The sequence below is a fragment of the Drosophila novamexicana genome, unplaced genomic scaffold (assembly GCF_003285875.2).
Source record: "Drosophila novamexicana strain 15010-1031.04,08,12 unplaced genomic scaffold, DnovRS2.1 tig00000564-arrow-pilon, whole genome shotgun sequence".
In the NCBI taxonomy this organism is placed as follows: domain Eukaryota; kingdom Metazoa; phylum Arthropoda; class Insecta; order Diptera; family Drosophilidae; genus Drosophila; species Drosophila novamexicana.
This window is the reverse complement of record NW_020824810.1, coordinates 1,236,962-1,511,644: the sequence shown is the minus strand read 5'-3', so window position 1 is coordinate 1,511,644 and position 274,683 is coordinate 1,236,962. Positions and strand designations below refer to the sequence as shown.

The following is a 274,683-nucleotide window of genomic DNA, read 5'->3' as shown; positions in this document are numbered from 1 at the left end:
ACAAAGCCAAGAAATCAACAATAAAAACATGTGACGGCTGTAACCGACTGCGCAATACTCTGTTGGCAGCATGATAATGGCTGGAAGTGGGATGGATACAGTACTGTCAAACATTGGAGGAAAGGCTGTCAAGCTGTTACATTTACAGACCAGCAAAGCCAATATACCCCTTTCGCTTAGGAAACAGGGTATAACAGTCAACTGGCTGCGACAAAGTTTGCGCAATGCATTAGTCGAGGACGTTGGCATATTTGCCTAGGCTACTCGGAAGGACCAAAACGGAACCAATGTTGCCATTGAGCAGCTCACATGCAGCTAAATATGACATCCAAGGACTTGTATGCATGTATTTATATTTATTTACGTAATATGACTCTGTGAGTGAAATCTAATTGCTTGAATACAAATTACTTGGGCGAAACAATGCAAAAAAAAAAGAGCAGAAGAAGAAGAACAACAGCAACTAAATGACTGTCAGTGGCAGATGCGGGCGCAATGATAGAATTAAAATTGGACTGCAAGAATTGTAATTATGCTCAAATAAAAAAAAAAAAAAAACAACAAAAAAAACGGCACAAGGGTATGCGCCCGCTGCGAGCCAGAGCGAGAGCGAGAGCGAGAGCGAGAGGGAGAGAGGCAAGTTTTGCTTATCTTAATGAAATAAAATAAATGCAGCGAGCAGAGAAGCTCAAGCAGTGGGAGATGTAGAGGGAAGAGAGAGGAGCGCAACAGTGTTGGCTAGCTAAATTTGACAATTAGCCAAAAATAGTTGCAATTTCAAGCTGTTTTAGCTGTTTTCTGGCCGCATCAATAGCAAGTACTGGCAAGCTGAGCAAGCTATTTCAGCTATTTTTGGCTATTTCTTACATTAGTCAAAGCTAAAGCAGTTGGCAGCACTAAGAAAGAGAGCAGAAAGCGGGGGAGTAGCAACAGCAGCAGCAGCAGCAGCAGCAGGCAGCGGCCTGTGGTCGCATCAGCGGGAGAAGGGGGCAGCAGCAGCAGCAGGTCGCCGGCTTCAGTCACAAGGACAAAAGCCAGTTGACATTATGGCTGTGTTTATGGCATTGTTTGTGGGCTTTGCCCCAGACTGTGCGCCACTCTACTTGTGAGTGAGTGAGAGAGAGAGAGAGCGAGAGAGAGAGTGTGTTTGTATGTGTGCATGCTGTTGATATCATATTACATTTTATAAATTACATTTTGTGCGCAGGCTAATGCACAACATGAAAAAGCGAAACGTTGATTTTTGCCTTCACTTGCATACAGTACACTTTGATACTCTCTAGGGAATGTAATAAGCGGGGTATATTCATTTATATAAACGTTATGCCTTTAAAGACTTGATATGTGGAATATATATAACTTATGTACAGGCACATCACAGTTTGAGCATCTCTTCAATCAAGCAGTCGCTTCTCAAACTGTTAAGCAGCTGCTGCTTAGTAGAGTATTGCGCAGTCGGTTACAGTCGATATTTGCTGCTGCTGGTGTACATTAGCAGTCGCCTGCAGTGAGTCCTTCGTCCTTCGCTCGAGTTTGACTTCAATTGCGCCACGGAAATGCATTAAGAAATTCAACTTTGGCCCACGCAGCTGCAGTGCACCAATCAGACCAACACCCCCGCCCTGTCCCTGCTGACCCTATCCAACGCCAAGAATGCTTTTAATAGGCACTTGCATAATACAGCCATGCCCCCACCAGCCCCCTCTATGGGCGTGAGCTAATGCGATGTCTAGCCAATATTTCGATTCATATGCCATATTATTAGAATGGCGCAATAGGCACATTAGAAATGCGACTATGCGCTTATTCTAAGCCAGGCTCATGTACAGTGAATATCCGCTAGAGCGAACTTCCTACAGACAAAGAAGTTCGCCTAGAAGATATATATTAAAGAAATAACATAAGAAATATACGGAAATTATAATTATTAATTAATTATTATTCAGATTTATTTTACCTTACATATTTATATAGATTATATAAGAAAAAACAAAGAAAAAACAACAAACTTTTCAATTTTGGTTGCAAAAAATCTCGAAATTGTTCCAGATTTCTTGTGGCCACCTTTAGATAAGTTTGTTTGTGCGTTCTAGGGATAATTCTTATACAAATTAAAGTTGTATAAGAAATAGAGTCCTATAGAACGTTGCATAAATTGAGTTTTTACTGTATGCTTGCATATGTTCCATAAAATCTCAAATTGAAAAGGTTGCTTTGCGAATGCTAGGAATATTTCTTCAGTAGAAAGTTTCATATTGGGAGCTTTCACTGTACGTTCACAGATATGGAATTAAGTTAGTCAAATAGAACGTTCCTTAAATGCAAGTTTCACTGTAAGTTAAAAATTACGAATTTTTACCAGAAATACTTTCTCTTACGCTAGAAGAAATACAATAACATGCCAGTCCCATAGAACGTTGCACAATTGGGGTGTTCACTGTATGTTTACGTGTGTATTTTACAATAACATGCCAGTCCCATAGAACGTTCCACAATTGGGGTGTTCACTGTATGTTTACGTGTATATTTTATAAATCAATGCATTAAAAACGAAACCAATTCAAATAACAGGCTAATGATATGAGAGCATTAATGCACCCTACAACAAAAAATAAACCCCCCCCCCCCCCCCCCCATCCCACCAATCAATGCAACCCCCTTCACCCACCCAGCCACTCCCCACCTTTTGGAGCACACAACATTTATATATTTATGTATTTTTTTATGACAAATAATCCGCTTTCACAGCAATTGATGTCAGGTTGAATCGACGCAAAATGAAAGTTAATACCCAACAACGGGACAATTGATTGAGGCAGGTGATAAGCCTCGGCTGCGATAGGGCCAACTTCTCTATATATATTCTCTCTGGCTTTTTTGTTTCGTGATTAAACATTTCATTTGATGTGGCTGTCGATAAGGCTAATGATCAGGCTCAGGCTCAGTCCCGTGGGCCAATATCATATTATGATTGTATTACACATATTTGGCTTTAATAATGCGAGAGAAGGAGAGAAGGGAAAAGGGAAAGGGTTTTTCTTATCTGTTTGATTTCGTATTAAATTAGTGTCCGCAACTGTTGCAATTCCCACGGTCGGGCCCCTTATCGCACGGCTTATTTACAATGCGGCATTAACAATTTATTAAACAATTTTATGGTGTTATCGTTGCGGCTCGCTGCATTACGCATACGCCGATTGGGCTCGCGCCTCATTTCGCCTCATTTCGCAGCCAATCGCGCACTTGTTATGTCATTTCCGTTATGCATTTCCGCCCACTCGCGGCCACACCCCCTCGGAAAAACCAGCGCGTAATTTGATTTATCTGCTGCAGTTTGCCAGCATGCACGACACAGTTCATTTCCGTTGACATCGAGTTGGGCTCATCAGAAGTAGCCACTCATTTGGGTCGTTCCCGTTTTCGATATCAACTGCAAAACACACATTATTGAAATTTTACTAAATCTACACTTTAACTTTCAATTGTATAATGCATTTCTCTGATTTATGTGTAAATATGAAGTATTTTAGGTCGTTCCCATTTTCGATATCAACTGCAAAACACACATTATTGAAATTTCACTAAATCTACATTTTAACTTTCAATTGTATACTGCATTTCTTAGATTTATCTGTAGAATAAGTTGTATTAGTATTTATTCGTGTAAATTTGCAGTATTTTGGGTCGTTCCCATTTTCGATTTTAACTGCAAAACACACAAATTTAAATAGGCGTGTTTAAATCTTCAATTTTATGATAATAACATAATTATAATGTAATTTTATAACATTAAGTTATAAAAGTATTTATTCACGTTGCATTCAAGTTGTTCCAGAAAAATGCACAAATAAAACGAATTTGAAAGAAGGGCATGCAATTAATTGCATAACTTTAGGCGCACTTCGGATATTCATTTCACTGCCTACTCATGAACTTTCTGTTTTGTATCAGAAGAAACAATACAAATTAGAGCTAATCTAGGCCAATGCCAGAAGAATCTAATCGAATTCCTTATTAGAAGAAACTTTTTTGGGCAACCGCCTCAAGATATGAAAATTGCATGGAGACAGAGTCTTTGTAATAATAAAAAGTTAATAATAATAATAATAAAATAGATATACTTGCTTAACAATTGAATCTCATCGTTTTCTGCCCAATTCCGCCCGCGATTTCCATTGCCAGAATGCGGCTGCAATTGTTTCGCAATTTATTGTAGCCTACTTATTGGCGCTGGGCAATTTGTTATCCTCGTCTCGCGCGCATTGTTCCGATTGTTCGTTCAGCCGGAGCCTGGCTGCGAAATTGGCTTCAATTATGCGCCGCATTATGAAATTATGAAAGTAAGTAGCTGCTTTTGCTGATGCTTTTGCTGATGCCTCCGTTGCAGTTGCAGCTGCAGCTGCCTTCGCTTTGGCCAAATGTAATTGCCGCAATTTGTTGCAGTTGCAGTTGCAGTCGCTAATAACGTTTATTAAAACCATAACAACACCCCGGCCCCAGCCCCAAGCCCCAGCCCGCTTGAGGGCCATTTACAATAAGCCAGGCATGGCTGAATGCGGCATGTGGCATGTTGCATATGTGTTACGTTGGCAAATTATGCAAATCCTTGTGAAGCACATTAATGACAATTAATCGCTGCAAATTAAACTGATGACAATGCGCCTCTCTCCCCCCTTTATGCATTATTAACTGTTCATTTATGAGCTAAGCTATCTCAGCCGGATAGTTGATAAAGTGCTCGCCATTCAAGCGTCCCAAGTCGCGCTCCTCCTGCGCCTGCCGCCGCTCCTCGTGCCGCCCATCCAGGCCCACGCCTATGCGCTCGATAAATTTCGCAGAGCGATATCCATTTTTCTAGAAAAAAAAAAACAAAAACCACATTCCATTAGATACTCAGCCAGACAAGTCTGGTGTAGCGACTCGCACCTCGTAGTAAATGGAACGCGCCTTTTTGGCCGCCTCCGGGTCAAAGTTCCAATCGGTGCGCACGTGGGTTATGGGCTCGCCGGCGACATTGTTCTGCAGCGTCTCGCTGATCAGACGCAGAATGAATCCATCAGCCGGCTGGCTGCACAACAGCAGCAGGGTGCACTGCAAAAGAAAGAGTATCAGTATAAGGGTTAACAAGAGAAAGAGTATGCTCTTTCCAATCCTACATCAATCAAAACTGTTTGAATGGATTGTTGCATGATTTGAGCTCGAAATTAAACGGGCATTTCAATTTGATAACACCCCAGTAACACCCCCCAGAATGTGGGGTGCTATCAAGAAAGTGGAAGATTGTGATTCTATAATAACTCAACGAGAGTCTACAATCGCAATTTGCTGTCTCCAGCTTCTATATTCCTCGAGTTATGCTCAAAAAAGAGTATTACGAAATTCGTATAAAAATGAAGTTTTTAAAAAAAATGAAGAGAATAGATTCTGGGTCTTAACGAGAGTCTACATACCAAATTTGGCGTCTCTAGCTCTTAAAATCGTCGAGTTATGTTCAAAAGACTGTATTTCGATATGAATTCTTATCGATAACAAGAAAGAAAAGTTATCGATAACTTGAAAGAAAACTTATCTGCGCGATGAATAGAAGAAGCTATGCTCAAAATTTCTTTAGCTCTCAGAGACGCTGAGACCCTATTAAACAGTTATGCCCATTTCTCTTCTCTATCTTCTTCTATCTCTGTTATTGCACTTGAAAAAGGTTAATCGAGGTATGACTGTTTTCATTTTTTATGACCTGCTCAGTTAAGTAAGCACTACTCAAGGCTCTTGAAACTTTTTTTTTTTTTAATATTGCGCCACATTATTGATCTCAGTCTAGCGTAACTTTCGTTTTCAAGGGCTTGAGTCATGGCTTGAATATTTTGCACAAATGCGACTTGTCTCTCACTTACCGCAAACGAAAACACAAACAAAAATCTCATTTGTAACATTTTCTGTGGCTTTTGGCTTTTATTTGGTTGATTTTAGATTTCTTGAAGCGCGGCCCGTGCGAGTCACTGGACCATTGATCACTAAAACCGAAACCGAAACCGAGAAATCGCGCAGTTGCATAAAACGCAGCCAAGCGCCAACGCAAATATCGCACGAATAACAAGAAATAAAGAAGAAATATCGAAAAAGATACGAAACGAAATACTCGTACATCTTGTTTGCCGAGAAGTTGCACAGTTATGCGAATGCCAGACAGGGTTGCCAGCTTAGCCTCTTTCTAGCTAAATTGTGCTGCTTCAAAATTGATGCTCTCAACAGACTTGACTATGTTAACTTATGTTATGTTAAGTGATGTTATGTTAAGTTACGAATTGCCCATGTTAGGTGTTCGGCTGAAAATGCCAAGTTACAGTATCGCTGCAAGCTAAGTCAGCTATTTCTAGCTATTTTTAACATAGGTCTTAGCTGCAGCTGGCAACACTGCTAACTAACAGTTAAATACTGAGAGCGGCAGCGCGAGAGCGAGAGCGAGAGCGCGCTTAAATAAATATTCAATAAAGTACAACAAAAGCAACAACAACAACGAATAGAGTTTGGTAAGAAAAGCATATTTAAGCGTTGTTTATCTATGGCCCAATTTATGAGCGCAACACAATATAACAAATTAGATAAGTCCGCATAATTGAGGCTGCATTGAACCCTGGCTTTGAGCGCGACCTTCAGTTGAATACATTAAGTACTCTACAACAATTACTGTCGCGCATTTGTGTGCGTTTTAATGGCACATTTTAATGGCAGACCAAATTTGTGTTTACCGGCAGACGGAACTAAATTGTGGCCAAAGGTTAGTGGCACCTGGCTTAAGAGAAAAACAAATAAAAGACTGTATAAATACGCGTCGCTGTCAAAGAAAGTGCGCCAGACTTCCATAGAGGAAAGAAACTAAAAACAAACAAACAAAAAATAGCACAAGATACAAAGAAAGACAAGACACAAACTGGTTGAACGCATTATCATTGCAGAAGTTACATAATGGCTTCGTCATCATCATCATCATCATCATGAAGATCATCATGCAGAGACAGCAAACCAGAAAGAGCCAAAGTAATTTGGCCTCAATTCCGTTACAGCTTTTTGCACTGCACTTTAACAGCTGTGCGACGCCGCTCTCTTAAACGCACTCGCCCAGACTCTCTCTCGCTCTGGCTCTCTCGAAAAGCTACGTGCCTGGCTTCACGTCGACGAATTAAGCTATTAGTTGCGCTTGCCGCTAGAAAAGCTTTTATTAAACTTCCGTCAAGGAAGCGCCTTAAGAGCTGCTCAAGCCCATGTCAGGACTTTCACTTTCATTGAGCGCTGTTAAGAGCGCACGTATTAGATCAGAAGCAGATTTCAAACAGACATGGGCTGAGCTTTTATTGGCGCGCAGCTTTTAAGCTTACGAGCGGGCGCTCTGCAACGCTCGCTGGCCTCAGACAGAAGTTCAGTTACCAAACAAAACGCGCGCGGTTAACAACACAGCTTTGCGCGTTGCGGCAACAAATTACCGTTAGCGTGAGAAACGTGCCCAGCCAATCAGTTGTTTTGGATATTCACAAAATTTGTGGCTATGGCAAATTTAAATACACTGCTGCTGCCAGTAAGTCTTGAGAGAGCGCGCATCGTGCATTTCACTTGTCGCTGTTGTTGACCCCATCAATTAACATGGCCAAAGCAATAGTCGCGCGCTGACACAATTTCCGTGTGCCGCCTGCGCGAAAGTCGCACAAAAAGAAAAGTGCCTGCACGAAAATGTGACTGGAATTCACAATGAGCATTGATGTTGTTGTTGTTGCCTTGCACTCATTGGTCAGCGCAGCGACACATTTTGAATTGATGTCGCGCCAATGTAATTTGTAATCAGCGCACGATCCTCGCCAGCGATAGCGAGCGAGAGAGAGAGAAAGACCTTGAAATGTGCCCATTGCCCAATTCCGCAAACGATCGTTGCGGCTTTTCCGCTCTCTTTCGCGCTCTCTCTCTCTCTCTCTTTCTTGTAGGTTGACCAATTGAAGAGCTTACAAAATGTGTCATAATCTCAAAGCTGCGCTCAGTTTGGCCATTTGTTGTTGCTGTTGTCGCTTTGCATTGCATAATCGTGGCCAATAACCGTTGTTAATGTTCATGCAAGAGTTGGGCCAAATTACATGTGCATTTATTACAGCTTTTATGTGCCTGACACACTGAACTAATGAGCCGGCTTTACTTAACAATAATTGCAAAACAAAAACTGATTATCTTGCCTTTTCAGCTCATTTTACTAATTGTTGCATTTGTCGCGCACACATCCTATGCCACGGTGCAGCCGCGTGCGCCCAACTTCCAGTACTTTGAACGGTAAATTGCACTCAACACTAATGAAAATCATAATTATAAACAAATTTATTGAAATAGGCCCAAATATCGTTATCCGTACTATGATGAAAATGGCAGGGGAAAATTGCTGTATGGCTATGGCGGACCGGATTTATACCAATACAAAACCTATACACCTCTGGAGGGCATACATTAGGCAGCTTTAAATATACATAAACAACTATTTGTTTAATTGTACTAATTAATTTATAAAAACCTAAACTAAACGCATTTTAAAATAAAACAATGTGCGCGCCAAAGTGGCAGCATTGAAAACTAGCTGGCAATGCTTTGCTTTAAGCGCATTTCAAAATGAAACAATGTGCGCGCCAAAGTGGCAACATTGAAAACTAGACATCGCTGCTGTGCCGTGTTGCTTAAATAGGTGAATGGCACAGTTGAGCTGTGAATGGCACTTTTCCAAAGCCAGCTACAAACAGGAGGCATTTCTTAAATATTGTTAACTTGAATTAAAACAACGTGTTAATTGTTTGTAAATATAGATAAAATGTCACGCAAGGAGGCACTGTCACAGTTCATCAATCAAATACACGGCCGACCCGTGGCTGTAAAGCTCAACAACGGCGTGGACTACAGAGGTGGGCAACACACAACAAATTGTTTGCCGGCAGCTGGGAAAAACCTAATTTGTTGATTAATAATTAATGTTTATAGGCGTTTTGGCCTGCTTGGATGGCTACATGAACATCGCGCTGGACCAGACCGAGGAGTATGTCAACGGGCAGCTGAAGAACAAATACGGCGACGCCTTCATTCGCGGCAACAATGTGCTCTACATATCCACACAGAAGCGTCGCGTGTAAAACTAATTAACTTACATTTATTTCATAAATACAACAATCACATTTTGTTTGTCAAAAGCTCAGCTCGTCGTGCCATATTCCCTGGGTATGGCGCCAAAGTGGCGCAGCTGGCGCAGCGTGTAGCCGGAGCCGAGCGCCGCGATCAACCGCTCGCCGCGTCGTCCGAATTTGCGCTCGTACGTGGAACGCCAGGCGCGTCCGAAGTGCGGATCGAAGGGTATTTCGCTGGGCTGCTGGAAGGGTGAATTGCCCAGAAAGAGACGCTCAATATAGTCCAGTACGGCCTTCTTCTTCTGGAAGTGCACCAGCAGCGGATGCGCCTCCGGCGAGTCCAGATTCTTGAAGTACTCGAAATTGACCAGATCCACGTTCGAGAAGTCGAAGGTGGCCTGCACCATGCCTAGCTGCAGCACGCACTATATCCAAAGACAAGGCCAATGTTAATGTGGTGCTTGGTGTGGACGCAGTGCGTCAAGCTAATTGCTAATTGCAGCCACTTACCATTAGGGCGACTGCAATTAAGACGTATTTGCACATGACACTCGCTTCGATTTAGCTAATTGATGTTCCACCTGGGAGCTGGAGCACCTTACGCTTTCCCGCACGGCATTCAACTGAATTTGAATTGATTCGGCCACGGCTGTGCGTTGTCCACGTTGTGTGTGGATTGTCCGCGCGATTTGCAATCTAATTTCCACTCTTGTCTTTTGTCGTAATCAATGCCATATTACCCAATCCCAATCCGCCTGTACCGCACGCCCAGCCAAAATGTAAAAAGACAATACGGCCCACCACCTCGGCTAATTAATTGATATGCATGGCGCATGAGTTAAGGGCCTCGCCCCCCGCCCCCGCCACCACGACGCCAAGCGACGCTTGTGATAACCAGTCCAAGCGTAAAGAGCTGCTGCCGGCCGCCCAAGTCAGTCTTAAGAGTAGCTGAATTTAAATATTTTAAATAGCTAAAACAAGCTTAATTAGCCTAGGTGCGCATTTGGAATAAATAGGTAAATGTGTTCAAATTTTCAACTGGTTCCGGCTGAGAATTTCTTATGAACAGCTCGAAAACAGCTAAATTGGCAGCACGTTTGTTTCGTTTTATACACCACAGTGTGCAGTGCTGCCAATTGCAGCTAAGAAATTAGTAGCCGAATACAACTAAAACAAGCTGAATTAGCTTGCTGCAATTAGTAGCTGAAGATAACTCAGAACCTGCTCGAAAATAGCTAAATTGGCAGCACTGCATTTGTTTCGCCTCACGAAGCCAGTGCTGCCAACTGAATACAATGTTTGAAATAGCTAAAACAAGCTGAAATAGCTTGGCCGTTAAACTTTTAAACTGGTTCCGGCTGACGGCCCTTACAAATGTTGCTCAAAAACAGCTAAATTGGCATCACTGAACAAAGTCAGTGTTGCCAACTGAATACAATGTTTGACATAGCTAAAACAAGCTAGATTAGCTTGGGTACAAATTCTTAACTAAATTTGTTAAGCTTTTGAACTGGTTCCGGCTGACGGCCCTTACAAAAGTTGTTCAAAAACAGCTAAATTGGCAGCACTGAACAAAGTCAGTGTTGCCAACTGAATACAATGTTTGACATAGCTAAAACAAGCTAGATTAGCTTGGGTACAAGTTCATAACTAAATCCGTTAAACTTTTAAACTGGTTCCGGCTGAAGATATCTCAGAACCAGTTCAAAAACATCTAAATTAGCAGCACTGCACAAAACACTGCATTTGACAAAAGCGTTCAATTTGAATTTATTTTCGAATATCGTTGTTCTACGCGCTCTCAATAAACGGTTGCAAAAAACTCAAATATATTTAGATGAATACAATGCAGAATTAATTTGTTGAATTTACGTGTTATGGTTGTGTATTGTTGTGTGCTTGTTGCCTGACTATTTTATTATTTATAAAATCACATTCCTATTATTTATAAATATATATATAATGCGTATTATTGCTCGTGATAATTTGCAAATTGAAATTTCGCGCTTTTCAACATAAATTTTTGTTTTCACTTAATCATAAAGAATATTCAAATTTACAACAAAAGAGCTGACTTGCGTTAATCGGGCAATTAAAACAATGTTTGTGTGTGTGTGTGGGAAGGAGGGGGGAGATTTCATAGCGTGTTTTTAGTTGGCCCAAGACAACAATTGCTGCATAACTGGATCATCTGCAAAGTGCAACAACAAACAGGTTAAATAGTTTACAGGGTATTTACGGCACGCGCATACTCACCATCATCCTCTGGCTTGGTGGCCGACGCAACGGTTGCCTTTTTCTTTTCCTTGGCCTTCTCGGGCAAATCTTCGGTTGGCGCTTCTGGCAACGTGGGCGTTGGCTCTGGTATGCCAATAATTTCCTTATCAAAGTTCTCCTGCTCCAGTTCATCGAGTTCCCGCTCGAGATCCTCATCATCCAGATCGGCGCCAAAGGCGACCGGATTCGAAATGGCATCAGAAATTTCGCGCGCCACATCCTGTTGCTCGGCAATGTCATCCATCATATCGTGCACCTTGTCCACATCCCTGCAAATCAAACAAAGAGACAGTAAAATCAGGAATACCCGTGCGATACGCTATACTCACATGTTCTGGTGCGCGGATTTGAGCGCATCCGCGGCGTTCTTCATGGTGGTCAATACGGCAGTATTCGTGTTGGCGCTCTCCAGAGCCTCGCGCTGCATCTCGATCGTGGAGAGGGTGCCATCGATTTGTTGCAGCTGCTTCTCCAATCGCTTCTTCTTTTTGAGCGCCTGCAGAGCCACTGCAAAAACGTTGCCGAAGACACAAAATAATTAAATACAAATAAACGGAGCGAGACGCTTAAAGTAAACAAACGAATGAATCCAAAGATACGATGACAAATTTTGTTACGAGACTTTCTTGACCAATACGAGAATACGAATCTATGAGTTTTGCAATTGAGTAAATGTTTATATTACGTTCTTATGGTTAGCATAATTATGCGTATATGTCGGGGGTGCGTCCATGGCAGCCAGCGGATGTTTGTATGTTGGAGCGCATAAAGAAAGGCGAAGAAATATATAGAATACTTTTTACTTAAAAATTCTAGCTCTGGCGTGGCAATGGAATTGTTATATACATATATTTATTTGAAGGCAACAAAAACAAAAACAGAAGGCAACCGAAAATGAGTCATAAGTTTAATCTCTGATTTGTGGCTGTGTAGGAAATCCCTAATGTTTCGTGTAGTATCGGGCACTTACCTCTTTTGTTTTTGGATGCATTTTTGCGTGCTGTATTTAACTCCTCCTCGATTTTGGACTCGAGAAATTCCTGTTTTTTGATCAACATGTTCTCGGTCTCGCGCAGCTTTTGTATCGCCTCGCCTGTCGTTGGGGCCATCTCCTTTTTGCCACCAAACATTTTCCCAAAGAAGCTCATACTGTTTTTTTGCCTTTTACACGCGCACACAGCACTAATTCTCTATTAAATTAAGTTTTTCCTATTGCGTTCTTCCACAGACGTCGTCTGGTGTTTTTGTCTACAGTGAAGTGTGCGTCATCGTGTTATCGAAAAAACCAAATACAACAACGTGCGTCAAATTAGCGGCGGTGACTTAGCGTCGAATTTTGGTACTTGTTATCGGAAAACTATCGGTCACTTTCAAATGCATTTATTTATGTTTTTAAGCACGAAACCAAATAAATTTAAATGCAGAATTGCAAAAAATTAAATTATTTACTATCTACATTCATTTATTTTTGAATTTTAATTTATAATATGGGTAAACAAAGGGGTTGAAAAGTTAGGTTTTCGCCATTCTTTAAATATCTTAATTCAGGGATAATGGCCCCGAAAACCGCATATACACGATTGAAGTCTATAGTTTCACCTATCCAATCGTGAAAAAATTATAAAAACCGATCAGCATGTTTTTAAGATATTTGTACTACAGTGCAGCAACCTCGTTGCTAGCCCCATACAAAATGACCGTAAAAAATCACCCTTGCACTTGAACCCTAATAACTTTTCTCAGGGATAATGGCCCTCAATGCACGGTATACCAACTTGAAGATACATGTTTAAGGAAGCTTTACGCATTAATTCTAAGCAAATCGAGCAGCCAGTTTTTTAGAAAAATGGCAAAATGTAAGCACACCTCATGTTGTTCATTCAAAATGCCTATCGAGCTACTAGCTCCAACGGGAACCGAACCACTGCTCGGAATCAGTGTTGAACAATGTTATAAAGTATTGGGCGGGAACAAATTAATTCAAAATACTTGTATATGAAAGAGAAATGCAGTAATATATAAAATAATTGTCATTTTACAATAAAACATTATCTTTGGTAAAATAGACTGCTGCAAAAGACGACACCTATGCATTTAAGTATTTATGCACGTATCATAACGAAAAGGTGGCAATATTTCAACCTATATTATTCTATTTCTCCGATAATGGCCCCAAATGCACGGTAGTTTAACATATAGATCGCGAATTATCAATCATTTTGCTTTTTACATCAAGAAAATCGTCCAGCCAGTTTTAGAGAAATTCGCATTTTTCTATTTTTCTTATTATACCCTCTGTTATGCAAAAAAAACTAGCTGGCAACATTACATACTTAACATATTCATTTATCAAAATGGCGACGATATTTCGACCTTTATTATTCTATTTCTCCGATAATGGCCCCAAATGCACGGTAGTTTAACATATAGATCGCGAATTATCAATCATTTTGCTTTTTACATCAAGAAAATCGTCCAGCCAGTTTTAGAGAAATTCGCATTTTACTATTTTTCTTATTATACCCTCTGTTATGCAAAAAAAACTAGCTGGCAACATTACATACTTAACATATTCATTTATCAAAATGGCGACAATATTTCGACCTTTATTATTCTATTTCTCCGATAATGGCCCCAAATGCACGGTAGTTTAACATATAGATCGCGAATTATCAATCATTTTGCTTTTTACATCAAGAAAATCGTCCAGCCAGTTTTAGAGAAATTCGCATTTTACTATTTTTCTTATTATACCCTCTGTTATGCAAAAAAAACTAGCTGGCAACATTACAAACTTAACATATTTATGTTAGGGGCTGCCAACTTATGAAGAATGCAAACATAATGATATGGAATATATAAAGATGCCAGCTTGTGAAAATAAGTAAAAGTATACATGACGATGAATATTATGTAATCATGATATTTATATTAAATTAATATACTTTATATATATTGAAACATTCTACATCTCTATGTTTGCATTCTTCATAAGTTGGCAGCCCCTAACATAAATATGTTAAGTTTGTAATGTTGCCAGCTAGTTTTTTTTGCATAACAGAGGGTATAATAAGAAAAATAGTAAAATGCGAATTTCTCTAAAACTGGCTGGACGATTTTCTTGATGTAAAAAGCAAAATGATTGATAATTCGCGATCTATATGTTAAACTACCGTGCATTTGGGGCCATTATCGGAGAAATAGAATAATAAAGGTCGAAATATTGTCGCCATTTTGATAAATGAATATGTTAAGTATGTAATGTTGCCAGCTAGTTTTTTTTGCATAACAGAGGGTATAATAAGAAAAATAGTAAAATGCGAATTTCTCTAAAACTGGCTGGACGATTTTCTTGATGTAAAAAGCAAAATGATTGATAATTCGCGATCTATATGTTAAACTACCGTGCATTTGGGGCCATTATCGGAGAAATAGAATAATAAAGGTCGAAATATTGTCGCCATTTTGATAAATGATATGTTAAGTATGTAATGTTGCCAGCTAGTTTTTTTTGCATAACAGAGGGTATAATAAGAAAAATAGAAAAATGCGAATTTCTCTAAAACTGGCTGGACGATTTTCTTGATGTAAAAAGCAAAATGATTGATAATTCGCGATCTATATGTTAAACTACCGTGCATTTGGGGCCATTATCGGAGAAATAGAATAATAAAGGTCGAAATATCGTCGCCATTTTGATAAATGAATATGTTAAGTATGTAATGTTGCCAGCTAGTTTTTTTTGCATAACAGAGGGTATAATAAGAAAAATAGAAAAATGCGAATTTCTCTAAAACTGGCTGGACGATTTTCTTGATGTAAAAAGCAAAATGATTGATAATTCGCGATCTATATGTTAAACTACCGTGCATTTGGGGCCATTATCGGAGAAATAGAATAATATAGGTTGAAATATTGCCACCTTTTCGTTATGATACGTGCATAAATACTTAAATGCATAGGTGTCGTCTTTTGCAGCAGTCTATTTTACCAAAGATAATGTTTTATTGTAAAATGACAATTATTTTATATATTACTGCATTTCTCTTTCATATACAAGTATTTTGAATTAATTTGTTCCCGCCCAATACTTTATAACATTGTTCAACACTGATTCCGAGCAGTGGTTCGGTTCCCGTTGGAGCTAGTAGCTCGATAGGCATTTTGAATGAACAACATGAGGTGTGCTTACATTTTGCCATTTTTCTAAAAAACTGGCTGATCGATTTGCTTAGAATTAATGCGTAAAGCTTCCTTAAACATGTATCTTCAAGTTGGTATACCGTGCATTGAGGGCCATTATCCCTGAGAAAAGTTATTAGGGTTCAAGTGCAAGGGTGATTTTTTACGGTCATTTTGTATGGGGCTAGCAACGAGGTTGCTGCACTGTAGTACAAATATCTTAAAAACGTGCTGATCGGTTTTTATAATTTTTCACTATTGGATAGGTGAAACTATAGACTTCAATCGTGTATATGCGGTTTTCGGGGCCATTATCCCTGAAGTAAGATATTTAAAGAATGGCGAAAACCTAACTTTTCAACCCCTTTGTTTACCCATATTATAAATTAAAATTCAAAAATAAATGAATGTAGATAGTAAATAATTTAATTTTTTGCAATTCTGCATTTAAATTTATTTGGTTTCGTGCTTAAAAACATAAATAAATGCATTTGAAAGTGACCGATAGTTTTCCGATAACAAGTACCAAAATTCGACGCTAAGTCACCGCCGCTAATTTGACGCACGTAATACAACATCTGCAGCCAATAGCACATATGATTTGAAACCGATAGGCAGCATGCAGCCTTGCTGCTGTTAAGCCATTTTATTCGCCAGCCCTGGAGCCAATTGCAGAACAGGGTTGTCCGCTGTAATGCATTAAAAACAAAACACACACGAATTATGGCAAATCGCACAGTTAAAGAGGCGAAAAACGTGCACGGCACCAATCCGCAGTATCTCATCGAGAAGATCATACGTTCACGCATCTATGATTCCAAGTACTGGAAGGAGCAATGCTTTGCACTTACCGCCGAACTGCTGGTGGACAAGGCCATGGAGCTGCGTTTCGTTGGCGGCGTCTACGGCGGCAACATCAAGCCGACCCAGTTCCTGTGCCTCACACTGAAAATGCTGCAGATCCAGCCGGAGAAGGACATTGTGGTGGAGTTCATCAAGAACGAGGAGTTCAAATATGTACGCGCTCTGGGCGCCTTCTATTTGCGCCTCACCGGCGCCGCCATCGACTGCTACAAATATCTCGAGCCCCTCTACATAGACAATCGGAAGCTGCGTCGACAGAATCGTGCCGGTCAGTTCGAGATCGTCTATATGGACGAGTATATAGATGAACTGTTGCGCAATGATCGTGTGTGTGACATTATATTGCCGCGCATACAGAAGCGTTCCATACTGGAGGAGAATAACGAACTGGAGCCCAAGGTGTCGGTGCTGGACGAGGATCTGGATGACGAGGTGCCTAGCGAGGATGAGGCCAAAGACTCTGAGGAGCAGGAGTCCGCTCGCCAGAAGAACAGTTCGACAACTTCAGTGCGACGTCCGCGCCGGGGCCGCTCCAAATCCAAATCGCGCAGTCGAGAGCGGGACAGAGATAGGCGCGGTGCACCGAGCAGCAATGCACGCTCCAGGGACTACTACGATGAACTGGAGGAATATGACCGCCAGCGCAATCGTGTGCGCAACCGGGACACACAGAACCACAGCAGCAACTACAACGACGACTACGATCGCCGGCAATCTGGACGCAATGAGAACAGGCGGGACGGAGAACGCGACAGACGGGATAGGGATCGCGAGCGGGAACGAGAACGAGAGCGACATGGTGACAGAGAACGCGACCGGAATGGTGAGCGAGAACGGAACGGTGAGCGGGAAAGGAACGGTGAGCGTGAACGTGAACGGGAGCGGGAACGCAGCAGCCGCTATGAGCATCGGGAAAGAGATTCACGCAATGAGCGCGATCGTCGACGCTACTAAAATTTGCGCCTAGTTTAATTTTTTGCACACCTTTAAGTAAAAACATAAAGCTCTAAAAATCAAATTGTTTTTACTAAGGCTGGGAGGGTACAGTTGAAAATGAACTAAAAGTGGTTCACGCTAAAACGCGACAAGTGGGAACGGCACATTACGCGCCAAGCAGCAGCGATTTACTCAAAATGACATGGTAAACAAAAACAGCTGTTGCTGCGAATGCGAAGCTTTGTTTTTAGAAAGTTTGTGAAGCGCTGAATGGGTTAATGTGCACAAGTGAACATAATATTATTAACTAGTATTGGCTGAAGTGTAAACGCAGCAGGGCACAAGCTTCGTTACGCTAAATTACTCACGCACACACACACGCACACTTCGAAAGCGTTAACGTCGCAAATTCTAAAGAGCGCGAACCGTGTCAGTGGCTGAATTGAGCTCGACGCGCAGCGACTGCGAGATAAACGAATTAAATTGTTTTGTTTTAATAACAACGCATCATGATTTGCTAGTTCCTTTGTTTAAACAAATCGAACAGCTGTTAAATTGACAACAATTTAATATTTAAAAGCGAACGCTGATGCAATAAAATAAAATGAACACCTCACCCCTGGTAAACGAGTCCGTGGCTGACGTTGAGCATGAGGAGGCTGCGCCACGCCTACTTGATGCTGCCCGCTCGGAGGCAGACGCCGAGGCTCCGCCAGCCCTGGCGGAACACAACGGCTCAGCCCTGGCCACCAAATGGTTCATACTGGAGCCTGCCGTGTTTCTCATATTCATGGGCCGCAGCTTGATCGGTGCGTAAACTAAATGACAATACGATTTAGTACGTTATACTAATAGCTCACTGTATGTGTTTTAGGGGCGGTCCTACAGAATCAAATTCTGTACCAAACCTGTGTGACGATCATGCACTACAATGAAACCGACTGCGAGCCGCTGCTGGGCAACGATCGCGGTTCGGAAGCTACAAAAGTAAGTTTAAATAAACACCATAAATTATCTTATATAGTATACGATATACGATACGATATAAGCCCATGTTTACTAAAGCATGACATCGTAATTATATATCGTGCACTTAAATACATATACACAGACTGTTATCACTTGGAACGAAATGTGAGAAATATCCTATATATGGGAATATGTGTGAATTCGTCAATTAGGAGCCTTGCTGTACGTCTACCCAAAAATGAAGAACGAATGGCTTAAACTTCCGGCGATCCGATAATAATATATATTCTCTTCTTCTTATCTCAAAGGGCGTTTGTTATGCGAATTTATTATTCATTCAGATACCCAGATACTCCAATTCATATTCATGCGGGCGATTAGCTACACAAAGTGTTTCGTTGCCTTCACAAAGCATCATCAAGAAATCAAATCAAAGCAACTATTCGACGATCTATTGTTCGAGTCGAGAGATAAGCCTCGGACACATCTGTAGACATATTGGAATCTGGCACAAAGCTATTGTCCCAGTTCTAAACAGGGGCGGGAGAGGGGGCGGGGGACGGGCAAGTAAACATTCAAGAATGCATGACTAATTGTTGGGCTTATCGGGAAAATAATCGATCGAAGGGATATTTCGGCCTAGCCGTGCATAATGGAACGCAATGAATCATTTAAGTTGCATGTCAAAACAGTTGTTCCTATAATTGTTATTCACGAATTGTTTTACACTTGCAGAGGCTGGAAATTACAGTTCAGGGCTATTCGGCGGACATAACAATGGCCATATCGCTCCTGGAGAGCATAATACCCGCCTTTGTCAGCCTCTTCATTGGACCCTGGTCGGATAAATTTGGACGACGTCCCATATTGCTGACGGTCTTCACAGGTTGCCGCTGCCAATAAACATGCCAAATCCGTGCACTTTCAATTAATGTTACCTTAAACCTTCCAGGCTACGTGGCCGGCGGTACAATATTGATGGCCATCGGTGAGGTGACCACGTTCCAGAACATCAGTCCCTGGTGGTATCTGCTGCCTTCGGTGCCCTCGGTTCTAAGCGGCGGCACTTGCGCTTTAATCACAGGCATATATTGCTACATCTCGGATGTGGCCAAGGAGCGCAAGCGCGCTTTGCGGTGAGTTGAATCCCCCCCGCCCCCCCTTGCAACTGCTTCGTAATCATCGGGCATATTTTTAGCATGGTGCTGAATGAGGCATCGCTGTGCACCGGCATGATGGTGGGTAATGTGGCCAGCGGTTACATATATGCGGCGACGGATGCGGTCACACTCTTTGGCATTGCCGCCGGCTTTATGTTCCTGGGCCTGCTCTATGTGTACTTCCTTGTGCCGGAGAGCTTGCCGGACGAGGATATGCATAGGGGCTCACGTGTACGCGAATTCTTTCGCTTCGGTCTGGTCAAGGATCTCGTGCGCACCTGCTTTCTGCCGCGTGCCAACTACGATCGGGCCATTATCTGGCTGACCATGGTGGCGCTGACCATAACCATATTCAACATGGAGGGCGAGAACACGGTCAACGTGCTGTTCATGCGCGAACAGTTCGACTGGACCATCAAGGACATCAGCCAGTTTAATGCGGCGCGCATTGTTATCCAAATAATTGGCAGCGTGGCCGGCATGATTGTGCTGCGTCGCGTGCTCAAGGTGTCCATCATCAGCATGGCTCTGCTCGCCCTGGCCGCCTGTGTGCTGGAGAGCACAGTGCGCGCCACCGCGCACTATTGGTGGGAAATGTATTTGGGCATGACGCTGGGCATGATGCGCGGCGTCCTGGGACCCATGTGTCGTGCCATACTATCTCATGTGGCGCCGGCAACGGATGTGGGTGAGTAGCTATCACAGCCAGATACTCAATCGATCGTTCAAACGATGTTCGACCTGATCGAGTCTGCAACATGTTCGAGCTCGAACACAACCGAAATAGCCATGACTCGTTCGACTGCAACAATTGATGATGATACTCTAATGACTAATGATTATTATTAACAGGCAAAATCTTTGCTCTGACCACATCAATGGAAATGGTTTCACCACTCGGCGCTGCGCCGATTTATACGGCTGTTTACAAGGCGACGGTTGCCAACTATCCGGGCGCATTCAACTTCATTAGCGCCGGCCTATTCTTTCTGTGCTACATTCTAATGGCGTAAGTGGTCTACATGAAATCTATTATCAATTATTTAAATACAAATATCTGTCTTTTCTGCAGCATCATCTTTGGCATACAGAAGTCGATGGGCAGTGCCAGCGCCTACAAGGTCATAGGCAGCTAACCATCTCGTCTCTGCTTGGCTTAGTTCAATTAAAATACCTTAAATATCCGACTTGCTATTTGTGATGCCTAGACAGTTTTTTTGTACAGTATATAGAATCAGTTTTTATATCAGTGTGTAAAGTATTATCATGATATTTATCTTTTTTGTTCGAAACCTAATTGTAATTGTTATTGTACATTGTTTTTCAGTCTATTTGTAACTGCCCATCGGAACTGACAGTGTAAATACATATAGAGTTTTTATAAACTGAACATATATACATATAATATTATAGGGAATGACACCAATCAAATTATACAGAGCAACTAAAATTAAATAAAAACAACTGCATTTTCATTTGTATGTATGATATAACCCTTTAAAAGACATTAAACTGGTTTATATATATATATATATATATATATATATATGCCGAACCGTAACCAGAACCAGTTAAGGAGAACCAGTACCAAAGCATTATTAGCTTGGGCCGTAATTTCTATATGCACATCTGCTTTGTACTCATCAAAAAAACAGACATTTAAAATGTGGCCCGCAATTTCTATATGAAAATATTAAATGATTTGCAATATTTTCAGTAGAACGGGCAATAAATTTAAAACTGAATTATTTCATAACAATTTTGAAACTTTTAACCAAAGCCGGGTTCACAAAGGCGAAGAGCTAGTTCAAAATGTTAGCTTGCAGCCCTGACAGTTAAACACACACAATTCAAAAGGGCTGTCGATTTAAATAATGTAAACGTGCAACCCTGACAGTTAAACACACGCAATTCAAAAGGGCTTTAAATAATGTAAACGTGCAGCCCTGGCAGTTAAACACGCACAATTCAAATGAGCTGTCGATACAAATAATATAAATGTGCACACATCACACACCATCAGAAAGGGTGTCTTTGAGATCTGTTTGTATTATTTGTTTGTTTTTTTCTAGTTTCAAACTACTCGTTAAGTTTATTTCTTATTAGAGAAACGGCGCTTTGGGCAACCACATCACACACACGATTAAATACAATTAGTCATAAATACTAGGCTAATGGGATGTACTACATAAGCGGATCACATCGGAACGGTTGTTTGTCTTATTTTAGCACCTTGGCGTAGTATTCTTGATGCATAAACTTAATGCGTAGCACACAGCTGCAGAAATGTTTCAACAATTAGCATTAAGGCGTACACAAATCGGCCCAGAATCGGCGCAACTTACCCGATAAATATGAACGACATGAGATACAGGCCCGCGCTGACAAAGTTAAAGAGACCCGGATAATAACCCAGCGAGCACTTGTAGATGAACGTGTAGAGCGGTGCGGCCACTGGAAGCGCAAAATCGAAATTAATTAACAATAATTAAAAGCTGGACCTGTTAGTCCTTACCGAAAGGTGCAAACGATTGCAAAACATTTTTAATTGAGAAAATTTTTCCTGCAAAACAACGCGAAAGCCAGTCAATTAATTACTAGAAAACGCCAAATCATACAAATTAATCGAAAACTCACCCAAATCTGAGGCAGGTACTATATTTGAGACAATGGTGCGGCACATGGGCCCGCCAATGGACCGAAAGACGCCCAAGACGACGGACAGGTACATGTGCCAGGGCTGCGTCGAAAAGCCCCTGGCCATATTCTTGAGTATTTCCGAGGCGAACGCGAGCATCGCCAGTGTGACCACCGACAGGCGAAAAATCTGCAAATATACTTAACCTCTAAGATCATCCCAATTATACACCATATATAGTATAGCCCACCTTGCGCAGTATCAGAAATCCGATGAGTGCACCCACCATGGGCACCAGGTGGCTAACCGTCTCGTAGAATGTGTAATCTCGCACGGACCAGTGGAACTTTTCGCGCACAAACAAATACATGACCGTCATGACGCCGTCTGAAAAGAGCAGAGAGTTATTTAATGTGACCGACTAGTCGCTACCCTGTAGTCAGCTTTCAATTGCTGTGCTTCGTTTGGAATTGGAATTCAATTTAAGCTACTTTCTACTTCCTCTCTGTATATACAACAGCAATATACCTTGTTTTTTAGTTATTTTCAAATGAGTCCTGTTCAACTTACCAAAGACAAAGATGGACAGGCACATGGCCAATGTGACTAGCCAAATAATTGCGCGCGCATGATTCTCACGTGGCTTGGTGCAGGTGTTAACCATCTCGCGGATGTGTGAAAAGCTGAAGAGGCCAGCCTTTTTGGCATCCGGCTGCTGCTTGGACTGGGCTTGTGCTCTGGCCTTTACCTTGGGCGGCAGCTGTTCCACATATTTCGCCAGCAGATCCTCATCGAATGTCATGTTGGGCGTGGCCGGTGTGGGCAGCTGATGGACATGTTTCTTCTGTTCTGACTCGAAATCGGGATTCATCAAGATGGGCGGACAGTCAATGGACATGCATTCCGGCTGCAGATCAGACGCCGTAATGGGCATCTCCTTCTCGCCGCTGGTTGCGGCTGCGGCAGCCTCTTTGGCCTCTTGCGTCTGCCGTATATGCAGGCTCTCCGGCACAAAGAATATGACAAAGAGTGTGCCCAATGTGGTTATGCAACCCGAGATGCCAATGGTCGTGGCCGCATTGGTTGCCGCATAAACGAAACTAGACAACAGCGAGCCGCTTGTGAGCCCAATGAAGAACAGCGACTCCATGAAGATCATGCTGGGATAAAAAACTTTGGATTAGCTTCAACCTTGTCAAAGACTATGGTCTTTTAAAGAGCTCAGCAGCGGTTAATTCATTTGCCTTAAAATGTATTTGTTCAAACGAAGTTCGAGCTACTCGCGACAGCAACATGTTCGAGCTTGAACAGTTCGATCGACTCGATCGGCTCGATCTAATTGTTCGTGACGCGTTTTGGCTAACTCTTTGCAGGGCTTTCCTACTTGTAACCTACCGATAAGGACGCGTCTTGGTATCCGTTATGTCCGAGATGAAGCACAGGGCCGCCACGGAGAAGACACAATTGCCGCCGAGCAGAGAATGCGGCACCGCGGCCGCAATATACCACCAGGGATTGATCACGTAATAGCTGGACAGCTCGCAAATGGCCGATGTGACCAGAAACGAGAGGGCAAAACCTAAACAGGCTATTGAATTACACTGCACACACATAGTATATATGTATATAGTTGATATGTACCTATCATCGATACTGTGAGCAGCGGCTTGCGTCCATAATGATCCGACCAGGAGCCAATAAAGAGGCCACAAAAAGCGGGAACAATGCTCTCCAGCAGCGTGCGCGATAGAAATAGATTTGCCACATATGGCTGCAGTTCCGTTTCAATTGCCTGTAAAATTATACGATATAGTACCTAATATACCTAAAGACGACAGTGTTGCCAAAAAACTAGCTGAAAATAGCTGAATTAGCTTGCTTAGCACAGATTATAGCTGAATGCTTCTTAAAACGTAGCTAAACGTAAGCTCGAGCTTTGGATGTGCGAACCTTTATCTCGGCGCTGGCATTTTTATCGTCCAGCAATTTGCAGTCGCTGACATTGTAGCGAAAGATCACCGTACAGGTCTGGTAGATGATCTGGTTCCTCAGGATGGTATCTGGGGAATAACACTGCGGAATAGCTAATGCATATAAATAATGCTAATTTGAAGCACTTACTGGACAATGTGAGCGAAAATAAGAGCATAAAGACGACCGGTTCGATGTAGAACATATGAAAGATGCGATGCCATTGGAAACTGCGAAGACGCTTCAGTGTCAAGATGTGTGCGACTTTTTCGACCATTTTGGGCAGCTTTTAGAATTCGAATTGTCAGCCGCAAGTCGCGAATCAAATACTGGTTTAATATTTTGTTTGCAAGTTCAACGGAATCAAGACCTCAGCCAATTCCGCGTAGTTACATTATATGTTTATTAATTAGATGCTGGCAAAACTTTAAACAATGGCAAGAGGCGCACACAAACAGCAACTTATCACAATGAGCACGTCACAGCCTAATTCAAATTACGTATACGCTATACACTTATATACATTTATACACTTATGTACACAGCATTAACTGTCATATCGGGCTGGATGCTTTGCCGTTTAATATGAAGCCCGGCGCGACAACTATTTACAATCGGAGTTGGATTCTCGAAATGAGCCTCTAACGTTAAGTCCGAGCGTTTATATATGCGGCCACAAAGGTAAAACGGAAAAAAAACGGAAGGAAAACCCACGTCAAATAGAACTAAAACTAAAGCAGCACAGAAATATTCCACAACACTTGTTCATCAAAAATCCAATGTTCTAGTTGTAGATTTTCGATATATGCGCATATGTATATATATATTTTTGTATATCGCGTGTACTGCGATGTCTGTTGTTGCTCAGAAAAATTCCGTTCCCGACTATTGAGTTATGGTTGGGTCTGTTGTTGGACCCCGAACAGCAGCTTGATACGGCGACGGCAACGTTTCCGATTCGTTTAAATTCGATTTCACTGCGTTGACGGCTTAAATAAGTATTTTCCCCGCCGTCCCGCCTTATCACCTGCAGCACCTGTCGCTTGTCTAGGCCCAGAAACTCTGCTAAGCCTCAGTTTGTTTGTTTCGTTTTCTTTTCGGCCAGTTCGTGCAGTTCGCACGCGCCAAAGCCAAGGCCCGCAGGAGGGTTCCATCGCAAATAAAACTCTTAACAAATGCCATTTAACAACGACTAATGCTGACTGTTTAGATTAAAAACAACTGCTTTTAACAATATATATATATATATTATATAAATAAACTCCCAATCGTAGCTGAAACAGGCCGTGCTAGGGGTAGCATCTAGATAATTAATCAAATGTCGAACTGAACATTATTCTTTTAAATCAAGGGTGCAAAAAAAAACATCTAATTTAAAATTAGCAAATGAAATTAGCGCTCAATTTAACATGAAGTTAACACCACTCAGTTTGCTGGGAAGTTTATTTATTTGTGTTTATTATATTTATATTTATTTGTTTTCATGCCCATCCATCCACATATATATATATATATATATATATATATATGTATTTGCATTGGAAGAGTTTGTCAAGTGACTGCGCACACGCCGTTGCCTGGAAATTAACAGAGTAGCAGCCCGTCGAAGCGTGCTGTTATATTAACCCATATCTGAAGTCGAATCGAAAATTGTTTAGTAATATTTCGATTTTTTTTTAAATTAATGTAAAATGTGGCAAATGGCAAGCGCAATTACACATGTTATTTGCCTGTGTGTCCGCTTTTTTATGGTACCGAATGTTGGTCAATAAAAAACTCCCCCTTTAAGTACACATCTAGACTTCACACATTGGTTGGTGGTTTTTTTTTTGTTTATAATGTGCAAATACGTAAATAGATATTTGTATATGGCATATTAGCCAATTTGTATAATTGATGTGCGAATTTGCCGAATGACTGGCGAATTCAGTTCTTTCTTTTCTTTTTTGCTTAATATCAGCTTTATGGTTGAGATATCACTTGAAAATGGGTTCGTAGTGTGCGGGATGCGAGGCTTTCTTGCGCCAGACCACGCTGAAAGTAATAAACAAGAACGATTATTTAGCATAATAATATTTGCATAAATCTATTAACAAATTGGACACGCACAGCAGCAAAATAATCGCGAGTCCAAATAAATTGGCGCTGATTAGATTGAACAAACCCGGCGCACTGCTCAATGTGAGCGTGTAAAATATTATATACAGTGTGGAGGAGGCGAACGGGGAGAGCGTCTGCAGCACGCTAAGCATCGCAAAGACTTTGCCTTAAAAGAGAAAGAAAAGATACAAATGTAGCTCAAAGATACATTTCAAGCGAACGAAAGAAAAGACACATTTTGGAGGAACGAAAGAAAAGATACAAATGTAGCTCAAAAATACACTCAAACAAATCTAAGGAAAGATACTGAAAAGATAACTAAACGAAAGAAAAGACACAAATGTAGCTCAAAGATACATTTCAAATGAATCAAAGAAAAGATACAAATGTATCTGCAAGATAGATTTTAACTGAAGGAAAGAAAAGACATAAATGTATCTCAAAGATACAATTTAAACGAACGAAACAGATACAAATGTAGCTCAAAGATACATTTCGAATGAATCAAAGAAAAGATACAAATGTATCTGAAAGATAGATTTTAACTGAAGAGATACAAAAGGTGCTCAAAGATACATTTTAAACGAACGAGACAAGATACAAATGTATCTCAAAGATACATTTAAAACAAACGAAAATATAGATACAAATGTAAATCAATCGAGTGATGAGCCATAAATGTACCTCAAAGATTAATTTTAATAGATTTACGCACCGCGCTCCTCGCCTGGCAACAGGTTCGTTATCATGGTGCGGCACATGGGATTCACCAGAGATTTGAATATGCCCAAGCCAATGGCCAGATAGATTTGCCAGTCGACGAAGGCGAACGCTTTCATCAGACTGCTCGCCGCATGACTCAGCAGCGAGATGAGGGCCAGCCACAGAATTGCCGACTTGCTGCACTGCAATGGCAACAACAAATATTATCTTAAGATACATATAAATAATTTATATCATTTGTAAATCCCACCTGGCGCAGCGACCATAGAAACAATATGCCGCCGGAACCAGCCACGGCTGGCACCAAAATGCTCACCGACTCGTAGCTTGTGAACTCGCGCACCGTCCAATGGAACTTGGCACGCATAAACATATAGAATACCGAATTGCTGCCATCTGAAATGAAATAAATCGGTTTACGGGCCACTAGAGCCTTTTTGGAGGGGCAAGGCCCCGAAAATGCGAGGCTCGTGCTAAGTCGACTTCGTTTCGAACTCGAACATGTTGCCAGCTCGAGCAGCTCGAACTTCGTTTGAGCGTATGTCGCTGGGTGAGGTGAATCCTTTTTTCACTCACCAGACACAAATGCCGTTAGCAGCAATACACAGATGAGCAGCACCAGTATGGAACGATCCTTGTGCTCGCGTGCTCTCGCGCTGCTTCGCCACAAATCCAGCAGCACAAATCCCTCGGACAGCTGCCGCTGGGTCAGACTCTCGGGCAGCAGGACGGCCATCAGGAACAGGGCAAATAATATGGAGCAGGCCGATATGACAAAGATGATGTAAGCATTGGTCGCCTCGTAAACGTAGCCAGAGGCAAAGCTGCCAAACAGTAAGCCCACATAGATGCACAGCTCGTAGGCGATCATTCTGTTTGGCAGAGCACACAGATTTATATGCATATAGGGTACAGGTAAGGGGCTTATCACCTGTAGGATCTCATTTTGCCCGTGGAGACGTCGCCTATGAAGCAAACCGCGGCCACGGAGTAGGTCACGCTGCTGCCCAGCAACGAGAGTGGAATTATGGTGATCACATAGAACCAAGGACTGACCAGGCCATTGAGCTGCATGGCCAGATAGGCAATGCAAGCTGAAAGTATGTACTGCAGTGCATAGCCTGGAAGAAAGATTGAAAATAAATGAATAACAAGGGTGAGCTAGTTGAGTTTGTCCGACTAGAAGATGATCTACAAGAGAGAAGAAGAGGCATCTCTGTCTGCGAGTTAAGCTCACAAAGCTCACAAAGATAACAAACAGACAGACTCACCCAAATAGGAAGCCAGCAACAGGGGCTTGCGTCCATAGCGATCCGCCAGGGCGCCCACGAACAAGCCACAAAAGGCTGGAACAATGCACTCGACGATCTTGATGGTCAGGAATACACGCGCTGCATATGGCTGGACCTCGGCTTCAATACGTTTGGTCTCATTGTTGGCGTTTTTGGTGCCCAGCAAGCTGCAGACCGCTTCCGGATAACCAAAACCCGCCGTGCAGCTCTGATAGATGATTTGAGATTTCAATATGGTTGCTGAAATATACGAATAATATGCTTTAACATGTTTAACCTGTACATCTTGCGCAACCCACATGAGAAATTGTAGGCGAAGAGCAGAATTAGAATCAGCGGCTCCAAAAGAAAGGTTCTTGGCTGAGCACATGGATTGGCAGCTGGTTCGATTGGCTCCACGTTCTGCTCGTTGCCCATTGCAGCTACTATGGGGTCGTCGTGGCTGTCGAGGCTGGCCTCACTGGAACTGCTGCTGGGAGTGCTGATGGGAGTGCTGAGACCCGTTTCCGGGTCATCGCTGTGCCGACTGGATTTTGCGACGAGCTTCTCATGTGCGTGCGGTGCCTCGTCCATAATAAGTTTGCAACTGAGACTTGCGGCCAATTGTCGCCCGTTCAGATTGAGTCGAAAATGGTATAGCTTGCAGATAAAATATCGTCATTTGTGGGGGTTTCCATTAGGACTACAACAAAGCGGGTGAGTGCATAAACACAAACGCAATAATATTGTTGAGTCAGCAGCATGCCGCACGACCAAGCTTGTGTTTTACTTATAGAACGTGCCTTATCTTAGCTCAAGTAAGTTGATTTCAATTCTTTTAACAAACATTTTTTAAACTGTTCACTTTACTATTTATTGAAATTATGAAGTCAAAGATGAGCAGCGATCGGATTTTAGCTGGCTATAATATAATCCGAGCAGAAATTTTAACTCATATTTTAAATATTTATCTAATTATAATAATATTTTTATTTAAAATCTGCTCGCTTTTTGGGCAATAATTTCATTTTTCTGTTAACTTTGTCAGCATTGCGTATTTTGAATATGAAATTCAAATTTTTTTTCCGTTATTTAGTATTCTTGGCAAATTTAATACTTTTAAATGCCCGCGCGATAAAATACCAAATTCGATAAATATGCAATTTATCGATTTTGAATCAGGTTAATCGCCGAGGAACTAAGTTGAGCAGACTTTCAACAAATGGAAGACAAAAGGGAGCTGCGATCCTTGCTTTTGGCAACCAAAACAGGAAAACAACTTTCGGAATATCACATTAAATTGCTGCAAAAGCAAAATATCAGCACAGCAGAAGAATTTATTGATGCAGACAATGTGCACGCGATCTTGGCGCTCGCCAGCGACAAAACCGAGGAAATTATGCGGGAACTGTTGGATTTATGTGTGGGCAGAATTAAGTTTAAGACACTCTACCAGTCGCAGCCCATAAACTACTCAACTGGCATAGAGGAGTGGGTAAAAGCAGTAGGATTTGTTTAGACGTCCATTAAGCTCGAATTTACTTGCAGCTTAGACAAATTGCTGGACTCCATTGGACAACCCTTTCGTCCAGGCCGTGTTTGGGAGCTCATCGGCGATAATGATGTGGGCAAAACCGAATTGTTACACACGCTAGCTGTTAATTTCGTTTGCAAATATGGAGAGCAGCAGCAGGTGTTGTTTGTGGACACCAACTTGGACTTTGATAGCGAACGCTTGGAGGAGATTTTGTTGGAAAGGCAACAACTGAGCGCAGCAGCCATAGACAGATCTTTGGATGCGATTAATGTTGTGCAAGCAACCACAGCTGAATCTCTGATTGCAGCACTGGCAGCTCTACTCGAGCAGCTAGCCAGTCCCAATGCCAAATTTGAGGCCATCTCGCGCATAAAAGTGGTCCTCATTGATTCCCTTACAGCCTGTTACATCTTATATCGCAGCACTTATGAACGCAACAAGGGCCGCAGATTTCTAACAGAGCTGGCGATGATTATTCGAAAGCTGGCTGTACAGCACGACATAGCTTTTATCATAGGCCACACGACGTTCTCCCCGGACGATGAGAGTAAGTATTCGCTTAGGCAAGACTATTTTAATGTTTAAATATATATATGTACATCTATTACGTGATTGTTCGCAGCCAACGGCATGGGCGAGGATGGGGATGTAGACAACGAAGGGGGCTCGACTCAAAAAAGCGCAGATGCGCAAGAGGACTGCACCATCTTGGGTGACTATTGGTGCTCGGTCTGCACGCTGACTTTGGTCCTGGAGCTGCCGGAGGAGTCCCACTGCGACGGCGACGGGCTGCGGCTGATCAAGGTGCTTAATAATAACTTCGGCATTGGCGACGGCAGCTGCTTGCTGCGCATCACAGACGCCGGCGTCATTTGAGCTTAGTTGGGCGGACGACGTGCTCCACTGGCCAGGTGTTGTTGCTGGTAAGATTTCATCACACGTTTGCCAGGTTCTATGCCGTCGCTCAGACCGGGCCGCTTGCGTTTATTGCTGCCACTCGATGATTGCGGTGTAAATGTAGGCGCTACTGTCTCCACTTTTGTCTCATTACCAGCTATGGCTTCCACGCTTAAGTCCGAGTCGTGCGCATACTGGCAGCCGGTGCCAAAGCGGCAGCGTCCTTTTCTATAATTCCAGCATATTTTGCGGCCATTTTTGAGCTGTAAATGTGCATCGTTGTTCACCATTTTGACGTGCCGCTCCAAGGAAGCCGTTTTATGCAGCTCCGCCTCCAGAAATGGATTGCTGAATACATCGCCAGTCCGTTTGGCTGCCGCATTGTCCAGCGCGGCGCTGGCACTGGGCAACTTTGGGTGTTTCTGTGCAGGAGGCGGGCTGCAATTAATCGACTTCTAAATACATGTTAAAATTTGATAGATTCTTTAATTACCTTTCTGAATTGTTTGTTTGTTCTTTTTCGGACTCATTGCTGCTGCTTTCCGCGTCAGATTCAGATGAATCGCTATAATCAGCGACAAGCGACATTGTTTACGTTTTTATCAACAATAATCAGTGTGACCGGCTGGTAAAAAGTTAAATACCAAAAGGAAAATATACTAAACTGCTGTACAGCACTGTGCGATACTTAAAATTGTTTTTAAGATGTTAAATAAAATTAAGTTAAAATAATAAACTTTTTACACACACATATAAAGTAGTTTACAAAAAATATTTTCAGAACATTTTCGTTTCATTTTTAATGAGTCCGTTTTAATTCATAATACATATGTTTAATCACTTTATGCATGCTTTAGTTAAGGTGTATATGTATGTATGTATGTATGTATATATATGTGTGTGTGTGTGTATGTATGTATATTCGCTAATTACTATTTATACAATTTATATAAATATAAAAAATTAAACGTTTCCATAGACTTTGTTACAAATTTGTTAATTTGTTTGTTTTCTGATAGCCACGCCTCCGCCTTTCACACACAATGCATCAATGTGTATAAAAATATGCAAAACTTTTAATACAATAAAGGAAATCAGTACACCTCCATGTAAACACAAAAGATGTACACTTTGAAAGCCGGAACCACTCATAAGTTGTGCTTAACTTTAGTCTGGCCGTGGCAGATGAGCAGACGCTAATCAAGTGTCTGACGTGCCGACGGATCATCGCGATCAATGGGCGGCGGTGAGGTAAGCACTTCCACGCTCTGCGCTGGTCCTGCGGTGAGGTAGCCCGCCGTTGGATTAATGCCTGAAAGCAGACCACATACAAAGGATTATATATAGTTATTAACTAAAATCAATAACCAAGTTGTCTGCATAGTTAACGAGGATTGCAAGCGCCTTGTCCCCCTCTCGAAGCTTTAACTTGTTGGGAATTTTAAGAGCCAAGCAACGAAAAGAGTACAGCGTATCCATTTTCGGAGTGTTTTACACTGGCGCAACAACTATAGTTATAGAAAATGCATAATTTGATGCCCACCAGTCAAGTAGCCGCGTATATTGGTGTCGGTTATGAAGAGATCGTGGCGTTGATCCTTGAACTCTGCCCAGACTGGATGCTTGAGCAATATTTGCGTGACACGATCGCCATAGTTCAGATTGTGTGTCATGCCCTTGAGCGCAGCGACAATTTGTGCTTTGACCGCGGATGCATTGTCAACGAACTCCAAACGACTGTCCAGTAGTCCCAGCAGAAACGGTATAAGACCCGCCTCAAGCGATTGACTGATCAAAGAGTCCTGTCGGGTGTGGGTAAGCGAAAGTGAATACAATTTGGTTTTATAATTCCTTGGATGCTTACATGTTGATGCTTGAAGAGACGACTCAGCGTTTCACATGACTTCTCTATGCAATCCCGATTGTGTTCCATGCATCGCTTCAGCGGCGCAATGCACTCCGTTTGCGAGATGGCCGCCACACAGAACTGGAATGTAGGAATTGGAGTCAGGAATAGTCTAAAGATACTTTAAGCCGAACCCACTTCGGACAGCGACAGCTGGTGTAATACTGATAGCGTGTTCTTTGGCTGCACCGAGAGCAGATTAAACAGCTTGGGTATGTGGCCCAGCACGGGTATATCGTCGGCCAGAACGGGCTGGGAGCGCAGCAGCTCAACCAGTGCTGTCGTCGACAAGTCCAACGCATCCGGCTCCGTTGTGCTCTTGCTGATTTGCTCGACCACAAAGTCCAAGAGATCGGAGAGAAATTGTTTGGGCTTGCGCAAGGTCCAGGCAGGATTGCTGACAAACAGGCGCAAATAGACGCCGGCGACAACAATCTCGTTGGACACAATGTCCTTCAGTATGTCGGGATCCTTCCATAAGTGACGCGCATTTGTCTTTTGCTGCTGATAGAATCTGCTGCACGTCTCGGCGACCGCGTCGCATACATTCGAGCGCGTATTGTCGTTCCAGATCAGCTCCGGATGCTCATGTATGGACTCAAAGAGCTGCACAGACGTAGGCGGCGACTCGATCATGGCATCGATGAATAGCATAGGCAGAAACTTGGATATGGTAATTCGCACCTTGGGACCGCTCAGACGATCCGCTGTCATTTTGGCCAAGATTTCGGCGCACATTTCGCGTATTTGCGGATTACGTGAATTGCAGAACATGTCCAGCAAATAGATGACGGCGCCCTTGGCCTGCGCCTCCTTGATCATCTCCTGGACGTTCATCAGGCCGGACAGAGTCTCCAGCACCTTGACCTGGCTGGCGCGCAGCTCGGGATCCTTGAGCGCTACCAAATAGTTGCCAAGTATCTCGCAGGCAGCCACCTCCGAGACGCATTCCTTGTTGCGGGACACCAGGGCGACCACTTCCAGAGCCACAGCCTTCACACTGGAGTTCTGCAAGGGATCAGGACAGTTAGATATCTGTGAGAAGTTCTACTTAACATATTCCCACTTACATCAGCGAATATATTATTGGCCAGAAAGCCGAATATCATATCGAAATTGCCAATGCACTGGATCTCCACCTCGGCGTTCGCCTTGATCACCGCAATCAGCGCGCGCAGCACCATGGTTATGTGCAGCTCCAATTGGCCATCGTTGGCATAGTCATATTTGGCCTGCTGCAGCGAGAGCTGCTGCTCCGCTTGTGCATCCGTTTCCAGCTTTTTGCGGCTTTTGGAGCGATTGTAGGCATTTAGCACCTCGTCGAAGGTGCCGAAAGTTTTGCCTTCCTGCTGCTGTTGTAGCTGCTGCTGCAGCTGGGGATGATTGGGCGCCAGCGTGGGCGTCAATATGCCATCGCTGCCCATTTTGGGCACTGCGGCTGGTGCTGGGGCTGGGGCTGAGGCTGGGGCTGGCGACCGCTTGTATTGCAGAAACTTATAGGCATGCTTTAAGTACTCCAGCAGATCCATAATGAACTGCTTGGGCTGGACAATGGGATGCGTGGGCATGTCGTTGTAAATGCGTATGAATATGCCACCAATTTGCAGCTCATCCCTGGCAAAGGTAAAACACGATTAAGAAGCTGATATATATAGAAGTATTTGATAAGGATTAGGGCAACCCACTTGTGCGCATCGAACTCGAAGCCGGCTACCAGCTCGTAGACTTGTGCAATATCCTCGTGTGTCTCTTTGGCGGATGCCAGGCGCTGCTGCTCCAGGAAATCCTTGAGCTGTGCGCGCGTGCCATTGTCCCAGATGAGATAGGGATTGCGCGTATTGGCCGTCAGCAGTTTGAGCACCTCGCTGTCCCGCACGCTGGCCAGCTGGTTGGCAATGTAGCGGGTCAGCAGGCGGTCCAGCACCTGCTTGATCAGCGTATTCTTCGGCTCGCCCGTCACAATGTACTTCTGTTGTATGGCGTTTTGGCGGGCCAGCAGCTGATGCTGCTGTTGTTGCTGGTGGTCGCTGTCTGTGGGTGTGGAGCTGGATGTGTCGCTGCTGACGCTGGAATCCTGCTTGGTGAGCACCGCCGTCTCCTTCTCCTTGCCCGTGGTTATGGCCAGCTGTTTGCTCTGCAGCGGATTTTGGGCATTTTGTGTGTACGCCGAGTTGGTCGTTGACGACGATGACGATGGCTTCGGCTTGATGGCAGGCGCTGGCTTGGCTGCCAACGCGGGCGAGCTGGATTCGCTGCCTGTGATGGGCTTGTTGCGCAGCTCCATGTCGTAGCCAGCCAGAGCTATGCAGCCGAGCACGGCCATTTTGGCCAGATTGTTGGCCAATTGCTGTTGGTTGGACTTGTCGCTAACTTCGACGCCGCTCTCGTCCAGCGTGTAATCATACTCGAAGATGAAGAGCAGCAGCGACCAGAGCACACCATTGCGCGACAGATTGCACTGCAGATCATAGTTATTCGCCGCCAGGCTAGTCACCAGGCTAACCGAGAGCGTGTGCTTGAAGTAGACCACACGGCAGACATCCGAGAGCAGCTGCGGCAGCTGTATTATCTTCTGTTTGCACTTCTCAAAGTTGCAGGCGACCTCAAAGCAGCGCGTCACATTCGAGATGACCTGGTAGTGCAGGGAGTCCGGCTTGGAGTCCACGCCCAGTATGGAAACGCAACGCGAATATGCCTCCAGCAGCGCCTCGATGCCTTCCTCGCGGCGCAGCTCCTCGGCATTCAGAGCCGAGCAGTGAACTGTGTGATAGCACAGCTCCGAGGCGGCGGTCAATAGTTGGGCCTCCTTGGAGAAGAGCTCATCATCGCGCGTTTCCAGCCGTATTGTCTTGATGAGCTGCGGATAACCGGCGTACTTGTAGGGACGCAGGACTGCCAGGTTATGAGTAAGATTGGGATTAGCTAACAATTGGAAATCAGAAATATTTGCCACTCACCGTCCGCATAGCGCTCGAAGAGTATGCTCTGTGTGCGCAAGATGAGCACTATGTTATTGGGATCGGGGCCGCCGGAGCTCCAGACGGAGCGCGAGCACAGAAACTCATAGGCCTGATTGACCTTCTCGAAGATCTCGCGGCCATTGGGATTCTTGTCCGGATGATACATTTGCGCCAGCTTGTAGTAGCTCTTGCGTATCATGGACTCATCGGGCTTGGGCGTCTTGGTTAGATCAATGCCCAGATCCTGGTAGGCCTGTTGAATGGTCATCTGTGGCGGCTTCTTTTCCACCTCCTTGCGCCAAGCGTCCAGCGTGTGCTTGAGCAGCTGTACGGGATCCGAGATGGGCCAATTGGGAAACTTTTTGGTGTCGCACAAATGCCGCAAATAGTAGATGTGACAGAAGAGCTCGTTCTCCAGCTGCGGATAGCTGATCACAGGTATGGCCAGGTATGGATATCTGGCCATCGTATGGCCACGCAGACGCGGCGTGAAGTCGGCAATGTGTGCGGCAATCTTTTCGATGAGCAAGCGACGCATCTCTGAGCTCCAAATCACCTCGGGCGTATCGAATTCGCCCAGAAAGATTTCGGCAAACTTTTCGGCGCTGTAGTTCTCCAGGAAGCACACCATAGCCTCGGGCAGCAGCTGACCCAGAATACTGCGATGCATAATGCCCGACTGCGAGGTCTGCAACGAGAGAAGAAAATCGTGAGCAGGGCTTGATTGGAAGATCAGACAAATCCGGCTGTCTCACCTCCTCGCTGCGGAATCCCTGCTTCATGTGCGTCATCTTCAGGAAACGTGTGATAGGCAGAATATTGCTACCCGTGTACATGAGCATAAAATAGAAGACGCCCGTCATGTACACTTTAGGCATCTCGGGATTGTCCTCCATGATCTGGCAGAGCAGCGTAGCGACACGCTCCAACAGACCTGGATCATGCGTCAAACACACTTGCACCACATGCGGCAGGCAAATAAATTCCGAAAGTTTGCGCGACAGCTTGGGCCCGGGTATGAGCACAGCAACGCCGCTTTGTGTGCGGCTGGGAAAGAAGCTGGTGCACTTGATCAGTATGTCGAGTATCTTGGAAGCCAGCTCCGTCTCATCGTACAGCGGCGTGCCCTTGGCTATAAGGCACCACTTCAGCTGAGGTATCTGTTGCAGCGAACGCCAGCCGTCCATGCCGATGGCCCAGCAGCGTGTCTTGGGCGTGATCTGGCCCTTGTGCCAGAGATCCTTCAGTTCCGAGTAGGTAATGGGTCCCTGGCGCTCTGCCTTCTGCCCGTCCTTTTCGATGTTGTAGTACCAATCTTTCTCCTCATAGGCGGCCATATTGGGACCCGCCTCGATCACATTCGTTTTAGTATTCAATTGGGCGCGGCCCTTGTGCAAGTGCGCCAACGTAACCAGATCCACCAGACACTGAACATGATCGACCAGAGCGCGGCAATTGGCCTTTTCCAGCACCAGACAGGATATTAGATTGATTAAGGCATCGCGCATCGAAGGAGACAGGCACTTCAAGGGAAATATTTATTAATTTATATGTTAATCCAAGATTTTCGGTTCATCTTACGCGATCGCTGAGCTGCAGAATGTAGGACATGTCGCTGAACTTGCCAATCTCCTTGTGATAGCGTCTATAGACCTTGGCCAGAGCCTGCAGCGAGAAGACCGTCATCTGATCATCATTGACACGCTGCCGGCACAGCACGCGTCGATACAAGGCATTAAAGAGCTCAATGCTGTCCACATAAAAGGTGAATAATTAGCAGAGATAGCTTTAGATGGAAGAGCAAAACGTACGGATCCTTAACCAGATTCTGGGGCCAGTCATCCTTCTCCAGTATGAGACGTATATAGTAGTCGCCAATTTTGATTTCCTCAGCGAGACATTGATAGCCCACCTCAAATTCCTGATAGTTCCAGGCGACAATCATCTGGCCAGCCAAGTCGCGATCGTTTAGGAACTGACGCAGCTCATTCTCCAGGCACATGCGCAGCTCCTCGCGCGTCTGTTTAAATAAACGAACATATAATTTAATGTTATACATTAAATACTTAGTCGGTCGACTTATTCGGCCTTGTTCGGGCTGATCTCTTATAGCGAGATCTCTGCTCACCTTGTGATTCCATATTAAGTTGGGCAAACTGTGATCTTTGGCGAAATTGTAAAAGAAGTAGGGCAAGTTGACAATGGCATCGGTGGTTTTCTTCTTTTGTCGTCGATTGCGCAGCACCACCGGACGGTTTTTGAGCGCCTGAGCGGCGCCATCCTGTTGCTCGATCAGATTCATGCCCCAGTGCTTGATGCCCTGCAAATGCTTCTCTATCACATTCTTGCGAGTTTTCTTGGAATGTTGTATTGCATATTTGAGATTATCGCGAAAGTTTAGTTTGTCCTCCTCGACGTCCGTGTCCGGCACGCTCTCCTCCGTCTCCAGGAAGGTCAACAAGCCGGCCGGCTGTAATTAGACTTCAAGTTAAATACAGAAATTAAGCGCAATCAGTTAAGAGACTTACGAAAATGCGCTTGAATAGTTCCATGGCCTCCTCGCTGTCCGTTAGCCAGAGTCCAATCAGGTGCCGCGACAGCTGCCGATGTGTTATCAATGTGGGATCATTGGAGGGCGTGTAGAGCGCCACCAGCAGATGGCGACAGAGCGCCGCCTCATCCAAGGCCAATGCCTGCATTTGCTGTGCCACATGCAGCTCACCCTCTTCGATGATGGCGCGCAGCACCAAGCCCGCACCCTTGACAATTGCCAGCGATGGATGCTGGAACAGCTTGTACAATGAGCGTCCACGCTCGGCCACCAGCTCCAGCAAAATGTCAAACTGTTTGCCATCTGTCGTCTCGCTGTAAGGCACACACAACGCAAAGGTCATGAAGTCCAGCATGGCGGATAAAACTAGCGCACCGCTACCATGGCTCTGCGGGCAAAGAAATGCATAGTTAGTCTACAGGTTTAGGTTTAGGTTTGGGTGGGACTTCACTTACCACATGCATGGTCCACATGTTGAGCAGGGTTTCCAGAAATGATTTCGATGATAATATGGAAGATTTGTTCAGCTGCTCCTGCTTAAGGTCATGGTCCGTGTTCACCGAATGCATCAGCGAGTTGATCATATCAATCGCCGAGTAGGTGACGGCCAAGTCCTTGCGACGCAGTGCAGCCACAACCTTGGTGCCGATTATTTCGCGAAAGCTGCAAGACACAGAATATGCCCTATATAAAACCATTTCTGACTGACTAATGATCTCTGTGATGGATCTCTAAGAGTAGGTTTTGGAAAGTAAATACATAAGTCGAGAGTGGCCTCCTTTTGCCTTGTACATACAATGGGTTCAGGGTATAGGAAATAACTATTTACCCCGGCAGATTTGTAAAGGCCGCATAGCCCACTTTGCTGGCCAGGAGACGCGTCAGCGCATGGAATATAGCCTCTAGTTCCGTGTTCGTCAGCTGCGCCGTGGGACTGTCGAGTTCCTTTTGAGCCAGAGCCTGCAATGCGCTGAGTATAAGCTTCTCCTTGTTCTCCGCAAACAGGCTCTGCAAGAAACAAGCATTAATTCACTAAAAAAATCCCTCAATGGGTCATTGTTTGGCTCACATCCTGGGTGACACTGTAGTTGAGTCCACTGTGCGGCACGTTGGCATTGAAGCGCTCGAGTATCTCATGGCGCTTGATGGGATTATGAAAATTGTTGATAACCAGCCGCAAAAGGTTGGCCTCCGTCTCCTCGTCGACGGAGCTGTTCAGGGGCACATAGCGCTTGCCACGCGGCGTATTCCCAATGCGTATGTGCACATCCTGATTGCCACTGGAGCGCACAGCATCCAGCACAGTGGCCAGCAGCGAGTCGCGATCGTTGGTGCTGTAGCTGCGCACAATGCCGTTCTTGTATTCGATGCAAAAACGCTGCAGATTATCCTTATCGCGCACCAGCGCAAATACATCGGCCAGCGGGCGCAGCGTGCAGACGCTATAGGTTTGCGGATCGCGCTCCAGCAGCGTCACCTCGGTGAGGCAGAGTATGCGTTTGACGGGATCCGGATGCCGTGGCGTTATCTTTTGCACCGTGAACTCTGTCATGGAGGTCTGGAACTGATCACCGCTGTAAGGCATAGATAGTTAAATGATGTTGGGGCTGGGGTAGGGAAGGCTGCACTCAGCTATCAGAAACTTGCCTGTACTTGCCAAAGCGCTGGCGATCAAATTTCTCGCGCGTTATTTGACTCTTGAGTATTTTGGTTTCGATGCCGAGAAACTGAGAGGAGCGTTGGACAATATTCTGCACGATCTCATGATGATTCAGCGCCTTGAACATGTGCAGCCGGCTAAAGCCGCCGTAGGCCATCACGATGCCATTATCATAGTCCGAGATGCCTGCTTAAAACGTGCGCGTAAACGGAAAAATCACAACGATGAGTGCGAAAACAAACAGAACAGAAAAATGAAAACAAAGCGAACACGTATTAAAATGTGAAACAGGACAACAGAACATTGGCACATTAGCTGGAACATTGTTTGCTGAAAGCAAACCCGATGCGAATGGCATTTTATAGAGCCCTGCATCGCTCAATTCAATTGCATCCAACTCGAATACCCAATCGATTCAACCGAAGCCCAACAGGCTCGAGCTTTGGAGCGAATAAACGAGCTTAACAAACACTAAGAGACGAGTCGAGTTAGAGCCGAGCTCGATCTGCTCGAGCTTATTTTCGCCTCGCTCGACTTAAATAATTGTTCCCGTTTCGGTTTGCCTCGATGCAGGATTCTACAGGATTCTACAAGCCTTGCTATAGGTACCTATTATTCCGTCAATATCCTTATACATATAGCTGGTCAGCACATCATTCGTGGTGGGATCCAGCTGATCCAAGGAGCAGGGCGTCACCTCCAGCACAGTGGGCAAACTAATGCCCGACCAATGGTATTTATACGCATTGAAACGCTGCGACGTTGAAAGAAACAAACTCATTTCAGATAAACGACAAACGTTCGAAAAGATATTCGCTTACGAGAGCATTTTTTGGCTTGTCGGCGAATTCTCTGTAATATTTCAATATGGAGCTGAGTATATCGTTGCGATATTCCGAGGAAAGTTTAATCGTATCCAGTTTCTTGTCTTTTTTTATGGTGAGCACAAACTCATTGGGTATCTGCGGGCGCAAAAGCAATTAATTGAAAACAGTATGCATTACATACACATTTATATATAAACATACATTTGTGGTCTTTGCGGGTGCGGCGGCCACTATATCCGAGTAGGTCCAACGATTGGTTAGGTCAAATCTGTCCGGATTGTAGGTGGAGATGCCGGTGGTGCCAATGGAGAGTATGCGCTTATATTTACCCTTCCACGAGTGCTTGGTCACAATGAAACACTCCAGATCCACATGCTCCCGCGGCGGCAACATCTTCGCGCAAGAATATTAACTGTTTGCAATTACTGTGCACCAACTAGATAACAAGACTGCAAGTGGAAAAGCGATTAAAATAGATGTTTGTTTGACAATAAGTTGTACAGCTGATTCATGGCTCTGATTGTCCAAAAAATGTTAAATTACTGCTGATTAATCAACTGGCCTGGGCTCGGATACTTATCAGCGGCGGTCGCGGCCCACACGACGACAACAAAGACCGAAAAGGGGAGTAAACGTGACGACGACGGCGACGGCGACGGCGACGTTGACGACACCGAAGTGCTACGACTGTGGTTCCAATCAGAAGCAGCGGCGTTGCTAATTAGCTTAAGTGTTTTGCTGCTGCAGCGCATCCGTTGCTTTGCTCACCTTAAACATTTAAAGCATTTCAACTGCTAGCACTTAAGTTTTACAAATTATTGTTGATTGAAACTATTACTATTAGAGTTTTTAGTTATTTGCAATTTTTGCATTTGCATTTTTTACAACAGCAGCGCAAGCAATGTGACCAACGCCTAAAAGAGCTAAAAATACCAAAAATACTGATTAAAATATACCAGGGCTGCAATCGGTAACCAACAGCAAACTAACGATGACTCATACTAAGAAGTCATAAAACAATATTCACTAGAGCAGCCTATCACTGCTATAAATTCTTAACATTCCTGCAGAGCATTATTTATGCAGCATAGTGCGTTTATTCCTCATTATATTGAGATTGCATCATCTGCAGGAATGCCACTCATTTATTAATTAATCGCAGTGTTTTGCATAGGGCTACCAAAAATAAGTATCGACAGCATATTTCACGATAACATATCGATAAAGTACTTTTGAGCGCGCAACGAAAGTATATTCAATTTGCATATGTAAATGCTGCGAAAAGTAATATAATAAATGTAAAGTCGCTAAGTCTTATATATGAGTTTACAGACCTTATTTCTCAAACAATTAAACTCATTTGGATTTGGCTTAACTAGAATTAAAAAGTTTATTTGATTGCGTGCAGATATAAATGTGTTTCTGCTGTAATCTGTGTTGCATAAAACGTACGTTTATCTAAATGCAAATAAAGATGGCAGAGTTTATGTATTTATGTATGCAAGTATGTGTGTGTGTGTGTCTACGTATGTATAAAAATTCAAGATAAAAATCTCACAGTAACAAAGCAAAACAAACAATTAAAACAATTGGACGACGTTTCGTATTTTACACAAATGATGCTGCATTATCTCAAAATATATATAGATATATGTGGGGGTGTGTGTGTGTGTGTATAGTGTGATAAAATATATGTAGATAATTTTTATGAGCACGCACTGCTCCCGTTCCAACTGGAACGTCATATAGTGTTCCAGTTTGAACACTAACGCATGGGTTGACTATATAGCCAGGTGTTGGCATATCTCACATGCAGAGTGCGTAAATGATTAAATGTTGGAAAAATGATGACAATGATAAGATGATGGGGTCTAAGTCTTAGACACACTTTACAAAAGAACCTAAGCACAGTTAACGTTATCTTTTATATCCACAAGCAGGCACATGGAACTGGTTCGCGCTCAGACTTTGGTGTGTGAGTGTGTGTGTGTAAAGCCCAAATTGATGGCTATAATCCTTGGCCAGATCGGAGGAGCAGCAGGTCAGCAGGAGCATTTGTTCTTGGCATCGGCGCTCGCATCCGCCGCACTCAAATTGAATTTCTCGGCATCGTTTGCATCGGCAGTTATTAGTTTGTCATTGATGAGTATCTGGAGGATCGGGAAATTCAGTTAAGCTTTTCATATAGAATCCTTATGGAGAGACACTTGACTCACCTTGTTCACCAAGGCGCGCGCTGCTTCGTCGATGTTGATGTTCTCCTTGGCGGAGGTCTCGAACCAGCCGGCGAAGCCATTCTCCCGCACATACTCGTCCATGCGTTCCGGCTGCGTGACAATGCCCTGCTTCTCCTGGTCGCACTGCAACGGAAGGAGGAGAAGGATGAAAGTCCGATCGTATGAATAGCTGTTCTTGCCGCCCACTCACCTTATTGGCCAGCAGTATGCAGGGTATGGGACTGCCGTCGGGCAGCTGGACCTTCGAGTCCAGATCCTCCTTCCACTTGCTGACACAGTCAAAGGTGCCGCTGCGCGTCACATCAAACACGATGAAGGCGCCGACGGCCTCCTTGTAGTAGACACGCGTCATATTGCCGAAACGCTCCTGTCCGGCAATGTCCCAGAGCTGCAGGCGGACTATCGTATTGGCGTCCCAGTGGAGCACCTTCAGGGCAAAGTCAACGCCAATGGTGGCACGATAGTTCTGGCTAAAGAACTGATGTACATAGCGCTTGATGAAGGACGTCTTGCCAGTGCCCAGCTCCCCGATGACTAGAATCTTGTACAGGTGTTCGCGTTTCTCACCGCTCGGCGACATGATGGTCTGCAAAGAGACAAAGAGAGAGAGAGGGAGAGTGGGAATGAATAGCTGCAGTTGAATGACACAAAAAGGGGGAGAGAGATTGGCGGGTGGGGGGTTTGGTCGGGTTGAGGTGTCGCCTGACAATAGACCCATAAAAAACCCGGGGGCCAAGCACTTGTGCGGCTTCTGTTAAATGCAGCAACTGCGACAACAACTGCGACAACGACTGCGACGGCGATTGGGCGCAAGACCTTACCGGTTCCATTTGCTGATCCATGGTCAAATCACCGAAGGCCGGCATGGGCTTGGACTGCTGCTGGTGCTCCTCCTCCGATTGGGTGTCCTCCTCGTTGGAGTACTCACTGGCCACCGACTGATAGCGCAACGTTTCCCGCCTGCCCTCAATGCTGTCGTGATCGCTGAGCGCAAATTGTGGCTGCTGCTGCTTAAAGCTAAGTCGACGCAGACTCGAATCGCTTGGCTCCTCGCTGGAGCTGGGCTGCTGTGTGCTGGCGGCGGCGGCGGCCAAGGCAGCCTCATAGGTGTCCACGGGCGAACGGACGGCGCTGCCAACGGCAAAGCGCACGACGGGAGCGGCGGCGACTGTGTCCTGGTTGGATGTGGTCTGTGCGCTTTCCGCTAGCGAAACGGCGTCTGCCTGCTGATCCACGTCGCTCAGACTGATCTCTGGCGGTGAACCCGCTGGCAAAGGAGGGGGCGGAGTTGTGGGCGACTCGGTTTCGGGTTCGGGCTCGGGTTCGGGTTGCGGGCTGGTTTGCGTCTGGAGCGCGTGCTTGGCCGTTGTCAGGCGATGTCCGCGCTGCTGCTGCTGTTGCATCAATGCCCGCTCCTTGCGGCTGCTCTGGCTAACCTTGCTGCTGGTGCTAGCGATGCACACTGCTGTGCTGCTGCTGGCTAACTGATTGTTGGTGGCGCTCGCCCGGCTCGGCTTGGCGGGCGCTCGTTCACGCGGCGGCGTGTCTCGCGTGCTCTCCGTGATAACGATTTTCTCCTCCGTCTGCGGCGCTTCTGTTGCTTCTCTCAGCTGCTGCTGCTGCTGCCTCTTCTTTTTCAGCTGCTGCTGAGCGGACACCTTGGCCACAATTAGCTTGGTCGTGCGACTCGTCGTGTCTTTTGTGGTCAACGTTGTTGTCGTTGTTTTAACGCTCGCTGCTGCAGTTGCTGCAGTTGCTCCAGTTGCTGCTGCTGCTGCTGCCGTCTCGGCTGGTGTCGGGTTCAGGTAATCCGTTTCGCTGACTGCGCTCGTGCGTTGGCTTTTGCTTTTGCTCGGCTTGGCTTTGCCTTTGGTTAGCGTCTCGACTTTCTTGCCGCTGATGGTTATCTGCAGCGTATTGCCGCCCAATCCTCTCTCCCTGCTGCCGCTGCTGCTTCTCAGGCTGAGCTCATCGCTGTGCGGTCGCGCCTTGGTCTTGGGCCTGAGGCTGCCCAGCAGCAGGCGGCGTGTTAGGCTTTGCCTCTTTGGAACGCTCTCGCTGCTGTTCAGATCCTCCGCCAGCTGTTCCGCGCTGCGTGGCTTCTGCTGCTTGGGTAAATCCTTGCTCGGCTTTTTGCTGGACAGACTGCGAAAGGCGGCCGAGAAGCGCGAACGTGTTTTGATCTTTGTTGGCGACTGCTCTTCCTGCTCCTCCTGCTGCAGCTCTTGCTTCTCCTGCTGCTGATCCTCTTCTTTGGTCGCTTTGCTTGTGCTCGCCTCGTTGTCAGCGTTTTGCATATTACAAGCGCTTCGATTGCAGTCCTAGCGAGCAGAAGTCGAAGCCTGCGAGTCTGGCAGATTCCTGGAGCACCTTGGAATCTCAACGGATTAAGCGACCGCAACGAGCATTAAACGAACGCGCACTGAAATTCGCATTGCCGCCGTCTGGGTTTATATAAATTTGTTTAACGCCTCAGAGGGCAACCGAACGCCCCTCTCGCCTGGTTGTGGTGAGCCCCCAAAATGGTTTTGGATTACAGATTAGCCTAGCTCAAAAAAACAACACGCTTACCAACACTGGCAACAGCAGTATCTGCAGCAGCATCAGCAGCAGCACTTGCCTAGCTGCTTGAACTGAATGCGCCGGCTCAGTCTTGGAACAGTCGCTTATCAATCAAATTTTTCGGAGCACAAAGCCGGCGGCTTTATTCGCATCTTGACCAGCTGCAGCTGCATGATGCAATGAATGCGCCTCCATTTGCTCCAAAATAGCCGCCAAGTGTAACATTGGGCTCAAGGTCCGAGCGGAATCTGTGCACCAATGAGGCGTGAGGGCCAACTGTGGACATGGACATGGACGGCCCGACCAGAACAAAGCGCATTGAGGCAGCAAAAATGCATGACACGCACTTCGCGGGCTTCCTTTTACAGCTGAGGATTTGTCCAAAGAGTCGCTCAAGAATCTCAAAGTTGGGTGGGTGGTTCGCTCGTTGAGCTGGTCTGGTCTGGTCTGGTCTGGGTACATATAGAATTACGTTTATTGCAAAACGTGGTAAGCCACAATAAAGACATATCGCACATATATACAATTACGCGGGCATTAGACTGGCGTACTCTACCCCTCTCGCTCTGTGGAAGCGGGAGAGCATGCGGAAGATAAAGCCGCCTGATGTCATGTCGAATCTCACGTAACCCAAAGCTGCGACACGCTCAATTTGGAGCAGTCTCTGCTGTATATAACCAAGTTGAGGCTATATCATAGCCAGATCTGTGCCTGCACTTGTCACACACACTTTTTGCGGTTTTCCGTCGCTTTATCAGCATTCTATTCTATTCGTATATACATATATTCCAGAGCTTCCTCATTAAAAGTGAAATGCTTGAACAAATAGAAACAACTTTTCTCCGCTCAATCCCATTTCCCATTTCCATAATCAATGCAGGAATATGCAAAATGTGCTCCAATTTGCTAAAACTGTTTATGCACAGCTCAACTGAAGCACTTGAAGGGGACTGCGAGACAATTGGAATTTTGCGTTACCCCTAGTCGACTTTTTAAAAATAATATAAAATCTACTTGAATTTATTAAAAGAGCAGAGAAGTGTGTGTGTGCAGCGTGCAAGCTGGGAAAGGATGGGAGTACACAAAGAGCAAATGAGAGAGAGAGAGTTTCAAATTAAGGAAGTGGCGAGAGTAATGAGAGAGACGGGAGAGAGAGAGAGAGAGAGAGAGAGGGAAGGAGAGAAACAAAAGAGAGTGAGAGAGAGACGAAAGAGAGAGAGGGAGAGAGAGAGACGAAAGAGAGTGAAAGAGAGACGAAAGAGAGTGAGAGAAAGACGAAAGAGAGTGAGAGAGAGACGAAAGAGAGAAAGAGACAGAGAGAGACGAAAATTAAAGAGAGAAGAGAGACGATATAGTGAGAGGCAGCGATAGAGAGAAAATAGATGATATAGTGAGAGAGAGAGAGAGAGAGAGAGAGGGAGAGGAGATATAATGAGAGAGAGAAGAGAGACGATATGGTTAGAGAGTAAAAGAGACGAAATAGAGAGAAAAATAGACGATACTGTAAGAGAGAGGGAGAGAGAGAGACAGGGAGAGAAAGAGAGAGTAAGTAGATAGAGAGAGAGTATATAATACCTCACAAACTAACACACACAAAAGCAAACTCAGAATAACACATAACACATACACAAACACACTTGACTAAAATCACAGCAAAACGCGCAGGCCCTACATGAAATTCTGAGAATCGCATAGGAAGGCGCTTCATCAAGCTGTAGAAAGTGTTGCTTAATCATTTAATACATTTGATTGAGGCGGAGAAATAGGAGAGAGAGAGAGAGAAAGAGAGAGCGAGTAGATAAGGTAGATTATGTGATTTCTTTTATACAACTCACATTTTCATCAACTTTTAAGCCCCTTTAAAGCTTTTTACGTTTGCATAACCCTTTTTACGCCTTTTGTTAACTGAACTAGTTAACTGGTGTTTAGTCTTTAGACAGATTTGAAAGAATTTCCAGAGGCACGTGGTGTTGCACCTTAAAATTGTATAACATTTACGAGCACCGTAAAACCGAAAGCATTAGAAATTCACTTTCGACTAAACCAGAAATTCTTTTGTGCTCGCAAATGTTTTGCACGCAATCGACAAAGGGTCGAGGCAGAAAGGCAGGAGGTAAGCGGGCATTTAAAGCATTTCGCTTAAGCGTTGCAATTACCAACGACCCCATTCCCCAGACAAAAGCCACACGGATACGCCCGGGGCGTCAATGTGGCAGGCCGGAGAAACATGGCCGTAGATAGCCTGTGGCAAGCAGGTCACGAGGTGCATTAAAGTCGTTTGTTATTTTCCCAAATTTCAAGTAAATCACGTAAATAGTTTCCAGCCCAAACGAATCCGATCAACTCCCCAAGCTGCAGGAAACACTTTCTGAGTACTTTGTATTATTTTGCATGCTGCACGACAGCAGTTGGCCTATGGGCGTAATATTTGTGGGCGTGGTTATGCAAGTTGCAAATTCAGAAAACACGCCCACAAAGAAATAACACTTTACTCAAGGGGAAGTTCAATTTTCTATAAAGGCATTTCACTTTAAGCCAAGTATGCGAAAGTATGCAACACTTTTGTTTAGTGTTGGAAAAATATACAATGCTTAAAAGACCGCAAACTTTTCAGATTAAATATGTTGACTTTTTGTAGAGAATATATAGCTAAAATATGATTATTATTAAAATAAATTATAAATTATTAAAATTAAAGTTGAAGGTAAAGGGAAAATCAAAGTTCATTACGGGACTGTAATATAAATAATTTAATGCTTTGTATCTGTATCTGTATCTGTAAATGTTTCTGTATCTGTATCTGTATCTGTATCTGTATCTGTAACTGCATTTGTATCTATATCCGTCTGTATCTGTATCTGTGAGATACTTTTGAAACGTGACCTTGCCCGTGGCTGGCTGCACTTTGTGCTCACACGATAGATATTTTATAATATGGATATGGAAATTGCCAACGAGTTGCAGCTGCACCTTGCGTGTGGCTCATTGCAATGCGCCCGCATCAGAGTTAATGATTGTTGTTGTTTATCAGTTGCAGCTACAACAACAACAATAACAATAATAAAAACAACAACAACAACTGGCCACAAAGTGCATTGGCTCGAGGCTTGCGGCTGGCAAGCGATGCGCAAAGTGCGCGACAGATTATGTCCAAATGTGTTGAATATATAGAAATAGAATATAATTATTGTTACGCTGAGTATTAATAAATGTATTAAACTGTCTAGCTTGAGATTAATGTTATTTTTTTCTAATTTAATTCAAAATAATAAGCCACAAGACTTTTATAAGGCCCTCGCAGGCTTTCCAAAGATTAAACCTGTTGAGAATTGCAAGCGTCAGGCTGCTTGGGCTAAGATATATCCTGGCAGGGACTTGAACCTGATTTAATAGGTATTCTGAGCGATTGCTCAATGAATTTTGTACACGAGGCGCATATTTGATACAACGTCCCGTATCACAATTGATATCTTATCTCACGCTTATCAATGTCGAGTCATCAAAAAAAAAATATAGAAAGAACCAAAAATGACTGCTCAGCGATTAGATTGTGCCGCAGCACGAAAAAACATGCCAAAAATGCAGCGAGCAACGAGGCCTATTCGATGATTCACTTAAAATGCCAACTATTTTAATAGTTGGGCTTTAATTAAGAACCCCCCCCCCCCCCCCCCCCTTGCAGTAATTAACCTTAAAACGTGACGTGAGACGTTGTGAAAACGATTGGAAAAGTGGCCCTTGGCGTTGATGTCAATGTTGTGGGACGCCGAGCAAGTCGGTTGCCCTAAGACAAAGCAAATGTATAAATATCTAACTAGCAATCGTTTAAGTATTGCCCAGACACACCCACACACACACACACACACACACATAGACTCTCAATTGGCTGGGGCGAGCAACCTCGACCGGCTTGCCTATGTATATATATATATCTAAACTGTTTATATAGTATATCGTGTATCGAGAGTGAAATTCCATTGCCCATAACACGTGCCTCGGCCCGACCAGAGTGCCCCCCTCCCCCCTCCTTTTCCCGGGCATCTATCTGCTGAATTTTATCGCTGTGTTTATTTCGTCTCAAATGAGGCAACAATTTAGATTTCATTTCCTCTTAACAGTGTGGAAATCGCTGTGACATAAGCCTCAAATGTTTTTCCCTTTGCTTCGGGTAGCTACTTGTTTATAGATTGAACAAACTTAACATGATCTTGCAAATTAAAAAAAAAAAACAAAAAAGTGAGAGAGAAAATAGATTGGCCGAAAATTGAATACCCTTACCAAATAGATTTGTTTCTATATAAGATTGATATATATGATTAAGTAGCTTAAAGTTGATAAGATTTAAATTTTGGTTATATTAAATAAATGTAGCTTAACTATACATAAAGTGTATGCTTTAAATACCCTCTAAAGAAGAACAATAAAATGTGTTCCCTTAATTAGAATTCGACGCGTTTTCACAGCATTCAACCATAAAAACTTTCAGTTCTCGTTAATGTCACACTTAAGTTTTATTTTATTTTGCAACTGTTCCATTTTGCAATTTCCATTTCCAGTTGCTAAAACTATTTTCCAGTTACTTTTCGACGAGCTGACCGTGATTTTTACTTATTGTTTGTTATTCACGAAATCGTTGAATATATACATATTTAACAATTGCCAATAACAAATGCTGTACCAGTAATTGTACGTTGTACGGAAGGTGGGTCTTTAAGGGGCCTACATACATACGTACATGCATACATACATACATATATACATATGTAACCAACACAGTTACACGCGTTTTATTGCAAAACTTAGACGTTGCGAGTAATATTTATTTATTTGTTATTTTTTTGGCTGTTTGCATGGGTTTTATATAACATTAGCATAATACGAGGGCAGTTCAACAAATACAAAAATAAACGAACAATTAATTGCTTGCCTGCAATTTAAATATATGTATGTATTTGGCAATTAAGTCAAGCTGGTCACACTTCGCTTGAAGAAGATGGCGCCAGGCGACATAATGCAAATAAGAAACGTGCAAATGTCTGCTTGAACTGCCCTCGCAATTATAAGCGCCAACACAGAAGAACAGAACTGATTTTGTGCTGCACTCACCCCATTATATAGATAGCCGTTATTCCGATTGATATCCATGTTGTTGATGCGTGCCGCAGGCATATCCGCTATGTTAAGCGCCTCGACGGCGCTGAGATCGATTTGTGGCTTTTGCGACGCGTACGCTGGCGTCGCGCTGCGCAGTGGGTAGTGGGAGCAGCTCAGCTGCTGCGGTTCCAATTGGTCTGAAGGCTGCTGCGCATCTAATTGGAATGCCAGCTGACGACGTGCAAATAACGGCGACTCTTTGGCGCTTAGCGTACCCAAAGAGACGGCGCTCAACGGCTGATGCTTGTGCTCCACGGGCCACGTGTCCTTGCAGTAGCTTGTGTGCGCGATATGGCAACGCACGCAGGCACAGCTGCTGCTGCTGGTGTTGTTGCTGTTGTTGCTATTGTTGCTGCTGCTGCCGCTGCTGCTGTTAAGATAACTGAACGACTTGGATTTGGATTGGACGATGTTCAGTTGCGCCTGGGAGTCGCAGAGGTTGCGGCGTCCGGCAGAGGATGAGACAACGCTGCAGCGTATAACGCCGGCTGCCATGCAGGGGCGTGGTGTTAAGGGGGAACTGTGTTATTGCTCTTTAGACTTTGACAAATTATTGTTGTTTTATCACACCACTTGTCTCTGTTTGTGTGCGCTAGTCAAGGTCATTCGCACTCGCTTTATCTACACGCATACACACACACATGCGTTTTCTGTCTCTGTGTGTTTGCTCTGCTCTGTTTTGTTTAACTTGAGTTATGCCGTTTATTCTGCTGTGCGGACTCTAACGGCCCAGCAACATGTGGTTGTCGAAAAAATCTATATATTGCTTTCTCCCTCACACTTTGCTCGAACGGTAATTAAAGCGCCTGCACTTGAACTTTCTGCTGCTGCTGTACGCTGTATTGGCGCGCACTTATCAAAATCGCATTCAATTTTAATGCACACAATTTTGGTAAGGTTATCTCTTTCTGGCACTTGAAGTTTATTGAACTCGCTTTTTGGCTGCAATTGCTGCACTTTTGACCAGCGCCAAATGTCAAGTTAAGTTAACAATTGCAAACTGGTTTCGCGCTAAGAAATGGAGCACTAAATTGAGCGCGACAAACATTTAACATTCACATCGCCAGTTGCATAAGCCTTTATTGTTATTTTAATTGTTAACGCTGTTGTTGTTGTTGTTGCTCCTTGGCGTAAATTTAATATCACTAAAATGAAATTCACACACGTACAAAAGAGACACGCAAAAAATGACGCTCGCTTCACTTTACACAAGCAACAAACAGAAACAAGCGCAGCAGGTCTGTACGCCGTTGCGTTCAATTGTGAACTGAACGCAAAGCTGTGTGAAAGCTTGACAAAAGCGAAACGGTTGGTCGCATCGTCCAAACGGTTATGCGACTAACCGTTTAGCTGCCGCGCGCCAATATGTTATTTGAATTTAACGTTTAAAAGAAAATAGAGTGAAAAGCATATACTCAGCGAAAATGCAAGGTGTGGCAACCCTCTAACAAGTTTGAACTTAGAGGCTTTAAATTGATGTAAAACAATGATTATTATCGTGATGTTATAACAATTTATATTCTTAACAGCCATTTGTTAAATTACAATTAGTTTTCATTGCATCAATGCAAAGCACATTTTTAATGCGAGGTTCTCACTGGCGTTTTGGATACAAGTAGATGCTTCTCAACTCTCACTTGGCATATATATAAATTAAATGTAATTTCTATTACTGTCGTCGTCTACTTAAGCTACTTTCTAAATATAACAATGCTTTTGTGTAGGAATATCGTTTCCAAAAACGTAAGTTGTACATTATAGCAGAAGGCTTAAAGAATCTAACTAATAGTTAAGGTTTTATAGTATTTGACAAGACACTTAAATAATATAAACAAGCTATAAGTATAAAACAGAAGTAGCTAATAGAAAATAGAGCCAATGATCAACATGTTCGTCTGATTAAGAACCAGCCCCAAAATTTGCAGGCTCATTTATTATTGTTAACCGTCAAGAGCTCCGACTGCCGGCGTTTCTTTTGTGCCAACATGAAATGCGAGACATTCTCATAAACCAGGAACGTGATCATGCAGGCGGGCACCACGCGTATCAGGTTCGCCTTGAGACCCTTGTAGAAGCCGACCGCGCCCTCGAATCTGCAATGAGAACGAAGCAAGTGTGGGGTATATATAAGTAAATGTTGCCCAGGATATCTCTTACCTACATACAATTGCAATTGACAAATACCTGTGTTTCAGTTTAGCAAAGAGATTCTGCACAATTAGAGAGAACTTTACACATACGCATATATCGATATATATATATATATATATATATACTACTTACTATAGCCGCAGGGCGGTTGGTTCAGGCTGAAGGCGAAATAAAAAAAGACTCGTGTTGAGGACATGGAAACGCTTGTTTGGTTTCTTGGCATTTTAATGTGTTCGATTTCTAGTTATTTTTTTAACGACTTCTTTTTGTGTTTTTGGTTTTGTTTTCTTGAAATTCTGTTTTTCTGTTGACAAATCGTTTGCTTCACATTTTTTAAATGTAACTCTAAATGTCAAGGTTATTAAAAAAAAAAAAACAAAAATTATGAAGAATCTTTTTGCCAAAACGAAAATTAAGCATATGCCTAACTAACTAGAACATATTTACATTGCAATTAATTCAAATAAATAATTTAACTAAACTATAAACTAGTGTTGTGCAAATTATTGAAATTAAATTTCAATATTTTAGCACAAGCTACTCTTCAAGTTTCCTCTCGAATCATATAGTATACACAAACATATAGTATACATTCTGCAATTGCATTAATGTCTAACTATGGAATTAGCTTAAAGCTAAATACAACTAACACTTAAATGATAAATGAAAGTATAAGTAAAACTAAAACAAAATCATAATCATAATTACAACAATAATACAAATTATGATCCGCTTTGTCATTTGCTGCTGCTGCTGCTCCGCGTTCAGATTCATGTTGATATATATGTAATATGTAATTTATATTCAATGTTGTGGCTACTTTCTAGTTTTTAACTATGTAATACTCTAACGCTTAGCTGGTCAGCTTCTCCCAAATGAGCATGACCATGCAAATGTTGGGCGTTACGTGAACCAGATACGGCACCAGTCCCTTATAGAAACCGCGCATGCGTTCGTACCTCCAAGTCTGTTTGATGCAGTCCCAGGTGCCGCTATAGCGATGATGATGATCCTGCAGACGCGCTCGCACCACCTGATACGGATATGTGGCTGCGGCAGCAATCAGCTTCGATATTGCCGCAAATGCCAGATACTCGCTGGTCGCCTGTGGGCGTGAGAAAAGCAACAATTTAGTCAAGCAGAGGCCCATTAAAAAATGTGACTATTGAACAGCTGCCAAATGGCGCGGGCGTTAGCATATGCATATACATATATAGAATGATATACGTATATCCATATGGCAACAGCTGGCACGCGCGTTTGGATCATGTGATGCCATTCCCCGTCTATATATACACACCAGTTTGGTATCGATGGGCAGCTTGCGGTATTCGTTGTAGGCGTTCTTCATCTCCTCGTAGGTCATGAACTGTATGGCGCCGTGCGAGACGCCCAGCATGCCGGGCACAAAGCCTCTGTACAGGCCACGCACGCCCTCCGTCTTGTAGATCTCGGACAGGGCATGTACCATGCCGCGATATTCGGAGCTGCTCGCCGTATCGCACTGCAGGCACAGACGCGTCTTCACCACCCAAATGGGATTCGTTAAGAGGAGGGTAAGGGCGCCCGATTCGGCGGCGGCCAGCATGTGCATGGCGGGACCCAGGGGCATGGTCGTATTGCCGCCCTGAATGAACGTCTTGATGGTGTTGTAGCTGCGAGGAGAGAGAGAGAGCGAGATTAAGCCAAGTTCAATTGTGGTAAGATTCGCTGGCAAATACTTACAACATGAAGTAGAGACCCCACGAGGAGCCAGAGCCCCAGACATTCGGTGTTACGCCCTTGTACAGGCCACGGAAACCCTCCTGCCGGAATATGGTGGTAAACGCGCTGCCCAATCCACGGTATTGCGGCACCGTCGCTGTGCGTCCATCGTTCACTGCAAACGGAAGAAATCAAACGAGGCTCGTAAATGATAAATCTTAATGCCATGTTTACTCAACAGTCTAGACATTAGCCTTGTATAACTAAAAAGTAGATACCGAGACACGCGTCACTTGTGTACATACTTCTGCATTACCCGGCGTTGACTGGCTCAAGCATTTGCTTTATCAAAATTCTAATCAGTTTTGAAGAAGATTCGAGGGAAGAAGCTTAAAAGTGTAAAGCAGTCAGTCAGTCAATGAGTCGAGTCTCTCTATCCATTCAGTTTTAAATCATTTAAAAGTTTGGTTAAGTTGAGTATGATTCATGCAACAGCTGTTTTAGCTGGTTTTTTTGGCATATCTTTTTGGGGTACTGTACAAGTTGTGACTTTCGGGCCCCGGCATTACGACAAAAGTAGGCAATAACAAGAGCAGCAGCAGCAATAACAACTAGTTGTTGTTTTCGCGGCCAACAGAGATAGCGCTAATTGGCCGGGGCAACGGATGTGATAAGGGTCCAAAATATGAAAACAGGCTGCTGTCCGAGCTGCGCTGCTCGTGCGGGCATTAGCATGACACGCCTAGAATTGTGTCTATATTTATTTTTATTTATTGGCAAAAACAAAAAGGCAATTCTGCTGCCAACTGCCCTGACAACAGCGAAACGGGGGCTCGTCCCGTGCCTATTTATAGGTATGCCCAGTTCTGGACTGACCTTCAGCACAGGAGATCAAAACTTGTGGCCAGACTAATCTGTATTATTCTCGTTGCGAAAACAAGCGAAACTTTTAAATCGCATTTGATGTAATATGATGATCGTGCGCTGTTTTTCCAATAATATTTGGCTAATAAATTAGTTGTTGACTGAGCATATATAGATTTATATATATATAATGGGAACAGCTGATGTTGAACTCTGGTCGAGCACACGAAAATTATTCGCATGTTCGCAGCGATAAAAATAAAAAACAAAACGCAGCACTTGACAACAACTGAAGTTTTGCACTGACAACCAGTTTGACGCGCCGATGTACATATAGATATATACACACACACATGCATGCACGCGTGTATTTGTGTTTATGTTGATAAATGTTTCAGTGTTGTATAAGCTGACAAGTGCCGTTAACAAAAATGCGCGATGTACAGTCAACAACATTGGTCACGTGATGTCGCAGAAATGAGCAGGCGACAAGACTGAGTGCAAGAATCGGATGTGATAGACTGGCAGATACCCTGCAAACAGCTAGAAAATGAATTATATGTGTTTTGTATGTGCTATAGGAGAAAATTAATGCCAAATTGTGTGTAGCTAAACTTTATAAACCACAAGATATGCTAAAAAAGATGTGCTAGTAATCAATATTTATTAATTTTTCGTTCGCTGCATAGCTAATATACCCCTTTGTTGATAATCAATTTCTTTGCCCCTGTTACCCATATTTGTTGCGAATTAATCTACACTTTATTGCCCATTTTTCTTGACTACAGGGTATAATAAAATTATAAAGATAAAAACGTTTACGCCACTTGCTGACGCTTGATTTTGTTTTTTCCCCGAACCCGCGCATAAACCAGCCAGATGCGTCATTCAAACACGCAAACCAAATACATTTATAAAGTTTCCGATCAATAGTTGCCGTCAGCATATGCTTTTGCCAGGCTAATAATCTTTTTTTCTTGGTAAATTTTCGCATAAACAACTTAATATGTTATTATTGTTAAGGTTCTCGTTCGTTTACAAGACATATAAAAAAAATCTGTAAATATTTACCGATTCAATTGGCGCTTTTAAAGAGTTAAACTAAGTAGAAAGCGTGTTCGACTGGCAAAACAAGACTTTAATATTAATGTGAATGAAAATAATCAAAAACAAAAACCTGTTGTTCCTGTTGTTATTGTTATTGTTAAAAAAAAAAAATCGAAACATACGGAAATAATAATGTACTCGATTTTTGCGTGCCAATCCAAACGAGGACAACTATGAATGCGCGCTGATAAAACTATATGTATGTATATGTATTGTTATGTATGTAAACAATGAAAAGCTGTCATAATAATAAAATTACAGACAAAAACTCTACTAAGGAACCGCGTCCTTAGGCGTTCAACTTCTTTAGCCTTTACATTTTTAATGCCCCCCATCTTAAACTGAAAGTGTGCGTCAAAGGGAGCCTTTACTGTATCTAGAAATTTATCGATCTTTGTACTGTGCCCATTTACCCAATATCTAAATGGAACTCAATAAAATATAGACATATGCCAAAAATTGTTCTAGGGGGCGTGTACTTCTAGTCGGTTCTACGTGCGCACGAATGCAGATAATGCTTATCATTCTGGAACGTTGATAGGCCGAAAATGTAGCATAATCGGTCAGCAGAATTTGGAGGACTTTTAAATTGTTTTCGCAAGCTGTCAACAGGTCAATAAATAAAAGTCGAATGCGAAAACTCAACTCAACTCAAAATAAACGGAGGAAATACCCATTTGTCAGCTCAATGTGCAACTAGCATGTTTATTTGCTCATGATTCGAATTCCAGACTAGTTTTCCGCAACGCACAAAGTTTTCCATGGAAATTTTCAACTGCAACGAGCAGGCGGCAAACACATGATAAGCGTAGGGTAGAAGAAAACAACAAAACGCAGTCGAACGCAGTGTTGAGCAACAAAAATTAGCTAGTTCTGGCGAGAGCAAAAAACAGGCCAGATTTTATTTGAATTATAAGTGAATTTTCGTTGCGCAGCAAATAAGTCACATATGACGTTAAAAAAGTATAACACTCTCTGCAAGTTGGCAGAAGTCGCAATGTTAAGAAGTTTTCATCAATGTTCTTTTCAAATGCCAGATTTGACGAGAAAAAACTCGAATTGAGCAACACTGGCAGCTGTCGCAAGCCGGCTGCGCTGTGGGTCAGTCACGTGCTGGACGATTGCTTCGTTTTGTGTATTTGTTCGTCATTTAACGGTTCTTTGTTGTACTCACCAGCAAAGCGTATTTTGATGAGATCCAATGGATGCAGAATAAGCGTGGACGCAACGCCGCCAGAGACGCCGGCAACCAGATGTTCATATTTGACATGGGCAAATACATTGAATTTGGGTGGGCTGCTCGCAGGAGCTGCGTTTGCATTCATCTTTCTTGTGTTGTGCGCTTGGCTCGTTCAATTAACAGTTATCGCTTTCTCTCTCTCTCTCGCTCTTTTACTCGCAGGTATATATATATATATATATTTATCTGTATATATATGTGTGTGTATGTATGTATTGTATTATTTACAATCTTTGGCCTATAGCTGCGCTTTTTGATCTATGAAAAATCAGAGAAACTCGTTACACATGGCCGCAATTCGCTTTGAATTTGTCTTGTTGCTAGGCGCTGAGTTTTTTTGTCTGCTGCTGTTGCTGTTGCTCTTGTTGTTGCTGTTGCTGCTGCTGCTGCTACTGCGTATACTTATACATTTCTGCCTTTGTTTTGTTACCGAGCACATATTTTCTCTCTCTCTCTCTTTTTGCCAAATCAACTGTGGACTGTGTTCAGTTCGAGTTTTTTTTTTTTTTTTTTGTATTTTTCAATTTTCTTACAGTTACTCTGCAGCTTTAGCACAGAAATTGTTTTTTGGCTGACGAAATATATTTCAATCTGAAGTGAGACGAACGCGGCTGCTTCGTTTTCATTAAACGATTATTATTTTATAAAGCTGCTTATGTAATGCCTTATGCATTTCTCTTGATGCCACGATTGGACTGCTGCTTGCTTGTATTATTTCACTATTGCAAAATACACGTGAAGGCGATTAAATAATGCTAGACTTATTCTCTTTTTCTATTTGAATGCGCGTGCACAATTTAATTTGTGACTTATTCTTACGGTCAGCTCTTGCTGTGTGCTCAACCGAACGACGAGGAAAACACGAATGATTCGCCCAACAGCCGATGTGGGGCTTTTGTAGTGCCAATGTTTTATATCGATATATCGATAAGTAGCATCTATCAATAAGTCACGTGTTACCGTTTCATGCGAATGCCATTTGAGGGGGTGGTTCAACAAGTAACAGAAATATTTTTTAAATTTAATAGCTAAATCATTTATTGAATGAACATAACCAGTCTTTGGACTTTTTCCTAGGTGTGAGCGCACACGCACCGTGTACAAGGGCAATCAAACCCTGGGCAAAGAGTTTCTGGCAGTGCCTTTCTTTGAAGGATTTCTCGACAAGATTACGTTGGCTCTGTGCCTGGTAACTGCACTTCAATTTAAACTCTTTCACTGTTCACACATGAATGCTCTGTCGTCCGCATGAGTTCGTATGTGCGACTTAAGATGAGCGCTTTGGATAAAGGCTTTCGAGCAGTGGTTGCATTTATAGGGACGTTCGCCCGTGTGCGTGCGAAGATGTTTTTTCAGCGCACAGCTACGCAGGAAGCCCTTCGGGCAGTAGGTGCAACGATAAGGACGCAAACTGGAATGTATGTCCATGTGAGCCGCGTAATTGGGCTTATTCGCAAAGGTTTTGCCGCAATGATGGCATGCATGTTGAGGCTCCTTCACATAAGGACCCCCATTGCTGTGTCCCCGGATGTGCGCCGTATAAATTGATTTGTGGGCAAAGCTAATTGGACAATAGGAGCACTTGTAGGGCAGCTTCCCAGTGTGAATCTGTCGATGTATCCGCAGTTCGTAGGCACTGTCAAAGGTCCTGGCACACTGGGCGCAGGGATAGACTCGCCTTAATTCGATTTGAGCACTGCAAAGTTAACAATATTACAAAATGTTGAAGCTTTAACTGATTTTACATACTTCTTAACCGGCGACTGTTTATTCCGCTGAACTTTCATATTATTTTTATGGCATTCTGTCTCTGGGAGCTCTATTTTGATGGGTCCTATTTCTATCGCGCCACAGGCCATATCTGCCAGGACAGCTTCATGCTCCTCATGCTGGACCGGCTCCTGTTTTATGCAAGCTGGGTTCATCAAACCTTCCATTATTAAATTTGTTCATTTCTTTTAATTACAAGCGAATTTTTGTTTTTCTTAGAATGCAACGAATAAATCTCAGCTGTGTTGTGTCGGCATTTCAGGTGAATGTTAAATTGGTTTGTATATCGATATTTTATAGGTAAGTTTATCGATTTCTTAAAGATGACATTGTACTAAATTTGAACAGTCTGGCCATATAACATATTAAGTGTGGCCAGTTTGTAACTGCCTTCAATTTCAAATTTAAAAATCTCATTTTTATATAATTTATTCTGTATCAAATTTTAATTTATACACAAGACTCTAGCTATTTAAAGTCAGCACTTTGTGACACAAACGTGTTTTTGTTGCAAAATTTACACAATATCGACAATATTTTGAAATTGGTTCGTTGGTTTCCTTTCATTTATTATTACAAAATACAACTTATTATTAGTTAGAACGAGAAAAATGTTGTTTTTTTGTTTTTGTTGTTTGTTGTTTAATGAAAGCGGCGGCGGTATGCGTATGCCTAATCGTTATAAAAGCTATTGTCATGAATATATTGCCTCAATAGGGGGGTAACAGTTATGTGTATATATATATATAAATATGTATATGTATATGTATAGAAAAGTATGTAAATTGGTAGGATATAGCATTACTTTTAGATGATTGCAATTTAGTCTATACTTTGATTTTGTTTTTTTTTTTTTTCTTTTTTTGTTACATTTACAACAATTTCACATTTCCTGCGATACACAAAAAAAAAAACACAGCTCGCAAAGACAGACAGACTCCTCCTCCGACTTATTGGGCGCGACTTTTAGGTAGTTCGTTAGGCTATATATTTAAATTTTTTATTTATTTGCATTCTTCTTTTTGGCAGGATTCTTGTGTGTGTGTGTGTGTGTGTGTGTGTTTGTATGAACTGCTCTGCTGTTTTCTGACGTTGATCTGCAACTCATTTTGCTCGTAAAAAGACCTAATATTAAATTATATAAAATAAATAATCGAAATCATAATCATAGACGACGACAACTCTCATTTAGCGTGTACAAAATATAAACATTTTCCATTCAAGAGAAATTCAAACGATAACGACGAGCTGCTGCTGCTCCCCCTCTCTCTCTCTCCTTCTCTCTAGGTTAACCTCGCCTGCTCTCTCTCTCCCTCTTTATGTCCTTCGCCCGCTGGTAACTAATCCTCGTCGTGTGCATTGCCCGCCGTTGACGCGGGAGCAGCATGATCATTGGCACTTTCACTGGCATGGCTGCTTTCCGCTGCCGCTGCCGCCGCCGCCGATGTCGCAGCCGCTGCTTGACCGCTGCCGTTTTTGTTGCTATTGCGGGCATCCGTTTCATCGCCGGCGGCCGCGTTCACCTTGGCCTCTAGGGCACGTATGCGATTCTCCTGTTTGACAATGATCGCCTTCAGCTTGCGTATCTCATCCAAAATGTTGCGATGATCCTTCTCCTAAATAAAACAATTTGATTAGGCCATGTTAAGAAAGCTGTCTGGTGCCTGAGCTTACCGAGAATATCGCTGCGGGCGCACCTCCATCGTGGGACTCGTTGTTGTTCGCGGATGAATGATTGCCACTGGCCAGGCCGCCGCCGCCACGCGATGCGGACGCCTTGTTCAGTATGTTCGCCTTCTTGCTGACGGACAGCGAATTGTTGCCCGACGAGGAGACGTAGCCACCCTGTACAATGGAGACGCGATCCTGATTAGGTTTATTAGAAACACTGTTCAACTGGGCTACAACAAGGAACAAAGAACACAACAACAAGCGCCACGCAGCGTGCGTGTTAGGGCGTGTGTAAGCCGTCAATAGGTGTGTGTGCGTGTGCGTGTGCGTGAGCGTGTGTTTGTTGTGAGTTTCAAATCGAGAGTCCTGCATCGAGGCGACCAAATACTCGGTCAAGCGAGTGAGTACTCCGAGCTGTTCAAAAAATGAGCCGAGTTCGGTTCGGTTGCGTTCGAGCTCGAACATGTTGCCGACTCGAGCTGTTCGAGCTCGAACATGTTGCCGATTTGAGCTGTTCGAGCTCGAACATGTTGCCAAACTGCCGAGCTGTTCGAACTTTGTTTGAAGGAATGTCTGTTTAATGATGCAGGCCCCTAGTTTGGAGCGTGGAGTTAGTGCAAACTGACTCTGTGTGTGTGTGTGGGTGTGGCTGAGGAAGCTGGCGAGCAGACGAGACGAGACACAAACGTGGATAACGCTGAGATAAGAGGGGCAAGCGGCAAGCAACAGAAATGGTAGCCACGCGTTAAAAGCAAACAGAAAGCCATTGGAATACACTTTTTATCTGGGGCACACAAGCGCCACACGCTTCAATCCTGTAGGATGCTGTACGCTCGGCGCGGCAACTGCGGCACCGAAGCAGGGCACAACGACGATGCCGCAGCGCCGGAAGCGCTGTATTCCAAATGTTTAGGGGGAGAGACACTGCGAGAGTTGGCCCGGGGGCCACTTACTTTGAGCGAGAAGGTCAACGGATCGGCATCCTTGCCGGCGATCCATTCCTCGGCCGTGATCGCCGCATCCTCGGCCAGGGTGTCCGGATAGAGATCCTCCTGGAAGAGATCGGATTTGCGCGGCACCGTCATCGATATGACCTGGCACAGACCGTTGTTGTTCAGGCGATAGAACTTGGCGATTTCGCAGGTGGTTACATCACAGCCTCGCTTCGGCATCAGCCCGATGCCACGCTGCGGATCCGGCGTCTGAAACGTGTTGATGTAGTGCACAAACGGCGGCTCCGGCGTCACCTGTGGAAGCAGAGATTAGATCAATCAGTCGCAGCGTGCTCCAGTCAAGAGACGGAGAGCGAGAGAAACGTACCTCAAAATAACGAATCACAGAATCGCCCTTGCCGCACAGATAGATCAGATTTGTGTCCGCATCGTAGAGCGGGAACATGACACCGTTCGATGTGTCCAGCTCCACCATGACAATCGGCTCGTTGAGCGCATCCGGCGCGCGCAGCGAATACTGACGCTCCGAGCTGCGATTGAAGCCGGTGGTGAAGATCAGGCCATGTCGCAGAAAGATGGCGCGTGTCGCCTTTGAGCCCTCATGGCACATGGCCTCGCTTTCCAGTTCGGCGCTGCGCGGATCATAGATGCGTATCTTTTTGTCCTTGCACGTGGTGACCAGCTTGGAGCCATCCCAGTTGAAGCAGGCGCTGTACACAATATCCGGATGTGAGTCAATGTGCACAAGGATCTCCCCGGTGCCCACATTCCAGATGACTACCTGCAATGGACTCGGTCTGTATAATCGGCCTTGTGCTGAATTGCCAGCTGCTTACCTGATTGTCGGAGCCGGCGGTGAGCAGGACGTTGAGCGCCGATGGATGCCAGAGCACGAGGCCGACGCGACGCTGATGGAACACCAGATCCACGACGGGTTCGGTGAGTGTGCGCGACAGTCCGCCGTCGGGTATTTGCCACACCTTGACCACACAATCCTCCGAGCCCGAGGCAATCACATTGTCGTTGTGCGGACACCACGCAATGTCCAGCACCGGACCCTTGTGCCCGCCCACCAGCGGATGATCCGCCGCAATGCGTCCAACCTGCAGCAAAATAGTTCAAGTTATCAAATATGTAATTGTAAATAGCATTTCAAAGGCCAAACACACTGGCACGATTCTAAATTTAGATATTCCCGGCCAGAATTAGCTGGCAACCAAATGGGCGCAAACTTCACCTGGCGGGCGGGCGGCAGGTGCATGAAGTTGGCACCTAATGGCAACACGTGCGAAACACCTGCACTTCAATACATTCGAGCTGTGCAGCACTTCGCACAATTCCTATAACTAATATTAAGCGGGTGAGGCTTTCGCGTCAATTTGTGATTAGTTAGAGGCATGACTGTACGCAACAACTATTTATAATATATATATTTAGAGAGAGAAAGAGAGAGAGAGAGAGAGAGAGAGAGAGAGAGAGAGAGAGAGAGAGAGAGAGCTGCGAGGTCTGTTTAGACAGCTTTTAGGCTGATTCAGCTAAGAAAATGACTCGGCCTGAGCTGGCGTCGAGTTGCTTTGATAAATTATCGATTTCCCACATATTTGAGCTGAGTTTCCTTTGAGCTGAGTTTTCTCTAAAAACTTGATAATTTGGGATAATGCAAGAATCTACACAGTAAAATTTTAATCCAGCTGTTAAAATCTGTGAGATTTGCGCTAAAATTCGCAACTATCGATATCGATATTTATCGATTTGTGTGAGTTATCGTAAATTTGATATAAATTTCAATTGGCATACCATAAATTAAGAAACTAAATGCCAAATTAATTGGCATAAAAGCGAATGTGTACTGTAAGCACAATGCGATCTGGCTGATAAAAGTCCAGGAAATGGGTTTCATAAAATATGCCGGTAAAATGCAATGCGAGCTAAGAGGGGCACATTTAGGAGCAAGTTTTTGTTATTATAGGAACTTCTTGGAGTCTAGCTATATCCGATGATATATGGAAGAGCGTGTCCATTTGACGATCCAAATGGGGCATATTTAGGGACAAGATTCTATTACTATAGGTACTTCCTAGAGAGTGCCTAGCCTATATCTAATAACATATGGAAAACGCAAGATTCTATTATTATAGGAACTTCAATTAGTCTAGCTATATCCGATGAAATATGGGAGAGCGTTCCATTTGATAGTCACTCCAAATTGGGCATATTTAGAAGTAGAATTCTGTTACTATAGGAACTTCCTATAGAATTCCTAGCTATATGCAATGATATATGAAAAGTGTGTCCATTTGATAGACTCTTCAGATTCGGCATATTTAGGGGCAAGGTTCTATAACCTTAGGAATAAGTCTATTATTATAGGAACTTCCTGGAATATAGATATTATTGATAATATATGAAAGACCGTGTCCATTTGATAGACGCTTCAAATTCGGCTTATTTAGGAGCTAGACTATTACTATAGGAACTTCCTGGAGAATTCCTAGCAATATCTAATGACATATGGAGAGAGCATATCCATTTGATTCGGCTGCCGCGCAGTTCCATAAGTTCCATAAGATATTCAAATTGAGAGCGTGTGAAAGCTGCGGCACATAGAAATCGGTAGCTGGCAGCGCGTTTTGCATACAAATTTGGGCCCAATTAGAAACGACAACACTTGGCCGCGAAGCGTTTTGGCCAAAACCAAAAGCGGCGCGCACGCAAATTGGCCATGTCCACGCCCACGCCGACAGCTGGGCGGATGTTCGATTTTGGCGCTGCCCAAAAAAATTTGAAAATTAATAAGTTTACCAATTTTCTCAACACTTTTCAAATATATTGAAGGAATATAGCTAGGCATATATATATATGGAGATATATATCTCAAATATTATATTTTTGTAATGCTCAAATTTTTATATATATTCCTTTTTTTGTTAAATTTAGACAATTTGATGTGTCATGTTGGCAACGCGCCAAGAAAACCAAGTGCGCCCGAGAATTGAGAGAGGGACAGAGCGAGAGAGAGAGAGAGGGAGAGGGCATATTGCTTGCACAGAATCATAATGCTAGGATTTGGCTTTATTTTGAAGGCATCGAATATTGTATACCCTATTATGACAATCTGCCAATAATAGCCAAGACACTTGACATCAGGCCGCCACAAATACCCTATAAATAGGCCCATAAAGGGGCTCCATTGTGTCTATGCAAATATATAGATGACTCCTCCTATATATATATATCGACTATATATAACTGAAACCAAAATAGGGATATTTGCTCGCGACGAGAAACTGCTGATACTCACTTTATTGTGTGGCAATACAATGAACGCGCCGCCGCCCGCCGACTCCACAATGATGGCCAGAAACTTTGGATTGACCGCACAGAATGTGGAGTCCCAGCTGGATTTGGAGACGCGTATATTATCGTAGCATTGTTCCCGCTTTAATGACTGCCCATAGACGTGACGAAATTTTGAGCTGCGCACAACACGAAATGACATCTTCTTCTGCTTGGCTCCTCTGCCTCTGCGTCTGCCTCTGCGTCTGTCTCTTGCCTCTTTTTTGGCTGAGCTGTTGGCCCCGTTCTAAGTATCTCTGCTCCACTATGAGCTTGGCCCGGGTTCAGTTCAGCGGGGTCGGCGTTGTCGGGCGTAAATGATTCGTTGCAGGTCTCTTGATTTTGATTCTTGTTGTGCGGTTTACCTGTAAAGATCAAGATTAGAGGCTTGTTAGTTAGCTAGTTAGTTGGTTTGTTGTACTGTTGAGAGTTGACTGAATTGTTTCGGGGCCATTCAATTTGCTTCAACCGTTTTTTGACACATTCCTCCAAGCAGTCAAAAGGCGACAACAATAATAATACATTTGCTGCTGTTAGTTTTGGAGCATGGTTCGGCTTCTCCTTCCACATACACGATCCTTTCAGCCCCACTTTCGCACCTTTGACCTCGCTTTTATGATTCTTTAGTATATGAACCCCTGTTATTTACATGCTTTTAACATTTAACAGAAAGCACAATCACATTCAATGTAAACGCTAACATCATCTGTTATTAGCATTAAATTTGCATGCTGAAGCTATTATTAACATCCTGGCATGTATATAACAGCTGTAAACGTTTACATCATCTGTTATTATCATTAAATCTATATATTTAAGCTATGTTAACTGTCAAGCTCTTACAGGCTGCTTAACCTTTAGCACCTTTGACCTCGCTTTTATGATTCTTTAGTATATGAACCCCTGTTATTTACATGCTTTTAACATTTAACAGCAAGCACAATCACATTCAATGTAAACGCTAACATCATCTGTTATTAGCATTAAATTTACATATTGAAGCTATTATTAACATCCTGGCATGTATCTAACAGCTGTAAACGTTATCATCATCTGTTATTAACATTAAATCTACATATTTAAGCTTTGTTAACTGTCAAGCTCTTACGGGCTGCTTCGCCTTTTGCACCTTTGGCCCCCTTTTATAATTCTTTACCACAGCTATATATGAACCCCTGTTATTAACATACATTTAACATTTACCAGCAAACACTATCAAAATCGCGCTGTTGCCAACAACCTTGCTTGCAGCTAACAGCTGTTAACGTTAACATAATCTGTTATCAACATTAAATGTGCATGTTTAAGCTCTTTTACAGCTGTAAACGTTTACAACATCTGTTATTAGCATTAAATCTACATATTTAAGCTCTGTTAACTGTCAAGCTATTACTTACAGGCTGCTTAAGCTTTATATTCAAATAGTTGACTAATTCGCAGTTGATTCAAATTACATTTGAACCGCCCCCCCCCCCCCCCCCCCCCCCCCCCTCAGCATTGGCTGGTCCAGCGCCACTGCAGCCAAGTCGTGTCACAACCTCGATTTGTTTAATAAATTTGCATATTACGTCGAACAAACGACAATCAATAAGCAGCTCCGTTTAACTGTGACTTAACCTGATGAAATGTATGCGCAAAAATAAATAACAAACATAACAAAACAAAACACAAATCGTTGGCATTGTTTTGTTTGTTTTGCAAATGTTGCATAAACCCAAACGAGAAATAAAAGCAAAATGTTATGACTGCAATTTGATTTGAAAATTGAGACGCTTTTAGAACACTTTCACCCCGGCCACTTTCTACTGGCAGCCGAACAGCCAAACGTGCTCAATTATCAAAATTAATGAGAAACTACAACAACTACGACAACAACGAGAACAACCTTTACAGGTAGCTTACAGGTAACGCCTCGCTGTTTATATGACATCATAACGCTGAAATAACGAATCGGCTGGCAACACGTGAATTATGGCCGCAAAATCTGACAAACAGAATTACTAAAACAAAAAAAAAAAAACTAACTAACAACAAATTCGCACAACTCTGGCCTTTGGGTTGGGCCCAAACGAATGTGGCCAAAAGACGACGCGAGGCTTTCGTTTTTAATCAGTGAAAAAACTCTGCAAAAGAAAACGTCAAGACGGCTGTTAAATCATTAATACGCTCTTCGCATACCCTTGGCGGAGGGTATTCTACATTTTGATTGGAATGTGTAACGCTTAGAGGGGGACTGTAGTAAATAGTATATAAACATATTCTTATTTTCTCAGCTATAAAGATATCTTTATCTTCTTCCTATAGGCAGACATTTTTCACAGCAGACCAGATCGGACTACTATAACTATATAGCTGCCATGATAATCGAATTAAATGTTATAACAACTTTAAATATATTCCAAGTAATTCCAACAGTTACCAGCTTTTTAGAGCTACAATAACGAACGACTTTACAAATAGCTCAAAGACACTTTTCAGTTTTTCGAATAAAAAAAAACTACGACCTCAATTTCCTTTCTTATTTACCTAAAAAACTCAACAAGAACACATATTTCCTATGGGTACAAACAGTAGAAAGTAATTTGCGCAAAATGTTATTAACATAGCTTTAACATAGCTCGCACAGAATATCCAATAACATTTAGTCTTTGCATGCAATTCATGTTAAGTAAAGGTATTTAATATTCGGCACTTTTAAGATAACAAATTCTTACTTTTTCTCAACATTTTTTCTTTTTTTTTTTTTTGGGGCGCAAATATGATATGTGTGTAGTAATATGCACAATGAATTTGTCATTGACCTGCTAAAAATCATAAACATGCGCATATAAATATATTTAAGTATTTATTTTCTTTTGGCTGCAAGGTAACACTCTGTCGTGGAGTGTGTGTGTGTGTGTGAGTGTGGGTGTGTTGCCATTATCATTGACGCTGCAGCTGATATACTTTATCAGCTACAGAAATGCCTAAAACACAAACTAATAAAAAACTCTTGAAATTGCCAAAGCTATAGATACATATATATGTACATATTATATATATAGATCGATGCCTAAAAGCCAGCACATGTGCATAATATATATACATTCACAAGTATGTGTGTGTGTGTGTGTGTGTGTGTTATTTATGGTGTTTATATGCCTCAAGAACACCTTCGCTAGAGAATTTTTAATACATTTCACAGCTGCTGAAGGTCAAAACTTATTAATAGAAAATTCAATCATCTTGCTTAAAATTCAATTTTCATATAAACACACACACACACACACACACACACACACACACACACACACACACACTAGCTGGCACACCCGTAGTGCGGCTGTAATTTGTGTGTTTAATGTCTTTATTTATTTTTGGTATTTTTTTTCATCTTCTTCTTCTTCTTCCGCTCATCTTTGGCATTTTGGCCAATTTATTGAGGCAACACAATTGCAAATGTTGACATTACCCCCCCCCCCCCCCCCCTCCCCCGCTCATTCCTTCAACAGGCGATAAAGTCGAAATATATATATATATTTATGCATATATATAACGGAAGTTGATACATATAATACTCAGAAATACTTGTTAAAATGCGGGCTGCGATGCGGCTGCGGGTGGCGGGCTCTGATCCGAGTCAGCGACTGTATAACAGTGGCTGCAAATAGTTAACATACACTTGAACTGTATGTTACACTATCTACTTTTTAATATATCTTAAATAAATAGTTTGTCATAGTTAGACTTGCGATAAGATAAGCTGGAGGCTCATCAAATATAAAAATGTGTTGCAACTTCATTATTGAAGACAAATAAATACATTTATATACAATTATTATCAGCAAGGCAAAGAAATCAGAAAAAAAGCAGCTAACATTAAACAGCAATTTCATAATTATTGATTTTACTGTCTAACAAGTTTAAGAATATTCAAGCAATTGAGTTGAGGGTTCGAACTAATATGTAAATACTTTGTTTAAGCCATAAACCAAATGGAATAAAGCCAGCAACATGATTGAGCTGATAGTTTGTAAGCCAATTTAGCACTTACAGTTATTAGACAATAGACTGGGATTCAGGCAAGAAGCTGTGCATGATGCAGAGCGTAAGAATGTGCTGGGCAACTAACTGATGGCACGCACTGTTGTGTGTGCTGGCTTCATTCTGACAGCTTCCAAAGCGCATTTCTCATTACGATGCAGCCGCTGATCGGTTCATCAGTTGATGATTGCAACGCGCCAGCGACGATGCTGACGTTGACGTCGGCGTTGGCGTCGACGTCGACTGGCCACAAATTGACTTAATGCTTGATTGCAAATCTTAACGCTTTGTCGAAACGTTCAGCGGGCCAATTCTAATTGCTAACAACATTTGCTGCTGTTTGGCGGCGTGACTAAAAAACCAAAGCGCACCCCGTTGACTAACTGATGGGAGCGCGAGCAGGGCGGGGCAGTTCCTTACAGTCACAGTTGCCATTCGTCAATTAAGCGTTGTTGTCATTTTTCACTGTACAATGCAATCGAGTGTAAGAAACGAACACAAAAACTGACAAACGAAACGGTCAATGAATGGAGTGCGGCAAGTGGCAGGGGGCAGGGGGCAGGGAGCAAAGGGGCGCCCCGCTCCAATTGGCTGCTGCTCTATGCAGCACAATGCTAATGTGGCCCGTTATAAGCCGCAAACTGTCCAACATCTAATTAGATGACAACGGGCGGTGTGAATGTGTCATGAGCAACACATCAATAACAATTGCAATAACAACAACAATACAAAATGCATTTGTTACACAGTACAAAATTGAAGGGAATATAACTTTAATCGGATTTAAAGCAGGGAACTCTTATACACAGTAAGGTCAGCTTAAAAGAGAGCACATGCAAATTGAGAGCGACAGAGCGAGAGAGCGAGAGAGAGTAGGCATTGAGTATTAGGTGCAATTTTAAATCGAATAAAATACCAAAAACGTTTTTTTTCGCAGCATTTTTTGCTGTGTAGTATTATATACTATAGTGCATATGTATGTATGTGTGTGTGTGTGGTGTAGGTGGCAAATGAATCATTGATGCCAGACGCGCCTGCCTGATAAGCATCTGTAGCTGCAAGTGCACGCTTATCAGGCAGCAAGCATCGATGGAAACTTTCGCTTGCACATTGTGAATACAACTGCAGCTGTTCGTGGTGCAGCACTTGATGATGTCATTAGGCATTACTATAATTGCCAATGACATGCAACAACAACAACAACAGCAACAACAATAACAGCAGCAGCAGCAGCAAAAACATCGTCAACGTGATTGGACTTGCTTGTTGTACTTAAGTTCATCAAACTGCTGCTGCTGCTGTTGCTGTTGCCTGTGCGATTAAGTTAATCTTGACAAAAAGCGCGCAAGTGTCTGCCCTGCCACAAACGTTTGACAACACTAGAGATGAGCGCGTGCTTTTTGGTACTTTAACTGACAAGACAAAATACTCAAATTGGTATTTATACCAATTAGTAGACTTATAAAACTTCTAATGGTCACACTGCTGCTGCAGTTAACAGTTTAACAAATTTGTTCATTATTTATGTATTGCGTGTACATGAATATATTCATTTCTATTCGTGCGTATTCGTGCCAACGCAAAAATCACGATACGCATTCAATTCAAATAACATGCAACTACAAACACGACAGCAGGGAGTGCGAAGAGGGGGCTTGGTGGGTGTCGGTGTCGCCGCCGAGTGAAAGTGGAACTCGGCTGCTAAATTTAACTATGCAATGCTTCTTCTTCTTGTCGTTGTTGTTGCTGTTGTTGTTGCTGTCTTAATTGCACGACGCTTCTCCGTTTCGCGTCTACTTGTTGCTATTTCTGCCACATTTGCGCTTAGTCAGACTGGCGGCATTTGTTGTTGCTATTGCTTTTTTGGACACCACTGTGGGCAAATTTGGCCCGTTACTCAGACAAAAAGTAATTTTTACCAAAAGTATCATTAATTTCCTGTTTCTCTTTCGAGTTTGATTTGTCTGCAAGAAATCTTCATATTAGAAACAGACAACAAGACCTGAACATTGCGCCTTGATAGGTTTTTTGATTTTTTGCCACGAAAAGTGTTTAATTTGGCCCATAGTACACTGTCACTTCATTTGCATACATATTTGCACACGCACACACACACATACATACACACGCATATACTGCATGCGTTTTTCATTTATATTTTGTCACTAATTGGTGTTTGCTGCGTTTCTTGCTTTTTTCGCCGCCGTTGCTTAACCCATTTTTGGACAACGCCTGGCAGCAACAACAACAACGCGACAACGACAACATCTATGCGTGGGGGGCGTGCTCGCACGCGCTCTTACACTTTCTAAGAGAGCGCCACAGACGCAAACGCAGACGCAGACGTGCGCCGCTGGAGGTCGTTTGTTTTTCACACTTGTTTCACACACACACACACACACACACACACATACACACACTTACGCACGCATACAGAAAGCGAAAGAGACTGCCGCCTGTGTTTCTGCTGGAAATGTGTAATTCTACGCTTTGGCCAACTTGAAGCCACGTTTCTTGCCAATTGCCACAATATTTCAATTACGGCTTATCGCTTGCGCCCACAGCTTAAAACAACTAAAAGTGCTCTAGGCGGGTGTGCGCGATTAGCGGATACCCTGTAAGCAGCTCAGCTCCAAATTTACTATATATTAAAATTATTAAATGAGATCTATTGCTGGATGCTGATTAATAAGCTATTCTGGCACATATATATTTATATATGCAGCAAACGCTTATGAACTCTTTGCACACATTCTCATTGGGTACAGGGTATAAATAGTTGAGCAAACTGAGCGCACGCATTGAGACACCCCCGCGCGTCAAATGCTTTACAATGTGGCATTTCGACTTGTTGCTTCCAGAGCAACAATTTGGCGCTCTCCCACCGCCGCTCTCACTCTTTGGCCAGAACATTATAAACAAGCTAGCCGGAAAATGTGAGCGCAAAGAGAGCGGGCGGCGGCAGCAGCAGCAAAACACACACGAAAATTACAGCTAAAGGCAAAAGAATAAAAAACAATTAATTTAAATGTGTGTATTTGTGTGTAAGTGTAGTGTGTGTGTGGCGAGAAACGCAGAAATCTTTTCCTTGCTTGCTTTCGTTTTGTTTGCTTTTCTTTCATTTTGCAACATTTTTCGGCGTTCGGTCTTTTTGTTGTTGCTCTGTCCAAGACGCTTCTCATTTTTATTCCCTTTTTTGGAGTGTTGCGACTCATATAACACTGTGTGGGAGCGGGAGCGCATGCGGCAACATTTTATAGCTGCACTCTTCACATGCATTGCGCTCACCACTGAACACGCATACGTACACAAGTGCGCGGGCAACACACACACACACACAGACACACACATATACACACACACAAACACAATTGTCGCACTTATTTTATTCGCCGTGATTTTGAATGATTTTGTAATACGCGCGTTCATTATTTAAATGTAAGCTTATTAGTAAATTACTTTAATATTATTAATAAAACCAATCAAATGGCTGCCACTTGACGTCTGCTTGTAAAAATGCCACAATGATTCATTGACATTTGTATTGAAATGCCAAAGTTGCCGCAACAGAAATACACAAATAATATTCACACAAATTAACACTCACTTTATTTTAGCATTTACGCTGGGGCATGTGCACTTGATTTTTATTGAGTATGGGAAATTTTTGAAAATTTGCACTTTATTGTTGTGAACTGTTTCAGAAATTGCGGTTACGAGAAGACGAAACGTAGCAAAACGCCGACGAGCGAGACGACAGAAAACAAAACTGAACAACCAAGCAGTGTGACCAAACTCAGCAGAGTGAAATAATAACACAACAGCTGGGCTGTCAACTTGTCGCACAATATACCAAATCCTGAATGGTTGGCACGCCTTATCTTACTGTTGGTCACCCTAACGGCTTAATACTAGCATTTTGTTTGAACTCAGTTTAAATGTTCACATATTAACGGGAATTAAACTCAATTTGAAATACATTTAAATTGTTTGTAGTCTCTTTTTGCTCAACAGCCGTTTTCTCATGCACTGTCAGCAATTTTAAGAGCTCTGCCAGCGGATATTCAAATAACAGCGCCGCAAAGAATGCAATAATTTGCGTGAGCACAAAAACCAACAGCACATTTCCAAACTGTGAATAAATATGTTAATATTAAGCAAAATCAATTAAGTAAAAACTTACCAAATAGAAGCTGTTCACATAGATGGGCTGCCGGAAGTAACCCGCAACCAGGCGCAGCACAAAGACATGCCAGAGAAAAGCCTGAAAGGAAATGCGCGCCAAAGGCCGGAAAATGGGCAGCGAGCAAAATTCGTAGGCCAACCCTAAACAAATTTATCAATTAATTATAAAAACTCAAGACAAACAGAGTGCACTTACAGCCCACTTTGTAGCACATGCAGCTAACAAAAGCCGCACAAATCAGAATCCACAGATTCTTATAGATGCCGGCATAGAGAGCCAGCCAGACGGAAGGCTTTTCAAAGTCGTGCCTGATAAATATATAGCCCGAGCAGAGTATCAGCAGAGCTGCCGGCACCAGCAGCCACATGCCCAGTTCCAGCTGCCATTTGACCTTAAAGCTGCCCGAATCCGGCCTGGAGCGCTGCTTGAGATAAAGCTGACCGCAGAGAAAGCCCATCAAATAGCCGCCCAGATTGGTATAGAAGGGCGGATATATCTGGTAAAAGGTCTCCGCATCACGAAAGTACAAATATCGATAGGTTCTGCGGAGTACGAAACCGGCTAGAGTGAAGTTTAAGCTGCTGAGCAAACTCACTCTGGCCTCATGTGGTAGACGGCGTCCAGCTTGAGGTAATAGGTCAAGAGTGCGGGCACGGCAAATATCGAGATAATCAGCAATATATAGATAGATCGGGTCAGGTCGGGATACCTGCAAGATGGCATTAAAGGTTGTTCCTCCGATATACTCGCCAGGTAACTCACTTTTTTGTCACGATGATGACAATTAGAAAGAGCTCAAAGAGCTGCATATCGGCGGCCATATACCAGGTCTGCTGGGCACACTGCGAGAAAAACTACACTCAGAGAAAATCTACTTAACTTTAGCAAGACTCTCACTTAAGTTAAAGGTAGACCATAATATAAATAGTTAAATAAAGCCTTGAATTAAATCGAATAAATTAAATTTAAATGTCTTGATTGGGCTAGGGTATCTACAAGTCGTGTCTATAGCTGAGTACCCACAATCTCTTGCAGATTAGGGTATCAGCTAGTCGTGTCTATAGCTAAGTAAAAACACTCTCCTGCAGATAGGGTATCTGCTAGTCGTCTCTATAGCTAAGTACCTACACTCTCCTGCAAGGTAGGGTATCTGCCAGTCGTGTCTATAGCTAAGTAACTACACTCTCCTGCAAGGTAAGGTATCTGCCAGTCGTGTCTATAGCTAAGTACCTACACTCTCCTGTAGGTCTTGATTAGGGCAGAGTCGTGTCTATAGCTGAGCACTTACACTCTCCTGCAAGGTAAGGTATCTGCCAGTCGTGTCTATAGCTGAGTATCTACACTCTCCTGCAGAGTAGGGTATCTGCCAGTCGTGTCTATAGCTAAGTACCTACACTCTCCTGCAGCATATAGTTGTTGATGAATATTATGTTCTTCCACCAGGTCTCGCGGCAAAATATCCTCTCGGCCTCGGTCAGATGTCGCCAGAAGGGTCCATCGCCCAGCCTGCTGAGGATGCTGCCGTTGAACAGAATGATCAGGGCCAGAGATGGCAACATCCTCAAATATCTGCTGAGGAACACACTGAAGTAGACCCGGATGCAGTCGAAAATGCTCGAGCTGCTGCTGACCCACTTGCGCTCCGTAAAGTTCACGTAGAGCAGAAAGGAGCTCATCACGAAAAAGATCTGGATGAAGACGTTGCCGTTCTGGAATATCGAGGTCTCGAATCTGTAAAGGAACTGCTCAAAGAACTCGGGATTCTGCAGCTGCACGGACATAAAGATCATCAGCGTGTGCCCCAGTACGACAACAAAGACTCCAATCACACGGAATGCATCGAAGAAACGCAAATCCTTGCCGCAAACGCTGCTCGAGGGCAGCACGAGGCGATAATAGTTGCGGCACAGCGAAAAGGCGCACAAATATTTTTCAGCTGTTTGGGAATTGGATCAGAACTCAACGCGGATCAACAGTTGGATGCCACATACCACGCGTCCTCAGAGGCTGCCGATAGAACAGGTTGCCACGCGCCCTGGCTGGCAGCGTCTGCTGCCGCTTCAGGCGAAAGTCGTAGAAGGAGGAGAACACAGTGCACAGCAGGATCAGAGCGAGCAGCACATATACGGTCAGGTCCAGTGCATCTGAAGTGGAGAGTTGGAGAGAGGGTAGAGAGAGAGAGAGAGAGCGAGAGAGAGAGAGAGGGGCCAAATTGAAAGGGAAAGTACGAAAGCTCTCTCTCTCTCTCTCTCACTTGTATTAATGAGAATCGCAGAGAAGGGCGATAATACGTTTATTGTCTCATTTGCAGCGCGAAGATTATATTAAATTGAAATTAAATGTGGGGATAAAGGTTACACGACTTCATATAAGAGGACATATCATAGCACGGATGACTGTCTGTTTTGCTTGATTTCATGAGAATCGCATAGAAAGGCAATCATGTTTCTTGTCTCATTTGCTGATAAGAGATCAATTAGAGTGGAACTAAGCGCAGAGATAAATTTTAGAGTACTCATAGCAGCAGCACGAAGGCTTGTATTACTTGATTTAATGAGAATCGCATAGAAAGGCGATTTTTCTCAAAGTGAGGCTGGGAAAGCGTATGAAATTTGCACTGAAAATATATTAAGTTTTTATTTACCATGATCCAGCGGCTCATCTGCCCGTTCGCAGTACTCGATGCTGCTGCGCAGTCGCAATTGATATTTGCGTGCAAACTCCTTGTTGAGGCAGCTGTTGACCAGATGATCGTAGCGCAGGCGCTCATCGGAGGCTCTCTTGTGCACCCGGGCATAGTAGCTGCTCAGCTGGCAGATTGTGGCAGAGTTGAGCCAATCTTGGCTTGACTAACTCAATGTCCAACTTACCTGCGTGTCCGTGACGCGGCCCTCGTACAGCTGCTGCAGCTGAAACCTGCTGAGGCTGTGAAGTTCGCGCTGGCAGCGCTGAAGGCAGACGCCGACAAACAGATGATCGTGCCTAAAGCGATGTTTCTCGTCCCGGGACAGCTGCTCGATCTGCTGCCAGAGCGTGGAGCTGCCATTGGGCACCAGCTCCGCGTAGACCAGGCAGTAGGTGCTGTGCCCCAGGCACAGATCGTAGTCATCCAGCTGGTGCAAGGGCGGCATTTGCTTGTAGAGCGTTACTGAGATCGGGCACCGGGATTAGCTAAGGCTGGCTAGCTAAGGCTGGCTAGCTAAGGCTCGGCAGCTGCTCGACTCACAATTAAATTGCGCATACGTCACGTTGGCCCAGCCAGACGGCAGCATCAGCAGAAAAACAAACTCCAGCGCATGCATCTTGACTCGTGTTTAAAGATCTACTGTCGCCTTTTTTTCGTGTACATTTGCACTTTATTAAATTGTGGAGTTGCGTGCCAGCAGGCGGCGCTTCAATGGCTTTAGTAAATGCATTTCGATAAGGTCGCAGGCGAATCAATCAAAATCTAATATCATATAAGTCTAGAGTTGGGGTACGTTGTGCAATCTTCAAATGTTTCAACTTTGTCATTAAGTGAAGTTATTTTACAGCGCAAATTTATTTATATAAAAAGCAGGCATCATTTTTTTCGTGTTTCGCCCATTTTCCGCACAGGCAGGTGGAATAGTATGAAAGTATATTACAATTTCCGATTTTACTTTTCACATACATCACAAGAGCTAAGTACCTTCAATAATTCAACGGTTTAAGCATCCCGATTGTCATCAATCAATCAATCAGAACAATTCAATCAATCAGATACAATACGACACATGTGAAAGGAATGTTATAAAACCCTGTCATAGTTTTCACATACATAATAAAAGCTAACTACTATCAAAAATATAGCTGCGGGACTCTTTCGACCTGGCCGGAGCATTGATCATCAATCGATCAGTCAGTCGATCAAACAGTTCTGTATTTTGCATATACCACACATGCGGAAGGAAGTTTCAAAAGCGTTTTTATAAAAAACCCAAAAGTTAAAAATGGTCCAAAATTGGGCTTCGTAAGCCAACTCCGTTTAGCCAGGGAGTTGATCATCAATCAATCAATCAGTCAATCAGAACAAACGTATCTATAAACTTAAAGTAATTTAATTTCTATATTTGCATATTTAATAATCACAAAGAACTTTGAATGTGGATTGGATCATCAATCAATCAATCAATCAATTAGTCAATCAGAATAAACAGCTCCATATTGATTGATTTAAAGTAAGTTTATTTCATTTCAATGTTTTTTGACTTAAAAATAGTTGTCATATGTACTTCAGCCCAAATGTTTGCCGGCAAAGAGCAACAGATCGTTCTGCGACTTGATAAAGTAGGCAAACGGATGTGTGGCAAGGAATTTCTTACGCCGGAATGCCAATACGGGCATGATGCGAAAAACTGTGGACAAGCCATAAAATGCCATCAAGTATAAATCTTTATATATATGTTTTTTTTTACACTCAACATGCTGGATTAGTAGAAACAAGATGTTTAGTACAATAAATTGTCATCGCGTGCAGTCTTTAGAGAAGAATGTTGTTTCTAATTGTGCGGCCCGCATAGTTCGGGGCTTCAAACTCTTAAGAGCTTGCCGGCAAAGAGCACCGCGCCCTGCCTATTGACAATGTAATAAATAAATGGATGCTCGGCATGGAAACGTATGGGCTCCGGCTGGAACATGGGCATCGATGCAAAGCACATGACCATAGCTAAAAAAATAAAAATAAAAACAAACAAATAATGGAAGACAAGAACGAAACAAACACGATTAAAAATAGACCAAGCTGAGTGAGTCCACAACAAGGCAACGAGCATGAGATAGAAACAACATTAGATGAGTGTGTTTTTTTTTTTTTGAATGAGAGTTATATGGGAGTTAAATAATATAATTTGTATGGCATGTCTTAAAACTGTTGCAATTTGCCGGCAAAGAGCGTCACGTTCTGTTGATTGTTAATAAAATAGAGGAATGGATGAACTGCAGCAAAACGAATGGGTTCCGCCTCAGCCATCAGTGAATCGCAGTACATGAGCATGGCTAAATTGAGATTGGGAGACAATGCAAATTATTAGAAATGTGGCAGGAACAGGGACTGAATAATTACTTAAATGGGAAGCAGTTAATGAGAAAGAAGATCAAAGAGAGACAAAGCCAGAGATATACTTTTGAGAAGAAGAAGAAGAAGGTATCTTATTTAAAGAAAGTAAATTGCTTTAACAAGCTCGTTTGCTGTAATAAGGATAAATTAAAAACAAAAAAAGTTCCCTTGGCAGAGTTCGAACTCGCAACTGAGCGCATTGATTGCCAACGCCTCTATTTCAGTATTATTGAGAAGAAAAAAACGAATTAAAATAGCAGCACAGAAAACAATACAATCGCAATTGGAATGCTGTTGATAGAATTCAAAGCAGACGCGCGTAAATGTGTGTGTGTGTGTACATGTATACAGAAATTCTTGGAATTTGCGCTCGTTGCTGCACATAACTTTTGTGTGTTTCTTAACTGATCTTAATGAAATTTTCTACAGTATATCTTATTGTACCATAGAATATTTGTGTATTCTGAAAAAGTCAATTGCATTTAAATTGTGGCTTCAATTGGCGGACTTTAACTTGATTTATAGTTTTTTTTCTGAAACTTTATTGTAAACATGTCGTGCAAATATTTTTCTTCAAATTCAAAATTAATTTTAAGTTTTGTGTTATTTCTTCGAAAACTCTTGCAATTTGCCGGCAAAGAGCGTCGCGTTCTGCTGATTGTTAATAAAATAAAGAAACGGATGAACTGCATCAAAATGTATGGGCTCCGGCTCAATCAACAGCATTTCACAACAGATGACCATGGCTGAGGGAATGGAAGACAAACACAGATGATTAGAAAAGTGCGAGGAATGAGCTCAACTTGAATTAAGTTAGTTAGAGATGAAACAAAGCTAAAGAGCAGAGAAGGAATCGTAAACAAATTTAATGTAAATCTATTCTCTGTATTTGTATAAAGGGTTAACAGTTTTAATTAAAATGTTCTTTCAATATCAGTTTATTATCTAAGCTTGAAAAATGCAAAAAATATATTTAATATATAAATAAATACATGTATATATTATAAATCGTTTGAGAACGTTTCCCTAGAACTTTTGCATATTGCCAGCAAAAAGCGCCACGCCCTGATAATTGGCAATATAGTAGAAAAATGGGCGATTCACAAGGAAATATTTGGGCTGAGGCGGAGGTACAAAGGATGTTGCACGACACATGACCATAGCTGTAGAGGATTAGAAGATAAGGAAACGAGACCAAATGCAGGGTATTAGTTAGTCGAGTCAACAATGAATCATGAAACACAAATGAAGGCCAAAACTGAAAAGCAATTCCATAACCAACGTCACATAAATACTTATACATATACAAAAGTCTGCCTTTTATTACTTAAGAAGAGGAATACTCTGTAAAAAGTGCTAAAAATGTTGTTACTAAAGCTCGTCGTGTGCCTCGACTCGTGTGGCTGCCCCCTCGAGCCGCACGACGGCGCCCATGAAGAGCGGCAGATGCTGCCCATGGGCGAGCACATAGATGAATGGATGATCGGCATGGAACTGGAGCGGCTGCTCGAGCGAGATGAGGCTCCTTTTCATGCGCACGACGGCGGCTAACAATGAGAGACAAACAGAGAAACCGAGAGAGAGAGAGAGACATGAGAGACAAATTGTACAAGAATGGGCATGCAGCGCATGATGAATATGAATCCCAGAGAGAAGTGAACATGGCTTACCCGTGGCTGCAGCCGCCTCCGTGCCCAGCTCGTTGACATCGATGAAGGCCTTGTGCACGATGGCCGACACCTTTAGCGACTCGGGCGACTTCAGCATCTTGGAGAAGTTGGCGTTATCCGAGAACAGACGCGACATGCCCAGCTGGATGGAGAGAGCATTGGGTTTGGTTAGACAAAAGTCATGTGGATGGAACTACGATGCTCACCTGCTGGAAGACGGGCGTCAGCTCCGCCTGGAACTCGGCCTTGAACTTGGGCAGCTTGACGATCACCTGGCTGCTGTACAGCTTATCCGTGATCTGTGCCAGCGGCGTGCTGTGCAGCTTCTGCTCCAGCTGTGCCAGGCCCGTTTTGCTGTTGGGCAACACAATCAGCATGGACAGATCCGAGTCCTTGTAGGGCAGCTCCAGCGCAGCGGCATCCAGTTCGGGCAGATTGGCATAGCGGAAGCGTTCCTTTAGATTCATCATGGGCACATCCACGCCGTCCACCTCGTTCAAATGGAAGCGTTCGTTGCGTGTCGCATGCACCGGAAACTGATGCACCCAGTTGCCCTTGAAGTGTATCGCATTGATCAGCACCAGACGCGTACGTTCATCCAAGAGTGAAGCCGGCACAAGATCCTTGATCAGGCTGTTCGTTTGCTGCTCCACCCACGTGTTGATGGTGCCCGCCGCCTGGGCGCTGAGCGCAAAGTCCACATTCTCGGCGGCCGAGAGAAACTGTTTGGCCAGCAGGGAATTGTATTCGTCGGCCAGCTCGTAATCCTTCATCACGTACAGCTTGTTGGCAATGCGCAGAATGGAGCTCTTCTCGTACGCGGCCAGCACCTGATGAAAGCTCTCGGCGATTTTGCCAACATCGCTGGACACCAGGCCAAGGCCACGGTCCAGCTCGTCGGCTGTGTCGCCCACGGCGCCCAGGCGGGCCATCGCCGCGCAAGTCTGTATGGAGAACGGCGAGAAGACGACGTTCGTGTTGGGCTTCAGTGCGATCAGTTTGCCGTACATGTTCACGGAGAAGTTGGCCAGCCGGCGCGAGAACTCGGCCACATTGTTTGCCTCAGCGTTCGCCATGGCGTCAGAGCTGGAGGGGATCGGGATGGGGCTCGGGATCGGGCTGTGGTGCTGGGCAAGTTGCGTTGGCGCCTGGAGTAGCAGCAGCAGCAGCAGCGAGAGCGTCACACGGACTGTAAATGTGTGTGTATGTATTAGTATTGAGCGGCAAAACAAAACTGTGAATGATTTCATAAATTTATGTAATTCCCATTGTGAATGAGTCACCTCGTCGGTTGTTAATCAGTTTGTCGCCTTGTTTAGCCGTCTTGTTAGTTGTTCAAACTAGGCGCGCGTGTGTAAAGTGCGTTGTTTATGCTTGTTGTTGTCGGCTTTCTCCAATGTTTTTTATTTTGATTTGTATTATTTGGCTTTCTTTTCGTTCGCAATGCGCATTAAATGGCGCTCTGTTCTGCTTGCACGGGCGGCTGAACGTCAACTGAATGCGGGCGCTCGCTGCGCAGTTGTTTTTACACGCCAACCACATGCACATGTATGCGTGCGTCTGCACTCGCATATCCACTTAACCGGTTTGCTCTCTCAATATTGTCGCTCTCTCTTTGATTTTATGTGAGCTACGCGCTCTTAAGTGTGCCCACGTATGAATAAGTCAGATCTCTCGCTCTCACGCACTCTGGCACTCTTTAACGCCCACTCTTTTGCTTGTTAATGGGGGGAGGACGCTTATCAGCTGTTGATTGTTTTGTTGCTTACCGTCTAATTGCAAAAGTCGCTGCATTTGGCTTGCTAATTTTTGGTATTTATCAGCACAACTATATAATTTATAACAAATGAACAACCGTTAGACTAGCTTGCGAACAGCCACGACAAAAGTGCGATTCAAACTGACAGACAATTTGTTCAAAATTTTGATTTGCCTTTGCTGCTCGGCTTATCAGCAATTGTGAGTGGAAATCTTGAGCCGCACAGTAAGTAAATATATATAAATAAATATAAATACATATTTGTACTTAGGAAAGTATGATAAGCCTCAACTAGTAATATTCAACATAATTCTCAGCAAGTTTTGTTCAATATTATCTTTTGGTTGCCCCATAAAAAAACAGGGTGTTATCAAAATAACAAGAGCACCTTATCAGCCTGAATATTGCTCTTCTTGCTCAAAGAGAGAGTCTGCTGCTACCTGGCTGCTCTCTTTGGCAGCCAAGCACAGCCAATAAAAATTGCTGAAACTTCTAGAATTAAATAATCCGTTAATAGTTTACATTTATATATGACTGTAAGTGATATTTGCAGCATTGCGAATTTACAGTTAGAAGAAGCTCGAAGACAGCCCACGCGGCGCGCGGTCTGCTTCTTTCACAATTACTCAGAGTCTATTATGCGTTATTTATCTTATCTCTTATAACTGAGCATGAGCATGCATGCTTGCGGTCTGACTCACCACAGGTGTTAGTCTGGTTCATACACTCGGTTAAATCGGTTGGTTGGTTTTCATATGACACTTTCTTGTCGAGATTATTAAGTATTTCTACTCTAATCTATCTTCTGGAAATGAAAATATATAAATACCAGCGCTGATATAAAAAACCCGCTTTTGACTGTGATTTATTGTCGATTTTCAACAAGTTAGGTTTTTTCTATGTGTGTATATTAAGAAATGAAAGTAAAATCAGTTTTAAGCAATGACTGCGCGTGGAATCGAACCCGTTACCCCTTCAACTATGAGCTGAGCTCTCTTCCTCTGCGCTAAAAGATCAAACTACCATCTCTTTGACTTAGTCGATTTTTAATTCTCTCCACTGATTTATCTGCATTCAAATATCTGCTGTGCCTGAATAAAAATTAAATTATTTTTAAGGAATCACTCCGCGCGGAGTCGAACCCGGTACATGTCGACTTCGACTTGAGCTCTCTTCCCCTCTGCCAACTAGCTAGTGGGAGGAACTTAACCCATTTGGAGCTCGAGCTCGATTTTCGAACTCGATTTTCCATACTTTCCCCTTAATTTAGTTGCTTTGAAATATTTGCTATTCGTGATGAAAATTCCGTTTCATTTCTTGCTACAGATCTCGTTCTGTGCTGCGGAAAATGAGCGTGTGCCAGGACACTTACAATGACTTTGCCAGGGAGCTGTACGATGTGGCCACCAGGAACGACGCCAGGACGAGCTATATACCGGGCGCCAATGCAATTATCTCGCCCATTTCGGTGCAAACATCCCTGATGCTCGCCTTTGTGGGCGCGGCGGGCAGAACGGAGAATGAGCTGCGCACGGGCCTGAAGCTGGGACCCGGCGACCGGCAGGAGATCGCCAAAAGCTATCACGATTTCTGGACGCAGCTGTGCAACTACGGCAACAAGATGACACTGAAATCCGTTAATCGTCTCTTTGTCAACCACAAGCTGCAATTGCAGCACGAATTCAAGGAATTAGCCGAGGATTACTTTCACTCCCAGCCGATGCCATTGAATTTTGCAGACGCGACCAAGGCCACGCAACAGATTAACGCCTTCGTGGAGCAGGCGACGGAGAACAAAATACGGGATCTGCTGCAGCCGGATGCGGTGAATGCCGAAACGAGCGCTATCCTGATAAATGCGCTCTACTTTAAGGGCTTGTTCCAGAAGCCCTTCATGCCCGAGTCCACAATGCCCGACGACTTCTACCTGGAGCAGAACAAACGCGTCACCGTGGACATGATGTACCAGGAGGATAAGTTCAAATACGCCGAGCTGCCGGAGCTAAGTGCCAGAGCTGTCGCCCTGCCCTACGTGGACTCGGACATCAGCCTGCTCATCCTGCTGCCCAACAAGATATGCGGCCTGCAGGAGCTGGAGCGTCGACTGCCCAATCTCAGTCTGGTCAGCCTTGACCAGCACATGCGCACGGAAGACGTGGAGATAGCGTTGCCCAAGTTCAGCATTGAGTACGATTTGGATCTGAAGGATACGCTACAGCAGGTGGGATTAGGCTAATTAAATGCGAGGCATAAGCTGGCAAACTCATGCGCTTCTCACACAGCTAGGCATCTCGGAGCTGTTCGGCGATGCGGCTAATCTGAGTCGACTCTTCGAGGACGCAGCTGGACAGAAAATCTCTGAGGCCAAGCATCGCGGCTACATCGATGTCAACGAGGCGGGCTCCGAGGCAGCCGCGGTCACGTGTAGGTGCCACATTAAGTACATCTAATTTGATTATTATTCCAATGCTCCTCTGCCTTCCGCTCCGCCTTTTTGCAGTTCTGAAGGTTGTGCCCATGAGCCTGAACATGCATAAGAAAACCTTCAAAGTGGATCACCCCTTCATGTTCTTCATACGCAACAGCAGAGCCGTCTTCTTCGCCGGTCGCTTTGTGTCGCCCAAAAAGAAGGAGTTCATCATGTCCAGCCGAGAGCCCAAGAGCAGCGATTCCATGCGAATGCAAGTGGAAGACATGAGTGTTAACGAGTCTTGACCAGTGTTAACTAGTGTTGTCTAGTGTTGTCCGGTGTTGACCAGTGTTGACTAGTGTGTATGTGTGTGTTTGTCTTTCCTAAATTAGTCATCTAAACTTAAAGGTACTATCCAACTATTTTGATTGAAATATCTATTTAATCTAACTAAACATTAGTCTCTTACTAAGGGAATTGCATTGCAGGGCATAATCTTTCATTAATAGATAAAATGAAGGCTTGTAGCCATTTGGTTCTTATACGACTTTTCACCGATTTTCCACTCTTGTGTGTGGAATTGGATATGGATCTAAAAACGAAGAGCTGCTTGCAAGCACTTCTCACCTATTTTCCACTCTTGTGTGTGGAATTGTTCAAAGCAATTCCTCAACGCTTACGCACGTCAATCAAGCTATTTTTAATTCAACTAATTGTTGTTCGTTTGCTTAAGAGTGAAAATCGTGTCATTCGCATATGATTATTTATAACGATTCATTATAATTTTATTATCGAAACGCTGGTCATGCGTTGTTTATAAAAATAGTTGATTGTTGCTCCGATAAGAGTCGACGAGGAATTGCTTCGTTTTCGATATATAAAAGAAAAAAACCCCCACTGTTTAGCGTTCACTTTCTCTGCAATCGTTCAAAGTTACCTATTGATAAAACGCAGTTCAATTTCTTCCATATGATCGACTCTGGGAGAGGCGAATGCTTCCATCGCCGGACCATGTTCTTCACAAAGCTGTCCGCCAAGCTGTTGGCCAGAAGAGAATATGTTCTCGTTCCATTTAGAGCTGTGGCGTATTTATTATTTTATATATATAAATATTCTTTCCATATAAGCTGGGATTTACCTCAACAATTATACTATCTGCTATTGTTTTTTATGTACTTTATTTGAATAATTAGACAACAGCTCTCGGGTATTCACACTCGGAATTGTTATTCGTAAAATAATGTCACCAAATGACATCATCTGAGGTCATGAGAAACTAGAGAAGGCAACATAAGCAAAAGAGAATGAATTGAAATGTAAGGAAGAGATATGAGGAAGGGGAGCGTAAATATATATACTCTTAAATAAATGCTCTTTGTTTCTTTTAAACAATTTATCAAAATTTATATTAAATGTAGAAACATTTGAAGCGAATAAAAATCGACTAATTGATAAATATCGATTCGTACGATATGCAGATAGCCTAAGATGAATTTAAAATTATCGATAGCTTAATCGATAATTATCGATTTACACGCTAATGAGATAGGCTTAGATTTATTTCAAATTATCGATAACTAAATGGAAAGATATCGATTTACACGCTATGAAGATAAGATTGTATTCATTTCAAATGATCGATAGCTTAATCGATAAATATAGATTTTCGCCAAACTTCCGACACAGATCCAGTTTAAAGGGAACCAAATGTTAAAGAAACTAATCTAATATTTTATAATTATTGGAGACGGTCTATAAAGGAAGTTCATCTAGAATGGATTCCCCAGCGGGCAGTAATTACGGAAGAAGCACAACAGCTTGCTTTAAATTTGGTATGCAAATCAATAGACCTTAGAAAGAGCCCAAGGGCAGCAAACACATGAAAGGCTTGGCCCAAGCTCGAGGGCAGCACAATCGCATCGTAGCCTTGGCCAACATTAAGGCAGAAGCTGATTTTGGCAGGCCTCGGCGCCAGGTCGGCTATTAACTGAAAGGAAACAAAGACCCAGATAGCCGGGCAGCTTAAATTGAAAAACGTTAATCGCATTTGGCCCAAACATATCAGAGAGCTGAGTACCTTGAGCCGGAGCAACTGCGCCCACTAATGGGTTATACGCGAAAGCCGATTGAAGCCCGAAAGCAAACGCCTCCAGCAGGCGAAAGGATGCGAAAGGATGACAGATTTCAGCTGGCTGCCAGTTGCCTTGTTAAGCCCCGAGTCATAGAACTGGGCGCAGCAATGGTTGACCTGAAAGGCACCTTAAATGAAACCAACGCACGGCTGAAAACTTAAAAGTTGGACAAATTTTACAGCAGTTGGTTGATGCAAGCGACGCCTTGAGACATTTATTGAGAGCTGCGAATGAAGTTTCACAAGTTCCTGAGCCACAACAACAACAAAGAACTCCAAGTACACTCGGAGAACGGAAGTTAAGTCAATTTAAGTTTCTTTCCAATTTTGGATCGGTATTTCTAACATTAGAAATACTTGTAATCCATAGAAGAATCTACATTCCAATATATATATATAGATGTACCTAGCCCTAATAATCCTCGAGCTATGCTTAGAAAACCATGTCGCAAAATCGATATATATCGATATTTATGTGAAAATCTGTTGAAAATTATGATAAGCCCGTTCTGCCTACTGAATAGGAAATTTATCCAATCTGGGAGAATGGGAAAACCTAACTGTCAAGTTTGGTGCATCTAGCCTTAATAATGCTCCAGTTATGCCAAATCGATATTTATCGATATTACAAAAATAGGTAGAGCTTTCGAAAAGATGATAAGTGCGTTCTGCCTGCTGTGTACGAGAATGAATATTCATATAATTTTTGTATATAATTTCTAGATTTTATTCCTTTCTACATTCGTTATGGAAGTACGAACTTCTTGTTTAGAGCTTAAGCTTTCTTTTAGAGAATGTCGCCCCATTGAAAAGTAGCCTTAGAAATTACTTTGTAGCTTAGTTTAAGAAATTGCTAGCTTGATTTAAGTGCAACATACCTGTTAATTTCGCCAAGTGTAGAAATAGTTGCCGTCGCTGACCCTAATAAACTTCTGTGTGCTAACCAAGTGGAAGCTAATAAATGCCTGCACTCGGCTGCGTCTTGGGCTGCATTCAATGTCAAGTGCAGCTCGTAAATTGCAACACAACCAGAAACAGCATAAAGAGGAGCAGGAAGAAGCTGCTTTGATTGGTTTTAGTTGCACAATGAAAGCCCCTTGTTGCCGTTGGCACAGTGACAACTGAGGCTTTGTTTGTTACGTCCCGAACTGGGAGCTGGGAACTGGGGTAGCGATAGTTTGGCACTGCCCTGGCCATCATCAGTCCCAATGGAGCAGCTCTCGCTCATCGTTCTCACGTGTCCTGGCAACCAGCTGGCCATAAATCAAAGCTACTGCAGCCATCAATCCACGACAGAAACGAGCAGCAAAATAACTGAGAGTTGCACTGGCCAAATTTGAATGCCAGCGTTAAGTGGCCAATGCACAAGGCACACACTACACACTACACACACACACACACACAAACACACACACTATATATATATATATATATATATATACCCACACACACACACACTCACCAACATTTGGGAGCAAAAAAACGGCGTCCTATTTGCTGCACTCAGCATTTTTTAGTAGCCTTGCGGAGTGCCTATTAAGTTTGACAGAAAATGAGAATCACATAGAAGAGCACTTTTGTGAACCCATCAGATATGTACGTAACATACATATTATTCATTAGCAATATGAACAGCATAGTCAGCATAGCTCTCTGTCCATTTATGGTGTTTGTCTATTTGTTAAAGGCTCTAATTTTGGAGTATATATATTTGATATACTCCATAGCATCAAAGGATGGCAGGGTATCGCTTTTGCTTGCTTTTGTGTAGGTTTTAGAGTGGGCCAAGCACTGGCATTGATCAAATACTGTTGTCTTGTCGGATAGTGCTTTTTGCTGTTGCCTACTTTAGGGGGCAGCGCCTGTACAGGCAGACGGGCAACAAGAATTTACTTGTGCATTGCTCATATTTGCATATCACAAACAGCTCTTAGTTTAATTTGACAAATGTTGAGATTAGCTACGAGGTGGGTTTCAAATGTGCCAGGTTGTTAAAGAATTAAACAGTTCTAACTTTAAGTGGTTCGAACATCCGTCAAGTCGATGTGCACAGTGAAAGTTGGTAAATGGGTTGGTGAATGGGTTGGTGAATGGGTTGGTGAATTGGTTGGTGAATTGGTTGGTGAATTGGTTGGTGAATTGGTAAGTGAATTGATTGGTGAATGGGTTGGTTAATGGGTTGGTGGGTGAATGGGTTGGTAAGTAAGTTGGTGAATTGATTGGTGAATTGATTGGTAAATGGGTTTGTGAATGGGTTGGTGAATGGGTTGGTGAATCGATTGGTTGGTTGGTGAATTGGTTAGTGAACTGGTGAATTAGTTGGTAAAATGGTTGGAATGGTGAATGGGTTGGTGAATTGGTAAGTGAATTGATTGGTGAATCAATAAGTGAATCGGTTACTTTTGGAGCTACCCACGTTTATACAGAGTTCAATTGTTTGCGTTCGACAAGTTTAGCTGGTTCTCTTCTCTTGTTGTTGTTGTTGCTATTTGAGAGGCTTTTCCATAATTAAAATGAATTGTTATTAAATCAGATGCAGCAAATAAGATCAACAATTGCAGCAATTAGTGCACGTTAGCGCTCATATAAAGCATTTTAATTAAGGCCGCGTTTGGTTGAGTTTAATTTTGACATTTTGTTCGATTTTGAAGGTCTGGTCTAACGCCAGGGCTAGACGCCCGCTGCGGCAGACCGAAACGACACTAATTGGTAGCACTGTGCACCAGGGAGAGAAATGTACGCGTCTAACTGCTCCGGTTGTCACGGGCAACCATTTTGCGTTTCACGTTTTCATGTCAGCAAATTGAAATTGAAATGACGGCACAAACCGCAGCGGCAAACGGAAACGGAAACGGCAACGGAAGGAAATGCAATGCGATGCACACACAGTTGCAAATAAGAAATTACACGGCTCAAGGCGGCAGCCTGCCAATTGCAGACACTGTACAAGGTAACTGTACTGAAAGGTTGAGGTATTGCTGCCGCCCCAACAGGCATATTGATATGACAGCTGCTGCAGCTGCAGTTGGCATTGACAACCCTTTGACAACATTTGCCCACATTGCCAATTAGGAAATTTTCAAGTGCGTTAAAATTGCAAGCATTTAAATTTAAATCATTTAAAGAAATGCAGAGCTCTATAAAAAAAGAGTTAAGTTATGAAATGTTAATAGGCATCGAACCTGGGAACTTTCGCTCTGCTAGGCGAATTCCTTGCCACTGAGCCAGCCCCTTAGCCTAAGGGGCCTGAGTGAGAGCGAGACAGAGATAGCTAGTAAATTGAGAGCGTGTGAGTGAAGCGATATCATATTCCAGCTCAAGCCAAAATGAATTAAATTAACTTAGTTCAGCTGTTAATGTGAAATTGAATCTGAAAATGTTTGATATCTGAGACCATTAGAAAAAGGACTCAAATTGAATTGCTTGCTGTGTAAGTATTAACTTACGATGCATATTAAATGCGTGCAAGCACACTTACACGCATACATAAACATAATCAGCCGCTTAGTCCAAATCCGTTATAATCTGCTATTCCTTTTTTCACTCAAATTCTCGCAAGCACAGCTTAAGCAAGCGCAAATATGCTGCCTGCCTCACTCGCACACATACAAACAGCCATGCAATTTGCCTTTTTGGCTCAATGCATAAAACGAAAGCCGCTTTAGTTTTGATCGAGCACACGTAACGTACATTAATTGTGTTTTCATTGACAGCAATATTTGTCTGCTACAATGTCTTATACATTCACTCTTATACACACATATGCTAGTTGTAAGCACATACACACATGCACTACTTCAAGTATTTTTTTTGTCTCGCACTCAAAGTGTTCTTTGTGTGCTTTTCGATTAACTACCACGTCAGCTGCATATTAATTCCATGGACACACTGCATTCTCTCTCTCTCTCGCTCTCCCTCTGCTTGGCTGTACAGTTATTTACAGAGCAGAGCTAGGCGCAATTGTTCACGTGCCAGTTACATTTTGCAATGTAACCAGCAATAAGAAAAAGTGGCAGAAGAAGAGAGAGAAGAGGTGAAGGAGGAGCAAGAGTTGAGCAGAGGTTCAGTTATGTTAGCTTTCAGGTGCATATGACAACTTTGGTAATTAAGGAATTATGTCATGCGCACCTTTGCGCAAACAGTTTCCACCTAAAACTGCTTGTGCGTGTGCGTGCATCTGTGTGTGTGTGTGCCTGTGTGTGTGCTTGCTTATTTTTGATAGCTTTTTGGTTGCCTTGGCAGCGTTGCTTTGTGCAGATTTGTTTGCATATTGCAATTGGCATTTCATTTTCAAAGTTTCCCGCAAGCATTTCGCAATCACATTTATCACAATTTTCACATTTGACTCTGGCAAAACTAAATCAGAATCCATGTGACCATAAAATGAAAAAAAAAATATAACAGAAAAGCACATAACCAAATAGTTGCGTTGTCAACAAGCACATTTAATGGTTGGAGCTGGGCACTCTTTTTTTTTTCTCTTGTTGTTGTTTTTTTTTGCGGCTGTGTGCGTTCTTCTGGCTAAATGTCAGGCACACCGAAAAAAAGACAACAACAGAAAGCAAATTGAAATACGTATTGAGGAGGTGAAATGCCCAAAACTTTTCATGGCCTTTCACCCGACACACACACACACACACACACACACACACACAGACACACGCACACTGTAAACTACCGCAAAAATGATAATAAAATGCGTTTCCGGGTGCCTGACGCTATTCGTGAACGCTTCACTGCTGTCATTGTATGGCAAGGGGTGGGGGCAGGGGGAGGGGGAAGGGGGTGCACTGTAACGCAAAATCATCATTAAAAACAAAACGAGTCAGAGTCGTCGAGACGAGACGAGAGTGCCTGACCAACAGATACCCTGTATTGCGAGCGAAAAGGAAAGTGAATTGAATTGAATTCAAGAACTTTTTTTTGCAAATTTAAGATTCTTTTAGACAAAACTTAAATTAGGTATTTCTTTGAGCAAATGCCGTGCTCAAGCCAAGCTTAACTAAACTTCAAACATTACCAATTGTTTAGTACAAGCCCCTCTTAACCATTTAATAGCTGCGAGGTATTAGATAAAAAAAAGGCCAAACTATGTGTGGGAGTTCGGAGAAAACAAGTTAACGCTCCGGCCTCATAGACAGCTGCCAGCGTGCGTATCTGGCCGAGTCAGGTTAATGAAAAACTTGGACATGTTAGCTGAAAGTTGTTGCCATCAATGCAAACGGACGGGCCACCCGGCTAGTGGGTGGGGGGAGGCCCTGTTAGCCCTTTTTTGGGCCATGCAAAGTGCAAAATGTTGTCAACACTTTAAATATTGAACCTTAGTTAATCGATGCATGAGTTTAAATCAGGGCTGCATAATCAAAAAAGAAACCGGTTTATCGGTTTATCGGTTCACGCTGCGAACCAGCTTCTTGCTTTTAGGCTCGGTTCGTGCAGCTGAATCAATGGTTCGGAAACTAGTTCCTTTTTGAGAAGGTTCGTGCTAAGAATTAAATGGAAATTCCGAGTTCGAACTGGTTCGAATTGGTTATCGACCTATCGGTTCTCGATACGAACCAACTCAGTGCCTTTAGGCTCGGAACCAGAACAGAGAACTGGCTTGTTTTTTAGGTTAGGTTCGTGTTATAAATTTAATGGAAATTCCATTTGCGAACTGGTTCGGTTCCATTAGGGCTTACAGCTCTTCAGCTGGAGTCAGTTTATGCTCGCTCTCTGCAACAAAGTATATTTGATTATTGTGGCTTTTAGTTGAATTTATTTGATCAGTTGTTACTTGTCGCCCTATTAACATATCCTTGCCAAGTACTCGTCGTCTGTCAATATTGGCCAAAGCCACAAAATTGTAATGAAATTCCGTCCGATACGAATTTGAGCCAACGTTGACAGGTGCCTTCCATTCGAGTGGCCCATTCGCAGCTAATTGTAAGCCTATCAACAGTAACTATCTTTCACTCGGCATTCGACATTCGGCATTCGACATTGCGGCTACTCGCACAATATTTGCCAGGGAGGAGTTACGCACCAGATTAGACTCCAGGGGGGAGGGGGGAGGGGGGGGGGTAAGTTGTTCCCAGCAGCAACCTGCCTGAGAAAAGCCGAGCCAAATTGTTGCCAGGCTACGCATCAAGAGCCTGTCCAGCCTTGTCAGCAGCTCAAATTACCTGCATCTGCATGTGTGTGTGTGTACGTGTGTGTGTGCTTTGTTTTGAGTCTGAGGTTAGCTCAATTTACTGGCAGTTGTTTGCCTGGTTTCCGGCTCTTCGCATTAATAACAAAACTCATTGTAAAATGCAATTTAACAAATACAAGTGTGGTCAGTTTAGAATTTAGATTGTAATTCACAAGAATTGCGCATATACCCTATTTGAATCGAGTTTTGTGTACACTTTGTTCAATTCTAATCCACGCACGAGAGTGGAAAATGGGTGGGTAATGTGATTTTCGCAAGAGTTTACGGTATTGTAGTGAAACTTGGCTGCCATAAAAGGCGAGTATTTATTTATAGCTGTATTTGAGTCGAGGGTTTTAGTCTAAATTTGGGTTTAACCACGTTTTAGAATATTCAAAATCAAAAAGATATTTGAAATTTTGAGAAAAGCATTGGAATCATTTTTATGGGCATATGCTTGGCTAGATTCAGAAACTATCTTAGCCAAGGGAAGCTTCAGATATTCGTCTGATAATATGGCATGACAATGTAGACTCGGGAAATGCAGCTACAAAACGCATTTTCCGAGACACACGCAACTTGGCCAAATTGAGCTGTCCAACTGGGCTGAAGACAGTTTGGCAACGCAATTGGTAGCAATTGCTGCGAACATGTTCGGGTCAACATTTCCAGCGAGGGGAGGCCAACTAATGGAAGTTAAACATAAAACGCTGGTGCAAGTCCTGGCTTTAGCCAAGACAGGGCCCGATGTGCCATAAATACGAGCAAAAGCTCTGGTGCAAGTCCCGGCTTTAGCCGAGACAAATGAAGTGAATTCAGCGTGTAACTAAAAGCTCTGGTGCAAGTCCCGGCTTAAGCCAAGACACAAGCGCTGGCAACGCATTTGCAGCAAAACGTTTGGTGCCTGAACCGACTTTGCCATAAAAACGCTGGCGCCTGCGCCGGCAGCGACTGGAAGTTTTGTTTTCGTTGCAAGCGGTGCCTGCAACATGTTGTGTTTTGAATGCTGTGCGGCAAACCGTTTGGCGGCATTATAAAAGCAACACGCCAACCAATCCACAAAACAGTTTGCAACCTGCACGCAACGCGCGCGCTTCGCCTGCTGCATGCCACAAAGGAATAGACAAGCCTACTTGTGCGGCTAGCCTGTGTGTGTCTAGGCTAGACTACGCGCCTCTCTACACAGATACAATACACATACATACACACATACAGACAGATAGATATATAGGTGTATATGTATGTGTGTCAGTGGCAATAAATCAGCTGCTTAATCAATCTCACGTGCCAGCGCGCAGTTGACCTTTCGCCTTTGGCGGCGCCGCCGGCCACAGTTACCGTTACAGTTACCGTCACAGTTACCGTTACCGTCACAGTTACCGTTACAGTTACAGTTACAGTGTTTTAGAGCTTTGGTGATTAAGTGTACGCCAGGTAAGCCGCCGCACGAAATAACTAAATCTCTTTGACCTACTAAGCGTGTGTGTGTGTGTGTGCGTGTGTGTGTGCGTGTGTGTGTGCGTCTGAGCCTGGCCGTGAGCTGGCGTGCATTTTACGAGCGCATTAGAGCACAAACAACAACGTGAACAACAAAGCCTAGCACGTCCTGCAAGTGGCCAGGTGAAGCGTTTTTAAGGACACTTAATTCAAATTGTGTTTTCAATTGGCCCCCGTTCAGGTCCTGCTCCTCGCCTCGCTGCCCGCAAATCCGCTTCAAATGCCTAATGAAAATTTATCGTAAGCGCATTAAATTTGTAGCCGGCACAAGTTTTGTTTGGGTTTTCCCACTCGCAAATCGAATGCTGCTGTTCCCAGTGCTCGCTGCTGTACTCCCCCACCTTCTGTTGCCGCTGCTGTTCCCACTGCTGCTCGTTCTCCCCTGCCGCCAGGGGGCGTTCATATATGAAGCTACAGCGCCATGTTATGCATTTTTATGATGCTCGCACATGGCAACCACCCCTCACCCACGCCCTCTCCCTAACCCAGCCCAACAAGGAAAAAAAGGGAGTCCCAAGTTCTTTTTTTTCGGATTGATAGTGCCTCAGGCCTTGTAGCATGTTTTCAAGTCTACAATAAATTCTAAAATTGTCAAATAAATATGAAAAAAAAAGTAACACGCATTTGCTGTATTTATGTCCCTTTACATTTACATTGTCGTTGCCATAATCGGATTTGAATGCGAGCCGGGAGCTGCGAGGGGAGTTTCTATTAAAGGATGTAGATATTCGTCAAAGCAAAGCTTTAATTCAAGCTATTTCAATGGTAAATGCTGCGCAGATGTTGCCAGCGCCTTGAGCTGCTCCCAGAAGAGAGCCTGAAACCATTTTATCTAGAATTGCATAATCCATATTTTGGCAATTGTAAATGCCTTCTACTCAAGGTGTTTTGCATATATATATATTTTGTGGAAATCAAAGTTGAGTTTTCTGAATAATTTCCCCAGCCTTATAAATCGAATTACTTATAAAAAAACAACGTACCGCATAAAATTCCCTTTGAAAACTGAAACTGAAACTGAAAATTTCCCCTTTAAGAATTATTATGCCTTCGCTTAATTGTTTTCCCATTCGATGGAATGTCAAAATAATACAAATTGTTTGCTCTGCAAATATATTTTGAATATTGAATTATGAATAATGAATGCCATGAATAAAGTCAAAGTCAGCTACATGGATTTAGGCCAGCTTTAACTGAGTCCCAAGCACAACAACTCGACTGGCTTTTCTTTCAACTTATTGACTGACAATGTTTGCCACAACGAAAAAAAATCACAACGGCTTAGCCAAGACACTCACCTGTCGAGCCAGACTCCCCCCCCACAAACACACACACGCACACGCACACTCATAAATACCCAGTCATGTGTTTATGGTAGATTAAACGTTCTGCTGCCAACTGCAAATGGGGAATAACAAGCACACACACACACGCACACACATGCACACACACGCACATAGCTTAGCATGTGGCACGCCTGCCGCCGGCTGATATTCTTCCATTTTCATACTCTGTTTACGAAGTGAATGAGATTATATTAGTTTTAATGTGCTGCCTTTTTGCCTGCCCGCCTGCCTGAAAGTCCTTTTCTTTGTTATTTTAAGTTAAAACATATGCACGTATGCTGTTATTTGCCCCACGCCCCTCATCATCATCATCATCGAATGATCTTTGTCGCAGTCAAGCGCTGCCACGCCCACTTTTGCATACTCTTAACAAATGGCAAACATGAATTTACAGCTGCATATAGTAGACTTGCTCGGTGTGACCAGTCTTTTTATAAGAGTTTAGTCTACTAGTTGGTTTGTTTACATTGGAGCGCCATCTTTTGAAAAGAATGCTGCACTATTGAACACTTTGATCACTTGGTAAAAAGTCACAAGACACACAATTGATAATTAGACTGTATATCTGGGTGTGAACTTGACTATATATTAGCCAAGTTTTACAATTTGAAGCATAAAGTTGTAGAGACTTTACGATCTTTTAAAAAGCAGCTATGCCTGATTTTTTACAGAGTATGCAGCAGTAGGCTGCACTTGACAGCTCTCTTTTCTTTTTGCATATATATTTCTTGTTTTTTACTATCTTTGAGTACGCATCTCGTTGGCCGGCGCTGGGAGAACAGCTGCTCCTTTGGCGCCTGCCGAAGCTGAAGAATTTGCCAGTGATAATCAGGTCTAGACCGGAGATGCCTCGAATGCGGCACTTGGTTAGCTTTATGTATATCCGGCCAAGAGCAGCTGCTCGACTCGCATTAAAGTTGTCATTGGCAGTTATTAAAGATGCGACCACGCCTCATTTGTCACAGACAAAGGACAACTGTGTGCGTGTGTGCCATTAATTATATTTGTGGCATCCACTCGGAATTGATAAAGCCTGTGCTTGATGCTGGACATTTTATTGTGGCCCATGCCCATGGACACATTTCCGCAACCTGACGCCTGACGCCTGGTAATTAATTGCACTTGGCAGCTTGGCCAGCTTCTAATGCAGCTAATGAAGCTGCCCCCGAAAGGGCTTCGGTTTATTAATGAAGCCAAATACCCTGTAGAATATGCCAGCTGCAAATGGGACTCACCTTTTGCATATTACGCATACGCCGCGTAAAAACAAAAGCAGTGCACAGTGCAAATTGATAGGGAAAGTGGAAAACAGAAAACGGAAAAGCGCACATGTTGAAAATACAATCAAAAATGTTCAGCTCACAGTTAAGCATACTATTTTTTGTTGTTATTACTTTTCTTTCGCATGCGAATTAAAAGCACATAAAAGGTTCAACAAGGGCCCGCCCACTTTAGCCTGTCCATGGGGCGACGCGCTCAACCGTTTAAATGCTAGACAGAATCACAGCCCACACACATACACGCGCACACACACAGGCAGGCCCAGAAGGCAGCGCCCTCTGTGGGGTCTCTTATGTGTGCACGCCCTAATGCGCCCATTTCCACTTACTTAAATAGTTTTTTTGTTCTTTTTTGGGCAGCACTTGTCGGCAGGCTCTTGGCCGCACTCAGGCCGCGCAGTGCTGCCTAGCCGCCCAGCCGATGGCTTCATTGAAATCTCAAACAAAACACACGCACACGCACGCACACATAGAGAGAGGCTGTTGCTTGAGCGCTTTTGTGGTCGCATTTGCCCTAAACAGGCATTGATTAAAATGCCACAAACATCTCATTGCTAGAGTTTACATTTTGAGTGAGCGCGTGTGTGAAGGTATGTGTGTGTACATGTACATGTGCATGTGTGTGTGTGTGTGTGTTCATCTAATGGCCACACTTTTAAGCTTTTTCGTTTGTTTCTAAGCCAAGAGTTTATTGAAATTTACAGTGTGCCCACGAGATTTGTCAACAAGTGTATGTGTGTGTGCGTGTGTGTGTATGTGTGTGTGCGCCTTTTGATGGCACTTAATGACTACATAATGTTCATTTTGAGCCTGCTCGGGCACATTCCTGGAATGTGGGCCAAACCAAAAGCAAACAGAAATTGTATTTTATTAAAAGCAATTTCAACTTGGCGACAAATGACCACTTGGAGAGAGAGGGGGAGAGAGGGGGAGAGAGGGGGAGGGGCAACAGACAAAAAGTGGTTTGAAGCACGTCTTTCAACTTGATTATATAATGGGCATAGTTAAGAGAGAGAGAGGGAGGGCGAGAGAGAGAGCGAGAGAGAGAGAGAGAGAGAGCATATAAATAATGTATGCCCCAAATGCATGAGGACAATTTGTGTAATTGCGCAAAAAAAGACGCGTGTTTTTCAATTTGTAACAGGAAACACACACACATACACACACACACACACACACAGACAGACACACAGAGAGAGAGGGAGAGAGAGAGAGAGATATTGAGCGCATGATAAAGTGCTTGGCAGTGCAGCTGACAGGCATGCAACCTAATTAACGGGACGCTGCGCGCAGCTCATTCAAAATGCATTTGCAACACGAAACGTTTATAATTTGATAATACGCCACGTTGCACAGCGAGATGCTCGGCTATTTGCACTCCATCAAGTGGAAAATCAAAACTAAAATCGCCAAGCACATGCCCGATCGAGTGTTAACGACCGTGCGATACACTGTTAACTTGCTGTTAACTAAACTGCTTGCTGACTCTCAATAGCTGTCAAACTGTAACTGCAAGGCAGTAACTGTCAAACTGTCAAACTGTCATTTGATTTGATTTGTTAACATCTTTAGAGAAAGTTTGCGCCGCCTAGTGGGCGTGGTCTGTACATATGTATAACATAGCTATTATCTAGTATTTATTTATTTATCTCTTGACAAAGCCATATGCTCTATGTCGCCTGGGGAACAGTGTATAAGCTTGCTTACCCTTTTCTCTCTCTCTCTCTCTTTCTCTCTCTCTATCTGTCTCTCTCTCTCTCTTGCAATGTTCTGTGGCAGACACTGGCCTTGCCACAAAGCTGTCCACTCGCATCTGGCGGCAGTCGCATGTCCTTTTCTATTGGCACTTTTAATAAGGAAGCATTGGCCAACCGAACTGCCGGCTCACGCCTGACTGCCCGCTGCCAGCAGTAGCAGTAGCAGTAGCAGTAGCTGCAGCAGTGGCAGTAGATGATGACATGGCCGTGCTGGCCAACTAACTTGGCTTTAACAGGCCGCAAGCGCCCGCCCCTCCCGCATTACGTTCTGTTGTTTGTCGCGAGACAAACTTTGGCTTGCCCATTGTTGTTTTTTTTTATAGAGTGTAAAGAGGGCATATTCGACTGGTGACAGTGTTTGCCACATGGCCAAGCTGCCTGCTCATTACAGGGTATCAACAAGTCGACCAGTCACGACTCTGGCAAAGTGTATAAAAAATAACATGAACAAAGCGCACCATATGCTACGGCAAGCCAGACAACCAGACATAGCACACACACACAAAATACCCTGTAATCATTAGAAATTGTTGTAAAGGGTATACTGCAGCTGTGCTAATGAATGTAACAATTTCCATAAGAAAGGAATTGCAAATGTATATATATATAAAAGTTAGACGCAACGCAATGGGATATATATTGAATACCCTATTAAATACCCTATATTTAATATATCATATTAAATACCCTCGATTAACTACCCCATATTAACTACCCCATAGTAAATGCCTCATACTAAATATTCTATACTAAATATTCTATACTAAACTCTCTACTAAATACCCTATATTGAATATATATAAGCTACCTCATTTGAGATACCCTATAAAAATACTGAGAGTGTTGCAAGTTATTGAAGAATGAATTTTGAAGACATTTGTTTTTAACCAGGCCTAAGCACAGCGGCTGCTGGGCACAGGGTATTGCCTAGTCGGGCACGCTCGACTGGCATACACTAACTTGTTGCCGTTGTTGTTGTTGTTGTTGTTTAGCTATTGGCATTCTGTGCTTAACTTCCGCTGCCAAACACAGAGAGCTCAAACCGCCGCGTGCTGCGATTTTCTTTCATTTTTTTTTCGCAGCTTTATTTTTTTATTTTTCTCAATTTTTTTTTTTTTTTTTTTTTGCTGGAATTGCCAGCGCAATCAATAAGTTCGCATATCCGCCATGCAAAGTGCTTGAATGAAATTCGAAAAGTTTTTTTTTCTAGCCTCTTTTTGCACTTTTCTAATAACAAAACTGAAGCGCTCGAAAGTAGGCAACGATTTTTTTTGCGGCCCGTTAATGAAACTCTCTGTGGAACGTGGCCCGTGAGTTGGCTAAAGTCTTTGGCTTAAATGCCAAACAAATCGTTTTGGGCACTTTGCAGCCGTTTGCAGTTATTTATGGCCCATTGAAGGACACTCCAGTTCCGAAAGTCAAGTTCAAATATTGTCAAAGAGTTCAAGTCGACGCATAATCCGCGTCTGAGCCTCTAGCTTAAGCCGTTCGTGTTTGCGTTTGAGCAATAAATAAAGTAAAACAAATAAAATGACGAACTCAATATCCAACCTGATCAGAAATATAAATAATAATGAAGATTGCAGTCTTCCTTGCAGCTAAGCCTTAAATCTGCCAAGCTTACGCAACACTGCTTAATAGTGTTGGAAAAAGATGTCAGCGCACCAAGGTGCTGGTTCAAACCCAAATAGAAAATGTTTCGTCAGCCCTTGCAAGCTCTTATCAAAATAGGGTTTTGAGATCGGGAAAGAGTCTGCCCGACTTGGAGTTACCCTCTAGCCGCGAATCAAAGCAAATACTTGAACTTATCTAAATTCTGTGCATGAAATGACCTAATCAGAGGCTGCCTCGTGCGCAAATCCAAATGAGATTTTCAATATTTGCAAATGCTTTTGCGTTTTCATATTGAATTCACGTTCAAATTGGCCCCAAACAACAGAAAAACATCTCCTTATCAAATGGCCAGGATGAAGTGACAATCTGTAGCTGCTCGAACGGCAAGAGGATAAGGATAAGGATGATAAGAACAACTGCCGTCGCATTGATGCTAACGATTACTATAATGTAATCATAATCGTGTTTGTATTGGTGATTGTGATTGTGATTGTGATGAGTGTCATCAGCGGCTCATCAGAGCTGAGGCCAGGTTGCCGGGCAGCTTCTTCTTGCCCCAGACAGACAGACAAACATCTCTTTATAATCGTCTTGGCTCTGTTTTACTCGATAAGCTCGGGCCACGGCGAGGGGGTGGGGGGGGGGGGGGGGGGGGGGTGCGGGGGGCTGTCGAGGGTTCAGCTGCCTGGCATAGGCGTTTTTTATGCCCTCACTTATTTCCTTTTATATATATATATATCTTGCTTGAAGCGCGACAGCGACTTTGCTTTTACTTTGTGCTCAGTTGTTGTTGTCCTCAGTTGTTGTTGTCCTTGTTGCTGCGGCCAACTGTTTGCTCGTCCTGTTACAGGACTCGCTGTCTGTCCGTCCATCCGTCCGTCCGTCCGTCTGTCTATTTGCGTAACGCCCTGTCAACGCCCCCGGCTGTTGCGCTTTTCCGTTTTGCACTTTGAGAAATTTTCGCAACGCTTTTCATTTCAACAGTTTGTTCAAGGAAATTCATTTAATATATCCTGCCTGTGCACATGTTCTCTTGTGTATCATGCATTTACAGGGTATTTGCTTGCATTTATAATCGCACAAAGCCCAACTGAGGTATTATCTGTGATATATATAGCATGTCCTTCAAGTTCTTAATAATATTATTAGCTAGAGGAACGCACACTTGAATATTTGCAGAAAATTTTCAAAAGAAAATGTTCTTAGTTCAATAATCAAATGAAATTGAGGTCCATGCTAATATCCTAAACTAGATTTATGCCAAGAATATTCAAATTGAGTCCGAAGGAACTTTCATTTTGTATTCCAAGTCCAGGAATATGCATTTTGGCCAAGGCGATTCTAATTGTCAATAAATATGCATATATTGCCTATTTAATAATTTTCCTCTTCATTTTCTACTTGATAAGCTGAAGAGATTGTGATTATCCCCAAGCAAAGCTTATTATATGAGATTTATGGCCATCCAAGTGCAGGCAATATCCAAATCTTTAATAAATAAAAGCTCACTTACCTGAACATTTCCCCGGAAATAATCCCTTTGTGTTCCGAAAACTGAAGTTATTCCGAAGAACTTGTTCATTTCCATATATGGCATACAGATTGCCATTTCCAACGAATGCCGTGAGTACCCTTAATGCAATCCAACTGATGGCGAAATCAATAGATATTTCATAAATATTATATATATATATATTATAATCTTGTATAGTTAAGAGCGTGCTTACTTTTGTGTGCCGAAAAGTGAAGGATTCAAAAGAACTTTTCCAATTTCGTTAATTTTGACGCTGGTTGCGCTCTTCGCTTTCCGTTCCCGTTCCCATTTCTTTAACTGTTCCCGTTTCTGTAACTGTTCCCGTTTCTGTTGCTGTTGCTGTTTTTGTAACTGGTCTCATCTTATCCGTCCAACGTCTGCGTTGTTGCTGTGCGTGGCCTTTGTAATGATTGGAATGTTGTTTGTGATTTTCTTGCCATTTCTTTTTTGTTCTTTTTGTTCGTTGTACTTTTTTTCTTACTGGGTTTGGGGGCGTGTTTGTTGGCTGTTCCTTTTTTGTTGCTGCCTCCGCAGAGCACCGTTAAATTCAGTCACGCGTAAAGCGCGCTGCGCGCTTTATGAATTTTTTGTGCGCTTCTCTATTACGTCTAGTAGTACTTCGTCTTGCAGCGCCATTTTTATATTTATTTGCGACTTTTGTCTGTTTAATGGGCCAGTGCCTGGCAATTCCGCTGCAAAAATTCGGCATTTTCTCCGTTATTTTGATTTTTTGGTATTTATTTAACTTTAGAATAAAGCACCAAGCGACAAAACTTAGATTGATACATTGTATCTCAGTGCATAAATAATGCTTATCTATTCAATGAGCTGGCCACACTTAAGCCATTAAATTCTGCAGTGTTTGTCAAGACTAGCATACGAATTTTGTTTAAAGACATGAATTATGGCAGGTTTTCAAGTCGTAGCAGTATATTAAATACTTATTCAAAAGCCAACAAATGATATAGGCAATGCATATTTTGTACACTCTATTTAACACGATTTAACGCGGCGACTGCTCTACTTAACGATTCTTTCTATACTACCTGTTTGTCTACTGATCTCCTGCTCTTTTCTTCGTCTGCTGTTATACTGCTGTTATTGTGCTCTTATACTTATGTTATTCAGCTCCTCTGTTAGCATACTGTTATTCTGCAGTCTTCTCTTCTTATGCTATTATACTGCCTCTGCTCTTCTGTAAGTATATTGTTATTCTGTTGATAGACTGTTGTTGCTCTGCTGTTATACTTCTGTTAAACTGCTGCTGCTGCTCTTATGTTAGTCTGCTAATATTCCTGTATTACTGTTGATCTGTTGCTGCTTCTGCTGAGTCTTTACCTCATGTGAAAGCCGGCATTTCATTTTATGTAAGCAAAAGAATGCTGAAGTAAATAAAATTGCCGAAATTCTATGAATATTCAAAAAATGTTATTATGAATAAATCAAATAACTAGATAGCCAAATGTTAGATATTTCTCTGAATTTTGTTTGGTCCACTTTTATGATACTTACAGCAGAGAGAAGCGTGCAAAGGCATCATACATCCATACAGCCAGCTGCCTCCAGCTGGTGCTTTCGTATTCTGGTTTATTAAGTCTAATTCAATTTTGTGTGAATTTCATTTGTTGCATACATTAGGGCGCAGGGAACTGCTTCCGCTTCCGTTTCGTAAGCTGATCACATTCAGGTATGCTGCAGCTCTCGTTCGTCTTCAACTGCTGCCTTGAGGTGTGCAGATATTTGTTGTTGCTGTCGTGGCAGTTGTAATTACACACTTAGCAATTTAGAGACTGCTGCTATAAAGTTTTTAATTAAAACTTTGATAAATAAGCTCAATTTATCCGTCAGATATTTGCCATTTAACTTCAACAAAGGCGAGTCGACGCACTCGGGCTGCTACGCATTTCTTTGACAATGCAGGTTTTTCATTTAAATTGAAATTTTCGCAATTTCGCCCCCGGAAAATGATGGAAAATTCTAAACCAACAACAACACGAACATCTTACAATCTTTGAAGTAAGCTAATGAATTTTCCGCTTAATACCCATGTAAATAGAAAATGGAATCCATGAATAAATGAATGCCACACACAAATTATGATGAATTGTAATTATTGTCTACCAAATACACACATACACCCACACACACACACACACACACACACACACACACACACACACACACACACACACACACACACACACACATTTAGATAAATATTCGTTTATTTCTTCAGCTTTGTAGAAGGTTTTCTTGGCATTCGCCCGCAACTGATTTATGCCTTTGTATGGCTTTTCCGTTTTCTCTCTCAGATCATTTGCCATGCACACACTTCCAAGAAATAATTAGCTAGCTGAAAATTTGCAACATAAGCATGCTGAGGGTATGATAATTATATTATCATTTTCGACCTTATAGAGCATATATATACCTGATTCGCATGAGCTACATAGGCCTACTATAACAGACTAGTCTCTGAGACTTAACGAAATTTGGTCTAGATGCATATTTTTGTTGCAGATAGCTTACAAGTCGGACTTGATCAGATTGGTCTACTATATCATATAGCTTTTTTACATTCGTCTAAATTTAAGAACTGTGAACCGAAAATAGAATTCTTGTTTAAGAAAAAAACCTACTACCATATTTCATAGCTTGACAGCTTAAGGAACATCTAAGACCAGTATATCATATATCTTATACATGGAAAAATTGTCCTTAGGGTATTTACTCGTCGCCCAACCAAAAGTAGAACATTTTCTTTCTGTATTCGCTTCACTGCGTCCTTTGCAATGTTATAAAATGCAATTTTTAACGCAGTTTCTGTTACATCAAGTACACACACACACACACACACACACACACGCACACGCACAACCACATGTGCATTGCTTATATATGTGCGTGTGTGTGTGTGTGCACACTCGAGCTGTTTACTTTGATAAATGCATGCAAATTTATGAGTATCATGTCATGCAGCATTTGTCATGCAGCATGTTTACATTTATTTCAATTAATCAAATTTATTTCGAGTAATTCAAGTGTTGCCAAGCTCCGTTGAATTTTTATTGTACTTGACACAAATACACACATACACACACACACACACACACACACACACACACACACTCACACACTCAGAAAACACGCATGAGTTGCCAAAATTACAAAAAAAAACACACACATGCACGCACACATATGCAATTACATGCGCATGTTGTCATGCATGCCATGATTATGAGTGTCATGTCAGGCAGCTTTCGTCGAGCTTCATATTTACATTTATTTCAAGTTTCGAATTCTGTTTTTTTTTCTTCGCACAAAGTGATGGTCAATTTTTATTGCACTTGACACAAATACACACACACACACACACTCAGCATACACACATGAGTTGCCAAAATTGCAAGTTACACACACACACACACACACACACACACATGCGCCATATAAATGGGCCAAAATTGTGGGAAAGTGCAATGTTTGGCATAAAAACTCGGCGCACTCACATTGGTTTGTGTATGCGATTAACCTACATGGCGGACAAATACACACACATACACACACACACACACACACACACACACACACACACACACAGAGACAGACAGACTGGCCAATTGAGCCAGTGTTGAGAAGAAGTTGCGGTTTGTCGAGCTGTTCGCTGGCTTTTGGGTTACGTGTGGCATCAGCAAAGGGCACATGTCGAGCGATGAGTATTATGACCATGATGACAATGATGACAATGATGACAATGATGACAACGATGATGATGATGATGATGATGATGATGATGATGATGATGATGATGACGTTGATGATGGTTTGCAAGCTTCTCGCTTGGACCAAGAGACACAAAATGAGAATGTCTTCTCGGTACGTGCCGCTGCCTTTGCCTCTGCCTCAGCCTCTGCCTCAGCCTCCGCATCAGCCTCAGCCCTGGCTGGTGTTTGTGTTTAATTTGTGGCACAGCCAGCCGCAGATGTTGACAATCGATGTCGTCATTCCGTTGTGCCGTGAACTGAGCTGCCGGCACGTGCAAAGCACAAGCCGCACGGAGTCTGTTGTCGTGGCAAATTGTTAACAACTTGCAGCTGCAACTGGATTGTGCGCCCGATTAACTTCTAGCATTCATTTCCATGCTGGCCACGCCCCGTTTTAGCTGGCAGCCCCCACATTTTGCTGACCTTTTCTTGCCCGTGTTGTTGGCCTTTACGCTTCAGTTTGCAATCAAATTTATTAGATCTGCGGACCGCAAAGTCAAAGCCACAAATTTCCCTTTCGTAACCTTTTTCTCGCATGCCCTCAACAAAAGGTTGGCAGCAGAGCGGGTATGCTGACTTATAGGCAATGTTTGTCACAGACGGGAATATATATATATACATATGTGAATCCAGCTCTCATCAAATGTGGTATGTAGATTCTCGTAAAATGGCAATTCATCAAATTTGGCTCATTGCTTGTGCTTAGGGTATCTGCAGGTCGTGCACGCCCGTTTGCGGCCATCTGTTTGTCCTCGCAATACGATTAAATGGGTTGTGTGTTTGTCCATTTGATGGCATCGCTGGCATCTGCCGATCTATGGCCACATTCGCAGCAAATTTAATTAAAACAATTGCACTCCAATTAGCCAAATAGCGGGCCATATTAGCCGCGCGCTGCGTCAATTCAACTTGGCCAAAAACAAATCGCCGGGCCAAGTCGATTCAAGTGGAGCAACAGCTGCATAATGAGCACTCCCAGAAGAAGCAGCAGCAGCAGCACCCAAGTGTTGGCCAAGTGCTGGCTGTCGACCAGGCCAAGAGCTACTCTCTGCCTCTGCCTCTCTCCCTCTCTCCCTCTGCCTCCCCCTCTGTCGCTGTGCAACTTTGCTGCGTCTAAATTTAGGTACCTCAACAAAGTTTTTAATAACACTTAAGCCAGAGCAGAGATAAAAGCGAAATGCCGGCACGTCCCCCCCCCCCCCTTCAAAATCCGCCCCCCCCACCCTACTGTGCCACGCCCTCATATACTGATGCTCGTCGGCAATTTGCTCTGATTAGTATAAATAAGTAACAGTTAGTGACCCATTTTCTGCACACCATTGAACCAGAAAAAGGCTTTAATGTTCCGGGGGGCCAGGTGCTGCGAGTTTTGGCCAGATGCCACGCCCCCTTCGCCGGCCCCTTACTCTGTGTGTGTATCTGTCATAGAGAGCAGCCGTTAACAGTTTAACGGCATCGCATTTTGGCTCTGTTTTTAGTCACCGTCGGACGCCAGTTTGTAATCATTAAGCCCAGCAGCCACAACTGAGTTGAGCTACAACAAACTAGATACACACACACACAGGCACGCACACACACACGCACACACTGCTGTGGCCTGGCTAAGGTCATAAAATAATTTGTTTATTGCTGCGGTTCTGACTCCATTAAGCGTTCCGAATTAATTGCACTTAATTTGGGGCCAAAGCTTTGCATAATTTTCAGCCATATGGAAGCAGCGCCTGTTTGTATGCAACATAAAAGCGGCTTTTATGATTTAAGCGCCGCAAAGCCGCACGGGGCCATACATCAACAGAAACACACACACACACACACACACACACACACATTTTAATTAAATGGCCAGAAATCGAACTAATTATACCCTGTAGCTGCAGTTAGATGAGCTTAACCGGCTGACCGGTCGGGTTCTAGCTGCCGCCTGATAAATCTATATCTTGGCCAAGTTCAGTTTGTTAGCTTAAAAGTATATTTTGGTTCAGCTTTAGATCAAATGCAAACCCATTTGCACATATCCCAGCAAAGCAAACTATTTCGAACAAATAATTCTTTACTCTGCAGTCCAAACTGGGCGAGTTGTGCGAATGAATCGAAGCCCGAATGGCTGAAGAGATGCAGATAGAGAGAGAGATGGAAGAGAGAGAGAGAGGGAGAGAGAGAGAGAGCTTCAATAGCTGCCAATGTTGGGCTAGCCAAAAGAATGTAGCCCGCGTCTTGTATATGAGAATATTCAAGGTCTGCGAATATTTTCAGTACAGCGGGCAGCTATAAACTTACAAATTGAAATCAAATTTGAAAATATGTGAATTGAAAACTGTGTTCAAGGATGTGGAACATCAGCCTTAACTAACTGTAATAGGAAGCGCCACAAGCAAGTACTTTTTGGCCCGGCAAGAAATCAGAAACTCTATATATAAAACTGTGGTATGAGATCTCATTCGATATCTCTTCTGATATGCACTATGCTTAGGTCTTTGGCTGCCCACTAGATCAATGTGGCATCTATATTATGTTTTGTCCGATGTGGATTAAACTTATTTGAAAAGCTCTAAATAAGAATCTAATGAATATGTGTTACAGAGATTTGGGAAATCCCACAAAAAACAGTGGATAATTTGTGAAAAACGGTTGTATACAAATTTTTTCACTTACCAGTCGATCAGCTTCAAACAAACAAACAATTTCGATGATCGTTGACAAAATTCATCCGATGGCTGTTTTGCAGTTTTTGGAAAATACATCCGTCAATTTCATTTTCAAGCATCTTTGTATATGCAAAATAATTTGAGCTGTGTTTTACACTTTCCGCAGAATCCAAGCTCACTCTGTAGAAATAATATTCAAAGCCAAAGTTTAAAGTTTGTTTATATGGATACGTTGGCACATATTAGTATGCATGTTTATTTTGCATATATGCAAACATGCATGCATGCATGTGTACATACGTATGTACATACATACATGCATGCATCTATGCATGCATCCATGCTACATGCATGCATGCATACATACATGCATGCTACATGCATGCATGCATACATACATGTATGCTACATGCATGCATGCATACATGCATACATGCATACATGCATACATGCATACATACATACATACATACATACATACATACATACATACATACATACATCTACATACATACATACATCTACATACATACATACATACATACATACATACATACATCTACATACATACATACATCTACATACATACATACATCTACATACATACATACATACATACATACATACATACATCTACATACATACATACATATACATACATACATACATACATACATACATACATACATACATACATACATACATCTACATACATACATACATCTACATACATATCTACTTACCCGCCTCCTCCTGCTCCACCGCCTCCAGTTGCTCCTCCAGTGGCCGTAGGAGGCAACGTTGCCTGCCTTGTTGAATTTTAGCAGGGCCTACTTGAATTTTTGAGAATCGAGGAGGAGAGCACTTGGTAGAAATTTGTTTTATTTAAATCTGCAGCAAGCTTGGTCTGCGTTTTGTTTTAGAAAACAAGCATGCATGCATACATATATACATAAATGCACACATACATGCATGCATACACTAACACACACACACACACATACACACACACACATACATACACACACACACACACAAAATACTTGCCTTCGTATAAAATACTTGAAATAACATCATTTAATGAACAGACAAGTGAAAATGGTCAACCTAAATTGCTTTACAGGGTATTTGGTAGTCTATACAACATATAGGCCATACGCAATTTGCCAAAAAGCCTGCCGCTTGGCCAAAAGAACCGCTCGTTTCGGCCATAAATACTTGCTGATATATTGTAATGCAAGCGATTGCAGCTGCTTCTCAGTTCCAGTTCTGATTTAAGCCACAAAATAAGCTGACGCTGACACAAAAAAAAAACAAAATGGCGAATAAGAAGAAGAAGAATGGAGCTCGCACTTGTCAGCGCTTGATGGGCCAAAAGGTTTGGGCCCAGTTATCAGCTCGCAACAATGTTGCCCTCAAATGGCAGCCAGAGTGCGATCAAGCGGAAGTATGCGAGCATCTAAACCACACACACTAGACAGCACACACACACACACACACACACACACACACACACAGAGAGAGAGGCACGCACACACAGAGAGAGAGAGAGAGAGAGAGACACACACACAGACACACATATACACACAGTCGCACAATGTTGCCAACTTTTTTTTTGCACGATTTATTTTTTTTTTGTGGTCTGCGGCTTCGAATTCGACTCCGATTCCGTTATCGGCGTCAGCTTCCTCTCTTGACCGTTGGCAGTGCTGCCCATGCAGCTGTTTTCTAGCCAGATTTGGCTGCTTAGAGAGTTACTCAGCTGTAAACTGTTGCAATTGTTAGCTGCCTGCAATTCTGGCTATTTTAAATATGAAGCAAATTAAAAAAACAAATCCTGTCTAACTATATGTTCTTTATCCCCGCTTAATCGTTGCAGCTTCGGCTCTTGACCGTTGGCAGTGCTGCACATTCAGCTAATTTCTAGATAAACTTGGCTGCTTAGAGAGTTACTCGGGGGAATTATTTTGGCATTTTGCTCTCCTCCTTTCCGTTTTGTATACACCTCAATTCCCGCTTAATCGTTTCAGCTATTTTTGGCCATTTTTTTTCCCAACATTCGATTTAGCTAGGTTTTTTGTGAGAGTTGGCAACGCTGTTTGTCAGCTGCCAGCTTCCAATTTGATGGCCCAGCGTTATTTGAGGCATTTTAATAAACTACATTCCGAGCAGCTGGCCGAGCAGCGGCCCCTGCGTTCCAATAGGCTAATGAATATTTATAAATTTGCTGGCCAACAATTTCACATGTGCTGCAGAGAGGGGCAAGTGTGCACGTGTGTGTGTCTGCGTGTGTGTGTGAAGTAGAACAACGAGCTGCTTTATTTGCGGAGCAGTTGCTGTCAGCTGTTGCTGGCTTCATAAGTCAGAGTCCAGGCTTTTGGCATGCGACGGGCGACAGGCTCACATGTATGACAATCTCACATGCGTTCGCTGCTCTCTAATCCCTGCGTGTGTGTGTGTGTGTGTGCGTGTGTTGTTAAGCGTCAGTGCTTGGTTTTTATCGTGCTCTGCGCTGGCATTACGAGTGTTGCACACAAAGCAGCCTTGAGTGCAGCCCCATTATTGCGCCACTTCTTGTTATACCCTGTTTCAGACAGTGTAAGAGAGAATATGGGTGTTGCCGTGTGTTTGTCTGTTCAAAAATGGTTAGGTAAGTTATTTAATCGATCAAAAAGCGAGAGACTTGAGCTTTCGAGCATCGTGTTACGACGCGTTTGAATAAATGATTCAACAAACTTGAAGATATGCATGCAAACAAAGTTCGTTTGGTTCGAGTCAGCAACATGTTCGAGCTCGAACGCAACCAGTTCGAACAGCTTGATTCGTTCGACTCAAATATCCGCAGTTTGATTGAAATTGAACTTAACTTACAGTCTGAGAGAGTCTTTGTGCAGACACTTCTCGGCTGTGATTGCAATTGTGAGCAGAGTATGGCGCAGTCGGGTCGAACGATAGCCGCATTCTAGCTGCTTATTTTACAAATGTGCTTTTGATGACATTTTGAATGGCAGTCTAGTGTTGAAGCCATGTTGGCACCGCAATCTTTAAGAAGCCCTTCTTTCTATCAATAAAACCTGTTCGCAAACTGTGTTCAATTTCCCCCCCAAACATATGCCCAAAATTGATTGCATATGAAAACAGAAAAAAGGGGAAAATTCGAAGGAACAGTTGCACAGTTGCCTGAGCAGGCGGCAGTCAAAACAAACACGGCACAACCAAAAATTACACGCATCGCAAAAGTTTTTTGGAGAATATATAAGAAAAATATGTATGCCCCACGCCCCATTCAAAAGAAATGTCAACAACAGCCATATTTTTCTTTTATTTTCCCCCATTTTTTTTATTTGTTGGCTTGTTTTGTTTTTCTGTGAAATCTTTTGCAAAGCAAAAATGAATTCAAGTTTCCAGTCTTGAGTTGCTTTAAAATGTAAAGCGCGGCGGGCGATGACAACAATGCAAAGTTCACTTCTGGAATTCACAATTGTTCATCTTGTTTCAGTTGTTGTTGTTCTTGTTGTTCTTGTTGTTGCACAGCTGGTGTCTTGTTAGCTGTGTGTGGGTGTGGGTGTGTGTGTGTGTGTGTGTAGGGCTTGCGTAGGCCTAGTAGATTTAATTAAAATTTTATATAGAAAAACATGGCAAAGGTTGCGCTCAACTTTTGCCCTCTCTCTCTTTCCCCCTCTCTCTCTGTCTCTCCCCCTCTCTCGCTTCTAGACTGCGTTAAATTGAATTAATTCTTACAAGAGTTTTTCTCTTTGAAGGCGACTTTCAGCCATAAAACACATTGAAAGCAAATTTTAATTATTTGTCGCAGAGTCAACAACTATTATAATTATAATTACAATCAAATAATAATATAACATTAGTATTTGTTTAAAAAAAAAAACTGCAATGGCTTCTAGATGATTTATACTAAAGATAATTGTGAATTTATATGCATTAGTATGAGACACATGTCTTTCAGCTCAGCACAAAAGTATGCAACGATTTGTTAAGTATATTTGTCTCAGCTCATTTATTGCCCAGCCCAAAAGTATGCAGCACAATATATTAGGGCAGTTCAGGCAGCAGTTATAATTTAAATGAAAATTTCCCTTGGGAAATATATGTATTTTGTCAACTTGGCAGCACTTGCTGTGTTGCTGAAACAAATTTCCTGTAGGGAATTAGAGAGAGATTCTAACAAATGGAATAATTCGAAACTATTAAGAGATTATTTAACAAAAAAGCATTAATAAGCCAAGCTTGAAGTCACAGAGAACTAATAGGTCAACTTTTCCATAAAATTGTTGTTGCCAATTGGAATTATACAGCCAATCCCTTTGCAAGTCCATTTGATACCAGTTTCATTTAAAAACTGCTTGAAATATTCTATTTATTGTGAAAAACACTTTATGCACATGCCGCAGGATAATAATAAAAGCGGCAGCTGAAGCAGATTTGCAGCCTGAAATGCATTTATAGCCGGGCCGCAATATTTCCATAACAACTTTTGACAAAACAAAAAAAAAAAAAAACCAAAGCCAAATAAAAAAAATTAGCATGCGGCCGTTGAGTGTGCTTGACTTTCAGTTACCCTGCAGCTAGGCGCATGCCAGAGCTGCCAGATGGTCGCAGTTTTGACTAGAGATGAGTGATCACGAGATTTGTCAGTCACAGTGACTGGATCACAACTAAGCAGGAATACCCTTATGTTTTTATTCATAGTGGAATATCAACTACAACGCATTTAAAACTTTCGTCGGACTTTATGGGGCTTGCAATCCTGATACCCTGTCGCTTGTTAGGGAAAAGGGGTATCTCGCACACTCTGGGAATGCCTTTGTTTTGATTTCATCGGAGTACCTGGAACTTAGAGCTCTGGATTTTGCACTCAGCTCTTGCTAACCAATATACCCCGCTGATTGTTAATGGGAAAAGGGGCAATGCTTATGTTTGCGCTGCAGCATGACTCTCATAAATACAATGCCAAACGAGCGTCCACAATTTGCATATGCACATATGTAAGGCTCTTGTAATTTGCCAGGTAACCAGGTAACTGGCGCCTCGGTTAACTCGTGAGGCCACAACAAAGCTGCTCCAATGCAGATACACGGTTTGCATCCGGCTGCAGTTAAAGTTGAAGCTCATGGCCTCTGCTCGACAATTGGCTAAACTATTTTCAATTTTCCTCAATTGTCTAACCTGGCTAACACCTCTCAGGTGTTTGTTTGCGAATTTGCATACTCTCTTCTTTTTATTTCTATTGCTATTTCGAGTTTTTTTTTTCCGCGAGTAATTAACACATGCATAATCGAAACTGTCAGCGGCTGCTGCTGCTGCTGCTGCTGCCAGCTGATGGCAGCAAATTGCATTTACCAGGTAACTTAATTAGATCACGTTGCAGTTGCAATTAGACAGCAACTGCTGCTGCTGCTCGACAGGCTGTTAACTTAAGGCTCTCAGGTGCACACAGTTGGGAATTGCTTTAAGGCAGCTGCTTTAATGGCAAATTCAATTGGCTGCTGCACTTAGCATGTGAATTGCGATACACAAGCAAACAGTCCGACAGAGTGAGAGAAAGAGAGAGGGAGGAGGAATAGAGAGAGAGAGAGATAGAGAGAGAGAGAGTGCAATTCAGCTGAGGGCTTCTTAGCTTCCGATGCACAAAGCGTTTGCTGTCAAAAGGGTTTATTTGCAATACCTTTCGTTTTGCCTACATACATTTTTGCTACTCTATTTCTCTGGCATTCGTGTGCAGCCAGGTGTGTGTGTGTGCTAGTGTGTGCTTATGTCCAATGATGTTGTGTGATTATGCCCTGTAATAGGTGAAGACTTTGATAAAGGTATGCCCGGTTGTATGCTTAAGGAAAGCTCGACACAATTTGTGCAGCTAATTTACCACAGCTCAGCTCATTCGCATCATCAGAGCATATCATATATGCTTAATCGAGCCAGGGTATTGCCAAGTCGTGCTACATATTTGTGCTGGCAATCGATAAGTTGAACAGATCTGTGAATGCAGCTGCATCCCTTTAGCTCAATGTTTGCGAGCATATTTATGGGAGCACGTGAACAGATTATGATTACATTGATACAGTCGAAGCACGCACACACACACACACACACACACACACACACACACACACACACACACACACACACACACACACACACACACACACACACACACACACACACACACACACACACACACACACACACACTCACACTCACTGCTTGTAGTTTATGGCAATTTGTGTGGAATATGCAAGGGCTCGTGCATAATCAACGTGTATGGGTTAACAGCTGGGCTCAAAAATCTTGTTATTGCAATTTAGCAATTATCATAGAATAATAAACAAAGGCCCGCAGAAACACAAACATAAGCACAAAAATAATATTGCACCATGCCCCGCGGGACCCGTCCGGCAAAAAACAGAAACTTGAACTTTGATTTAACAACATTTTTCGCCTTTGTTTGCAGGGCTACGGCGGAAACGGAAGTCGAAGTTGTTGCTGACGGAAGCTTAAGCTGTTTGCCAGTGCTGCCAATGAGCTGAAAAACAAATTGATAGCGGAAGTGAGAACAGCCCCAGCTGCAGCTCCAAGTCAAGTACTGCACACACATATACAAATATATATATAGATATATATATATCTAGATAATGCCGAAATGCAAGTTGAAGTGAATTCTAGAATTTAGGCAGCGCAATTGAAAGCGAAAGCAAATTGAGTTTTCTCAGCTCGCACAAAGGATCAACTTGTACAATTTATTTAACTGCGAGCGATTTGTAAACCGGAAGTAGTCAAACAACGCAGGTAGCAAAAGCAGAAGAAGGACAACAAAATGGCGGATCTGGAACGCATACGACTCGTGCTGCTGGGCGGCGCGGGCGTCGGCAAGAGCTCCATTGTGAAGCGTTTCCTATTCAAGAGCTATACGGACAAATATCGCGCCACCGTCGAGGATCTATACAATCGCGAATATGACCTCGGCGGCGTCACGCTAAAGGTGAGTGCAACACCATGGGGCAAGCTTTTAGTGGCAAGTGCAGCTACAATGGCAATTGAATGGGAGAGTCACTGTGTGTGTGTGTCTGTATGTGTGTGTTAACATGCTTGCCACCAATTGTGGCAGCAATTGATGCTGCTTGCAACACAGTTAACAAAGTAAACGTTTTAGTTGTTGCTTTTTATAGCCGTAAAGGGTATCTTCATTTTGGCATTAAATGGGTTTTAATATACATATTTGTTTATATATATATATGCAACATATATGCTGCACATATGCTGCAAATATGTGGCATATATGCTGCACATATGTTGAATATATGTTGCATATATGCTGCACATATGTTAAATATATGTTGCAAATAATTTGCATACATTTTCCATACATGTTGGTTATATGTTGCATATATGATTCAAGTATGTCGCTTATATGTTGCACATATGTTGAATATATGTTGCATATTGTATGTTGCACTTGGCCAGATCGGACTTTTATATCATATAGACACCTAAGGTATGATTTGTTCTTTTTGTGCAAGTTATATATAGCTATTTAAATTCTATATCGGACTACTATATCGTATAGCTCTATGGAAAAGTTTCGGTCGAAAACTGAAAACTTTTGTTATACACATGTATATATATTTACATTTTAGCACCAAGCTCAGCTATTCAACTCGCATGTCTACAAATATGTTAAACGCGTGTCTTAAAGGGTATTCAAGCTGCGGCTTGCCGCAGCTAAAGTTTCTTTCTGACTTGTTTCACTTTGTTTTTATTTGTATTGCTGTTAGCTTAGGCGACTTCCGGGACATTTAAACTGCAATTTTATTGTCAGCTGACTTTCAATTGTTGCTCGCCGAGTGCACTCGAGTTGCGGTAAATGTCTCCCTGTGTGTGTGAGTGTATGTGCGAGTGTATGTGCGAGTGTATGTGTGTGTGTGGTTTGTGTCTGCTGCCAAACAATTTGAGCTGAGCCACTAATTAAATCAAAATTGTAGTCAAAGAGCTGCCAAATGCGGCCTGCATATAAGTTGCATGCAACTGAGCTGCCGCAAAATATGCAACAAAAAAAAATAAAATAAACCAGTCTGTGGCAATAGGCCGCATATAATATAAGCCAGATATAACTTGAATGCCAATTAAAAGTTTGCCGAATTAATTTAATTGAAGCCATAAACAAAAATGTATTTATCCAGAAAATCGATTCAGCTGCGACAATATTATGGAAGCTTAAAACTTAAGCCCAAGTCAGGTTGGAAATAGAATAAGCCTTTCTTTCATGAAAATGAACTTAATGTTGTGCTGTCCATTTAAATTACAGAATTAATAATGAGGCGAAAACATAAGCAAAAGGCAAAAGAACTTTAAAAGAAATTAAATGAAGTTGAGCTTAGAGAAAGTTATGGAAGTTTTCAATTTGAGCCCAAGACTATTTGGGGTTAAACCTTATATGCATAAAGCTGTGCCCAAAAGTATTCTGGGCAGCTTGAATAAATGCACCAAATCGAGTCCAACAAGCTGCGGGTACCCTCAAATCGTTACAGCTGGAAGCCAGTTAAAGCACTTGGAGCTCTAGCTAGAGTTGGGGCACAATTTCAATACTAGGTAAATGCGGCATGCATTAAATATTTAAATTGAAAGACTGCGGCTCTCTAGCAAATTGAGCGCATGCAAAGTGAAGTGGAGATGGGTTAATATACACATAGTTTGGCCTGCGGCCACATGCTCGAGTCTGGCTGGAGCTTAGCTGGAGCTTAGACAAGCCGACAACTGGCAGCTCGATGCTGGCGAACTCATTAATCAAATTTACACGCTACGCCTCAAAAACTGTGGCTGCTGCAAAATTTGAGACACGCACACACCATGTTATGCATATTGTGTGTGCAGGCTGGTTTGGGCTGCCTGCTCACGCCCATATACGCCACGCCCCCTCCGTAGGCAACATCATTCGAGCTGATTATTTGCTGCCTCGCAAGTTGGCCCCACGTCAACGCCGGTCGACTTGCCGCAAAAGTTGTAACAAAAACTTGATTAATAGGTGTTGCTGCTGCAGTACAATCCCCCCAAATATATGATAGTATCCCATTGAATAGGGCATCAAATGCAACAAAACACACACACAAACACATACACAATTTTGAAATATTTGCAGTTGTTTTTAAAGCTGTCTCCATTTGAGACACACATGAAATGTTGCTGCTGCCAAATGGAAATTGGGCTTACGGAACAACCTGTTTATTATTAGAGCGAGTTTTTGGACAAATTCAATTTCTGGTGCAGTTTTATAATCAATTTGGCATCCATTACAGTTCATGTCAGTTTTATTTGCAATGGAAGTGCTAGAAATCAATTTATGTCATAGATGAAAAGGCAATTAAATGCAGTTGATTGGAATTTGGTTTTAAAATTAAATTTTGCCTTTGGCTAGAATGTGCTTGCGTTAGCTGTTAATGCTGCATATTAAAAATGTTTAACCGCGCACAACGTGGCGTATGCGTGACATATTTTGAAAAATCACGCATACGCCGCGTAATACAATATATATTTTGGACGCTTTGCGTTTGTTTGACGCGCGCATTTAATTAAATGCGGCTGCTTTGTATACCTTAACTTGTTGTTGTCGTTCGCAGGTGGACATTTTGGACACATCCGGCGACATGCAATTCCCCGCCATGCGACGTCTCTCCATCGCAACGGCCCACGCCTTCATGCTGGTCTATGCAACAACATCGGCGCCCAGCTTTCAGTGTGTCAAGCAATGCTTCGAGGAGATTCGCGAACAGCGCGCCGACTTTCAGGTGAGCAGCATATCCCTGAAGCCACCCACTCCCCCCTCTCTACTCATCCATCCGCTGCCTTTGCATTTTGCATGCAATTAGCGCGAAGCAGGCAGAAAATATGTGCGAAATATGAAGAAAGCAAAAATGAATCCCGCATGTAGCCCAATTTCAATGCCCCAAAGCAATTAAAAGTACAACAAAAATAAAATAGGAAAATAACAAGTTTAAGAACTTGGCCAAAAGTCTTTCGGGCGAGTTGTTGTTGTTGTTTTTCTTTTGCCTGGCGCTGGCATTGTGCGTGTCAATTATAGCCGAGTCTCTTTTGTGGCAGCAGCTTAGCCCAACGCCCGGGACTTATTCTTTATCTTTATTTGCAGGATATACCCATTGTTATTGCTGGCAACAAGGCCGACTTGGCAACCACCCACCGGGAGGTGCGGCAGGAGGAGGTCACAGATTGGGTCTTTTGCGAATTGCCACGACTCAGGTGAGTTACACACGCCCACGCCCACGCCCACGCTTACGGCCATGTCTGGTCCACTCAATGCCAATGTCACTGATATTGCTTTAATTATCCCTTTGAATGGCAAAAACAAAATGCAAATGCCAGTTCATTTAAATGCTGCAACAACAGCTGTAGTTGCAATTAGGCCAAGTGCGAGCAAATGGCCAAAGTTGTGCAATGAAAAACTAAAATGAAAAGCGTAACAAAAGCCGCAAAATAGCCATTTACCCTGAAAGTAATTGTTGCCAGGCATTTGCAACAGGCAGTCGTCACAGCTTAAAGGTGACTCATATAGTAGATAATCTATGACTATTTTGTCCTTTTTGAGCGCCTTTCTCTGCGCTTCTCAAATGAAATTAAATTTTATTATCAACTTGAGGTCCTTAAATATTATTCGGATCTTAGGCAAAGTCTTTATTTAAGAATAAATTATAAAGAGCAAGAGAAACCATATTGTAACTCATATAGTTAACAATCCATGACTATTTTACTCTTTGTGCGCCTTTCTCTGCGCTTCTCATACAAATTATAATTTGATTATCAAGCTTAAGTGCTAAAATAATCATCGGATCTTCAACAGGGAACATATTTGAGAATAAACTATAAAGTATTCATATAAGCAGGGTATCTCTTTAGTCGTTCATCTCTCTGACACTTTGGTTCTAAGTAATGTGCAGCAAAAAGCGCAATAAAAATGTGCAATAAATTTCTGGTGGCTAAAAACAAATGTGGGCCACAGCAGTTGCCGACAAACGCAATTAAATGCAACAAATGAAATTAAGCGACAAAAAGCGTGACTACCCCCCCTCTCCCCACCCCCCCTTCCCAGCTGATGAGTGAGGTTCGGAGGATATGGAGGATGTGGCTGGTGACAGCAGCTGCCAAAATCAGTTGGCCATTTGGCTGGCAAGACTCGTTGCAATGTTGCGAAAACAAGCAGCGAAAATTGCCTATTGTCCCCGTCCGCCCGCCTAATATATTATAGTATACAGTATGCATCCTAATTGCCACTCAGCTGGTGTCTGTCTCTGACCAATTTGAATTGATATTCCCCATCCGGCAAGGACGTTCAATGCACTCGACTCGGCGTGCATTGCGCCTTGCATGCTAAGCAGCTCCTAAACGGAGACAAGGCTGCATTCGAATGCCATTTAAATTGGGTTCTTTGCACAATTTGCTGCGGTTCAAAGCTGCGTATTCGTGCAATGCTTAAACAGGAAGTGTTTCAAGCCAAGTAATTTACGTATTTAATGAAGTCTCTAGCTAAACGCTGCTTTTACAGGGTATTTAGGTATGCGATGAATGCCTCACATGCTACATGTTCGGCCTTCTGACTGCTCTAGCAGCTGTGAGTCTAAGAAAAAGTCAGACTGTCAGACGGCTCTCTTTAACAACTCTGTGCTGCAGTTTTCTCAAAAATACTCTAAACCTTTAAAACTCTGGCAACTCTACAATTCTTATTTGTCGATTCTAAACATAAATAAGCTTAGCTCTTGAAGATTTCGAAAGTCTGGCCACCACAAAAATGTAATGTTTCGCCTCTAAAGGCAAAAAATTAATTTATAGAACTTTTTAGAGCTTAGTTCGAAAAGTTCTTAAAAGACTGGCAACTCTGTGAATGGAAAGTCTCGCTAATTTGCTGACCTTAAAGTCAAAATATCATATATTAAATGAATCAGAGGTAAGTTCGAAAAGCTCTCAAAAGTCTGGCAACTCTGTGAATGGATAGTCTGGCTAACTTACTGACTTTAATGTCAAAATATCATATATTAAATGAATCAGAGCTAAGTTCGAAAAGCTCTCAAAAGTCTGGCAACTCTGTCCGACACTATAAATTTGATCAGAGCTTAACTAGGTTTAAGACGACGTGTGTGGAACAAACTTCAATACCCTGTTTATCAAGTGAAAGAGAGTATATTGATTTTGTGCAATGTGCATCTATGAGAGAAAGGGATGGAGATATTCCTTTTTAAACCGTTTTTAGCTGCTTTTAAACTTTCAGTTGCGAGGTTTTAACTTGTATTTAATGTGTTCATGTTGGAGTCTTAAAAAACAAACATTACAAAAAGCTCAATTTGCGTGACGGCGCCTCTGCCAGCAATTCGTGCAGAACTTGACGCCGCAGCTCAACCCGATTTAAAATTAACTTCCGCACTTTGCTTATTTATACGCCCTTATGAACAGACGCACACACACACGCACGCCTAATTGTGTCCTTAATAAACTGCACGTCCATAAAAATCACTTACAGGCGCACGGGTGTCAGGTGTGGGCATGGATGCGGGCAGGTGACTCCGTTTCTGGATCTGGGCAATGTGTTGGGCCGCATTTAACCATAATTTTAAGCGCCGCAGGCAACCGAACGGGCCGGGCACAAGGCGTGACCGGCTCGTGTGGCGGTTTAAGCAAGCGTGTGTAAACTTATTTAAACAAAAATATGTACACACATAAAAAGCACAGACACAAGCAGCAAGCGCAGAACTCACAACATATACAACCTACACTCAGAGAAAAGCAAAGTTTCGACTTGAGGCTTGACTGGCATAGAATAATCCAAAGCTTGAGCGAGCGCTGTACTTCACATATTTATATGTACATCAAACTCACACGACTCGAACTATTTGATAAGCTAAACGTTGCAACAAACTCCAAGTCATTTGAGTCAGGAAAGTTCGATTTGTTGGCGTAAGCAACATGTTCGAGCTGGAACACAATCGAACATACATGTTCGATTGATTCAGTTTTTAGTGTGCGACTCGAACTCGAACTGAACAAATTTGAGCCTTGACACGCTCGACGTTTCCGTCGTTGTTCGAGTATTCGAGAGAAGTTACGATTGACACGATGCAAGGCTTCATTTCGAAGACTTCATCGGACTTCATTAAAAAATGGTCTCCTGCTTAGAGAAATTTCTCAAAAAAGAACTTCTTTCTCCGCTGAAGAAACTTGAATTTGGATAACATGTCTGCTTGGTTTGAGCTCAAACTTGCTCGTTTTTTTTCTCCCAGTGCTGCATGTATATAAATATATGCAAATATATACAAATCTCTGTTGGATTAAACATTTAAGCAGATTGATGATGCGGCTGAAACGCACCTTGAACTTTTCGCCTCTGCTGCTGCTGCTGCTGCTGCCACTGTTCATCGCACATTTGCACTTCACGTGCCAGCCTGTGCACTTTTTTGTTGCGGCCTCTGCGGTTCGAGCTGGCAGCTTGGGTTTTTTGCTGTTCGTGGCCCTTAACATGTTGCATGTGCAACATGGTTGCAATTTGTTTGGCGCGTGTCTGTCTGCGGTTAAACGCTCTCGCGCACATGCCCTGCATATATCGCTCCTGGCCACAATTCGCAATTCGAAATTCGCAATTGCATAAGTAGTTTATTTAGCCAAACATAAACATAAAACGTTTTTGCCAGTTCACTGGCTTTTCAATATAAACAATTCATGTAGCTAACACTGTTTGATTTATTGTTATTGCATGCGCTGCATTAACAATTCATATTTTTTTGCAGGCCCTGCATTAGGTCAGCTCTTAAAGGGAAGTTATAAATAAAGAAGCTTTTTTCTTTTTAAAGGCAACAAGACTTGAAGCCTCGCTTTTCAAATCTGTGCTAGCTTTAGCGTTGCCAGATATTCCATAAACTTGGCATTTTCGTATTAATAAATGCGGTCACACTCTGCTTTATTTTTAAAGTAGCTGCCAGACTCGTTACAAACGAATAGAGCAAAATGTTAGTAAATTTTATAAAATGCGGTGACACTCAGTTTAAAGAATCTGCAAATGGCTGAAGTTTGCATATTAATTTGTTTAAAAAAAATGCGGTCACACTGAGTTTTCAGTGTCTGCAATAGCTTAAGTTTTCATTATAATTTGTTTGAAGAGTGTGGTCACACTTTGCTTTAAATTCACAAGAGCTGCAAGTGGCTCGCATCACAGCCAGCTTATAGGATTTTCCTATACAGAGAAAATGCGGTCACACTTAATTTAAAGTATCTGCAAGTGCCTGACAACACAGTTAGCCAGTTGAAAGCGATAAAAGATTGAAAGCTAGCAACTTAGCAGCTCATGTGACTTTCCTATAAAGCAAAGTGCACTCATTGTTTTAAGAATACGGTCACATTTAGTTGCAAGTGGCTGGTTTTGAAAACGCGGTCACACTCGGCTATCAATTTAAAGCAAAAACTACTCCAACTTGAAATAAAAGCTAGCATCTTCGCAGTTAATGTGATATTTCCTCAAAGTAATAATTAACTTTCTTTTACAAATGTGGTCACACTCAGCTTACAGTAACTGTAACTAGCTAATATTTCACACAGTCCAGCTTGAATGGAATGAAAAAAAGCTAGCAAGCTAGAAACTTGGCAGTTTTCGGCCGCCATTTGACTCCCTTCCGCGGCTGCTTTTGCTGCTCGCAGCTCGCCGCAACGTTGGCTAAATTCATGATACGACTAATTTAGCCATTTAAACGCTGTTTTTGCCGCTGGCAGCTTGTTTTTGCCGCCGCCAAAACAACGCAAGTGCCTTTTTCGGCTGTCGGCGTGTGCTTTCATTCGATGCCTTTATCCGCAAAAACCGATGTCAGCTTTGTTGATGTGCGCCACGAGCATGTTGTGAATTGAATATTTTTGTTGCACTTGTTATACCCCGTAACCAGCACACAAAACGGGTAGATAGGCTATAGAGTAGGGTTATGGTGTATATGGTTTTGGTTTGGGGTTCGGTTCGTGTAGCTGATTATTTACAAGAAAATTAGAACTGTTTATTTCTCACGTGGCTGGTTCAAACCGACTCGCGACTCACGACTGAGACTAGCTTAACAGTTAGGAATAAGAGATTTAGTAATAAGTAGGAAAGACTGCCAATAGAATACCCTGTAAATTACTCTGGAATGGCTCAACCAAGGCATAGTTGGTTCAATAACATTTTCTGACTAGGCACAGGGTACAGGGTATAGCTCAGTGTTATCAGCTATTGCAGCTGTTGTGCTCTAGGGCCAAAAGGGTTTTGAGCATTTCAAGTTGTGCATTTGTTTGCATGCGTGTTACCTTTTTTTGTGGCTTTTGTGCGAATTTGCCTAACATTGTGATTTTGTTTTTTGGCCCAAAATGTTGCCATGTCATGCAAATGTGCGTCATTATTTTCGGGTTGTGCACATTACGTATACGCAGCGTGCACATTACGTATACGTAATTTATGCAGCCAACCCGCTGGCCCTAAAACTTTATGCATAGTTTCTGCCACTTAACGTTCTACTCTTCTTGCATTTTTTTTTTTTTCACAGGGCCAAGGTGGTCGAGTGCTCGGCCAAGGAGGACACCAACGTGACCGAACTGTTCAAGACCCTGCTCTCCCTGTCCCGCTACCTGCCCGCCAGCAGCAGCAGCGTCGGCCCGGGCGCCGCCAGCGTCGAACCGGCGCCCAGCGGCTTTAAGCGCCGCTCCTCGGCCTATGTCAGCGCATCGTCCAGTCGCAGTGAGTAGTAGCACAGAAGGAATTTGTGAAGCGCTTCTTGATTGCACAACAAATATGCGCACTGTCAAATTGTGTGAACAAGGCTGCTTTAGATGGGAATGACCGACTAGAAAATACCCTAAGAACAACTCAGAGCTATCCTTATGATCATCATAGCCTTCTAGCCACAAATATACGTGTCTGCAGACCTCGAGCTGCGCTTTGAACCTTTGATCCTTAAACCCATGCTATGTCTGGAAATGATGGTAAATTCTTGACTAACTTCGGTACTTGTAGTCCCATTTTTTATGAAACTCACGTGCTTTTGTTTCCCTTAGGCCAACACTTTAAATGGGAAATGTATTTTTGATCGGAGTTTATAGTCCGATTTTTATGAAATGTTCAGTGAAATATATTTTATTCGGCATATACTATACGAGAGGCTACAAACCATATCTATATTATTTTTCAAGCTTTTCTTTAACTTCTTCCTCTATCTTAACTTTGATATTTATCGATATAATGAAATGGGGAGAAGATATCGTTATGGAATAAGAGAATATATCTAACAATCTTCAAGTTTCTCCAACTGCCTGGACATGTCTTGATTGAGTCGGCTGTTGACCAAGAATATATATATATATATAATCTTTATGGGGTCGACATTGGCAGGCTCTGCCTTTGCTCAAGAAACATAATACCCGTTCGAGCGGTACTGGGCATAAGAACTGGCAGCTGCTGCAACTTTCATCAAGCCCGGTAACTGACAACGGAAATTATTTCCAGCTAGCCTTTGTGTCTCTCCTGTCTGTCTGTCAGTCTGTCAGTCAGTCTGTGTTGCAGTTGCAAATATCAATTTGCCATTTGATTGCAAAATGAAAGCAGCGCCGCATCAATGTGGCGGGCGGTTTGTATCTTATAGATACACGTGCATGTATCTTAAATCTGAATCCGAGGCGGCGCGTAAAGCTGTCGTAAACAATTACGGTATTAAATGGATTAAAAAATGCGGCCGTAATCAAAGTTGTAATTAATGCGAAATTAAAATGCGAATGCGCTGAAAGCAAATGCAATTATTGCCCGAGTATATGAGGCGTTCTTTTAATCCGCCAGCTCATTAATAATAAGAGCAGTCGCAGTAAACGATATGCGCACAAGTAAGAGGTTCTAGTTGGGAACTCCCGACTGGGGGATACCCTGAACCCTCTTCTTCCAACATCAAATGCATATATATATACTGTTCTAGAAGTTATATGTCAAGTTTGGTGACTCTAGCTCTTCTTATTTAACAAAATTGAGCAAAAAATAGGATATCGATATCGATTTTTATCGATTACTTGGAAACGGAGCAAGTTATCGATTATTGGAAACAAACTCGATCTGCGCAGGCACTAGAAGCACCTACATCTAAAATTTCAGTCTCTAGCTCTTATAGGTTCTGATATCCTTGCGTTCATACATACGGACAGACGGACGGACGGACAGACGGACAGACAGACAGACGGACATGGCTAGATCGATTCGGCTATTGATGCTGATCAAGAATATATACTTTATGGGGTCGGAGATGCTTCCTTCTGCCTGTTACATACATTTGGATTTTGCACAAATACAATACACCCTTATACCCATTTTTAATGGGTTCAGGGTATAAAAAGCCAAACTTCGTGAAAATCGGATGAGATTTGACCGAGTTATGGGGGTGGTAAATTTTGCCCCATGTCTATATACGAATCTTGGGGTAAGATTTGGACATGCATTTCGACCAAAAAATCGGTGTCGAGATTTGAATGCCAGATTAATTCAGAGGGAAAACCATGAAGAAAAAGCCAAACTTCGTGAAAATCGGATGAGATTTGGCCGAGTTATGGGGGTGGTAAATTTTGCCAAATGTCTATATACGAATCTTGGGGTAAGATTTGGACATGCATTTCGACCAAAAAATCGGTGTCGAGATTTGAATGCCAGATTAATTCAGAGGGAAAACCATGAAGAAAAAGCCAAACTTCGTGAAAATCGGATGAGATTTGGCCGAGATATGGGGGTGGTAATTTTTGACCCATGTCTATATACGAATCTTGGGGTAAGATTTGGACATGCATTTCGACTAAAAAATCGATGTCGAGATTTGAATGCCAGATTAATCTAGAGGGAAAACCATGAAGAAAAAGCCAAACTTCGTGAAAATCGGATGAGATTTGGCCGAGATATGGGGGTGGTAATTTTTGACCCATGTCTATATACGAATCTTGGGGTAAGATTTGGACATGCATTTCGACCAAAAAATCGGTGTCGAGATTTGAATGCCAGATTAATTCAGAGGGAAAACCATGAAGAAAAAGCCAAACTTCGTGAAAATCGGATGAGATTTGGCCGAGATATGGGGGTGGTAATTTTTGACCCATGTCTATATACGAATCTTGGGGTAAGATTTGGACATGAATTTCGACTAAAAAATCGGTGTCGAGATTTGAGTGCCACATTATTCTAGAGGGAAACCCATGAAGAAAAAGCCAAACTTCGTGAAAATCGGATGAGATTTGGCCGAGATATGGGGGTGGTAAATTTTGCCCCATGTCTATATACGAATCTTGGGGTAAGATTTGGACATGCATTTCGACTAAAAAATCGGTGTTCAGATTTGAATGCCACATTATTCTAGAGGGAAACCCATGAAGAAAAAGCCAAACTTCGTGAAAATCGAATGAGATTTGGCCGAGTTATGGGGGTGGTAAATTTTGCCAAATGTCTATATACGAATCTTGGGGTAAGATTTGGACATGCATTTCGACCAAAAAATCGGTGTCGAGATTTGAATGCCAGATTAATTCAGAGGGAAAACCATGAAGAAAAAGCCAAACTTCGTGAAAATCGGATGAGATTTGGCCGAGATATGGGGGTGGTAATTTTTGACCCATGTCTATATACGAATCTTGGGGTAAGATTTGGACATGAATTTCGACTAAAAAATCGGTGTCGAGATTTGAGTGCCACATTATTCTAGAGGGAAACCCATGAAGAAAAAGCCAAACTTCGTGAAAATCGGATGACATTTGACCGAGTTATGGGGGTGGTAAATTTTGCCCCATGTCTATATACGAATCTTGGGGTAAGATTTGGACATGCATTTCGACCAAAAAATCGGTGTCGAGATTTGAATGCCAGATTAATCTAGAGGGAAAACCATGAAGAAAAAGCCAAACTTCGTGAAAATCGGATGAGATTTGACGAATTATGGGGGTGGTAAATTTTCCTCCATGTCTATATACGAATCTTGGGGTAAGATTTGGACATGCATTTCGACTAAAAAATCGGTGTCGAGATTTGAATGCCAGATTAATCTAGAGGGAAAACCATGAAGAAAAAGCCAAACTTCGTGAAAATCGGATGAGATTTGACCGAGTTATGGGGGTGGTAAATTTTGACCCATGTCTATATACGAATCTTGGGGTAAGATTTGGACATGCATTTCGACCAAAAAATCGGTGTCGAGATTTGAGTGCCACATTATTCTAGAGGGAAACCCATGAAGAAAAAGCCAAACTTCGTGAAAATCGGATGAGATTTGGCCGAGATATGGGGGTGGTAATTTTTGACCCATGTCTATATACGAATCTTGGGGTAAGATTTGGACATGAATTTCGACTAAAAAATCGGTGTCGAGATTTGAGTGCCACATTATTCTAGAGGGAAACCCATGAAGAAAAAGCCAAACTTCGTGAAAATCGGATGAGATTTGGCCGAGATATGGGGGTGGTAAATTTTGCCGCATGTCTATATACGAATCTTGGGGTAAGATTTGGACATAAATTTCGACTAAAAAATCGGTGTTCAGATTTGAATGCCACATTATTCTAGAGGGAAACCCATGAAGAAAAAGCCAAACTTCGTGAAAATCGGATGAGATTTGGCCGAGATATGGGGGTGGTAAATTTTGCCAAATGTCTATATACGAATCTTGGGGTAAGATTTGGACACGCATTTCGACCAAAAAATCGGTGTCGAGATTTGAATGCCAGATTAATCTAGAGGGAAAACCATGAAGAAAAAGCCAAACTTCGTGAAAATCGGATGAGATTTGACCGAGTTATGGGGGTGGTAAATTTTGACCCATGTCTATATACGAATCTTGGGGTAAGATTTGGACATGCATTTCGACCAAAAAATCGGTGTCGAGATTTGAATGCCAGATTAATTCAGAGGGAAAACCATGAAGAAAAAGCCAAACTTCGTGAAAATCGGATGAGATTTGACCGAGTTATGGGGGTGGTAAATTTTGCCCCATGTCTATATACGAATCTTGGGGTAAGATTTGGACATGCATTTCGACCAAAAAATCGGTGTCGAGATTTGAATGCCAGATTAATTCAGAGGGAAAACCATGAAGAAAAAGCCAAACTTCGTGAAAATCGGATGAGATTTGACCGAGTTATGGGGGTGGTAAATTTTCCTCCATGTCTATATACGAATCTTGGGGTAAGATTTGGACATGCATTTCGACTAAAAAATCGGTGTCGAGATTTGAATGCCAGATTAATCTAGAGGGAAAACCATGAAGAAAAAGCCAAACTTCGTGAAGATCGGATGAGATTTGACCGAGTTATGGGGGTGGTAAATTTTGGCCCATGTCTATATACGAATCTTGGGGTAAGATTTGGACATGCATTTCGACCAAAAAATCGGTGTCGAGATTTGAATGCCAGATTAATTCAGAGGGAAAACCATGAAGAAAAAGCCAAACTTCGTGAAAATCAGATGAGATTTGGCCGAGATATGGGGGTGGTAATTTTTGACCCATGTCTATATACGAATCTTGGGGTAAGATTTGGACATGCATTTCGACTAAAAAATCGGTGTCGAGATTTGAATGCCAGATTAATCTAGAGGGAAAACCATGAAGAAAAAGCCAAACTTCGTGAAAATCGGATGAGATTTGACCGAGTTATGGGGGTGGTAAATTTTGACCCATGTCTATATACGAATCTTGGGGTAAGATTTGGACATGAATTTCGACTAAAAAATCGGTGTCGAGATTTGAGTGCCACATTATTCTAGAGGGAAACCCATGAAGAAAAAGCCAAACTTCGTGAAAATCGGATGAGATTTGGCCGAGATATGGGGGTGGTAAATTTTGCCCCATGTCTATATACGAATCTTGGGGTAAGATTTGGACATGCATTTCGACTAAAAAATCGGTGTTCAGATTTGAATGCCAGATTAATCTAGAGGGAAAACCATGAAGAAAAAGCCAAACTTCGTGAAAATCGGATGAGATTTGGCCGAGATATGGGGGTGGTAAATTTTGACCCATGTCTATATACGAATCTTGGGGTAAGATTTGGACATGCATTTCGACCAAAAAATCGGTGTCGAGATTTGAATGCCAGATTTATCTAGAGGGAAAACCATGAAGAAAAAGCCAAACTTCGTGAAAATCGGATGAGATTTGACCGAGTTATGGGGGTGGTAAATTTTGACCCATGTCTATATACGAATCTTGGGGTAAGATTTGGACATGGATTTCGACCAAAAAATCGGTATCGAGATTTGAATGCCAGATTAATCTAGAGGGAAAACCATGAATAAAAAGCCAAGCCCCATGAAAATCGGTAAATTTTTGACCGAGTTACGGATGTGGGAAATTTGAACCCATGTCTATATAGGATTTTGGAGGTGATGATTTTTACATGAGTTTGGACCAAAAATGATGTTGCCAGATTTAAATGCCAAATTTTTCTAGAGGCAAAACCATGAATAACAAGTAAGAGGTTCTAGTCGGGAGCTCCCGACTAGGGGAACCCTCTTCTTCCAACATCAAATGCATATATATATATACTATTCTAGAAGCTATATGTCAATTTTGGTGACTCTAGCTCTTATTATTTACCAAGATTGCCCAAAAAAACAGGATATCGATATCTATTTTTATCGATTACTTGGAAACGGAGCAACTTATCGATTATCGGAAACAAACTCGATCTGCGCGGGAACTAGGAGCACCTACATCTAAAATTTCTCTAGCTCTTATAGGTTCTGAGATCCTTGCGTTCATACATACGGACAGTCGGACAGACGGACGGAAAGGGCTAGATCGACTTATGGGGTCGGAGATGCTTCCTTCTGCCTGTTACATACATTTGGATTTTCCACAAATAAAGGGTGTATACTCTTATACCCATATTTAATGGGTTCAGGGTATAATTATATAGGTACATATAAAAGTAAATACATTTGTGCTTTAATCCAGTTGATTCAAATTGAAATGCAGCCTTTTTTCCATGTCACCTGCCTCTTGTTAGACACGAAATCGTCTGTTAATTAGCAAGAAAATTGTATTTCTTGCCGTGTGTTTGCGCAACATTGACAAATTGACAAATTGCCAACAATTTGGCTAATTGAGTGTAATCAACATTCCGGCGCCTTTCTCTGTATTTGACCCAAATTAATTGTTAAAACATTTTTTGGCAACGCACACATAAAAGCAAGAAACAACAAAACAAAGTCAACAAGGAAAGGGCAAACCCCTTTTTTCCATTATTTATATATCGTGCGGCAGGGCAATAGAAAAACTGACTCGAAAATGTGTACACAACATTATTTGAGGAAAAGCCACACACTGTATCAAAAATTCAGTTTTTCTTGGCTTTAAATTGAGATTCTATATTCACAAAAATACTGCAAAAATATCTTTTAAATAAAAGTATTTTTTACACAATTACTTTAAAGTCAAACTTTTACTTTTTGTAAACACTTTAAAATTTGCGGAAAATCCACAAAAAGAAAATATATCAAAAATGCAGATTTTCATGCTTCAACTTGGGATTTCATATTCAGAAAAATACTGAAAACATTTTTAAACAAAAAAAGTATTTTTATACTTAATTACTTTAAAGTCAAATTGATATTTTTCTCGTTGTGTGTAAACAAATTAAATTATGTTTAACACAACATTATTTGAGGAAAAGCCACAAAAGGAAAATATATCTAAAGTTTAGTTTTTTTATGGCTTTAGCTTGGCTTTTCCATATTCACAAAAATACTGCAAAAAAATATTTTTTTTAATAAAAGTACTTTAAAACCAAATTACATTAAAGTCAATTAGCAATTTTTTTTTTGTGTTGTGTAAACAATTTAAATTAAATAATGCATAAAAAGCGCGCTGAGTTCTCATGTCAGGCGCTTTTGGCCTGTTAATCAGATTATCAAAAATAAAACAAGTAAGAGGTTCTAGTCGGGAGCTCCCGACTAGGGCATACCCTGAACCCTCTTCTTCCAACATCAAATGCATATATACATTCTATTTTAGAAGCTACATGTCAAGTTTGGTGACTCTAGCTCTTATTATTTACCAAAATTGCCAAAAAAAAATAGGATATCGATATCGATTTTTATCGATTGCTTGGAAACGGGGCAAGTTATCGGTTATCGGAAACAAACTCGATCTGCGCGGGAACTAGGAGCACCTACATCTAAAATTTTAAGTCTCTAGCTCTTATATGTTCTGAGATCCTTGCGTTCATACATACGGACGGACGGACGGACAGGGCTAGATCGACTTATGCGGTCGGAGATGCTTCCTTCTGTCTGTTACATACATTTGGATTTTGCACAAATACAATATACCCTTTTAAACCATTTTCAATGTGTTCAGGGTATGAAAAGTGGGTTCAGTGTTAAACTGTACGCAAACTAATTATGTACATAGCTACACCTGCTAATTGGCCCTAAAAGTATTTAATTTCCATTATATCTCATTAAAAACTTCTTGTGTGTGTACTCTCTTTTATGTGCGTGCGTGTGTGTGTGTGTGTGTGTGTGTGTTAGACAAGAAGTTCTCGATTTTTGGTTCTTTTTGCGCGCCGCGCCTTTTCACAATATAAATACACAGTTAATGAATGTTACCAAAGTGAGCCACGCTCAAAATATAATTAATATAATTTGCGTGGCCCTTGGCCAATCCGCCCATTCCGCCCACTTGGCCCACACTCAGCTGCTGCTGGGCAATAATTTAATTGTTTGCTGGCGGCATTTGATAACATTTTTTCTTTATTTTTGGTTAGTTTCGCAAAAGTCATTTAAATGAAGTGCAAAGTTGGCCGCCAGCAAACAGACTCGAAATTAAATGCAATTTAAAGCTTTAATGAGGCTCTCCAGTGTGCGTGTGTGTGTGTGTGCGTGTCTAAGAGGCGACTATACAATTTGTATTTGTATTTCGCAAACATATTACATGTGAGCCGCAAATTTGTAAATTATTTGCGGTCAAATAGGGACGAGCATTGTCCAAGCAGACAAAGACAACTGTCGCTGACAGCACAACAAACACGCTGTGTGTGTGTGCGTGTGTGTGTGTGTGTGTGTGAATGCTGAAGGTTAAATGTCAAATAGCAGCAAATACTTGTGACAGCTCAATTGACAAAGAAACGTCAGCATCGATGGCACTAAGCATGTACACAAGTCACACCAATCCAACCCCCGCCCACACACACCCCCTACACACACACACAAACACACACACTCCTAGCCTAGACACCCAGCTATTGGGTGGGGGGCATATTAAATCCCAGTCCTGCGCCACTAAAAATAAGTCTGAGCAGTTAATCACGCGAATTGAGGCCATGACAGCACGTAAAAAGCAACAAAAGTTGCTCTCGAGTGTCGCCGACTGTGCCATACCCTGTTAAATAACAGCTGCGAAACAGTGCAAATATTGCTGTCTTGATTCTGGATTGGGTGACTCTAAAACTGTTATATGTCGTGACTGCCAAACTGTCAATTTAGTAAATATATTTAAATCCAAAAAAGGGCATTGACTTTTAAACTGTCATCTCAGTTACTGTAAACGACTTTAAAACTATATACCAATCACCTTCAAACTGTCAGCTTAGTATATATAATCGAATCTAACAACAATCTAGCTAATCGCCAAAAGACTTTCGAAATTCCACCTTGGTTAAGAGAAGCGACTCTCAAACTGTAACCCAATGACTTTCAAACGTTCAATCCCCAAGGCAGATACTTTTAAGCTCAATAACTGAAAAAGACTCTAAAACTTTTACCAAGTGACTTTCAAACTTTCACGTTTGCGTATAATTCAATCTCACTCTGACTTTCAAACTTCAATCTTTGTAAATAGAAACACCTCTAAAACTTTAACTCAGTGACCTTAAAACTTTGAATGTCGTAAATATACATTTGTGGGATGGAAGAGCATATTGTCGCCTAAGTTTTTAGGAGAGATTCTTAATACTACAACATGGGAAATATATATCAATGTTGGACTTGAGTAATATATGACATAGAACCAATATACCCTCTGTTAGCTTATAAACAGGATAGAACATGTAATTGCCTTAAAAAACAGTCACACAATGTGACATATGCAAAAACAAATCGCACGCATTCTGATTTGAGGTGTGTTAGTTGTGTGCCTGTGCGTGTTTGTGTGTGTGTGTGTAGGTGTGTGTATGTGGGTGCTGTCGCATAAAAATTGTCTGGGTGCGTAGGCTGAGCTCAGGCAGCTTTTGCCAGCGGACTGTCGCACATGTCTATTACGGACCCAGCCCAGCGAAAGGCGCGCCCACGTCTACGTCTAGGTCGCCGCCCCAAACTCCGGGCAACGTTATGTGGCTTGAGCTGTGCGGTTGGGAGCCGTCGCAACCGCAAGCAGTTTTATTTGCAGGCAGTCAACTGTAACCGTAACTCAATTGAAACTTTAGCAGCATGCCACATGCCACATGCCACATGCTACATGCCGCATGCCCCAGTTGCCGCCTGTATTTGCATCTCGGCTAGGCCAAATGTTATTTAACAAAAATCTTAACAGCCAGCGTGCGCTACTAAAGCGTTCAGCCATTTGCATGCCGAACGGAAACCGGAAAATAAATAAGACGCAAACATAAAGGAAAAATTGTCAGCGACAAGCCGCACATATGATACCCTTCTAGGCTAATGCATATTTCCACAAAACTTTTCAGCTAAGATGTAGAAATTTTACCAATTTTTTGGGCTTTCTAGCTCTTACAGTTGGGCATGTGTGTTGATCATCAATCAGTCCTTCAATCAGTCAGTCAATCAATCAGTCATAATTTACGATGTTTCATTTGCTACACATTCCAACATTTCAGCCCCTATGGTTATGTCTGGGCGTTGATTGTCAATCCGTCACCTAATCAGCCAATAAGTCAAGTAATCAGTCAGTCAATCAATCAGTCAGTCAATCAATCAGTCAGTCAATCAATTAGTCCGATTTTAGATTATTTTCATTTATAACCAAGTACAGTATACTCGTTTCTACGATTGAGCCTGTGGGTTGATCATCAATCAATCAGTCTGTCAACCAGTCAGTCAATCAATCAGTCAGTCAGACTTCGGAATTTGTCAATTGTAACACATTCCAGCATGCCAGCATGCTGTGCTTTGATCATCAAGTAATCCATCAACCAATCAGTCAGTCAAACAGTCAATCACATTTCTGGATTTGTCATTGACAACAAACCTCATGAGTAAATTTTGCAACCCTCACATAACATAACTTTATGAAAATAAAAATGTAATTTAAATTTCCGTTTGCCTCGCGCCACAAATACATCCGCATATGCACAATTATAGCGAGGGGAACGGGGGGACTTGGGACTCCAGTTAGAGACCTGGTACTGCGTACTGCTCGGCATTTATTTCAACAATCGTGTATGCTCTATGCCAGCAAATTGTGCGAATGGGGCTTACATGTGTGTGTGCAGTGTAATAAGCCAGAAAAGCAACACACAGCTTTTGTCTAAGTGTGTGTGTGTGTGTGTGTGTGTGTGTGTTGGTTACACAGACTCGATTTCTCATGATTCTAGCATTTTTGAGGCATTTTTCGCGCGCTTTGTGTCAGCGACAGCGGCAACAATGGCGTCGGCGGCCATTTTGTTTGCAGTTGACACCACGCACACACATACACACACGCACACGCACACACACACACACACAGGCACACTCATGCATATTAGATGAAGTGCCTTAGCGTAGCACAGTTTATATATATATATATATATATATTTTACACGATTCCCTTGCGTTTTGGCCAATAGCTGCGGAAAAACCCTTCGAGACAGTTTGAGAAAAAGTTGCGTCTTTGGGAGATTTCCATAAAAACGCTTTAAGCGCAAGTTGCTGCTGCTGTTTAATTTCACATTTTCTATATCAATTAGGTTTGGCTTGTGGCTGTTGCATAAATCATCATTATGCTAGATTTCAGGTTTTGTTCGGTTCCCGAATCGCTTTAAATCCATCAAATCAGTAAGCCATCAATATGCGCAACGTAATCTAATCTAATCTAATCTAATCAGGGCAGCTCTCGCTCTCTCTCGCTGGGTTTTCATCCGTTTTTCCAAGAAAATGACGCTCACAGCAATGGCAACTTGAAAGGTTGTTACGCTCGTTAAACTAGACAGAGAAATGGTTTATATATGCGAGCACAATAGATATTCGACTTGGACATTGTCAGCTTGCAGCTTGGCGACCTTTTGTTCAAGTAGAGCATAAAAGTTTATGGGAAATTGCTCACAAGTTATTTCTCAGACGAAGCATTTGTAAGCTCTAGCTAAAGTTTGTCTAAATATTATTATAAACAGACACAAAGTAGATCGACAAAGACAAACTATGTGGCTTTGTGGTCAGATCCGTCCTGAGATTATGGACAGGGTATGTATTTGCTTAAATGCACCAATATATCATGTAATCGCCTTAGGAACGATCAGTTCTTTACTTTTCTAGACATTTTAAAGAAACCTAGCATTTACAAGCTACCATCTAGCTCTATGGGCAAGATTGGACTAGAACTAAGTCTTGGTACGAAAAGTGGATCCATTTCTCAAGATCTATTCATGGAAACGCAGCAATTGTGCGCTCTACTATTGGAACTACTTTGCAAATTAGGGTATTAAGCCGGGCTGCAGATCTCGGGTAACACGGATTATATAGCTTTCACATGAACAATTGTTGGAAAACTTGTTCCCAAGCAAACTCAGCAATTACGAGCTTTACGATTGGAACTATTCATGTTATATATCTTCTATAGGAAAACTTGAAAAGAAAACTTACAATCAATACACATGTCTACAAGACTTTCTCCTAGCAGCTCTTTCTCAAGCAAACTCAACCTGCTTTGCGATTCTAACTACTCTTATAAAGATATGTAAGCTGCTATTGGAACAATCGGTCCGAAATGAAGTTTACTATCAATTCCAAGCCCCACTGTACAGAAGCTTATTCAAAAGCAGCTCTTTCTTTTTGTGCAAATCTGGGCAACCATAAAGCTCAGCCAGGCTATTGAATCTGCAGTTAATTATTTGATGCTTCTTCCTACGATTGCCATAGCTGCATCCTTCAGCTGAAGGATACCCTTTGGTAAACGTGTGTTACGCGAAAAATAATTAACTGAGGCGCCTTTAAGCCAGTTCTGGGAATTGTGACCTGCTACGAATCTAGTTTCAGAAATGAAGCAGCTCGCATAAGTTAATTCTGTTGCATGCAACAAGGCTGCAAGTGGTTGCTGGCCTCTGCGAAAGCATTTCGTTTTGGGCACTTTGCAACTGGCACTTTTGCGGCATTGTTGCAACTTGCAGCTGCGTAATAATTGGGCAGGTTGTGCAGTCGCTGTGGCACCTGCTGTGGCAGTCGCATTCGCATTCGCGCATTGTAATCGTTAACTGGAAATTGGATTTTCAGGTTTCGCATTTATTTGCATTACGATACCCGGAATATGCGGCACACACAGCCTGCCAGGCGTGAATCAATACATTTGAAAATGTTTTAATTGGCCAACTTTTGTATATAATACGTAAATATGAACAACTCAACTTTTGCAGACAAAAACCGCATGAACAGCCCCTCGGTGAGCGGCGACAAGAAGTCGAGTCTCGTGGATGCCGTCGATGTGGCCAGCACCAGCGCCGAGGCCAAACTGAAGCCACGTTCCAGGTGCGCATATAAATTAATACAAATAAATACATTCGCCGCAAAGCTGAGTAGAGCACAACTTGCTCTAATCAAAACTCAAATATGCCTCGGGACTAGTCATTGCCTTTATCCCTTAATTTAACTGATTAGCAAGCTTTAAGCACTTTCATTTTCAAGTGAGATAAACCATAGAACCAGCTGTAGGCCTTGTACTATGCTTTTTTTTTTTAAATTTGAGAATAATTAAATAATTATTATTTGAATTTAGAAAAGCTTAAACTCAAATGTAAATGCACTAAAATTTATCAAAAATATGTTCTTTTTTAAATTTCGTAAAAATATTTTAATAGATTTAGGTAAATTGTTAAGCATTTTTCTAAAATTTGGCAAACGATTTTTCCAAATTTCGACAAATTTCAATTTTATGATAATTTTTTTAAAATTTAGAAAAATATTTGTTTAAATTTCGACCAATTTTTAGAAAATTTCATCATATTTTCATTTTATGACAATTGTTTTAAAATTTAGGAAAATATTTTTCTAAATTTCAACAAATTTGTATTTTATGACAATTTATCTAAAATGTATAGAAAATATTTGTCTTAATTTAAAATTTAGCCAAATATTTTCTGTCTAAAAAAAATAATAATTTTCTAAAATGTAGAAAGTTGTTTTAAATTCAATGAAATCGAATATCAGAGTAATAATGCAAAATTCCCATAATTGAAATTTGTATGCACAAATTTTATGAGCTCCACTCATGCTAGGATAAGGTATACAACAAATTTACTGCGAATTTTCACTCACCTGACGCACACGCACACACACCGTACACACGCACACACACTCACAATTGTTTGCGGTTTATTTATAGATCTCTCATACGCCGTGCATCACGCAAGACCAAGCAGCAAATCAACAACGCATCCGATGACTGTAATTTGCAGTAAATTGCCAAAAACTAATTTTTAATTTAATCATAATACAAATAATATTCATAATAATTATGATAATAATGAATGTCTGTCTGTCAAAAGTTGCTCAATTGCAATTAAGATGTATGATGTAAGGGTAAGCGTCTCGATATTCTATCAATATGCAGCTTGATTACTTATCGATAACTCATCGATGATTTATCGATATTCTACAAACCAAACTCAATTACTTATCGATTTCTTATCGATTCCTCATCGATTTCTTATCGTTACCTCGTCGATGATGTATCGATAACTCATCGATGACTTAACGATAACTCATTGATGACTTCTATACCTCTATACCTATATCGATACCTCATCGATGATGTATCGATAACTTATCGATTACCTAACGATAACTCATTGATGACTTATCGCTACCTCATCGATGATTTATCGACAACTTATCGATAACTATATTGTTGTTTACAGCTATAAGTACAAACTTTGCTCAACTGTCCGGCATTCTATTTAGTTGTGATTCAATATTTGAATGGTTTAAGGGGACCAGTTTTATTTGAAATCATTTTTATAAGCCGATAACTTTATATCCTTGCTTTAAATATGAACTAAACTCAAGCGTCAGCAAGTCTATTTAGTTGGGATTAAATTAAATAACAAGTCCTAAGGGGACCTGGTTTAGTTGTATTAGAATTTCGGGCAGCTTATTGTCATGACAATTTCTTCGTTGTTCACAAATTTAAATAGCAATTTGTTCTTGAGGGAATTTATGTATATGAATTATACGACAAATTTGAAGAATAAATCTTGTAGTTCCTTTGATGACAGCAAATTAGGCTAAGTTAATCATGTTTTCGGTTCGGGCTAGACTTAAGCTACACATAAGTAAATGTTATTAACAATTTAAATACAGTGTATTCAAATGTTTAAGCAAATGCAACATATTAATTGTCCTAGGTACAAATCCGTGTAGTTTATGTAGTTGAAGAAAATGAAAAAAAATAGAAAAAAGAATAATATGAAATGGGAAAAAATATATATGTATTTGTTATGCGGCAAGTTATTTTGCTTGCGGCCCACAAAAGCTGACCTTGTTTGAGTACAAGCGAAAAGCCAGGAAAATGTTTGAGCAATTTATGGCATTTTCCAGTTAACTCTTTTTTACACTTCTTCTTCAAAGGCAGAGAAATGCTGCACAACAATTTATTATGCAAAGTGAGCTGCTAATTAATGTTGCCGGGCGTACATATAAATATGCAGCGCATAGTTTGTGTTCCTTCTTATTATTATTATAATTTGCTCTTTTTGCATTTTTCTCAATTGCAGTCAAAAAACATATTCAAGGATAATACAGGGTGCATGCTAATTGCCAAAATTAGGAGCCAATCAAATAAATCAAGATGAAAAACTAATATGAATTTTTGCATTAAATATTAGAGCATTAGATGTTATATTATATACTAGGCTAATGTCATAATCAATAAAGCAAATTATATATATACATATATATGTATATTTGATTCCGAATTATTTGTTAAAACGTTGCAAGAGTTTGGTAAATGCTATTAATGGGATTTGTAAATGAACCAACCAATAAATACGGCAGATGCAAAGTGAATTGTGATGAAAATAATATTTAAAGCTAATGATTTACTCAATAGTCAAATAGAGATTACGAACGGGGTTATGGCTGGGCTGGAGTTGAGGCTGACGTCCAGTTAAATGTAATTTTTAGCATAATAAGTACTACTAAATTGTTTATACATTGTTATTAAATGTAGTTAATTGCAACAACAAATCTGTGCAAGAGAGAGAGAGAGAGAAGGCATCTAGTTAAATAGGCTAGGAAATATCACGGGCAAGATATAGCTGTCAGATATATATCTAGTAATTGTTGTTGCGCAAAGTTTACTTAGCTATAGGTTTTGTTAAACATTCAAATCAAAATTTTGAAATATAAATTTGTGTACGTAATTCGATTGTTCATATTAAAACAAAACAAAATAACTAGAAAGCCCAACAAAATCAATGCCGAGTTACAGTTACTCAAAAATATCTACACATATGCAAAATGCAAAGAAATTGTACTTAATTTTAAAATATCAACAGAAATAAAATAAATTTACTAAATGTGTCCATTAAACTACAGAAACTCAGCACTTTCATTTATTTACCAAACAGGAATTTTTGGAATTTGGGATATGTATATCGGAAACTATTCTTAACAAGTATATTGCTTTCAGTTTGACACAATTAGAAAATGACGCACTGTAAAACATTTTAATTAAATTCTGATGTCAATTGCATTAATTAGTTATAGTAGCTGGCAACAAGGTCTGATTAGCCACATATTGATTAACGTCTGATTGCAGCACATAACAAATTACCTTTATATTATGTTTAGTTGCATTTGCCTTTGCCAGCTGTCAGCCGCGGACACAACTATTGCTGGCTCTAAATCAATTAAAGGATCCATTCGTTCTGTTCAGACAATTGTGGGTGTGTTGGCAGTGAAGCGACCGCAGTATGCATTAAAAGTAACTAATGGAATTTTATTCAAATTATAAATTGCATTTGCAGTAAATTCCACAATGCACGCTATATGCTAAATGTAAATGCCAATGCATTTAAATCAATTGAACTTTGAATGCCAAATGGGTAGCTAAACGCGCCAAAAGCTGTGATTTATTCACAGGACATTGCATGCGAAATTTGCCAGCTGCGATGCCATTTTACAACCCACACACCAAATACGTATTTAGACCTAAATATTTCTGTGCATGTGTGCCTGCATACACAATAAACAGCTTTGCAAGCGATCCAATTAGTTGAAATTATGCACAATTTCAAATGCAATTTTCTCTGAATTTGATAATTTGATTTCCCCAAAATGGGTATTAACAAGTAAGGCAGAGGGGTAGGAGTAGAGTGGGAACAAAGTGAGCAAGAGCTCACGCGAAAGTTCACTTCTTAAAAAATAATTTCAATAAATGCGCACTTTAATTCAGAGAAGCAAACTATTTTTAACTTTCAAATAACCGCCAAAGCCAGCAGCTGCGCCACCTAGCGGCGTTTGTTCAAAGTGTAGTCGTCAATAACCGCAAGCGCGCCATCTAGCGGCGTTTGCTGCACTGCTGTACCGGAAACGCCAGCGCTAACAGCTGATACGCCGGCATTTGGGATTATTTAGCGCATTTTAATGCGTGCAACAAAATATTTGAGAATGGCCTTAAAATACATTGGTAAACATTAATTTAAAAAAAATTATTTCATATGCTAAGCTAAACCGTTTACAGACATTGGCGCCAATCTGACGGATCCCATGTTTCAGGGCTGTTATGGCGGCTCAACGAAACATCCGGCAGACTTGGACATAGTTTTGGAACGCGCCTGGCAGCACGGCTTGCAGAAGCTAATTATTACATCGGGTTGTGTAAAGGATGTGGACGAAGCGCTGCAGCTGACTGCCAAGGATGGCAAGTTGAACTGAAGTCAAATAGAAAGCAAAATCTTTATAAATCTACCTTGCAGAGCGCCTGTACACAACCGTAGGCGCACATCCCACACGCTGCGGTGAGTTCCTGCCCGATCCGGAGCAGTACTACAGCGAGTTGCGCTCCAGAATCAAAGCGAATCCGGAGAAGGTAATCGCTGTGGGCGAATGCGGACTGGACTATGATCGTCTGCACTTTTGTGCGAAGGAAACACAGCTGCAGTACTTTGAGAAACAGCTCAGCCTGGCGGCGGAATTTCGATTGCCGCTCTTCCTGCATATGCGAAATGCTCACAAGGATTTCATGGACATATTGGAGCGCAATCGAGAGCAGCTCAAGGCTTGCGGTGGCGGTGTGGTGCACAGTTTTACCGGCACACTGGACGAGGCCAAGAGCATATTGGCCTTTGGTGGTCTCTATATAGGATTGAACGGCTGCTCGCTGAAGACGGCCGAGAATCTAGAGGTGGTGCAACAGCTGCCCAATGACCGCATTATGCTTGAAACGGATTGCCCCTGGTGTGGCATACGGCCCACGCATGCGAGTCACAAACATGTCACCACAAACTTTCCCACTGTCAAGAAGAAAGAGAAGTGGACCGCGCAGACTTTGATCGATGGACGCAGCGAGCCGTGTCAGATTGGGTAAGTCTAGAGTAGAGCATTTATTGAATGATTAATTCATGAAAACCGAAAGACTCGAACTTTCTGTTATCGAGCGAAACGGTGTTCAAATAAATAACGCAACAAGCTCGAACACATTGAGAGAAACGAAGTTCGAGTGGCTCGAGTCAACATGTTCGAGCTGCTCAAGCCAACATGTTCGAGCTCAAACGCAACTCAAACAGCTCGAGCTGAAAAAATATGAATGTTGATACGACTAACGAAATAATTCGAGTATCCGAAAGGCACTACGTTCGATGCATGGCTCTAGTCTATCTTAAAGAAAGTATTATAATAAACTAAACTAAGTTTTGCAACATTTCAGACAAGTCTTGGAGGCAATTGCGGGCATCAAACAGCAGCCCAAGGAGCAGCTGGCAGAGCTCTACTATCAAAACACGTTGGACTTGTTCTTTAGCGGCTCGAAATAAAATTGGAGTGGAACTTGTACATTTCATGCTTTTACATTTATTGTATTGTATTATTGTTGCTCGTGTCCTAAATGCAAATGAATTCAAAAATACGCATTACAACTTGTTCCTTTTTTTTTTGTTGTTGTTGTTGTTGTTATAGCATTAAAACACACAGAAACACATTAAGATTAACATTTAGATTTGTAAATAATTGTTTTGTTAATTAACTTTTTTCTTTTGTCTGAGTATGTATGTGTGTCTGTGTGTGTGTGTGTGTGTGTGTATATATACTATATAGTAGAGATGATCGCCAAAAATATATATGTTTGTATGCCCCAAATGTAAAATATATGTAGATATATGTATGTTTATATGTATTAAAGACTAGTGGAGTTTTTGTAGCTTAGTTATTGCCCTTTCTTTTTTGTTTTGGTTACGATAGACGCTTCGCAAAAGTTCATGCCAAATATCATTTAAATAGTAGATATATATATATGTATTGTTATCGATTACAATTGAAAAGCCTTAAAAAGCGTATATACAAAATATTTTGTAAATATTTAAAAAGTCTGTTAACTAGCCATAGAACTTCTTCCGAGCATAAGTATGTATATGTCAATTATTAGATCATACATTTTTCCGTATAGTATGTGTAAATGCTATCAACAAGTTGCCTGATTAGGATTACTACGCATATATATATATATATATAGAATGTATATGCTGTTCTGCATATATTTCAAATCAAATACTCCTTTTTATAAAACGGGCTTTAAAACTGTCAATAAAGTATGTTCTATGTAGTTTTGTAACTGATATGAAGTCAAATGATATTTGTATACTAGATTTGTAGTTTAAGTTTTAGAACAGCTGTCTCTCTAGTCTCTACCCGATTAGTTTTGCATTTTAAATGACAGATGTGTTTTGTAGCACAATAAAAGATTCAGTCCAATAGAAATGTTATAGCTTTGATATGAACCCGTTCATATGTATATATGTATATATCAATATATAGCACACTACGTATATGTAAAAGGATCCCAAGTGAATCCTCACCAGTTAAAACTTTATGTTATCTAATTAGGCGTGTACTTAAGATCAAGTTTATAGCATCTATAGCTATTTAGATTTATGTGTAGTTGTAAATGTTTGTTTTTCAATATGCTCAGACCCTTTAAATTGACTCGCATAGATAATATAAGAAATCAAGAACAAAAGGTATATAATAATATATAATATATATATGTAAGTATATATAGATACGACAATTTCATTTATTGGGCGTCATATTAGTTGGTTGTATTAGTTAAATTATAGGTATTTACACAAACAAGAGGAAATTATAAATAATAATAATTAAAAGCGCGACAAAACTAAATTCAACTAACAATAAATTCGAGTTTAAATTATAAATAATCCATGAAACTTTTCATACAACATTCAACTTCAATTGTCTTCCATAACTTTCATAAATCTGTATAGATGTGTAGTATATATATGTTTAGGTATATATATTTTTATAGGGAATTAAGAGAAATGCCAATTTCAATCAAATTTGTAACTAGAGATTTTTGAAGAACCCCTTTCATTCGAATTAATTATATGTATGTGTTTATAGCTGTTAATTTATGTATATATATATATATATTGTATACGCGTATTTATCAGTTATCATATATCTTTTATCGTATGTGTGTGTGTGTGTGTTTAGTTATATTGTATTTACTCGAGTTTCTTAGTTTCAAACTAAACTCTGCGTAAGCCTGCAATCGAGCAGGCGACGCCGCCTCATAATTATATTGTTTAGAAATAAATAATATTCGCATGCTAGTTGAATTAAAACATTAATAGATTAATGTATTTTGGGCGCGCTGCGATCGTTGATCTTTTGATTGCGCTTCAAAGTCGCCCCCCGCTTTATTTGATCCATTAGCGACTCGTGACAAATGCGCGGATCCGGCTGCAAGCGTAAAAGGAACAACAATTAGCTATAAAGTGCATATATATATATATATAATACAATCATGGTACTATCTTGCGTATACAGAGAAAAGCTATATATAGATATGCAATTTATTCATGGATCTATCTATAATCAAAGCCTGAACATATAGAAAGAACTATATGTAGTTAATGCTCAGCGTTTCGGGGCCGGGGTATTAGACAAGAACGAACACAAGTAAACAAAACAAAAAAAAATAATACCTTAACACTGTTCATCACAAGTGCGGTTGGGGTTGGTGTTGGTGTTGGGATAGTCGGGTGGTCTACGATATTGTGCACTGGGTCGGGCTAGATTTTGTGGATTTTGGTACATCTACCAGCCAAATAGTACAATAAATGAGCATATATATATATAATACATACATATATATAGAGAGAGAGTGAGGTATGGAGCAGGTGTCGTAAATGTGTGTCTAAAGCGAACTTACCAAAGCCTTGCTATTGATCAGATTTCGCACGGCAAATGCACGGCCGGACATGCCCTGTTTGGCCAGCTTTGCATTGAGATTCTCGAGAAATTCAGCCTTGGTCTTGGCACGTATGCTGCCAGTCTTTTCGATATTGGTGCTTGTGGCATAGTCTAGTGATTGATGCGATTGATCGGTTGATTGATGGTTGACAAAAAAAAAAAGAAGAGAGAGAAGCAGAAATGTTTGATAAACGTTAAAAAATGCCAGCACAAAGTAACGACAGGCGTGAAATGCTTTTTAAACAAATTAAACAACAATGCAAATTATAAACAAAATATATAAATATGTATAATCGAACGAGACAATGCTAACTTCGGCAAGCCGAAATTTAAATATCCTTGCAAAAAAAAGGCCTACAATTTTGCAAATATGCAGGCAGAATTGGAAGCCTCGTAAGAGTGCAGAGTTTTTTTGGGAGCATAGAACTGTAAGATATGGTAATCTGGGTATAATATAAAATTGGAACCCAATTTTGGTTGAGATTTCGTGTTAAAAAAAAAGGGATCATTTCTATGGCATCTTTATGATATATTGTTCTGAATTTGATAAGACTCTGATCATGTAAAAGATATCTGAATAAACAAAAAAGTCTGGCAAGAACGTAATTATAGGAAAGTTATATGATATATATATGCCTGATTCTGCCAATTCTGACAGAATTTCAAAGATTAGAATGAGGTTTTAGATCACATAGAAACAGACAGACAAACTATATCGATGCGGTTGTGCTTACTGATCAAGAATATATACAAATTTTATGGTTTCTGTAATATCTTCAACATTTTGTGATTAAGTAATGAAATAGGCAAACGTTTAGAAAGAGTTGACATGTTCTTTTCAAAAGGTTAGTGCAGTGAGATGCGAATATATAAGGTTGATGTGAAAGTCGGATCAATGTTAAAGAAATGAGATGAGTTAAGTGATATATATGCATATATAATATTTGTTAGATATGTAAAAATTGTTGTTCTGCTGTCCATATCCACGCTGATTGATTGGCAACACGCGCTGGTACATCATATTTAAATGTAATTCAACTTCAAAACTCCAAATCAAATTCAAACAAAACACAAACACAACAAAAGCAACATGCAATTCGCCAAAGAAAACGATTCGAAAGTCCATAAAAAATAAATAAAAATTATTAAAAAAAAAAAGGGAATAAGAAAACAGCAGAAATAACAACAAAAAATAAACTGCGCTGCAATCAAATCAAATCAAATCAAACGCGCGCTCACTTGAATGATGTGCCTGGACATGAGGCATGTGGGCGTGCGAATGGGCGTGCCCATGCCCATGGGCATGGGCGTGGCCATGGGCATTGTTGTGGGCAGCATAGTAAACACCGCCGCCATTGCTGTTGCCGCCAGCAACATCGCGATAATAATGCTGTTGCTGCTGTTGCAGATGTTGCTGCTGTTGTTGTTGCAGATGTTGCTGCTGTTGTTGCTGGTATTGCTGTGCGCTGCCGCCACGTCCCGTTGTGCCATAAATGCTGGCAAAGTTTGCCGTTGCCGCGGGCGAGCCGCAGGTGGGCGACGCAGCGGGCGTTGAGTGCACCGAGGACGAGGATGGCGTATGAAACTTGACAGCTGTGGTCTGTATAAATGGATTCGTCGAAACGAATATCTTTTGCTGCACGCTGGAATGACGCGACGGTATTGGTGGCTGTCGCTGCTGCTGCTGCTGCTGCTGTTGTTGTTGTTGCTGTTGTTGCTGGGGCAGCGGCATTGCTGGTCGCTGACTAGCATGTCCATTGCCAACGCCAATGCCTGTGGGCTGTTGATACTGTTGCTGCTGCTGTAAGCGCTGCTGTTGCTGCTGTAAACGCTGCTGTTGCAATATATTTTTGGGCAGCGTAGCGCTGTTTGCAGCTGCAGCATAGGCGCCCAACACATGATTGCTGCTGCTGCTGCTGTTGCTGTTGCTGCTGTTGCCGTGAGCAACATGTGCGCGTGCCATCTTTTTGGGCATGGTCGCTGAGTAAATGGGCGGCGGTGGCGGATCCTCAAGCGGCGGTGGGCAAGTATAATGTTGTTGCTGCTGCTGCTGCTGCAACTGTTGCTGCTGCTGTTGTCGCATGTTTGCTGTTTGCGCAGCTGTTGAATTTTTTATAAACGAATTTGTATAGTTGGCAACAAAATCTTTGCTGTTGCCGCTTGCCGGCGATTGAATGTTGTTGGCTGTCATTGTTGTTGTTGTTGTTGATGAATTTGAAAATGAACTGACTTTAGAGAGCAACGATGATGTGGATGAGGAGAGCGGAAAATGTGGCAAAGCATTGAATGAACTGGAAGATGCGGTTGTGGATGTCAAAACGCCTGCAACAGCTGCTGCCCCATTGCTTGAGCACAATGTTGCAGCTGCTGCTGCCGCTGTTGCTGACATAGATGATGATGTTGCAGATGAGGTGCCAAAACTAGCGTATATTCTATGTTGCTGCTGTGTCAGCTTATGTTCAAATTTACCGTCGTGGTGTTGCTGCTGCTGCTGTGTCATGGACAAACCGCTGCGCAGGTAGATGGACTCGCTGCTCGCGTTGCCGTAAATGCCCTCGGCAACATGTTGCTGCTGCTGCTGCTGTTGCTGCTGTTGCTGCTGCTGCTGCTGCTTGCTGTTGAGTCGTGCATTGAGCTGTGCAATTAGATTCGGATTCGCCTTGGGCTGTGTCGGCGGCAGTGGGTGCGCATGCCCGTTCGGGCTGGGGCTGCTGCTGCGAAAGCTGGACATGTTGCTAACCAATTTGGGCTGCGCGTAGATGCCGCCGCCGGCGCCAGGCGATGAGGTGCGGTACGACTGTGCGCGCGAGTGTATGTGTGTGAGCATGAAGAAAAAAGAAAGCAATAGAGGCAATAAATTAATTAAAAAACAAAGCTAAATGCTGGACAGCCTGGAGCGAACAGCAAGAAGCAGACTAGAATGTCTCTGGCTGTTCGCTTTAGGCAGCTTTCATGATAAACTAAGTTAGGATTTATTACAACTAAACTAAACTAAGCAGCCGGATTAGAGGAATTAGTGAGCTATTCATAAACAATGCAGCGATTCCCGTTTTGGTTAGCGACGAGGTTGCACTTACGGCATCTAACTGAGGTGGTGCCTGATATGGAGGCGGCGTTGGTGGCAGCTGCTGCTGCTGATGATGATGTTGCTGATGAAGATGTTGCTGCTGCATGAAGCGTTGTTGCTGCTGCTGCTGCTGCTGTTGTGGCTGGTTGGATGGCGTGGCTTGAGCATAGGCATGCAGCTCCATATAGCTATTATAGTAAGCTTCATAGTCAGCTTCAATGCTAGGAATAGGCTTGTGCACGAGCTATGTGGTTGTGCGTATGTGTGTGTGTGTGTGTGTGTGTGAAGGCAAAGCAAATTGAAACGGAAATGAAAATGTAAAGAAAATCATAGTAAAACAGAAGAGAAAAGCAAAAAGTCCAAGCCAAGAAAAGTGCACACACCTGCTGTGAAGGATGTTGCTGCTGTTGCTGCAGTTGCTGCTGTTGGATGCGTCGCAGCGCAACGGGCGAGGCAGGCTGATGCCGCATGGCTGCCAAGGCACGCACCGTCTCCGACACCTTGAGCGCTGAGCTGGGCATGGAGGCCGGCGGCGCCGGCGGCGGAGGTGTGGGCGATGTGGAGTACGCTTCCAGTAGGTAAGCGGGCGGCGGTGGCAGATGCTCGCACGAGTTGTTGCCGTACTGCTGCTGTTGTTGTTGCAGTTGCAGCTGCATTCACGCATAATATAACGCAAACGAAATCATAAGTGAGAAATGAAAATCAACTGAAGCGTTAAAGGAAAAGTGTCTCTGCTGTGGCACAGTGTCTCTGCTGGCACGGTCGATCACTCACGCTAAGCTTAACTTAAGGCTTAAGACTTAACTTAATCGTTTAAGCGTAATTAATTATTAATTATGACTTCAAGCATAGCCAGAACTTACCCCATTATTGGGACTGGGCGTCACCGACGAGCTGCGCCGCACTGGCGGCGGCGGCTTGGCCTGGTTAATGGAAGAACGCCGTGCGATGCGCGTTGAGCCACCTCCTCCTCCTACTCCGCCAACTCCTCCTGTGAAATCATTAAGAACACGTTATTTTATATATACTAAACATTTCTTAGTTAATTCAAGTTAGGCACAGTGAGACCACAAGACACACCACATAAGATTTATACCAGTTAGAAGACTATTTTGATATGCTGAAGTCACACAAAATTAAGTCGAATGTTAGATACACTTTTTATAGATTGGAATTTCTAACCCTTTGCCAAAATGAAATACATCTTTCGATGAATAAAAATCGTACACATAATATGACGAGTACAAGAATTATATATACAATCCCTGCGATAGTTGCGCTAATTACGATATTTTCGATATTTGTATTAGTGTTAAGCAGTGTTGCAATTAGTCGCTGTAACGTGCAGTTGTGTGTGTACATGAGCTATATATACATATATCAGGGCTGCAAACCTGCAAAGAGAGTTCGAAGTTCGAGCCATTGGTTGCGAGCGGTTCGAACCCCTGAGATTCGTTGCATGCATGTTTGATGCATGCTTGAACTGTTTGTAAATTCAACTGAGCAACTCTTGCAGCTCAAGATTCAAGTACCAGTGGGTTCGAACCCATTTGTAGCCCTGATATATATAGGACTGTGTATAAATATGGTGCTGTGAGTGATAATGATTAGGTTGGGGGGGGGGGGGGGGGGGGGGGGGGATTAAGACCTTCCACAGCCAGTTTAAAGACAAACATTAACAAATAAGAAACAACAAAAACAATCGAACAATAATCAAAGCCAAAAGAAGTGATGAGAAAAGCCGCAGCTAAGAAATCAAGTTCATGGTTAAATCGTAAAGAACTGAAAAACCAAAAATAAATCAAAAAATCCAAACGAACCCGACAACGATGCCGGCCTGGGCGTTATGCATGGCTTGACAGTAGCATGGGAATTGTTGGCATTGACAGTGGAGCACGCATATGAATTGGGCGGTGTTGGTGCGGGTTTGGCGGGCACATTGGGCGGCTGAGGTGGCGATGCTGCTGCTGCTGCTGCTGGGGCGGATAATGACAATGATGCAGATGATGATGATGCAGATGATGATGATAATGGCAATGACAACTTGGCCCCAGATGATGTTGATGCTGTTGTTGTTGTTGCTGTGTTGGGCGTTTTGTATGGCGCATGATTAGATGTTGCTGCTGTGTGGTTTGGCATTCTATGATTCGAGTTGTTCGATGCGCATGCGGATGCAATAACGGCAGGTATATTAGTGACATTACAGTTTGCTGCTGTTGTTGTTGTTGTTGTGCTTGTTGTTGTTGTTGTTTGGGGCGACTGTGGTGAGTGTGGTGGTTGTTGTTGTTGTTGCTGCTGCTGCTGTTGCTGCTGCTGCAATTGCTGCTGCACTTTTAGTTTCTGCTTGCGTATTTTGGCATCTAAGTCAGCCTTAAAGTCAAACTTTCTAGGTATCACTGGCTTAATGCTGTTGCCCGGCTCGGGCACGGGCCCATTGAATATGCTGAGGCTAATCGGCTTTGGCGGCAGCTTGCGCCGCAACGCACCAGCAACTGTTGCTGCTGTATCACTCGCGAATTGTTGCTGCTGCTGCTGCTGCTGCTGCTCTTGACTAACCCTAAGCTTTTCCGTACCTCTGTGCGGACTGCTGGCGCGTCCGAGCAGCTGTAGCTGCTGCTCGCTGGAGGCGCGAAACGAGGAGAGTCGCTGCTTGGCGGGCGCCACGGTTGCCGTTGCCGCTGGCTTCTGTAGACTGGCGCCCGCCGAGCTGCCATCCGGCGACTCGGGTGAGCCCGTCAGATTGTCCGGCAGCTGTTGCAGTTCACGCATCTCGTGCAGCTGCAATTGCTGCGGATCTTTGGTGCGCAATAGCACAATTTCCGAGTTCTGTTTGACAAACTCAATGTCCGGCGTATTGGGTATCTGGTGATCGTAGATGACGACCACGGCGCTGCCGTCGTCGCTGCACGTGTCCACATAGGCGTGCCGCGGCTGGCCCACGCACACGCTGTCCGAGGCGGTCAGCGAGACGCTGTCGCTGGCAAAGTGGCTGCGACCTGTATCCGGCTGCTCTTCCCGATTGGCAAAGTGCGCGAATGTCGGATTCTCATAGCCGCCGGCCAATATGCCGCCGGTCAGCGAACTTGTTTCGCTCACATAACAGCGACTCAGCTCCGAGTCCGAGGCATTCAATTGCTGATGCCGTCGTTCCGCGGCCAATTGGCCATCGATGCCGCCGCCCAGCTCCTCGGATGTGGTGTCCGATATGTCTGTGCCGCAGCCGCTCGAATTTGTTTGATTGCTGATCGCACAGCAGTCGCTGTTGTTGCTAGGCAACATTAGCAGATCGTTGCTGTTGTTGTTCTCGTTGCTGCTGTTGCTGCTGCTCGAGCCGCTGTTGCTGCTGCTGTTGTTGTTGTTGTTGTTGATGTTGTTGTTGCTGCTGTTGTGCTGCTTGCCCTTGCCCTCATCGATCTCACGTTGAAAGGAGTCTAATTCGCCAATTAAATTATTTAATGCTTGTATCGAATCTTCGAAAGATTTGTCTAAATATTCAATTTGTTCAGGTTGTTGAAGTTGTTGTTGGAGTCGTTGTGGTTGTTGTTGTTGTGTGGTGCAATATTTTTTGTACAAGTGTTTAAAAAAAAACGCGAATTTTAACGAGTGTTTTGTTGGTGCGTGTGTATGTGTGTTTGTGTGTGTAGGAAACACAACAAAAACAAAAGAGAAATTGGTGGGAGGGAAAAAAAAACAAAAACAGAAAAAGAAAACATTTTAAATATGTTAAATAACGATACTCTTACATAAACAAGGGCGTGAGCAAAAAGGGGGACGGGATTCAAACAAGTATCGGGGGCAAAGATTCGGGATTCGGATTTCAGAACTGTGCGCACGCAGTTTGTCTGCTTGAGCTAGAGCCTGGCAGCGAGTCAAGCGAAGTGGGTTTCGAATACTCGATAAACTATTTCCGTCGAGCTAGTCAGCAATGAAAATATGTTTGACTCGAGCAGTTCGAGTTGCAGACAAAAAGAAAGTGACGTTCGATCGAACTTGCTTGTAACTAGATTCGGTTCGTTTCGAATGTGCTCGAGCTCAAACATGTTTGTTCGAGTCTGTCAATTTTCGATTCAATCGATTGAGTATTCGAGTTTGATGCAAATCAATCAACCGATGCCGGGCTCTAGCTTGAACTTTGAACTGTGAACTGTGTGTGTATGTGTGTATATGTGTGCAGCGGCTGTGACTTACCCATTTCCTGTTGTTCCACCGCGCGCAGCTCCTCGGAACGCCGACCACTCGATGCAGCTGGCGGCACAGGCACAGGCGCTGATGCAGCGGCAGCGGCTGCCTGCTTCTCAAACATGGAGGCCTTCTGCAGCACCGAGGCACGTGAACGTTCGTCGGTATCGCCGGAATCTTGGACAGCTGCAGCCGGTGGCGACGGTTCGGTGATCTTGAGCACTTCGCTGGCGGAGGCGGGCGGCGTCGGTGAGCTGATCTGATAGACAAAGCCGAGGCCGCTGGCAATGCTGCCGCCACTGGGTGTACCTGCGGCAGTGGACGTGGGTGAGTTGGTTAACAGTGGTGAATAGTGATTCTGTGGCGTTGAACAGCCGCTGGATGGTGTTGTGGTGCTTGTATTGGTATTGGTATTAGTGTGACAACTACCACCACCACCACCACCAGCTGTGCCCACCAGCGAGGCAGCAACAGCCGAGTCAATGGATGGATGCGAGTGCAACGAGGAGGCCGTGTTCGAGGACACCGACGAGGATATGGAATGGGAGCGTGTGCCTAATCCTGTTGGCTGATGATTCATGTGCGATTGCTGCTGCTGCTGATGCTGCAACAGTTGATGCTGTAGCGAGCCTGTCGACGAGTCATTCGAGTGCTGCGAACATATCGAATCAATGCTGCTCTGCTGCTGCAACAAAGGTGTTGCTGGCTTTTGTTGCTGCTGCTGCTGCGATTGCTGCTGTGATTGCTGCTGTTGCTGCTGGTTGGTTAGTTTCATAGCCGCCAGTTCGGACATATTAACATAGGTGGGCGTGGTTTGTTGCTGCTGTGTTTGCTGTTGCTGCTGTTGCTGTGCATGATGTGCGGCGGACAGCTCTGTGTGACATTAACATGAACGTTGGACAAAGCATGCGCATGGTGTTTGGTGTTGGGAGAGAGAGCAGCACAATAACGAGTACATGGATTGATTAGTAAAGACGCAATGGATTAGGCATTAAGGCGTTCACACAAGGAAACAACATGAAAAACCAACAAATAAAATATTGTTGCCTTCGGCGTGCCGAAGATGAAATACCCTTAGCGGACATATAGAAATTGTGTTATTATTATTAACTTGAACCTAAATGCGTTTCAAATACTCGGCCAACTATTTACGTGTTCGAACTCAAGCGGGGTTCGATCTCTAGACTTTGTGCTTGGTGTGTAGAGAGTCACTTTTTAGTTAACTATTTAAATTAACTTATAATAGCACTCGAAACAAAGGCATTCGCCTAAGACAAGCTTACATTTATACATAATCAGGTGTTCGAACCAGGGGTTTTCGCTCAACTCATTTAGCGAGGACTGCAAGTCCTTTATATTGGATAGGATGTTGTTTGGATTTTGTTCTACAACTTTAAAGATAGAAAAAGGCAGACAAATATACGGACAGCTGTATGAAAGTTTTGTTAATACATATCGCAAAATAGTCAGCTAGGGTATTAAAGGAGTAGTGAAAATTGTACTCCTTCGCGTACCTTTCGTGATATGAGCCGGTATCGGTGAGGGGCACTGGCGCTGCAGCAAGTTCTGTCCACTGTTCTGGCGATGATTGCTCTGCGCCGACAGCGGGCGTTCCAGCGACGAGCAGCGCTGCAATTAATGAACGAAAGGGCATTAGGAAGGGTATATATATTTATATATATGTGAGGCTATCAAAGATGAGGCGCTTAGAGACGGTCGGTAACTGTTGGTGAGCGGTTGAGCGGGCAGGGATTAGCGCATGCAAATGAGCGCGCAATGGTTGTCTACTCTCTGCTGCCACTTACCACATGTGCCGGCTTCTAAATAGAGTTGTGTGTTTGATTTGATTGTTGCCACAGCAAACGATAACAAGAAACAACTTAAGGACTAGAGATTCAACAAAGAAAAAAACTGTCAGCCAATACTTACAACTGGCAACGGTGGACGACTGAGCGAGGCGGCTGGCGATTTCTGTGGAGCCGGCGTGGTCTGGCCCGAGGCGGAGGAGGAGCTGCTGTTGGGCAGAGCAGCAGCACCGGGAGCAGGAGCAGCGGGACCGGGAGCACCGGCTATGAGGCTGCCGCTGCTGCTGGACTCGTGTATAGTCTCGGGATTCTGGAACGTGTAAACAGTTAGCGGCGGACGCTGATGGCCCTTCTCGTAGGTTGTGGAAATCGTGTGCGGACGATCGGCAGTCGGCGGCAGCGTGTCCACAACGTCCTGGGAATGTGGCGGCCAAGTGGAGACGGCATGCGTCTGATTTGTTGCAGTCGATGCCTGCGGAAAATAGTCGTGATTAGTTAAATGGCAGGCAAACCTCAAACAAATATAATTGCACAAAATCACATTAAGTAAATTAAATTAAATTAAATTAAAATGAAAACCTGTGTTGTTAGCGCTGGCGATGAGCAAAAGCCACTATCACTGGATTCACCAGGTTTCAAGCGAATTGCGGGCGTTACAAACTAAAAACAAAAAAAAAAAACACAAAAGACATAAATGATGAGAACGCAAAGTAACACACAATGACAACAGGCGACAGGCAATGCACACACAAAGAGGCTATACAACAAAAATAATATAATTAAATATTTATAAACTTAAACAATTGGTCACTCGATTTGTTAATTTGAGCACAGCTTTAAATGCGTGATGAATATCCCGACAATATGATTACGATTAATGGCCCTGTTCTTTTTTCTTTATCAGTGATAATATTTATATGAGATATTAGCGAGAAAGGCACTTAATATAATTGCTAACACTTAGTTACAAATTGGCTAATAACAATTAAGTTAGCGACATGCTTTGATAATGGGCAAGATTAGTCAAGATATCTGACACTGAAAACTGTTTTGCAATTATGGAAGTTATGAACAAAGTACTTTATATAAACATTGAAGAGCGCTGGCTCAAATTCCAAATTTAGCTTCAAAATTATATATATATATCCGATAATTAAAATAACAATTGATCGAAGTCTAGCTACGAACTATGTTGTCTCAGTATATACAATCAATTGTTATCATTTTCTTGCTCAAAAGCTCAAAAGTAATGTGACCAATTGCTTAAAAGCCAATTTTGTTGCATAGTGTAGTCGATCGGGGGATGCGCACCTGCGACAGCGAGCGCTGATAGTGATGATGACCCGGCGAGTTGCTGGAGCCGCTGCTGTTCATGCTGCTAATGGAGCAGACGGAGCTCTTGCGTGATCCGAGCGAATTGGAGCAGCCGCCACCCTGAGAGCCAGAGCCGCCGCCCGGTGACTCGGGATATAGATTAATGCTGGCCTTGGCATCGTGTATGAGCTCCTCCGAGGCCTGAGGCAGCACGCTCGGTTCCTTGGTGACCAGTGCAATCGACTCCATGGCCTCCTAAAAGTGCACAAGTGTTAAAAAGGTTGGTTCAAGCTCTCGACGGTTTGCGCACTCACCTGCAGATGGCCCAGCTCGGACATGACCTCGCATTCCTCGTGCACCACCGGCTGCAGCATGTGCACAAAGCTACAGAAGCGCAGCCGCTCCTCGACCATGGCGGCACGCAGCGACTTCTTCTCGACCTCTTCGAGCTCGGCGCGACGCAGCGTCACGTCCTGCATGTGCGAGTCCATCAACGATTGCAGGCTGTTGTCCGTCTGGCCCTTGCGCGCCTTCTTCTGCAGCCGCAGCGTGTCGCTGGAGCGCTTTTTAAGCTCGCTGCGGCAGCGCTTGTACTCTTTGGCATGATCCTTGTCAATGGTGGCCACCGTGCGCTTCCAGTCCTCGATCTTGTCCTGCAGCGGCTGCACCAAGCAATCCATAATGGCGCTCGTGAACGTCTTCAGGCGCGTCTCGACCGCCTTGTGACGCAGGCAGACCCGCGTCAAAGCGGTGCCAATCTCCTTGGATGCACCTGCAGAAAAACAGAAAGAGATGACACGTTCAATTACATGATGCTGAACTGAGCGGAAATGTTAGCTATTGTAGCTGTCGTGTCCATGGCCATTCCCATTCACATAACCATACCGATTACCCATTGCACATCGCATGCCATGCCGTCTGGATGTCTGATCGTCTAGCTGTCTGCCTGTTTGGGCGTTGCATGCCGCACGGCATCCGACTGGGAAGTCGGTCAACAACCGGTCTCGTGTGTGCCCATTATGCCAGCTACTGCTACGCTTTGGGCAGGCAGCTGCCTATCAGGCCTCTGACATGAGCACATGGCCAATAATCTATGCACGCTCCTCCAAACTATTCTTCAAGCTGTGCCAAATTTAATTATCGCAGCGAAAGATGTCTTTGCTGCCGCGCCCCATTTGCCATTATCCTATTGATTTCTGCTTGCTTTCCCATTAGTCCAAGTCCAAGTACTCCATCAAAACGAAACTAAGGCAAATCCCTCATAAGCCACTTTATGAACGCTCCCAAATCCAAGTTAATTGAATCAAGAGTATGAGTTGCAGCTGCTCGACTAGCAGATACCAAGCTCCGTCCTGATTCATATTTATTAAAAGCGTTTGTCCTCTCTGATTGACTGGAAGGTCGCTGGTTCAAATTCATATTTCGTAAGTTTATTTATTATTGCCATAACAAATTTACTCTGCCTGCACAACTAGCATATACCCCATACATACATAAGCATAGGGTATACAAAAGATACCAAATAAATTTGATGCCAGAATCGCCTCCACCCACTCGACAATCCCGTCAACCACCCCTCGCTGGAAGGCAAAAGCATGTGCAAATTATTGAGTTTCACCCCCGTGTGCTGGCCGCCTTTTCCTTTTTTTTGTGGGGCCCATTAAGTGCGCAAAGGACAATTGACACTTGTCCTGGGCTCTGCTTGACCGAGCCCAGACGAACCCAATAGGCAGGCTACTAAGCCAAGTAACCACTAAAACTAATGAAACCATTTAGTAAGAGCAAAGTACACCTTCAGACACCAAAAAGGGTGGCCAATGGCGGAGTCCTCTTTTCATGGCTGGATGGATGTGTGGGTGGTTGGGTAAGACGGGGCGTATGAGGATTCATGTGCATGTTAGACTTGCAGGGAAAGTGCAAGCAGACTGGATCAATATATGCAAATGAGACACATGAGATACACAGGGGAACGAGAGAGAAAGAGATAAAGAGAGAGAGAGAGAGAAAGAGACAGAGCGACGGCAAATAGTCCCATCAAGAAGAGATAAATAATGAATCGCATTGGGAATTGCGAGAACAAATATGCATATTTAATATCATTTTGAATGCATATTGTATACGATTACAATTACGTTACAATTCACAACGTTTTTCACGAACAAACTGTTCAATCAACAGATTTAATCAAATTATTAACAAATAATAATAATATAAAAATGCCAGTATTCATTATAACTTTTGAAAAGAATACATAATAAATGGATTGCAGCAAGAAAAGCTATTGAAAAACCACTTGAAATATAAGGACAATAAGTTTTTAAGCGCCGCAATATAAATTTCACTACAGTAGGCACTCGTAGGCAAGGACTTTTGGAAGCTAGAATTGCCCTGGGCTAGAATTGGTCAGCAGAAGTATTTAATTTGATGCACAGTACAAAAACGCAAATTCAAAATTAGATTTGAAATCTAAAATAACGAGTGCACACTGTACTTAATTACATATAAGAGAGCACTTGTTTGTTTTCTGAGGAAGTTGTGGAAATAGCAGAACCCTTTTAATAAGATTCTCAGCTCTCCTAAAGCATATCCTATCTTATAAAGAAAATACATTTCTAAGGTTTTATGTTAATTATTTAATTAAATATTCCTATTTGGGCTGCCAAAAGTGAGCGATAGGTGGCGCTGCTTGTTCTACATAAAAAAGCCACGCCCAAAATGACATTTCAGATTAGCATTCCAATTATCTCATTCCAAGTTGGAATCATCCCAACTAGCCGTAACTAACGAAATGTCAACTTCAACTACTTGAATGCCATCTAACTAAATACATGTTGTCTGTGGTCTTTGATCTCAGTTCAAGTTGTCTGTTCTATTGCTGCCCACAGTAAAGACAGAGTAGAAATCAAAGCAAATATCCAAGTGGCTGTCACTTCCCGTTCCCGTTCCCGATTGCTGTTCTTGTTGTTCTGGTTGCTGTTGTTGTTGTTGTGGCCGCCCAGGTGAGCAACATTGCATAATCAGAGCTCGGAGCGTGAAGCGCCCATCGAGAGGCAGCCAATAAATAAATATAAATAGCAAAACTGAAAAAATGCGTGAGCACCGGCCAAACAGACCCCAAGCAGAACAGAACGGGCGTGAAATCAGATCGATGACCGACGTTGACGTCGTTGTCGCCGTTCGACTCGTTCGGCAATACGCATAAATAATAGATGGAAGTACTCAATGTACCCAATGTACCTAATGTACCATACCAGGCCAGGCAAAGAGAGGCGGGGTGCTCAGGTTGGTCAGGTTTTTATGTTTACGACTTTTGAACTTACCTCTGGAATTGGTGGCCGCATCGGCGATCTTTTGGAAGGCATCCAAATAGGCGGCAATTGCCTGAATCGCAGCGCTAAAAACATAGAAGAAAAGCAAACAAAATACACACACAGATTATATAGTTGTAACAACTGAGAGTGCTTCGCTAAACGACTAGCAAATACCCTGTTAACAGATATATATTGGAAAAATGAAATCTAAACAAAATCGTATGCATAAAAGATAACCTGAATGTCAAATATGAATATCTTGTATAATCTCTAATGCACTTTAACTGAAAATCGATATTTATCGATACAATCAAACGATATTTAGCGACAGAATCAAACGATATGTATCGATATTGTGAACATAGTTATCGTTCATTAGTAATCCAACTTGATCAGCGTAAGATAAATACACTATAAGATAAAATCGATATTTATCGATATAATCAATCGATGCCTATCGATGTTACACATATTTATTTACAAAACTTGATCAGCGTATAGATATAAATTTACAAATTGTTGTCGCTTCCATGGAAATTAACTACTTCTATCCGTCACATACATACGCTCAACTACAATATACCCCTTTGCCTCAGTTACAACAAATTATAGGGTATATAAAGAGAAACAACAGCATGCTAAAGTAATGGCTGAAAAGATGCCATTGATTATAGTGCGGCAGCCACAAATCTAATAAACTTTGCAACAAACTTTATTGGCCGTGGGCGACATTTCAATTGAAAATGGCAGAGGCAGGCAGACGACAGTCGGACGGACGGACAGTCGGACAGACGGACAGACCAAAGAGCGACTGCGCCCAAGTAGCTGATGATGATGATGAAGATGCTGGGCCGGTTGTGTCGTGTCTCTGGCCTGGCCCGGCCAGGGACTTGGTCGGGCAACGGTGCGTATGTGTGTCAAGCGCATTGGGCAAAACACTTGGCGCAGAATTTCTTTTTACGCTGCCAAAGACAACAGACTCTTTAGCTTGATTTGAGCGCATGATTAATGCAAGTTGTATGCTATATACATATGCTAAATATGTGTATATAAGTAGTATTGCATATGCCAGACACTGCCGCCGCTGGCGTTACAAATTGGGGCCAAGTCTGAGCGTTAAAGAAACACACAAAACACAACTATAAACAAAACGCGAAACCAGGCAAATGGCCAAAAAAAACATAATCATAGACTGTGAGAGGAAATGCCAGGCATAAAAACCCAAACAGTTTACGAGTACTTTCAAATAGTTCAAATTATGTTTATGCATACGATTTCTTATTTTTGGTTTGTATTCTTTTTCTAGTTTTCCCCTGTTTGCAAAGTTTTGCAATCGTGAAACGATTGTGAAAATTTGCTTAAACTGAGCCCACAATTCCCTCAGGCAACTTACCGCAGGCATGTGTGGAGTTTACTCGCCTTGGCCACAAAGTCCTCCCACAACGGCGATGTGTTCTGCAAAAAAAAAGGATACAAAAATATATATAAGAGGTTAAAGAAATATTGAACCAAATCGATTTGGGATTTGTATTAAAACAGCCAAAAGGCTCAAGAATTCAATTGAAGCTCGGCAAATATGCATTTTAGTATGCAATAAACAGCTGATCAAAGGCGAACGACTCTTTTTTATCGTCTTGAAATGAAAACCAAATCACACACACACGGCCAGGCACACACACACACACATGCACACACACACACGCAACAGCCATGACAAATTGTGCGTACGTGTGGGTCAATCGTAAATAGAAAAGGTTGCCAGCAATGTTGACCACGACTAGTCGACTATTAAATACCCTGCACACCAATAACTGTGCATGTGCATGTCATTTGCTTGTTATATTATTATATATAACTATAGAACAAATTTGGCTTAAATAGCTCTTATGCTCTTCGAGCTATGCTTAAAAAACCAAGTCTGTAAATCGATATTTATCGATATCATATAAACAGGAGGAGCTATCGAAACGAAAGGAAGAACTTCTACTGCGTATGTTACAAGAGAATATGCCTATATATAACATTTAAAATATTTTGCTTATATGGAAACCGAATCAGCTTTTCGTTCTGATCAAGAATATATATGCTGTTTAAGAGAAAGGAAATGCTATCCTCTATCCGTTACACAAATTTGCACAAAAAGAATATACCCTTGCGTCCCTTTTAAATCCGCGCAGGGTATATACAAAAGGCAAATGTCTACAACATGGACTCATTTATTTGCAATTTATACAATAGTTTTTAAAGTGCCAAATTTGATTGGACGAAATTATAAGTTATCTTTATTCGATTAACATTTATAACTTTGAGCAAATTAAAATGAAAGTCAACAAAAATGTTGCCCATCGAGTACATTTACAGGATTAAAGACATATCCCTAATGTTATTTATGCCGTTTCGAAATGTTGGCTGCCAACAAGGCTTGGCAAACTTTGCAGCTGGTTTTTTTTTTTGCTGCTTCTGCCAATTATTTTGAACATTTTCAGGCTGCGAATTTGGCTTGTAAAAAGTTTTAGGCACCCGTGAAAATACATTAAAAAGTTATTGACATATGAAATATGTTTGCATGAGGCGGCTCTGACTAAAGTTCATGTTGTGTTTAATTTGATTGAGTTGCGACTTTTGTTGTCTGTGCATTTCATTAAATCTGATCAAAAATATGTTCGAGCCAAACAATTTAACACAATAAAACTGATCAACTCAATTGGCTGCATTTTGCGCTCTTATCAATCAGCGCAAAGTTTAAATTTAAAACTCAATTGAAGCAAAGTTGCAAAAGACAAACGTATTGTTGAAAATATGTGAATTCTTTTTATCAGGAATTGACAAAGTATATATAGGATAGATACAAATCTATGAGAAACTACTTGAGAAATATCGACCTATATAAGATATTTTACTTGAATTTGTACCAAAAATCATGTTGCCAGATTTTGATGTCAAATTGATCTAGATCAGATCTAGATCGAACCAAGAACAAAATTACAAACCTTATGAAAAACGGTTGAGTTTTGACCAAGTTATGCGAGTGGGAAATTTTCACCCATTTCTATATAGGTTATTTGAGGTTATATCCCGGTCTTGCCGATGGCATGTTTTACTTAAATTCCCTCAAAGATCTTTGACATTGGGTTTAAAGCCGTTAAGATGGTAAACAAAAAGGTTTCATGCAAACGTTTTTCACGCATTTTCCACACGTGCGGGTGGAATCACCCGAAACCATGTCTATACTTTAGGTACCTTTTCGGAGCCAAATATGCATTATACTCTACTTTTTATACTTCTAAAGGGGTCCGGAACTACGCCCACATATTTTAGCTCTCTAGCTCTTGGAGTATCCAAGTTATTTTGGTTTTCTCAATATTTCTCGACAGTACATCAGATATATCAAGTCCACTGAGAGGAATTATTGTAATATCGTCAAATCTGCAACGAATTTGTTATGATTTAACATTTTCTTCAAGGCTTTTCTTTTAAAGACTGACGCACAGAGACTTGGTTGTTAACTTGTTATTCATGAGGTGACAGCATAGGCGACAGCAATTAGCACCTGCTCCACCTCAGCCTTGACTGTGGAACTTAATTGAAACCATTTAGTCGAAGGGCTCGATGCCTGGGGTGTGCTTAATAAACTTTAGTGTATTTTGCTACTTATTTGTTGTTGCTGGCTTTATTCAACAGGTAAGCAGAACGAAAGTGATTCGAGCTTTGGGCCAACGACCAGCAATTGGCCAGCTAAGCGATTCTCACAATAGCAAAATGTTGGCTCTGTGCGAAATATGGTCAAAACGACATGTCGCAGCAGGAGTTCTTCTCGCTGTTTTTTTACTGGTTTCATTGTCAGGCCATAAAAGACAAAACGGCTGCAAATTGTGCGCACACACACACACACCATAAAAAGTAGTTAAGGATTTGCACATAATTTGAGAATAAAACGTAAGTAAAGAAGCGCCAAATGGTCAATAAAAAGTGAAAACTGGTTTCGGGCCATGAAAGCCATGCAACTACACTACAGTAAACACTCAAACACACGCACAGTCAACTAAAAAGTCGTTATGGCGCGTTTTATTGCTCTCGTTTTTTGCCGCTCAGTTTCAATTACAATTACACCAGCAAATTGACATTGAAATCGAGCACTGAATCGAATGATGACAACGGGCCCTGTCAATGCCTCAATTTAATGGCCAGTCAAGTGTTGCAGCATCGCACTGCGGCCCTTTTTTCGCAAAACTTCACAAATCGCCGAAGAGAGAAAGAAATAAGCCCAAGCAAAAAATAAATGCAATTTGAATTTCGCTTTCGTTTTTGAGTTTTGCATTCGAGTCCAAAAATAAGCACAATAAAAGGCTCGCGCAAATGCCAATCGGCAAAATCCATTTACAACAAAGCTAAAAAAAAGCCCAAAATGCAAACAAAAGCTGGCAAGGGGTAGGCAGCGCAGGGTGCAGGGGGATGGGGGGTGAAGGGGGTACGGCGTTGCATAAAAAAGGTGACGCAGTCGAACGACGAGTGCATTGAGCCGCACGAAAGAGGTGCAACAAAATTGAACGGAAATCGATTTCGGTTATTTCTGCAAAAGCATTTATTTTACTCAAACACAGTCTACCTCTCTCTCTCTCCCTCTCTCTGTAGGTGAGGCTGACAGACTAGGTGATACCCTTTAGAAACAATAATACCTTCCAAATTGCAGAAAAACACACGAATGTGCATCGATATTTTTAAAATGGGAACAGATATCGAAGAAAAATATAATAATCGATATTTTTGAGGAGTACAAGATATCGAAGGAAAATATTTATCGATATTTCTAACAAGTAAAAGATATCGAAGAAAAATGTATATATCGATAAAAAGAAAAAGATATCTATGAAAAAGCTTGTAAATTAATCGAACGCATATACCCATTAGGACTGCACTTACAGGGCATGCTCACTTTTGTTTGCTTTGGCTTTGCCTTTGTGGCGGCCTCTACGTAATGGGCACCAAAGTGGCATCGCAACGATAATAAAGCCGATAGACATCAACTGACGACGACAAAGGTTTATAAGGTTTATAATTCATAACACGACGACAAAGAAGTTGGCGGCGGTAGATCTTTGGCACTGGGACAGCCATGGGACAGGCACGCCGGGCTGTGTGATTGTCAGTCAATGGCCACCGGCACGACAGACTGTCTGTGATGCGCCTTATTTGGCATGTTGCGCATTTTGTGCTCCCAGCCATGTGGCCGATTGATCACTTGACCTTCCGTAATCGATAGTATGTTAACGTACTTACAGAATGACAACATGATTTGAAATTGAAACTTAAGCCCAAACTCATTGCTGTTGATTTGTAAGCATATGTATGCTGGTCAAAAAGTTAACAATTGGCTCAGGGTTAATTCTCATTATAATTTGTACAAATTCTTGAGATTCTGTTGTCCGCCCATTAAATGCAAATTTAGCAAAGATTTGATTATCATAATATATGTATTAATGGCTGAATGAAAGCCCAAGGCAAAATGCTAAACAATATTTCCAAAAAAAATAGAAACAAAACAAAAATATATAAAATACTGCATATTAAGCTGAAAAATCGTTAAATCACACACAATTTCCGTATGATTGACAAAGCGTGGCACAGAAAGCAGCCCACATGCAATTTTTGCGATAAACAACAAAAACAAGCCGAACTCCAAATACCCTTCAAGACATATGACTTAGATACCAGATACTTTTACCACATTTTTCGTTCGATTCTTATTAAAGTGACGTGGTAAAGCTCTATGACAACATCTAATATATTCTCTTTAAAGAAAGAGTATTAGAATTGTGTACAAATCGTTTCGGTGACAACAACTCGATAAGCCGTCTTTGGCTCAATGCGTGGGCATCGCTCGTTATGTTGACGTGACTCGGACTTGTCGGCATTTTATGAATGAAAATATTTTGTGTACAGAGCCCGGTCAATAGAGAGAGAGAGAGAGAGAGAGAGAGAGAGACAGAGAAGGAGAGAGAGGGAGAGAGGAAGAGAGCGAGAGAGACTGTGCGGCACACACGAGCATTATGGGCAAGTTGATGGCGTTGTGGGCGTTCATTTCGGGCTTCTCTGCGCCTTAAGCTCGCATATCAAAACATTTGCAACGCTTCGAGTTTTTGGAGAGCTCATGAATGAAGCGTTCTTTGGGTCCGAGGTGTTATTAGAGCCAAATATGCGTACTTAGAGGCCTAATCTGGGCTCTAGCTACGTGCAACAAATTGAGGCTCGTTCGAATTAAAGCGAAGCGCAGAGCTTGCCCATTTAGCTGGCCTCAACAACAAAATAGATATGAGCAGGTGTGTGTGTGTGTATGAGTGTGAGTGTGTGTGTGTGTGACGAGTGCAAAAGCCAACACTTTCCAGTTTGGCTGCATGCTGTAGGCAGCTGCTGCTGTGAAATGTGCAACATATCTCGCGTATCGCGCGTATCTGTGAGAGCTGGTACTACGAGTACACTGAGAGAAAAACAAAAAGGAAATTAGGTTTGAAATTTCAAAGAGAAAGCAAGACTGACTAAAAATGTTTTTCTAAATTTAGGATTTAAATTTCATAACTATAAAAAGCTAAACTCTTAAACTTGTTTCTTAGTCATTTTCTGATTTTTTTTAACAAGTTTCGTCTCAGTTTTCATACTAATTTAATCAACTCATATTGGGTTTAACTAGATTGAAGTGTGTCGCTTTTTTTCTCTGAGTGTATGTATCTATTTAACTGCAACTGTGCGAGACACCTAAAAACCCACAATTTATGCCAAGCAACGGCAGCGAGAGAGGCGTTGCAACAACAGTCACAGTCGCAGTCGCAGTCGCAGCCACTGCCAGAGGCAGCGGCAAACTGGAAAGGTTCTCACAGATACACACAATCACATTATAAACTCTTGATCTTTCCAATAGCCTACAAACATCCTACACGAGTTTAAAACGCTGCCTCGCCAAGTTGCCACAGCTCAGCTGGTTCACAGCCATTCATGCAACATAATTTTAACGTTGCTGCAGTTGCAGCAGTTGTTGCAGCAGCAGCAGCAGCAGTTGTTGTTGTTGTTGCAGTTGCTGTTGTTTGATAATTTTGTGCTTCCCGAGCTTGTGAATCTTAGTTAGAGCGGTTTAGCTGGGAGATGGCAGGCCGGGTAGCTGGCTGGCCAAACGGGTTCAGTTGCTGCCACGTCCTACATAGCGCTTTTTTTTGGGTTAGCAACTTTTTTTTGGGGGGGAAGGGAAGATGTGGCAGGGTAGACAATATGCTAAGCGAGTAGCGGCAGCCGCGCTTATGACTAAAGGCCATCGCGAGGTTCTACCAATTGATTTTCTATATACGTTGTATGGTTAGGCCTGGGGCAATCATTTCTGCCGCCTGCTGCACAAAGTCGTGCGCCACTAATTTGCACCTTTTTGGCCAGATTTGTTTTTAGAAAGTTGCTTAAATATAAATATATATGTATGTTGCACAGTGTAACAAGAAATTTGAAATGAAAGTGTTGCAAGATGAAGGCGTTTCTGATGCTGTGCCTCCTGCTGCTGCTGCTGCTGAATAATAACTTCTTTTGGCGAATGAAAGTTTTGTTTAGGGCAAATCGTTTCAACAATTGGCAATGAATCGGCACTAAATATCAAATGCTGCGCAGCCAATTGGCAATCGTGAGGCAAGTAGTTGAGAATAGACGCCACGATTTATATCATTCATCAAGTAATTTAATAACTGACAGCCGTACATTTGCATATGCCAGTTGCCAGTTGCGTCCATTTCAATATAAATGCGATTACAAATACAATTGGCGATCGCATTGCCACATGCCAGCGGGCGGAATACAAGTAGCAGGCACTGTGTGTAACCATGTAACACAAAACTGTGACTGCGGCTTGCAACATGCGGCATTAACGAAACGCTTGATGAACTCTACACACATACGCACACACACACACACACACACACTCGCACAGGCACAACCAACAAAGGCCAATCTCGAATGACAGTTGAATGTCTGTTGACATCAGCGCGTGCCGCAGCCACAGAATCAAATAGGGGATTAAAGATAAGCCATTATTATACCCTGTACATGTAAAAATAAAATAAATAAGAAGTATGACAGCAGCAGAGAGCGTAGCTTTAATATAAATGTATGGAGTAGACAGTTAGAGAGTGAGAGAGCGTAATGAGGGAGAGAGAGTTTAATGAGAGGTAGAGAAAGAGAAAAAGGGGGAGAGTAATGAGAGAGAGGGAGAGAAAGAGAGAGAAAGAGAGAGAGAGAGAGAGAGAGAGAGAGAGAGAGAGAGAGAGAGAAAGAGAGAGAGAGAGAGGGAGAGAGAGAGAGTGTGTGTGTAATGAGAGAGTGAGAGGGGGAGAGAGAGAGAGTGAGAGGGGGAGAGAGAGAGAGAGAGAGAGAGAGAGAGAGAGAGAGAGAGAGAGAGAGAGAGAGGGGGGCGGAGAGAGGGATAGACAGTAGTAGAGTGAGAGTAATTAAAGAGAGAGAGAGTAACGAGGGAGAGAACAAGTAATGAGACAGAGGGAGTAACGAGGGAGAGAACAAGTAATGAGACAGAGGGAGTAACGAAGGAGAGACCAAGTAATGACAAAGAGAGAGAAAGGGAGATAGAGATAGTGAGGGAGAATGATGTATACACATTTACACACACACACACACACACACACACACTACATATTTACACAAAACTAAAAGATCACCAAAATGTGAGGGCCCACTAGAATTTATGAGAATCGTAGAGGAGGGCTCATCGAAAGTTTCGTTTCATTTAAATATGCGGTAGACCCGCTAGTCTTATAAGAAAAAAATCGATTTAACTTGACCTGCGTCTGATTTAAAAGGGAAGCCATGCAAAGAAAGTTCTCTGGGTGCCATTTAAAGCTTTTTTAACTTTTTGCTAGCGATTCTAATTGAACTACAGTTGTATTATTAAGGATAAGTTTTCGTTACATAAAGTTGAATTCGCATTGCCTTCCAATTCATACAAATATTTTCATAGCTTCTCACAATCACCTACTATCTCCAGACAAATGCTCTTGGGTCGCTTAACATTTTTATCGTCATCAAAGGCCTCCATGATGACGACAACCTTGTAGCGTCCCTGCAGCGAGGCGCCACGAATATTAGTAAATACCATTTTCAGATCGAACGGCTCATGAATCAATTTGGCCTGCAAAATGAAGAGAATCAGCGCCTAATCAAAAAGATGAACCAAGTCAGCTTACGCCCTTATGATGAACGCATTTCTTTTCCATGACCGACGCATTCTTAACATATCTGGTCCAATATTTGTACCAATACTGATCCTTGTCATACATAATGTCGCAAAAGTCCTGCGTGGCAATGCTGAACACCGTCGGCTGCCAGACGCCACGATCCAATTGCATCAGGCGCGCGGTAGCCTAGCATAATTATTGGGTTCTTAAGTAAGGCAAGCTTAGATATTGAATTGGTTTCTATTTTCTCTTGTTACCGCTATGCGATCACCCGGCTGTATGTCCCAAACAGTTGTCGCATTGCCCTCAATGTGTATGGTATCCCCATCGAGAGTGAGCTCCAGCTCGTCCATGTTCAACAGGCTGTGTATGTTTCCGGCGCCCGGCGGTGGTTCTTTGCAATTCGAGAATATATCCGGATCATCAATAATCATCTCGTAATCAGCCGCCAGGACACAGCACACAATCTGGCTTGAAAACAACAGCAACAATGCGGACCACATTTTCGAATACGTGCAACACGATGCACTCGTCGTCTGGTTCACTCGACCATTTTTATATGGAATCCAAACAGGGCTTTAATTCTTCGGCTAATTAGCGGCACATTGTAATGGGGCTAATCAATCATGTTTTTTTACAATGTAACTTGTTGCGAATTAACATAATTCCCGATACGATCGACGAGCCCCGAACACGACAAACTAGTTACACTAGATTAAGATGAACGCTACAAAGGTTGTACCAATTGAGCGAGATGGATGCGAGGTTTGTTCTTTATATTGCAAATATTATATTGAAAAAGTCAATAACAAGTTATATGTGCGTAGAACTAGCATGCGTGAGATCGCCGGTTCAAGTACAAGAGAAATTTTTATATTTGAGTCTGTTATTTTTTTTAAGAAAGGCGACTGGGAATGGAATTTGAATTTGGTTTTGCAAGGGTGGCATCTTTTCTGATCCGGACAATGCCGGGTAATTTCATTTGGTATACAATAAATATTATTAAACTCAACCATCGCAAAACCTTTATTATATGCCACTCATCAGACTGATATGTCTGATATTGCTTGAACTTTCGCCTGACATTCTGAATTCCGATTCGAATATATTTAGCAAATGCAAACAAAACCCTCCAGCCAGACGTCTTATGCATATAATTGGGCGTGTAGACGACAACGACAACGACAACAACAACCAGAACAACGACAACAACAACTTTGATGATGATGCCACACCCACACGTAATACACACGAGCCGAGAGTTTATCTCTAGTCTATCTTAACATTTCTGTTGCTCTCGTGCGCAATTTCATAAACATTTTTAATTAATCGCAGCTTATTTTGCGCCATGTCGATGGACCGATGGAAATACACTTCTATAGAGTATGCTGAGGTCTCGCTAGCGTAGTCTCCACTCCCTTCCCATCTCTCCTCTTCTCGTGCAGCCCCAGTTTCAATCGCATTTCAATCACGCCACACTATTTCAAATGCACATCATGTCAAAATGCCAGGCTAAACGACAATCTCCTCCACTCACAGCAGCAACATCCACAGCAACAGCAACAATTGCCCGCAGTTTGCTTTAAACAATAATGCAAAGTAATTAATATAACGACGACGACGACGACGACGACGACGACGACGACGACGACGACGACGACGACGACGACGACGACTTCTCTCCTCCAGCCTCTGCGTGGCATTGTTTGTGGCGTCTGAAGAGGAAACACTTTTCGCATGCTTCAGATTACAATCTGCGGGGGATCATTGTCTGGATCCGTCGAGACGAGCGTCATGTAGTTCACATACTTTAATTTCCCCGAGTGTTAAACGAACAAAAGATCTCTTAGCATGTGATATTCACTTAAGACCTGAAGATCGGTATGTTATTCAATCCGTTTATGAGATCAAACTTGACTGTTGTTAAGCCCCATCAAAATTGTCGGCTGTTCGTAATATGATTCGAACCAGTTATTTCGCATTATGGTTCTAACTCGGGTTCATCATATTTTTCTCAACTTTAAATTGGGCTTTTAATTTACTAAACTTTCAGCTGGACAAGGCTCGCTGTGTTTTACCATGAGATATATAACAATATATAATTTTAAGTAATTCATATTTTGGGTTAAGGTTCGAGCTTCGGTTCAGGGTTCGGTGCGATGGAACTGTTTACAGAGCAAGTTATTATGAAAATGCGAAGATTTAATTCCTGCTTTATATATATATGTACATATATTTGTTCTAATTGCACAACAAACGCACTATCGGAAGCTCGAGAGGAACCGGCACATCATGGCCATAGCCTTGTGCCAGTTTCCCAGTTGGCTTTGCTTGGTTCGGCTCACATCCTGCGCACTTCCTGTGCACTCTCTTTGAGTGGGGCCAACACAAAAGCCAAGCGACACAACCGACAATAAGTGACTTTTTCTATAAACTCAACACAAATACAAACTGTGCACTGTGCCATTTCGCAGAGCCAGCCAAGTTGTGGCCTTGAATGCGGCTTTTAGCCATTTTCAAGCAATCGGAGAAAAACGAGATGTTGTCATAAAAATGACTGAGTATTGCGTCAGCGCTGTGATTATGAATACTTTGTTGTTGTTGCTGCTGCTGCTGTTGCCACTCTTCAGGTTTAGCGCTATAAATAAATACTTATTAGCCATAGTCCAATTTATATATATATCTATTTGTGTACAAGTCTCCCACACATTGTGCGACATTGTTGTTCGATTTAATACCAAAAAATTACTCAAAGCAGCTGACAAATGTTGAGGAAAACTATTTGAAAAATTAAAAAAAAAAAAAAAAAAACGAAGCAACACAAAAAAGTTTAATGCTCGCCCAACGTGGGGCTCGAACCCACGACCCTGAGATTAAGAGTCTCATGCTCTACCGACTGAGCTAGCCGGGCACTTGGTTAGCTTGCGTCAAAGTACTAACAAGCTGTGCAAACAGTTCACGAGCAATAAATTAAAATTCACACCTATTTACTTTGGAGCTTTTCTTGTTTGATTTTCATAAACAAAAATTTCATAGCCGGTTTTTTCTTTTATTCATAGACCTCAGCCTTGTGCTGGAAATGTGGCACAATTTTACTTCGAACTGGTCTCTATTTTTGGTTAATTAATAAACTTAATGAATTGAGTGTGAAACAAATTTGGGCATTTGCATGAAAATTATCTAATTAATTAGCCACAAAATTTGTATTCACAACATGCATTGCTCATATGTAAATAGATGTTAATGTAAGCCGATTTCTTTGTGGCTATGATTTGACCTCTATATTTAAAAGATTTTTAAAAATGTTTTTATATGTATTTAAATTTTAATCCATAAGTCATAGTTAACATTTTCCTTTTTCTCTTTGGCAGGCTAATGGAAAATGCATGTCGAAAGAATGAAAGCAACAGGAGAATACCATTAAGGATGATTATTATATATAAAAACAGCTCGGTAATTAGTCGAGCGCATCATTTACAGGACTCGGCTCGACTCTATTTAAAAGCCAGTGCGTCGCATGCGAGCACATTCAGTACAACATGGTAAGTCACATCGAGGAGAGAGAAGAGTCGAGCCCGGAGCACGGCGAGGAGCACGATTGGTGGATGGAGTTGTCCAAGGAATCGGCAATACATGGCATGCCCTATGTGGCGCGCAAAGATCTGCACTGGATCGAGCGCATCTTTTGGCTGGCAATGATCGTGGCAGCCGCTTATTATGCCATCGGCAGCTGCCTTTCGCAGTGGCAACGCTTTCGCGATAATCCCATTGTCTACGAGTACGAATATCTCTTTGCGTTGCGCTCCTTTCCCTTCATGGGGGTCACTCTCTGCACCCAGTTTGTCACCATGGACGCAAAGGTATCAGGAGACCTGATCCACAAGTGAGTATGCACACCGTTTGGGATAATAAAGGGTTTGACTTTGAACAAAAATTGACAGCACCTGGAATATGGGATCTGGCTCGTCAGAAGACGAAGACGAGAGGATCAACTATTATCGCAAATTTCTGCTCGTGGTGAATCGCTTGCAGTACAATAACCTGGAAACGCTGGCGCCCTATGAGAACGACACAACGTTGGAGAATATCGATTTTGTTGAACTATTATTTAATATTCTGCACCGAGTTTTACCCGCTGCCAACCAGAGTTTGCCCGAATTGGCGCCCACTCTCACTGAAATGGGCCTGTGCCAGACAACCTCCCAGCTGGTAAAATTCGGCAATCCCTACGGCTCAAAGTGAGTACAGAAACATATATTCTATATAATTATGCCACGAAATCGAATTGCCATTTTTTTTTTCCAACTTTCTATTCATCAACAGCGTCAAACTCAAAGTGCCGCCCGTGCGTCTATGCAATGCCTTTGCCAATTGCCAGACCACAATCAAGCCAGCTGTGCCTGGCACACATGTCCATCTGGTAAGTAGTAAGTGGCTCGCAATTGGATACGAATCTTAACTGGCATATGCTTAGTTTATGCACGATGTGAACGAGGTGATGCTGCCAAAGGATCGACGCACAGTGGGCATAGATACGGGCATCGAGACCTCCTATTTGCTGAAGGTGCTGCTCAGCTCGATATCGGCGGAGGACGAAGTGCGCAATGTGCCCGTCGCCTATCGCAAGTGTCGCTACATCGAGGAGAACAATCTCAAGTACTATAGTGTAAGAGACCAAAACTGAAGAATATCCAGTGATATATTATAAAATCGATTTTATGGCCCATCAATGGGCAGCCCTATCATCCCAGCCTGTGTCGTCTGGAGTGCCGCATCAATGTGGCGCTGGATCTGTGCAAATGCAAGCCCTTCTTCTATGCCGCCGGTCCCAAAGAGCCTATTTGCTCTGTGAAGGGAATGCTGTGCCTGGCGCGCAACAATTGGCTGGAAAGGACCTGCGACTGCCTGCCCCTGTGCAAGGAGAACAGCTTCATTGTGGCCGAGGAGCTCGGCCAGAGTGGCGTAAGCTTGTAGCATAGAGTATGTCAATGATCCCTAGAAAAGTTCTCCTTACTTTTAGGGCGGCACTCAATATGCTGGCGCGAACTTCGAGCGCACCATCATCATACAGCAGGAATCGCCCAAGATGGGCATGAAGCGACGCGTTGTATTCAGCACGGATCAGCTGATCATGTCCTTTGGCGGCGCCATTGGCTTGTTTCTGGGCGCCAGCTTTATGACTATCTATGGAATGACCTATGTGATTCTCTACTATCTGGTTGTCAAGTGCAAACGCCGACCGAAATTACAGCGAGACAAAACCGCGCCCATCAAAATTGCCTAGGCAAAAGTGTTGCTGGGAAATGCTAGAGCTTTTCATCATTTGGTTTTTATTAAAGCAAAAAACATATATTTTCTCGACATTAATGGGCCTAATGTGCATGTGTGTGTGTGTGTGTGTAACAATAAAAACCTTAAGACGCACTCGACAGCAATTGTTATGCCAAAAAGAGCTGAGAGAGGGTCGGCAAGAAAAGGAAGCCAGAAAAGTGCCAACGGGCAAAGAAAGCGTCGCTTTAAGCGAATTTCACTTTTGCGGCTAGCAAAACTAAAATGATGAACTAGCAGATGCCCAGTGAATGGATCTACCTATATATATAGCTATTTTCCTGACTGACATACTGAACTCTGTCCCAATGCATGAGAGCCTCGAGATTGAAATCTTTACTGAACCTTTCCGGAGCCTTGGGAAAGGCTTGTGGAGAATTCAATCCACAAGTAGATGGTATATGATAGTTTCCTTTGGATGAATAGCATCAACATGGCAGTCACATTCTGAAATTAACTTTGCAAACGCAACGCCAGGCGCCATTTGGCTAGGTGTTTGAACGTCGAACTAGCAAACGAGAGGTCGCCGGTTCAAATATGACAGCACTTCAAGCTAATGCATAGACGCGAGCGTAGACAATCTCAGCGCCTATTTGCAACTGAAACTGAATAACACATTATAATTTCTATGGAAATATAGAAGTAAAAGTTGGAAATCAATTATCATTGTAATATTGTATCAAACTCAATTAGATAAAGGCTTTATGTTTCCTTGAAGTATGCCAGTTCTTGAAATAGGTACTTTTAACTGAATCGAAGACATACCGATAATTTACCTAATAAGTTTCTAAATATGCCTTCAGCCAAGGGCTTTTTATGCCCTCTGCAGCGATTTCTTTTGCCACAGGGTATAGTTATTATAGACGCCTTGCGGCTGAAATTGCGCATTTAGAGCTCTTTTGTGTTACACATTCAGCGAGTGTCATCCAAATGCGACAATTTGACTAACTGAGCGACTGACAGAATGACAGATTCACGGATTTCCACTCAGCCTAAGTTGTTGTTTGGCAGTCAGCCGTGCGAGACGCGCCGTAAGAGTGAACAACCTTTTAAAGAGCACCACTTGCTTAAAATTAAAAAAAAAAAGCAATTCAACAACAACAATGTGAAATAGCTGGGCAGCTGGTAAACTTTGGACTCGGACTGTGACTTTGCAATCTAATTGAAATTAGCCGCACTTAATTGCAGCTACTTGCGAATGCCGTTAGTGGATATTTTATTTAATATTTAACGAATTCGTATTCGTATTCGTGCACTTCCAGACGCTCTCGCCTCGGGGGCATAAATTTGTTCTGGTCTGCTGGCATTTAAGATCTTTGCTAAATATATATATGCACACATATGTATGTATATGCACAGATGCTAAACTAAAGCGGGCGAAGGCAAACGCAGCGAAGCAATTAAAACAACAGCAAAATACTAATTTTAGTGACTAGGAAATTGGAATTAAAGTTAAGTTTAGACGGTTTAGTTAGCCACGTCTGTTCAAAGATGCCCCGCAAACACCTACAGCTGACATTTGCATTGGCATTTTGGCCCAAACCGAAGGCCTCAATCTTTTACCGGCTAGACAACAACAAGTAGTAGGAGTGCTCTAGCGTGTGGCTACACAGTGAAAAATGGTATTCTTCAATCAATTTTCTGTGCATTTTTCAATCGTAATGAACATTTTAAAGCTACAAGCTATGTGAGCATATGTCAAAACCTTTAAAGAAAGGTTTTAAAAATAATATATGCTTGCTTTACACTATACAAAAAGATGTCTATGTCTTTAACTTAGATAACTTTTAATACATTCTAACAAATCTAAGGTTTAAAATTGAGATCGTTTGGGATTTATCGATAGAAATATGTCAATAAAATCGAACATGGCTAGATCGGACATAAGTATTATAGCCCAATTCGACTATGCTTTAAAATGTTACATTTTCACACTTCACATTTTGCGATTCCACTGGCAAATAAACAGTTGATCATTTTGATTTGATTAACCAAAGCGTATTGTAAAGTTTTCCTTTCAAGAGTCAAATAATACAACCTCAAAGCAGGCTCCATTGCGAGATTTGGTCATCTTTAAAATGTAGAAAATGTTGACAGTGCAATTGCCTGTTACATACAGTAGCACAGCTGCCATATACCCTCTTCTACTCATGTTCTACGGGTACAGGGTATTAAGTTTGCCAGACAATTGTCAAGTAACGAAGCGCAGCAGCAGCAGCAGCAGCTGTGGCTAAGCACACAGAAACACACACAACATTAGATGCTGCACATGCTTCAAGGCATGTTTCTGCTCTAATTCGCACTCGGGCCAAGCAAGCAGCAACAACTGGCTGGAAAACAGCTAAAAACCTAGTACAACGAACTTCTGCACAATTGCGTGGCCACATTTCCAAAAAATTTCATAAATACAAAATGCAACCGCCCGCATCCACAATTCCTGACAGCTGTCTGCGCCTCGGCCTGCATCTGTATCTGTATCTGTGTGTGTATCTCTACCTGTGCTCATGCCTGGGTCTGTTCCAAGGTGGCACGCTCAGAGGCCGGCATTATAAATAGCAAGAGGCGGCGCACTTTTATCTTTTGCCACCGGAGTTTAACTTTTCTTTTTCCTATTTTTGTTATATAGCCAGGCGAAGCAGCTGACAAGGCGTCGAAATGTACAAAATGTACAACACCTGTCGACGGGCCAAGTCGGAAATGGGCTAAAATGGCGGAAGCTGCGGCCAGCATATGGAAATGTTTCTACAGCCCCAAAAATAGAAACGAAAGCAAACACCAAATATACACTAAGCACAGGTATTAACTTATGCACAGCCATAAATTAGTCATGATCTGTGCATCTCGAGAGGATTAGGCTGCCAACAGAGCTTAAGCTGGATGAGAGCACAAATTGGATTTGGGCCAAAGCCAAACTGGCGCCAAAGCACTTAACATAAAATTGAACATGAAGGGCCAGAAATAGTTTGAAGAACTTTTAATTGGCAAAAAAATTAATGGAATATATACATATATTATACATATTTATTATTTACTTGTATTGCGTTAATTGAAAGCTCGGATAATAGGCCAATATTTATGTATTTATGTGCGAAGGCAGTTGAACGCGTATGGCGTCATGATTGCTATAAATTATTGATACACTGCAATTAAATACATAGATACAATGTGCGTAGACTTAGCAACGCAATTACAACTGGAGACAACTGGAGAAATACCCTGTATTATGGGATTAATTATTGCATGGGTAAAGAAAGTAAAAAATAACAAATAAATATAAATTATTGATACACTGCAATTAACTACTTAGATATCGCAATTATAGACCTGAGTGCAGCTCAACTGAGAAGAAATACCCTGTACTAAAATCATAGAAGGGTATCTTGGGATGCTGCTGATTAAATGATCCCTCATTAGATATTCTTCAACAATATTTTCACTGAACCCCAAGTTTAGAGCAGACAGAACACAACATATTTCTTTCCATATGCCCATTAGAGCTTGATTTATAGGGTATTAAAATCAATTAATGATAAAAGCGAACGTATCTATTTTTTTTTGTATTGAATTGAAATGTGCCTTTGCGCTTAGATTAATTGGAACATTTTTGGCACAGAAAAAATCAATTAGACAATTTCTGAAATATATTTATGTGCGAAGCCTTGAGTCGTGCATGTTATATATCTTTTATCGCAACAGTTTTCGCATCGGTAACAAACCCAAATTGTTTATCTGAAACTTTTGTTTATTTTTGCACACACACACACACACACACACACACACACACACACACACACACACACACACATTCTTAACATTGCTCTGACCTTGGCTTTAATTATTTCTGCTGGGGTTTTTGTTTACTTTGTTAGAGCAGAAAACCCAGCATGGGAGTTCTTGACACACTCAAACTCAGACAATGCGTCGTCGCGAAGCGAAACGGACCTTTTGGTGATTTACGTTTTCTTTTTATACCCTGAACCCATTGAAAATGGGTATACGGGTATATTGTATTTGTGCAAAATCCAAATGTATGTAACAGGCAGAAGGAAGCATCTCCAACCCCATAAAGTATATATATTCTTGATCAGCATCAATAGCCGAGTCGATCTAGCCATGTCCGTCTGTCCGTATGTATGAACGCAAGGATATCAGAACCTATAAGAGCTAGAGACTGAAATTTTAGATGTAGGTGCTTCTAGTGCCTGCGCAGATCGAGTTTGTTTCCGATAATCGATAACTTGCCCCGTTTCCAAGTAATCGATAAAAATCAATATCGATATCCTGTTTTTTGGGCAATTTTGGTAAGTTATAGGAGCTAGAGTCACCAAACTTGACATATAGCTTCTAGAATAGTATATATATATATATGCATTTGATGTTGGAAGAGGAGGGTTCAGGGTATCCCCTAGTCGGGTGCTCCCGACTAGAACCTCTTACTTTTTTTGTTTTTGTTACTCGATAGGTCTCGCGCAACGATACACAGCTGCGACAACTGTCGCAATTGCATGTGATTTTGACACGTGTCTAGTTGCATTTCTATAAAATAAAACCAGAACGAAACGTTTAATTTCACTGGAACTGGAACTGGAACTAGAACTGGAACTGACGCTGGAAAAGCAAGCAGCCAGCTCTTCGTGAGTAAACTCGGCTAACATTTCCGCTAATTGTTTTTCCAGCTAATAGTTTTTGACTTCCGTAAAATAATCGAAAAAATTCTATAAATTATCAATCACTTACCTTCATGTCATTTATGATCTGTTGGAACAGACTGCCCAGCGCAGAGCTGTCGCGTTCGAGACTGAGATCCATTTCCGTTTTTGTCGTCGTCTCCGGATTTTTTGTGGCTCCTATTTCAAACTGTGTCAATGCAAATCGATCGAATTCGTTTTCGTTAGCTTTTGAGTTCGCGCTGCGTTCTTTTTTTTTCTTTTTTTTTAGGTTCCTTTAACTTTGCGGAATGCTTTGCTTTTCACTTCTCGATGGCCGGCAAGACCAAGAAAATGTATTTCTCTCTTAGCTTATTATTTTTACGTTTTATCGACATTTTTTTTCGGTTCACATTCGGCTCACTTCCAACCAGAGTTTTTGGCAGCGTCTGTAAAGAAGTGTTTAGCTGGGTTTTAATAGGGAACACATATAGAAGAAAATTAATAAATTTCCATTACAAATAAGAATTATACCATGCCAACCTCCACACAATATCGGCTTATCTATTAAATATTATTCTAAAACTGCTTTTAATCACATTTTTAAACCCCTTTCAAAGAGGTCTTCAACTAGTTTCTAAAAAGTTCACGCCTGTCTCTGAGAATTAAATCATATACTCTTTTATTCTTTTAGTCCATTAAAGCCCTCATACCCAACCTTATTATCAGCATCTCGTGAATGAATCATGCACGAGCGCAGTCGCCACACTTCCGACTCAACATACATATAACATATATACATATATACATATATATGCCATATGTGGCATAAAAATGCATGTGCCACATGCAACACGACGTAACATAAATTTTCGAAATTTGTCTTGGGCGATGTAATAATGTGCTCGTAAATAATATAATGAAAACTAGCGCATATTTCAAAACAAAATTATTATGCTTAATTATGCTTATTAATAAGCTTTTTCTAGCGCCTTATACGTAGGGAGGGAGAGAGCGGTTAGGGGGCTTGTGGTTTTTCTTTTAGGCAATGCGTAGGCGCAATAGAAATAGCTGGCACTTATTTATAAATCGACGCGGCAAGACGCAGAGGGACAGCAGCAGGGGGGGGGGGGGGGGGGGGGTGGGGGTAATGAAAGCCCTGCAATGTGACCCAAATAATGATATCAGCGAGTTGTGATTTATATGTTATGTGCGTGGCACGACAAGTGCTTCGAAGAGCTTTAATCATTGCAGGCTAATTGCGTTAATGCAATTGCTAATTGTTTATTGATATGTCAGCGACTGAGTGTGTATGTGTGTGTGTGTGTGTGGGTCTCTGTGTGTGTGTCAGCGTACAGGAAGCGGTACAACAACGTCTTCTTTTGCAGTTTATGAGTTACGAGTTGGGGAGTTACGACGAGCTATGAGCATATAAATAAAGCCATTAGCAACTCGTTGGTTTAGTGCAACACGAGTTGACCCATTTGTATGTTTCCACATTTTCCAATTTCCATTCGAACGCTGTACGTGCCAGCACAGTTCTTCAGTTTGGCGTTTCGAAAGCAGCCTACTCAAATTCATGGATAACCAAATAAACTGAAGCCAAAGACGTAGCCGAAACCCAAAGCCAAGCCTTGAGCGCAACACAAGACATTTCAGTTATAGAGGGAAAAGATTTCGAAGCTGGCAAGTTAGCAGATACAGTGAATACCCTTATATGACGATTTTTTGCCTTACAATCTTATTTGGCTCACGGTGCAATATTTACGAATTGTTTACCAATTATTTAAATAGTTAGCAGAAACGTGGCATACCCTAATTGCGCCTGCGAGTTCTTACTCCGGCTAATAATATGCTTCTTCCTTCATTTCTAATCATTCAATATTTATAGATTGATCTTTTAAGAACAGCCTGTGTTACTTTTCTGAAACTAATCCTTGATTTGTAATCATTTCATATTATAAATTATACATTAATTACTATGGATTGCTTTTAAGAAAACATTTAGCAAAGCTAGCAGGTTAGGAAGCGTAATTGCAGTGATTAAGCTTATAATATCTTTGACAATTTTCCAGCTAATAACATGACTATTCAACCAATTCCAATCTTTATGGCTTTAAGAATAGTTGTCAATTGGGCAGCCACATTGTTTTTGCACAGATAACAATATATTATCTTGTTTGTCTAATGATTCAATATTTGTTTAGTATTTGTATTAGTTGTGCAAAAACTTATTTCCGCACTTGCGGAAATTGCAAGTCGGCGGGCAACAGCAGCAGCGCACAGCAGCAACAACAACAACTGGAAGAGGAACAACAACAACAACAAGAACAACTTTGCCGCCATTGCGAGTGTTTGTGTTGGCAACAACTTTATCTTGAGAGGTCATTTACACTGCCCAAGCGACGCGCTGGCTGTGGCAGCGCAGCTGCGCGTTTTCTTCAACTTGTTCTCAATGCTTTTCACTGCGCTTTTCCAAGCACACACACTCACACACACACACACAGAGAGAGAGAGAGAGAGAGCGTCACGTTCTCCAGGCAATCACACCAGCTTTTGTTGTTGGCACTCTTCCACTTTTCTTCCTCTTTTTATTTACGTTGTTGTTGTCGCGCTTTTGTTGTTTGCATTTATCATTTGTGCATTGTGTCTCATATACATATATAGATATATCTATTTTTTTTTCTATGCGCTTGTATCTTTTGTGAGTGCGTATCTGTAGCTGCCGCATGTATCTGCATCTTTTGTTGTTTGTAATTGCCGCCAGAACCGCGCGGACAGTTGCTGTCAGTGTCATAATCAGGCGGCAACACAGCCTCAAGATTGACCATTAAATAGGTCTGATATGGCCTTCAGTGTCTCGATTTGACAATAAAATATGTTGGTTTAATTCAATTTCATAATTACTTAGTCTTCACTTTACAATCAGAGTAATTATAACAGTGCGCTTATAAATCAATTTCCGCTTTGCAGACATGCAAATTGTGCTCCATCTTAAGCCGAGTTTCTAGCGGCAGCCCCTTTCGAAATGAGATAGAAAACACTCAACCGCAAGCCATACAAAAATTGGTTAAAGGGGCTCCAGATTGAGGCCAAAGGGCAGAGCTGTCAAAGGGCCAAGCAAAGGCAAACAAAGATGAGCAGCAGGAACAACAACAAAGGTTGGATAATTGCAAGGTAGACCAGTCTGAAGAGAGGAAGAGAGCGAGAGAGAGAGGAAGATAGGGAGAGAGAGAGCGAGCAAACGTGATGTGATCTACTGCAAGTTTCAGGCCCAGATTCTTGGCCAGTAGCCAGCAAATTACCAAATCGTGCATTAACAAAAAAAAAAAAAAAAAAAAAAAAAAAACAACTCCAAACAGGAAAACGACAATTTTGCAAGCGGGAAACCGTTTAAGCCAAAGCCGGCCGAGCCGACAAACAACACAATGGAAAAAGGGGTTGGAGGGGCAACGAGTCGTCGAGTTCAATGCGAAAGCACAAATGTCAAGTTGCCTGTTATTATACCCTACAGATACCCTATCCAAAAACGGGTATATTGCAGTTGGGTATGTAACAAGCGAATGGAAGCAAAGTCTAGCCAAAAGCGTATCTATTAACAGGCAGCTGGAAGCAAAATCTAGTCCGTAAGGTATCAATTACCGAGTCTAGATATACTTAATCACATTCGATAACAATTTCATTTCAATTTATCGATAACTTTTCGCTATTTTCTTAATATCGATAAATGTCTAATTTGAATCTAGGCCTTTAAGCATTTGTTTCTCATGCAGTTAAGACATCAATCAAATTTTTGTATACCCATTTCTCAGCTCACCGCGCTCTGCATCATTTCGTTGCTGAGTACAGGGTAGCTGCTAGTCGTGCGCTCTTGCTTGTATTTATTGCTATTGTGAATACGTTTTTGTTTCAACTATCTACGCATAATTTTCCGCCCTATTTACGTTTGATCTGCTGCTGCTGCTGCGGCTGCTGTCTGCTCTGCGAAGTCAACGTCCCAATGCGGTTTCCATTGGCGCCCCGAGATTTGCATCTGTTGCGGCGGAAGCTGTTGCTGTTGCTGTTGTTGTTGCGATCCAAGGGCTGTGCCTGATACGGCAAATAGATTTGTGTACACGTTTAGTTGCATGCCGCACGTTCAATTTGGTTTCTATTACAGGAAGTGACTTGACAGAGTTCGTCTGCAGAGAGACTCTATCAAGGGGCTGCCCATAGAGACTATTCCTAATTGCGCCCCCAAGATGTGCGCACACGCACAGCTTAGCTGCAGTGCCGCCTGTGTCTTTCTTTAGGCTGCCTGTAATTATGCGTGAATGCGTGGCGAGTTGAAATGTTATCGACATCGTGCCAGGGCAACACTTGCGCAGACTTAAAAGGGGGGAAAAGCCATCTGATAAGTGTGGCTAAATCTTGAGCAAACATACTGCTGGCAGGGCGAGCTCAATGCAAGAGCATATGCCTAGCTATTAATATTATAATAAGCGAGGGATTTGTTTTTGAAATGAAAATAAAAGTGTCACTTTAACAGCATCACTTTAACAGCATATTGTTAACAGCATAATTTAAACAGTTAATTATTAACAGCGCTATCTTAACAGCATTTCTTTAACAAAATACTGTTAACGTCGTCAATTTAGCAGCATTCTACAGTTACAGCATACTGTTAACAGCATACTATTAACAGCATACTGTTAACAGCACACTGTTAACAGCATTTTACAGCGTCCCTTTCACAGCATTCTTTTGTAGTCATCAATTATCAACTTCCAAATATAATTAACAGCGTTACCTTTACTACATAATATTAACATTACTTTAACAGCATCACTGTAACAGCGTCCCTTCAACAGCATGCATTTTACAGCATTACTTTTACATTTTCTGTTGCACTCATCGCATCTTGTATAAATGATTTTATATCAATTACTCGTATCTTCTTCATCTATGCATATTCCATGCACACATTTGACATTCTAATCTAGTGTTATGCTCTGAGACAGCCCCATCACATGGCCCATCCGGCTGGGAGTATACAAATATCTTGACATATGCTTAAGTTTAACAGCACAGCACTAAAACCCTCCGTAGCACTGAGGTATTCGGTTAAACAAACATGTTTACAGCCCATTGCGACAATACTTCTCAGTGCTTTAGCTGCAGCTGATTTATGGGCTTATCCAGCCAAGGGGCGGAAGTTATAGGGGGGTTTGGGTTGATGGCAAGGAGGGGCCATTGTGAATGTGAATGTGAATGTGTCGCTGCAGCCACAAGGTAAACGATATACGGATGGCAAATTGAACGGCGCGCATCATGACTTTACACTTTCACCGTAAAGCAACAACAACAACAGCTGTGGTCAACAATGAGGCAGTCCCCACCCCCTGCCCTCGCTCCCCCGCCCACTCTGTGAAACATGGGTTGCACAGGGCCAAGAGGGGGAGCGTAGGTTGTCAACGTTTGTTTTTATTGCTGTGGAAAGCGCTGACATCGGTTGTGTTTTCATTTTAGAAAATGCATTTAAAAAGCGAAAAGAACTCATCATTGATGCTGTTGATGATAATCTAGAGTCTCTTTTATATGAAATCAAAATCAAGCTGAAGCACATGCCCACGAATGTATCTTTATGCTCGTATCTATGTATCTATATGCGCGTATCTATGTATCTGTGCATCTATGCGCTGCATTTTGTATGCGGCACATCGCGCTGAGAGCGGCATCTGTGTGTGCTCTGCTCTGTTCCGACGTCATTAACCCAAATTTCTATAAATAATATTTAGCAATTGGATAAACGAAATGGCACGCACACACACACACATGAAATGCCATTGATAGTATTGGAAAAATTGTGTTGAGCACAATTTCAAACTTTTCGCAGCTCATTAAAAGCAGAAGAGAAAAATCCATTTAAAGCTAATTGAACTAAACACAACCAGTTTCTTTTTTGCTGTAACTTACACAATCTTAGTTTTTTTTTTGCCATATCTCTAGGTATGTGAGTTGATAAGCGAATGATTCGTTATCTAATCAAGAACGATGTCAACACGACTTCGATTTTCGGCGCAATCGATTATCGATCGCAAGCTATCAGAAGGAGGAGAAGGAAAAAACACAGCATGGCCAAACGTAACAGCTCAAAAGTAGAACAAAACACAACACAACACAACATTTCGCAATGGCAACAAGAACGCCCACATTTTATGTAAACAACCTCTCCAAATTGTGTCTCTCCTTTTGGCCTAAACCGCTCTCCCACTCTCTCTCTCTCTCTCTCTCTCTCCCGCTCTGGAAATAAACTTTCGGCACATTAGAGCGTTCAGCTGTTTAATCGGGCATAAAATTATATGATTACACATTGAAAACATGGCCAAAACACGAGTTGGGAAAATGTGTGCACACAAACAGATATAAATACATATGTATGTGTGTGTGTGTGTATATAGCTAAAAAAAAATAAATCTTATTTATAGACTTTTGAGGCGCATACTTGGAAACAATTAACGCACTGAATCGCTTTTTACTCAAAAAAAAACCAAGAATAATATATTTGTTTAAATCAGTTTCCAAAGCAAAAGCATAAATTAAGCAACAAATGGGCATTACTTTTCATTACCTAATAAACTTGTATCGATAAGTTATCGATAAATATAGTTGATTAGCTTATTTATTGCATACCTCGCCTATCTTTTAGAAAGAAAATAATATTCCTGTTGCTTGGAATTTATATGCGAAGTTGTTTCTGGTTCTTTTTATTTTCAGTGAAATGCATAATTTCAAAGCAAATGAATCAATAAACTTTTATCGATAAGTTATCAATACACATGGTCGATAAATATAGTTTATAACATGATTTGCTGATCTTATAAAAAGAAAATTATGTGCCTCTAGCTTTAGCTCTTCATATTTTTCGTGAAACAAAGCAAAACTCAAATTTCTTTATCGATAAGTTATCGATATACAATATGATTTGCTGATCCAATAGAAAGAAAATTATATTCGCGCTGTTTGGAAGGGAAGTTGCCTCTGGCTCTTGTTATTTTCAGTGTGTGTGCTTTATTGAAGTGCAAAATCGATATTTATCATACATATGTATATCGGTTACAAATTTACTCTTAACTTTTTTGTCCAATTACCCTTTGGAACAAGCATTCCAGCGATTTTTGCTGTTCATATCCAAGTAGTTGCCCCATAAAGATAATTTTTAGTGGGTCAATTTTCATTATAGAAACGAATACCCTCTGTGGGTTGCTATTTTGTTAACCACTTTGGCAGAAATGTTAAAAAAGAAAAAAACAAAGAAACATTAGCGCTAAAGCGAAGCGTTCTTCATTAGAATATCCGCCTGCTGGCATGTTTAAAGCAAACACTAATTGAAGTTCGTTTTTTTTTTTTGGCAATATTAAAGCCAACTTTGGCTTTGGGTTTTTGCCTGGCCGCAACCCGCCCTTTATCACAACAAAGTCTGCGCCACAGTCAACACTCGTTAATGATAAACAAAAGTACCGCTAGCCGGCACATGTTGTTATTTCGTATTTTCTTTTGTTTTGTTTTTTTTTTCTTCTTTGTAGTTCAAGTTTGTTATTTTCAGTCGCTGTTTTGCCGGCTCGCTCCGGCGCTTTTCTAAGCCGCCAGAAAAGATTTCTTTTCTTATACACAGGGAAATATATATATATACATATATATATATATAAATATATATCCATGGCAACTTTGTAGACAAAACATGTCAGTTTTCACTGTTCTGTTTGCTTTGTGTCTGCGCTCGTTAGCTGAAAATCTGTCTTGGCAGTGCAAATAATCGCTTAACGGCTCTCATGCGGCTTGTGGCCAAGTAGAGGAGCTGGCACAGACAGGGGCAGAGTTGTGGCAAGCTTAACTAATTCGCTGGCATTAAATTAATAATTAATCCATGCGTACAAGCCGCACTTGATTCTTTTTGATTACTTTTAAACCAAAAACAAGTAAAAGGTTCTAGTCGGGAGCTCCCGACTAGAGGATACCCTGAACACTCTTCTTTCAACATAAAATGCATATATATATACTATTCTAGAAGCTATATGGTAATTTTGGTGACTCTAGCTCTTATTATTTACAAAAATTGCCCAAAAAAACAGGATATCGATATTGATTTTTATCGATTGCTTGGAAACGGAGTAAGTTATCGATTATCGGAAACAAACTCGATCTGCGCAGGCACTAGAAGCACCTACATCTAAAATTTCAGTCTCTAGCTCTTATAGGTTCTGATATCCTTGCGTTCATACATATGGACAGACGGACGGACGGACATGGCTAGATCGACTCGGCTATTGATGCTGATCAAGAATATATACTTTATGGGGTCGGAGATGCTTCCTTCTGCCTGTTACATACATTTGGATTTTGCACAAATACAATATACCCTTTTTAAACATTTTCAATGTGTTCAGGGTATAAAAAGCCAAACTTCGTGAAAATCGGATGAGATTTGGCCGAGATATGGGGGTGGTAAATTTTGACCCATGTCTATATACGAATCTTGGGGTAAGATTTGTACATGGATTTCGACCAAAAAATCGGTGTCGAGATTTGAAAGCCACATTAATCTAGAGGGAAAACCATGAAGAAAAAGCCAAACTTCGTGAAAATCGGATGAGATTTGACCGAGTTATGGGGGTGGTAAATTTTGCCCCATGTCTATATACGAATCTTGGGGTAAGATTTGGACATGGGTTTCGACCAAAAAATCGGTGTCGAGATTTGAATGCCACATTAATCTAGAGGGAAAACCATGAAGAAAAAGCCAAACTTCGTGAAAATCGGATGAGATTTAACCGAGTAATGGGGGTGGTAAATTTTGCCCCATGTCTATATACGAATCTTGGGGTAAGATTTGGACATGCATTTCGACTAAAAAATCGGTGTCGAGATTTGAATGCCAGATTAATCTAGAGGGAAACCCATGAAGAAAAAGCCAAACTTCGTGAAAATCGGATGAGATTTGACCGAGTTATGGGGGTGGTAAATTTTGACCCATGTCTATATACGAATCTTGGGGTAAGATTTGGACATGCATTTCGACCAAAAAATCGGTGTCGTGATTTGAATGCCAGATTAATTCAGAGGGAAAACCATGAAGAAAAAGCCAAACTTCGTGAAAATCGGATGAGATTTGGCCGAGATATGGGGGTGGTAATTTTTGACCCATGTCTATATACGAATCTTGGGGTAAGATTTGGACATGAATTTCGACCAAAAAATCGGTGTCGAGATTTGAGTGCCACATTATTCTAGAGGGAAACCCATGAAGAAAAAGCCAAACTTCGTGAAAATCGGATGAGATTTGGCCGAGTTATGGGGGTGGTAAATTTTGACCCTTGTCTATATACGAATCTTGGGGTAAGATTTGGACATGCATTTCGACCAAAAAATCGGTGTCGTGATTTGAATGCCAGATTAATTCAGAGGGAAAACCATGAAGAAAAAGCCAAACTTCGTGAAAATCGGATGAGATTTGGCCGCGATATGGGGGTGGTAATTTTTGACCCATGTCTATATACGAATCTTGGGGTAAGATTTGGACATGAATTTCGACCAAAAAATCGGTGTCGAGATTTGAATGCCACATTATTCTAGAGGGAAACCCATGAAGAAAAAGCCAAACTTCGTGAAAATCGGATGAGATTTGGCCGAGATATGGGGGTGGTAAATTTTGACCCATGTCTATATACGAATCTTGGGGTAAGATTTAGACATGCATTTCGACCAAAAAATCGGTGTCGTGATTTGAATGCCAGATTAATTCAGAGGGAAAACCATGAAGAAAAAGCCAAACTTCGTGAAAATCGGATGAGATTTGGCCGCGATATGGGGGTGGTAATTTTTGACCCATGTCTATATACGAATCTTGGGGTAAGATTTGGACATGAATTTCGACCAAAAAATCGGTGTCGAGATTTGAGTGCCACATTATTCTAGAGGGAAACCCATGAAGAAAAAGCCAAACTTCGTAAAAATCGGATGAGATTTGGCCGAGTTATGGGGGTGGTAAATTTTGCCCCATGTCTATATACGAATCTAGGGGTAAGATTTGGACATGCATTTCGACTAAAAAATTGGTGTCGAGATTTGAATGCCAGATTAATATAGAGGGAAAACCATTAAGAAAAAGCCAAACTTCGTGAAAATCGGATGAGATTTGGCCGAGATATGGGGGTGGTAAATTTTCCTCCATGTCTATATACGAATCTTGAGGTAAGATTTGGACATGCATTTCGACTAAAAAATCGGTGTTCAGAGTTGAATGCCAGATTAATCTAGAGGGAAAACCATGAAGAAAAAGCCAAACTTCGTGAAAATCGGATGAGATTTGGCCGAGATATGGGGGTGGTAAATTTTGACCCATGTCTATATACGAATCTTGGGGTAAGATTTGTACATGGATTTCGACCAAAAAATCGGTGTCGAGATTTGAAAGCCACATTAATCTAGAGGGAAAACCATGAAGAAAAAGCCAAACTTCGTGAAAATCGGATGAGATTTGACCGAGTTATGGGGGTGGTAAATTTTGCCCCATGTCTATATACGAATCTTGGGGTAAGATTTGGACATGGGTTTCGACCAAAAAATCGGTGTCGAGATTTGAATGCCACATTAATCTAGAGGGAAAACCATGAAGAAAAAGCCAAACTTCGTGAAAATCGGATGAGATTTAACCGAGTAATGGGGGTGGTAAATTTTGCCCCATGTCTATATACGAATCTTGGGGTAAGATTTGGACATGCATTTCGACTAAAAAATCGGTGTCGAGATTTGAATGCCAGATTAATCTAGAGGGAAACCCATGAAGAAAAAGCCAAACTTCGTGAAAATCGGATGAGATTTGACCGAGTTATGGGGGTGGTAAATTTTGACCCATGTCTATATACGAATCTTGGGGTAAGATTTGGACATGCATTTCGACCAAAAAATCGGTGTCGTGATTTGAATGCCAGATTAATTCAGAGGGAAAACCATGAAGAAAAAGCCAAACTTCGTGAAAATCGGATGAGATTTGGCCGAGATATGGGGGTGGTAATTTTTGACCCATGTCTATATACGAATCTTGGGGTAAGATTTGGACATGAATTTCGACCAAAAAATCGGTGTCGAGATTTGAGTGCCACATTATTCTAGAGGGAAACCCATGAAGAAAAAGCCAAACTTCGTGAAAATCGGATGAGATTTGGCCGAGATATGGGGGTGGTAAATTTTGACCCTTGTCTATATACGAATCTTGGGGTAAGATTTGGACATGCATTTCGACCAAAAAATCGGTGTCGTGATTTGAATGCCAGATTAATTCAGAGGGAAAACCATGAAGAAAAAGCCAAACTTCGTGAAAATCGGATGAGATTTGGCCGCGATATGGGGGTGGTAATTTTTGACCCATGTCTATATACGAATCTTGGGGTAAGATTTGGACATGAATTTCGACCAAAAAATCGGTGTCGAGATTTGAATGCCACATTATTCTAGAGGGAAACCCATGAAGAAAAAGCCAAACTTCGTGAAAATCGGATGAGATTTGGCCGAGATATGGGGGTGGTAAATTTTGACCCATGTCTATATACGAATCTTGGGGTAAGATTTAGACATGCATTTCGACCAAAAAATCGGTGTCGTGATTTGAATGCCAGATTAATTCAGAGGGAAAACCATGAAGAAAAAGCCAAACTTCGTGAAAATCGGATGAGATTTGGCCGCGATATGGGGGTGGTAATTTTTGACCCATGTCTATATACGAATCTTGGGGTAAGATTTGGACATGAATTTCGACCAAAAAATCGGTGTCGAGATTTGAGTGCCACATTATTCTAGAGGGAAACCCATGAAGAAAAAGCCAAACTTCGTGAAAATCGGATGAGATTTGGCCGAGTTATGGGGGTGGTAAATTTTGCCCCATGTCTATATACGAATCTAGGGGTAAGATTTGGACATGCATTTCGACTAAAAAATTGGTGTCGAGATTTGAATGCCAGATTAATATAGAGGGAAAACCATTAAGAAAAAGCCAAACTTCGTGAAAATCGGATGAGATTTGGCCGAGATATGGGGGTGGTAAATTTTCCTCCATGTCTATATACGAATCTTGAGGTAAGATTTGGACATGCATTTCGACTAAAAAATCGGTGTTCAGAGTTGAATGCCAGATTAATCTAGAGGGAAAACCATGAAGAAAAAGCCAAACTTCGTGAAAATCGGATGAGATTTGGCCGAGATATGGGGGTGGTAAATTTTGACCCATGTCTATATACGAATCTTGGGGTAAGATTTGGACATGGATTTCGACTAAAAAATCGGTGTCGAGATTTGAATGCCAGATTAATCTAGAGGGAAAACCATGAAGAAAAAGCCAAACTTCGTGAAAATCGGATGAGATTTGGCCGAGATATGGGGGTGGTAATTTTTGACCCATGTCTATATACGAATCTTGGGGTATGATTTGGACATGAATTTCGACCAAAAAATCGGTGTCGAGATTTGAATGCCAGATTAATCTAGAGGGAAAACCATGAAGAAAAAGCCAAACTTCGTGAAAATCGGATGAGATTTGGCCGAGATATGGGGGTGGTAAATTTTCCTCCATGTCTATATACGAATCTTGAGGTAAGATTTGGACATGCAAATCGGATGAGATTTGACCGAGTTATGGGGGTGGTAAATTTTGACCCATGTCTATATACGAATCTTGGGGTAAGATTTGGACATGCATTTCGACCACAAAATCGGTGTCGTGATTTGAATGCCAGATTAATTCAGAGGGAAAACCATGAAGAAAAAGCCAAACTTCGTGAAAATCGGATGAGATTTGGCCGAGATATGGGGGTGGTAATTTTTGACCCATGTCTATATACGAATCTTGGGGTAAGATTTGGACATGAATTTCGACCAAAAAATCGGTGTCGAGATTTGAGTGCCACATTATTCTAGAGGGAAACCTATGAAGAAAAAGCCAAACTTCGTGAAAATCGGATGAGATTTGGCCGAGATATGGGGGTGGTAAATTTTCCTCCATGTCTATATACGAATCTTGAGGTAAGATTTGGACATGGATTTCGACCAAAAAATGGGTGTCGAGATTTGAATGCCAGATTAATTTAGAGGGAAAACTATGAAGAAAAAGCCAAACTTCGTGAAAATCGGATGAGATTTGGCCGAGTTATGGGGGTGGTAAATTTTGCCCCATGTCTATATACGAATCTTGGGGTAAGATTTGGACATGCATTTCGACTAAAAAATTGGTGTCGAGATTTGAATGCCAGATTAATCTAGAGGGAAAACCATTAAGAAAAAGCCAAACTTCGTGAAAATCGGATGAGATTTAGCCGAGATATGGGGGTGGTAATTTTTGACCCATGTCTATATACGAATCTTGGGGTAAGATTTGGACATGAATTTCGACCAAAAAATTGGTGTCGAGATTTGAATGCGAGATTAATCTAGAGGGAAACCCATGAAGAAAAAGCCAAACTTCGTGAAAATCGGATGAGATTTGACCGAGATATGAGGGTGGTAAATTTTGCCCCATGTCTATATACGAATCTTGGGGTAAGATTTGGACATGCATTTCGACTAAAAAATCGGTGTTCAGAGTTGAATGCCAGATTAATCTAGAGGGAAAACCATGAAGAAAAAGCCAAACTTCGTGAAAATCGGATGAGATTTGGCCGAGATATGGGGGTGGTAAATTTTGACCCATGTCTATATACGAATCTTGGGGTAAGATTTGGACATGGATTTCGACCAAAAAATCGGTGTCGAGATTTGAATGCCAGATTAATCTAGAGGGAAAACCATGAAGAAAAAGCCAAACTTCGTGAAAATCGGATGAGATTTGGCCGAGATATGGGGGTGGTAATTTTTGACCCATGTCTATATACGAATCTTGGGGTATGATTTGGACATGAATTTCGACCAAAAAATCGGTGTCGAGATTTGAATGCCAGATTAATCTAGAGGGAAAACCATGAAGAAAAAGCCAAACTTCGTGAAAATCGGATGAGATTTGGCCGAGATATGGGGGTGGTAAATTTTCCTCCATGTCTATATACGAATCTTGAGGTAAGATTTGGACATGCATTTCGACCAAAAAATCGGTGTTCAGATTTGAATGCCAGATTAATCTAGAGGGAAAACCATGAAGAAAAAGCCAAACTTCGTGAAAATCGGATGAGATTTGGCCGTGATATGGGGGTGGTAAATTTTTACCCATGTCTATATACGAATCTTGGGGTAAGATTTGGACATGGATTTCGACCAAAAAATCGGCGTCGAGATTTGAATGCCAGATTAATCTAGAGGGAAAACCATGAAGAAAAAGCCAAACTTCGTGAAAATCGGATGAGATTTGGCCGAGATATGGGGGTGGTAATTTTTGACCCATGTCTATATACGAATCTTGGGGTATGATTTGGACATGAATTTCGACCAAAAAATCGGTGTCGAGATTTGAATGCCACATTAATCTAGAGGGAAAACCATGAAGAAAAAGCCAAACTTCGTGAAAATCGGATGAGATTTAACCGAGTTATGGGGGTGGTAAATTTTGCCCCATGTCTATATACGAATCTTGGGGTAAGATTTGGACATGCATTTCGACTAAAAAATCGGTGTCGAGATTTGAATGCCAGATTAATCTAGAGGGAAACCCATGAAGAAAAAGCCAAACTTCGTGAAAATCGGATGAGATTTGACCGAGTTATGGGGGTGGTAAATTTTGACCCATGTCTATATACGAATCTTGGGGTAAGATTTGGACATGCATTTCGACCACAAAATCGGTGTCGTGATTTGAATGCCAGATTAATTCAGAGGGAAAATCATGAAGAAAAAGCCAAACTTCGTGAAAATCGGATGAGATTTGGCCGAGATATGGGGGTGGTAATTTTTGACCCATGTCTATATACGAATCTTGGGGTAAGATTTGGACATGAATTTCGACCAAAAAATCGGTGTCGAGATTTGAGTGCCACATTATTCTAGAGGGAAACCTATGAAGAAAAAGCCAAACTTCGTGAAAATCGGATGAGATTTGGCCGAGATATGGGGGTGGTAAATTTTCCTCCATGTCTATATACGAATCTTGAGGTAAGATTTGGACATGGATTTCGACCAAAAAATCGGTGTCGAGATTTGAATGCCAGATTAATTTAGAGGGAAAACTATGAAGAAAAAGCCAAACTTCGTGAAAATCGGATGAGATTTGGCCGAGTTATGGGGGTGGTAAATTTTGCCCCATGTCTATATACGAATCTTGGGGTAAGATTTGGACATGCATTTCGACTAAAAAATTGGTGTCGAGATTTGAATGCCAGATTAATCTAGAGGGAAAACCATTAAGAAAAAGCCAAACTTCGTGAAAATCGGATGAGATTTGACCGAGTTATGGGGGTGGTAAATTTTCCTCCATGTCTATATACGAATCTTGGGGTAAGATTTGGACATGCATTTCGACTAAAAAATCGGTGTTCAGATTTGAATGCCAGATTAATCTAGAGGGAAAACCATGAAGAAAAAGCCAAACTTCGTAAAAATCGGATGACATTTGACCGAGTTATGGGGGTGGTAAATTTTGCCCCATGTCTATATACGAATCTTGGGGTAAGATTTGAACATGCATTTCGACTAAAAAATCGGTGTCGAGATTTGAATGCCTGATTAATCTAGAGGGAAACCCATGAAGAAAAAGCCAAACTTCGTGAAAATCGGATGAGATTTGACCGAGTTATGGGGGTGGTAAATTTTGACCCATGTCTATATACGAATCTTGGGGTAAGATTTGGACATGCATTTCGACCAAAAAATCGGTGTCGAGATTTGAATGCCAGATTAATCTAGAGGGAAAACCATGAAGAAAAAGCCAAACTTCGTGAAAATCGGATGAGATTTGACCAAATTATGGGGGTGATAAATTTTGACCCATGTCTATATACGAATCTTGGGGTAAGATTTGGACATGCATTTCGACCAAAAAATCGGTGTCGAGATTTGAATGCCACATTAATTCAGAGGGAAAACCATGAAGAAAAAGCCAAACTTCGTGAAAATCGGATGAGATTTGGCCGTGATATGGGGGTGGTAAATTTTGACCCATGTCTATATACGAATCTTGGGGTAAGATTTGGACATGGATTTCGACCAAAAAATCGGTATCGAGATTTGAATGCCAGATTAATCTAGAGGGAAACCCATGAATAAAAAGCCAAGCCCCATGAAAATCGGTAAATTTTTGACCGAGTTACGGATGTGGGAAATTTGAACCCATGTCTATATAGGATTGTGGAGGTTAGAATTTTACATGAGATTGGACCAAAAATGATGTTGCCAGATTTAAATGCCAAATTTTTCTAGAGGCAAAACCATGAATAACAAGTAAGAGGTTCTAGTCGGGAGCTCCCGACTAGGGGAACCCTCTTCTTCCAACATCAAATGCATATATATATATACTATTCTAGAAGCTATATGTCAAGTTTGGTGACTCTAGCTCTTATTATTTACCAAAATTGCCCAAAAAAACAGGATATCGATATCGAATTTTATCGATTACTTGGAAACGGGGCAAGTTATCGATTATCGGAAACAAACTCGATCTGCGCAGGCACTAGAAGCACCTACATCTAAAATTTCAAGTCTCTAGCTCTTATAGGTTCTCAGATCCTTGCGTTCATACATACGCACGGACGGACGGACAGACAGACGGACATGGCTAGATCGACTCGGCTATTGAAGCTGATCAAGAATATATATACTTTATGGGGTCGGAGATGCTTCCTTCGGCCTGTTACATACATTTGGATTTTGCACAAATAAAATATACCCTTTTTACCCATTTTCAATGGGTTCAGGGTATCAAAAAATGTGACTCGGTTAAACGAGCAGACCCCGGTTCGGTGCAGATGCAAAGTTTATTCATTTTTAAATGAAGACCGACCTTTTTTAGCTGGTCAGAACTCGCTGAAAATCCATTAGAGTACGCGCTCTCTCAACTTTTGACATGCGACAAAAAACAAAATGGAAACGCTTTTTTAGTGAACTTTTGAGCTGTTGATTGGCCCAAAAGTGTGTGGGTCAGGCGATTAGCCAAGTTAACAAAAGAGACACCAAAAAACAGCAGCAGCTGCTGCCGCGTGGGCAAGGCATAATATATACATATATAAGAAAGATATATGGCTTTACGCCTCTCCTTTAATATGTGTGTAGTATATATGCTCATGGATATTCATTCATGCACTCAAATCAACACCCAGGCGAACAAAATGAAATCGAAATCGAAAATGTTTGGCCGCGTGGGTGTCAGACAGCAGAAACAACAACAACAACAAGAAGAAGAAGAAGAAAAACGGCGGGTTCAAGATGCAAAACAAATGCATTCATTCATGCAGTCACTCTTGGCTCAAAGAGGCCAGTTTATAACTTTCAAGAGTGTGTCTGCCTCTTGGAAACGTTCCCAGCAGTTGCCCCAGCTGTTTGCCAACAACAACAACTAAAGCAACAACAACAACTAAAACAACAACAACAACAACAAGCACAACGATGCGTTGGCGTATGCAAACACCAAACAGGCTCGGCCAGACTATCGAACATTATGTGTAGATATTATATGCCCTAGCAAAGGGCATTAGCATTTTGTCATCCAATATGTAACCCACAGAGGAACCTTTAAATTATATATATATATATATATATTCTGGGATCTAGTGCCAGCTAGACATGTCCATCTGTCTGTTTTTCCTTTTTTCTTTCTGCAAAACAATTTTCACTGTTTCAAACTAGCTTCATAAGTCGATTTAATATCCCATATTATAGGTCTGCCAATAGCTAACCGAAATCGACAAACATAAACATAAACAGAAACAAATTCTATCGGCATCCGACAGCATCTCATAAAAGCTTGGTCATTTTTATAGTTAGACCTTTGCTGTTAGGGTATTTAAACGCCGGCCAAGCGTATCAAATTGTGCTCTTACTTGTTTTATAGTTAGACGCCGTCTTCTGTCTTCTATTGCCCAAAAGCATAATTAACAATTACATGGCTCAAAGCAAAAAAAGTTGCACACAAGTTTACATAGTTGTTGTTGTTGTTGTTGCTGCTGCTGCAATTGTTTGGCTGGTCAGAATAACAACGCAAGCTTATCCAGCTATAGAGTTAAATAAATATATGTTCCTTTTCTTGTATGTACTCTCGTGTATTTGGATGCAGTTTTGTTAGCTTGTTGAAACAGCCATAAACATGCTACGTGAAAAGAAAGCCAGAAAAGCAGCTAAAAAGCAGCTGAAAAGCAGCCAAAAAACCAAGTTATTTCGTTGCCGCCAGCTGTTGGTGGCTCAACAGCCCCGCCCACCTGGCCCCCTGCCCCCAGCTCTCTCTCTCTCTCTCTCTCTCTGCACAGGTGCAGCAGCAGTTGAATGGTTTTTTTTTTTTTGCTTTTTGGGATTAGGTTACATATTTGCCAGTTGCAGGCAAGAGGCATCAGATAGGCACAAAGAAAATGTGCCAAGTGCAGATACAAACACACACACGCACACACACATGTGTGTGTAAGCATATACCCTAGCAGAAGAAATTCCAAGCATATCAGATGATTACAAAAAAAAAGGAAAAAAACTCTAGAAGGTATTGCATTCTAACGGAACATGAAACTTAGAGAGATACGAAATAGTGCAAGTTTATGATAGAATTTCTAGAAATAAACAAATAAGCAAACTGTGTGTACAATTGCAAGCATTCCCGCTTTTGGCATTTGTCTATAACATTTGTTTAAATAAATCTACTTTAGTGAGCACAGTAAATACAGTAAAAATATAGATCTGGCTGGAGTCTGTTCGTTAGGCGAGCTTTCACTGTACAATTGGCATGTTAATGAGAGTTCTCTGTATGGGCTCTCCTTATCAGTCGCAGCTCGTATCAAAGTCGTTTGAAAGGTATGCAAAAGGCAAATGCATTGACTGGCGGGCCATGCCCACAAAGGCCTCATGAAATTTCAAATAAACGTGCGATAAGGCAACGCCACAACAACAACAACAACAACAACAACAACTGTAATCATAACAAACTGAAATTTGAATTAAACAACATTTACAGTTAGACATTTGCGTCGACTGGTGTCAACGTGCTGCTCCGGTTCCTGCTCTGATTACGGCACACTGCAAAATGGAGACATCATGAAAACCAGTTGGAGAATAAAGAATAACAACAACAAAACCAACCCCATATTTCATATAATGCTTTAACCCCCAAAAAAGGTGAACAACCAAAAAAAAACTCAACAAAAAATGGCAGCCTAGAAAAACTGATTGGATTTGGATACGAATATAATAGCTAAACAAAGTCAATGAACCCCCCGCCGGATGCTGGATGTGGAGGGGGAGCGCCAACGCGTTATGATTATTCCCCCAACATTGTTGTTGTTGCTTCCCAGCGATAAAATCAGAACAAAACAAAAAAGAAAGCAACAACAACAAAAGTTAATAAGTAGCCCACACATAATGCAAAATGTTTGTGCTAAAAATGATGCAAAACGGTGCAAAATAAGCACAACAAACAGCAATAGCTGCAGCGGGCGGAGCAGGAAGAGCAGCATTAGAGATGAGCCAGGGCCAAATTGTGCGCGGCGGCAATTGACAAATATGCAAAGTATGCAGCATTAAACTAAACTTGTTAAATTTCGTGCACCTATAAAAAAGTGAACATTCACTTATAATAATTTGGTAATTATGTTAAGTACAATTTTTATCAGCCATAAATTGATGCTGTCATGTGTACGTGCACGCACGATGAATTCGTGTCACGGCACGCGCGCACATCTGATGGCGAGTGCCTGCACTTGCGCAAATAGCGCGACAACTTCAAAAAGGGAGCACAAAATTACGGTTCTTGTTGTTTCTGTTAATGTTGCTGTTGTTGTTGCTGTTGCTGTTGTTACTGTTGTTGTTGGCTGGCAATGAAAGGAGTTTTCATTACTTGCGCTGACTGGAATTGGCACTGGAAGACCTTGGAATCTGTGCTTGTTTGAAGCTGGAAGCTGTTGTCTGTCAGCTTTTGTGTTATTGTACAACACTTAAACTAATTACATTTTCATAATTAGCACACTTGAACGTGAGAGGGACCGTGAGAGGGAGGGCGAATCAAGGAGTGTGAGAAACGCGGCAAGAACAAAAGCAAGTGTAAGAAGCAGGACATTTGAAGGATACTCACGGTTCTTGAATCTATTTGCCCAAATGCAGTCAACTTCCAGCTGCAGCAGCAGCAGCGGGCGCTTCAAAAGAATCCTGCAAACAATCAAACAGCGTTTCCTCCCCCTTTTAGCCGGCACCCGGTCTGAGTGTGTGTGTGTAACTGCGAGTGTGTGCTCGTTACGGTCGCCCGCTGTCGTTGTTGTTCCTGCAATTACTCTTGCAGTTGTTTTTGTTTGTTGGGCTGCAGCACATTCCAGGCGGCAAAAGCGCACAAAAGAGAAGAGAGCACACGTCTCTCTCCACCCGTCTCCACGTTGGGCTTTGGGCTTTGTTCAAACAAACTACCCTGACGGCGGCGTTGTCGTTGTCGTTGATCCTTGCACAGTTTTTGTTGTTATTCTTGTTGTACACAAACGCGCACAAACACAATCACAGACAAGCACACACACACACAACAGACAGACGTGTGCATGCGTGTTGCATAAAATTATTCACTAAAAATTTAAATATGTACACACTTTTCGGCGTTTTTTTTTTACTATATTCTTCCTTTCCTCTTTTGCTATTTTTGCACTGTTTTCTGCTTTCCTAAGCAAACAACAGTAAAGTGCCGTTGCCGCCGCCGTTTAACAGTTATTTTTTTTGCGTACTTTCAATTTAGCCTGCCGCCGTTTCGATTTCAATGCTGCTCCTGTCAGTTACGCTTTGCATTTTCGTTATTTAATTCAATTGGATGCACACTTCGCGTAGAAATAAAAAAAAAAAAGCAGCAGCCCGAGCTGCTGGAAGTGCATTTACCGAAACGCCCAATCAATCCAATTCGTTTACACAAACGCTGTTTTATTCACGCGCACGAGTGGCGACATATTCGTGCATTATGTTATCAAATAGCTTTTAATTATTTAACAAATTACACTTTAAATTGCGCGCACCGTTTGCCGCACGTCTGACTCGCTCGGCGTTGTTTTTGCTTCTGTCTGCCGATTGACATTGCAGTGTTGCACAGCGCAAAATGTGCACACATTTGATACGATACATCGATTGCTATCAGCTCAAATTTGCGTGCGCAGCCAACTTCACGTGACTGCGTCGAGTGGTGGTTAAATTTAAAACTAGAAATAAACAAATTAAATAACTTAATTACACTTTTACACTCTATATTATTACTTGACAACAATTAAGGTATTTATTTGTTCATTCTTATGTTACTGTTGCAGGTCAATCAAACAAGCTTACATCTAATCATTTAAGGTATACGTCAGCATTATCACACAAGTCTAGCGCAAATACAAAAATATATAAAAAAAAAACAAATAAAGCGTTTTTTACACACAAAAGCAACTAACTATAATTATAAAGCGAAGCCGAAACTCTGCCCCGTCTGCCTCTTAGCTATCCAACCGCTCCACGCTCAGTTTGATATCCGTTTTGGGCATTAGCAACAATTTGCGATTGTCATATTGGATGGGTATCTGGGTCTCCGCACAGGGCGCATAGCTGTGTTGCTGCAGCAGAGCGACCAGGCCGACCAGGAGCTGCTGCTGGGCCAGCTGCTTGGCCATGCAACCGCGCAATCCCTCGCCAAAGGGCAGAAACGATATAGACTTGCGTGCATGCACTGCCGCCGCCTCAAAGCGATCCGGATCGAAGCGTTCGGGTTCCGGATAGATGGCCGGATCACGGTGTATAGCTGCGATGGGTATAAGCACATTGTTGCCACGGGCTATGACAAACACGGATTTGGGCAGCTCGAATTCCCGGGTGGCGCGGCGCAGCAGAAACGGATAAGGCGTGTGCAGGCGAAGCGTTTCTGTAAATTGGGATTAAGCTGATGAGTTGGCCCCAGATGGGAGTCTCCTGCATATACGCACCATTCAGCACCTGCTTCGTGTAGGTCAGCTGCTGCAGGCCCTCCGAAGTTAGTGCTCCCTCGTGCCGCTGCAGCGTTGCCCTAATCTCTGCACGGACGCGCTGCTGCAGCTCCGGCTGCAGCGCCAGTTCATAGAGGCAGAAGGCTAGGCTGGCGTTCAGCGGCTCCAGCCCGGCCAGCACAAAGCCAAATGCCTGTGCGGCAATCTGTGCATCTGTCAAGTTCTCTTCCGTGGCGGAGTACAATTGCAGAAAGCTCTGCAGCGGCTGTCGATCCCTTCGGCGCTGCTGCTGCAGTTGCTCCAGCACAAGCTTGAAGAAGTAGTCCGTGGCCAGCTGTGCGTAGCTTTTGTGCCGCAGCAGACGCGCCAAGAGCGGCAGCTCAAGCGCCAAATAGGCGCGCCACAGACTCCAGTTGCTCCAATAGCTGCGCGTCATCTGGCCAAAGTCCGGCGGCAGCTCGCCGGGATTCAGGCCGTAGGCGAGCGTGGCAATTGCCTGCACGTTGTAGCTATCCACCAATTGGCTCACGTTCAGCTGCTGGAGATGTGCCTCGCCCAGGCCGCGTTGCAGCCTGTTGCTGACTTGCAGCAGCCGCGGCAACAGCTTTTGCAGATTGCTCGCCGTGAAGACCGTGCGGGTTTGGGCGTGCAGCCAGCGCCAGCTGTGCCCGTCCAGCTGCAGCAGATTGCCGGACAACGGCTCGGCGGACACGTTGTGATAGAGACCACGGCTGGTGAAGTAGCCCGCATCGCTGTCCAGTATATGACGCACCAGCTCCAGATCCAGCACCAGGACAAACGGTTTGATCAGCGCATAGCAGCCAATGAAGGGTGCACGTCCCTTGTAGCTCTCGTAGATGCACTGCAGCACCTGTTGCACATGCCGCTTGCCGCCCAGCACATCTTTCAGGTTGCCCCACAGAAACTTGGGCTTGGCGTGCAGTATGCCCCGCCGCTTCCAATAGCCCAGGCTGAAGCGGACCAGGGCATAGAAGAGCGCCACGGCGCCCAGGGCGCTCCACAGTACACGCTGCAGCATATCCAGGCCGGGGGGCAGGGCAGCAGCTGCTCCAATTTTTTTCGATCCGCTTTACGTTTGCGGTTTGTTCGTTTTTAGGCTTTTTACCGTCGTTTGGTTAATTAATTTGTAAACGTTCAGTGTCGCTGGCTTATCAGCGCCATCGTCATGGAATAACTGTTAAATATGCGCTTATCAATCGACTCGATTCCTGGCCATAACGCGCGCTAAAAGAGAAGAGAAAACATAACTGTAAATACTCTCTGCGTAGATAATTCGATTAGTGCTGACATTTTAGCAATATTTCCGCTGAATTTGTAGCTGAGCGAGAGCTTTAACGAATATATATTTGTTTTCCGTTTACCATATTTAGAAAGCAAAGGTATCGAATGAAAATATAGGCAAAATCTATTTAACATTTTAACTGTCTCCGGCTACCTATAAAGAAAAGCTGAGTTGACAACACTGCAAGCTCGTGTAGAGTTGTGTACATTCATATTTTATTGCTCTGGCCACTCTAGTTAAATTGGCAGCACTGTTGCTGTTGCCCTTCACAACCTCTTTTAGCTCATTTTTGCAGTATAAAGCAGAGATTGTACGCGCTCTTTTCGAACTCCGTTATGTGCATCCAGCGCACGTAGCCCTTGTCAATTAGCTGCTGCTTGGAGCTGGGCACGCCCGAAAAGTGCGGATCCTATGGGGTCAGATGAGTAAATGTTAGCTGTCGCTCAGATCAAGCTAAGGTCAATTTCCGAAACTCACCACAATCAGCAGCGAGACGCCCGCCAATGGGCTGAGATGTATGCCCGCAATGGCCTTGGAGGCCATGTCGCTTAATCCACCCATGACTATAAGACCTCCATAATCCTCAAAATAAGCACGTATTTGGGTGAAGAGCTGCTCGCTGTTCAATTGCTGCACGTGCACAAATTTACAGGGTATCTCAAACATGGCATCAATCACATAAAACTCCTCCATTGTGCCAATCCAATCGCGTGAGCCAACAAAACTGGCCGGCTTGTCCCCAATGCTGACCAGCATGCGTTGAATCTCCCGTATCGAGGGCACGTTCCGCTTCGCTTCGTTGCGCCTGTTCATGATCCAAGAAATGGCCGTTTGCAAAGTGCGATAGCCGCAGCCCCAGCCCGCGTCCGAGTGGCCATCGCAGCCGTAGTGGAAATACTTGAAGTGGCCGCGCGTATAAAAGCTCTCACCTGTCCTGTTGTCGGGCGGTGGCAGTGCCAGGTGCACATCCTCGAGCAGCTCGTATGCGTACGACTCGGCCGCAATTTCAACGAGCTGCGTTTTGTTTTGCTCAACACTCGACTCACATGCACAGGTTGTTGTCATTCTTGTTGTTTACACGCTCAAATTAGCATATAGGCCCTTTCTATATTTATACATTTATTTATAGTTGCGATATTTACCTTTTGCTACGTTGCAACAATTAAATTTAGAAATTTGGAAATCATCTGCTCGTCTATGCCTATTGCTCCGATAACGATTCGTCGTGTTTCGATAGCTGCGTTGTGCACTTCACGAAAGTATCGATAACATTTACATCGATGACCAATGGTCAGTTTGGGCGCCAATTTTAAACTGCCGACATTGTACGCTTACAAAAAAACCGTAATAGCTATGCATTTATTTAGATGTACAAATATGTTTCTAACTATATAGATGTAAAATTTACGCGCCACACACACATACATATATATATATATTATTCAATATATACATACAAATGGCCAACTGCTTGATAACGCTATGCGTTCCTTTCTCGTTTAAAATAGATCCATTTTGCCGCAACTAACATCCAGAATATCATCATCATAGCTGATCAACTCCTTAAGGCCCGCTGCCGAGGCAGCTTTCGAAGTCGAGGGCAGATCGGCATTGTCCACGACATTGATGTTTATCTCGTGTGTTTTATACTCTGGACTGCTCTGTTCCTGGCCAACAGGCGACGGTGGCGGATTGGATACTATGAGAAAAAATGAAGTTTTAAAATGAATTTCTCTAATTTCATCATATGCATATTTTGTACATACAATTGCCAGGCAGAGTCTGGGCAATTGACTCAGCGCCTTGCATATAGAGTTCCTTGCGCGTATTTAATGAAGGCATTTCGGTGCTCTTTTCGCTCAAACGTTTCTTCAACTCCTCGACCTTGCGATCGCGTATTAACGTTTCGATCTGCTTGCGAGATTTGTTCGCATTTTGGCGATCCTCGCTAAAAATTGACTTTTGCTGCGCTGGCGTTATTTTATCATGATGCTTGAGCAGAAACAGAAATACGCCACCCGGAGTACGTCGACGTCTGCCATTCTAAAAGAAAAATATGAATATCATTTATTAGTTTAGATTGGATTGGGGGATTAACTCACGTTGATCATCATGCCGCCGTCGGCTTCGATGCGCTGGGTTTCTTTGTAGAGCTCGAGCGGCACATCTATGCCAAGCACCTGGATAACGCGCACTGCAAAACATAATTCTTAAATTAGGATACGATCTTTGTGGCCAGTTCTGGTCGCCCACCTAAGAGTTCGTCCTTCTCCTCGTAGAGCTTGTTGGCCATTTCCCTGGCCACATCGCTCGGATCGCGCCCGGACGTATCGTTCAGATCGAGTATATGCCGCGGCTCGCTCGAGTTGTCCGACGAGCCGCTCGTGGACGAATGTCCACGTCGCGACCGTGAGCGCTGGCCCAGACGGTTTTTTACAGGATGCCGCTCGCGCTGACCCTCCATGTCGGGACGTGCGGACTGACGTCCCCTCTTATGGGCTGGATGTGAGCTGCCCTCATCCGAGGAATTGGACAGACGACGCTTCAGGTTGTTCTCCCCATTGAGCCGGTATCTCAGCGAGAAATCATAGTTCTCAACATTGCGATCGCTGCTGTTGCGCGTGACATCGCAGCCGCGCATATTCTCGCTGAGTGCCTCCTCCTGCAGGGCCGCCGTCCAGATGTTGTATTTCTTGAAACGCGCCCGATTTGGCTCAGCGTCCGTGGTCTCCGGCGGCGGCGGCACACGTACCATGACCGTGCGTCTGATGCACTTTTTACGCTTTTTGCCCGACGAGAGAGAGTCGGTGCGCAGCTTCTTGATGCAGCCCTCCTCAGAGGATTCACCCGATGTGGATTCGCTGTTCGACTGCGACTCATCATCGAGGGCACTTTGTATCTGGTGGCATGTGGCAAGCGGACTTGCAACGCTCTCCGCGGCGCCCATTGCAGCGGCAGCAGCAGCAGCAGCAGGTGCGTTTGTGGGCGCCGGTGCCGGTCGCTGCAGCGGCGTATAGATTTCGTCGTCGCCGCTAGCTGACAACTGAAGTGCGGTACGCATTATTGACTATCTGTTGGTTAGCTATTTGGTGAACTTATTTACCTCTCCATCCTCTAAATCGATGTCGTCGTTGGACTGCAGGTCCATCATCTTGCAGAAAAAAATTAATTCTACTGCGGCAACGGTGTTGGAAAACGATAGCAAAAGACGAGCTGTTTTCACTGGTTCCGATAACAGAGCATGTTATCATTTTTGAAATAAAACCAAACTTTTGTAATAGTATGTGCCCTTTCTTTTTCTATTATCGAGATAAGCATTTGCGTGCTTTAAATCAGTTTTAGACTCTTTAAACTCTTTTATTTTTCGTTCTTACTACAGTTTCTGCTGTGTTGGAAAACGTTGTCCCTGCAGCCGCGTCTTGAAGCTTTTATCGAAAACAACAAATTATATATGTGTCGCAATGTTTGAATTTAAATAACTCTCTCTAGACATTATCATATATGCAAATTAAATATGAAATTATTGACTTAACATTCAATCAGCTGCTTGCACAATGTTTTTCAAGTGGAAACGCCTCAAACGGAACAGGGTGGCAGCACTGTTCATGCAGTAAGAAGAAGAAGACACGTGCATTCTTTTATTAATTGTTGAACGTGCTTTCAAGACGTTAAATTTACGTCTTACTATGGTGCGACCCAACAATCAACTGCCGGATAATCTTCCGCAGTTGCAAAATCTCATCAAACGTGATCCAGAATCCTACAGCGATGAGTTTCACACACAATACGAGCATTTCCTTAGTCTGCTCGAGATCTTCGCCCTAAATCCGGGCGAGGAAAACAAATCGCTCGACGAGATCATAATGTTTATTGCCCAGGTGGCACAGTGCTATCCGCACGTGAGCCAGCAGTTTCCCAAGCACCTGACCGATCTGCTGAGAAGCAGCGCCACCGTCCTGGATCCGGCAATGCGAAATTGTTTCGTCAAGGCGTTAATACTGCTGCGCAATAAAAATCTTGTGCCCGCCTTGGACATACTGGAGCTGTTCTTCCAGCTGCTGCGCTGCCAGGACAAGAATCTGCGCACGTTCTTGCAGACGCACATTGTCAACGACATCAAGAACATGAATGCCAAGCACAAGGACATGAAGCTCAATTCGGTAAGGCGACCTGTTGCTGCACTTGCTCCACATTTTATCACTAAAAATTACCCTTACAGAGCCTGCAAAATTTCATGTACGGCATGCTAAAGGATGCCAATCCAAAAGCTGCCAAAATGTCGGCCGACATTATGATCGAGCTCTACAAGAAGAACATCTGGAACGATGCCAAGTCGGTTAATGTCATCGCCAGCGTCGGCTGCTTCTCGCCCATCACCAAGGTTTGCGGCAAACTCAAGCCTGTTTCTCTGTAATCCATAAACAATGCCATTTTAGGTGCTGGTCACATCGCTGAAATTCTTTCTGGGCCACGACGATGAGGATGAAGCTGCCACCGATTCGGACAGCGAGCCCGAGGTGGACCTGAAGGGCGCGCTCATGGCGAATCGTGTCAACAAGAAGACCAAGAAGCGCCAGAAGCAGCTGCAACAGATCAAGAAGCAGGCCGTGAAGGCCCAAAAGAAAAAGAAGAACGCGCCCGCATTCAATTTCTCGGCCATACACCTGATCCACAATCCGCAGGGCATGGCCGAGGGTCTGTTCAAGCAGCTGCAGTCAAGCAACGAGCGCTTCGAGGTCAAGTTAATGCATCTGGACGTCATCTCCCGTCTGATTGGCATACACGAGCTGTTCCTCTTCGGCTTTTATCCATATATCACGCGCTTCATGCAGCCGCATCAGCGCCAGGTGACGCGAGTGCTGCAGTTCGCGGCGCAGGCATCACACGAGCTGGTGCCCGGCGACATCATCGAGCCCATACTGAAGACTATTGCAAATAATTTCATCACGGAACGCAATTCGAGCGATGTCATGGCCATTGGCTTGAATGCCACGCGCGAAATATGCATGCGCTGTCCGCTGGCCATGGGCGAGGATCTGCTGCAGGATCTGGCCATGTACAAGACGTACAAGGAGAAGTCTGTGATGATGGCCGCGCGCTCACTAATCACGCTCTATCGCGAACAGCTGCCAAAGCTGCTCCACAAAAAGGATCGCGGTCGCCAGACAGAGGCGCAGGCGGAGCGCAAGGTGCGCGCCTATGGCGAACGCGATGTCCAGGACACGGTGCTTGGTGCCGAGGCTCTGCTCAAGAATTCTAAGACCATAGACATAGGCAGCGATGACGATGACACGGACTCCAATGATGGCGAGTGGGTGAACGTGGCGCACAGCGATGGCGAGGGTCCAGCGCAAAGTGGCGACGATGATGATGAGGAGGAGGAGGAGGGCAGTGACACTGATGAGGACGAAGTGGATGATGACGACGACAACGACGCGGAGGAGGACGTCGATGCAGAGGAGTCTGATGAGGGCGTTGCAAGCGAGGGCGACGAAACGTCGCCCAAGGCGGACAAAAAGGAGAAGGCAAACATAAAGTTGCTCAACCAAAAGGAAGCTGCGCAGGAATTGGCGCTGACGCGCATCTTCACGGACGAGGACTTCAAGCGCATCAATGCCGCCAATCTGAAGAAGACGGTAACAAGTGCCCGCAAGCGGCCTTTGGAGCAGGATCGCGCCGAGTTCGTCAAGCTGAACAGCATTGAGATGATCTACAAGAAGCGCAAGCACGACAAGGAGTCGCGCCTGGAGACGGTGCAGGCGGGTCGTCAGGATCGCGAGCGTTTCGGCTGGAAGGACGGGCGTGTCAATGAGAACTGCTCCAAGACGAATCGAGAGAAGCGCAAGACGAAAAACTTTGGCATGCTGCGGCAAAAGGCGCGCTCCAAGGTCAAGAAGAGTTTCCGCGACAAGCAGCTGGCCATGCGCAAGCACTTGCTGCACCAGAAGAAGATGAAGTAGCCGCGGACAAACCCGCTTTTCGCATTGCCACTGCAATAAAATTTATTTTCCATTTGTATTCGTTGGTTTTATGCTAGTTTATGAGTTACGATATATATATTCCAATTGCCTATCTGCGACGCTTTTCCGATTTCTTGACGCGCTTCGGTCCCTTCACGAAGCACCAGTCCACTTGAATCGTTTGGCCCATTATATCGGCGCCATGGAGCGCCTCCTTGGCGGCAAGCGCCTGCTTATGCGTCTCATACTCGACCAGTGCGTAGCCCTTGGAGAAGCCAGTGCGCCGATCCAGGTTCAAGTGAATGTTTTTGATCTCGCCATAATCGCAAAACTTCTCCTGAATTTCATCCTCCTGCGCCTCCTCGTGTATCGAGGTGACAAACAATATCCAGCCCTCGACCGAACGCTGCGGCCCTGGCTCCAGTTCGTCGTCATCCTCATTTCGCACCCTCTCATAACTGTGTATTGCCTCGCGTGTGTTGCTGTCGCTACCAAAACCGCGTCCCTTGCGGTGCTTGGCCTTTTCCTTCAAGCGCACAATGCCCTCTATGTGTGTGCGTGTGTGTGAGTGTGTGGGTGTGAGTTATTAGAGCAGCATTATTAGCCGGCTGGGCAAATACTTACGGTCGCCATCCTCGTCCACTTCAAACTCTTCGGCATTGTCGATATCTAGCACATCAGCCATTTTCCCTCCTTTTTGAGTAACAATTACGAATTTATTGATATTTTTCTTAAATATTTTAAGCTGTTTTCTCCGCGTGTTGTAGTTGTGTTTTTTTTTTCTTCGGCGTTCTATGGCAAAACTTCAATGAACTAAATACAGCGGTTCAGTGAACTGAACTAGATCTTAATTGGTATTTAACTAATAGTTTAAAAACCAAAAGTAGTTTTAAAAGTTCACACAAAAAAATATAAAATCAAACAAAAAAATATAAATTGTGCCAAAAAATATATATCTTTTGCAAATTTAAAAATAAACGTTTGCTTTGCGACTTTTAGTTAAGATGGTATTTTTTTAATATCCAGTTGGTATTTTCGGGATTAATTTGTACTTTTTACGATTTTGGTTAATTGCTAGTTTGCAACTCACGGTCTCATTAGTGCGATTTGTTGGTGTTCCCTAGCAAGTTCGAGGCTTCGTGCGGGATCTTCATTAAAAAACCAACTACCGGGTGAGATAAGCCGCAATTCATAAATAAATACGTGCAAGCATATGTGCGTACATTCAATGTGATTTGTCACTCTAGATAGGGGTGTGTGTCGTTAACAGCTGCTGTTGCCATCAATTAAGAGAGAAAAAGATCGGACCACGGCTGCAATTACTCATCTCTTCTTTAATATGTGTGCGTGTGCGTGCATGTGTGTGTGTGTGGTTAAAGAATTATGTTTTTTCTTTTAACGTTGCTAAATGAACGTCCTTGCTGTGTCTTGTGGTGTCCCGAAGGAATTTTGTACTTATTTGTAACGTTCTAAAAAAAAACTGGAATAAAATCGGGTGCATGTCCTAGATAGACGAGTTGTCTAAGTGAACTAGTGAGGGGAATCCTGGTTCGAGCATTGGATAAGTTGAGGAAGTTCTCTTTAAAAAGTTTGCTAGTTGTTTTAAGGAATATGCTCTTATAATAATGAACAACAATTTTAATACTCCTCGAGTTGTTTTAAATATTTTTCTAGATTTTTCAACATAGCTCCCAATGGCCCAAGATTTAAATGAACTTAAAAACATGACGCTCTCAGGCGATGCGGAATTGGATGATCTCATAGAGAAGTGGGTAAAATGGGATCGAAATCCAAAAACGAAGAAAGAAATTTTAAAGCTGATCGAGGCCAAAGATTGGGGCACGTACGTAATGAATATGCTCAATATAAACATCTAATCCAAGTGCAATCTTTCAACAGGCTCAAGTTGCGTCTCCTCAAACGGATTGCATTCGGCACGGCCGGGCTACGTGCTGAAATGCGAGCGGGTTTCGATTCCATGAACGATTTGGTTGTTGTGCAGTGAGTTTCCATTGTAGAGAAAATCTCCGATTACAAGTGATTTATTATTTCGTTTTACCCAGAACCGCCCAAGGACTCTGTGCTTATCTAAAGGAGCAGTATACGGACAAGTCGTCCTGGTCGGAACGTGGCATTGTCTTTGGCTACGATGCGCGACATAATAGCAAGCGCTTTGCCGAATTGTCGGCCCTTGTCTTCTTGAAGAACAACTTTCGCGTTTATCTATTTAAGCGTTATGCGGCCACGCCCTTTGTGCCATTCGCCATCAAGAAGCTGAACTGTTTGGCTGGCGTGCAGGTGACTGCATCGCACAATCCCAAGAAGGACAACGGCTACAAGGTATGGAAACTGCACTCAATTCGAGTCCTGTGTAGGCTTATACATAGATTATTTGCAGGTTTATTGGACGAACGGCGCCCAGATTATTTCCCCGCACGATTCGGGCATACACAAGGCCATACTTAAAAATCTGGAACCAGCGGAGAATTATTGGGCAATCGATGAGGCAACCTTGTGGTCCAACGCGCTGCTCAGCGATCCTTACGAACAGGTCGAGCCTGCCTATTACGATGCTTTGCTAAAGACAATTCCGGACTCACTTTTAAAAGCCAATGCGACGTGTGATTTGAGCTTTGCGTACACGGCCATGCATGGCATTGGCTATACGTATGTGTCGAAGGCCTTTGAGCAGGTTAATATGCGGCCAGTTGTGCCTGTTGTTCAGCAGGTTGAGCCCGATCCGGAATTCCCAACTACGCCCATGCCCAATCCAGAGGAGGGCAAGACATCCCTGGATCTGGCCATTAAAACAGCAACGGACCAGAAATGTAATATCATATTGGCCAACGATCCGGATGCCGATCGTTTGGCAGTTGCCGAATTTGATACCAGCAATAAGAAGTACAAGCTATTCAACGGCAATGAGCTGGGCGCATTGCTCGGCTGGTGGGCACTAGAGATGCATAAGATGCGCCATCCAAATGCAGATTTGTCCAAGTGCGTGATGATCGCCAGCACGGTCAGCTCGAAGATATTGAAATCAATGGCGGCCAATGACGGTTTCATCTTCTGCGAAACTCTGACGGGCTTCAAGTGGATGGCCAACAAGGCCATCGAGAAGGAGCTGGCCGGCATGACGGTGCTGTTTGCCTTCGAGGAGGCCATCGGCTTTATGATCTCCACAAATGTGCCCGACAAGGATGGCGTCAGCGCTGCGGCCCATGTCGCTACAATGGCACGTTATTTGCACCACGAGAAGGGCATGACACTGCAACAGAAATTGACGGAGATATACAAGATCTACGGCTACCACACGAGCATCTGCTCCTATGTCACCTGCTCCGACCAGCTAATGATCCAACAGATCTTCAACCGGCTGCGCACATTCAACAATGGCCAGGCGAACACCTATCCGCGGAGCATACTCAATGGCAAATACGAAATCGAGCACGTGCGCGATCTGACCACGGGCTATGACAGCAGCGCGGCGGACAAGAGGGCCATCCTGCCGGTCAGCTCCAGCTCCCAGATGATAACGTTTACGTTCAAGAACGGTGTGGTTATCACGCTGCGCACCAGCGGCACGGAGCCCAAAATGAAATACTATGCCGAGATGTGCGGCAAGCCGGCCGACAAGGGCTGGGACCAGCTCACCCAAACGCTCCAAGACATGGAAGAGGCGCTTGTCAATGAGTTCTACGAGCCCGAAAAGAATCAGCTGCAGCGCAAGTCGGCCGACTGAATGAATACCCTTTAAATATAACCCGAATTTGACTACGCACATTCAATACGCTTGTGTATGAATTCTCCCTCTCTCCCTTCCAGTTGTCTTTAGAGGAGCAGCACTTGGAACACTCTACAAAACCAAATACACATTTATGTAGCTGTTGCATTTAGTCACTAACTGATATTTATACTATATTAAAGCAAATACTAATAGACATGTTTAAATATAGTACCATATATAAGCACAATATTTATGCATAATAAACATTTCCAACTAGCACAAACACAAATCGAATCAATCTCTATTCGAAACCAATTCAAACTATCATAAATTGAAATCAGATTTTTTACTTTATACCCTACCGTAAGGGTATTACGATTATGTCATAAAACGAATTCCCTTTGTTCATATGAATATATCTATATAAGTCGTAAAGCAGGAATCAAGCATATATAACATGTATTTTTTTGAGGTAAACTTTTAAAACACTTATAAATCAAGTTTTTTTTGCTGAATTTGAGCCGGCGACTTCTCGCCTGTTAGCTCGACGCTCAGACAAATCGACTCGCTTGAAAATTTCAAGCCCGGAGGCTTTCGAGAAGAATCAGCAGGCCGAAGCTTGTATAGCCTATTGAAGAAAAATAAAATGTATACCCTATGGGACATATAGAAAATAGGGTATACAATCTTCGGTCTGCACGCTGTTGTCTTAGGCCTTCGGGTCTTAAGCCTTATCACGCATAGTTGACTCGAGTGCGCAATTGTTAAAAACTTGACTTCCTCTGCGTCACTTGCATATTGAACGGATTATGATACCCTTTGTCACACATAATACACATTCATGACGCATACGAAAAGATAATGCGACTCAAATTCTGAAGAAATGCTTGTTTATGTAAACAATTAAGTTGAACAAAAGCCGTCGAAGAGATTTATTTCCCATTTATTAATACAGCTGGAGAGTGTACGTAAATCTATAAATAGGCCATGGATCGAGCGAGTAAAGGAAAGGGTGCTGGTAAAAAGCATTTGGCTAGAAAATGAAATAAAAAGTGGGCAAAACTAGGCAAAGTTGTCGCTACAATATATATATATATATATGTATATAGGGGGTATGTAAGTACTTATCATTTATAATAGAATGTTTACTTTAGCTTATCAATTTTCTTGCCTAGTGTGTGCTCTAGTCTGTTGCTACGCACCGATTAGGTAGTTAGTACAAATATATATATATATTAGTCGGAGATTTGAGTGTATATAAAATGCATTATTGCAGTCTCTTGCTTAAGTTATGTATTTGTCACAAGTTACATTCGAGTTACAGGAGAGCTCTCTCTCTATCTATCTATCTATCTCTATAGATATGTCGAGTCGCAGCAGTTTGGGTTTGAGTTACAAAAACCTTCTAAAAATCTGACGCGAATCGCGCCCAGAGTGTTGCATACCAATACCGGGATACACTCTTGGCGCAAGTCCTTACAGCTGGCCAAAATGGAATCGATTTAATATTAACTTAGCTGATATTCTCTATAATAATAAACGAAAAAGGCAGTATACAAATTGAAGCTGCATTCGAAAGTTGTTTTGAGTTTTACTTAAGATTAATACTTTGGGAACTTGTAAGTCAGTTTTGTGTTTTGTCATTTTCAAGGGGACGTGTGATATGTGTGCGTTAGCTTAGGATATTTTTATGTATTTCACTGGGCTTGAGCATGGTCAACTCCTAACTCCTAAAGAAAAACTCCGAATTCAAATGGGTCCATTCCTTTCTAAGTTTCAGGAGCGCAGCTGCTTAAAAGTTTCAATCTAATCATATAAAATACTAGCGAGCATTGCCCGGCATTGGCCGGCTTATGTTTCTTTCTGTCTCACTTTGCGATCGGACCAAAATAAGGTAGAAATTATAAAAACCTTTAAAATGCCAGTTAGGCAGCATCTCAGACAAAGACATGCAAATACGAGGATTGCGTTTGATTGCTGTGCGTGGGCGTGACCATGGGCGGCGGCGTTCTCTGTTGATGATGCTGTCATACGGACGTCTCCGAGTTGAGCTTGAGCACAAATTTGTTGCTCTTGGGATCGACCACCTCCTCGGCCAAATTGAAATGTGGCAGCTTGTGCACAGTGACCATCAGTGAGACATCGTTCTGTATCAGCTGGAAGGTGCATTCGTTGCCAATGGGTCGCGAGACGATATCATCGCAGATCAGCGACCAGGACTGCACCCAGCGGCGCTCCTTTTCGCTTTGCATTACCGGCGACTCGGTCAGATAGGGCTCGAGAAAGGCGCGCGGCGACAGATCGTGCTTCAGGCAGTGCGCCAGATGCTTCAGTATGCTCTCGAATGTATGCCGCGGCTGCTGTCGGGTGACACGCAAATATTTCTGCAATGCCCGGGCCATCGATGGAAATACGGCCTGCGCCGCCTCCTGCGGATCCAGCGGCAACGCTGGTGCTGGCTCGTTGTGTATGCGCTTGATATGGGTGAAGGCCTCCTCGGCGGCGGTAATGAGACGTGCACGTCGCTTCTTGACGCGACGCTCGTACTCGTGCTCCTCGTAGAAGCGTTCGTTGTGCGAGGAGTCCCGGCGACGCGCATTCGCCGCCAGCACAGCGCGACTCTGACTCTGTTGCTGCGAGTTGCTGACGCCGTCCACTTCGTAATACTTGAAGCTATTCGAGATTTTGTTGCGCTGCGACTTCGATATGGAAATGGGTATGCGTTCCAGATACGGATTGAAGATGGGAAAGTCGACATAGTAGTGCTGCAGCACCCAGACCGCGGCGCGCTGTATGCTCAGCTGGCCGAGCATATAGGAGCGTGAGACGCCGTCCGGCGAGCGTATGATCTTGATATAGTAGCACGGCTGCTGATGGCGCAGCTCCAGCAGCACGACGGCCACATAGTGTATAAAGAGCAGCGTGTCCACAAAGTTTGTGGCATAGCCCACGAGGGATTTATAGTCGACAGCATCGCCGCCGGTTTCGACCACAATCTTGGCGCCGTTCGTGACCTGAACAATATAGAAGAGCCAATAGGCGAAGGTGCAAATGGTGACCAGCAGCAGGACAATGGCGCGATAGAGAAAGATGCGCGGCATGCTGGCCGTTGTGCGGCGCATAAACAGAGCCCACAGGCCGATGGCCAACAGCAGCAGGCGGGCGGCCAGCGAGACCAGTTGGCCCTTGCACTGTTCGCTGCAGGCGAGCAGCTGGGTGCGCACCGTTTGCGTCAATTCCGGATGATCGAAGGCCGATGGAAAGAAGCCAATGTACGGCATCACAACCATGGCAACGGGTGAGAAGAATGCGGCACAGCCGAGCAGAAAATAGAATGTGGACTCCACGTAGCGTCGGCAGGCAAAACCGAAGCCCTTGTCGTTCTCGCGATGCCACATATTGTTGATGTCCTCCATGGATATGCTCTGCTCCGATGTGTTGCCCGTCACGGCTGTCGTATTCTCACCCCAATTCTCATCTTGCGGCAGTATTTGCACTTCGATCACCTCCTGGCCATCACGTGACTCGTCGCCTGGAAGGGATTTAACTGTGAGTCATATATGGGACCTGTTCTCTAGATTCAATCGAAATCCATTTTGAATCCGTAGATTATACCGGAACCCAGAAGAGGCCCCTCTGCGACTGCTTACCCGTCATATTTACACTGGTCTGATAGGGCGCCATGTCGCCGCGTCCCTTGCCCGACTTGGATGAGTGCGTGCTGCGATGCGAGTGTCGCGAACGATCCCTGTGATATCCGTTATTTACGGTGCCACCGCCACCGCCTCCACCGTTACCTCCACCTCCTCCACCACCACCACCACCGCCGCCGCCGCCGGCGCTGCTGCTGTTGTTATTGTGATTGCGAGAGCGTCGCGAGCGTCCACTGTGTTCCGATTTGACGGATTCGTTTTCCATTGCAAAATTGCAATTGGAAGCGTGCGTGGGCGTCGTTCCAGTCGCCGTCACCGTCGCCACCTGAACTCGCGCTTTGTACCCTAATTAACTGACCGTGTTGCTATTTTAGTGTCTAACTGTAATTACGGCCAACGGCAGCAGGTTTTTTTTATTCATGTATATATACATGTGCATATGTGTTGCGTTTGAATGTGTGTGCAGCACATACATAGGTATTTCGGTGCAAGCGGTGCGCAGGGTGGAGTCGGAGTCGTTGTCGCTGCTGCAAGTAGACGCCGTTCCCTCTGTTGCACAGGTTGCAGCAAGGCTTTGCAAAACGTTCCACACGAATTTATCTAACTAACAAGGCAGGCAGCGCATTAAAACTTTTTAACTACTTTTGCATGTTGTTTTCATTGATATTTTTCACTATTTAATACACATTTTACTGCTTTTATTTCACTATGGTTTTGCATCAACCCCGACCAGAAAGAATGGCGGCCAGTGTCACCACACTAAACAAAAAAATACTGCCTTTTTCACACACATACACACGAAAGCTTTTTGGTGTTTTGCAACACCTTTCGGTCGGAAAATGTTGGGTTTTTGCTGTCGTTAAGTGAATGCTATTGGGTGCTGCACTGATACGCGCCTTCGATAGCTCAGTTGGTAGAGCGATGGACTGTAGTGAGAAAATCTTGTAGACATCCACAGGTCGCTGGTTCGACTCCGGCTCGAAGGATTTTTACTTTTTCTCTTTCCTTCCTTTATAGTTAAAAAATTAAACTATTTTATTGTTCTTAATTTTTAATTCGTTTTCGGACTATCACGCAGTTATGCTGGCAAGCAATTGCCTTGCTTGCTGATTGATTGGATTCATGCGTATGGCGCATTGAATGAGTTTTAGAGAATGCTCCTTGTCCACAGGCTCCAGAGCGCGACTGGCAAGGATGGTCGTTTCCGACTGCTCGCTGGCTTTAATGCTAAAACAAAAAAGAATAGTTAACTAAGTGGAGAATATATATGGAGAAATAGCATACCTGTCGCCCATGTTGGAGTGGCCCAATTTGAGGGCAATCAAAGCCATATTTGCTATGGCGCGTTGATAGGCGGAATCCTCATGGAAATAGTCAAGCAGAAACTTGACAAATATCTTGCGCAGGGCAGCGTTGTGAGGAAACATGCGTACACGTTTTTGTAGGTAGTTAAGAGCCTGGCGGGGACCCTCCTGAGCAGAGTAATAGAAATTTAATGTAATATGTGATATGGTTAAAGCCAATCGGCATAGCTTACATTGATTAAGCAGTTGTGGGCCGTAAGGTAGGCCACATCTGCGCAGTGCGTCTCGTTGAAATGGTAAGCCCGCAGCTCAGACATAATAATCTGAATCAGCTCGTTGTCCCGATGCAGTACACCCAGGGCACAGGCCGAGAACAATGCCTGGATAGGCACGTCTTTGAGTAGTATGCTATGGTGAAGGAAATGCAAGTCGATTAGCTTTGGCAAAGATTGTAGGCTAATTTGATTTGATTACCATTGATATAGCAATGTTTTGGTATCCGTTTCGCCCTGATAGGCATAGACCATGGAGGCCATTGCCACCAAAATAGTTGCTGCCTTTTCATCATTCTGTCCAACAACGCTGCTGAGCACCGAGTTATAGATCGAATACGATTCTTGGAGCTGACCAGAGCGATAATAGGCTAAGGCCAAACCAATTATGGGCTTAAATGTGGCATGGGCCACCGTGTTTAGGGCGCTAACCGCCTGCTCGGGCTGGCCCAGCTTCAAGTAAAGATAGCCCAAATTTGTATATAGCTTGTCACGATCATCACCCGGCTCCGACTCTTTGCAAGCGCGTTTATATGCATTGATTGCCTGTTGGTACAGTTTCAGGCGTGCGCACAAGAATCCCTGAATAGTTAACGACGAAACGCTGGCCTCCGCCTCCTCGTTTTGTATATACCTGGAAACAACGAAACAAAGGACAATCAATGGAATCGCGGAAAACTAAATGAATATAACATACCAATTGATGGCATCCAAGGCATAGACATCCGCATAGATATGCTTCTTGGCATGCGGATTGGAAAGTTCATGGCACACCCAGTGTGCATAGCCTAGTGCTGCCTCCGGATGATAGCCGAATTGCTGGCAATGTCGAAAGAGATCAAATGCCTCCTCTCGCTCGCCAATTATTTCGGCCACCAGGGCCTGTCCAATCCAGGCATTTGGATAGACGGGACTTGATTGTTGGGCACGCTTGAAGGCTTCGTTGGCCAATCGTATATCGTTCAGCTTAATGTACAGCACGCCCAGATTTGTCCAGGCCGTGTAGCATTTTCGATCCAGCACAACTGCCTGAATAAAACAATGCTGCGCCACAGGCAGATTCTCGTTGGCGGCGTGCATATTGACAACGCCCAACAGATTCCAGTTGTGCCAGCGATTCGGGCTCTCCTTGATGGCCATTTTGCACACCTTGGTGGCAGTCTCCAGGTGAGCCTTTGCATCCTCTGGCATATAGACGGCGCTGTAGTAGCTGCACAAAGCCAATTCGTACCACAAATATGTGTTTTGCTTTAGCTTCAAGGCGCACAGATAAAATCTTTGCGCCAGCTGCAATAGATCCTTGCGTGACAGATAAGCGATTTCCTCTTCTCGCTTGGCCAAACTACCAGCCACATCCAAATTGGCCAGAGACTGGGGCAACTGCGCTGTCTGCACCAAGACGCTGGCCGTGAGGCGCCACAACCAAACCATGCCCTGAGCCTTGGTGTCCAAGAAAGCGCTGTGAAGATGCAAAATGTGGGTCAGCTGATATAAGATATATCTGTTATCAGTCAGACCTTTGCAAATGTCCAAGAGCCAGTTGGAAATGATCCTTGGCGCGCCCATAAAGATTCTGAGTTTTAAGGTTGTGCGCCAGGCCAATGTGCGCTTCGGCAGCGCCTTTTAAGGCCGGCAAATAATCCGGATGCTCTTTGAGAAGCTCATCGAAGTCGGCAATTGCCTCGGGATACATGCGTATCGTCTGGAAGGAAATAATATATTAACATAAAGGTATTACATTCAATATTCTCATTATAATAACCGTCTTGATGACACCAATTTGGAGTTTCGCATAGCAGTTGTTGGGCGAAAGCTCGAGTATTTTTTGAAAGACACGTATGCTGGAATTGTAGGAGCCGCGTGCCGCGTAAGCATCGCCCAGAGATTCCCAATGGGCCATGCATTTAAAATCGTGCTTAATGACAATGCGAAAGTATTGAATCGCCTAAAAGAAATGTGCAATAGAAAGATGTATATTCAGTTGATAATTAAAGCCCTTAGACTTACGTTATCTAGTTTCTTGACTTGCAAAAAGTGCAAGCCCAGTTTGTACTGAAAGCGAATGCCATCCGCGTCGTTGCTCATGTGGCGCAGGGTATTCAGCAGAAGTGCTTCATTTAGCTCCTCCTCGCCCAGCTGCTGATAGATGCAGCTGAGGGCATCTACAGCCTGTTCGGCCAGGGCATTGAGACTGACGCACTTCTCGTAGCATTTGCGAGCGCGTGAAATGTCGCCATTCGTCTGATACAAACGGGCCAAATGCTCAAAGCACTCGGCAATGTGCGGCTGCAGTCGTGCGGCCTTCAGCATGCAGTTGAGTGCCTCGGCATAGTGCTGCAGCTGCATGTGCAGCTTGCCACACAAGAGTTGTGCCTCAAAGGACTCGTTGCTGGCCATAGCTTGCAGCGCTTCGGTGGGTGTTCTACAAAAAACATAAGACATATAAAAGCATAACGTGTCGTGCAAACTATATAGCTTACAATAGATATTCAGCGCGTGTGACCGCATCCAAGGGCAAACTCTGCAGCTGCTGCGTTTCGCCTAGCTTGCAATAGCAGCGCGCCAAAGCCTTGATATTTAGTTCGCCTTTAGATGGGCTGTCCTTAAGAAGCCTGACAGCTTCTTGCAGCTGTTTGGCATCGTTCCCGTATGACAGACACTGCGCATACTCCTCGTGCTGTTCGCCCAGCTCCTGCCACAGCAGCAGCGCCATTCTGTGTGCACCCAATTTCATATGGATGCGCGCCAGCAATTGTTGGGCCACCCTGTAGCCAGGCTGGCATTCCAGCGCTTGCAGCGCCAACTGACGTGCCTGAATATACTGCTCCTGGGCAAACAGATCCAAAGCCTTGACGAGCAATGCCAAATTTGAGTTGGGATTCAGTGCCAGCAGCTGCTCGGCGTATGTATGTATAGATAGGGGCAGTTCCCGTTGCCAGGCCTCGCTGTGCGCCCGATCATGGTTCTCGCAATAGGTCTTGCATATCCACTCGTAGCCGTAGACATCACGCGGATGCGACACGGTCATGTTGCAGGCGTTGCGTATGCAGGACACAAAGTCCTGTTGCTTGTAGAGCCACCTCAGATAGCGTTTATATACCATGCCCTTCAGATCTGTATCTGCGGCAGTCACGAGATGTTCCATGCTCATTTTGTACTAACGCAAAATAAATGAGAATTTAATGACTTGCCGAGCAAGAAGGAACCTACTTACAAGCTGGCTCTCAGCAGTTGATATCTCCATTTCGCTGGAAAACCATATTCTGCCCAGATATTCCAGAATCTTAGTGAAATTGCTGTCATTCGGATTTTCAGCTCGCTTTTTGAATATGCCCAAACAGACCTTGGACAATGCCGCATCCGAGGCCAGTGCAAAGATCTTTTCGTAGTAGTCCAAGCACTTTTCACTATAATTATGAATCGTATATAAGAGTTGTTGTTTAGCTTTTGCTGGCTGCATTTACGGCACTAAGTCCACAAGCTGATCATAAATCTGGGGCAGCTCCGCAGTTGGCGCGCAATTTGCCAGCCCCTGCAGGGCGACGGTGGCCGGTCCGTCTGTGTACTCGATGGATTTGCGCAGATATTTGGCCGCCTCGGACTTGTTCACGTACTGGTAGGCGGCGCCGAGTAACAGGTAGCCCATATGATTCTTTGGGTCGCTTTTGAGTAGTCGCTGAAATGAACGTCACATCAGCAAAATGAAAACGAAGAGAACTCATATTGGAATTTGTCGTCACTTGGCATTTGTGTATGGCGTCTCCGTATTTGGCCAGCTTTATTGTTTCTCGTATGTCCTTGATGAGGGCTTTTGATTCCTTGGCGCTCATTGTGGAAATCATAAAAAAAAGAGATTTAATTTGAGCTTATTTCAAGAGAGGTGGTAAAGTCAGTGTGACCCTACGAGAACAATATTTGCCCATAAGAAGCAGAACACATTACGCACAGCCGAATAGCGAATACCCTGACGTACGTATATACTGTAATTCATTCGACTTGTAGGCGCTGTGAATCAAAACGACAGTCAAATACTGTGTAATTTCTATAATTAATGTAAAACATGAATAAACTAATTAAACAATTTCTTTGTTTTCCCTTGACTGTCGCAAACGTGAGAAGAAACTGTTGTAGTCTTGGTGCATATTAAATCGCACGATAGGGCAACACTGTACGCTGCTTGTCGTACGGGACATTTCCCGTTTAGAGTTGAAAAAGGCGACAAAAAATGCGAAAATATCAGCAATTGGCGCTGCTGCTGATATCCTGTTTCAGCATTGGCGTCCTTTTGATGTACAAAAGCGAAAACAATCGCCTTAAATATGTGTTAAAGTATGTCAACTTCTTTGGCCGCAATGATGCAGCCGTCCTGCGACGCCTACAGAACGGCACAGCAGGCGAAGATCTGCAGCATTTGTCCAAATCGGCATTCTCCAAGCCGCTGCCGGTTTGGCAGCTAATAGGTGACTCCTTCTATGCCTACTCCGCGTACTGGTACAGTAAACTGTCTAATATAATGATATTCTTAATTGAAATACGCATTGTTTAGGAAACAAAAGGAGCTGGTCGTCGGTGGAGAGGCGCACGTTATTGTTGTCGGCAAAAAGGGAGCTGTTGTCGATTTTCGCTGCAGCTTCGACGTGGGCGGACGCAGTGTCCAGGGCAAGTTTCGCTTTCAACGCGATGCCGCCGAGGGCGTGGTCGATGACAAGGCCAGCACATTCACCAACTACAATTTCTTCTGTCAAGTGAGCCGCAATTTCGGCCAGCCGCAGTATGTTTTATTTAGCGATACGACGTCGCCCATCAAGCGACAGGTGAAACTGCGCCTGCGCCACCTCAAACGGGCGACTGCCAAAGCAGATGCTAAGCCAGCTGCCAAAGCCACAACCGCAGCAGCGTCAGTTGCCAGCGGCCAGGTGCGGCTGCCGGCCACAATTTGCGTGGATTTGGTCAGCTTTGATCAGAGCACGCGATTTGCACGCAATGCGGATGCCATGCTGCAGTTCTTTCTGTTTCATCAGGCGCTGGGCGTGGAACACTTTTTGGTCTACAACTATGACGAGCTGCCGGAAGAAGTCGTGCGCCTACTGGATCGCACCAACATGCACTTATATGCATTGCCCTTCAATTTTCCGTTTCTGCAAACAAACGCAACCGCCGCACGCATACGACAGCTGCTGCAGACGGATTGCCTGCTGCGCAATGTGAACTATGCCAGCTTCACCATGCTGCTCACACCGAACGAGCTGGTGTATCCGAACGCACGCTTCGCTAGCCAACTGGGCAAGGGCTCCGTGCAGCAGCTGCTGCGCGTTCATGCCACGGCAACGCCACGTTTCGAGCTGGCCACTTTTGCTGTTTGCTTTGATGAGCGCAAAAAGTTGCTTGTCGATAATGTGCAATACGATCCCGAGCTGAAGTTGCCCTACAAATTGCTGCTTCACCGCTTGGAGCTGCCGGCGGCGCAGCTCTTGCTGCCAACAGCAACAACCGTTGAGCTGCCTTTATCCAGCGGCTTGGCGCATCGCTATGTCGACTGTCAGCAGGTGGGCGCAGACGGGCTGCACGACTGGCGCAATGGGGTGCGCGCGGATCTGATGGATCACATCAATGATCTGCGCAATGAGGTCGATTTACTCATTTGAATAGTAATACGCCTAGTCTAAGTAGCACACTAGTTAGCATAAGCTTGAGATTTCAAATTGACTGCCATAAAGCGTAATAACGCATTTGCCACGACAATTCTCCAATGGACACGATTCAATTTTATATTGTGTATATATAAGAAATAGACAATTATAAAACATCGAATTGGCAATACAAAGTATTTTGCGAATGTTGTAGTTGTATTGTTTTTGTTTATGGGTTGTATTGCAATTTGAATGCACCATATCCATTTGTATTTTAATTATTATTATTTTGTTGTATCTTTTATCTGAACAGTGAACAGTTTATTTAAGGCGTTGCATCAGCGCAGCATTCTTAAGGCCAGCCTTCTCAATTGTGGAACTGTCATCGCTTAGCTCACGTGTTGGGAACGACGACACCAGCACGAAATTGCTGTTCGAGTACTGCGGACGTGCGCTGCAAGAAATCAAGCGTTTTAATGATTGCCTACAGAAACGGTATAACTTCAAATTACTTTTGTATAAAACGACGTATGTCCGAGACGGTGTGCGTCAAATTGAATTGAGCCGCCAGGCGCGAGCCGTCTGCCAAACGTATTTGGAGTGTGGTTGATGGAGCTTCAGCATTCAAATTGATGGCATCACGTGCACTGGCCTCCTGGTTGGCCACGTCGGCCGGTGCGAGGGTAGCCGTAGCGGCTGGTTCTTTGTTGCTCACAATGTTGCCTACGGGACTGCCCAGTTTCTGGCCGGAACCTTTGAAGGTTTGTGGCACTGCTTGACGCTTGAAGTCCTCCTGTCTGTGATCCTCTACATCGACATTTACCATGCGTCCCATTTCCAACAGTTCTTGTGGAATTTCCCTGAGTAGACAATGTGAAAACACATGTTTTTTTTTTTAAATACCAAATGCCTTCGGCTTACCCACGCATCACCGTCTCCAGGAACTCCTTGTTTTGCGGATCATCATAGTGACGCAGCTCGCCCCCGTCAATGGAGAAGCCTTGGCTCCAGAGCTTAAGTACCACAACCGGCTTGTTTTCCGTTGGCTGTGCCGGGCGACTGGCGCCCACTGACGTGTGATCATTGTTGGTCATGCCCAGACGCATGCCCTGCCCCCAAACATTGCCGCCGCTTACGTTTGCCGTGGCGCTGGTCGACGGACCGACGCCCACTTCGGCAATGTTCTGCTCCTGAGCGGAGCGCATCATATCGGTTAGTTGTTCGCGAAAGTTTTTACGCTTTGCCGGTCCCAAGACTTGCTGGCCCGAACGATCAGAGCCGCCGGCATAAAAGGCTTGATGCTCATCATCGCTGGACGACTGCTTGGACATGTCGCTGAGCGTGGCGAACCTAAATACCAAGAATAGGTCAAGGGACAACACACAAACTAACCAAATTGCTTACTTTGGTTTAGCACTTGAAGCCTTTGGTGGAGCACTAGTTGCCGCCGGCACAGCTTTAGCGGCTGTTGCCGATGCGGCGGCGGGGCCAGCGCTGGCGCTGGCGCCGGCAGCACTTGAAGTTGTTACCGGTGCCGGTGTCGGGTTTTCTGACTGTCCCACTAGTGTGCGAATAGCCGGTTGGTCCGATTGTGTGCTCCAGTAGTTGCCAAGTGCTTGCTTTAGGTTTTATATAAAATTTTCATTTCATGTTTTGACCTTTCTTTGTTAATGGGTTTCTGTTAAATTTACCTCAATGTCCCAGTCGCAGCTGGACAGATAGAAACGAGCAACATTTTCATCGCTGCCAGTGATTTCAATGAATTGTGCAATTAGATCGCCGCGAGCGGCCATTTTGTTGATGTTTTTATACGGTATTCTGTCCAAAACAAAATAAATTATAAAAGCCAAGTGAACGGATAATGATAGACAAAAATTCAGTGTGACTCTAAAAATTAATATTGGCGCCAGTGTGCCCCTATACACATTTTAATAAATATGCTTAAAATGCCAAAACGCATGGTTGCTTCAAATCGATGTTATCGCTGTTATCGCCCGCCGCCATATGGCAACACTGTTGGGCGGGCATTTTAAATAAATGTAACGAGCGGCTTAAAGCTATATTTGTTTTTTTTTTTAACATTTATTTTTGTGTTTATTTAAATAGCAACTAAATAACAATAACTAGTATAAAGCGGAGTATCCAATAGCATTACATCACCCACCGTTTTGCGTATTAAAAGTACAAAAGTACATGCTCATATTTAGTTTGATTCTGATTTCTGAAAATATAAATCGATTCATTGAATTGTAAATAAAAACAATTAAATAAGAGAAAATATATACGTGTTATGTTATGTTTTTCAAGTGTACAATCAAATTGAAAAGGTTATTTACATTGTAAATGGGTTAAAGGATGCATGTTTTATGTATATCAAGTTGTTTTTTTTTTTTTTTGTAATTAAATGCTTAATACTTAATATACTAGTTAGTACAAAGCACAAAGCCCATTAGAACAAATTAACTAATACTAAATGCTTGTGCATTTACTGCGAATGCGAATCCAAATATAGTATAAATGACAAAAGTCCACTGGCTCATGGTGTGTTACGGCCCAAGTCCGACCCATAGATTTAATGGGTTCTAGCGCGACAACAGCTTGCCCTAGAAAGTTGGACGTAGGTTGGGCATGAATTGGAATTTATGCAAATATGCGTGTGTGGTGCACATATGATTGGGATTTGGTGTAGTTGGCCCGATGAAATACGTATGATATGCATGTAAAATAATCGCATTGATTAATATTGGCACAAACAAATGCCTCGGCTGCACAATATACCTTTCTTACCTGCAGATAATAGTTCATCAAGAATGTGAGCCCAATGCCAAGACCAGCGGCAAATATGTGTGACAGATACAAATTGGGGAGTGGACGGCGTTTGCGCAACAGGAACGAAAGCAGCGAACTCTTCCGATCCGAATACGGCGGATAGCGTGCCCTGTACGATAGCATATAAAATGGAATTAAATATATGTGTATATAAACATGCATAGAATATGCCACTTACGATGCCATCTTTTCGCCCAGCATGGCCAGGTTCTTGCCCAGGCACGACTTCTTGTGCGTGAAGGTATCGAATCCATATTTGCCATGATAACTGCCCATGCCGCTCATGCCGACGCCGCCAAAAGGCAGGGTATCAACTGTTAAGGGGATATCCCAAAATGTTATTTATCAATGCCAAAGCAAATATATACGGATTATAATTGTGTTAGTCGCAGCACTGCAATATTATTTAGTTTTATTTGCACAGCCAAACACCCGGTTGTTAATTAAATATTCGCACTCAACAAATTGCTTAATTATTTCACAAGCAAGCATTTCGCAATTAAATCAAAAGCCAATTAAATAAACAATTTCAAACCAATTCCGACAAGCAAATTGTTAATATAAACACATTTACTAGGCGTTGTGTGTGTGTGTGTGTCTTGGCAGGGTATTTGTGTCTCGGTTTGATTTGTTACTTTTGCAAAATATAAATATGTTGCAATTTACAATATAATTTCGAGCTGGGCGGACAAGTCAACATTCAACGATTTTGTGCTACATTCAAATTGCATAAACACGACTCTAAATTAAATGTCAAGTCTCAATTAAAAACTAAATTTCTACATTTTTTCTTTTTTTGTACATATATACCTCCGACGTGCATTATTGTTTCGTTGCTGCAGAATCCGCCGCTTGTTGTATTATACTTGAACTCTTTGATCAATTTACTAGAGTTCGAGAACACGTAGAGTACAAGTGGTTTTTCTCTATATTTAAAGCGGAAAGGAAGTACAAAACAATTAAGATACAGTTACAGATTGGCTACAAAAATATTATACAAAACATGCTAAACTAATTAACTAAAACACATACTGGAACAGTCTGGAGAGCGCATGAGAGTTTGATGAATTACAAAATCGAATGACTTGGTATTATAAATTGAGAAATATCGAATCGAATTCAGCTAGGTTTATAAGCAGCTCGAGTTCTCTTCACGCCTTATGCTAACTTTCTTCATTTCTTTGATAATTGCCGCTAGATTTGAGCCGGCGACTGCCCGCTTGTCAGTCCGACGCTCAGGCAGGTCACTTTTGCCTGGCTGCGTTTAACCTACTCAAAGATCAGACTTTCTGCGGAAGCTTCAGTTCAGACTCGTCGTAATGCTACAAACTCTTTTATATATACATATAAGGGATTAGGGGCGACATTAATATACACAGAAATCAGGAGGTTTGCTAAAAGAAATGAAATTCAATTTTTACAACAGAACCGTCACCAGATTTTTTGTTTACAACAATTTACTTACAAATATTTAGCAAACTTAAGACAAAACTAGGCACAGGCAGAGGGCGGGCAAAGGGGTGAAAAACGAGAGAGGGGGGGGGGGGGGGGGGGGGGGTGGCAACCGCAACCTTTATGCACAAATTGTTGTTGCAGAATTAAGAACTTAACAGGCACTACGCTTAGTTCAAGTAGCTAAAGGGCAGATGCATAAACCATATAGATACATATACATATATAGATCTATATAGATATATATATATATATACATATATTTAACCGCAGCCAAAGTTGAAGTCGCATAGCATCCATTTACATAGTTTGATTTACATTTTCAGGATCTTACCGGCATAATGCATTATCGTGTCATTGACGCACATTCCGCCCGATTGTGTGCCATTCACGAACAGATCGAGAACCTCTGTTTCCGATGTGAAAATATACAGGACGAGCGGATTTTCTCTAATTTTGTGTGGATTGTTTCAACGGAACATGTGTTGGCATTATTATCAAATTATAAACGAATGCATTTTCGCGGGGGACAAACAAAATAAATCGTATGTTTGTGTGTGTTTTTGATAGATGATCGAGGACAATGATAGGCGAGATGAAATTTGAATATGACTATATATTCAGATATAAGCACACTCGCTTTGGGCTTGGCGCAACGAACAGACATACCTGGCATTGATGAACTTGATCGCATCGTAGGCATTCTCAACTGTGTAAATGGGCAAGATGGGGCCAAAGATTTCCTCTCCCATGATGGGATCGTCTGGCTTAACATCAACTAGAATTGTGGGCTCTATGAAACGCTCGCTGGCATCGTATTTGCCGCCCACGGCAACGCGACCGGACTTCATCAGACCCAACAGACGCCTGAAACGGCCAAACAAAAGCAAATTACAAATACAATTTATATAAGAGAGAAGGCGTTCAGTTACTGGAAATTGTTTTGGTTGATCACACGACTCAGATCCGGGCTGCTTTGTATATTGTCGCCGTACCACTCCTTGAGCACCTCCTTGGCCTCGGCTATGAACTTTTGCTCCATCTCCTTGGAGCAGAGTATGTAGTCGGGTGCAATGCATGTCTGGCCACAGTTGATCAGCTTGCCCCACAGTATGCGCTTGACAGCTGTGCGCAACTCCACCGACTTGTCAATATAACAGGGGCTGCAATAATAATCTAAGTTAATCTACAATTTATACATTTATAGGCAGCAGCTTACCTCTTGCCGCCCAGCTCCAGGGTTGTGGGCGTCAAGTTCTTATTGGCCGCCGCGTGCACAATTTTGCCGACGCGCGTGGAGCCCGTGTAGAATATATAATCGAAGCGTTTGTTTAACAACTCGGCCGTCTCGCTGGGTCCGCCGCAGACGACGGGATAACAATCCTGGTTTCAGATAAAGTAAAATCATATAAATTGCATTTGAATTGAAGTTTCATGTACGCACATTATCCAGATATTTGGGTATTGTCTCCGCAATGAACTTGGCGCAATTGCCGGCGATTTCGCTGGGCTTGAGCACGACACAATTGCCGGCAGCAATGGCAGCGGCAACGGGCACCAGCAACAGCTGCAGCGGATAGTTCCAGGCGCCAATTACCAGGACAACGCCAAAGGGATCATTATAGATCTGCACATCGTCCAGCATATTGACAAACGATTTGTCCGGCTGTAAGAAATTAATCAGTTTAGCTATTATATATTTCTGTGGAGTACTGTAGAGGACGCACCTTTTCGGGCTTGACCCAGTCGTTCAGATGATAGAGTATGTGCTTGATGTCGTTCTTCATGAATTCCGTTTCCACAATTAAACTCTCCTGTTTGGGTCGTCGCAAATCAGCCTCCAGGGCGCTGATAATCTCGTTCTCATGCTCCTCATAGCAGCGCAGTAGATTTTCCAATTGCTTGCGTCTAATTAACGATAGATAATTGAGATATTACATTAGGAGAACAAGTTGAACGACTACTAGATACCCTGTAGCCTGAATAACTCCGGATAAAACCCGAAATAAATGAACAATTCAATTGTTTTAATACAATTTGTTAAATATAAGACAAGCCAAGGCTTGAGCCAAACCATGTCAATGGCAGGGCGCTGGTTCAAACCGCTAACACATATCTTAGGATCTATGTGAAATCCCGAAGGCTAAAGGATTAATAAGTTGCGATTGACCCATTTGAAATGATTACAGGGTATACAATTATTACAAGCCAGCTGTCAACACGACAAGCTTGTAGAACAAGGAATCACATTAGAATACAGCCAACTATTTTTTCGGTCTTTGATCTTTAATATCGGCTAAGTTTTGTGCAATTAACGAACTTGCGAAAAGTAGCAATAACAATAACAAGTACTCGAATAGCAAATACCTTAGATCAGAGTCGTCGTTTATGCTGAGTAATCTGACGATGAAGGTCAATGCTAATCGATAATCGAAACCGATTTGTTAATTAATTATACAGAATTTGGTTTTAAAAATGATTCTACGTTTCGCATATGACTCAACAAAGCGACATCAGCTGCTCGCTGCTGGCCAACATACAGAATCTATATGTACATATATTTAAATGAAATCTAGTTAGAACTGTAAAACCGGTCGACCTACCGGCGCATTACCTGCTGCTGAAAGTTTCAGAGGCTAGCAACATCAATGTGTTCTACATAATACACATGTTAATTGTGTGTGTGTGTGTAGCAGCTGGTATTACCCGATTTTGTTGGGAAAATATTCGTAAAGCTGGTGGAATTTTCGAAACGTGTGAAACACGACTGGAAAAGTGGATTCATAAAGATCCTCGGAAAGGAGCTTAAGCTGGAATCTTTGATTCCCAATTCCATTAAGAATGGATGGATTGTCCGAAATGCTTGAGCGGAGAGGAGTTTGAGCCCTAATCTTTGACTCCCAATTCCACAGGAAGGAGCGGATTGCTTGAAATGTGTGAAACATGCAATGTGGATTCATAAAGAGGAGAGCTTAAGCTCGAATATCTGATCCCATCCACCACTCTCTAGTGGATTGTACGCAATGTTTGAACGGAGAGGATCTCGAGTCCGAATCTTTGATCCCCAATTCCACTGGGAGGAGTGGATTGTCCGAAAAGTGTAAAAAAAAACGTCTGCAACGCAATTTCTAACCATTTTCGAACCCCTAAGTTAGACACGTGTCTAATTCCTAGGGTTTCCAGCTGTTCCTCAATCAGTCAATCAGTCAGTCAGTCCGTCAATCATTCAGTCAGTCCGTCAATCAGTCGGTCAGTCAATCAAAACAAGTGGTTAAACAGGGTCAAATTCAGTTGCAATTCTAGCTTCACTCGATTCTGCGATATGACGTGTATTAGGCAAATTATAGTAATTATATATAGAAAATATCGTACCGCATATAAATGAAGCAATTATCGCCATGTGGCATTAACTCTTGATATTCAATTTAGAAATACTAAGCAACGTTTTGGCTTTGGGCGACATAGTATGTATTTATATATATATAGATATAGATATATATCTACGTTTGTATTTAAGCTTAGATGTTTTCTATGCGCTTCTATGAAAGAAGAAGGCGAAAAGCAACAAAAATGAACGCAGAACTCGACACGTTTCCTCAGAGTTTATTTGAACAAGAAAAAGATCATGAAACTAAATGGCTATCAACCTTGGCGCGGGGGGCCAAAGATTATTCCGCACTTCCGTTTCACACTTTGTATTTTTTTTTTTGTTTATTAACATATCAAATTTGGCGCTTGTCTGTGTGTGTGTTTTATATATGCATGTACATATCATATCTCTCCAAATAACTGTATGTATTGTCATGTCTAGATGCGAGCTATTAAAGTAATTATTCTAGCTGGTCGCAATTTAGTTCGAGAAAGTACTAAAAAAAACAAAACGAAGATAGGATCAAAGATCGCGGCCTGTTTAACACTAGAGTCTAATGCATATGTATGTGTGCAAATTTAGTGCAAAAGAAAGTGCTAAAAGTGAGTACAAATGTTCCAGTGCGCTATTTTTCCCTTTTAATATATGGGTACACTATAAACATGAATGATTGTATACTGATAATAATCGATTCACAGAATGGGGCGCAGGGTGCCACCAATGTGTGCACTACCGACTCTTGTTCTAAATTCCATATGTAAACATTTTTTAGACTTCAGTCCTGTTATATAAATAGCTATCTACATTTCTTATCAGAGCAGAGCAACGCCTTAGCTCCAAAGAAGACACAAAGTTCAAGTGAACGAGCTCAAAAGCTCTTTCTATGTTTGTACTGTGAACCCAAAATGAACTACAGATATATCTGAGTGCATGTATATATTGTTTGGTATGTGTATGTACGTGTGTCATCATGTTTTTTTTAAACTACATCTATACAAATGTTTGCATGTGGTAACGAATTGTGTTACTTTTTTAAAGACGCCGCCAGCGTTGCGACAAAGCTTGTAATTTACAGTACATGACGACCTGCTTACTACACATGCACTAACTAAAAGATAATAATAATTAAATTTAAACAGCCTCAGCTGCTATTGCTTGTTTTGGGCTTCGGCCGAAGCCAGCTTTGGTTACAGTTACTTACCGAAAGCTTACGTTCCTGGTCTTGCCGCTGGCGAAGGCGAGACGGGCGCGCTGCAGTGTCTGCTCGTTGTTCATCGCAATTGTTGTTGTAGTTGTTGTTGGTTTTGCACATTCGCAATGATCGGGTCGTGTTGTGGAGTTACATGCAACACACACACACATACAGATGCACGGACATGAGCGCATATGCATGTATATAGGAAGATAACGAAAACGAATGAAAACGACAAAAATCAAATAAAATCAGACGAATAGAAGGCTTAATGTTTGTTACGTGCACAAATGTTCGTTAATAATTGTTGTTGTTATTGTTATTACTATTGCTCTCCTTGTCGTTTTTTTTTGGTTGTGGTGCTCGCAATAAATTGCATGCGGCACATACTACATAACTAATTTTGTTTATTTGCTTTTGCCGTTGCAACTGGCAACTGGCATCGAGTACAACACTCACATCATCGAAATTTGCCATTATATCAGGCTGTGCAGGAGCGGTTGCGGGTGCGGGTGCGGGCGCGGCGTTTTCGCTTTCTGCTTCTGCGGAATAAAAGAAGAAACACACACACACACAAACAAGAATAAAAAATTTTGTTTACTCCGTCTCAATGAGGCTGACTTGCACATTCACTTTTTATAATTATATATATATTTATTTACTTTTACTGTTTTTTTTTTGTTGGCGGGGCACAGAGACACAGGCTAACCGCAGAAGCTGTGGCAATGGGGCGTAAAAGCGAGCGATTAATTGACAATAAATGTACGCGCAACGCACAAATAACAGACAAAAACACAACCGACGACGTTCACGACGACGAGAAGATTGAAATTGAATTGGCGAGCAGTTGACTAAATCAGCCGCTGTGCTCTGCCTTAATCGTATTCAATTCTTAAACCCGTTTCGAAAAAGCAAACACCGCGTGCCAACCTCGCTTAAAATGCCCCACAACAAATACAAATCGGACCGAGTGAACTAAACAGCTGTTGCGAGTGAACGATTTCGGCTATCGAGTACGAGTACTGAGTACCAAGTATCGGAATGCGATTATTGCCGGTCTGTTATCGCCTGTTATCGACGCACTCCGATAGTTTGTAACGTTTATTTGGCTAAGCTTGAACAACGAAATTTAAATGAGCCGGGCTGTAAGCTAATTCTATGAAATTTAAATGCGGATGCTTTAAATGAAGATCTGTTTAGCTATAAGTCAGCGTTTGAGTATATTATTTACATCGCGTATATCTAAAATAAAATCTTTACCTCAGCAAAACAAGTGTCACAGCACAAATGCCGGTTGATACTGAATGAAATATTCTGCTACGCTGGCGTTGTCAACTCTTACTAATCGCAGCAAACATATTTATATATTTGCTGTTTATATACTGATAAAAGCAACAAGCGCAACAACTGTGCGCCTAATCTTTATGGTAATTGATACAATCAGTGGAAATTCTATATAAACACATGCTATGCCATCTGAACACTTGTTTAATATAATTCCACCCAGGTGCAGCTGACCTACACCTCCAAATATTGCCCACTAATGATGATTGGACGCCAGTCAGCATGATGGCGCAAATATATATATATATATATATATATATATAGGGGTTTACTTACCAATATTAATGACAGTTGTTCCATCGCCTGCATCTAAGTAATAATATTAATAGAATTGTAGAGAATAGTTGTTCATAATTACAGGCTTACCTTTTTTGTTTGTGTTTTTGTCACTCACATAAATAATGGGTATTGACTGCGTTTGTTGTGGATAATTGTCCGACATGTTGACAATTTGTTAGTTTTTATTTTCAACAATTATTATAAGCTTTAATTGTTAAGCTTTGAAAGCAAACGCAGCCGCAGCTCAGTTGCAACTAAAGTGAAAATTAAGTAAATACAAGATTTTTTGCTAGCTGCAGTTTTCCTCAGCATACCCTGTAATATGTAGGGCAATACGATTATTTAATCGAATATGTGACATAACTAAATACCTAAAGCGAAAGCGAGTTTAGATTCATTTAAGAGGTAAAATTCGTGCGATTTATGAGTTAAGTATTTAGAGTATTTGCTGCAATGCACCATAAAACCAAGCTACCCTTCACGCATAGGGTAGCTACTTATGACAGTTTAGCACCATTTCACTGGGAAATTAATATGCAGCCACATATGTTTGGTTTTTTAATTGTGTAAAATGCAAACAAACTCTGACAGCTGGCAAACTTTTTCGATTAGTTGTTCAATAATAAATTGCCTAATTAATTTAAACGTTGCGAAAAAGAACAATTAACACGTTTCACATATCATTTATTGCACGGCAATATAAAGTCCAAGCTGTATGCAAAAGCTCTGCACTTGACATATACGATTTATAAACACCCCATCCTAAACAGTTTCAAGGCCCTCGCTCGGCCCATTTTGGCTGTACACACACTTTTTACATAATACTTAATGCATATGGCGCCGGGTGACGTGCATTACAAGCGTTTTTCCATTCATTCCCACTTGGCATTGCGGGTCGACGACACTGGGTCACGTTTACGGCGTTCGGTTCAATAACAAATACAATTACTAGACTGGTTACGGCTCATTGTTGCTTTGGTTTCACTTTCAGGCCAGCATCTCGCCGCGTTTAATAGTTAAGTCATTAACGTATTACACAATAAAAAAAATATACAGCTCATTTTGCTTTTAATTGTTATTCTATCGAAATTGCACTCAGAAATCGCATCATTCACAATTTTACGGCTCAGTATTCACTCGATTTTAATGAACTCTCACTCGCTCTCTCTCTTTCTTACACACTGTCTCTCTCTCTCTCTCTCTCCTTAAATTGAAGATCAGCCAAACTTTGTGCGCTCTTCTGGCAAGCGAGAGGACCCAGGTTCAATGCAACTTCTTCAAGTTCTTAAAAGATACAAGTTTTTTTTAATTATCTACTTTTCAATTTGCTTTTAATTGTTATTCTATCGAAATTGCACTCAGAAATCGCATCATTCACAATTTGACGGCTCAGCCTTCACTCGATTTTAATGAGCTCACTCTCGCTCTCTCTCTTACTCTCTCTCTCTTCTTAAATTGAAGATCAGCCTTAGTGCGCTCTCCTGGCAAACGAGAGGACCCAGGTTCAATGCAGCTTCTTTAAGTTCTTAATAGATACACTTTTTTTTAATTATCTACTTTTCAATTTTCTTTTAATTGTAATCCTAGTGAGATTGCACTCAGAATCGCATCATTCACAATTTGACGGCTCAGCCTTTACTCGATTTTAATGAACTCTCTCTCGCTCTCTCGCTTATTCTCTCTCTCTCTTTAATTAAAGATCACCAATATTAAGTGCGCGCGTAGCACGGTGGCTAGGCGCTCTCCTGGTAAACGAAAGGACCCGGGTTCAATGCAGCTAAAAGTTCTTTCTTAGATGACGATTTTTTTATCCACTTTTAAATTTTGTTCTGTTTATATTCCACTTTTACGATAAGTTTCGCGCTTAAATTTTGAATGACATCAATATTTTTCACTGTGTAGGGGCAGGCGCGTGTGTGTTTTATTTTTGTAGTCGCATTAATTTATTAAACGCTTATCGTGCGGCTGGCGACAAAATCCGAACGCCCGCTAATACCAGCCAAAGGCCAATTGTGTACTGAGCTGTCTGTCCCGGCGCTGATGGAGCTGGTGGAGCCGGAACGTTATGCTTTGGATTACGAGTTTGATTTGATTACAAGTCGAGGTTGGGCCAGCGCCTTTGCTCGATTTGTATGCACAACCTGTCGCCGCCTGACGAAACCAAATACCCATTCAAATACATATATCGAAATCTTTGTGGCACGCATCAATACTCGAACCGAAACCGAAACTGTGAGATTGTGAGACTCGCAATTTACCCAAAGTATGGATATTATGTGCGCCTGTTCGTCGTACAGTTAATTGGAATAGATTCACCTGACGAACGGGCCAACGTTCGAAACACGTCTGCGGCTCGAATCCGGCCAGACGGGGCGGCTTACGCTTTGCGTTAGGCCCGGGTTTGGCTAGTTTTTTTTTATAAATATTTCGCTTTCAATTTTGTCAATTTTCTTATGTTGTTTTTAGCTGCGAGTTATGCTGTTATTCCAGTTTAATTTTGTCCAATTGGTGTAATCAGAAATCTTTAACAAGACCAGCTGATTTTGGCAAGACTTTACGCAATTAAAAGCTAAAAAAAAAAGCCAAATATTCTGCCAAAAAAAAAAGAAAAAACTAACTAGCTTGCGTGATTGATGAGCTCCCGGGCGCTCGGCTACTTTTAACAAACTTTGCACATTAAATTAAAAAAAAAATTAAAAAAATTTTTTTTTTTAATTTTTTGAGCAAGTCGAATACATAAATACCCTAACATAATATATATTTAGTTCGAGTTTTGCATTTTGGAAGCTTACATACAAATCGTATCTTATTTTAAGAATAAAATTCCTTCCAAAATGTCTTAAATACAGTACTTAAATCAAGAATTTGTATATTTCCATTGCGTTTGAATTATGCAAATTCTTGTGGTAGAAAATTATGTTAAACTTAATTTAAGAATATTAAAAAAAACATAAATCGCTTCTAAATTTAAACTAGAAGATAAAGTTTGACTTAATTTAAGAATATTAAAAATCAAAAATCGCTTCTACATTTAAGAAAGTAAAGTTTAACTTAATTTAAGAATATTAAAAAACAAAAAAATAAAGTTTGACTTAACTTAAGAATATTAAGAAAGAAAAATCGCTTCTAAATTTAAGCTAGAAGATAAAGTTTGACTTAATTTAAGAATATTAAAAAACAAAAATCGCTTCCAAATTTAAGAAAGTAAAGTTTAACTTAATTTAAGAATATTAAAAATCAAAATAAAACTCATATTCAAATGTAAAAATTAAGTTTAACTTAATTTAAGATTATACAAAAATAAAATGAAGCCCAAATTAAATTTAAAAAAATTAATTTAGGAATATACAAAAGCAAAATGAGCCTTGTTTTAAGCACTTTTATGCTTAATAAATAGGATATTCAAATAAATTAAATAATAGATAAATATTAGGAAAGGATATTCAAAAAATGACTAAGACAGCTAAGGTTAATGCTAATTGAGCTCTGCGCCGCCTCTGAATAAACTGGCAAAAGATCTCGTATAGATGATTTGTTTACTTTTAACCGGTTATTGAAAGACGCTTAAAACTTTAATTTTTTTTTTTTTTTTGGATTTCATCTACTCGTACCCCCAGCGGACCCTGACCATGAAGATCAGACTTGGACCCGCAGCTAGATTGTCAAACAGCGCGACTCAGTGACAAGTTGATCGCCGTCTAATTACTTTAATAATATGATTGCAGTACATCTACTAACTAAACAAATCTAATTGTGACTGGACTTTCGTTAATATGTGGTACGTGATTAAGATTACGCCATTAGCCCCGTCCATATTTGTTAATTTGGCCCAAAAGTCACGCGATGCCAAAGCTCCGGTTAATTGCGAGAGTCCGCAATTACCTACAATATTATCGTCCATATATATATATATGTATATATATACTATATCATTTTAATGCCTAAGACTTAAATGTAAAAATAATTAAAGAATTATATTATTAACTCATCAGCAATTATAATAAACATTTACAGAATAGCTCAAAGAATATAATTCAAGCTGTCTTTCAAATATGATTTCTTTATTTACAGAGATTGAGATCTTAACTCTTCCGATTTTCGTAGCATAACCTTAGGCGAACTCATAACTCGAGAAATATTAAGTTTACTTTAATAAAAAAAATCGAAAAACTTTTTCCTCAAAAAATCAAAATATGACAAAGTTAGAGCAAGTCTAAAACGTGAACTCAGAATCTTGTATGTCATAATTTAGAGTAATATTTTTAGAATAATATATACAAAATTTGACAACAAATTTAAATGTCAAGTCAAACTAGAGCTCAAACCATGAACAAAAAGTCAGTCCGCATTCAAATCGGGTAAGTTTTAACCAAGTTATGACAGTTTGAAATTTTGGTACACCCCACAAAAATAATTTTTTAGACAAGTTTCGAACAAAAATTTTGTTATCCAATTGAAAAGCCAAAGCAAAGTAGAGGCCAAACTAAAAACAAAAAGGTGTTCGCCGTGAAAATCGGTTGAGTTTTGAGCAAAATATGACAATTTGAAATTTTTTTAACGAAAAGTGTTTTCTCTTTTAACTTCCTGAAGATCTTATCAAAGGGAAATAAGTATATTAAGTTGAATTAAATTTAGTAAAACATCGAAATTATTTTATTAGTGTATAATTTATTATTTAAATATGTTATAAAATTTGTTTATCGTATAAAATATACTCTTATTCTTGTCCCACATCAATATATATATATACATATATATAATATATATATATAAATATATATATTATTATGGTATGCATGTATATAGAAAAATTACAATTTAAGTATTGTAGAATTTTGTTGTTGTTTGTTTTTTGTTTTTTGTTGCTTTCCACACTATTACACAATTACAATTTTTAACTGCAACTCGTTATTGTTATAATTTGTCGCCTGGATGTAGTCCATCTCAATTGAATGTTATTTTAATTTAATTAATGTACTTATCATGTATGTATATATGTATTGTAATGTAATACTTGTGTGTACCTAGTACAATGCTTCTGCTATGTAAATATATATATATATATATATGTATGTGTATTTTGATGAATATCTGTTTCGCCTATGTCTCTAAATTGATGCCAGAATTGTGAATTTGATGAAATGCAAATCATAGGAGAGTTTCAGCCAGTGTTGCCAAACGCCAACTGTCACCACGACGGCTGACGAATCAAAATTTAGCCGCAATCAGACGATTTGGCAACACTGTTCTCATCATGCTCTCTTTTGTTTTTGGTTTTGTTTTGGTAATTTCCTTCGTACAGAGTATATAGTTATTAGTTATGCACTATGTTTATGTATGTGTAGTTGCGTACGTAGTAGTAAGAATTTATATATATATATATCTTTTTGTTTATATATATATGTATGTATGTGAATATCGTATGTATTTATGTAAGTAGTTTGAATACGATTTGTTCAGCATTTAAGTCGCCATTAGATGAACCAAGCATTTGAGTCGGTGTCTGTTACAAATATACAATTCGCAGTTCGACTATTTTGATACACTAGATGTATGTATGTATATATATATGTATGTGTGTACATAAATGTATGTATGTATGTATAGATGCCTATATGTAGTATTCATTATAGCTATATATATGTATGTATATGCGAAACCAGTAGCTGGCCTACAAATATTTTTTTTAGGGGTTTCTTCTTTTTTTTTGTTTTTATTGTTTTTTTTTTATTTTTTTTGTATTTTTTTAGTGCGTGTTTTTTTTTTTTGTTATAATTCTGATGTTGTTCTGAATGCTTATCAATTAAATTTGTACTCGTTTTGTACTCAATTGCTCCATAATTATTACATAAATGTATGTTAGTATGTATGTATGTATGTATGTATGCATGCCTATGTTTAAATGTATATGTATGTATGTGTATGTACGTATTTGCCCAAAATGAAATGGAATCAATTAAATGCTAAACGGTTTTGTGTTCAATACATACACATAAATGCATGCATGTACGCATATGCATGTGTGCATGTATGCATGCACGCATGCGTGGTATGTACGCATGCAGTTGGGATTTTTATTTCGTATTTCGTGAATTCTTCTTGTCATAGAAAATTTTACTCAAAATTGCATTTTGATATAAGAATTCAGTTAATCGACATGTTATCAAAATTTCATTTGTTTTTTTTGTTTTTTGGGAAAATCATTTTCACGTTCATTTCCATAGTTGTTTAAGTCATTTAGTTTTGTTGGCTTACAGCTATATATATATATATATATATATACATGTGTGTGTATATATATGTAAGTATGACAAAAAATTGAATACCTGATTTAAGTTTTGGATTCGTTTTAGTTCTCGTTAATTAAGCTACTTGTTTATGAGCATTTAGTTATATGTATGTTGTTTCTTCTGCTGCTGCTTCTTCTTCTTTACACGTAAGTGTGGGCAATTTTTTTTGGATTTTTTCTCTTTACATATACATATGTATGCATGTATGCATGCATGCATGTATGCATGTACATTTGAAGTAAAAAAAATACCTGCTTGCATTGAATTTTTTTGGTATGTAAATGTTTAATTAACTATTTTAATGCGCAGCTGTGTGCGTGTGTGTGTGTGTATGATATTGATGATTCTAAATTGATTTTTCTTATATTTGTTCATTTTGTTTTTGATTCTTAAGCCTTTGGCAAATTGTTCAGTATTCATGACTTTTAGTTTGTGTTTAAGTTTAACATACATATTAATAAACTTTAAACTTTAGCTATACATTTATATGTGTGTGTGTGTGTTAAATGCTTTTTATTTTTAATTATGGCATTCGGTAGTACTTAAATCTCAATCTTGGTTTACCATTTATATTTTTTTCTTATATTTTTTACACAATTTCAGAACTGTGGCTTTTAGAAAACGGCGCTCATTTGTAATGATTTTAGTATTTGCTTCATTTTTTTTTTTCGTTTTTATATTATTTTTTAGTAAATCTCACACATGTAGAAATATTAGTAAAATATGGCATTTCTCATATGTCTCATATATGATATATATATATATATAGATGATATATATATATATTTTTTGTTTTTTGTATGGTTTTCTTTTTGGTTTGCAAAATTTGAGGAAATGTTTTGATCTGGTTTCGGACCAGAAATCACAAAAAATGAACGGCGCTTTAAGGTATATAAGTGTGTGTGTGTGTGTGTGTGTGTGTGTGTGTATGAATGAGTTTATGGCAATTACAAGAAATCATATACATATACATAATATATGTATGTATGTGTGTGTGTGTTTGTGTTTATGTGTGTGTGTGTGTGTGTGTGTGTGTAGCTTGCCTTCAAATAAAAAAAAAGCATTAGCTCTTAAGTTTTACGATACATTTGTTTTGCGGTCATTTTAACACTAAGTACGACTTGTTTTGTATATAACTACGGGCTATTATACAGATATATATATATATACACATATATGCTATACATATATATATATATATATACACATATATTGTATTTGATTTAATTATGTATTTTTGTGTTTGTTTGTTTGTTTTGCGCATTAAATGCGTGTTGCTTTTTCAGAAATGGAAGGAGTTTTAGCTCAAAACTCTAATTTTACGTTCGAGTTAAGCACAACAAATACGAGACTTGACAATGAAACGAAATTAAATAACTAAGAATATATATATATATATAGAAAAAAAAGAATACATGATTTTCTTTCTTCTGTTCTTCTTCTTTACCAGTCTAGGTTAAGTCAGTTGTTGTTGCTTTTAACTGTCGGTCAAAACAGCTGACTGGCTGTCAAAAATTCGGCTAATATATATTGTATTTTTTTTTTTTTTATATTTCTTGCGAGGAACATGTCACCTAAATATGTATTCAATACGCGCATATTGCTCGGGTTTTTTTTTTCTCCATATTTTGCTCAATTTTAGTTTTAACTATGCCACGCTTGACTTTAAGATCTCTACTAAATGCTAATGAACACATTCAAGTCGAAAAATTATGTTAAAATTCTACACTCTTTTTTTTTTGCTAAATCTTGTACATAATATTGTTTATAATAATTGTCATAAAAGTAATGAGAATAATTAGAAATCAAATGTTGCTCTAGGTGATGCAATGTGCGGGTCGATCTGTATGTGTGTGTGAGTGTGAGTGTGTGTGTGTGTGTGTGTGTGTGTGTTGGTGTATCTTCAGTTAAACTCGGTTTAAGCTTTGCCCCCATATTATGAATTGATGTGTGACTGTTTTTTTTTTTGCAGAGTTCTATGCTTCACATATATATATATATATTGATATATATATATGTATGGTATATATATCGTATTTAGTATATGTATCGTTAAGCTATGTTTTAAGTTACGTTACGTTATCAATGTCATTGCAATTTATGTTTTTTGGCCTCACCATAAATGGCGTTCAATTGGCTCCGAAATTGCCGTTTTTTTTTTTTTGTTTAATCAGTCTTCGTTAAGAGTTCAACCAAAAGTCAGCGGGTTTACATTTCATTAATATTTATAATTACCATTTAGATGTGTTTAGTTTTTAGTTTTTTTTTTCGTATTCTTTACCTTTTACAAAGTTTTTATACTCATACTTGCTCAGTCTCAATTATAAGAAATTAATCGTAATAAACAATATTTTAAAAAAAAATAATAATCATAATTTACACAATTAAAATGGAAAATCAAACCAAAACGGAACAAATGTGAAAAAATATATATGTATATATAAAAAGCACTTGGCGAAATTATTGAGTAACTCGTCAGGTGAAATGAATTTAAGATCAACAAATCCCATAGCACATATGTATCTCGCTCGAACCCAACTCCTAGCTAGATTTAACGCTCAGTCTAACTAACAGGTATTTAATATATATTCATCTAGAACTTAGTGTGTGTGTGTGCGGCTCTATATATCAAAAACGAGTTATGTTTTCTGTTCTTTCAGTTGTAGTTTTTTTTTTTCTAGGTTATGTTCACTTTGCTTTTTCTAGGTTAGGTTCTCCGTTCGTTTTTTTTGTTTTCTAGGTTAGGTTCACTTTGTGTTTTTTTCTAGGTTAGGTTCTCGAGCCTAAAATACTACAGAACGCGCTCCTTCTTTTTGTGTTGGTATTTTGCTTTAGTTTCGTTAAATCTTGCTTGTTTCTTGTATATTCGCTAAATATATATATGTTTGTGTGTGTGTGTGTGTGTGTAAATTACCAAATCGTAACCGTGTTTAATAACTCTTAAGCATTATCGAGGTAATCGTTGTAGCACTTATGCTAAAAATTTTTACTAATTTTAATGCCGTTTTTTTGTTTTTGTTTTTTGTGTTTTTGTTTTGGATTTGCTTTGCTTGTAAATGGTCTAAAAAAAACGTCGTCTGTCTCTTTGATCTGTTGTCCGTTTTTTTTTGTTTGTTTTTGTTTATAAGCTAATTTAGAATACGTGCACAAACCGCTTGTAAGGGTTAGACCCTTCCTTGGAGTCCGGCGACAGCTCTATGAGGAATACAATGCGTCCATCCGGCATCAGGGCCACATCGCAGGTGCGATCCTTTTCATCCAGCGTCGGTGGCATTAGCGGATTTATCGATGGACGCACCTCGATCTGATCAAAAAAAAAAAAGAAAAGGAAATACAAGGGAGAGTGTGAGTCTTGGATCTGAGCTAGCAGCACGCTGTGCACTTACATCCCACATAAAGTCTAGATTCTGATTAAAGACGAGTATACGTTGATTCTTTGAATCGGCGACTATAATGCGACCCTCGTCATCGCAGCACAGGCCCGAGGGCCGATTGAACTCATGGAAGCCGGAGCCCTCATGTCCCTTGACAGACAGTATCTGAAAAGCGCAGAGATCGTTAAGGATTAGCTGCTGGCAAGCAGAGATATTTGTTGTAGCTTACATCATTGATGTCCGGATCGATCAGATAGAGGCAATGGTTGTCAAAGTCGGACACAATTATGTTGCCCGTGGGCGTGTAGCAGACGCCGCGCGGCGAGGCGATTCCCTTCGTCTGGCCATGATTATCGAAGACGATCTGACGTATGAAGCGTCCCTCGGAATCGAATTGCTGTATGCGATGATTGCGCGAATCTGTGACGACAATTTGACGGCGCGAATTGACGGCAACATCCCAGGGATATTGGAACTGGCCGTACTCCTTGCCGTAGCTGCCAAATTTGAGCAGAAAGACGCCGCTTGCGGTGAATATCTGAACGCGATGATTATCCTTGTCGACAACAATGATGCGATTATCAACGTCCACACAGATGCCGGCGGGCAGATCAAATTCGCCATTGCCCACGCCCTTGCGACCGAACTTGAACTTGAGCGAGCCATCCGGATTGAAGACCTGCACACGATTGTTGCGCCTGTCCGAGACTAGAACATGCCCCATTTTGTCGACACACAGGCCCCAGGGCCGGCTCACCTGGCCGTCCTCATGGCCCTCGGTGGCAAAGGACAGCGACAGTGCATTCGAATTGCGCACCTTAACCAGATCCATGCAGCCGGGTATGGCCTGCGTTGTGCGCGGCGCACTGAAGTGCAGTCCAGGCGAGCTGCGCAATCCGTTCAGCTCCCAGTCAAGCGCGGCGCTGGACATGCCGCAGGCGCTGCCACCGCGCGGCGGCTGCATGATGGGCGAAGGTATGCGAAAGCTATTGTCACGCAGCAGCGGACGCCGCACCGTTGTCGAGGCGACGCTCAGGGGTCCGGCCGTGCTGGCCATGCTGTTCAGGCCGAAGGCCATGTCGATGCTGTTGGCGGGCGCGCTGACCACATTGCTGGCCGCGACAATGCCATTGCTGCTGGACACAATGGGCATGTTCTTGTCATCCACCAAAATGACGCCGCCCTGGTTGCGTATGTCCTGTAGCAGACTGTAGTCGGGCGGCGCAAAGGCGAACACCTCCTGCTTGGGCTGCAGATCCTTGTAGATGCCCGCAAACTGTTCCATCTGACGCTGGCCATTGGTCAGCTTCATGGCTATCTCGATCTGGTCCATGCTGCACGCATTGTCCGCCACCTTGCTAAGCATATCGGAGGTCTCCGAGAGACCGGCCAGGGCGGACTTGAGGCCCGCCATCTGATCGTGCAGTATGGCGAGACGACGCTGACGCAGCTTCTCAACAAAGTCGAGCAGAAAGCGTTCCCGATCCTCGATGGCAATGATGAACTGACGGAACGCCTTGCGTATATTATCGCTCAGCTCGCTGCAATTGCGCTCGATGAGACGTATAAAGGCGAGCGCCTTGTCGATGCTGCTCTTGATGCAGCGCGTGCCCACCTGGCTGCTCTCGATGGCGCCCTCGAGCTTCTCCTTGGAGCCAACCATAAAGTTCTGTATGGACGCATAGCTGTGCTCCTTGTGCTCGTGCAGCGTACAAAACTGGCACACCAGCTTCCGGCAATAGTCGCACACATAGCGCAACATCTCGTTGTGAATGTCGCAAATGAAATTGCTGCTCGCCGGCGTTTGGGCATTCGCCGAACTGCCGCCGGTGGGTGAGGCGCCAATCGGTGTCGGCAGCGAGACAATCGAATGATTCGAGGACAAGGGACTGTTGCGATGCTCGCGCAGGCAATCGTTGCACATGAACTCGTTGCACTCCAGGCAGCGTATCGAGGCGCTCACCTCGCACCAGCCGCAGCTGATGCTCGAGTTGTTTGACGATTCCGGTGACATTTTTGAATGGCGCGTGGCGCCGCTGCCAATCGCGCCCACCATGCTGAAGTCACCGTGCGTTTCCAGGCCGCCCAGAAAATTGTTGATAAAGAAGTCAGTGCGTGGCGGCGAGCTGTTGGCGTGGCAAGAAACGGAATTAGCAAAGCAACTTGTGTGATTGTGTTAAATGCTTACCCGTTGGCTTGGCCCACGTTGGGCAGCAGGCCGACATTGAGATCCCAGGCGGGAAATGATTCCAGTATGCCGGCCAGCAGTCGCTCCGAGGAGTTGCTGGCATTGCTGCTGATGCTGCCGCTGCCGCTGCCAACGTTGGCATTGGCTCCGCCGGCGGCGGCGGCGGCGGCGCTGGTCGCATTACTGCTGGACATTTGTTGCGGAACCTGATTGTTTGACAAGAGTTCCATCATAAGAAGTTGAGTATTGAGATCACGAGCGTTTCAGCGGCGTTGTAGGCGTGGCCCTTGGCAGTCAACGAGACACTCTCAAGCTGCAAATTTGTAGAGAGTGAGTGAAAGATCAATCGATGAGCAAATGACGTCTCCGGAGCAGGCTGCTTATGAATAGTATTCGAATTTGCGTTTGGAACGCGCCAGAGTCAATTTAAGGCTGAGACAAGGCTGACGCGAGGTTGACAGACGCCGTGCTGGCAGCTAACTAACTTATGCATACGCATCCGCCGTGCATTAAGTAGTCCAAATTGCAGTCGGGCCTGGATTCCAGGCGGCAGCTGCATTTCTTTTGAGTAGGTAGCGGAAAATGTCTCGGGGAAAAACTCGTCTATTGTTCGCTGCGCTCGCTGATCCCCTTGGAAAATGCCAGACGACCCGAATCTCTAGAACCGGCAGATGCCGCAGCAGGTCAAATTTGTTTCAGGCAAATAACCTCAGGCTCGGGCGCAGGCTCAGACTCTCGGCCTGATCTTGGAATTTGGCACGCAGCATTTACGCTTTAAATTTATGACACGGATTACCCTGAAGGATCTGAAGGATCTATAAAATGGCGCAATGTCTATCGATAAAGCGAACTGCAAAATGTCTACTCTATCGTTTTTCAGAAAATGGAAAATGTAGCAAATATTTCCCTATGCCAAGTAAAGGAACTAGTTTTAGGATTTACTTTAAAGATAAAGGAATGGATCAAACTCCCGTCAAGAGAACCAGATCCTTGAAATAATATAATTAATATATTTAAATTAAAACTTAAAAGAAAATATATGAAAATATAATTTTAACAAAACTTTCTTCAAATTACACTTGGAAAAAACCCATAGAATGTTTTTTTGAATAGATTTCATAATAATAATTTTCATAATATATGAAAAAAATATATAAAAAAGAAGAATAATTAAAAGAAAATTTTCTTCAATGTACCCCTATTATTCTTAAAAAAAAAAAACTCGGAAAAAAACCCAAATGAACGATAAAAAAAATTAGTTAAATTAAATTTGTTGATGCACTTTCCATTCCTTAAGGGCTGCCTGTACTTGGAAGGGTTCTGTGACCCACAAATTTCAAAAAACTACGCACCAGAAAATGTCTATTTATAGGACATTCTAGATAACGCTAAACCACCCCCATGGCCCCAACCCCCGACGGACGCAGGTTCGTATTACCTCGAATGCGTTTGGGCTATGCTAAAAAAAAAACAAACTGGTTGTTGTGCTCGTTGCCATCTTCAAGATGGAGCGACATACGCCCAAACGGCCGACCGACTTTCATCCCCTCTCACAATAACAACAACAACAACAGTAACAGCAGCAGCAACAACAACAACAAGCGCAGCGAGCGCGTCAGACACAGGCTACACTCAAAGAAAAAACCGTTTGAGAACTTGTTTATCATTTAACTTTTGTGCACAAAGCTAATTAATTCAAATAACTGCTGTTGGCTTGGAAATGGCCTCAGTGAACGCTGACTATTGTGAACGGTTCATTGAAATGAACTACTTAACTGAACGAACGAAAGCATCAAATGAATCCGTTCACAATTAACCAGAAATGAACTGCAATATGAACATTTCATTTAGCGTACTCTTGTAAATATCTGTGCACTTTATTATGGCTTTACTGTAGCTGTGAGAAGTCCAGAATAATCTAGTTTCAAAACAAAATAAGTCAGAAAAATCTATCCATCTCTACCTGGCACTCCCTCTCTCTCTCTCTCTACTTCTCCTTACATATACATGTGTGTGTATGTATGTATGTATGTATATATGTACGTGTGCAACGCCTTAGAAACGATGCACTTCCAGATTTTGGGCCGTGTAGACACTGTGCAGAAACTACCCTTGTCACCCTTGAACATTTCTATTGAAACAGTCTGTGTCTCAAAACGTTGTTGAAAAAAAAAAAAACAAGAAGAACACGAACCAAGAAGTTAAAGTCCTTTTGCATTTGTATACGCACACACGCACACAAACCGTATACATATGTATGCATGTGTGTGTGTGTGTGTGTGTGTTTGGAGTACGTGCAAGCAAAGACGCAAAAACGGCAAGGGATGAGGGTTGTATTTATACAACTTTCTAGGTGGTATACATATATGCATGTGTGTGTGTGTGTGTGTATGCGTGTGTGTGTGCGCGCGCGATACATACAAACGGCATAAAAAATCTCAATATATAATTGCAGAATCTTCAACATTTTGTCACCCAATCAATAATTGGCCGCACTTTCAGCGAATTGTTGTTTAACACTGGCCAAAAACCGTTCTTCACTTCTTTCCCCATTTTTGTTTTTGTTTCGTTGTCCGTTAATGAATGATGTTTTTTTTTTTTTGCTACACACCTTTTTTAGCAGCCTCATGCAAGCCGCTCGCAACTGCACACTTTCAATGGGATGTCAAAAGTGGCGTCGCCTCGCAGAAAATATCGTTGTTGTTGTTGTTATATTAAACTTAACCGTTTAGTTTGTTTTTCCCTTTTTTTGTATATGTTCTCTTTGATTATTTGGCGTATAAGCTTATTGATTTACGTTTGGAATTTATTTGATTTCGATTTTAATTCGTGCGTTTCGAAAATGCGAGATTCTTTTATAGTATGTAAAGACCAAGAGATCTCATGCGTAATACGTTTGTGGCCCGTTTCGACTCCGACATTCGTGTATTCCTTTGCCCGACTAAAAGATACATTCGACTAAAAACACAACATAATAATCATGCCTCCTCGCTCATGTATATACGAATGTATCTGTGTAACTGTGTGTGTGTGTGTGTGTTTTTGTATGAGTGTTGCTTCTTCAGTTCTGTTCTGTCGCTGTTGTTGTTATTGCTGCGCTTGCTCATCATCTATGTAGCTAAACAAAAAATAAAATAAACCCAAATGTATCTCACAGTCAGTTTTTGATTTTGATGTTTGCGTGCGCGCGCGCTCCAATGTTGGGCTCGCTCTTTAGATTTTTGCCGTGTTGCTGGCGCTCTCTCGCACTCATTCACTCACTGAATTGCGCTCGCTCTCTCTCTCTCTCTCTTTCCCTATCGCATGGGTATACTTATGCGTTGTATGTATTGTTCATATGCACGCGCACATTTTACAATTAAATGTGCATGGGTGTGCGCGTGAGTGTGTGCGCTTGTTTTATCTTCTATTTATTTTCACTTATGCGGCAAAGAAATGCAATCGAATTGCTCCCCGCTCGCTATCAATAACATGCACTTTTTACATATACATATATCTAAATTATAAACATACTTTGAAACAGTGTTGTAAGCTGTGCGTGTTTTATATTTTTGACGCGCGTATTTGTGTGCGTGTGTGGCTATGATTTTAACCATTCATGACTAGTGCGTTGTTTTGCTTAGTGTTTTTCGAATAATTTTGACCCACTTCTCGTGGTTTTGCTACGCTGGGGGACCAGGGCTCCTTTTTGCACTCTCGATATATTCAACCTTCACGCACGCATTTAAACATGAAACTGGATGCACGTTCATGCGCCGACAATGCTTCTGCTGCCCCTTTGGCTTGTTATTTTTTTGTTATTGCACACTTTCTTGTGCTCGAGCATATGACGCTTGCTGGTGCGTTTTATCAGCGACTCTGTAAACTAACAGTTCAGCATCTGTTATTTGTGTTTAACACAAAGACAGTTTTCGTTTTCATGTGATGGGTTTAGCATACAAACATACCGAATTTAACTATCTGTTAGAAACAAGGCAAATGCCTATAGCATGTACATTTATAGAGCATTCATATGTCGCCTTGGCATCTATTTTATTGTGCTGACACACAAAGAGAGCCAATGTAAAAGAGCGTGAGAGAGCGAGCACATTAACGGCGCATGTGGCGGTGGCGCGAAAATATGGCCGGTGGTGGCGCGCATTTGTTGTCGTTGTTGTTGTTGTTGTTGCGCTGCCCGCCAGCTCGGTTTGTTGTTGTTGTTATTGTTGTTGTCGCCAGAAACAACACCCTTAAGGAACTTGTTTTCATCTCTTGCCTTGCACTGACAAAAATTTCGTGATCGCTGGCTACGAAATTCAATTGAAACCATTTCGGCTGTTGGCCAGCGCATCAGCAGCATCTACGACCGGCGGGTTCATGGAATTTCAGACAGGCTCAGGTAGAGCGCAGGTGCGCAGCCCATAGTACAGGTAAACGTGCCAGGCGTCCTTTACAAAACTAATTACACTATGCGTGGTGTTTCGTGTTCGTTTTGTATATACATACATACATACATACATACATACATATTTATGTACAGTAAAAGCTCTGTAATTTTGTTACAGCTCGAGTTGTTTTTGCTTGAAAGAGATGTACATATACATACATATGTACAAACATATATGTAAACAGTGTGTACACACACACACATCAATTAATTTATGCTTTAGTTAACAAGTGTTGAAAATGTTCGATTGTTTTCGGAATTTCTGCAGCCATTTTATTTTAAATCTTAATCTAACGAACGGCTTTTTGACCGAAATAAAACAGTGTTGGCAAACGTTCAAGAGAGCTTCTGGCATTATATGGAGCTATGTAAATATTGAGATTAAAAATCATTGCCCAGATCAGCTGTTCGTTAGTAGAGTTTTTACTGTACTGTCTTATATTTTCTCTAGGTGAATAACTGATTACATTCTATGTAATGTGTGTTTGTGTGTGATTTCAGTCGCATACTTATGTATTTTAATACTGTAAGCTAAGCTTATAATGTACTATATTTATATTGTATAACTAGGCATATATCGGTTCGGCGATCCATCAGCCAAACTCCAGTTCCTCAATCAGTACGTTTTGCAGTTTCTGGCGGACGCGCAGCTTGCGACGCTCATCCAAGCGCTGCAGGAATGGCATCAGGCTGAGCAGAAACATGCGATCCGCATCGTCCTGCGCATCCGCGCCATTTGGTTCCGTATTGGTGGACGCATCCATGCTGATGTACTTGAAGGGCAAATCGTTGGAGCCCGGCTGCGATTGTGGCTTAACATCCGCCTCGCTTTTGATGCTGCCATTGGACGGGCTCGATTTGTTTTTGGACATGGGCTGCGCCATTTCCTCATCATCGTCCAGCACTTCGATGGTAAAGACACTGGGATCGGGTGTGCCATGTTTATGGTGCTCCTCTTCGTTCTCGGACGCGGCATCCTCGTCGAAATCATCATCATTGAGCTCCTCATCCCGCTGGCTATGCGCATCGCCGTTGCTCAGCTCCAGCTTCACCCGCTTGCAGTCCCGGTCCTCAAAGAACGAGCTGATGTCCGAGAAACTGGGCTGATGCAGCTCCGAGTCGTAGCTGTCGCTCAGCTCACAGATGGGCTCGGTGGCCACAATGGGCTCATCATATTTACCGCCATCGTCCAGTATCAGATTGTTGTTCTCCGTCCAATGTCCCGGCGGATGCTTCTTGCTGTTGCCGCGCGTGCGCGCCTGCCTCAAGATGTTCTCATGGACCGCATGCTCCATGAAGCGCATATCATTGTAGAAGCGCCACGAGGAAGGCGACTCGTTTGACAGATTGTTTCGTATGTACACCTTGCGGAAATTGTCGCGCAGGTGTCCCCACTTCACACGGCACACGTCAGCTGCGGGCAGCGAGAAAGAACAAGAGGAAGACGATCAATTGCTGTATTCGCTGCGAATGCACAGATGTCTGATCAAGCTGTGCTTGTGGCCACAAGAAAACCGCAATGCCTCGTAATGCACATACAGTGTGTACACGCTAAGCCGAACTGCATAGTTAATACAGTAAACTTTTGTGAAAGAAGTGTGAATTCTAATATGCACAAATTTCTATTTTTGGTAAGCTTCATTTTCTCTAGGCTTCAAATGCCTATATATTTAGAAATAGGAGCTTAAAGCTTTGCAAGTTGAGCTTTTCATGATTATTTTGAGCTTTAAGCTTTCCAGGCATTTACTATACGAACTTAATCCATTGAGAGTTAAATTATGTCTCTAAACTAGGCGCAAAAGCTATGCAAATCGAGCTTTGTTCTTTTAGGTTGAGCTTAAAGCTCACAGATCATATGTTCTTGTAAATGGATTTCAGGCATTGAATAATAATAACAAAATAAGAAATGTGCTTTTAAGGCCCATGTTTATTAAAAAAGCTCGTCGAACTAAGCTTTAAATGCCAAGCGTAAGCTTTAAGCTTTAAACTGACTGTGTATGAGTTCGTCTTATTGAATGCACACTGTGCACATGCTACATGTTTAATAACACGAGCATATGTTTAATAAAAAGCTCGCCGAACTAAGCTTTACATGCTAAGCGTGAGCTTTACGCTAACTGTGTGTGGATTCGTCTTATCGAATGCACACTGTGCACATGCACAGCAAACCTCATGCTATATGTAACACACTTGCGCATTTTATATGCATGTGGCTTATACGGCTTACAATCAGAAAGCTGCAGCTGCTGCTGCTGCTGCTGGCACTCACCTGGCAAATTAACATCCTTGCCGACATCAAACCAAATGGGCGTAATATCGCTGCGCTTTTGGCCGCTCGCATTGTTTCGCAACCAGAGAACTGGACGACGTGAAACGGCGGCAATGAGACGCTTCACCGTCTCGATGGGCAGCTTGGCGGTGTTGGTGAAGCCAAAGGAGACGGGCGGCGAGGTTGATGCCGATGACGCATTGTAGGCCAGCTCCATGCTCATGATGATGTTGATGATGATGATGATGACTATGATGACGGCTGAGGTTGTTGCTTGATCCGTGTAAAGGTCCGACTCGCGCAGCTCAAGCGCTACACCAAGACTAAAAGAGCGCAGCACAGAAAACAGACAACAAAAAAAAAACAACAGAAAAAACTACGGGCACGCCACGCCGACCACGACGACGACAACGGCGTACGGGCAACAACGGCGAAGACAACGACGACGACGACGACGACGGCGACGCAACCAGTTTACGTGCCTTTTGGCTGCGGCGAAGGCGCAACGAAAAGCGAACAATCAACAGAGATAGAGAGACAGACTGTGCGAGAGCGAGAGAGAGGGGGGGGGGGGGAGGAGCGAGAGAGGGAGAGCCAGTGAGCTGGAGAGCGTAGGCAGGGCTCAGGCAGACAGGCTTTGCTCTAAACAAGAAGAAGAACTCACCGGCCGACGCGCTGCTGCACAAGCGACTATTATCCGGATGTTAAGCTTCCGCTGCCCGCCTGACGGGCTGTTGCGCTATGTCTCCTCTACGCTTTACGGTTGTTAACTCTGTTTCAGCTTCGGGCCGTAACGAATCGCAAATGCGCTGCCCTAACAACTTAACAAATACATACATACATATGTGTGTGTGTGTGTGTGTGTGTGTGTGTATGTACGTAATCGGCAGCTAGACTTTAGCTTTTTTGCAGTTACATTTAGCTTGGGTCTAGCGAGTCCTAGCTGAACTGTTTGACAGACCCCAATACACCCACATACACAGATATGCTGTACGCTGAGGACTGTAGCGTGCCCAGTTGTTGCGCTTTGTTTATTTTTAAACAAAACTGGATTTTTTGTTCACTACGGTCCGCTGGTTGGCTGTGGAGCTCTGTGTGGCATGGAGCGAACCTAAACGTAAAATGTTCACGCTACGCCAGTGAAGCCAACGTAAAACGAACAGAGGAGCTGATACACACGTAACTGTCTCTGTGTGTGTGTGTGTGTGTGTGTGTATGTACGAACTGCATGTGCATGTGTATGCGGTATCGATACCAGTAGAAAATCAAGCCCCAACTGAAAACTTCGTTTTGCACGATCGTCGCTCGTCTGGGCCTGGCCCTGCTTTTTACTGCTATCTCCCATTAAGTTCTCTATGCTCGTGTGTACGTGCCGCTGCCTGTGCATATATATGTGCATATACGTGTGTGTGTGTGTGAGTTTGCGAAAATGCAAGCAAAGGCGAATATGAGAATTGTCTGGGGCGTTTATTTTATCTGACAAAATGGCAACAGCTCTGCGCTTGACATTTGATCCTTTTGAGCAGTTCAAGGAGTTCGACCAGCCGCAATATGCTCTACAGTTGCTATAGCCTCTATAGGTATATAACTGTGGATAAACACACGTATTACGGATAAGCGAAAATCAGCTGACCTCAGTCTAAGCCAGGCGAAAGTCTCTCACGTACGCCGTATGGCTGAGCTTTTCAACACTATAAACAAACACATACACACACACACACATGCATACGCAGCTAATATTGCTCGGCTCTCTTTTTCTTATGGTTTCATTGAGCTGTCGTTCAACACTGCCAAAAATGCAGCTCTCTTTAACGATTTGGATTGAATAATACCGAGTTTTATACGAGAGGTAGACTTCAGAAACATATACATATATTAATGAAACGATACATATTCTACACATACTGCACACTATAAACACGTATATATATATATACATGCATACATATATTTAACACTAAGGAGGACAATTTAACTGGAACCGTCAGCGTACGCTCAAGAGAGCTTTCACTGTACACACATAATCTATACATATGTATATACATATATATTGTAGGTATGTTTTTTATAATGAATGTTGATTTTGTTGAATGCCACGCCCTATTTTTTTGCAGCAGCCATCGTTGAGTCGGAAGCGCCTGCGCATTTATGGCTCAAATGCTCTGCTGTTTTGCCCCCAAAAATTGCTGGCCAATTGGCTTTAGCTTAAGCTTTCTAATCCCTGCTCCTGCTCCATGTTGTCCTCGTCAAGGGCAAAGGAGACGCCGCGCTTGCGACTGCCAACAGCTGTTGCTGCAGCTGCTCCATTGCCACCGGTCATAATCGAGTAGTTTTTCGTTGTGGATTTTCTTGGGGATGCCGACGCCGCCGCCGACGAAGCCGCCGCTGCTGCTGCTGCTTCGAGAGCTGCATCCTTGTCCAGTGGAAGCTCCATGGCGGCATTTCCGTTGCTGTGGCCATTGCTGCTGCTGCAGCTGCTGGCTAGCGATGAGCAGCTGCCATTTCCGTTCCCATTCCCATTCCCATTTCCGTTTCCGTTTCCATTTCCAGCTTCGTTGATAAATACATCCATGTGATCAATTGTGTCGTTTAGGGCGAAGCTCTGATCACGTCGCTCGCTCTTCTTCCACAGGTAATAGAACTGAACCAGTTCGCGCATGGTTCTAGTGCGCACCTGAAAGGACACACGCATGGGATCATCATTTAAGTGTGTGTTTGTGGCCTCGCACAGTGGTTCGTCTGGTGGGCAAAAATCGAAAACAAATTCTAGTTTAGATTTCGAACAAGTATCCAAAATCATTGAAACAGTCTCTAATTTATCGATATATTGTAATCGATATATTTGAGAATTAGGTTATGTTTGAATAGGTTAAATCTTTTAATTTCGGCTTTTGAGTAGCTGTTGAATGATTTTTGTCCCGTCTGCTCATGTGTGCGTTCCACTGTGCGTTGTCGCATAGTTTACCTGATTCTGTCGTATCTGATAGAAGTCCTTGCCAAACTTTTGTATGCCCTCCTCGAATTTCTGGCACTCCTCCTCCGACCAGCTGCTCATCGTGTCGCTGAGCGGCAGCACATTCATTCGCTTGCGACGCAGCGCCTCCTTGAAGTCATAGCCGCACTGGACGAGCAGATGCAGCGCCTGTTCGTTGTCCTTGACCACCGACTCCATGTCCGAGCCGGCTGGCGCCGCAGCCGCAGCAGCAACTGGAGCTGGAGCTTCGGGCGACGTTGCTTCCGCTGGCAGCTCTTCGAGCTCAGCCCGTTCTATGGGATCGGCTGCGTTGGCGCCTTCGGCTTCTGTGCTGATCACCGAGCGCGTCTCCTGTATTTTGGCCAGATAATCCTCGACGGCACGCTCGCTGACCTGGCTCGGCTCCCAAATCAACTGATCCTCGTTCTCGTACGGCAGTATGTCGCCATATTGCGATAGGCCCTCGGGTATTTCAGCTTGATAGTTCGGTCCGACCATAATTATTTTTCTCGCATCGTCCGAATCGGTGTCGCTGTCCTCCTCCTCCTCCTCCCCTGCCTCCACCTCCTCAAGGAGCGTCTGCAGCGGCGTAACTAAAGAAAGAATTTGTATATATATAAGTGCTACTAGCATGTACTATCCGGCTTTAGCCGTGCCTCAATCCGTCAAATCAAAGAAGTCAATATAAAATATGTGCACGTACAGCTTTCCACATCCTCCACAGTGTCCATGGCATGCTGTGCACCGGTCTCAAAGGACTCTTCGGGATACAGGTCGAGTAAATGCGAGCGATGCGTTTTCTTCGTAAGCTCTGGCGGCAAAACGCCTGGCACTTGATCCGCATCCATGCCGGATTCGTGGAACTGTGGCGTTAGGCTTGCATAATCCAGCAGAGGACTTCCTGGTGCGACTGTATGTGACTGCGGCTCAGCGCCAGCTGGCGGCTCCTCGGCGGCGCCGGCGGCTTCGTCTTCCGGTAGCTGTCGCTTGGGCGCACGTCGTCGCCTCGAGCTGCTGCTGGTGCTGCTGCTGGGACGGGCGACGGACGCCGGCTCCATATTTGTCATGCTGCTGTATTTGGCCAGCAGCAGCTCGATGGGCATTTCGCTTTCCTCGCGCAACGTGGCTATCTCGTCCTCGGCATTGTGCGCCTCCAGATCGGCGAGCGCCTCCTCCTCGTTCAATGTGGCCTCGTCGTCAAAATCATTTACCATCATATCAATTGTTGGCTCGAATGTGGTGTCCGCAATGGAAGATCCGGGCGACATGGGCGGCGGTTGCTGTTGTGCACTGCTGCTGCTGTCCGCGCCGAATCCCGTGGCCGGGGATTTGCGGCGCTCCCGTTTGGTTGGCGTTATTGTTAGTTCGCGTCCCGCCATTGCAAGTTTGTTTGTTCTTCTTGCTTAGTTGTTACTCGATTGAGCACTAACGAATGTGGGCACCCAAAAAAAATTAACATTTTTCTGAAATGTTATTAACAGCGCGAACTGCTGTCACACACTCGGTTTCGAAAATAAAAACGGATGACAAAAATTGGCACAGAGCGCAGATTACTTACAAGAAACCACATCTATTTATCATCTAATTCACACAGAAAATTCATACACGTTCGAAATTGAAATTAACATTTGTTTTCGGTAACTGCGCCACAAATAACATTGTCTTAAGCTGTTAGCTTCTTACTGCTATCGAATGCCTCAAGCGAATTAGTAGACCACGAGCTCTATTCTATGTTGGCTGCTTCTTTGGCCTCTAAGAGAACACAAAATGTATGATATCTAAAAACTACTAACAGGAATATCGACTGTTATTTCAGCTGCTCATTATTAATCGATATTGATGTTCATAAATAAAGATTCGATACATCGTTAACATTTAGAAATACTTAACAGCTGTCCACAACAGGTGCTGTGTTAAGGCCCTGTTGTTAAGCAACAGTCTGTTGCTGTTAAATTCAAATTCTACTTTTTGTCTTTTAAAGCAGCCGTCAATTAGAATTGATTTTCGTAAAACAACTATTTTGTTCGCTACAAGCCCACAATTGCATCAACAAAATGTTGTCTGCACAAAATTAATAAAAGAATAGCAAAACCTTTCCAGAACAAGAACCGTGCTGGCTGTTAATAACAGTGCGGCCGAATGTTATGGCTGCCACAATATGCACACACTCGATATATTTTTTTATGGCTTGCAATAAGAAATCGTAGTTGCACATGCCCTTACTCAAATCGAGTACTTTTTCATTCAATCATTAGGCTTAAGTTCGACTACTCACATATACAAGTATAAACATATGTGTGTACATTATTTTTTTTATTTCGGCATCGAATTCATTTGAAACAGAACTTGCTCGCAGTTTCTTTCTCTCTTTCAATCGTGTCGGAGGCAAGCACGCGAATACGAAACTCAACGGAAAGAGAACGGCCATTTTGACGCACGCATCGTGCGATTACAAAATAAATACATATACAGAGCAACACTTCCCAAAAATTATTGCACAAAATTTGACTAGTAAATTAACAACAACAAAAAAAAAAGCATAAAACGCAGTTCAAAATAACGCCCACACGTTTGGGTTTGTTCTTTTTGTGAAACGTATTCATAGTGTCCGGATTTTAGTTTGAAGAACGCAGCGGCGTTTCCTTTGTGAACAAACCACGCGCTAAATTGTCTGTAATTGTTCAAATGAAGCTTTAACGAGGACAACGCTGCAAAAGAACAACAAGAAATACGCCAAAATGCTCGAATCACCCAAGTTTATTGAGAATGATTTGTACGATGGCAGCCGCATGTTTACCTGGTTGGCCGATGCCGTTGGGCTGTCTGTTGATTTGGTAAGTTTTTCTTTTGTTGCCCCCCTACCCCCCCCGACGCACAAACCATACAGTAGCCAGTGTGCGTGCGTGTGTGTGTGTGTACTTCTAAACACATACACATATCTATTGAGTAATGCAACATCGATGCTTTGTACATGGAACAAACCAGTATATCCACATTGTTCCACGAGCGCCCAGGATTGTCTCACCCTGTGCTTTGGCCCTGTCAAAAGTGCGTGAAGTGAAGGCTAAACGCCGGCTGCATATTTTGATTTTAAGGTTAACTGGCGTCCCCCGCAACAACATGTCAATGTGGTGAGCATTGCATAAAGTTTTTGACAGCTGATGTACCGTTAAACGAGTTAATTTTGCGCTTTCAACTGTCATTCAAATTGCCGCCAATGCACACAAACAAACACACAGAGAATTTGGCTGTTTTCTAATTGGCCGTTTAGCAAAACATTTGATTTGCTGTTTACCTTTTCTGTTCTACTTTCGCGTATTGCGCTCTATCACGCTGTCATTAACCTCTGTCGATTGTTTGTGTTGTGTGAAATCATATACACACGCAATTAATGTGCATATAAATTAGAGCTGGGCGCGTGTCGTGCTTTCTTACGTGACACGAGCACGTATCTCGTCTTGACAAGACAAGTCTAACGTTCGTGTTCAAGTATTGCATATGCCTGACACATGCCCACCTCTAATACATGTAAATGTTTTTTTTTTTATTTATACAATTTGATAGAGGCAGCTATTATTAGTTGATTAGTTGGCACGTGTATTTTTAAATTGTGCATCAGTTAATAAAATTGTGTAATTGAATGATTTCGTTGCGAATTAATCACAACACTTGAAGAAGCACAGCCAATTGACTAAACAGCTGAGACTGCAATAGCGACACGTTTAACTCACGCTCCCCCCCTCTCTCTCTCTCTCTGTCTTCCTCTCGCACACACGCAAGCGCGCGCGTTTCGCATTTGCATAAATGAAACCGTGAGAACGAGAACGCAATATGTAAAGAGAGCAAAGAGAATGTGATAGATATGTATGTATGTGTGTTAAGTACTTATGAGCTCGGCTTACACTCACAGAAGGTTGTTAAATCCGTTTCGAGTGGCGCTTAGCAGGCCCGCTAATCTAATGCGAGCACGTGTGCTTGTGCTTGTGTGCAGGTACTGACAATTGGCTAACATGTTACAACAACAAATTTGACTTTTTTTTGGATGATCTAATCCCATATGTCGTCAGCCGTCCGATTCAAGTAAAATGTGAGAGCATGCACGGTTTGTTGCGTTCTTTTTTGATTTTTGTTTTGTTTTGTATTTACTTTTGCATAAAAAAATACAAATTTTAAACGTTTTTGTTTGTAAACAAAGATGAGCAACAGCTGAGAGAGTGAATGACTCAGATATACATATGTATGTATGTATGTACGTAGCCGCAGACATGGCTCACGGGCACAGGGTGTTTCAGTTTCTTGAAACGCGCTATAAACAATTGATTGGCTCACTCGCAATTTTTACTATTTTTGTTTTACGTGTGACACATTTCATTTCGCAGGAAGGTCGTTGTTTTTCTTTGTATGCGCGCGCGTGTATATATGTATGTGTGTGTGTGTGTGTGTGGGTGGTCCGATGTGGCGTGACGTGCTTTAGCGCTGTCTGGTGTAATCGAAAAATCGCTGTATACCAGTTTTATCATTAGCACCAAAAATATTTGGTCAACTATTTAAGTTTTGCCATATAACTGGCGCGGAAGGCCAAAACCCAGCACGCAAATACACATACACACACAATATTTCTGCCTAAACTGCAAATTGGCCAATTGTTGCACTGAAATAAATATTTGTATGAGCAGTGTTAATTAACGAACCAGCAAAACCAGCTAACAGCCGGCAAGCTTGCGTTCTTCTGAACTTTAGAACACCCACGCCAATGCTCTCTTTTTACTTTTGCATTGTTCATTTGTGCGTCGCACTAAAATGCAAAGGCAAGTGCGCAGCAAAAGTACCGTACCTGAACCTGAACCAGAACTAGTTCACGTGCGCAACAGCTGTATATTGTGGAGATGCGTACCAACCAGTTGCGCTTCAATAGAAGAGAGCGCGCGCACACGAGTGAGAGCGGCCGTTAACAATGGCAATAACGGAAATTCTCTCAGTTGCCATTTCTCTGCTCGTGTGAATATGCATAAATTAAATGTATTTAATAATTGTGTGACCTTGAGCTTTGCATACAGCTTGAACTTGTTTGTTATTTGCGCCTTGCCCAGCTGCCAATCGCCAACTGTTGCTGCCATATGGCGCCACTTATAATTAGTAAATATTTTGTTTGGCTTATGTAAATTGGAGAATGTTTTAATAACCTAGCGCACCGGTAAATCAATTACTCGATAGTGTCATCACCAACAAGTATCGCGAATCGAAAGTGTAACGAGTTCATGGTCTTACAAGCTCTGCTCTCTTCCTCTTATCTGCCTGTGTGTACCCAAAAAGTGTTTAGCCTTTTTTTTTTGTTTTTTGTTTTTATCACACGTACACGTAAAGAATATTTGCTGTTGGTTTTATTGTTTTGTATTTATTTATAGTCATCACGCCACATTTTCGTATGCTGATATTTGGCGATTTTTTTAATTTATTTTTTTGCCCGCCTCTCACAAAGTCCATTGCGTGTGGCAAAGAACAAACCAGGGGGGTGCCGAATTTAATTAAATGATTTATGGCTTGCTTTCATTTTATTTATTTATTCTGTTCTGTTTTGCGGTGCACCAACAGCAACAACAAGAAGTCATTAACACGCCAAGTGATTGATTAATGCGTTTTATTGGCAACGGCTAGAACAGATTCTAAGCTTAAAATTGCATCGAAAGAGCTTTAATTTCCCGTAAAGTTGGGTTGAACAATGCAATGAAAGTGAATGGGAGAAGAATGAGCCGAGCTGTTGCCTATAGATGAGCAATATTTTTATTTTACAGTCACGGGCGCAAACTGTGACAGTTACTTTTCAAATACTTTATTAACATGTTGGCTATAATTCATGAGAATTGCGTAGAAGGGCGCTGCTTAAAATTAAGTTTTGACGAGCTGGTTGGGCTATAAAGTACAAAAACTAGGCCGGCATTTCTCGAGCTTAGTTTTTAGCTTTATATTTATGTATTTTTATTTATTTACATTTATATATATTATATTTTTCTACTAATGTGGCCGTATTTAGCACTTGTTTCGCTGCTCGCCGCACCGACTGCTTGCTTCAGCGCAATTCCATGCTCAGTTGAATCATCTTACCTTGAGCACATGTATAGAGACCTGTTTTTTGGGTCTATCCCGGCAGCGAGAGCGCCTCGTGTGATGTAAGCTTCTGGCCTGAGGGCCCCTTGCCTCCTCCTCCTAGAAGCAGTTTTCAAACAAAGGCCTTGGCTTAGCTCAGCCAACTGACAGACAACTTCCTTCCGTGTACTTGTTTTTCTACTATGCTATGCCTAAGGTTTGTTGATTATTGAATGCGCACTTGAATGTACATTACTTTGATCTATTAAGTTATATTCCCTTTCGTTGGTCTTGCAGTTGGTTTGCTTAGTTTTGTTAAACACGCTTGTGAGCTTGTTTCTTGTGGATACTATCTTGGGTTTCGGCGCAAAACTGGTTAATCAACATTCGTTGTGTGCATTTGCAACAGCATTTCAACATTGCAGATTCCCGATACCAAGATTGATGGATAGCTATGCTCTGTGCTTGGGCAGATGACATTGTCCGGCAAAAGAAAAGAAAAAAAAAAACAAAAACCAAAATGTACAAATTCCTATTGCAAGCTTGGCAAATCACAACCGTGTGGCCTATCTGAATGCGTCAATTGCGTAGAACTTATCTTTATGACGCACAAATGGTGCCTATATCAGGCCACGTTGACAAAATGTGAGAATATCTGATGAAATTAAATCAACAGACTTCAGTTTTTAAGAAGTCTAAAGTCTAAGAGTCGAAGGATTGTTGGGTTGCCTAAACGGCAGTGCCTTAGACTCTGCGAAACCAGCTCTAACTAGCGTCTGTTCTAACTTAAATACCTTTTATTTCAACTTGGCGTATATACCTAATCGAAGCACACCCTTATGGGACGGCAGCTTCCACATTTTCAATGGACACCATCTCTAAGCAATAGGGGGGAGCGTTAGTTGTAAGCACAGAAGTGCTTAGAGATACATGCAAATGTTGTTTCATTATCTACATTTAAATTGTATTGTCAATATGGGAAACATTTGTGCGCCCAATTAGCCAAATTGTTTGGTAAAGCACTTGAGTTGAAGCTGCACAAACAAATGGGCATTGGGTATAAAAGAGAGTACTGTAGCTTCGGCTGCAACAATTAAGTTCGGAAGCGATAAAGTAACACACTTCAGTTAGTTATCCTTTCGAGCAGAGCAGAGCAGAGTCTTAGATGAAATCTTGTAAGTGATACTTATTCCCGCAGCCAGTCACGCCCTTACGCATGTCCTTTTCCAGTAAACGTTCTACTTGTGGGCTTAGTGACAATTGCCGCAGTTGCCGTAGCCGTCACGAGTGCCGACCAAAGATTGCGGCCCAGTTGCAATAGCCTGGCCAACGGTGCCCTTCTAACTGATCCGGCCAGGTGTGCCGGCTATTATGTTTGCACGCGCGGCAGAGCTGTGCATCACACCTGTCGCCTGGGACAGTATTATGACGAGGCAAGCCAGTCCTGTAAATTGGCCAGTTTGGTCCACTGCATCAATTTAAGGGGCTTGGCGCTGCGTGTTGCTCTTGATTTGGATGCGGGTGACCACGAGCCCTGCTCAACAACACCTCCCCCATGCGAGACAACCACGCCAAAGGCTCCGTGTGATATAGAGCCACCGCCCTCGCCGCCTATCACCACAACATGTGCCCCACCAGCAACACCACCACCAACAACTCCTTGTGAGACAGCACCTCCAACACCTCCACCCACAACAACTCCTTGTGAAACAGCACCACCACCTACAAAAACGACAACAACAAGCGCACCACCACCACCACCTACAACAACGACAACAACAAGCACACCACCTCCACCCACAATAACTCCTTGTGAAACAGCACCACCACCTACAACAACGACAACAACAAGCACACCATCTCCACCCACAACAACTCCTTGTGAAACAGCACCACCACCTACAACAACGTCAACAACAAGCGCACCAGCACCACCACCTACAACAACGACAACAACAAGCGCACCACCTCCACCCACAACAACTCCTTGTGAAACCGCACCACCCCCTACAACAACAACAAGCGTCCCATCTCCACCAATAACAACTCCTTGTGAAACAGCACCACCACCTACAACAACGACAACAACAAGCGCACCACCACCACCTACAACAACGACAACAACAAGCGCACCACCTCCACCCACAACAACTCCTTGTGAAACCGCACCACCACCTACAACAACATCGAGCGCCCCATCTCCACCCATAACAACTCCTTGTGAAACCGCACCACCACCTACAACAACGTCAACAACAAGCGCACCGCCACCACCTACAACAACGACAACAACAAGCACACCACCTCCACCCACAACAACTCCTTGTGAAACCGCACCACCCCCTACAACAACAACAAGCGTCCCATCTCCACCAATAACAACTCCTTGTGAAACAGCACCACCACCTACAACAACGACAACAACAAGCGCACCACCACCACCTACAACAACGACAACAACAAGCGCACCACCACCACCTACAACAACGACAACAACAGGCGCCCCACCTCCACCCACAACAACTCCATGTGAAACAGCACCACCACCTTTAACAACGACAACAACAAGCGCACCACCTCCACCCACAACAACTCCTTGTGAAACAGCACCACCACCTACAACAACGACAACAACAAGCGCACCCCCGCCACCTACAACTCCTTGTGAAACAGCACCACCACCTACAACAACGACAGCCACAAGCGCACCGCCACCACCTACAACAACGACAACAACAAGCGCACCACCTCCACCCACAACAACTCCTTGTGAAACAGCACCACCACCTACAACTACGTCAACAACAAGCGCACCACCACCACCACCTACAACAACGACAACAACAAGCGCACCACCTCCACCCACAACAACTCCTTGTGAAACCGCACCACCCCCTTCAACAACAACAAGCGCCCCATCTCCACCAATAACAACTCCTTGTGAAACAGCACCACCACCTACAACAACGACAACAACAAGCGCACCACCACCACCTACAACAACGACAACAACATGCGCACCACCTCCACCCACAACAACTCCTTGTGAAACCGCACCACCACCTACAACAACATCGAGCGCCCCATCTCCACCCATAACAACTCCTTGTGAAACCGCACCACCACCTACAACAACGTCAACAACAAGCGCACCGCCACCACCTACAACAACGACAACAACAAGCACACCACCTCCACCCACAACAACTCCTTGTGAAACAGCACCACAACCTACAGCAACGACAACAACAAGCGCACCACCACCACCTACAACAACGACAGCAACAACAACAAGCGCCCCACCTCCACCCACAACAACTCCTTGTGAAACAGCACCACAACCTACAACAACGGCGACAAGTGCACCACCCGCAACGTCGACAAGTGCACCACTCGCAACGACGCCAAGTGAAACTATAACTACAACAAAGCAACCCTGTCGTCGTCCAACTACAACAGCACCATGTGCAGCACCACCGGCAATACCCACAACAACTCCCTGTGAGACTGCCCCACCACCGACAACTCCCTGTGAGACTGACCCACCACCGACAACTCCCTGTGAGACTGCTCCACCACCGACAACTCCCTGTGAGACTGCCCCACCAACGACAACTCCGTGTGAGCCATCTACAACCACACCGTGTGCTCCACCAACCACCACACCTTGTGAAGAAGAAGTTGCAAAAGAAGTTAAAAAATCTATTGTCAATCGTCTGCTAAGTCTCATCAGCTCCTCCAGCGACGACTGTCAGAACAGAGCCGACGGCGTTTTCCTGCAGGACTCGAAGCATTGCCGCCGGTTCTACCAGTGCAACGGCGGTGTTCGCGTGGTGCGACGCTGCAAGGCGGGCAGCTGGTTCGATATCGAGGCAGGCAAATGTCGCCGTCGCAACTTGGTGCTCAACTGTGCCGCGCAGCGTAATTGAGCAACGATAAAGTCGAGCAGACAGACCAAGGCAAATCTCTCCATTAACTGACTATATAATACACCTAGCCAAGATAGAAATTAATTCAAATAAATCGCAGCTTATACATACATATCCTCACTTTTTTGGAACTAGTTCCGAATTTCTAAATACTGTGTACATATGTGATGTATACGCTAGTTTAAATGGAATAGCTTTTTTATTCGTGTTCGGATCACTCGTTCGCCAAGTGGTTCACTCGCTTTACTCGTTCGCCAAGTGGTTCACTCGTTTCACTTGTTCGCCAAGTGGTTTACTGGCTTTACTCGTTCGCCAAGTGGTTCACTCGCTTTACTTGTTCGCCAAGTGGTTCACTCGCTTTACTCGTTCGCCAAGTGGCTCACTCGCTTTACTCGTTCGCCAAGTGGTTCACTCGCCTTACTCGTTCGCCAAGTGGTTCACTCGCTTAACTCGTTCGTTCTGTTTGGAGTAGTTCTTTGATCCTAGTTTAATTTTTCAAGTGGTTCAGCTACAAGTAACTTATCGATTATTATTATCTGTGCTTTATACAATATGCTTGTCCCATTTATTTCTCAACTGAACGATAACCCTCAAGGTTATCTGTTATATTAACTCACTTTTGTTTTATAGGCGAATATTGTTGTGTTATTGTGATGCCTTGTCAGAATATTCTGCTAAGGTTAATATCTTACAGCTGTATTCTTTATACCATCAGAAACCTATCTATTATACATATATGACCTGACCTTAAACTACTCTCTTTTTACTAAAGTTTCGTAAGAGTTATAGCTGTTAAATTCCACTAAGAAAAGTCATTCATTCATTTTAAATATATATATATATATCTATATATATATATATATACAAATTGCTTTGTTTTCTTATAAATTTCTTTGTTCTGTCGCTGTAAATACTTGAAATGAGTTCATATTCCTCTGATTATGCGCTCTGTGATTGATAAGCGTACATTAACATACTTATATATTATTCGCACTGATTTCAACTGTGGCAGACAATAATAGCTAAAAGATAAGGTCTAGTTTGACAGTCGCAAGCTGATAACAAAAGCACATCCGCCTTGGAAGGCTTAACACTGGGCCGGTGGGTGTGGGGCTTAAAGAATGGCCAAGCCTTGACAATGAAATATCGCTGTGTCCCCAAATTTTTGGTGCACAATTATCAATGGGTTTATTTGTCGGGGCCTTACGCTATCAGCAGCGCTCACAGAATGATATCGAAACGCACGCAGAGAAATGAATATGAGCGTTAACAATTTCTTTATCGATCGCTCTATAGGGGAGCCGTTCAGTCTTTCAGTCCTTATCAACACTATTTTTTATCTACGGTACAGCTTACGTGGTACGTAATATCTGTATTGAAAGCATTTCTGGAAAAAATTCCATTTCGTAAACAAATACATATAAAACGTTACGTGATATTCGTTACGTATCAGCCGTTACGTAATATCCGTTACGTAACATCCGTTACGTGATATCCGCAACGTAACATTCGTTACGTAACATCCGTTATGTGACATAGATTACGTAGCATCCGTTATGTGACGTACATTACGTAATATCCGTTATTGGACATCCGTTACGTGACATTCGTAACGTAACGTAGTTTTCCTTCAAATATTATTGTAACTGAGCTGTTTCTTGTTCTCCACAAATTCAATCTTCAATTCAACATAACTTAGAATTTAAAATTCTTCCATCTTCCAACATTCGACAATTCATGTTTAAAAAGTCGTGTAATTTTTCATAGAGTCCATAAATTAGCAATCTATTTTAATTAGACCCTATTTGAACGGCAGACGTCGACTGTTGGCAAGGTGCACGCTTGAGAAATTCGAGCACTTGCAATTGTCAGTGTACATATACATATATATCTATATACTATATAGAACAGGCGCATCTGGCCGACATAGAAATATATAATAGAGATCTGTGCTGTATGCATCATTTGCATAGAATATGTCAAACGATGGCCAAGGCCACGGTCAGTCATCAAGCTCTGCAGCTGTACATTGATCAGGTCGCGTGATACCCGATTTCCGATCATGTTCACGTCAACCGTACACTATATATTTGATATACTTATATATATGGCATTTGTAGCCGCAATTGTAAAAGCTTCAATGGGCCGAATTACACAACAAAACAAGTTATGGGCTCTGTGTCTAGTATTAACCTATTAAATATATAGTATGTCGTAGAACTTGTAAGATATCTTCAATAGAATTCTAGTATTCAGTTAAATAAGCCAGCTTGAGCACATGTGATTAGTATTCAAATCGATTTAGAAGTCGCCTGGGATAACCATTTTCTACTTATATTGATTTCCAATGAATTTTCACATAGAACACAGATTAAATGAAAAGTAAATTATATAAACGTACTTCAGCAATTTTTCACTTATGTCGGAGGAATTTTTCAAAATTCCATATGAGTTTTTAGTTCTTTCTAGCTTTTATGGCTTGTTCTGTTAATCATCAATCATTTAATTAGCCTGTCAATCAATCAGTATTTTATGGTAATGTTTTACGGTTGTGTGAAATACATTGCCAATGAATTTTCAATAGAATCTTTGAAAATGAGCTTTCACCAATTTTCCACTCCTGGGTTTGATCAGTCAGTCAGTCAGTCAGACAGTCTGTCAATCAATCAGTTGTCAGCCTAATGAATACATCTCTCCTTTATATAACAGTTGTACTGTGCGTTGATCATCAATCAGCCAGTTAGTCTGTCAGTCATTCGATCAGTCAGTTTTTCTATTCCTTTATCTTCTTATCATCAATCAGCCAGTTAGTCTGTCAATCATTCGATCAATCAGTTATTCCCAATTATGCTCATAAAATATGCCATTTATTTCCTCCTCCTTTATCTTAATTTATCCTTTACTTGTACATTACTGCGCGTTGGCCATCAATCAGTAGCTAGATGGTCAATCAATCAATCAATTAATATTTTTTAAAGTCAGCTAAGTTTTGACAATATGATGCCTATTTCTTTCCCTTATCTTACGGTTTGTTCTGAGCATTGATCATCAGTCAGCCAGTCTGTCAATCACTCAATCAATCAATCAGTAAATTTCTTAATCAAATGTTTTCTTTCATATTTTTATCTAACATTCTTGTTTTTTTTTATTTGCAGGTCAACTTTTTAGTCTGCCAAATATCGGCACTCTTCCTGGCCTCGCTCTTCCGCTCGTGGCTGCATCCATCGAAGGTCTCCTATGAGGTGCGACACGCTTTCGCCATGTCCTTGGGCCTGGCCTTTGGCTACTTTTGCTTTGGCCAGCAGGCCATACACATTGCCGGTTTGCCGGCCTTATGCTATATCGTGATACGCACACAGGATCCGCGCATTGTGCAGAGGTGGGTGGCGAAAATGATGACTCCCAACGAAGAGCTTAAAACTCATCTGTTGTTTCTTTTGCAGAAGCGTCTTGCTGGTGGCCATGGGCTACCTGTTGTGCGTGCACCTGATGCGTCAGATCTACGATTACGGTTCCTATGCACTGGACATAACCGGGCCGCTGATGATCATCACGCAGAAGGTGACCAGCCTGGCATTTAGCATACACGACGGCTTTGTGCGCCAGGATGAGGTGAGCGATTAATTGATTGATTGTCTAAAGTGCAATCAGTTGCTAATGCTTTTCATTTGTCTCATTGCCGCAGGACTTGACAAGGGCGCAGCAATATCATGCGATTAGAAAAATGCCATCCGCATTGGAGTATTTCTCGTATGTGTGGCACTTTCAGAGCCTTATGGCCGGCCCGTTGGTCTTTTACAAGGACTACATTGAGTTTGTAGAGGGCTACAATCTATTGAAGCGTCCGGCGAGCAATGTAAGTGGACCACACAGATGTGCGCACAGTCTCTGCAATGATTATGTGGCTGCAGTGATTGCATTAGCCAAGCCCGGCGGCGGCGGCGGCGGCGGCGGGTTGGGCCACTGTCTGCCATCTGCTCTTGTCTGGTCGTCGTTGTCTGCCGTCTGACTCATCAATTTCAATTTTGCAGCTCTCTCATTACACTTGAAATTGACTCTCGATTCTGTTCTTGCTTTGCATTGCTTTTCAGGCCAGTCTGGACAATGGCAAGTCGGAGCTGGTGGTGGAGCCGTCGCCAACGAAAACCGTGATACGCAAGGTGCTCGGCAGCATGGTGTGCGCCTTCATATTTATGAAGTTTGTCAAAATCTATCCAGTCAAGAATATGAAAGAGGATGACTTTATCAATGACACAAGCATACCCTATAAGTTTTGGTATGCCATGATGGCAACCACCTGTATACGCTTTAAGTATTATCATGCCTGGCTACTCGCCGATGCCATATGCAATAATTCGGGCTTGGGTTTCACCGGCTACGACAAGGATGGCAATGCCAAATGGGATCTAATATCCAACATAAATGTGCTGTCATTTGAGGTAAGCGGAGCATCGATTACGCTCAACTTATATTTGAGAGCAGGCACAAATTATATATAGATTTATTGATACTCTGTCCACTTACAGTTTGCCTCGAATATGCGCGATGCCATCAACAATTGGAACTGCGGCACGAATCGCTGGCTCCGTACGCTCGTCTATGAGCGTGTGCCCAAGCAGTATGGCACATTGTTGACGTTCGCCTTGAGCGCCGTTTGGCATGGCTTCTATCCTGGCTACTATTTGACCTTTGCCACGGGTGCCTTAATGGTAACAGCGGCGCGGACAGCGCGTCGCATGCTCCGCTATCGCTTCCAGAGCACACAATTTACGCGCATGTTCTACGACATTCTAACCATCATCACCACACGCATCGTGATGGGCTACACCACATTCCCATTTGTTCTGCTTGAATTTATGGTTAGTTGTTAACCGATTAATATGCTTGTACTTTTATTAAGCTGTTGTTACTTTTCGTTATTGCAGGGCAGCATCAAATTGTACCTGAGATTTTGTTTGTGCCTTCATATTATTTCATTAGTGACCATATTTATTTTACCACGATTCATACGCGGCGAGCAGCGTCCGAATAGAAGTGCCGCCGGCACGAATCTTACGGCTAATATAAGCGATATTGCTACTGGAACAACAACAGCAGCAGCAGCTGCTGCTGCTGACGATCCGTTGGCCGTGGACAACAACACGCACGATCTCAATGTTGAGGAGGAGCAGGCGGTTCTCAGTGAGCCCGCTAAACGTAATGACACATTGACACAGCAACAACAACAACAACAACAACAACAGCACATGTCGAGTCAGCCACAGAATAATAAAATACTCCAACCACGCCCACAGCAGCAACAGCCGCAGCAGCACAAACAGCAGAAGCAACCCCTGAGCCCCAAGCCACATCCACAGGAAACAAGCGCTCGCGACGCGGTTAGCGTGCCGCACGATCAGTGCGAAATGGATCAGTTGTCCAGCAAGCTGAAGGAGAAGATCGAAGCGGAAACCAAAAATATTGAGGAATTTATTGATAAGACTGTCACCGAAACTGTCAGCGGCATCGTTGAGTTCAAGAACGATCTGATGCGCGACATTGAGTTTCCCAAACTAAAGCTAGCCGCCGGCACAGTCAGTAGCGGTGCCGCCAATCTGGTGGACGCCGCTGCAGCTGGTCTGCGCAAGCGCAACATATCCGCCGCACATGGCCAACATGACAACAACATCAGCTCCAACAGCTCCACGGGCGGCCCACTGTCCGAGGAGGAGAACAGCGGCGCCTTTCTGAAGAAGGAGATCGATGTTATAAATGCGGTGGTGCAGCAGGCGAACGTATTGCCTGCGGTGCTGAGCAATGGCCATGCCAAATAGAGAACCGGAGCGGGGGGTGGCCGGTAGAAACCAAATGAGAAAGAAGAAAAAGGTAGCTGCAACAACAACTGGACAATTGAGACACGGCTGGGATTGACGCGGATGGGAGGTTTGGTAGGGAAATGACACGGAGAAGCAGGTGCTGTGGGCTAACAGCTTAAACACACGCACACACACACGCACACGGCACACACGCACACACACACACGGCACACGGCACACACACTCACACGCACACAAAACTGCAAAACGGAACAAAGCAACAAAACATGAAACAAACATTTTCCAAACATGTTTCAGTTGCAATTTTATTTGTTTATACATATATAAATTCCAATAAGTAGAGTTTACAAATTGTATGATTTTTTATACCATGCACAATTTTGATAAAAAAAAAAAAACAAAATAGCCAAAATATAATAGATAATTAAAATAAATGCAATTGGAGAAGCGTATATCGAACGAGGCTGCAAACTAACTTCCGAGCTTGGATTCAGATTCTTGCAATAGAATGGTGCAATTAATTATACAGTAAATCTTTTATATTTGTATATTTTTATTATTATTGTAATTCAATTTACTTTGTTCAGGTTCTGCTGTACTTCGGCTGATACCGCTTTTAAGTTCGGTTCTTGGTTTAATTAGAAATCGGAATTCCGGGTTCGAACCGGTTTTGCAGTCTTGATATCGAACGATTCACACAAAACTCATGCGTATGCATATATTATTGTGAGCGACTGTAAATACGTATTGAGCAACATTTATGTACTATATATTAAATTCTAGATGTGTGATGTATATAATTTGTTGTTAAACGTAATGTATGCATGTTTGTTAAGAACGTCAATACACTTTTGTATGTATTTAAGAATTCTTCCAATATGTACAATTTGTTTACATGTTTACCATATAGTCTATGTATGTAAATGTCCAATTATGAAAGCCGGCTAACTTTTATACATATTAACGAACGCAATCTGCAAATGGCACCAAGAAATATCCTCAACAACAAAAAAAAAAAGTAAATGCTGGTAAATATCACGTTTAACTCAACCAAAACTCAACTTTAGACTGAAAGCTATTTGAAAATTGAATACACTAAAAACAAAATATGAAACGAGAAAACAAACGAAACACGCGTAGTTCAACTTATTTAATAAGATTTATTTTATATCGGTTCGATATTATTGACATATAGATATATATATATAATTGTCTCTCCAGAATTGTGTATGCATGCATGTGTGTGTACGAAAGACGAGGCGGAGCATTTAGCCACATTTATGATCTTTGTACTGCTCTACTTCCCCGGCAATGTTGGCTGGAATTTTGTATGTTTATATTTCAATTTGAAACCCAACTCCAGCTCCTTTTAGTAGCTTAAGCACAATTTACTCCTACTATAAATGTAGTTTGTTTAAACCATTTATTGTTTATTAAAAAAAATGAAAGAAAAGAACATATAACCATCACACGCGTATATATATATGTAAGTATATATGCATATATATGTATATTTTGTATATTTATAGTAATAAAATCCACACGATTAAAGAGAAACAATAATAACAAAAGCAGCGCACATTTGTTTCTAATTGTTGACGATCCTTGGGACACGAAAAATGCACAAACTAAATGCATGAATATGCCTTTAAATATACGTATTCGAAAGTCGAGTAGGTAAATGTGAAGAAAACCAGAATAAAACACCAAGAAAATTAAATAAATAAAATTGTGTTTGTGTGTGTAACGTTGCTTGGTTTTATTTGGAATGAAACCAATTTGCAGTTAAATACAAATTTCAAACGGTTAAACTTGAACGCGCGCTCAAGTAATCGATGGCATCGATAGTATCGATTAATCACTTTGGTGTGCACCAAAACTATCGGAACTATCGATACGTTTTGAGCTTTGGAGTCGGAGCTTTGGCGCGCTGCCTTCGTTTGTCTTTTGGCTGTGCTAGCTGATTTAGCTATGTTTTTGGCGGTTTTTTATCAGTACAATTTTTGGGCGGTTTTTTTTCAGCTTTTTTTTCCTTGGCTGTGGGTTCACCGGTTATATTTATGTTAGCTTTACTTTGGCTTATTCAATTATAGAAAAAAACGGCTATAGCCTGGCTTAATGCGAGCCTTACCTGCTCTAGACATCTTTTGGGCACAAAATATCGCAGCTGTCGCTGTGGCAATAAACAATTATTAACTTTGTTGCACATGGGGCAAGCGATTCGCACATTATTGCCACATGTGAGAGGTTGCGCTCATTTCAAGCAGACCGCCGCCAGACCAAAGCCAAAGGGGCGGCTTCCTCTGCCACACCGAGATTCACGTCTACGGCAGCGGCATGTCGTCGCCTTAGTTACATTGTAAAACGTTTTATTGTCGCTGGCAGCTGGCGACGATTTGTTGCCGCCCCAACTCCTCCAGCTGCTAGAGCCAACTCCAGTTGTGCTGCCAACCGCTGGATAAGGTGTGCGCCGGCGGCACGACGCTCACTTGACGACAACTGTTATGCTTATCGGATGCTTTGTGAATACGAATTTGGTCATCGACGGCGCTTTGGCTTGGCTGCTGCCTCTTAATGTCTGGTGCGGGGGTGGGGTGGGGACCTTGGCAAATTGCTGTCGATTGTCAGGCCCAGGCTAACTGGGGGCGTAGGTGCCAACTGCCTTAAAGCTACTTACAAACTTTGGTCATAAGATAGACTTACCTGCTGCTAGAAATGCGACTCAGGCCAGTTGGGTATGTTCGACTGGCTTACTTCCAATCATGAAAATCGCATAGAAAGGCTATTATTAAATGAGCATAGAGAGAACGGGTTGATAAGAGAGCGAGAGAAAGAAATAAAATAAGAGTCAGCGAGCAAGTTAAATTGTTGGAAAGAGAGAGAGAGAGAAACAGAGAGAAGAGAGCGAGAGAGTGTGTGAGAGAGAGAGGGAGAGAGAGAGAGAGAGGGAGAATAGTGTTACAGAGTAAGAACAAAGAAAAAAGTAAAAGGTGGGTAAGAAATAGAAAGAGTGAGAGAGAGCAACACTATGAGAGAGTGAAACAGAGAGAGAGAGATAGAGAGAAGGAAACAAAGAGAGTGATGAGACAGGCAGTCAGTGACACATAGTTGCAAACACCGTCAGAGGAATCTCTGAATAAATGTGGAAATCTGAAAACCTTACTTGAGCTCATGAAAATCGCATAGAAGGGCGCTGCACATATGCAAATGCCTTTTGTTTGATTTAGACGTCAGCAGTTAAAGTTATCAGATGATAAATAGAACAAGCTAGATCTACGTTTGCCTTAGCTATCTCTGTAGCCTGCAGCCTAATCAAGAATATGTGATATATATATGGTTTATGGCGTCACAGCTGCCTCTGGATGTCCACTTCATGCCTTAACGCAACTTTGTTATACCCTTTTTAGACATTGTTAATGGGTGCAAGGCATAAAAGAAGAGAATAAAACGGCCAGCGGCAAATGGGCAAACTTCACTGTGATTAAATCGCGGATGGGTCAAGGGGATTACCGCTGGGTAAGGGAGCCGCGGGCGGAGGGGGAGCGGGGGTCGGTTTGATGCTCAAGCTCGAAATCTTATCGTCGCACAAGAAACTCGTTACATTTTAGTGCCGCAATCAGCGCTGCTCACTTGCAATGGCCGAGCAAATATTTTACTTTTACTCTTTCGCCTCAGTTCAGGGGGTTGTGGTGGGTGGCGGGGGGGTGTGGGTCGTTGCGGGGCGGGAGGCTGGCTAATGCGATGCGGAAAGTGTGCCACAAGCATAAAGCGCCAAAAGACGCTGACAACAGAATCAAACACAAAAGCGAATGTGCAGTAAGGGTGGAGGGGGGGTTGAAGGGGTTACAGGGCGGGGGGGGGGGGGGGGGGGGGGGGGGTGGCTGCCCAGACGCCAGCAAAGTTAAAATTAAATTAGAGTTTTTATTTTTGCTTTCCTTATATTTTTGTATTTTTTGACCAGCAAAGGTATGCGCCTTGCTGTATCTCTCTCTCTCTCTCTTTCTCCCTCTCTCTCTCTCCCCCTCTCCCTCTCTCTCCCTGTCACTGGCGCTACTTAGCCAAATTAAAATGGCAGCGAACTTTCCAGCTTCCTTCTCCATTTTTAAGCAGCTCGCATTTATGCTTGTTTAAGCAAATGCCGTGTTATCACTCGACTCCGGCTCCAGCTTCTGACCCGTCCCCAACCCCACACCCACCCACCCCCCGCCGCCCATCTACATTTCCATGGTCGTCTGCGTCTGCATCTTTAACTCGACTCGCAAGGATAATGCGCGTAATTGTTGTCCGTGCCTGGCAATTGGCATACACAAAAAAATTGTATAAATCGCATGCCATAAAAAAAAACACCGGAATTCGCACCAAGAATTCTTCAGAACCGAACCCACAGCATTTTCTTACTTACTTTAATCCCGTCCACCCAACCAAGTTCCAATTCAATTGAAATTTATTGTAGACTTTACCCATTACAAATGTCTAAGTTAGGGTAGTTGAAGCTTGGGCCCTTTTGCAAGTTACAGGCAGTAGAAGGCATCTCCACATTCATAAAGCCTTCATTTTATGGATCAGAGTTATTAGAGAGACTGTGAAAGCTGAAGTAATTTATGGGTTTTGTAAAAGCTGGTGGAAAAACGAAAAGGACTTGTTATTTTTGAAAATATTTCAAACTTCTTCTATGAAATAATGTTGAACTCAATTTTGTGCATATCGATAAATATCGAAAACTATCGATAAATAATGATTTGCAGCCTAGGTGTTAGTTAGTTCATATATCCGAAGTATGTGCATGCTTTAAGTGATCAATAAATACACTCAATTGTTTATAAATCGATAAATATCACTTCGCAGACTAGATTTTAGTTTGATCATATAATGTATGTGTATGCCTTTTCCCCGTTTCTTTGTTCTCAAATTCTTAAAAAATCGATAAATATCAATATATCGATAAATATATATATATACAGCCCTATCGATAATTATCGATTTGGCACGTTGTTCATGTAACGCATTTTAGCACTATTGATTTGTGGCACCTATGAATGTCAACTTTAGGTACCAAAAATATATCGTAATATTTGGACAATAAGTGCAAAAAGATATACAAGAATAAATAATGCGAAAGATGGGCAGAGTTGGGGCTATCGGACCCGGGTGGATTATAGCTAATTATTTGACTGTGATATTGTGCCAGGTGCTAGTTAAAAGTTAATTCACATCAATTCGCAGGCGGATAAATGCGCATTCAGCCAGGAAC

General features: G+C 42.3%; 39 protein-coding genes and 2 non-coding genes across 76 annotated transcripts; 14 read left to right on the top strand and 27 right to left on the bottom strand.

The window, feature by feature from the left end:
- Positions 1-4,480: 4,480 nt before the first annotated feature.
- LOC115762288 lies at positions 4,481-6,062 on the bottom strand. The gene is made up of 3 exons (XM_030704452.1): positions 5,892-6,062; positions 4,927-5,091; positions 4,481-4,854 (listed from the first exon to the last, which is right to left on the bottom strand). Exons 1-3 carry the CDS (start codon positions 5,928-5,930, stop codon positions 4,705-4,707), a joined length of 354 nt encoding a protein of 117 aa, XP_030560312.1. The 5' UTR covers positions 5,931-6,062; the 3' UTR covers positions 4,481-4,704.
- A 1,362-nt stretch (positions 6,063-7,424) lies between these two features.
- LOC115762205 lies at positions 7,425-8,572 on the top strand. The gene is made up of 3 exons (XM_030704330.1): positions 7,425-7,570; positions 8,222-8,307; positions 8,365-8,572. The coding sequence occupies exons 1-3, from the start codon at positions 7,541-7,543 to the stop codon at positions 8,480-8,482; spliced, it is 234 nt and encodes a 77-aa protein (XP_030560190.1). The 5' UTR covers positions 7,425-7,540; the 3' UTR covers positions 8,483-8,572.
- Positions 8,573-8,744: 172 nt separating this feature from the next.
- LOC115762273 (U6 snRNA-associated Sm-like protein LSm6) lies at positions 8,745-9,204 on the top strand. Its single transcript, XM_030704436.1, has 2 exons — positions 8,745-8,924; positions 9,001-9,204. Exons 1-2 carry the CDS (start codon positions 8,834-8,836, stop codon positions 9,147-9,149), a joined length of 240 nt encoding a protein of 79 aa, XP_030560296.1. The 5' UTR covers positions 8,745-8,833; the 3' UTR covers positions 9,150-9,204.
- Positions 9,176-9,700, bottom strand: LOC115762272. Of its 2 annotated transcripts, none has more exons than XM_030704434.1 (2): positions 9,651-9,700; positions 9,176-9,565 (listed from the first exon to the last, which is right to left on the bottom strand). In XM_030704434.1, exons 1-2 carry the CDS (start codon positions 9,684-9,686, stop codon positions 9,209-9,211), a joined length of 393 nt encoding a protein of 130 aa, XP_030560294.1. In that variant the 5' UTR covers positions 9,687-9,700; the 3' UTR covers positions 9,176-9,208. The 2 variants fall into 2 exon arrangements, with proteins under 2 accessions (XP_030560294.1, XP_030560295.1); XM_030704435.1 differs by having other exon boundaries at positions 9,176-9,549; positions 9,641-9,686.
- Positions 9,701-11,133: 1,433 nt separating this feature from the next.
- Positions 11,134-12,682, bottom strand: LOC115762124 (charged multivesicular body protein 4c). Its single transcript, XM_030704229.1, has 4 exons — positions 12,388-12,682; positions 11,747-11,924; positions 11,397-11,686; positions 11,134-11,331 (listed from the first exon to the last, which is right to left on the bottom strand). Exons 1-4 carry the CDS (start codon positions 12,563-12,565, stop codon positions 11,291-11,293), a joined length of 687 nt encoding a protein of 228 aa, XP_030560089.1. The 5' UTR covers positions 12,566-12,682; the 3' UTR covers positions 11,134-11,290.
- A 3,489-nt stretch (positions 12,683-16,171) lies between these two features.
- On the top strand, positions 16,172-17,492 carry LOC115762224 (pre-mRNA-splicing factor 38). Its single transcript, XM_030704359.1, has one exon. It carries the CDS (start codon positions 16,323-16,325, stop codon positions 17,415-17,417), a length of 1,095 nt encoding a protein of 364 aa, XP_030560219.1. The 5' UTR covers positions 16,172-16,322; the 3' UTR covers positions 17,418-17,492.
- Positions 17,493-17,663: 171 nt separating this feature from the next.
- LOC115762223 (proton-coupled folate transporter) lies at positions 17,664-20,913 on the top strand. Its single transcript, XM_030704357.1, has 7 exons — positions 17,664-18,208; positions 18,274-18,386; positions 19,104-19,254; positions 19,321-19,504; positions 19,567-20,216; positions 20,381-20,537; positions 20,601-20,913. The coding sequence occupies exons 1-7, from the start codon at positions 18,004-18,006 to the stop codon at positions 20,662-20,664; spliced, it is 1,524 nt and encodes a 507-aa protein (XP_030560217.1). The 5' UTR covers positions 17,664-18,003; the 3' UTR covers positions 20,665-20,913.
- A 677-nt stretch (positions 20,914-21,590) lies between these two features.
- On the bottom strand, positions 21,591-25,067 carry LOC115762404. Its single transcript, XM_030704592.1, has 10 exons — positions 24,288-25,067; positions 24,117-24,226; positions 23,808-23,958; positions 23,562-23,745; positions 22,737-23,326; positions 22,417-22,553; positions 22,166-22,355; positions 22,044-22,091; positions 21,874-21,982; positions 21,591-21,806 (listed from the first exon to the last, which is right to left on the bottom strand). The coding sequence occupies exons 1-10, from the start codon at positions 24,412-24,414 to the stop codon at positions 21,749-21,751; spliced, it is 1,704 nt and encodes a 567-aa protein (XP_030560452.1). The 5' UTR covers positions 24,415-25,067; the 3' UTR covers positions 21,591-21,748.
- Positions 25,068-25,712: 645 nt separating this feature from the next.
- LOC115762250 (tetracycline resistance protein, class C) lies at positions 25,713-28,825 on the bottom strand. The gene is made up of 8 exons (XM_030704402.1): positions 28,552-28,825; positions 28,232-28,492; positions 27,892-28,081; positions 27,537-27,832; positions 27,211-27,356; positions 26,953-27,142; positions 26,247-26,403; positions 25,713-26,171 (listed from the first exon to the last, which is right to left on the bottom strand). The coding sequence occupies exons 1-8, from the start codon at positions 28,823-28,825 to the stop codon at positions 26,114-26,116; spliced, it is 1,572 nt and encodes a 523-aa protein (XP_030560262.1). The 3' UTR covers positions 25,713-26,113.
- Positions 28,826-29,443: 618 nt separating this feature from the next.
- On the top strand, positions 29,444-30,667 carry LOC115762069. The gene is made up of 3 exons (XM_030704158.1): positions 29,444-29,722; positions 29,780-30,315; positions 30,391-30,667. The coding sequence occupies exons 1-3, from the start codon at positions 29,454-29,456 to the stop codon at positions 30,642-30,644; spliced, it is 1,059 nt and encodes a 352-aa protein (XP_030560018.1). The 5' UTR covers positions 29,444-29,453; the 3' UTR covers positions 30,645-30,667.
- On the bottom strand, positions 30,631-31,273 carry LOC115762070. The gene is made up of 2 exons (XM_030704159.1): positions 31,159-31,273; positions 30,631-31,103 (listed from the first exon to the last, which is right to left on the bottom strand). Exons 1-2 carry the CDS (start codon positions 31,251-31,253, stop codon positions 30,647-30,649), a joined length of 552 nt encoding a protein of 183 aa, XP_030560019.1. The 5' UTR covers positions 31,254-31,273; the 3' UTR covers positions 30,631-30,646.
- A 343-nt stretch (positions 31,274-31,616) lies between these two features.
- LOC115762068 (dnaJ homolog subfamily C member 13) lies at positions 31,617-41,437 on the bottom strand. 2 transcript variants are annotated; one of them, XM_030704156.1, is made up of 20 exons: positions 41,338-41,437; positions 40,771-41,018; positions 40,564-40,704; positions 40,352-40,496; positions 39,730-39,931; positions 39,152-39,656; positions 38,912-39,090; positions 38,538-38,745; positions 38,060-38,470; positions 37,660-38,001; positions 37,343-37,551; positions 37,113-37,281; positions 36,287-37,054; positions 35,529-36,219; positions 34,257-35,463; positions 33,642-34,185; positions 32,710-33,579; positions 32,530-32,652; positions 32,209-32,467; positions 31,617-31,977 (listed from the first exon to the last, which is right to left on the bottom strand). In XM_030704156.1, exons 2-20 carry the CDS (start codon positions 40,960-40,962, stop codon positions 31,862-31,864), a joined length of 7,281 nt encoding a protein of 2,426 aa, XP_030560016.1. In that variant the 5' UTR covers positions 40,963-41,018; positions 41,338-41,437; the 3' UTR covers positions 31,617-31,861. The 2 variants fall into 2 exon arrangements, with proteins under 2 accessions (XP_030560016.1, XP_030560017.1); XM_030704157.1 differs by having other exon boundaries at positions 39,730-39,928.
- A 508-nt stretch (positions 41,438-41,945) lies between these two features.
- On the bottom strand, positions 41,946-51,841 carry LOC115762470 (ras-related protein Rab-32). Of its 3 annotated transcripts, none has more exons than XM_030704688.1 (4): positions 50,475-51,841; positions 42,997-43,392; positions 42,786-42,929; positions 41,946-42,719 (listed from the first exon to the last, which is right to left on the bottom strand). In XM_030704688.1, the coding sequence occupies exons 1-4, from the start codon at positions 51,015-51,017 to the stop codon at positions 42,612-42,614; spliced, it is 1,191 nt and encodes a 396-aa protein (XP_030560548.1). In that variant the 5' UTR covers positions 51,018-51,841; the 3' UTR covers positions 41,946-42,611. The 3 variants fall into 3 exon arrangements, with proteins under 3 accessions (XP_030560548.1, XP_030560549.1, XP_030560547.1); XM_030704689.1 differs by lacking the exon at positions 50,475-51,841 and adding an exon at positions 45,378-45,521; XM_030704687.1 differs by lacking the exon at positions 50,475-51,841 and adding an exon at positions 43,628-45,295.
- A 215-nt stretch (positions 51,842-52,056) lies between these two features.
- LOC115762471 (mitochondrial folate transporter/carrier) lies at positions 52,057-58,419 on the bottom strand. The gene is made up of 5 exons (XM_030704690.1): positions 57,523-58,419; positions 54,399-54,552; positions 53,974-54,328; positions 53,633-53,778; positions 52,057-52,615 (listed from the first exon to the last, which is right to left on the bottom strand). The coding sequence occupies exons 1-5, from the start codon at positions 57,671-57,673 to the stop codon at positions 52,450-52,452; spliced, it is 972 nt and encodes a 323-aa protein (XP_030560550.1). The 5' UTR covers positions 57,674-58,419; the 3' UTR covers positions 52,057-52,449.
- LOC115762472 (zinc finger protein 135-like) lies at positions 58,084-59,674 on the bottom strand. Its single transcript, XM_030704691.1, has 2 exons — positions 59,338-59,674; positions 58,084-59,284 (listed from the first exon to the last, which is right to left on the bottom strand). Exons 1-2 carry the CDS (start codon positions 59,523-59,525, stop codon positions 58,804-58,806), a joined length of 669 nt encoding a protein of 222 aa, XP_030560551.1. The 5' UTR covers positions 59,526-59,674; the 3' UTR covers positions 58,084-58,803.
- Positions 59,675-59,983: 309 nt separating this feature from the next.
- On the bottom strand, positions 59,984-65,495 carry LOC115762125 (coronin-1C-A). 2 transcript variants are annotated; one of them, XM_030704230.1, is made up of 6 exons: positions 65,284-65,495; positions 62,819-63,085; positions 62,350-62,763; positions 61,983-62,276; positions 61,033-61,224; positions 59,984-60,974 (listed from the first exon to the last, which is right to left on the bottom strand). In XM_030704230.1, the coding sequence occupies exons 1-6, from the start codon at positions 65,479-65,481 to the stop codon at positions 60,699-60,701; spliced, it is 1,641 nt and encodes a 546-aa protein (XP_030560090.1). In that variant the 5' UTR covers positions 65,482-65,495; the 3' UTR covers positions 59,984-60,698. The 2 variants fall into 2 exon arrangements, with proteins under 2 accessions (XP_030560090.1, XP_030560091.1); XM_030704231.1 differs by having other exon boundaries at positions 61,033-61,203.
- Positions 65,496-73,181: 7,686 nt separating this feature from the next.
- Positions 73,182-76,815, bottom strand: LOC115762127 (nose resistant to fluoxetine protein 6). Its single transcript, XM_030704232.1, has 10 exons — positions 76,754-76,815; positions 76,398-76,675; positions 76,172-76,337; positions 75,519-75,671; positions 74,922-75,463; positions 74,290-74,369; positions 74,123-74,236; positions 73,723-74,069; positions 73,525-73,667; positions 73,182-73,473 (listed from the first exon to the last, which is right to left on the bottom strand). The coding sequence occupies exons 1-10, from the start codon at positions 76,797-76,799 to the stop codon at positions 73,291-73,293; spliced, it is 2,052 nt and encodes a 683-aa protein (XP_030560092.1). The 5' UTR covers positions 76,800-76,815; the 3' UTR covers positions 73,182-73,290.
- Positions 76,816-77,736: 921 nt separating this feature from the next.
- LOC115762518 (alaserpin-like) lies at positions 77,737-102,127 on the bottom strand. Of its 7 annotated transcripts, XM_030704777.1 has the most exons (5): positions 101,968-102,127; positions 101,754-101,887; positions 80,481-81,463; positions 80,275-80,416; positions 79,778-80,151 (listed from the first exon to the last, which is right to left on the bottom strand). In XM_030704777.1, exons 3-5 carry the CDS (start codon positions 81,348-81,350, stop codon positions 79,976-79,978), a joined length of 1,188 nt encoding a protein of 395 aa, XP_030560637.1. In that variant the 5' UTR covers positions 81,351-81,463; positions 101,754-101,887; positions 101,968-102,127; the 3' UTR covers positions 79,778-79,975. The 7 variants fall into 7 exon arrangements, with proteins under 7 accessions (XP_030560635.1, XP_030560632.1, XP_030560631.1 ...); XM_030704775.1 differs by lacking the exons at positions 79,778-80,151; positions 101,754-101,887; positions 101,968-102,127 and adding exons at positions 77,737-77,903; positions 82,044-82,166; XM_030704772.1 differs by lacking the exons at positions 79,778-80,151; positions 101,754-101,887; positions 101,968-102,127 and adding exons at positions 77,825-78,214; positions 82,044-82,166.
- LOC115762519 (serine protease inhibitor 42Dd-like) lies at positions 83,304-85,153 on the top strand. Of its 2 annotated transcripts, XM_030704778.1 has the most exons (3): positions 83,304-84,254; positions 84,316-84,457; positions 84,534-85,153. In XM_030704778.1, the coding sequence occupies exons 1-3, from the start codon at positions 83,382-83,384 to the stop codon at positions 84,746-84,748; spliced, it is 1,230 nt and encodes a 409-aa protein (XP_030560638.1). In that variant the 5' UTR covers positions 83,304-83,381; the 3' UTR covers positions 84,749-85,153. The 2 variants fall into 2 exon arrangements, with proteins under 2 accessions (XP_030560638.1, XP_030560639.1); XM_030704779.1 differs by lacking the exon at positions 84,534-85,153 and having other exon boundaries at positions 84,320-84,435.
- Positions 102,128-115,003: 12,876 nt separating the features above from the next.
- Positions 115,004-139,918, top strand: LOC115762521 (GTP-binding protein Di-Ras2). Its single transcript, XM_030704781.1, has 6 exons — positions 115,004-115,177; positions 117,810-117,977; positions 118,337-118,446; positions 123,747-123,937; positions 136,768-136,879; positions 137,733-139,918. Exons 1-6 carry the CDS (start codon positions 115,013-115,015, stop codon positions 137,806-137,808), a joined length of 822 nt encoding a protein of 273 aa, XP_030560641.1. The 5' UTR covers positions 115,004-115,012; the 3' UTR covers positions 137,809-139,918.
- Positions 139,919-140,974: 1,056 nt separating this feature from the next.
- On the top strand, positions 140,975-142,627 carry LOC115762520 (putative deoxyribonuclease TATDN1). Its single transcript, XM_030704780.1, has 4 exons — positions 140,975-141,038; positions 141,093-141,272; positions 141,328-141,934; positions 142,278-142,627. The coding sequence occupies exons 1-4, from the start codon at positions 140,996-140,998 to the stop codon at positions 142,381-142,383; spliced, it is 936 nt and encodes a 311-aa protein (XP_030560640.1). The 5' UTR covers positions 140,975-140,995; the 3' UTR covers positions 142,384-142,627.
- A 535-nt stretch (positions 142,628-143,162) lies between these two features.
- Positions 143,163-198,332, bottom strand: LOC115762528 (protein MTSS 2). Of its 17 annotated transcripts, none has more exons than XM_030704793.1 (19): positions 197,916-198,332; positions 177,795-178,152; positions 159,908-159,969; positions 158,524-158,597; positions 155,518-155,975; positions 155,201-155,458; positions 154,469-154,549; positions 154,014-154,361; positions 153,890-153,904; positions 153,599-153,713; positions 152,094-152,957; positions 149,726-151,390; positions 148,769-148,896; positions 148,289-148,555; positions 147,916-148,149; positions 147,308-147,635; positions 144,798-144,949; positions 144,571-144,682; positions 144,244-144,325 (listed from the first exon to the last, which is right to left on the bottom strand). In XM_030704793.1, exons 2-18 carry the CDS (start codon positions 177,864-177,866, stop codon positions 144,572-144,574), a joined length of 5,232 nt encoding a protein of 1,743 aa, XP_030560653.1. In that variant the 5' UTR covers positions 177,867-178,152; positions 197,916-198,332; the 3' UTR covers positions 144,244-144,325; position 144,571. The 17 variants fall into 17 exon arrangements, with proteins under 17 accessions (XP_030560654.1, XP_030560667.1, XP_030560658.1 ...); XM_030704804.1 differs by having other exon boundaries at positions 150,479-151,390; XM_030704801.1 differs by having other exon boundaries at positions 152,094-152,393.
- Positions 167,393-168,238, bottom strand: LOC115762530. Its single transcript, XM_030704811.1, has 3 exons — positions 167,987-168,238; positions 167,739-167,915; positions 167,393-167,683 (listed from the first exon to the last, which is right to left on the bottom strand). The coding sequence occupies exons 1-3, from the start codon at positions 168,230-168,232 to the stop codon at positions 167,507-167,509; spliced, it is 600 nt and encodes a 199-aa protein (XP_030560671.1). The 5' UTR covers positions 168,233-168,238; the 3' UTR covers positions 167,393-167,506.
- Trnak-cuu lies at positions 170,568-170,640 on the bottom strand. Its single transcript has one exon. It is a non-coding gene; the product is annotated as a tRNA-Lys (tRNA).
- Positions 198,333-199,072: 740 nt separating the features above from the next.
- LOC115762050 (probable cytochrome P450 6u1) lies at positions 199,073-200,886 on the bottom strand. The gene is made up of 2 exons (XM_030704129.1): positions 199,768-200,886; positions 199,073-199,706 (listed from the first exon to the last, which is right to left on the bottom strand). The coding sequence occupies exons 1-2, from the start codon at positions 200,804-200,806 to the stop codon at positions 199,285-199,287; spliced, it is 1,461 nt and encodes a 486-aa protein (XP_030559989.1). The 5' UTR covers positions 200,807-200,886; the 3' UTR covers positions 199,073-199,284.
- A 289-nt stretch (positions 200,887-201,175) lies between these two features.
- Positions 201,176-202,291, bottom strand: LOC115762052 (probable Ufm1-specific protease 1). Its single transcript, XM_030704132.1, has 3 exons — positions 202,213-202,291; positions 201,548-202,136; positions 201,176-201,479 (listed from the first exon to the last, which is right to left on the bottom strand). Exons 2-3 carry the CDS (start codon positions 202,133-202,135, stop codon positions 201,354-201,356), a joined length of 714 nt encoding a protein of 237 aa, XP_030559992.1. The 5' UTR covers position 202,136; positions 202,213-202,291; the 3' UTR covers positions 201,176-201,353.
- A 121-nt stretch (positions 202,292-202,412) lies between these two features.
- On the bottom strand, positions 202,413-204,305 carry LOC115762051 (phosphorylated adapter RNA export protein). The gene is made up of 5 exons (XM_030704131.1): positions 204,174-204,305; positions 203,324-204,113; positions 203,173-203,264; positions 202,837-203,113; positions 202,413-202,769 (listed from the first exon to the last, which is right to left on the bottom strand). The coding sequence occupies exons 1-5, from the start codon at positions 204,219-204,221 to the stop codon at positions 202,570-202,572; spliced, it is 1,407 nt and encodes a 468-aa protein (XP_030559991.1). The 5' UTR covers positions 204,222-204,305; the 3' UTR covers positions 202,413-202,569.
- Positions 204,306-204,710: 405 nt separating this feature from the next.
- On the top strand, positions 204,711-207,088 carry LOC115762031 (protein SDA1 homolog). The gene is made up of 3 exons (XM_030704094.1): positions 204,711-205,230; positions 205,290-205,451; positions 205,507-207,088. Exons 1-3 carry the CDS (start codon positions 204,757-204,759, stop codon positions 207,028-207,030), a joined length of 2,160 nt encoding a protein of 719 aa, XP_030559954.1. The 5' UTR covers positions 204,711-204,756; the 3' UTR covers positions 207,031-207,088.
- On the bottom strand, positions 207,042-207,856 carry LOC115762033 (RNA-binding protein 8A). Its single transcript, XM_030704099.1, has 2 exons — positions 207,655-207,856; positions 207,042-207,576 (listed from the first exon to the last, which is right to left on the bottom strand). Exons 1-2 carry the CDS (start codon positions 207,713-207,715, stop codon positions 207,140-207,142), a joined length of 498 nt encoding a protein of 165 aa, XP_030559959.1. The 5' UTR covers positions 207,716-207,856; the 3' UTR covers positions 207,042-207,139.
- Positions 207,857-208,054: 198 nt separating this feature from the next.
- LOC115762032 (glucose 1,6-bisphosphate synthase) lies at positions 208,055-211,031 on the top strand. 3 transcript variants are annotated; one of them, XM_030704096.1, is made up of 5 exons: positions 208,055-208,202; positions 208,705-208,873; positions 208,930-209,031; positions 209,094-209,370; positions 209,429-211,031. In XM_030704096.1, the coding sequence occupies exons 2-5, from the start codon at positions 208,725-208,727 to the stop codon at positions 210,770-210,772; spliced, it is 1,872 nt and encodes a 623-aa protein (XP_030559956.1). In that variant the 5' UTR covers positions 208,055-208,202; positions 208,705-208,724; the 3' UTR covers positions 210,773-211,031. The 3 variants fall into 3 exon arrangements, with proteins under 3 accessions (XP_030559956.1, XP_030559957.1, XP_030559958.1); XM_030704097.1 differs by lacking the exon at positions 208,055-208,202 and adding an exon at positions 208,230-208,245; XM_030704098.1 differs by lacking the exon at positions 208,055-208,202 and adding an exon at positions 208,301-208,373.
- A 661-nt stretch (positions 211,032-211,692) lies between these two features.
- On the bottom strand, positions 211,693-215,377 carry LOC115762103 (vang-like protein 1). Its single transcript, XM_030704205.1, has 2 exons — positions 214,408-215,377; positions 211,693-214,289 (listed from the first exon to the last, which is right to left on the bottom strand). Exons 1-2 carry the CDS (start codon positions 214,673-214,675, stop codon positions 212,785-212,787), a joined length of 1,773 nt encoding a protein of 590 aa, XP_030560065.1. The 5' UTR covers positions 214,676-215,377; the 3' UTR covers positions 211,693-212,784.
- Trnay-gua lies at positions 215,306-215,396 on the top strand. Its single transcript is given in 2 exon segments — positions 215,306-215,342; positions 215,361-215,396. It is a non-coding gene; the product is annotated as a tRNA-Tyr (tRNA).
- A 47-nt stretch (positions 215,397-215,443) lies between these two features.
- Positions 215,444-220,036, bottom strand: LOC115762102 (tetratricopeptide repeat protein 37). Its single transcript, XM_030704203.1, has 12 exons — positions 219,727-220,036; positions 219,451-219,662; positions 219,201-219,393; positions 218,467-219,143; positions 217,994-218,408; positions 217,749-217,931; positions 217,504-217,688; positions 216,684-217,445; positions 216,189-216,620; positions 215,948-216,122; positions 215,695-215,882; positions 215,444-215,637 (listed from the first exon to the last, which is right to left on the bottom strand). Exons 1-12 carry the CDS (start codon positions 219,826-219,828, stop codon positions 215,481-215,483), a joined length of 3,681 nt encoding a protein of 1,226 aa, XP_030560063.1. The 5' UTR covers positions 219,829-220,036; the 3' UTR covers positions 215,444-215,480.
- A 131-nt stretch (positions 220,037-220,167) lies between these two features.
- LOC115762504 lies at positions 220,168-221,718 on the top strand. The gene is made up of 2 exons (XM_030704744.1): positions 220,168-220,477; positions 220,533-221,718. The coding sequence occupies exons 1-2, from the start codon at positions 220,212-220,214 to the stop codon at positions 221,629-221,631; spliced, it is 1,365 nt and encodes a 454-aa protein (XP_030560604.1). The 5' UTR covers positions 220,168-220,211; the 3' UTR covers positions 221,632-221,718.
- Positions 221,719-221,841: 123 nt separating this feature from the next.
- LOC115762505 (NSFL1 cofactor p47) lies at positions 221,842-223,497 on the bottom strand. The gene is made up of 5 exons (XM_030704745.1): positions 223,308-223,497; positions 223,021-223,235; positions 222,538-222,966; positions 222,129-222,476; positions 221,842-222,070 (listed from the first exon to the last, which is right to left on the bottom strand). Exons 1-5 carry the CDS (start codon positions 223,407-223,409, stop codon positions 221,938-221,940), a joined length of 1,227 nt encoding a protein of 408 aa, XP_030560605.1. The 5' UTR covers positions 223,410-223,497; the 3' UTR covers positions 221,842-221,937.
- A 181-nt stretch (positions 223,498-223,678) lies between these two features.
- LOC115762503 (aldehyde dehydrogenase family 3 member B1) lies at positions 223,679-231,327 on the bottom strand. Of its 3 annotated transcripts, XM_030704743.1 has the most exons (13): positions 231,122-231,327; positions 230,919-231,001; positions 230,469-230,527; positions 227,625-227,805; positions 227,342-227,563; positions 227,117-227,280; positions 226,830-227,060; positions 226,567-226,764; positions 226,232-226,347; positions 224,624-224,759; positions 224,404-224,554; positions 224,106-224,219; positions 223,679-223,837 (listed from the first exon to the last, which is right to left on the bottom strand). In XM_030704743.1, the coding sequence occupies exons 2-12, from the start codon at positions 230,934-230,936 to the stop codon at positions 224,199-224,201; spliced, it is 1,497 nt and encodes a 498-aa protein (XP_030560603.1). In that variant the 5' UTR covers positions 230,937-231,001; positions 231,122-231,327; the 3' UTR covers positions 223,679-223,837; positions 224,106-224,198. The 3 variants fall into 3 exon arrangements, with proteins under 3 accessions (XP_030560603.1, XP_030560601.1, XP_030560602.1); XM_030704741.1 differs by lacking the exons at positions 226,232-226,347; positions 231,122-231,327 and adding an exon at positions 225,256-225,371; XM_030704742.1 differs by lacking the exons at positions 224,106-224,219; positions 231,122-231,327.
- Positions 231,328-240,787: 9,460 nt separating this feature from the next.
- On the bottom strand, positions 240,788-244,271 carry LOC115762419 (protein wech). Its single transcript, XM_030704614.1, has 4 exons — positions 243,935-244,271; positions 241,976-243,872; positions 241,759-241,911; positions 240,788-241,676 (listed from the first exon to the last, which is right to left on the bottom strand). Exons 1-4 carry the CDS (start codon positions 244,165-244,167, stop codon positions 241,506-241,508), a joined length of 2,454 nt encoding a protein of 817 aa, XP_030560474.1. The 5' UTR covers positions 244,168-244,271; the 3' UTR covers positions 240,788-241,505.
- A 4,489-nt stretch (positions 244,272-248,760) lies between these two features.
- Positions 248,761-251,465, bottom strand: LOC115762424. Its single transcript, XM_030704620.1, has 2 exons — positions 250,630-251,465; positions 248,761-249,774 (listed from the first exon to the last, which is right to left on the bottom strand). Exons 1-2 carry the CDS (start codon positions 250,850-250,852, stop codon positions 248,954-248,956), a joined length of 1,044 nt encoding a protein of 347 aa, XP_030560480.1. The 5' UTR covers positions 250,853-251,465; the 3' UTR covers positions 248,761-248,953.
- A 1,046-nt stretch (positions 251,466-252,511) lies between these two features.
- Positions 252,512-255,351, bottom strand: LOC115762413 (mesoderm induction early response protein 1). 2 transcript variants are annotated; one of them, XM_030704602.1, is made up of 4 exons: positions 255,162-255,347; positions 254,307-255,028; positions 253,595-254,196; positions 252,512-253,303 (listed from the first exon to the last, which is right to left on the bottom strand). In XM_030704602.1, exons 2-4 carry the CDS (start codon positions 254,980-254,982, stop codon positions 252,830-252,832), a joined length of 1,752 nt encoding a protein of 583 aa, XP_030560462.1. In that variant the 5' UTR covers positions 254,983-255,028; positions 255,162-255,347; the 3' UTR covers positions 252,512-252,829. The 2 variants fall into 2 exon arrangements, with proteins under 2 accessions (XP_030560462.1, XP_030560463.1); XM_030704603.1 differs by having other exon boundaries at positions 253,254-253,368; positions 254,307-255,351.
- Positions 255,352-255,873: 522 nt separating this feature from the next.
- LOC115762524 (lysophospholipid acyltransferase 1) lies at positions 255,874-269,654 on the top strand. 3 transcript variants are annotated; one of them, XM_030704785.1, is made up of 8 exons: positions 255,874-256,437; positions 266,772-266,995; positions 267,060-267,228; positions 267,302-267,472; positions 267,708-268,055; positions 268,143-268,475; positions 268,542-268,812; positions 268,914-269,084. In XM_030704785.1, the coding sequence occupies exons 1-8, from the start codon at positions 256,342-256,344 to the stop codon at positions 268,997-268,999; spliced, it is 1,698 nt and encodes a 565-aa protein (XP_030560645.1). In that variant the 5' UTR covers positions 255,874-256,341; the 3' UTR covers positions 269,000-269,084. The 3 variants fall into 3 exon arrangements, with proteins under 3 accessions (XP_030560645.1, XP_030560644.1, XP_030560643.1); XM_030704784.1 differs by having other exon boundaries at positions 268,911-269,084; XM_030704783.1 differs by having other exon boundaries at positions 268,542-269,654.
- On the top strand, positions 260,791-263,752 carry LOC115762522 (mucin-2-like). The gene is made up of 2 exons (XM_030704782.1): positions 260,791-260,862; positions 260,918-263,752. The coding sequence occupies exons 1-2, from the start codon at positions 260,853-260,855 to the stop codon at positions 263,614-263,616; spliced, it is 2,709 nt and encodes a 902-aa protein (XP_030560642.1). The 5' UTR covers positions 260,791-260,852; the 3' UTR covers positions 263,617-263,752.
- Positions 269,655-274,683: the final 5,029 nt, after the last annotated feature.

Excerpts from the sequence above, each read along its gene's own strand:
- LOC115762288 (XM_030704452.1), bottom strand. The coding sequence starts at position 5,930 with ATGTTACAAATGAGATTTTTGTTTGTGTTTTCGTTTGCG. Across the intron at positions 5,092-5,891 it reads TGTTTGTGTTTTCGTTTGCG|TGCACCCTGCTGCTGTTGTG; the intron begins GTAAGTGAGAGA and ends TTTCTTTTGCAG. Across the intron at positions 4,855-4,926 it reads CGCGTTCCATTTACTACGAG|AAAAATGGATATCGCTCTGC; the intron begins GTGCGAGTCGCT and ends TTTTTTTTCTAG.
- LOC115762205 (XM_030704330.1), top strand. The coding sequence starts at position 7,541 with ATGGCAAATTTAAATACACTGCTGCTGCCA. Across the intron at positions 7,571-8,221 it reads TAAATACACTGCTGCTGCCA|CTCATTTTACTAATTGTTGC; the intron begins GTAAGTCTTGAG and ends TTGCCTTTTCAG. Across the intron at positions 8,308-8,364 it reads AACTTCCAGTACTTTGAACG|GCCCAAATATCGTTATCCGT; the intron begins GTAAATTGCACT and ends TTATTGAAATAG.
- LOC115762273 (XM_030704436.1), top strand. The coding sequence starts at position 8,834 with ATGTCACGCAAGGAGGCACTGTCACAGTTCATCAATCAAATACACGGC. Across the intron at positions 8,925-9,000 it reads CAACGGCGTGGACTACAGAG|GCGTTTTGGCCTGCTTGGAT; the intron begins GTGGGCAACACA and ends TAATGTTTATAG.
- LOC115762272 (XM_030704434.1), bottom strand. The coding sequence starts at position 9,686 with ATGTGCAAATACGTCTTAATTGCAGTCGCCCTAATG. Across the intron at positions 9,566-9,650 it reads TAATTGCAGTCGCCCTAATG|TGCGTGCTGCAGCTAGGCAT; the intron begins GTAAGTGGCTGC and ends CTTTGGATATAG.
- LOC115762124 (XM_030704229.1), bottom strand. The coding sequence starts at position 12,565 with ATGAGCTTCTTTGGGAAAATGTTTGGTGGCAAAAAGGAGATGGCCCCA. Across the intron at positions 11,925-12,387 it reads TGCATCCAAAAACAAAAGAG|TGGCTCTGCAGGCGCTCAAA; the intron begins GTAAGTGCCCGA and ends ACGTTTTTGCAG. Across the intron at positions 11,687-11,746 it reads AAATCCGCGCACCAGAACAT|GGATGTGGACAAGGTGCACG; the intron begins GTGAGTATAGCG and ends TTTGATTTGCAG.
- LOC115762224 (XM_030704359.1), top strand. The coding sequence starts at position 16,323 with ATGGCAAATCGCACAGTTAAAGAGGCGAAAAACGTGCACGGCACCAAT.
- LOC115762223 (XM_030704357.1), top strand. The coding sequence starts at position 18,004 with ATGAACACCTCACCCCTGGTAAACGAGTCCGTGGCTGACGTTGAGCAT. Across the intron at positions 19,505-19,566 it reads GAGCGCAAGCGCGCTTTGCG|CATGGTGCTGAATGAGGCAT; the intron begins GTGAGTTGAATC and ends GCATATTTTTAG. Across the intron at positions 20,217-20,380 it reads GGCGCCGGCAACGGATGTGG|GCAAAATCTTTGCTCTGACC; the intron begins GTGAGTAGCTAT and ends TATTATTAACAG.
- LOC115762404 (XM_030704592.1), bottom strand. The coding sequence starts at position 24,414 with ATGGTCGAAAAAGTCGCACACATCTTGACACTGAAGCGTCTTCGCAGT. Across the intron at positions 23,959-24,116 it reads ATGCCAGCGCCGAGATAAAG|GCAATTGAAACGGAACTGCA; the intron begins GTTCGCACATCC and ends ATAATTTTACAG. Across the intron at positions 22,092-22,165 it reads AGTACCTGCCTCAGATTTGG|GAAAAATTTTCTCAATTAAA; the intron begins GTGAGTTTTCGA and ends GTTGTTTTGCAG.
- LOC115762250 (XM_030704402.1), bottom strand. The coding sequence starts at position 28,825 with ATGGACGAGGCACCGCACGCACATGAGAAGCTCGTCGCAAAATCCAGT. Across the intron at positions 28,493-28,551 it reads CTTCGCCTACAATTTCTCAT|CAACCATATTGAAATCTCAA; the intron begins GTGGGTTGCGCA and ends CGTATATTTCAG. Across the intron at positions 27,143-27,210 it reads TTCTATGGTCGCTGCGCCAG|TGCAGCAAGTCGGCAATTCT; the intron begins GTGGGATTTACA and ends TTGCCATTGCAG.
- LOC115762069 (XM_030704158.1), top strand. The coding sequence starts at position 29,454 with ATGGAAGACAAAAGGGAGCTGCGATCCTTGCTTTTGGCAACCAAAACA. Across the intron at positions 29,723-29,779 it reads TACTCAACTGGCATAGAGGA|CTTAGACAAATTGCTGGACT; the intron begins GTGGGTAAAAGC and ends ATTTACTTGCAG. Across the intron at positions 30,316-30,390 it reads GTTCTCCCCGGACGATGAGA|CCAACGGCATGGGCGAGGAT; the intron begins GTAAGTATTCGC and ends GATTGTTCGCAG.
- LOC115762070 (XM_030704159.1), bottom strand. The coding sequence starts at position 31,253 with ATGTCGCTTGTCGCTGATTATAGCGATTCATCTGAATCTGACGCGGAA. Across the intron at positions 31,104-31,158 it reads CAAACAAACAATTCAGAAAG|CCCGCCTCCTGCACAGAAAC; the intron begins GTAATTAAAGAA and ends GATTAATTGCAG.
- LOC115762068 (XM_030704156.1), bottom strand. The coding sequence starts at position 40,962 with ATGTTGCCGCCGCGGGAGCATGTGGATCTGGAGTGTTTCATTGTGACC. Across the intron at positions 40,497-40,563 it reads ACAAGCCAAAAAATGCTCTC|CGTTTCAATGCGTATAAATA; the intron begins GTAAGCGAATAT and ends TCAACGTCGCAG. Across the intron at positions 39,657-39,729 it reads CAGCGCTTTGGCAAGTACAG|CGGTGATCAGTTCCAGACCT; the intron begins GCAAGTTTCTGA and ends TATGCCTTACAG.
- LOC115762470 (XM_030704687.1), bottom strand. The coding sequence starts at position 45,103 with ATGCAAAACGCTGACAACGAGGCGAGCACAAGCAAAGCGACCAAAGAA. Across the intron at positions 43,393-43,627 it reads TGGATCAGCAAATGGAACCG|ACCATCATGTCGCCGAGCGG; the intron begins GTAAGGTCTTGC and ends GTCTCTTTGCAG. Across the intron at positions 42,720-42,785 it reads CGCGCGCCTTGGTGAACAAG|ATACTCATCAATGACAAACT; the intron begins GTGAGTCAAGTG and ends CCGATCCTCCAG.
- LOC115762471 (XM_030704690.1), bottom strand. The coding sequence starts at position 57,673 with ATGAATGCAAACGCAGCTCCTGCGAGCAGCCCACCCAAATTCAATGTA. Across the intron at positions 54,553-57,522 it reads CATCAAAATACGCTTTGCTG|TGAACGATGGACGCACAGCG; the intron begins GTGAGTACAACA and ends TTCCGTTTGCAG. Across the intron at positions 52,616-53,632 it reads TGCATCAAACAGACTTGGAG|ATTCGAGGGCGCGGTCGGCT; the intron begins GTACGAACGCAT and ends TTCTCATTGCAG.
- LOC115762472 (XM_030704691.1), bottom strand. The coding sequence starts at position 59,525 with ATGGAAGGTTTGATGAACCCAGCTTGCATAAAACAGGAGCCGGTCCAG. Across the intron at positions 59,285-59,337 it reads AAACAGTCGCCGGTTAAGAA|TGCTCAAATCGAATTAAGGC; the intron begins GTATGTAAAATC and ends TTAACTTTGCAG.
- LOC115762125 (XM_030704230.1), bottom strand. The coding sequence starts at position 65,481 with ATGTCATTTCGTGTTGTGCGCAGCTCAAAATTTCGTCACGTCTATGGG. Across the intron at positions 63,086-65,283 it reads TTGTATTGCCACACAATAAA|GTTGGACGCATTGCGGCGGA; the intron begins GTGAGTATCAGC and ends ATTTTGCTGCAG. Across the intron at positions 61,225-61,982 it reads CGTTGACCTTCTCGCTCAAA|GATCGCGTCTCCATTGTACA; the intron begins GTAAGTGGCCCC and ends AAACCTAATCAG.
- LOC115762127 (XM_030704232.1), bottom strand. The coding sequence starts at position 76,799 with ATGCTGCCGTCTGGCTGGGCCAACGTGACGTATGCGCAATTTAATT. Across the intron at positions 75,672-76,171 it reads AGATGAGCCGCTGGATCATG|ATGCACTGGACCTGACCGTA; the intron begins GTAAATAAAAAC and ends TCTCCACTTCAG. Across the intron at positions 74,070-74,122 it reads GTCTACCACATGAGGCCAGA|AACCTATCGATATTTGTACT; the intron begins GTGAGTTTGCTC and ends CGTACTCCGCAG.
- LOC115762518 (XM_030704770.1), bottom strand. The coding sequence starts at position 82,068 with ATGCAGCGACTTTTGCAATTAGACG. Across the intron at positions 81,464-82,043 it reads GCGACTTTTGCAATTAGACG|TCCGTGTGACGCTCTCGCTG; the intron begins GTAAGCAACAAA and ends ACACATTTACAG. Across the intron at positions 80,417-80,480 it reads TGACGCCCGTCTTCCAGCAG|CTGGGCATGTCGCGTCTGTT; the intron begins GTGAGCATCGTA and ends CTCTCCATCCAG.
- LOC115762519 (XM_030704778.1), top strand. The coding sequence starts at position 83,382 with ATGAGCGTGTGCCAGGACACTTACAATGACTTTGCCAGGGAGCTGTAC. Across the intron at positions 84,255-84,315 it reads TGAAGGATACGCTACAGCAG|CTAGGCATCTCGGAGCTGTT; the intron begins GTGGGATTAGGC and ends CTTCTCACACAG. Across the intron at positions 84,458-84,533 it reads CGAGGCAGCCGCGGTCACGT|TTCTGAAGGTTGTGCCCATG; the intron begins GTAGGTGCCACA and ends GCCTTTTTGCAG.
- LOC115762521 (XM_030704781.1), top strand. The coding sequence starts at position 115,013 with ATGGCGGATCTGGAACGCATACGACTCGTGCTGCTGGGCGGCGCGGGC. Across the intron at positions 118,447-123,746 it reads TGCGAATTGCCACGACTCAG|GGCCAAGGTGGTCGAGTGCT; the intron begins GTGAGTTACACA and ends TTTTTTTCACAG. Across the intron at positions 136,880-137,732 it reads AAACTGAAGCCACGTTCCAG|ATCTCTCATACGCCGTGCAT; the intron begins GTGCGCATATAA and ends GTTTATTTATAG.
- LOC115762520 (XM_030704780.1), top strand. The coding sequence starts at position 140,996 with ATGCGTGCAACAAAATATTTGAGAATGGCCTTAAAATACATTG. Across the intron at positions 141,039-141,092 it reads AATGGCCTTAAAATACATTG|ACATTGGCGCCAATCTGACG; the intron begins GTAAACATTAAT and ends AACCGTTTACAG. Across the intron at positions 141,935-142,277 it reads AGCGAGCCGTGTCAGATTGG|ACAAGTCTTGGAGGCAATTG; the intron begins GTAAGTCTAGAG and ends GCAACATTTCAG.
- LOC115762530 (XM_030704811.1), bottom strand. The coding sequence starts at position 168,232 with ATGTGGTCCGCATTGTTGCTGTTGTTTTCAAGCCAGATTGTGTGCTGT. Across the intron at positions 167,916-167,986 it reads AGCCGGGTGATCGCATAGCG|GCTACCGCGCGCCTGATGCA; the intron begins GTAACAAGAGAA and ends TAATTATGCTAG. Across the intron at positions 167,684-167,738 it reads AATGCGTTCATCATAAGGGC|GCCAAATTGATTCATGAGCC; the intron begins GTAAGCTGACTT and ends TTCATTTTGCAG.
- LOC115762528 (XM_030704807.1), bottom strand. The coding sequence starts at position 177,866 with ATGGATCTCAGTCTCGAACGCGACAGCTCTGCGCTGGGCAGTCTGTTC. Across the intron at positions 148,150-148,288 it reads AGCAACATCCTTCACAGCAG|CTCGTGCACAAGCCTATTCC; the intron begins GTGTGTGCACTT and ends ACAACCACATAG. Across the intron at positions 144,950-146,077 it reads TGTCCAGGCACATCATTCAA|ACTATGCCACAAGCACCAAT; the intron begins GTGAGCGCGCGT and ends ATCAATCACTAG.
- LOC115762050 (XM_030704129.1), bottom strand. The coding sequence starts at position 200,806 with ATGCTGCAGCGTGTACTGTGGAGCGCCCTGGGCGCCGTGGCGCTCTTC. Across the intron at positions 199,707-199,767 it reads CACGAAGCAGGTGCTGAATG|AAACGCTTCGCCTGCACACG; the intron begins GTGCGTATATGC and ends CCCAATTTACAG.
- LOC115762052 (XM_030704132.1), bottom strand. The coding sequence starts at position 202,135 with ATGACAACAACCTGTGCATGTGAGTCGAGTGTTGAGCAAAACAAAACG. Across the intron at positions 201,480-201,547 it reads GCGTCTCGCTGCTGATTGTG|GATCCGCACTTTTCGGGCGT; the intron begins GTGAGTTTCGGA and ends CTGACCCCATAG.
- LOC115762051 (XM_030704131.1), bottom strand. The coding sequence starts at position 204,221 with ATGATGGACCTGCAGTCCAACGACGACATCGATTTAGAGGATGGAGAG. Across the intron at positions 204,114-204,173 it reads TCGATTTAGAGGATGGAGAG|TTGTCAGCTAGCGGCGACGA; the intron begins GTAAATAAGTTC and ends ACCGCACTTCAG. Across the intron at positions 203,265-203,323 it reads GGAGAAGGACGAACTCTTAG|TGCGCGTTATCCAGGTGCTT; the intron begins GTGGGCGACCAG and ends TATGTTTTGCAG.
- LOC115762031 (XM_030704094.1), top strand. The coding sequence starts at position 204,757 with ATGGTGCGACCCAACAATCAACTGCCGGATAATCTTCCGCAGTTGCAA. Across the intron at positions 205,231-205,289 it reads AGGACATGAAGCTCAATTCG|AGCCTGCAAAATTTCATGTA; the intron begins GTAAGGCGACCT and ends TTACCCTTACAG. Across the intron at positions 205,452-205,506 it reads GCTTCTCGCCCATCACCAAG|GTGCTGGTCACATCGCTGAA; the intron begins GTTTGCGGCAAA and ends ATGCCATTTTAG.
- LOC115762033 (XM_030704099.1), bottom strand. The coding sequence starts at position 207,715 with ATGGCTGATGTGCTAGATATCGACAATGCCGAAGAGTTTGAAGTGGAC. Across the intron at positions 207,577-207,654 it reads AGTGGACGAGGATGGCGACC|AGGGCATTGTGCGCTTGAAG; the intron begins GTAAGTATTTGC and ends GCACACACATAG.
- LOC115762032 (XM_030704096.1), top strand. The coding sequence starts at position 208,725 with ATGGCCCAAGATTTAAATGAACTTAAAAACATGACGCTCTCAGGCGAT. Across the intron at positions 208,874-208,929 it reads GAGGCCAAAGATTGGGGCAC|GCTCAAGTTGCGTCTCCTCA; the intron begins GTACGTAATGAA and ends ATCTTTCAACAG. Across the intron at positions 209,032-209,093 it reads AACGATTTGGTTGTTGTGCA|AACCGCCCAAGGACTCTGTG; the intron begins GTGAGTTTCCAT and ends CGTTTTACCCAG.
- LOC115762103 (XM_030704205.1), bottom strand. The coding sequence starts at position 214,675 with ATGGAAAACGAATCCGTCAAATCGGAACACAGTGGACGCTCGCGACGC. Across the intron at positions 214,290-214,407 it reads GACCAGTGTAAATATGACGG|GCGACGAGTCACGTGATGGC; the intron begins GTAAGCAGTCGC and ends AATCCCTTCCAG.
- LOC115762102 (XM_030704203.1), bottom strand. The coding sequence starts at position 219,828 with ATGATTTCCACAATGAGCGCCAAGGAATCAAAAGCCCTCATCAAGGAC. Across the intron at positions 219,663-219,726 it reads ACGCCATACACAAATGCCAA|CGACTACTCAAAAGCGACCC; the intron begins GTGACGACAAAT and ends CGTTCATTTCAG. Across the intron at positions 218,409-218,466 it reads ACACGCGCTGAATATCTATT|AACACCCACCGAAGCGCTGC; the intron begins GTAAGCTATATA and ends TGTTTTTTGTAG.
- LOC115762504 (XM_030704744.1), top strand. The coding sequence starts at position 220,212 with ATGCGAAAATATCAGCAATTGGCGCTGCTGCTGATATCCTGTTTCAGC. Across the intron at positions 220,478-220,532 it reads TATGCCTACTCCGCGTACTG|GAAACAAAAGGAGCTGGTCG; the intron begins GTACAGTAAACT and ends CGCATTGTTTAG.
- LOC115762505 (XM_030704745.1), bottom strand. The coding sequence starts at position 223,409 with ATGGCCGCTCGCGGCGATCTAATTGCACAATTCATTGAAATCACTGGC. Across the intron at positions 223,236-223,307 it reads GCTGCGACTGGGACATTGAG|CAAGCACTTGGCAACTACTG; the intron begins GTAAATTTAACA and ends TAAAACCTAAAG. Across the intron at positions 222,967-223,020 it reads GCTTCAAGTGCTAAACCAAA|GTTCGCCACGCTCAGCGACA; the intron begins GTAAGCAATTTG and ends CTTGGTATTTAG.
- LOC115762503 (XM_030704743.1), bottom strand. Across the intron at positions 227,281-227,341 it reads TACCCAAATATCTGGATAAT|GATTGTTATCCCGTCGTCTG; the intron begins GTGCGTACATGA and ends ATCTGAAACCAG. Across the intron at positions 224,760-226,231 it reads CACGATAATGCATTATGCCG|TTGATACCCTGCCTTTTGGC; the intron begins GTAAGATCCTGA and ends TCCCCTTAACAG.
- LOC115762419 (XM_030704614.1), bottom strand. The coding sequence starts at position 244,167 with ATGATGGAACTCTTGTCAAACAATCAGGTTCCGCAACAAATGTCCAGC. Across the intron at positions 241,912-241,975 it reads TCGATCCGGACATCAATGAT|ATACTGTCTGTCAAGGGACA; the intron begins GTAAGCTACAAC and ends TGCGCTTTTCAG. Across the intron at positions 241,677-241,758 it reads ATCTAGACTTTATGTGGGAT|ATCGAGGTGCGTCCATCGAT; the intron begins GTAAGTGCACAG and ends TTTTTTGATCAG.
- LOC115762424 (XM_030704620.1), bottom strand. The coding sequence starts at position 250,852 with ATGAGCATGGAGCTGGCCTACAATGCGTCATCGGCATCAACCTCGCCG. Across the intron at positions 249,775-250,629 it reads CAAGGATGTTAATTTGCCAG|CTGACGTGTGCCGTGTGAAG; the intron begins GTGAGTGCCAGC and ends CGCTGCCCGCAG.
- LOC115762413 (XM_030704602.1), bottom strand. The coding sequence starts at position 254,982 with ATGGCGGGACGCGAACTAACAATAACGCCAACCAAACGGGAGCGCCGC. Across the intron at positions 254,197-254,306 it reads TGTGGAGGATGTGGAAAGCT|TTACGCCGCTGCAGACGCTC; the intron begins GTACGTGCACAT and ends TTCTTTCTTTAG. Across the intron at positions 253,304-253,594 it reads ATCAGATACGACAGAATCAG|GTGCGCACTAGAACCATGCG; the intron begins GTAAACTATGCG and ends GTGTCCTTTCAG.
- LOC115762524 (XM_030704783.1), top strand. The coding sequence starts at position 256,342 with ATGCTCGAATCACCCAAGTTTATTGAGAATGATTTGTACGATGGCAGC. Across the intron at positions 256,438-266,771 it reads TTGGGCTGTCTGTTGATTTG|GTCAACTTTTTAGTCTGCCA; the intron begins GTAAGTTTTTCT and ends TTTTATTTGCAG. Across the intron at positions 268,056-268,142 it reads TAAATGTGCTGTCATTTGAG|TTTGCCTCGAATATGCGCGA; the intron begins GTAAGCGGAGCA and ends GTCCACTTACAG.